Consider the following 288,358-nt stretch of genomic DNA (forward strand, 5'->3'; position numbering starts at 1 on the left):
CAGGCATGCTTTGTCGCTGCTCGAGCAGTATTTCTGATAATAAGGCGATCTTGCCTTGTGATATTTGTACACCATCCCAAGCAGCGCTCAGGCATTGCTGCACGGCGGCGAAGTGCGACACCGGTTGTGAGCGGAGCTTGGGTAGAGCGGCGCAGCGATGCTCACCGCTCCGTGTGTCCCTGCTTGTAGTGGGGCGGCAGTTCACAAGCGACGATCGGTGCGGCGCGTCGGCCAGGTTTTTAAGGACACGCCGTTCAGAAATCCGGCGCTGAATCCTGACGACGACGACAGCTCGCTCACTTCCATCTTTCGGCAGACAGTGCCGAAGGGCAACATCTTGGCTTTGCAACCAACGACACAGCACGGCCGGTCCATTTTGATTCCGCATGCGACGGAGGTCGCGACAGAAATCAGTAGTGCGGTGACTCCAAATCGCACCTCGATTCTCGATTCGGTTCGACGGCGGCGCCGGCGGAGTGACACAAGCGGTACGAGCAGACGAAAACATTGCAAACCGGAAGTGCAGTACTAATTTCTGACACCCAACCGCAATAACCGCGTAAACATGCATATAAACGACAACTCTCCTTGCTGAAATGCGAAATGGTTCCTCAAAGAGTAAGAATGTGAAGTATCGAGAGCTTTTAGTTTGTTAAAAGTGCCATTTCACGTTGGCACCGCGAACCAATGATAGCCCTGCGCTGGTGACCTAAAGAGTACTAAAGTGACGTAATGAGTACAGATTCGGGCGGAAGTTCACCGCCGCTGGTCGCCGCGAGGCTCGGGAGCAGCAGTTTTTGAAAATGTATTATAAATTATCTACTCGCTTTTGATGTATTGTACGCGGCATGAACGTTCAGTGGCCTATGCTCTACGTAATGCAAGTATTTTTTGCCAACCTCAGACACCCCTTTCTGGGACCCTTTAACAGGAGATTGGTTAGCGTAGAAGCAGGAATGTATGGCGAGACTGTACATCACAAGCAGAAGTTACATCACATCACAAGCACAAAACTAACATAACAGTAATAGAACATAGTAAAGAACAAGGAAAAAAAACAACTCAGCAATTATCAATGAGTTATTTTTGTTAATAGCATTGATGCTGTTTACAACCTCAGGTGGGAGTTCGTTTCATTGAGTTATTGTGTGAGGAAAAAATGAGTATTTAAAAGCATTGATTCTAGCGCTGTAAGGTGTTAGTGATTCCGTGTGACGATGTCGTGTTAATCGCGTTGTCATGCTTGATTTAGGTGCATTTTCTTCTCTCTTATACGCTATACGGTAATCTTTTAGCACATGTCAGCCTTTACTTCTTTCGTACGTTGTATCACGTCAAAGGTAATCGTGGTCTGTTTTCCTGTACACAACTTACTCCGATCTCGAATAAAATGCTTTGAACTCTATAACTATTTTTTAGTTACTCAATAAACATGATAGAGTTATCCATTTCGAACAGAAAACCAGAGGGATGCTGTCTGTTCCAATAATTGAGAAATAAACATATTTATTTCCGAATGATCTGCCTCCCTCTGACAGAAAGCTGTTCGTTTAGAGAGCAGCACTGATCCTTACCACCAATTTGGCAGATCTCTTATGTAGCCCCGCTAATGTTCATCCCCGTATCGCTTCAGGCGGAGCACTGCACTTTTTGGTACAATTATTCATACGGATTACGGACTGGGGTTTCCAAGTAGGTTGATGTTTTAGATGATCGCCACACTTGTTAAAGTCAGCGGAGTTTTCATTCCTTAATTAAAGTTTATCGTAAAATTTTTCGAAGTGTAATATGATGATGCTTATGAAAAAGACAAATTTATACCGTGCTTGGGTAACAATAACATGATTTTTTAATGTCTACGCCTTCACTTGCTTTATACAAGCCGCTGAGGATGAACTAATGTTCTCGGTTTTCCCTTTCTATAATTCCGCGTCTGTCAAAGTAAACAGGAACGTAGTCCAAAATTTTTAAAACTTTTCAGCATGGTTACCTTATCTCAAGCTATTGGTTGACAAGCCAATGTATCCCCGACACACAGATAAAGCTGCGCTCGGACCAAATTTTTCCGTAATTGGTTATGCTAGTGTCAAGATAAACACTTTACCCCGCCGCTGTGGCTCAGGGATTACGGCGCTCGGACCCGAAAGACGCGGATTCGATCCTGGCCGTGTCGGCTGAATTTTGATGAAGGCGAAATTCTAGAGCTTTGATTGCTGTGCGATGTCAGCGCACGTTAAAGAATCCTAGGTGGTCGAAAATTCCGGAGCCCTTCACTACGGCGTCCCCATAGCCTGAGTTGCTTTGGGACGTTAAGCCCCAATAAACCAATGAACCAATAAACTATAGCCATTAGTTTCTTATCGTGAGCCATGTGGTGGAAAATCTAGTGAAAAGATCGCTGTGCCGAATTCCGGTTAGCGAAGCGTAAACCACTCAAATGCTGCGAAGCAGGCTTCCGTTGTTGCACGTTTGAAAGCCGTCTTGGAGGGAATTATATAGGGCACTGAAATCCGCGTGTTATTTTATAACGATTTTTTTATGTCTTTATCGTTTTTCTTCTCTTATTTTCTCTTCACTTCCGCTTTCTCTCCATTTCCTGCATTTTTTGCTGTTTTTTCGTGGCCAGTGGGGCTCTACTGCTCTCACCATTAGGGCCACACTCGCTGCAGCGAACTGTCACAACCTTCACGGCGGACTCGTATTCTTCAGGAAATATGAGATTGTTTGCACCGTGCTCCTTTCTAGAGTGGCTTGCTTAAAAACAAGTATATTGTGAAGTGAGCTCAACCCTTGCCCTATATGAGCGAGGAATATGAGGAAGCACAAGCACCGAACGAAGTTCAGGTATCAAAAGAAAGGTTTGCTTAAAAACAAGTATATTGTGAAGTGAGCTCAACCCTTGCCCTATATGAGCGAGGAATATGAGGAAGCACAAGCACCGAACGAAGTTCAGGTATCAAAAGAAAGGTTTGCAACAGCACGGGTTATTTAGGTCGGTCTAAGGCCACTAGAGACTTAATTAAAACAGGAGCGCATCACGCAAACTACATGGATGCGGATTTAGCGCGCACAAGCGAGACCTCTCATATTTCCGCACCTAAATGTTAGTGGCGTGGACGACCACTAGTGAGCCTTTCAGCAACCATGCGGGGCTCATATTGCAGGTGGTTTAAGGTTGAGGAGCTAGAGTGCTCAGGGCACAGTAACTGACATCGGCCTTGTGTTTTTTATAAATAACCTTAGAAATCAGGGCAAGAACAGCGAGAGGGTGGGGGAAATGTTCTCACCGGGATTGTTTTTTGCAAATTTGATTTTCTAAGCAAACAACACAGAAACGAAAACTTATCAAAGGAAATGATTGAAACAGCGCAAGGCCGAAGGCCAAAAAAGAGAGCGGAAGAAAAGAGGAAATGGACAACACAGCGCTGACATCATGTACAATCGTATCATGTACAACCAATTCGCCCATCAGCTCGTGCTTTCAATTATCAAAGGAAGTACCGAGCACAGCTGAAAAACTAAGCTGCTTACTCTCAGAAGACATATCAGCCGTGCCATGACAAAGAACTGCACAGTGCAAGGAAAGAAGACTTGATGCCTTAGGTGAATTTGTTAATGCTGAAAAATATTCTTGTTTAGCGATGTTGTAGTAACAATGGTATCAGCCATGAGAGTGTCTGACTAAAAAAATTCAGCATACGGAGACAGCTTACAATCTTGCCTGGAATGCACTTTGGTCGAAGGGTCACAGGCAGACTAAGGAGCCATCTCTTTCAGCTGAATCTTAATAAAATCCTGCAACGTCGCAGCTTTGTAATATATTATTACGGGGGGTTAGCCCAGCGGCAGACGGTACAGGCCACAGTCAGAAGGCACACCGAGCTAAATCACTCCAGCACCAACTGCCACGTCCTCGTCGTCGTTCACTGCCGAACGTCCCAAAACAACGTCGTCTTCTCCGAGCAACTATGCACCGTAACACTACCCCCCCCCCTCCTCCGCCGGGCGGAAGGAAGCACAGTCCCTGGGTGTCCTAAGATGGTGGGTTTGGATGGTAGGGCTTAAGACGGGCGACGTGTACGAGCTGTGTGGAGGAGGCCGCACGAGGAGTGTGGGGTTGCAGGGGCGCGATCTCGTAGGTGACATCGCTCAGTTGCCGCAAGACGCGGTAAGGACCCACGTAACGAGGCAGCAACTTCTCACACAGGCCCACACGACGCGCAGGGAGCCAGAGGAGTACGAGGGAGTCGGGAGGGTCGTACCGTCGTTTTTGAGCGACTTGTGAAGCGTCGAGGCGATCTCGAGCGATTTGGCGGGCGGCGTCAGCTCGGGCAATGGCGTCACCAGCGTAACTGCTGGTACAAGGGTCGTGAGGCAGGAGGCTGTCGAAGGGTAGCAACGGGTCGCGGCCAAAGAGCAGGTAGAAGGGAGAGTAGCCGGTGGTATCGTGGCGTGTGGAACTGTAGGCGAACGTCACGAAAGGTATGCTGACGTCCCAGTCTCGATGGTGGTCTGAGACATACATAGACAGCATGTCCGTCAGGGTGCGATTAAGACGCTCAGTAAGGCCGTTGGTCTGAGGATGGTAGGCCGTCGTGAACTTGTGGTGGGTAGAGCAGGAGCGCAGAAGGTCGTGGACCACTTTAGAAAGAAAGCAGGGGCCGCGATCCGTAAGCAGTTGACGAGGAGCGCCATGAAGTAGGACGACGTCATGGAGAAGAAAGTCGGCGACATCGGAGGCACAGCTGGTAGGGATAGCGCGCGTGATAGCGTACCGGCTAGTGTAATCGGTCGCAACGGCAATCCACTTGTTCCCGGATGTTGATGGGGGAAAAGGACCAAGCAGGTCGAGACCAACACGGAAAAATGGGTCAGTCGGGATGTCGATGGGCTGAAGCTGGCCAGTGGGTGGAAGTGGGGGCGTTTTCCGGCGCTGGCATTGATCACAAGCAGCAACATAACCGCGGACAGAGCGGTAAAGGCCAGGCCAGAAGAACCGCCTGCGCACGCTGTCGTACGTGCGTGAGACGCCTAGGTGCCCGGCAGTAGGAGCGTCATGAAGTTGGGCAAGTACTGTGGAGCGGAGATGGGTCGGGACGACGCGCAGGAGGTCGGCGCCATCTGGGTGCATATTGCGCCGGTACAAAATATCGTGATGCAGCACGAACATTCGTAGAGCACGATCGGAAGGGTCGCGGCGGAGGCGGTCGACTATGAGGCGCAGAGTTGGATCACGGCGCTGCTCGTCACCAATGTTCAGAAAGTCTGATACGGACAGTACACAGTCGTCGGTATCACGTGTGTGGGAGTCAGGGGGATCGACAGGATGGCGGGACAGACAGTCAGCGTCTTGGTGCAGCTGGCCGGACTTGTAGACAACATTAAATGTGTATTCTTGCAAACGCAAGGCCCAGCGACCCAGACGTCCTGTAGGGTCTTTAAGAGAGGACAGCCAACAGAAAGTATGGTGATCTGTAACTACGCAGAAGGGCCTTCCAAACAAATAAGAGCCGGCGGCGGAGTCCAGGTCCCCTCGGCCAACGACGAAGGAGAGCAGACGGCGGCGATGCTCCAGGTACCAGGATGACGATGAGGAACCCGCACCTCACACCAAATATTACGGGGGGTTAGCCCAGCGGCAGACGGTACAGGCCACAGTCAGAAGGCACACCGAGCTAAATCACTCCAGCACCAACTGCCACGTCCTCGTCGTCGTTCACTGCCGAACGTCCCAAAACAACGTCGTCTTCTCCTAGCAACTATGCACCGTAACAATATAAGCTGAAAATTTTCCGCATTGTGCATCGATCTATTTATTGCGACACAGATTCCCTTGCCACCTTTAGCTCGGAACAGCAGTGCCGTAAAGCAAACAATGCCGACTGCAGTGCCAATTGCGATTTCAGGGAGTAACTGCGCTTGAAAGTGCTCTAGGATTCGAAAAATGGATTAAAGGAACATATAAATTATTCATGAATCCCCTCTTTATATAAACCATAATTATAATTGATTTAATCGTGTTTCTGCACAGATACCTATCCTCTAAAATGGGAATTTAAAAAAATGTATAACAACACTTAACGCCTGTGTAATGTTACTACAAGTCACTGTTCTCGCCTCATTTAAGAATTAAAGTCGGCATCGCAAGAGCTTGCTATAGGAGTAGAGACAAATATGAAATGCCGGAAGCACCATACTTTAAGGTCTGTTGCTGCCAGTTTCACAATTTGATTGTGTAAATCGCTGAATACATAGCGACTATAACGAAAAGAAATCATATGAAAGCTTCAGTGAACATTACGGCTTTGATGGTATGTCAAGCGTTTTAAGGCAGAGGTCTTTAATGCATCATCGTTATAAGCAGGAGTTGACAGAAATGTCACGTTTTTCAATTGGACGAAACGGTCTTGACGTCACAGTACACGAATTTCTAATGGGGCCAATTGTACTTTGGCTAGTAACCATGCAACCAATTAAAGGCATGGTATAGTGATGCTCCAAATAAGTTAAACAAATACATAAATAAAACCGAGTAGAAAATTGGTCGAGTTGGGTAATTGAACCAGGGTCTCCGGAGTGCAAGACGAGCACGCTAGCTACTCCGCCATGCGAGCTCGATGGTTTGGATTGAACGAAGGCGTGTCTAGTGAATACGGTGTCTTCGTTCACTCCCATCTTCCCCCATTCCCTTACAGCGAGGTTAGTTTGTCCACCGAGATACGCGAAACAGACACATTTCCTTTCCTCAAAAACCAATTAATCAAAGCGTACATCCGAACGGGCGATGGCATTGTGTGGACTCCCTGACACCATTGCAAGACGGTGTCGCGCTCCACTCTTAGAGGCGAATCTTAACCTCTTAACCACACATCAGGGACACAAGCAGCAACACCACGCTAAAGGCTTTCGGCCCACCGCATTTTAGGTCAACAAAGCGTCTCCCAGAATTTTTTAGCCCGATGTTTATCGAATCCCCCCAGGAACCATAGATTTGCAATAAGGAAGCAAATTCTCAGTATCGTTCAACCCAGCGCTAGGCATACGGCTACAAAGAAAGGTATGCAGGTTACCAATAAGTTTTGTAGTGAAAAAAAGTTCGCCCTGGTCCCAGCTTCTATCCAGGACCACCTCCTCACCGGGTGGTGGTGGTGATGGTGAAAACATTTATTAAGAATGAACAGGAGGTATGTTTGGATCAGCCCGTAAGGGACCGATCTTTACAAACACTAGGTGGAGGTGCCTAGTATGGGACCCCAGTGGCGGTGGCCGCCGCCCGGGCGCGCCCGACTAAGGCTTGTTGGGCCTGTAAGTCGTGGCAGCCAAGCAGGGTCGCCTCCCAGTCCTCCCGGGTTGGGTTGGGATGGGGGGAATAGCGGGGTTGGAGGGGCAGGCCCACACTACGAGGGGGTACCCAAAAGAAACCGGACTGAATTTTTTGGTCGCCAAAGCTTCTGTGGTACCGCGTTTTCCCACTAGGAGTGCATAGAACGAACATTCCAGAGTCAGTAAGCCGAGTGCCGTCGCTGAAGAAGATCAGACTAGTTTAGGCAGAGTTTTAGAGTGACGACTGTTTTGTGTGAGTGTCGTTTTTGCAATGGCTGATTTTCGCGAACAGCGTGCGCCGGTGAAATTCTGATTCTTGCTCGGAAAAAGTTGAATGGAAACTCCTGAAATATTAAGAAAGACGTACAAGTACGATGCTATGGGGACAACTCAAGTGTTCCTGAATCGAATCCTTAATCAAAGCAACAATCATGCCAATGGAAAACTTCAAATTCACCTCGCCTCAAGAAAGCTCGTCAGGTGAAACCAAACCTCAAAACAATGCTGATTTGTTTTTTCGACGTGAGAGGAGTCGTCCATTGAGAATTTGTTCCGCAGGGTCAGACAGTTAGTCAGGCTTTCTACTTGGATGTTTTGAAAAGATTGGGCAACAGTGTGCGGTGGAAGCGGCCAGATTTGTGGCGGTCGGGTGACTGGTTTTTCCATCATGGCAATGCCCCTGCCCACACAGCCCTGTCTCTACGACAATTTTGGACCAAAAATGGCATGACCCCTATTCCTCAACCCTCATACTCTCCCGACCTTGCCCCGTGCTACTTTCTTTTTTTCGTAGAATGAAAAAATAGGTGAATGGAAAGCGTTTCGCTGATGTGGCTGAGGTGAAGAAAAATACGACGGAAGCACTGTCAAGCATCACAAAAGATGAATTTAAGGAATGTTTTGAAAAATGGAATGACAGATTTGACAAGCGTATCATTGCAAGTGGGGAATACTTTGAAGGAGATTGAAGGTTTGTGCTTAAAATGTCAACAAATAAGTTCAAACAAAAATAAGTCCGGTTTCTTTTGGGTACCCCCTCGTATGTGCCGGGCAGTCGCTCTGGAGCTGAGTAAACCGGGATAGCTAGCACTTTCCGCTGAAATCTTTGCAGTTGCTCTGCAATATGCTAAGCGTGTTTATTAGCTCGTTGTTTCAGAGCGCAGCTCTCAGGCGGCCGTTTCTGCGTTTCGTGGCGTCGCCGTCGCCGTTGTCGTGGCCGTCGCCGTCACCGTTGTCCGTTGTAACCAGCAGTGGACACCCCTTAAGCTGCGAAAGCAATGGAGCGGGAGCTCGGAAAGGAGAAAGTAAAAGCGCAACCTCCTCCCCTCTTTAGCAACCACAATGCCAGAGGGGGGCGCAGCTGTGGGTAGCAACCGTGACGTCACACAGTAGCGGTAGAACGAGCGCGCTCGTCGGCGCTCTTTCGCCAGACGTCTCGTTGCAGTCGAGTGAGTGAGACGCATGGCTCCGAAACGGCCCAGTGATTCCGCGCCAAGCGGCTCGGGGAAGCGGCAATGGGTTCACCACAAAGCTTTCGCCAACTACACTTTAGAATTTCCAAAGTGTCTTCGGTATTTTTTTTTTAGGAAAGAAAATGCGCAGTATCTGTCTCCCACAGCTGCGAAACCAATAGAGCGGGGGCTTTGGAAAGCAGAGAGAGAATGTTGTATATTGGTTTTTGAGGAAAGGAAATTCCCAATATCTGTCTCACACATCTCGGTAGACACCTGAACCAGAGGGAAGGCGCATAACTGCCCTCTTGGAACCGTGGGCCCCTAAATCGTGCTTTAAGCTACGCGGTGGTAGTGACAGATGTGCACTGCATGCTTTGGCATTGACAGCGTTCTGCCAGAAACGCTGCCACCTGCCGGGGTGGCAGGGAGGGTGGGGACTTTAATGTAGATATAAAGACAAGCGGGAATTTCTTGCCACTAATGCAAAGCGCGGGAGCTTTCGTCTGCTGCGTTCCCGCCCTGGGCCGGTTCGCTCCTCCTTAGGAGACCTGGCCACTACCGGGTTCCCCAGGGGTCACCATATCGACGCCCAGCTTAGCGCGGACACCCGATCAATATGGGTCAACATGGGGAAGGGCTCCTAGCCTCAACCCTCAACCAGCCTCAACCCGTCCTCTAGCGCCGGCCTCCAAGTAGCTCGATTACAGGGGCACGCACAACCCTTACCACTAATGCATCTGTCCTCGCTTCGGCGAGCGCGGCTTCGGCCGCTTATCCGTTTTTTTCAGCAGCGTCCGCTACGGCGGACGCAGTTGTTGCTACGACGCGCGTCTTTTCTTTCCGTTTTCTCTTTACTCTGAACTTTTAACTGTCCTCTATCTGCACGTGGCAGCGGTGGTGGCTTGGCTCGAGCCAGTAGGCATGGCCCGTACAATTTCCTTTTTATCCTTCTCTCATCCCAACAGCAACAACAACTTACCACTAATGCGGGAGGATGGATGGGAAGAACTTTATTACACAAAAAAAAATGGCTGAAGCTTAACTTGGTTAAGCCTGGAGAATGCGAAGCATCATCGTGTCGCATAATTTGGAGGCGCACAACCACAGCGACGGCGCGAGGTGGGTCCCCGTTTCTCCACTGTCGTGACGTCATCGTGTCACGTGGTGTGACGTCATGTATCACGTGATTTGGAGGCGCATAACCACGGTGAAGGGCTGAAGTGGTAGCTAAAGTAGTATGCTTCGCATAAAAAATCTTCCAAGGTGGTCCCCTACAGATCCAGGAGTCCACGGGCTCGTGCTTCACGTAAAGCCCGATCCACTAGCCATTTCTGGCCGGCGGGCTGAGCGGTCCGTAAAGCAGCCTCCCAGGAAGAATGAATGGGATTGGGGATGGGGGGTACTGCCTTTGGGGAAGGACATTCCCAAAGGTACTGGAAAAGTGTAGATCTGGGCACGCCACAGGTGGTACAATCAGGAGGAAAGGTGGGGTGAAAGCATGAGAGACGGTGGGGGGAAATAAAACAGCCTGTCTGTAATTGTCGCCATGTGGCGCTGGATGAGGGCGACAAGGTAGTGTGGGGTGGTGGCAGTGTCATGCGGCTGAGTTTGTAGAATGTTGTACTTTGATGATATGTTTACAGGACCGATGTAGGAGAACATCCCGTTCCTCTCGCTCGTAACGGCTCCCACAGCTTTGACAACCTCGCGAAATACTTGCGCGGACTTCGTCTTTGAGAACCAGGCATTGGTGCAGCAAGTCGAGCATACATCCGTCTATTTCTCCGTCCACAAACCTTCCTTCAGGTCAATCAAGAACTTTAAGTGGAGTGTTTCTAGAAGAAGCAATATGTGTGAAAAGTAACAAGTTGCATGTAACTGTACATGTCTTGCTCGAATTCTTCGCCCCAATCTATCGAAAAGCTGAAACAACTGATGGGGTTGGCCGCTAGGGGTCGCGGAGTACGGACGCGCTACACGTCGACTCCGTGCAAAGACGGCGACATTTGCCAACCGCCCGAACCACCGGCATATATTTCACCACCAAGAGTCCCGAGAAGGTGAGCGCTGCACGCAGACCAATTTTGGGCTCGATCCGGATATTTTTTCGGGTCCTCACGGCCCCTTTTCGCCTTGAGCCACCGGGTAGCTCGACCTAGGCCTCACTCCGCTGGGAGACATCCACGCACACCATCATCATGGAGGTGCAAGTGCAAAAACTATTCACCCTCGCTACATCGATCCGCGGGACTGTACGCGCATCCTCAGCGTTCCCGCCCGCATCCAAGAGCATACACTACAGCAGAATCACCCGAGCTCTTCCATGCAAGCCGAGAAGGCAGCCAGCCCTATCACAGCCGGCATGCCCGCCAGGGATACGGCATTCAAAGCCCAGACATAGAGCAGCTGCTCGCCGTGCGCGTCGCCGCGCAAAAGTGGGTGGTGGTGGTGGAAACATTTATTAAGAGACAGGAGGTATGTTTGGATCAGCCCGTAAGGAACCGATCCTTACAAGCACTGAATGAAGGTCCCTAGTATGGGACCCCAGTGGCGGTGGCCGCTGCCCGGGCGCGTCTAAGGCTTGTTGGGCTTATAAATCGTGGCCGCCGAGCAGGGTCGCCTCCCATTCCTCCCTGGTTTGGTTGGTGATGGGGGCAAGAGGGAAATAGCGGGGTTTGAGGGGAAGGCCCACACCATGTGATAGGTATCAGAGGACACTGCAGTATAAAGTGCGGGCACCTGCCGGTAAAGGAGGGGTCAAAATATTTTAGTGCTGCCGGGCACAGCAATGTATTGGTGAAAAGGCGGAGAAGGAGCCTATCATCTGCCTTCTTCAGGCATTTACATGGGCTAGGGTAAAGGCGACGACTATTTTGATAGTTGGTTGTACTATCTTTGAATGTGTAGACCGGATTAGAATCGGGTTCCTGATCGGGTGGGGAGGAGAAAACAGACCGATGAGAGAGCGCGCGGGCGGCTGCGTCTGCTGCCTCGTTTCCTGCCAACCCCTGATGAGCAGGGGCCCATAAAGAGTAATGGTGTGCGGGATCCGTATCCCGCATGCAATTTTGGCAGATTCGATGGGCGAGGAAGGGAGTGCAGCCTTGTTCGACGTTCCGACACGCCCCTCGCGAGTCGGTGATTATGTAGTTTGAACCGGAATGTCAGGCCACGAGAGCAATCGCGACCTCTTCTGCTTGCGTTGCAGTGCTGGCTCTGAAGGTGAGGCCGTTAACTGTGTTGCTGTTGTGAACCATCCCCCGTGGTGTGGACCGGAGGCGTCCACGTAGTATACACCTGTTTTGTTGCCATAATGTCGGGCTAGCGCTTCCGACCGTGCCAGGCGCCGACCATTATGATCTTCGCGCGACATGTTTGCTGGAAGTGGCCGCACGTGGAGGGCACGTCTCCTTAGTTCTGGGGTGTGAAACCTGTCTTCCATTGGAGAGGTGTGTTGGATATGGAGTCGAGCAAGAAGGCGGCGACCCGACTCCCGTTAGCGACAAGCGCGTGTACTGGTTTGTAAGGTACGCTGCCCGGTGCTCCCGGAAAGTAATCACCACCCCAATAGCCATGAGCCGGCTGTTTGAAGTAGTGATGGGGAAGTCAAGAACACGCTTAATAATTTTGCGAAGGATGACCTCAAGCGCATCCTCCTCTTGTTTCCGTAGGTGGAGATAAGGAGTCGAATAGAGAATTCGACTGGTTACAAAGGCGTTTGCTAGCCGCAAAGCATTCTTACTTCGCAACCTCCCCTGTTTGTTAGAAACCCGGCAGACCATGCGGCCCCCCTGGTCCCCCACCTTACGGAGTTTGGCCAATAGAGAGTCTGGCCGCCTGTGTTTGTGGATGTAGAGTCCTAGTACCCGTATTTCGTCACTTTCGCGTATGGGAGCACTCTCAATAGAAAGATAGATTTTAGTTGTGCACTAGTGTGAGGGGAGGAGGTGCACAAATTCCGATTTTTGAGGGGAACATTGAAGACCGCAGCGGCGGGCGTAGCGGTCTACTATCGTCGCCCCTGTTTGCAGGCTGGTTTCAATGTCCCCGGTGCTGCCCTGCGTGGACCATATGGTGATGTCATCGGCGTACAGGGCGTGCTGCACGCCGGAGACACCATCGAGCTGTGTCGGCAGGTGCATCATAGCTAAATTGAAGAGCAGCGGGGAAAGTACCGCCCCTTGGGGGTTTTTCCACGTGCCGAGTGGGTAAGGACCATGCTCTCTATCTTGGATATGAATGTAGGATTGACGATGCATTGAAGATTGGCATATGTATCGGAATGTGTTGAGGCCACAGTCGGTCTGGCTTAGGTAAATGAGTATGATCTCATGTGTTACATTGTCAAATGCCCCTTTAAGATCCAAGGCGGGTACTGCCCGGTCGTTATGGGGGCATTCGAGGGGGCCAAGGAATTCCCGATTAGGTTGCAGGAGGACATCCTGCGCGGATCTGTTTGGGCCGAACATGGTGCTCGCAAAGACATGTTTGTGTTCAAGATATGCAGATAACCGATCCCGCACCATTGTCTCCATTAGTTTGCCCACACAACAAGTGAGAGAGGTGGGGCGAAGGTTATCTGTGTCAATTGGTTTCCCTGCTTTAGGAATAAAAGTAACCAGAGCCGTTTTCCACTCAATTGGCAGAGGGGTATCCCCGCGCCAGATTACATTGTTGTAGTCGAGGAGAGACTGGTATGCCAAGTCGGGCAGCTTCATCAAATCTTGACGGTAACCTTATCCCTTCCTCGCGCAGTGCCCCGTTTCATTTTGGCGAGAGCCGCCCGCAGATCATGGAGCTGGATAGGCTGATACAGCTCCATGTTCTCCTTGCCTGCATAAGAGTACGCAGATCCACAGGGGTCTAGGGCTGTACACCGATACTGGTCCCGAAGTTTCTGTGCCAGTTGAGTTGTGTTGCCAGGAAAAGCGTGCATGGCTCGCTGCAAATGTTTTTGTGTTTCGGTTCGTGTTTGGGTTTGGTCGATTAGGGCTCGAAAGAGACGCCACGTGTTGCGGCTGGACATTTGTCGCGCGGCATTGTTGTATCTTTTCACCGAGTTGGAGCCGGCAAGTTGGGCCGCGTACTCTGCCGCTTTCTAGGTAAGCTCGACAATTCGAGCTTTAAGCTTTCTATTATGTTTCTGGCGTCGCCAACGGCGGACGAGGCTGCGACGGGCTTCCCAGAGGTGTAGAGGGTGGTCATCTACGTCCGTCACCGCCTCTGAGAGCTGGATCCGAGTTTCATGCGAGCAAAGGTGTGTCAGCACCAGTCGGGACCATGCTGGCTAGCCTTGCTCGGAAATGGTGTATTAGCAAGTGAGTGAAAATTTTGCCTGAATTTCGTCCATTCTGGGATACGGACTTGTGTTCTGGGACGCTTGAGGTGGCGTGTGCTTAGTGTAGTGTTAAGGATGCAGTGGTCGCTACCAAGGGTTTCCTCGGTGTTGAGCCAGTCTGCGTGTCGTATGTGGCGAGTGAAGGTTAACTCGGGACACGTATACCGTGTCACGGAATTTCCTAGCCGTATTGGGTGGACGGCGCCCATGTGGAGGGTGAGGCCCAACGGGGACGCAGGTTCAGCCAGCTTACCTCCGCGCGACTCCTTGCGATATCCCCACAGCTGATTGGGAGAGCTAAAGTCGCCCGCAGTCAGTAAGGGATCGTGACCCGCTACTCTTAGCGCGCGGCTAAAAAGGTCCGCAAAAGTCACTCGCTTGAGTTTGGGAGAGCAGTACACGTTGAGTATATGCAACGGCGGGTGCCTGCGGCGGAGTGGGAGGATAGTCACCATTACATAGGAATGCTCAAGCTGGAGGTTGAGATCCACTAAGTTGGCTGTGTAGGCTTTCTGAACGAGAAGACAACAAGCGGGATCCTGTTGGAACGCGCGGAATTTGAAAGTCTGGCTCTCAGGCTTGGCTTCTGGAATGGCAATCAGGCTGGCAGGGACTCGAAGGTTTCGACGTAGAGGCGGACATTGGCCCGCTTAGTGCAGTATTTAAAGCCTGTGCAGTTCCATTGTGTTTTTGAAGTTGACATGGCCAAATTGGAGATGGCAGAACTCCTTTGATTAAGGTGTCTCACCATGATTTAAAATTCCTGGGGCGGGGGGGGGGGGGGGGGAAGGAGGGATTGGCTGCCCCAAAGCCAGCTACTTGCGCCATGAAGGGGGTGATGACGGAAGGAGCGAGGCAGCTGTCCTCATTGTCCGAATCACTAATCAGACGGTTGAATTTTGAAGGTTGGGATACATCCCTAATGGGCCCCGTCCGACGGAGGAAGCGGGGGTTGTCCGAGATGTGTTTTGAGACCACTGCGGGGACGGCAGATTTGACCTTTGTCAAGATCTGGTCCATGGCGGTCTCGATTGTAGATCGCAATTTAGCGGTTAAGCGCTCCTCCATAGCGGAGAAGGCTTTCACGAGGGCAGGCGATATCTTCGCATCGCTCTCCATTGCGTCCGAGTTCTTCGGGCTCGGTGCGACGGACGCGAATTTTGACTCTAAATTGTGAATATTGTTGAGCAAATGCTCATTCTGTGCCCGGAGCACGTCTATCTGTTTTTTTGTTTTCCGCGTTGAGTGCGGAGACGGTTACGGGGGAGGAGGAAGCGATCTAAGCCCAGCTGCTCACCTGTTTGTCGTGTTGAGGTGGTGATGCCCGGGCGCCGAGAACCTCGGTCCAGGCCATGGCGTCCGGGTCGTAGCCGTGTTGTACGTTTTGGGCAGCCATCTTGACGCGGGTGGGTGACTCACTCATGGCCGGGCGTCGGCGTAGGCGTTAGGCCTAGCGCCATCGCCACAAAACGCAAGTGAGGATGGGGCCTAAAATGCTTAAATGTTGCCCCACCTCTTTGTGAGTGGTGTCCATAGGTACCTGTCGACTTCACGAAGACAGACGCGGCTGTGTTGACGGGGTTCCGGCCGTAATTCCGTGGCTCCAGCCAAAAGATGGCGGAGCCGATGCGCTGCATTTCCTCTCGCTCCGCGCGCTTACAGACTTCAGCTCGCCTTGGTACCGCCACGCCAGCTTCGCGTAGCCATCTTAGAAGCTGTCTGTACGCTCCAGAAGCCTACCGGCACCCAGCTACGTGTACACCCTATAAACAACACTTGCACAATGAGCACGCCACATCAAGCAGACGCGCTTAGACTCGCCCCGATCAGCCAAATTCAATACCAAGCCAACGACTACGCCGTAGCAGCCTACATTGCCCCTCCGGACGGCGCAGTGCGAATGGGTGATCTCAAACGCCTACTGGAATGAAACCCCCAAGGAGTTATTAAAGGATCTTATCACCGGCATCCCCCGCGCTCCCATAGAGGATGCTCGATGCATGGGCACCACTAGATCTATAACGAATACCTTCCGAGAAGGACCGGTCCCTCGCACAATCCTTTATGGAGGAGGGCTTCACCGGTGCACCCTTTACAGAGGCCACATGGGCGGTTGCATTAATTGCCGACAACCAGGCCACAGAACAGACGCATGCCCGCTGCGGAGTACGAGTAACTGCCCAAGGTGTGGCAAACCCCGCCCCAAGGAGCCTAATCCTTCCTGCACTCCTCAATACATATTATGCGGGGACGCACACATGACGGGCACGGGGAGTTGCAAAGCCGGGGGCGAAGGCTCACATCCACCCTTGCACATCCCCACACCTATTGCAAGGTGGAATCATCCAGAGACATTGTTCGCAAGGAACAGCCCCGCCACCCGCTCCACCTCGTGTCCCAGGGGAGAACGGCCAAAGGACTCCCAAAAGCTGTCATGGGCCGACCGAGCAGCAGGAGCCATCTCCAAACAGACCACCCCTCCCCCCCCCCCCCCATAGGACCCTCGCGACAAGGAGATCAGGACCCTGCGGGAAGAAGTGAGTCGCGTATCCTGCCTCTTACAAACCCCACAACCACCCTCACCACCAACCCTACCTTCACAACCCGTAGCTCCCACTCACACCAAAACACCCTCACCCCCGAAACCGCCCCCCAAAAAGAAACGCACCACAGAACCCGCACCGGTCACACATGAAGACCTTGAAAACATCGAGGCAAAATCTGACGCAAAACTGAAGGCTTTAGAAGCCCGGATATATGCCAAAATCGACTATATCTGCACACAACTGGAGAAAAAAAAAAGACCCAATGTTCTCACGCCTGATTCATACATTCGACATGAAACTGGCCCACCTGGATACCCGTATCCAAGACCTAGAGCACATGCAAACCGCTATCATGAACCACACCAACCTCCAACCACCGACCACCGACCCTCACTCCCGCTCCCCCCTCCCCTCCGACTCCTCCCATACTGGACCACCAAGCGCTCCACTATGGCAGGGCAACAACCTAATTTACACATTATCCAGTGGAATTGCCGTGGCTTCTGGGGCAAGCAAGCGCCTTTCCAACTCATCGTTCTCATCCTCACCCTACCCCCCCCCCCCCATCTACGCCTCAAATCATCCTCCTCCAGGATACGGCCAGTAAGGCCTCCCTTCCTAGTTTCACGTCCTACCAGTCAGGCGCCACGGACAAACCCGCGGTGTCCACACTTCTACACTGTTCGATCACCCGCCAATCACACACCATAACTTCAGAGACACCCTGCGTAATCACGGAAATCATACACCACACACACACAATGCCCTCCAACTTTATTGAGAAATATATATCACCCCCCCCCCCCCCCCTCACTAGATGTCTTCCCTGGAGACACTACTGCGGGGCCTCCACCGACTCGTAGGCAAGCACCCTCTCCTCATTGGAGGGGACATCAACTGCCACACACCGACTGGGGTTACCGTTCCAGCACAGGCCGTGGCCAGCGCCTCTGGTCCGTAGTAAACGAACTGAGCCTCACTACTCACAATTTTCACACACCCACGCGGATCCGAAACAGCGTCAACATAGACACCAGTCCGGACCTGACGCTCAGCCGCTCCCTCCGTTGAAACACTTGCACAAGAACACAATACACACTGGGAAGCGATCAATACATCATTAATATCTCGCTCCCCTTCAAACAACCCCGCCCTACCTACCTCACTCACAAGCTGGTGAACTGGGACGCCATCCGCGTATCGCGGAAAGACCTCCCAAACACACCTATTACGGACATCAACGAATGGGTACAATCACTTACGACCGATGTTCATCACAACATCCAACACATCGCAACAACACAAGACACCCCCACCCTAGACTCTCGCCTTGCTCACCTCTTGGAGGCCTACCACAGCCTCCTCGAGCGCTGGAAACGCAACAAGCTCAACAGAAAGCTTAAACAGCGGCTGGCCGCGCTACAAACGCAGATACAACAACGCGCGGAGGAGCTCTGCCGCTCTAACTGGGGGCAAGTTCGCGACGGACTGGCCGCCAAACTGTCCAACAAGCGAGCTTTGCAACTCCTTAGACATCTTATAGTTCCCACACAGTCCAAATCCTGTACACAACACCATGTCATGCGCCTCTTACACGCACACAACAGCAACTCGGACGCACTCCTAGACACCCTTCAACGGACATACACCCCACCCAGCACACCTGACCCTATGCCCTCTTACATAGGCCAGCCTAACCCAGAACTGGACGCCGATATATCTGAGGCGGAAGTCAGAGCGGCCCTCCTGACTCTCCGCACGAATTCGGCGCTGGGTCTTGACAAGATTTCCAATTCTATGCTCCACAACCTCGATGACCAATCAGTCACCCACATTACAGATTACTTCAACAAGTGCTGGGCGGAGGGCACCCTCCCCCTTTCCTGGCGGCACGCCAAGATAATATTCCTACCAAAACCGAACAAGCCCCTTACATTAGAAAACCTACGCCTGATCTCGCTCACTTCGTTTCTTGGAAAACTGTTCCAGTGCGCGGCGCTAGCGAGATTGACACTATACATGGCGGACAGCGTCCTTTACCCGCACAGCCTGGTGGGTTTCCGCCCCCATCTCTCCGCTCAGGACGCCATGCTGCAGCTCACTCACATCTTCGATCCGGATATCCCGGCCCACACAAAGGCAGTCCTGGCTTTGGATCTCTCCGAAGCCTTTGATCGCGTCGAACATCAGGCTATTCTGACTGGCCTCTCCCCCCTGAATATAGGTGCACGGATGTACACCTACATTCAGGCTTTTCTCACGGACCGCACGGCTGACGTTCATTTTGGCCCCCTTGCCTCCCCACCCTACACCCTTAGGAGCGTCGGCACACCACAGGGGTCCGTCCTCTCTCCTTTCCTATTCAACGCCACCCTCATCCTCCTCGCCTGGAAACTGTCTACCATATCTAATCTAAACACACCCTCTATGCGGACGACATTACATTCTCGACCACCTACGGTAGTGATGGCGACCTAGAGGGCACCTTACAAAACGCCACCACACTCACACAACACCACGCCCAGAGCATCGGACTTTCGTGCTCCCCAGAGAAGTCTGAGCTCTTTATTCTCCACCCAACGACCCGCGGATACCCCACCGCACCCATTGTCATTGAGCTTAATGGCTCTCCCATCCGGGAGGTGGATACTCTCCGGGTTCTGCGACTCCACATCCAGAACAATGGCAAAAACACCGTAACCCTCAAGAAGCTCAAGCAGGTGACATGCGTGATATCGCACCTAATCCGCAGAGCTTCGGGCCACCACAGAGGCATGAAGGAGCATGGCCTATGTCGTTTAATTCATGCCTTCGACCTCAGCCGTTTCTTATACGCAATTCCCCATCTCCGACTCACCAGACAAGAAACGGCCACCTTGGATGTCATGCTACGCACTGCGTTCAAGACGGCCCTACACCTGCCAGTTAGCACTTCAACAGAACGCCTTCTACACCTGGGCCTCCACAACACAGTTGGGGAGCTTGTGGAAGCCCATCGCCAAGCGCAATACTTGCGACTCACACAAACATCCACTGGTCGCCATATCCTGGAGTGTCTAGACATTCATATCCCAGCGAATGACCCTACCCTCCTCCCCATCCCTCAGCCCCTCCACCGAGAACTTCTCATCAAACCTCTCCCTCGCAACATGCACCCCCAGTATCATGAGTCGCACCGCCAAGCCCTGCAAAGGCGCTCCGCAAATACTACGGCTCCGAATCGGATGCGGTATGGGTAGACGCCGCATGCATGGGTGAGGAAGCGGTGGTGGCCGTCGCCAACTCCCACCTACAGCTTCTTGCTACTGTCCCCCTCCCCTCTGTCACCTCCTCGGAGGCAGCAGAGGAAGCAGCCATCGCCTATGCGCTTCCACACACGGAAACACGCTACATAATATCGGACTGCAAAACCGCGATACTGAATTTCGCGCGAGGGCTAGTTCACGTCCGGCGTTTAGCATACTGAGCTCTCCTGCCGTCCACCAGCCCCGCCATATGGAGCTGATATGGATGCCTGCGCACTCCGGGAATCCTGGTAACGATGCAGCCAATGCGTTAGCCCGAGGTTCTTTAAACCGGGTGCCGTCGGCCTCCAATCTGGGATTCCCGCGGGATCGCGTGCACTCCTTCAGCGATCTGACGCATACCTTCGCGCACCTGCTCTACCCCCCACCCCACCCTTCCCAAGACAACTACCACCAGACGCTCTGGCGACGCCTCCAGACGCGCACCCTCCCGTCCCCCTATCTGCAATCACGATATCACTACACTAGCCGTTCCTGTGCCCTCTGCCAGGATCCCTCCGCTACCCTTTCCCACATCTTCTTCCTCTGCCCGGCGGGCCCTCCCCCGCGGGGCCTGGATCACTTCACCACTTGGAGGCATGGGCGACCTTGCCTCGCTCCGCGGACCCGGCCAAACAGGCCATCGAAACCAGCCGGGCTGCCGACGTCATGGTCCGCAGGAACATGAACGTTTGAGTGCAGTGGGGCTGTGCGGGGGCCCAGGGGTCTGTGAGCCCCAAACTCCCCTGCATACAATAAAGTTTCTATCATGATGATGAAACAACTGATGAGCTGCGCTCAAATTTTGCGTTAAGAGGTAACATAATCGTCGGCAACTTTTTTCTGCATTCAGTTGTTTGTGTAAACCAATTTACGTTCGAGCTGCATAGCTTTCCTTTATAGCCGTATGACTGCTCTTATTGGCTTATTGGTAATGACATTTTAGCACTAATTTTTTAGCCATGTTGCAATCACTTTTGTCAAGAGATTTGCATCTTAAGGCTGACCGAATTTATCAAACGGTAAAAGATTCAGCGGTTCCACAGAAGCGTGAGCAAATATCCGTCTGGCACACTCTAGGAATGCTGTTTATCTGTCGCTACAATACGTTTCAAAAAGGCAATATAGCGGAGGTCATAGGTCTGCGGAAGGGTCGGAAGCAATATGAGTTCCTGATCTTGTGAGGTATAGATATGAGGTGCATTTTATAACATGAGAGCAGCATATACGTGTTCTATATGCGGGTCGCACGTTCATTGCTCTTGCTCTTCCTGTTTTTGCTTTAAAAAGCACGAAAAAGCACAAAATCTGACTTGAAAATTCAAGCCTTCTTTAAAGATAGGTAATCTATTTTTCTTGTCAAAATCACATTCTTCAGAGCGGCCGTTCGAGATGTGGTCTCTAAAGAAGTTTCGAAAGCAGCAAAGTGCATTTGAATGTAAAAGTTTTGTTAAAGTTGAGCTGGCTACTATTGCTTGTCATTGTAATGAGCGCTGCGTTAGGAAACAACATGAATATTGATTGCCACTTGCAGTAGAGCATTTTCAAACATTTTGATAAGCGACGTATGAAAACAGAGTGAAAAAAATATCTGAATTAAACTAATCTTTAAGTATTAAAGCATTCATTTATTTGTTTTCATGGTGGCTCATATTCAAGTTATCTGCTTCCTCTCTTCCCCTGTAAAGCCATTAGGAAGCATGTTAAAAACACGGCATTGTTAATTGTATGCAAGTATTTTAAATCCAAAATAATTGCTGCATTAAACAAACTGCGTTCCCCTAAGCGAAGAACCCCGCCGCGGTGGCTCAGTGGCTACGGCGCTCGGCTGCTGACCCGAAAGACGCGGGTTCGATCCCGGCCGTGGCGGCTGAATTTCTTGAAGGCGAAATTCTAGCGGCCCGTGTGTTGTGCGATGTCAGTGCACGTTAAAGAACCCCAGGTGGTCTAAATTTCCGGAGCCCTTCACTACGGCGTCCCTCATAGCCTCAGTCGCTTTGGGACGTTAAACCCCAATAAAATAAAACCAAACCTAAGCGAAGATTAAATTCAATGTTTTGGGCTTTCCCACCAGTGTTCCACACTCAAATCGAATCTTTCTCTGTGAAAGGGGCACTGAAAGTGCGCCCTGAGTAATGTTCTCCTTTCAGTTAATTTTTCCCTCACGGTTGTAATAGACGCACTATAGACAAAGGCTTATCTGCACAATAGTTTGGTAAGGAACACCGAGAAGTGCGCTATGTGCCCTTCATTTTGCCATATTGTTGTCGAGACCGTTCCACCAAGAGTTTGCAGGTCCAGTACAACAGATTAACGTGTATGAACTGCACTAAACAATCTCTACAAGCCACTTCTTGTGATGCTGACTGTTGGGCTGGCAAAGAAGTTTCGGAGCATTGCACCACTGGAGCCGCAAGATATTTTCGTTTACTTTCGAGTCTTGGATGAGTGGTTATCCGCTTCCCGATACTTGTGCATGCTGAGTAAATAACACCATGTTGTGCTTTTCCAAGTTTTTTTTATCCCAACCATCTTGTCATAGTGCTTTCTTGAACGCATCGTGAAAAAAGAATACCGGTGGCACTGTCATCGGCAGCTGCACCGGTAAGCATCGACTGTTCTTCAAGTTTCCCTTGGGAACAACTGCATATAGTGCAGCAGAGCCGTTTACGACAGCGACATCTGCTAGGATAGAAGAAGGATAGAATATCAAGCATCCAGCGGCCATCCGAAGCTAAAATATACCGCTTAAGAGTGCCTTTCCTTTCAGACAGCGCTTCAACTCGCTTAGAGCTATTCCAAACCAAAGAATACAAACGCTTCCGTAAAAAATTAGGCAGTGGCTTAGCTCTGGTTAAGCCTGGATTTACATGCGAAAAACTTCAGTTATGCTAGGTTTGACGTCATGGCTGTCGCAGTTAGCGCACAATGCACTGGGAGCACCACGATAGCGGTGGAGGTGTTCGGCCGTCCACACACTGCCTGTACGGAGGAGGAAGAGGAGGAGACGGAAATCGGCGCGGTTAAAACTGCCCGCAGAAATGCGGAGAGGTGGGTTGCCGGCTGCGACGCGGCAAACACGCGGCTGCAACGAAAGGTCAAACCGGGGGCGAGGAGGCGAAGCGCGCAGTTGTAGCGACAGCGAGGAGGCGACGCACATGCGCAATGTCACGCGGCTGCCCCGAAAGATCAGGCGACGGAGTCGGCGGCGGCGATGGCTGCGGCAGCGGCGAGGAGCGACCACCTGCGCGGCGCGTGACGTCACTCGGTTTCGCGCATGCGCATAACTCACCACTTCGGCTCACGCGAAGCTCGGCTTTGACCGGCGTAGTTAAGCTTTTCGCTTTAAAACTTGCACACGAAGCATCCCCTCCATTTCACGCAACTGGCCGAAATGGCGATTTTGTGGGCACAACGACGAGGCTAACTATGTTTTCGGAATTTTAAAACATGATAATCATATTTCTTCGGTGGGCTACAGGCCTCTCAATAAAATAGAGTAAAACTTAAAAAACAAAAGAGCAGTAAAACTTAAAAAGCGAACTTCTCGGCATCAGTAACCAGCCTGATAGTTCGCACGTCATAGCTCGTTCTTCATGCGCTACACCGCTACAAATGTTATGCCGAAAAAAGCAGTGATCTACCTCTAAATGCATCTTTTTAAAACAGCAGAACATTTTTAGTGAAAGCGCCGATTTGATACTGTGCCTTTTCCTTGTTCTAACAAAAAGTAATAGGCCAGAATGAAATTCTTGCATCTTTAGAATCATAGCGTACAATGTATGAAGGCCATGCCCACAGTAACTCAGTCTTCGCACGGATATTTTGTGCCGCTTTCTTTTGAAACATATCTGGAGGTAGCGCTGCGTGTTTCGTTAAGAAAACTGATAGGTAGATGAAATGTTGTCACGCGTACCTATGGATCTTGAAAGAACAACGAAGTAGTGCGCAAGCAAGAAAGAAGCCCTCTTAAAACAAGCGCTCTTTCAGTCATCGATCTCACATTGTTTGATTTGTTTATTTGAATAAACAGACCTGAATACCTTTTACTTATTTACCTATGAGGATCCATAGCGCACAATATTCAAGGGACAGAACACGAGCGCGCTCGTGTTGTGTTCCTTGAATATTGTGCGCTATGTATCCTCATGTTGACTACCCCCTAGCCCGAACCCTAACTCTACTGTTATTTACTTATTGTTATTAATACTATTGTTGTTGTTATTATTACCTTTAAATTACGACTTTAATTTTAATTCGTTTTTAACGTTTCGAGCACCTGTCAGTCACTGCCTGTGTCTTGGCCAATCCCTCGCAGTGGAGACGCTTCATTATCTTTAGGACAACAGCAACAACACCAAGAAGCTCGGTATTATCCTGCTGATGCACCAGGCTCGGGTCGACCTGCCCATGTAAATAGCCTTTGTACATAGAACCGGTAACATTGTGGTGCAGGTGCTGGGTGGATCACCACTGACCCCTCTCTAAATCGCTGGAGCCAAACACTTGCCAGACTGCACCCGTTCCCCGTGAAAATGACCCAAGAAGCCGACGCCAGTCAGACCGGCGCAGTAGCGCCGGCTTGGCTGCACTGCCGCGCGCCATGGACGTTTTCCGGCAAGGCTGACGAAGACGTGGATGAATGGCTCACCAGTTACCAGTGGGTGAGCAAATGCAACCGTTGGGATGCCACTGTTGAGCTGGCCAATGCTGTTTTCTTTCTGGACGGTACCGCGTTAACATGGTTTAAAACCATGAAGCGTCCTTAACGAGCTGAGACCGCTTCGTGGAAGAGCTCCGCAACTGCTTCGTGGATAGGCTTGCGAAAAGAAAATGCGCTGAGCGGTCTTTCCTTCAGGGAGCGCAAGTTCCTGGTGAAACGTGCACGACATACATAGAGGAGGTACTCAAGCTCTGCAAAGTCATTAATGAACTTATGTGCGACGAAGATCTGCGTTGGCCATCTACTTAAGGGCATTGCACAGGTCGTCTATAGTTTTCATAGTAGTAAAGTCAACTTAGCCCCTCCCGCGGACATCATCAAGCACTGCCGCCCGTTTGAAACTCTTAAGCTACGTCGAATTGCTCCCAAGTTCGGCCGACTGCCTAAAGGCACCACCATCGCTAGTGCGGATTCCCATGAGCCTGTGAATCCTGTGAATCTTCCTGACATCATTCGTCAAACCATCCGTGAAGAACTCTCCTGGCATCACGATCTTGGTCGCCGCGGTGAGGTTCCGTATGAGAGCTGTCCTCTGCAGGCAGCTTCGGCCCACCGCTCCTTCCCTTGGAGTTTGTACAGTCCCTACCCTACATGTGAAACTCACAACGCTTACAACTACGCTGCCCGGATCACCCGTCCCTACCCCAGTGCTCCAACTCGTCCGCAACGTCACCAGCGGCAGCAGGAGTACGATGGCCGCTTCGACACTGGCTACGAGGAGTGTCACACCTTGTGCCCTCGCGATCCACTAGTTTGTTACCGACCCGGTCTGATCGGTCACATCTCCAGATTTTGCCGTTGCCGGGGACAGATTTCCCGCTGACAGCGCCAATGGTCGAACCCTCATCCGAATTCTAATGCGCCTTTTCGTGACCTTATCTTTACATCTTCTTAGCCGCAATGCAATTACGCACCACCACGGAACGACTCCCCTGCCTATGGCCGAAGGCTGACTCCACCCCCGCACCGCTCTCACCGCTCACCTTCTCCCCAACTTCTTCCCCCACCGTCATCGGGAAACTAGCGTGTGCGGCTGATGGAGGAGCGGTCATAGGGTAATCGATATTGCCAATTCCTCTGCCAGTCGTTATGTTAAACAACCGCCTCGTAGTGTTAGAGGTCGTCATTTGCGTCATGGCCTTAGTGGGCACTGTTTCCGCAGTGTCGGTGATGAGTTTATCATTCAAGAACCGTCTCGGTCGTAAAATAATGTTCGCTTGAAATAGTGCTGTCACATTCCGTGGCGCAGGGGGCGAATCATTGGTTCCGATTGGTATCTGTTCTGCAAATGTCGTGTTCACTGGCCACGTGTTCCGAACTGAGTTCACGGTGCTCCCTCGTTCTACGCACGACAGCTTCCTGGGTAGTAACTTTTTACTCCAGTGCGGCGCCACTCTCGACTTCCGCAGTGGCAAAGATGAACGCTTGGCGCCGCTTTTACTCTACAGAACGAATTAGTCTTCTGGAGGTGCGGGCATTCTCCTCGTCGTTCCGGCTGCTCTGTATTCCTCTCTTTTACACGCAATGCATGATGTCGTCATGGCCGGGCACTTTGGGTTGCCAGGACCCTTAGCTGGGCCATAAGACATTTTTACCGGCCAAAAATGCGTCGCATGGTTCAGCGCTACGTGGCCACCTGCGCGAGGTGTCAGTGGTTCAAGCTTCCGACTTCTCCGCCGGGACGTTTCCATCTTGTGACACCTCCAAGAACACTATAAGAACAAGCAGGTCTCGACCTCCTCGGCCCGTTTCCCCGCTCGTCCAACGGTAACCGATAGGTCATTGTGTGCGTTTATCACCTCAAACGTTATTGCGGAACTGCCTCCTACCTTTCGCCACCGCAGTTGAAGTCTCTGTCTTCATTGTTCATGTTGTCGTCCTCCGGCATGGACCTCCTCGCGTCATTATCAGTGGCTGCGGCCGCCAGTTTACGGCAAACGTTGTGGAAGAGCTTCTGCACCTTTGCTCTTGCCATTTCCAGCACTAGACACCCCACCCCCACCCCCCCGCCTCCACACGGATGACTTGTTGAACATACCAATCGGGCACTCATGAACATGGTTGCCATGTACGGACATTCCCGTCAGAAGAACTCGGGCGACGTGGTCTACTTCATTACATAGGCCTCTAACACGTCAAGGCATGAAACCACTGCTTATGGCCCGTTCTTCCTTCTTTATGTCCGTCCGCCTCGAAGCTCCCGCGACACGATCTTGCCTTTCTCTCTCGACACCGAGCCTCCGATTGCAAGCACTCTATGCCGCGCTGAAGAAGTCCACAGGCTTGCCCGGATACACACCTTGGCCTCGCAGGATCGCTCTAAGCAGCGTTATTACCGCCGGGACAAAGATGTCTGCTACCTTACCGGTGGCATCGCATGGTTGTGAACGCTTCTCTGCAAGCGTGATTTATGCCAAAAGCTGCCGTCCCAATACACAGGCCCGTTAATCGTTCCAGCTCGCCTCAGTGACCTGAACTACGTGGTCTCCCCCCAATTACGCAAGAGCCGTTCTAGGAAAACCCAAGTCGCGCATGTGTCACGGCTAAATCCCTTCCACTTTCGGGACCCATATTGATTTACTGGCCCAGAGGGCTTCGTCTGCGAACGGGGAAGTGTCGCACGCTACGCATGGACCCTGAAGGAACAATGAAGAAGTGCGCACGCAAGAAAGAAGCTCAGTATCTTCTCGCTGGCGCACAAGGCTCGGGTCGCCCTGGTCATGTAAATAACCTTCGTCAATAGAACCTGTAACAATATTTTCTGCATCTTAGCTGTAGGCAGCCTTTCAATGTAACTAACTCAGGTCATAATATAGCCTTTGTTCTTTTATTACACATCTGCGATGCGACCATCCGTAAGACTGAGTCACGAGTCGGGTTTTACTTGCATATCACGTATGATAGGTGCAGTTATAGGTGATTTTGTCACTCAAATCCGTTTCATAAATTCAGCGGAAAAAAATAAACCCCCCTGCAGTCGAATATTGTTAAACAATTTTCCGTATTCCGAATATTACATGCACTTCTTGGTTAGTTCTTTCACCTAAGTAAAGGAGTGCTAGGGCACCTTCAAACTTTATGCCATAAGAGAGCGAGGTAATACATCGAGGCTGCACTTGATGTTCGGAGCGGCTCTAGTATTCTTAGTCAGGACGAAGAAGACGAACATACTCCGTCGGAAGGAGGCGCCAAAAAGTGCCGGAGAGGAGACTGACAATGAAAGGTATTATACATAAATATAGGGAGAGAAATCAATAATGAAGCTATTCTTGAAGTGCAAAGTAAAAGGCCAGAAAGCAACCCATCAATGTGAAGTATTCTAAGGAATGCAAAAGACGTTCACTTTGTCGAGGACAGGCTGAAACATGCATGGGCGTTGCATTGCAAAGAAAAAGACGATCGAAGGGAAAGACGATGACCAATTTGCGGAGGCAAACATGGTACGGCAAGAAAACGGAACATCTGTTTCAGCCTGTTATTAGACAATGGTTAGCAAGAAAGAATACGCAGTGAAAGAAAATGAGCTGCAGGGTTAAACTCTGAAATAGTAGCGACCGTCAGGGCAACCAATAGCGTGACCCTTGGCAGCTCGACATGCGTTTTAGGCTACCACTTCCTTTTTGCCTAGTGATACAAATCTACTGTACGCCGTCATTCAGTACTCGCACGACTCGGTTCGAATTGCACGACCTTTGGAATTCTGCTTCAACGAATCTCACCTGCTTCCACGTGTTACATTGAGAGCACATTCCAACAAATGTCACAGGTGTAGAGGCACCATATGTGCCGCAGTCATACATTTAGGGGGCTAGTCATACTTGTATCTCTCAAAAATACTTTTCATTATGTGGCTTAGTGTTGCAGTGTTTGTTCAGTTATGGCAGTAGAAAGGAAGTTTTATGTTCTCACAAGAGGTGACCCATAACTTCGTAATTTGTCATATGTAACAGGTGGCAATGTTTTTCTAAAATGCTGACACCGAATAGTTTTTCTGGAAATGAAGATTATGAGCCGTTTTGTATCACATTGAGGTCACTGTAATGTTGTTTCAACTGAAAGCAAACATTAATGATCCACGGTTTAATATTAATATTATTTTCAGCGCTTTAATTTCATGCGTAGAGATAGCGCACTCGCTCTGAGGATGTGAGGTATAAATGTGCTTTTCGGGAGGCTTGAATACATCGAGCTAAGGTTTGGGGGTACGTCATGCTTTTCACATATATGACTGCTGTAAGCCAGCCACGTTAAAAGTGATCCGAACACGAACTATAAACAAACATGCCCTCCTTCAGAAAATCTCCGAACCCTATGAGAGGCGCCGCACGTGTCTTTCAGTTTAATAACCTAGCCTCGGTGGCCGTGTTTCTACGAAAACGGGACGCAAGAGGCGTATGTTTGCTATTCGGTGTCGGCGTGCTTTGAAGATCCCCACGTGGTGAAAATTATTTCTTAGGACTCCTTGTGCGGCTTCTCTTTATCTCTTTCTTCTTTCACTCCCACCTTTAGTCCTTCCTACTTGCAAAGATTAAGGTACACCGAGAAGTGAGGCAGTTACTGTGCAGACTAGTTAGGCATAACCCTCCAGCGTTAGAAGAGCAAACCAAGCCGGGACTGTCGACATCCCTTCAAAAATGTAATGCGATTTCCAACCAGAAAGGCAGGAATAATCGACGTTACTTGCTTTTTTTAAGCATGAAATGCTTTTAGCTCCCGTTGTCGCCAGTGTGGTGACGTCACGCCGAGACCGAGAGCCATCATCCGGGCACTGAAATCCACTCATCCGGGCACTGAATTCCAGTCATCCGGGCACTCATTTCCAGTCATCAGGGCACTGAAACGAGAACATCCGGGCACCGTACGAGACTTAACGAGATTTAACGAGACTCTCTAAGCCCTCCTACGCGACCGGCATGCAAGCGCCGGTTGGTCTCCAAACGAGTCACAAAAAATAACTGCTGCCAGTGCCTTCTCAATGTTTATCAAGATATCAGTCGAGCTGTGCGTTTGATAATGCACGGAATTATAATTTACGATTTCTAATAACGCGTGCAAAAAGCACATAAATGCAACGATACACTTCGTTGTCATAGGTGATCTCTTAGGGGCTTCGCGCATCGAAGCAAAGCCGCGCAGGCGCACAGGGGCCCGGGGGAGAAGCGCTGCGTTCAAAGGGCAAGGCATCGCGCCGAACGGGTGGTGGCGTTCCTCCCTTCTATTACGGTGTGGTTCGGGTGTCCACCGAGATGGCAGAGAATTACTGCGCCATTTCCTTTCCTCAAAAAACCTTGCGTTCAAATGGCAAGGCATCGCGCTGAACGGGTGGTGGCGTTCCTCCCTTCCTGTACGGTGCGGTTCGGGTGTCCACCGAGATGACATTAGGCCCGTAAACATTTCATGCTTACTCTACTCTCGGTTACGGGAGAGGCAGAGTTTTTTTTCCTTTACACTGTAGAAAACCTGAATGACGCAGTTCAGCTTGACACCAGTGCTCATTTTCTCACCGGTAGTCCGTTGATACGCTCGAAAATCCCAAAGAATCATCTAAGGTACTTGTATTATAGATTATGACATAGTGTATATCGTATGTTACGGTCTGGTTTGACATTGCATGGTGTAATATATGAGGTTTCACGTCCCTGATCTATAGCTGGGCTTAAAAGAAACCTGGGTGGAGGCCTACAAACCGGGGTGGAGGCCTACAAGAACCATTGTAACACGTGTAGATTTCGCGGGAGGAAAGCTAGCCGCTCATCTTTGTTGCACAAGAAATTGAATAAGCTGACAAGAAATTTGCCGAATAAATCCCGTACCCACCACCTCCATGTACCGCCTTTGGCAGAAGTAACCAGGGAACAGCAGTTTGTTTAGCCGCGTAGCGAAGCACTTATGGCAGCCCTTAAGCTCTGAATTGTGTAACGTAAGGTGAACACTTGTCCTCACGTTTTGACATCTTTCGGTCGTTAGGGGTGCTGTAAAGGCTCCACTACATGGTTGAGAAGCAAAAACCTGTTGCTCGGTTACTTTTGGCAAAAGAGATACGGCTCTGCGCAACAGGTATGGAGTTTCTTCAGTTCACGTTAAAAATCCCAGGTGGTCGAAATTTCTGGAGCGCTTAACTACGGCGTCACTCACAGCCTGAGTCACTTTGGGAGGTTAAACCCCATAAACCAAACTAAATTAAACCAATTTAATCGAGTCAAATTTCTTTAGTTCGTGATAAACCAGAGAAAACAAGCAGTACGTGACAGCTTCATGAGCTGTTCAGGCAGGCTTTTCGATTCTGTATTTAAGAACACATGGCGCAACTATACTATTTACCACAAATGTCGCTGGGCAATGTCGCTGGGCATTGGAGGTTCACCCGGACAAATGGATGTTGCTGCGAACAGCTAACTGCTTCGTCAGCGCCACGTGTGCCCTCTTCCGCCCTGCTCATCTTATCACACATCGTCACGGCCAAGCACAGCTTTCCTTTCGTTCTCGTTTTCTTTGACTGGCTATATAAACTCAAGCCACGAAATAAACCTCCCTTTTTTTGCTCCGGCCATCCGTCTCGTTTCGTCCTGGCGGGCTCCGCGGGCTTGGCAGGCGTCCGCCAGCCGCCGGCCCGTTTGTAACAGATGTAAAACGGGACCAGCGACTCTTCACATTCTTGAAACTTAACAACAATCACAGTCCTTGTTTCTAACCGGCAAAGCCATCAATCGATCGGGGCCGGCGAACCTATATGACGCGTAGTTGCCGAAGTCTGTGATAAGAGTCGCGCGTTTCTTTAGTTTCATATTCGGGCCGCGGTGGCCGAATTTCTACGGAGGCGGAACGCAAAAGGCACATACGAGGTCTGTTAGAAAAGTATCCGACCTTTGGCCGAAGAAAAAAACTGGCATAACTGGAGCGTTGGAAACCTAATAACCTTCAAAATAGTCTCCTTGGGACTCCACACACTTCTCCCAGCGGTGCTGCCATTGTTGGAAGTATTCCGAAAAGGCCTCTTTCGGAATGGAGTTTAGCTCAGTTGTCATTGCAGCCATAATGTCCTCTCTTGTCTGAAATCGCGCTCCTTTCAATGTCCTCTTGACTTCGGGAAATGGCCAGAACTCGCAGGGGCCATATCAGGAGAGTAAGGAGTCTGTTGAACTACAGGAGTCTGGTTTTTTGCCAAAAAAGTCTGAATCAAGTGCGATGAATGTGCAGGAGCATTGTCGTGATGGATGCGCCAATTTCCTGTTGACCGCAACTCCGGTCGCTTGCACCGCACAGCACCACGTAGGGGACGGAGGACGTCCCTGTAGTACTCTTTGGTCATTGTTTGATCCTGTAGGATGCGTACTTGTCGTGTGCCACACAGAGGGAGTCAATGAAAGCTACCAGCATCACTTTGACATTGCTGCGCACTTGGCGGGCCTTCTTTGGTCTCGGTGACATGAAATGCTTCCACTGTGACGACTGGGATTTCGTTTCCGGGTCGTACCCGTACACCCAAGACTCGTCACCAATGATTATGGTGTTTATGAAGTCGGGGTCACTGTTTGTAGAATCTAGCATGTCCTGCGAGACTTCAACACGAAGCTGCTTTTGCTCCGCCATGAGCAGTTTCGGCACGAATTTCACCGCAACTCTATCCATGGCCAAATCTTCGGGGATAATGGAATGTGCAAAAAAATTGCTGATGTCCACCTCTTCCACAGTTTCTCGGATAGTCACACGACGGTCCCGCATCACCACAGCGTTCACTTCGGCAATGATCTAGTCATTTCGGCATGTTGATGGCCGACCGGAGCGTGGCTCGCTCTCCGCCGATGTGCGGCCATCTTTAAATCAGTGTACCACTGTTTAATTTGTGTGCTGCTCATAGCATCTTCACTGAAAGCCGCATTGAATATTCCGAACAGATTCCACTTGGTTGTCATCCCGTTTCTGGCAAAATTTGATGCAGTAGCGGTGCTCCTGTCGTGCTGCCATTTTGCTTATAATAAAAAACCGACGAGAGCACTGCGCACTGCCTCACTCAAACGCTGCGTCCCAGCGACTGACGCTATCGGCAGGCCGGAAAATATTCGTACATGCGCACGAAGGTTCAAGGACGGCTGGTGCAAGCGCGCTTGTTTCATATCCTTCAGGTGTTTGCAAAAACAAATAAAGTCGGATACTTTTCTAACAGACCTCGTATGTGCTGTATGGTGACGGGAATTTCCACGTGATGGAAATTATTTCGGAGGCCTCCTTGTACGGCTTCTCTCTCGAGCTCTCGTCTTTCACTGCCACTGTCTTCCTGCCCTGGCGACGAGGTTGAGGACCATCGAAAAGTCAGGCAGTTGCAGCTTTTTTAACTTCCTCAAAGTTTTCTTAATGCGACAGCTTCACCAGCGCCATTACGAGAAAAACTGGCGTGTGTGCTATTCTGTGCACTCGCAGATGGTACAGAAAATCCCAGCGGTGGCAAGAAAAAGAGTGTGACGTCGTCAAGCGGCCGTAGGACCCGCACACCAATCCGAGCGCCACCATTCCAAACAATCATACACATGTCGTTCTTCTATATATATATACCCAACTGGCTGACCTCTATGTGGTGCCAGTATTTCTGACTACATTCGTACCGAAATTGTAAGCAACCGTTTGTCGTACAATGTTCTAGTGGTGTCTACGATACCTCGTTGCATATAGCTTTCATATGCTAGCCAAATTGAAGGCTAGCTTGAAACGGAGATCCTAACCAAGGACATATGCACTTTCTACTCTATGCCGTTCCACACTCTACCTCTTCTTATAAGGCGCAGTTGAGGTGGCCAGCAAGATGTGAGGCAGTTAGTGAGCCAATTCCATTCCTCAAAATACATTTTTCGTATAAGCCGCCGCGGTGGCTCAGTGGTTATGGTGCTCGGCTGCTGACCCGAAAGACGCGGGTTCGATCGCGGCAGCGACGGTCGAATTTCTTTGGAGGAGAAATTCTAGAGGCCCGTGTACTGTGCGATGTCAGTGCACGTTAAGGAACCCCAGGTGGTCGAAATTTCCGGAGCCCTCCACTACGGCGTCTCTCATAGCCTTAGTCGCTTTGGGACGTTAAACCCCATAAACCAAACCAAACCAAACATTTTTCGTATAAAAATTTTTTGGCGAAATTATTCACCTTCATTACGCCCACAGCGGGGCGAATGGTTCTCCCATGTCTCTCCAAGTGTCCCTGTCTTTTGCCAGCTGCACCCACCATACCCCCGCAAACTTCTTAATCTCACCCAGCCACCTTACCTTTAAGGACCAGCGGTTATCTTGCCTTCGCATTACATGGCAAAGGGCCCAAGCCCTTTTCTTTTTCTTGAATTCGACTAGAATATCATTAACCACCGGCGGTTCCCTCACCCACTCTTCCCGCTTCCGGTCGCTTAAAGTTACACCTGTCATTTTTTTTCTCTAGCTCGTTGCGTTGTTCTTAACTTAAGCGGAACCCTTTTCGTTAAAACTCAACGTTTCTGCCCCGTAGCTGAGTACCGGTACGATACAGCTTTTGTATACTTTTCTCTTGAGGAACGTTGGTAAAGTGCCAATCAAGATCTGAGAGAACCTGCCAAATGCGCTCCATCCTATTCTTATTCTTTTAGTTGTTTCCCCCTCATGATTCGGATCAGTGGCCACTACCTGCCCTACTGTCCTACCTGTCACTAACTGCATCGCTTCCTAGGTGACCTCAGAGCTGATAAAGCTATATCCAAAGGCGCACTTTAAGTGTACAAAGGAGTGTAACTTGGCGAGAACATATAGGCTCTTTTTAAAACATATGTGACATTCGAAATACGGGAGTAACTACTCATTAGCAGGCGCTCAAGCGCAGCAATGCGGCTACAAAAAAAAGCTATAATCATAAGCAAAATTTTTTTCTCTTCCGGAGATTGAACGCGGCACCACCACCTCTTTGAGGCAGTCGCTCTATCTACTCAGCTATTGTTGAAGGCTAGCAGCTGGCCGACCGAAGCCAAATGTATCAGGAACTCAAAGTAGAAAGCGGTGTTTGTCTGCTTCTCTTAGGTACCCCTAAATACATCGTATCTGTGGCGTTCGCTGGCTGCGGAGAAATGCTTTTGCGTTGTGTTCACTTGTGAGCCCTGCGCTGCTTTGGCACTACATTCAAGGATCAAGGATCCCGTCTGGTCGCAGTCTCTCCAGAAGCCAATCTAGAGAAGCTGTCAGATCTAGGTGTATGCTTTCGAAAGTTGAGTGCACCAAAAGAAAAAAGGAACATCACCGACAAGCTGATCACTGCACTACCAAGAAACGTGTGTTGAGCAGATTGCACCAAAGTTCCATAGAATCTCTGACAAGGTGTTGACACAGATGATACACACATATACGCAAAAATGTTAAATTGGAGGTAGACTGTACACACGTACTTATATCAATCACGGTTCGATCAACAGCATACAACTTTGTTGTTAAGAGCCTATGCTCTCTTGAAACCATCCAGCTTCGAAGGCTGTGACTCTAGCTGCCGTCAGTTGCGCACCCTAAGCGGGATACTCTCGGCTGTTGAGTATAAGAGCATGTTCTGATTCTGATTTAGTCGCTATTCTTCTCTATCATGGCCACGCCTGGTACTCAGCGGCTGCGAATGCTTTTTAAAAAAAAAATGATAGCATGTGCTGCAATGTTATGGAGAGCAGATAGGGCTACGAGGTCTCTTATTTCTCGCAGAAGCAAGTTTTCTCGGCAGAGATAAGGGCCACTGAGGAAATAGCTGTTAATTCAGAAATCCGCATATAAAAATAAACCTCGCCACGTTTATCATTTGAAGCCTTCCTTATCAACCGACAGGCAAGCATGATGTTGCGGCTTGGCCTCAAAATTAAAGCTTTTTGTGCAATTGAGTTGCTCCTACCACATAAACAGTGCAACCGCAGGACCTGACGAAAAGGGCACGCCGGAACACGAGTGGTGACTTCAAACTTTATTTCTTGCTCAAGCCCGATTTGTGTACTCAATCCCGTATTATCGGTGGCAGAAGTGCTCAGGAAGAGCAGCCGCAGGCTCAAACACATCGCTGCGCCACCAGAGTCCAATAGGGGTTCCAGAATGGCGCATTCATTTCGCGCGCCAAGGGGTGCTCGTCTAGAAGCGTCCTCTTTGCCTCCCTTGGACTCTGTGCGAGAAGCAGCCGACACGACGAGCGGAAAAGCTGGCGCCCTTATCGGAGTACGCAGCCACTTTTATAGAGCGCCAGCAGCCCGCATATCTTTTTGCATTTCGCCAGCACCTCAATACTGCGAGCTTCTTGAGTGCTGCTTCGCGTATCAAGCCGAAGGATCACAACACCGTTCCGGGCAAATTTTCAGATGACGGCTCCTTCTAGTAGGAATGGATACGGCCATACAGAAACATACCGCCGCCAGTGATACATTTTTGCGGCGCTACCGCGAAGTGCACTTCTGTCCCCGATAGTGCCTTAAGTGTGCATAAATTCAGCGCGACTAAGAAATAAACGCTTGCAAGTCAGCAGTCGTGTTGTTGTGTGCCAAGTTTTTCCATGCCCTGGTTTCGCGTTGTTTATGTGGTTCAAGCTCGGGTCATTTTGGAACAGAAACGTAATGCTAAAGAACGCGTGCTAACTTAGATTTGAGTTTTAGTGTCTAACCCAACCAAGGATCTTGTATCTTGTGGTGCTCCTGACTTCGATGGCGCAGAAATAAAATTAATATTGCTGCGACTGGGTTTCAAATCCGCGGCAACACGAACAGATCAGCTTCACTGGCCACTGCACGAGAGCACTTTGCCATCGCCGCATCCGCTCAGGAATTGTGTTCAACTGCAACACACTCGTGCGCTGTGCACTGCACATTGTCGTCTGCATCAACTTCCATCTGCGGCGCGAACAGAGAAGATGAGCTTAACCTCGACCAGGGCTTGACTTGAGGTCTAATATCGTCGCCAAACGTTCCGATGACTCAGAAAAGCAAAATATAAGCCAACCAGGCCAATAACATGCTTTAACATGTGTACTCGGTTTAACTACGTTAAAAACCAACCACTTTTGTGACGCAGCTGTCAATCACCGTTATAGTTAAAACTGAAATGATTGTTCAATAACTCATTTCGAAGCCCTCTAGATTATCTCCGGTTTTTTGTTGCGAAAGCAACACTACGCGAGTCGCCGAGCAATTTCGCGGAGCTGACGCAAGGCTATACAGCGCATATGCTCGAGGGCGGCGCACAGCTGGCGTGCCGTAGCTGCGAGGGTGTCTCAGAGGTGCCGCCGCCGAGCTCGCAAATCGCGCATGCGCACTAGCGGCGCATAGCTAGCGTGCCGGGGCTCCGCCACTACCGTGCGCTCTCCATCACCTTCCTCTCTCCTCTCCGATGCGCAGTAGCGGCACTTAGATAGCGTGCCGGGGCTACCGCCACTACCGTGCGCTCTCCATCACCTTCCTCTCTCCTCTCCGATGCGCAGTAGCGGCACTTAGATAGCGTGCCGGGGCTACCGCCACTACCGTGCGCTCTCCATCACCTTCCTCTCTCCTCTCCGATGCGCAGTAGCGGCACTTAGATAGCGTGCCGGGGCTGCCGCCACTACCGCGCGCTCTCCATCACCTTCCTCTCTCCTCTCCGATGCGCAGTAGCGGCGCTTAGCTAGCGTGCCGGGGCTGCTGCCACTACCGCGCGCTCTCCATCACATTCCTCTCTCCTCTCCGATGCGCAGTAGCGGCGCTTAGCTAGCGTGCCGGGGCTGCCGCCATTACCACGCGCTCTTCCTCACCTCCCTCTCTCCTCTCCGATGGGCAGTAGCGGCGCTTAGCTAGCGTGCCGGGGCTGCCGCCACTATCGCGCGCTCTTCATCACCTCCCTCTCTCCTCTCCGATGAGCAGTAGCGGCGCTTAGCTAGCGTGCCGGGGCTGCCGCCACTACCGCGCGCTCTCCATCACCTTCCTCTCTCCTCTCCGATGCGCAGTAGCGGCGCTTAGCTAGCGTGCCGGGGCTGCCGCCACTACCGTGCGCTCTCCATCACCTTCCTCTCTCCTCTCCAATGCGCAGTAGCGGCGCTTAGCTAGCGTGCCGGGGCTACCGCCACTACCGTGCGCTCTTCATCACCACCCTCTCTCCTCTCCGATGCGCAGTAGCGGCGCTTAGCTAGCGTGCCGGGGCTACCGCCACTACCGCGCGCTCTTCATCACCTCCCTCTCCCCTCTCCGATGCGCAGTAGCGGCGCTTAGCTAGCGTGCCGGGGCTACCGCCACTACCGCGCGCTCTTCATCACCTCCCTCTCTCCTCTCCGATGCGCAGTAGCGGCGCTTAGCTAGCGTGCCGGGGCTGCCGCCACTATCGCGCGCTCTTCATCACCTCCCTCTCTCCTCTCCGATGAGCAGTAGCGGCGCTTAGCTAGCGTGACGGGGCTGCCGCCACTACCGCGCGCTCTCCATCACCTTCCTCTCTCCTCTCCGATGCGCAGTAGCGGCGCTTAGCTAGCGTGCCGGGGCTGCCGCCACTACCGTGCGCTCTCCATCACCTTCCTCTCTCCTCTCCGATGCGTAGTAGCGGCGCTTAGCTAGCGTGCCGGGGCTGCCGCCACTACCGCGCGCTCTTCATCACCTCCCTCTCTCCTCTCCGATGCGCAGTAGCGGCGCTTAGCTAGCGTGCCGGGGCTGCCGCCACTATCGCGCGCTCTTCATCACCTCCCTCTCTCCTCTCCGATGAGCAGTAGCGGCGCTTAGCTAGCGTGCCGGGGCTGCCGCCACAACCGCGCGCTCTCCATCACCTTCCTCTCTCCTCTCCGATGCGCAGTAGCGGCGCTTAGCTAGCGTGCCGAGGCTGCCGCCACTACCGTGCGCTTTCCATCACCTTCCTCTCTCCTCTCCGATGCGCAGTAGCGGCGCTTAGCTAGCGTGCCGGGGCTACCGCCACTACCGTGCGCTCTTCATCACCTCCCTCTCTCCTCTCCGATGCGCAGTAGCGGCGCTTAGCTAGCGTGCCGGGGCTGCCGCCACTACCGCGCGCTCTTCATCACCTCCCTCTCTCCTCTCCGATGAGCAGTAGCGGCGCTTAGCTAGCGTGCCGGGGCTGCCGCCACTACCGCGCGCTCTTCACCACCTCCCTCTCTCCCCTCCGATGCGCAGCAGCGCCGCTTAGCTAGCGTGCCGGGGCTGCCGCCACTACCGCGCGCTCTTCATCACCTCCCTCTCTCCTCTCCGATGCGCAGCAGCGGCGCTTAGCTAGCGTGCCGGGGCTGCCGCCACTATCGCGCGCTCTTCATCACCTCCCTCTCTCCTCTCCGATGCGCAGTAGCGGCGCTTAGCTAGCGTGCCGGGGCTGCCGCCACTACCGCGCGCTCTTCATCACCTCCCTCTCTCCTCTCCGATGCGCAGTAGCGGCGCTTAGCTAGCGTGCCGGGGCTGCCGCCACTATCGCGCGCTCTTCATCACCTCCCTCTCTCCTCTCCGATGCGCAGTAGCGGCGCTTAGCTAGTGTGCCGGGGCTGCCGCCACTACCGTGCGCTCTCCATCACATTCCTCTCTCCTCTCCGATGCGCAGTAGCGGCGCTTAGCTAGCGTGACGGGGCTGCCGCCACTACCGCGCGCTCTTTCTCACCTCCCTCTCTCCTCTCCGATGGGCAGTAGCGGCGCTTAGCTAGTGTGCCGGGGCTGCCGCCACTATCGCGCGCTCTTCATCACCTCCCTCTCTCCTCTCCGATGAGCAGTAGCGGCGCTTAGCTAGCGTGCCGGGGCTGCCGCCACTACCGCGCGCTCTCCATCACCTTCCTCTCTCCTCTCCGATGCGCAGTAGCGGCGCTTAGCTAGCGTGCCGGGGCTGCCGCCACTACCGTGCGCTCTCCATCACCACCCTCTCTCCTCTCCGATGCGCAGTAGCGGCGCTTAGCTAGCGTGCCGGGGCTACCGCCACTACCGCGCGCTCTTCATCACCTCCCTCTCCCCTCTCCGATGCGCAGTAGCGGCGCTTAGCTAGCGTGCCGGGGCTACCGCCACTACCGCGCGCTCTTCATCACCTCCCTCTCTCCTCTCCGATGCGCAGTAGCGGCGCTTAGCTAGCGTGCCGGGGCTGCCGCCACTATCGCGCGCTCTTCATCACCTCCCTCTCTCCTCTCCGATGAGCAGTAGCGGCGCTTAGCTAGCGTGCCGGGGCTGCCGCCACTACCGCGCGCTCTCCATCACCTTCCTCTCTCCTCTCCGATGCGCAGTAGCGGCGCTTAGCTAGCGTGCCGGGGCTGCCGCCACTACCGTGCGCTCTCCATCACCTTCCTCTCTCCTCTCCGATGCGTAGTAGCGGCGCTTAGCTAGCGTGCCGGGGCTGCCGCCACTACCGCGCGCTCTTCATCACCTCCCTCTCTCCTCTCCGATGCGCAGTAGCGGCGCTTAGCTAGCGTGCCGGGGCTGCCGCCACTATCGCGCGCTCTTCATCACCTCCCTCTCTCCTCTCCGATGAGCAGTAGCGGCGCTTAGCTAGCGTGCCGGGGCTGCCGCCACTACCGCGCGCTCTCCATCACCTTCCTCTCTCCTCTCCGATGCGCAGTAGCGGCGCTTAGCTAGCGTGCCGAGGCTGCCGCCACTACCGTGCGCTCTCCATCACCTTCCTCTCTCCTCTCCGATGCGCAGTAGCGGCGCTTAGCTAGCGTGCCGGGGCTACCGCCACTACCGTGCGCTCTTCATCACCTCCCTCTCTCCTCTCCGATGCGCAGTAGTGGCGCTTAGCTAGCGTGCCGGGGCTGCCGCCACTACCGCGCGCTCTTCATCACCTCCCTCTCTCCTCTCCGATGAGCAGTAGCGGCGCTTAGCTAGCGTGCCGGGGCTGCCGCCACTACCGCGCGCTCTTCACCACCTCCCTCTCTCCTCTCCGATGCGCAGCAGCGCCGCTTAGCTAGCGTGCCGGGGCTGCCGCCACTACCGCGCGCTCTTCATCACCTCCCTCTCTCCTTTCCGATGCGCAGTAGCTGCGGTTAGATAGCGTGCCGGGGCTGTCGCCACTACCGCGCGCTCTCCATCACCTTCCTCTCTCCTCTCCGATGCGCAGTAGCGGCGCTTAGCTAGCGTGCCGAGGCTGCCGCCACTACCGTGCGCTCTCCATCACCTTCCTCTCTCCTCTCCGATGCGCAGTAGCGGCGCTTAGCTAGCGTGCCGGGGCTACCGCCACTACCGTGCGCTCTTCATCACCTCCCTCTCTCCTCTCCGATGCGCAGTAGTGGCGCTTAGCTAGCGTGCCGGGGCTGCCGCCACTATCGCGCGCTCTTCATCACCTCCCTCTCTCCTCTCCGATGCGCAGTAGCGGCGCTTAGCTAGCATGCCGGGGCTGCCGCCACTACCGCGCGCTCTTCATCACCTCCCTCTCTCCTCTCCGATACGCAGTAGCGGCGCTTAGCTAGCGTGCCGGGGCTGCCGCCACTACCGCTCGCTCTTCATCACCTCCCTCTCTCCTCTCCGATGCGCAGTAGCGGCGCTTAGCTAGCGTGCCGGGGCGTCCGCCACTATCGCGCGCTCTTCATCACCTCCCTCTCTCCTCTCCGATGAGCAGTAGCGGCGCTTAGCTAGCATGCCGGGGCTGCCGCCACTACCGCGCGCTCTTCATCACCTCCCTCTCTCCTTTCCGATGCGCAGTAGCTGCGGTTAGATAGCGTGCCGGGGCTGTCGCCACTACCGCGCGCTCTTCACCACCTCCCTCTCTCCTCTCCGATGCGCAGCAGCGCCGCTTAGCTAGCGTGCCGGGGCTGATGCCACTACCGCGCGCTCTTCATCACCTCCCTCTCTCCTCTCCGATGCGCAGTAGCGGTGCTTAGCTAGCATGCCGGGGCTGCCGCCACTACCGCGCGCTCTTCATCACCTCCCTCTCTCCTCTCCGATACGCAGTAGCGGCGCTTAGCTAGCGTGCCGGGGCTGCCGCCACTACCGCTCGCTCTTCATCACCTCCCTCTCTCCTCTCCGATGCGCAGTAGCGGCGCTTAGCTAGCGTGCCGGGGCGTCCGCCACTATCGCGCGCTCTTCATCACCTCCCTCTCTCCTCTCCGATGAGCAGTAGCGGCGCTTAGCTAGCATGCCGGGGCTGCCGCCACTACCGCGCGCTCTTCATCACCTCCCTCTCCCCTTTCCGATGCGCAGTAGCTGCGGTTAGATAGCGTGCCGGGGCTGTCGCCACTACCGCGCGCTCTTCACCACCTCCCTCTCTCCTCTCCGATGCGCAGCAGCGCCGCTTAGCTAGCGTGCCGGGGCTGATGCCACTACCGCGCGCTCTTCATCACCTCCCTCTCTCCTCTCCGATGCGCAGTAGCGGTGCTTAGCTAGCGTGCCGGGGCTGCCGCTACTACCGCGCGCTCTCCATCACCTCCCTCTCTCCTCTCCGATGCGCAGTAGCGGCGCACATCTAGCGTGACGGCGTCGCCACCGCAGCCGCTGAGGATTTTACAGGCATGGGTATTAGTAAGAGCAATCTCCCCTCTAGTTTGCTCTGTATCGAGGCGCTACCTGTCGAAGCCCTCCTGCTGTTGAACCCCAGTGCACTGGGCGGTTCCAACAATAGGAAGACTTCGTCAGGTGGCGCCCCCATGGCAGAGCGGCAAGCTTCATCAAACTAGGGGAAGGGGGTTCTTACTTTTGGCCACGTCTATATGTCAGGGATTGAGAACTAAAAGCTGTGGTTCGGCGTCGTGCTGATTATCCTAGGTAGTTTATTAGTAATCTAACTGACTTGATCATCACTGACCCATTCTGTGAGGACTAAACCCACAACGGTTTAGAGGTCTATAGTACTTCTATTTTGCGATTGTTTAACACAATTTCGGGCGAGTAGATATGTTTATGACAGAAATTAAATAAGCAGAAAGAAAACGGCGCGAAATACTGAGAGAAATGAGAAACATACAAAACAAGACCGGCGCCAACTTACAACTCCTGTCGTGTATGTTTCTCTTTTGTCCCAGTATTTCGCGCCCCGCCGTGGTGGCTCAGTGGTTACGGCGCTGACTGCTCAGCTGAAAGACGCGGGCTGGATCCCGGCCTCGGCGGCTAAATTTCTAGGAAGGCGAACTTTCCGAGGCCCGTGTACTGTGCGATGTCAGTGCACGTTAAAAAACCCCAGGTGGTCGAAATTTCCGGAGCCCTTCACTACGGCGTACCGCATAGCCTGAGTCGCTTTGGGACGTTACACCACGATAAACAAAACTAAACCAAACCATTATTTCTCGCCCTTTTATGCGAAGCATATTGCTAGAGCTACCACTCACGCCGTCGCCGTGGGATCCCCACGTGACACCGTGACGTCACACCACGTGACATCGGATGAGAGAGCCGGCCTCCACCTCGCGCCGTCGCCGTGGGACCCCTAGCCGTCATGCCACGTGACACCGTGACGTCACACCACGTGACATCGGATGAGAGAGCCGGCCTCCACCTCGCGCCGTCGCCGTGGGACCCCTAGCCGTTACACCCGCGCATTCCCGCGCATTTCGAACGCGCGTTCACACTCGGTGTAGGTGAAACGCTCGCTCCACCGGGCAGGCATACGCGGCTTCCGTGGCAATCCAGGCGCTCACCCAACGCGCGTCTCGGGGTTAGTCGGCGTTCCGCTGTAGCCATGCCGTTGTCTTCCCCCACGACAAAGGCTTCTAGTGGTTTTATTAAAATGACCAAGTATTCAACCAAGGAAAGCCATGTATTACCAAGCCTAGCCACTAATATGCTTCGCATTCCCCAGGCTTAGCCAAGCTGAGCCTCAGCAATTTTTTGTTTGTGAATCATCAGACAACTAGCCAAAAGTAGAGCTCTTGAATAAAATAAGCGACCATTGATTCTATGAAAGTTGCATTACACAGATTTTTTTAGCCTATGTAATTACTTCCCACAATGTGCTATTTGCTCGACTATCAAAAACAACACATGGGTCGTTTGAAAAGATAATATTATGTTATGTGCTTAGAATATTAAGAGTATTTCCTCCAAGATGTTTTGAAAATTTTAAAAATAGGTTTTGGTTCAGAAGGATGTACTTTCTGGCGCAGCACTGTCAGCGGTGAAGTGCATCAGAATGAGCCTAAGACATGTAAACTAATCGGCTGGTGGACTAATGATAAGTAGCAAACTTTATAATAATTACTGTTAGCGTCGTTATTTATAAGGGGCCTGTCCCCCACCCTGAAGTAATATCTTTATCAGGTTTTAGAATTTTGAAAACACTGTTACCCTTGGCGCTATGACCTAACACATTCTGCATACATTGCACGAGAATACACACGCTTTCGAAAAGCTTACGTACGTAACTCGTCGAAATATCGAAAGTTGGTCGGGCCACAACACTAAGGGTATCTGCGTTTACGAAAATCTAAAAACCGATATGGATATTACTTATGGTGGTCTATACGGCTATTAGTAAATGAGGAGACTAACAGCTATAGCCGAAACTTGAGTACTCAACATTAGTTAATTATCGTACTAATTAGCGCATCTTGGCTGTATACTGATGTGCTACGCCGCCGACAATCATTTACCAAATAAAGCGCTCTTCTGAATTTGGAAATCTGTTTTTAAAACTTGCAGAACAACTTAGTTGATAAACTAGGTATAATGGTTTGTACCCACCCCCTCTCTATCTCTCGTCAAGGCCTACAGTCCGACTTGTACCCAGTACAGATAAAAAATGGTCCAAATTGCTTTCCGGCGGAACGCGTGTCTTCACTGATTTTACCGAAGGATACCACCCTCAAATCACAAAATCTGATATTGGTCTAGCAAAGAGGATGTTATTAAGTTGTGTGCTTAGCTTCGAGCTCCATATTTATCATTTGAACGTAAAATGTTATAAATGAGAGGAAATATTTTTCAAAAGCCCAGAAAAATGTTAAGCACCATATTTCTTCATTCCAACTTGTCTAGAATGAATTCTTTTTCATCAAGAAGCGGAAGCTCTTTTGAATGGCTCTTGTAAATGCAACAGTATGCTCAACTTAAGATGTGATATTGTTAAGCAGAATAAAAAGAGGCCTTTTATGGCTATTCTCTCCAACTCTTCGGAAAAAACCGGTAGAAGCGATGAGGGACGATAATTAGAGATGCTACTTGTATTTTCTTTCTCGATTAAAACTCTTACCTTGAGCCTGCATATTGCGAAGAAAAATTGTACTCTGCAGGCACATATAGAAAATGTAAGTAAGCTAAGGCGTTAATGCGTCAATAAGATATTTTACCGGCTTTACATGAACGTCTCTCTCATCCACGATTTTCTGCTGTTATTAATCACGAAAAATATAGCTAAAGCCTAACTTCTTACACTGCCTTCAAATAAATAGTTATTTCTCGCAGTCCTGTGAGTTGACGCTCTCTGGAATTCGGGGCAAGGCTTAGACAACGCCGCTTAGCCTTTACAGTTTGGTGCTTTAGTGAAGGACTCACGTTTTTTTTTTTTTTTGTGTATGTGTGTGTGTGTGTGTGTGTGTGTGTGTGTGTGTGTGCGCGTGCGTGCGCGCGTGCGTGCGTGCGTGCGCGCGCCTGTGTGTGTGCGTGTGTGTGTGCGTGTGTGTGTGCGTGCGTGCTTGTGCGTGTGTTTGTGTGTGTGCCTGTGTGCGTGTGTGTGCGCGCGCGTGTGCGCGTGTGCGTGTGGTATAACAACGTTGAGCGACTGAGACTAAGAACTTAGCGGGGATAAGATGGCCGAGGTTGGCACAGAAAAGGAATAATTGGAGATATAAGGAAGTGTCCTTCGTCTGGCAATGGGCGCAGTTAGGCGATTATTATAATTAAGCGTACCGTTAACAGGCTGTATTTTATCCTAGAATTGGGACTCTACGTAATCTCCAGCACTCGTGAAAGGAAGAAGCGTCTTAATGCCTCGCCCAAGAATATTTTCCAAAACCATTGAAGTTTAAACCAATTGGCATCTGTGGAACCTAGGAAAATTTAGAACTCTTTTTGATCTCAGAAACTCGATTACTAAAGAATGTAGAGCTCTATTCGCTTTTTGCTTGCGACTTGAAAGAGAACAAATAAAAAGAAAAGAACTGAAAAAGTGCCTAAAATTTACATTTTCACTGCATGTTTGTTCGTCTCGGAAAATGGGGCTATACGCCAATTTTTCCACGACATATACACTACGAACCGTAGCCCAGTGTCGTCACGCTGAATTCCGTAAATAATCAGGTTCTCAAAATGAGATCTAGCTACAACAGTATTTTTTCCAGAAAAAAAAAAGCGCTGCGGGGCAGGAAACAATAAAAGAAATGTAACTGAGCGCTTTTCCGACTTCCTTGTTGCTATGAGGCTTATTGTTTGTAACGTCATCATATGACAGAAACCAATTAGTCAAAAGTATTATGCAGTACATCACCTTTTAATTCTCTTCCGTCTTTTATTACTAAACTTGCTGCATATGATTTAATACTAATTATAGCGTTAATAGCCCTTCGAAATATTTTCTGTACTTGAGTTCGACAGGTGGACATAATATTACGTTTTTTTTTCAGCTGGGAAGTAATTGCTGACAAAAGCTCTGTGCTTAGTGGATATTTCCAGCGCTTCAGGAGACTTACTTAGCTTGTCTTAGTTTTACTTCTCTAAATGACTCTTTTGTGTGAATTATACAGTTCAGATACAATCTTTCGTTTTTCTTTCAGTGGTCTGCCGTCTAAAGCGCTATTTGCATGATCATGTGGTGTGGATGTCTCTTTTTTTTTTTGAGTGGCGATTGCATGCATTCAGTGACGTCAACGATCCTCAAGTTCACTGTGAACATCCGTTCGTCTACGCAGTTCTGCATGTGTGTTTGCGTTGCGCTCACCAAGTACTTCGGGATTAAAAATTTTGAATGTGGAGTAATTTAAGTGCATAGTCTGCGTGAAGACCTCTTATATTTGCTCAGTGAGGTGGAACTATCAAAGGGCACGAAAGAGCATGCTTGAATGCGGATAAAAAGATTGCGAACAAAAAATTTCAGTTACTGACGTGCTCAAGAACGATGAAACTGATATTTCAGAAGCGGTATCGTAAAGAATTTGCGGAGGTTAATCCTGTATGCTTCTACAACATTAGCAAAATAATTTTTTATTTCCTCAGCGGCTGGTATTTTTGTTTTCGCAACGCTTCAAAAAAAGGCAAAGTTTTGCCGAACTCTTCATTTGCAAGAAAAGCTATCATATCATATATTAAAGATGAAACCTGGAAAGTGTGAGTACCGTGTCAGGTCAGATGTTCACATAAAAAATAACAAAATACTGGACGTTTTTGTACAAAAATATATCATTGATTAGTGCCCTTTAGTCGGTGCAGCAGTCTCGTTTGCCACGAATTTTGTCCTTGAACTTCGACAGAATGAACTGTTCACATTTTCTGAGAATTCCCAGCGACTAGTGCCTTTACAAGCAGGCTAACCTAGATTTCTAAAAATGATTGATTAAATGCTTGGACGAAAAAGGTCCGCTGAGATATAGGCGTAGCAAGTGTGTACCATCGTTACCAGTTGGTCAGTGCTCTAGCGTTCTGTGCAGTTGTCTGTGCAGCGTAATGTGCAGTTGTCTAGTGCAGTTGTCTAATGCGGCCAATGGAAGTAAAATTTGTAGTGAAGCCTAATGTATTCTGTGCAGCGTAATGTGCAGTTGTCTAGTGCAGTTGTCTAATGCGGCCAATGGAAGTAAAATTTGTAGTGAAGCCTAATGTATTCTGTGCAGCGTAATGTGCAGTTGTCTAGTGCAGTTGTCTAATGCGGCCAATGGAAGTAAAATTTGTAGTGAAGCCTAATGTATTTATTACAAGAAGTAGGGAAAGCGAGCCACAAGTGTATCACAAAGATGTGGAACTTCCAAATGAAGTCCAGACATATCAGAGAGAAACAAGTAGATAGGCTTAAATCCTTCTGAAACTCCTGATAGAATCGCTACGTCAAAGAGTAGTTTCAGTATTCAAAAAATAGGCCGAAAACGCTGGGTAATGTTCAATTGCTTGCAATGACCATCAAGCGACTGTTTTTAAAGAAGCACCCCAATTTTAACTTTCGATATCTCATTAGTGGTGCTGCGATCATCAGAACCGAGATTTCTACTGCCGCCGCCGGCGGTAATTAAACTGCACATCCGATTGCTGGTTCTTAAATTCAGCGGCGCTCATTACAAAGTTCATTAGAGGAAACAAAACTTTAAACTACAGCGTCGACACCTCTGCGCACGCGCGTTCTGCTTTCACCACCGGTCATCACAGTCCGGTTTGCGGGGCTGCCTAGACATCGGCCGCCTTGACGCCAACAGCTCCATTCTCTCCCAGCGCAAAAAAAAAAAAAGCAGAAACCTCCCGCTTGCCTCGCGGCAAATGAATATTCGCCTAAAATTGAAGCTAGGCCGTGCAAACTCCCAGGGCCCGAAAATGAGTGGGAGGTGCAGTCACGATTATGTAAATACTTCCTGCGAGGCGAAATCTCGGCGGCGGCGGCGGACGGATACGCTGAAAACAAGCAGATGGCCCGCCGTCCGCGCGTCGCCATCTTAACTCTATTCGCGATAAAAGGGCGAAGGCTGCGCTAATGCATAGCCGCACCCTCCTTTCCACCTATCCCCGACGTCCCCACTGGCCGCTTTGCCCTTCCTTTTCCCCCTCTTACTTCCCTACTTTCCCTCGCCGCCGGTTCGCTTTACTGCGCCTCTTCTCTTACTGACGTTTGCTTCCTCATCTACTTTCCCTTTCTTCCCATCCTCCTCCTCATCGCCCATCCCCATTCTGCTCTTTCTTCCACTTCCGCCGACGCAGTATTCTTAATTCGAGACCACCCATTCCTCTCGGAACCGCCGGCGCGCGATCATTTTCACTTGATAATCAATTCATGCGACCCTTATTAAGAACTTCCCTGCCATCTGTCGTTTCCCTGCATCTCGGCGAGGACTAATGACCGTAACCTCCACCGTCGCGCACACAAACACATGGGCAGTGCTCGCCGGCCGCTCGCTTACTTTGTGCGGGAATTCTCAAATTCCTTCTCTCTGGGCGCGCGCTCGCTCGCTCCAACAGACGCACGCATACGTACACGCGGTGGCACAATCGCTCCAATGAGCCGGCGGTAGCAAGGCTTCTTTGGCCGAAGCTCGGCAAACCGACGACGGCAGCGGTGGAATCAGTGGCAGCAGGAGGACCAGTAGCGGCAGATTGCGTGCGCGCTCCGCTTCGAGAAACCGGCAACTGATCGCCACATAATTACGCAGATCACCGACGCACTCCTTCATCCGCGCACAGGTCGCCGCCGTCGCTTGTGCGAACCGATTCCCAGTGTGCGTTTGCGTCACGTACCGATTAGCGCATAAAGACATAAGCATCTTCTCTTTTTTCTCCGTCTAGTCGCTCTGTCCCTCTCCTGGAGCTCAGTGCGTTTACGGGAGTGAGTGAGGATCGGCCCGGCACCAGAAAGGAGTTGCAAGCGGACGCATTTTTTTGTTTTTTACTCCCGCAATCGCCGCCCGAGCCTGGTGCTTTTTGAGCGAGACTGTCGTTCCATCGCTGTTCTCTGCCTGCCTCTCGAACCAAGCTCTTTCGCGAGTTACTTTGTTTCTCGATTCTCGCGCTCCATCCCCCCCTCTTCCCCCCCTCTCTCCCTCTTCTCGTTCTTCTGCTCGCTCTTCGTCGTGCGGCTCTCATTTACGTGCCAGCGTCGACGAGGTGGTGCCTGTGGTTCGGCTGGTGGTGGTCCACTTGAGTGCCGTCGCCGCTCGAGTGCGGAGCGTCCCGTTGTCCCGTTGGCGGGCGGCTCCGTCCAGCGCCCATGCTGCTACGCTACCGGACCTTGTGCTTGCTTCTCTGGCGTCTCCACTTTCACGGCGTCAGCTCGTCGTCTTCCTCGTGCTGCGCTCTCCGACGCAACCCGCGCGACGTCCAAATGGGTGAGCAAACACTCCGTTGTCCTACATTCGGCCCTGGCCTCTCCTTTTTATTCGCTCTTCCTTTCGTGGGCGTCGTACGATGCCAGATGAATGCGTCGGCCAGAAGAGGTTCCTAACGCGAGCTTAATGCCCTTTGGCTTGGCGAATAGATTTCGCCGCGGCGCCCCATCAGTCTACGCCGTCCGGTGCTGACGAGCCGGTTTACGCTGCCTCTGTACACAGCGCTATCGATCTCTTCCTGGCCGTATACAGACGTCATACTAAGCAAAGAGCCTTTTAGCTCATTAGCGATGCGCGTGGCGTGTAGTCTGGCAGGCCTCGTCTTGACCTGAGGGCGAGGCGCAGCGGACGCCGTAGTTTACTTTGCGCTTCAGATGGCAAAAGTAGCATACCAGCAAGCGAGAAATGTTCCCTTCTGAAAGGGATATACCGCATACTAAACGGTGCCTAGCGAGGTCGCTTTCGAGGGCAACACGTGCATCGTCATGTAAACAGTCGTGTCGTAGAGGATACCATGTGAGTAAACGTACCACCGCTACCTAAATTTCGTAAGTAACCAGCGAAGACTCAAGAATGCCCCTTTTACAGAAACTTCAGTCCTCCTTCGAAGACAGCATGAACTCAAACTCTGTTCGATGAAAAAAAATGCAATTTCACACGCGGGAACTTCATTTATGAAGTATGTTTTCTTTTTTTTTTTGCGCTTTCTTATAGATACAGCAGGAAGCTATTACGCAAGTTACGCCTTCAACTGTGCCTCTCGAACAAGTCGCAGACCCCTTGCTAAGAAATGCTTTGAGGTAGTCCAAAATTTGTGACACGCACGCTTTTTTACGCTACATGTCAAGTTCATGAACTGAAATCGACAGAACTTCATTTAGTCAACTTCGTTGGCAATAGACTGAATAAATTGTTGATTGTCAAAATCTGGCTTGCCACACAATGACGCAGAAATTTAGCGCTGTGCAATTGAGGGTGCCAAAATCAGTGCAAAAGTACTTATGAATAGCGTTCAGGACGTTTCTACGCACAATGCTACTGAGGAAAATCTAGGCACACAATTACTGCACGCGCTGCACGTAAACCTGATGGTAAGTACAGCTTTGCAGTAAATTTTCATGTTTATTTAACTTTGGTCGTCTCTTTTGGTAGCAAGAAACTTATAATGCAATTAAATGAAAAATGACTAATAACGTCTGTAATGCCGTTGCGAGTATTTTACCTAGGCAGCGAAGGGATCTTCATTAGTTCCTAATGTGTCCTGAAAGTTTACGAAGCCTCTGTCCGTAGCCGCTACGTCTCATGAAATATGTTGCAACGGAGAACTTCAGCCTGCATTGAAACACTTGATATTTTACTGAGTGCAAGAAAACATCAGCACTCTAGTGCGCTGTCATTTCGGTTCTATCGAAATGCATCCGTAGCTGTTGGGAAGAAACCTAGCAGTTGAAAATGAAGAGCAGCGAAACAGGAAAGATTTACAGAAGGCGCACAACTTCCTCCTCAGGAGTGTTTGCAACAGTTTCTCGAAGCCTTCCAGGCGGCTTACCGTTCTCCAACAATGTGTGAAATGCAACGCGTGGAACCTCCAAGATGTTTTATAACAATCAATTTAAACTTAATACTTTGCACGTGCCCGATAAATCGGAAAAATGAAATTTATTTTCAGAGCGAAAAAGTTTCCCGGATTGTATTCTTAAAAATATGCATGATATTAACTTTCTTTGGAACGCTTTCTGTGCTCTATGAGTTTAATTTGCAGCAATTAATAGGGCTTAACGACTATGTGCATCTCTGCTGTACGCTTATAACCAGTTTATGTGCCATTCATTCATTCATAGCCAGAAGTATCGAAGATCTCTCTTTTTTCTCAACTTAGTTGCACTGCTTGAGAAACGAAAAGCATTGGGAACTACGCTCTTAATACCAAGAGGGTAGTCGTAGGTAATAACAGAACATGTAGTGAATTCGTCGTTTGTCACATATCTTGCTACCTGGTTAACAAATTGAGGTAGTAAAGTGTGGGAAACTAGCACTTGCTAACACTTGAAAGTAGTGACACGAGTGAACCTTCTCAGCAAGGAGGAGGAAGAAGAAGAGGAAAAGCAAGGAGGTTAACCGGTAGAATAATCGGTTAGCTACCCTACACGGGGGAAAGAGATGAGGAAATAAAATAAAATGAAAGACAAAAGAGAGTCGTAGAAAATTGCAGTCACTATGAAAAGTCAGCGTTCGTTAAAGTCACAGCCTATCATGCAGGCCAGACGTTCGCAAGACGCGAAGTGCATTGTAGGCCTACACCGCCGACGATCGCCGCGGGCAATGGCCAAGAGTCTTCATTTTCGTCAGTGGGCGTCGATCTAGACGCTCCAGCGCACGGCTAAGAGACTGCCTTTCGGCGCTGTGGGCAGGGTAGTCTCAACGAATGTGGGATATAGTCTTGTTAGAAAAATTTAGTATGAACTCTACCGACAGACTAGTACCAGGTACATGTGCGCGTACAGCTTGTTTACCGTACAACCTTATCCAAGCATCATTAGGATGACCTAACCTAGCCATACTATCATTTAAAAATATATAAGAAAGTGTTAAGTGCATGCAAAATAACTGATTGTGGCAATGTTTGCATAGAAGAGTTTGAATAAAGATCCTTGTACTTGTTAAGAAAACCGTAGTAAACACTTTGCCGCATCTATCTCTAGGATCGTAGTATGTTGTCTTGGCGTTGCATCTTAAATTTGGCACCTCCGAAAAACGCAGAATTATGCGGTCGCTGTGTTCAGGGCCGACACCGATACAAGCTAGCAACAGTGTGCCAGCGTCTTAATCTTATACATGGTTTCGTCCATACTGCAAGCGAAACAGTGACTTCAAACAAGCAACCGTACGCGGCAGACGCAAAGCTGTAAGGAACTAGGAACAACACAAATCAGGAAACGTCACAGATACACGGCACGCTCACTGCACGTATATGAATAATTTTTTGCCGGCTTGCATACCTCGCAATTCTGGCCCTCAGTTAGGTCGTCTGGTTTCCGAGTCCGAGCACGCGTAATGAATTTCGCGGCAGAGGCGGCTGCCTTCTTATGGGGTCGAAATTTATTCGTAACACACCGCTACAACACCGCTTCATGCAGCACGTGTCAGTTAAGTGAGAGAGAGGTACTGCTGCTCTCTTTTCTTGTAAGCAATTGTTGTTGCTCCGTTAGGGCCTATCATTCTTACCCTTTGAGATAAAACTTCACCCCTACTTACTTATGAAACTTTATTAGCAGCAACGTTAAGTGTAGCTAATTGCCGCATGATACAACAAAGATAACTATTTAGAAAATCATTTGTCATGATCCTAAGGTGTCACTTATATTTCGTAACTTCATTAAGAATTAAACAAAAGCTTGCTAACAAGGCAGTAACCAGTAACCAGATGTAGTAAATAAGGAGTCAGTGGTGATTTTACAAGAGATGATGATGATTACAACTTTTTGTAATGCAAGGGCAGCTTTAGGACAAAGAAAACCATGGCACGAGATATTTTTCGGCTAAACAAGGTGGGGTCAGTGCCCAATTTTCCAAGCATTTCACCCAAGAGAAGCAGAGCACAGGGCCAGGGTAAAGAGCTTGTACCCATGCATCACCGGTGGATACCCGGCGGCAAAAGGGATCGAACCCCGCCGCTCCCGCATGAGAGGCAGAAGCTCAAACGACTAAGCTACCGCAGCGGAGTGCCTATTTCACTACCGTATTTTAAAGAAGATAGGAAATATTTTTCTAATAATGTAGTAACAAGAAGTAAGAGTTACTGACAGCTTCATTTGTTGCATTTTCTTAGGTAGTGACCAAGAACTCATTGATTAATGGTTAAAAAACTCACAGCGATCAATGCACTGTACCTTGATCCCCTCCCGTCCTTGCGCTAACTGCCATGTTCCACAGTCGCACGTTACCCCAAGTGTCACGTTCTTTACAATGTGCCCTTGTGTTGTTTTGTGCAGAATAAGAGCGAAAGGATTTACATTTAAAGGGTACTACTGCTTGTCAAGCGGCCTCGTCCAACAGTTGTAATGAATTTATTTTCAACTGCGCAGTGTCTGCAACGCAAACGCAATGATGACAGTTAGTACGTGCAGTAGTAACACTAGGTGTCATAGTGAGACCGATTTTCTTATATGTGAAAGTCGCGAAAGCCGCCCCTGATTCGGCCTCATTAGGTAGTCAGAGCTTCATTGTCACTGCCGAGACATGGGTCATGGCAGCGATAAGCTAATGCTTGCTTCAAATGCGCAATCTTCAAAGGCCGGATACAGCGCATGCTTACCAGAACGGCCGCGTATCGAAACCTCAAAGAAGAGATTTTGCTCGACGTGTCGTACTTCACTCGGCACACGGTTACTACACTGCTCCTGCAAGATCTGCCAATGGTGGTTGATGGCAAACTCTACGCAGGCAACACGCTGTCGTACCTTTACTCTCTGTGCTCGTTTCCAACAACCTCAACAATCCTTCTGGGGATTTTCTTTTCACCTGAAACAGAATAGTTGGCTCGCAAAACCCGCCTCAGCCGCCGCCATACCTACTTCTCTTAGTAGATACGTTCGGTATTTTTTGATGCAAACAAACTGTGCACACAGAGAACAACGTTTGATTAGTCTGAGTGCAGTTTCTGCAAAACGCTGAGCTGAAGTTTAGGGCCCTTAAGTAAAATAAGTATGGTATACTTAGACCTTCTGTCGGCAGCACAAAAGTGCCGGACGTCTCCTAGACTTGCATCGAGAACTCGAGACGCCTGAGAGGTCTCTCAGACAGGAGGATTTGGCGCGACTGGATACATATAGAATGAGCCACGTTACATCTGAAAATACGAAATGAAACTCATTAGCGAGCAACTCAGAGGAGTGTTTTGAAAGACAGCTTTGTTTCAGTTACACAGAGGACCACAGGTGCGTGCCCAAAGCAGAGATAAACACTTAGGGATGATAAACGACTACGGGATTCCGAAACAAGTTTTTGCTCCGGTGTGCCCTTTTTTTGCCCGAAATGGAAAACGCACTTTGACGTGAAAAACTTCTGCTTGCTGTATCTCTTGGAAGTTCGTCCACAGCAGACAACTTGCTGTTCATGCTGATAGCTGGGAAGAGTGAAATTAGCGGCTTGTAGAATGTTTCGCGCGTGGATTCACGATACAAAAAGGGGAAGATACGTTTACGAGCAGTTAAGCGCCGAGGAAAGAAAACAAAATATAAACTTCTTTTTTGCTCTTATGTATCGTGAATCTTTATGGTGTTGTATAGAAAATGCAGAACATGCCGTTCTTAAACTTTACATGTAAGAAGGTTTGGTTTGGTTTGTTTGAGAGAGAGTGTCTCTCTCTCTTTATATATATATATATATATATATATATATATATATATATATATATATATATATATATATATATATATATATATATATATATATCGGTTTATTGGGGTTTAACGTCCCGAAGCAACTTAGGCTATGAGGGACGCCGTAGTGAAGGGCTCCGGAAATTTCGACCACCTGGGTTCTTTAACGTTCACTGGCATCGCACAGCACACGGGCCTGTAGAAATTCTCCTCCAAAGAAATTCAGCCGCCGCGGCCGGGATCGAACCCACGTCTTTCAGGTCAGCAGCCGAGCGCCGTAACCACTGAGCCACCGCGGCGGGGCACATGTAAGATGAACTCATTTCACGCAGAGTTTTCACCTCTTTTTTTATACGTATCTCCAAAGCTTTCCTTTATCTTGACACTTCAATATAATGTAAACTAGTGCCTGAGTTGTGCTATTTACAACTAAGGTATAAGTTCTACCGAGACCAGTAGTAATCAAAATAACCACTGAGCTTGAAAGAAAACCTTGAAAACCGGTTCCTGGGAGTATATCTGCCTTGACTATATTTATGTTTTTTGCAGTGCACAATGCGCACCTCAACGTAAGAATGTTTGACTTCTTCATAGGAAGTTCAAACGAAATAAAGGCGCAAGCTTAGAAATTCAAAAGCGATTCTAGAGCGTGCGTCCATTTTATAAACTTCGTCTGCAGCGCAACAGTGCAGATCCGCGGAATGAACGAAAGAAAATAGTGCTCGAAAAATATGCCCTTGTTCTTCAAAGATTTCGGAAACGGCAGAAAATCTGCTGTAACCGTGTTTCATCCCTTATGGCGGATTTATTACTGATGTTAACTGTACGAGTCTTCAGCCTAAATGTTGCTGTCTCTGTTTCGTAGCTTCGCTGTCGTCCTATCACAGGCGTACGCGGACTAGGAGAACAAAATAGAAGCAACTGCGGCGTCACCGTATAAGGTTCGAATATATGTCTACATTGTTCAGCCAGAAATGAAAACGTGACAGATTGGACTCACTTTAGAAATACCTCTGTCGTTGCCTCTCTTCTGCCACCGCCCAAACGTGATATCTTCAAGGAGCATTCACACGAAAGCGACATTGTTCTGAGCGGGGCCCTAAAGGGACGTTCACGACAATTCCATACATAAATTTCTTCCTAATAAAAACTATTCTTTGGCCCCTACTGGCTGAGGTAGCATTTGTACGGCAACAAATGGCGCATCTATTTCCAAGAAAGCAGTTTAATGTTCTCCCATCAGACGACTGAAACTCGACTTGTACTTGTCGAAAATAACAGGTAGGACAGTTTTCAACTGAATGGCGGTTTAACGTAGTCCCTAGGGTGCGCGTCGCAATATGGTGTCGAAAGGACCATTTTGCTTGCTAAAACGCCCGGTAATAACGGCAACCTGTATTTCGTTTTCTTTACCTCTTTTGCCTTTCAAAGCTTAGTGTTCGGTGACAACAGTCGCGTTGTTATTGCAGCGCAGCACGCTATCATAACAGGATTACTTCTAGTGGTCCTCAGCGTATCATTAAAAGAGAATACGTATCTAAGGCCCAGTTCACCAGCACCCCCCATCCACTCATGTAAAAGGCTGTCGCCGTAGCAGGCGGGTTCCCAATAAACTATAGTATGCGTATTCTTCTTTTCTGAGCTTGATATGCCAACGCAGATAAGGTATTCTTTTTCGCAGTATTATTCGTATATCTAAAGCAATCTCCTACTCGTCTTTTTTGCAGTTATTAGTCAGGTGGCGCCAATTTTCCTCTGGAGTTTGTCATGCTACCTCTAGGCCTTATGGAGACGAAGTTAATGGTACTATTGTTCTCTTACTCAAAGAAATGTTTTTGTATCTCTTTTACATATCGTGCAAAACCATGAACGATACCTAGGCACCAGTTGTTAACTTAAATATTAACGCATTAAAAGTCCTGAGAAACAAATCTTTTGCTGCCGATGACAAAGCGGATAATGCTCTTCCGTAGTACTTAAGCCTGAGCAAACAAGAGAAAGTCATATGAAGGGAAACGCGATTTAAGGAAGTGCAAATTACGACACTTGATCTTGTCATACGTCACGAGAAATATGCAGCTCGAATTCGAAACGGCGTGCTTTAAAAAAGCCTTTCTTCACCCTCCATCTAAATCGACCTGACAAGCAAACGGAAGTGTGAGGAAATCTCCTTTGTGTTCGAATGTTTTTATGCTGATGTATGCCATATATAAAGCAAACACCCAGCCTTTCAGGATTTAGGCGGGTCTGTGAAGCTGAACAAAGCGTAGGGGAGGTTTTTTTTTCCTCTGTTGTTCGTGCTAAAGGGTATCTTGGTCTGAAAAGGCGGCAAAAGACGGAAGGCGGCGCAAATTTTTTTTGTGCACTTCAGTTTTCCACAACGAATTCGTTTGTACAGAAGACAGACGTCAGTCGCCCTCTTTGGCGCATATAAATGAAGTTACGAGAGGGACAGTTCTGTTTAAAGCAGCTATAGTTCAAAATGATCTTCTTTGAGAACTTCTAGGAAAATGAGATGTAAATGTATTCGTCTTCGAATAACTGATTCTTCTTAAAGTTTAGGATTTCTGCAAATAAATGTAATTGCCTTGAATTAAGTGTTTTACAAGCTGAGTAAAACAAATGAAAATTTTAATTCGCATATTCATTCTTCTCTCAACTGTAGAGCAGAGAATGGAAGTTGACAAGAAATGATTGCATATCCAAGGCACTTTAAGGAACTTTCTATTTCTCGAAAGAAAATAAGCAACAACACAAGGCAATAAAAAACAGCTGAAAAAGTAAACATTGCAGTGCGCTCCTGCCATTCCGAGCAAAGCTCCTGAAGCGATAATCAGCAGGCGAATACTATCAGAGCTGAACTACTGGTAAAAACAGGTGTATAGATCAATTTTCTGCATTTCATTTCCTTCTTGTCCTGAAGGAAAAGAAAAAGCTGGTGATGATATGACAGAATAGGAGGTAGCATACGGAAGCTTACTTTTTGCAACGGATACTCGATAATTAGCTTTTGACGCCTCTAGATGTTTATCGTAACTAGTTTAATGTTTAAGGAGGCATTTTTTTAATGCACGTCATAAAGAGTACTTGAGACACTCACGAAATAAATAAACGAAGATAAAGTCCTAATAGCAACTACCATTTGCCATGAACAGGAAAGGATGTCTTTACTTGTAATAAGTTTGTCTTGCGAGGGCACTAATTTCAATATTACGGAAGGGTTACTATTTCGCCCTATTTCCGTCTTCCAAGTGAATATATTCTGGTATTGCTTGGGGCGATTCGGGACTCGCTAAAAATTAAGAACTATTGTTTACACGTACATTTGTTAATCATTATGGATGCATGACATTCTTTAGAAAAAGATACTCTATACCACAGTAGAAATTTAAAGTTAAAAAGAAAATGTTAGGTTGCATCCTTGCTGCGAACGATGTGAACTATGACAGGCACTCCTTTAAAACATGTATCTTTTCATGATGAAGTTAGCGCCAAAAACGAGGACCAAAGTAGGAGAGAAGACACAACACGAGCACTTTTTCGCAACTAAAAACTTTAAAGGTGCACTGAAGAGGAATCTGAACTCGTCTTTTTGCCGCGGTAACTCAATCTACACGTTCCGAGCATTCTTAGAAACATCGGTTTATTGCCCTGTGTGGACGATTTTCCTAATTAAATCGAATTAACGTCCGGCTCCCGCCTTTTTTTTATAATTCTGCCTCGTACGGTGGGCGGAGTCGACCGACGCGGGGAGTGCCTTTCAGGCAATCCGTGGAGTCTTTGCTTTCGCTTCATTTTGTTTTTTAGGTTTCCGTGAATAAATAGTTTGATTTGTAGATAAAATAACCGCAAAATAAGCCCGCAGAAATAAAAATACGTGTGGACTATTTGCTTCTACGGACTACTACGTATTACTCCGCCGATGGCAGAGCGGCAAGCCGCCACGGGACTGGGTGAAAGGCACTCCCCGCGTCGGTCGACTCCGCCCACCGTACGAGGCAGAATTAAAAAAATAAAGGCGGGAGCCGGACGTTAATCGATTTAATTAGGGAAATCGGCCACACCGGGCAATAAGTCGCAGTTTACAAGAATGCTAGGAACGTGTAGATCGAGTTCCCGCGGCAAAAAGACAAGTTCAGATTCCTCTTCAGTGCACCTTTAATGGTAGAATACATGACATACATGGTCTGTTCTGAAAGTAGTAGGACTCATTTTTTTAACAAAATTTATTCAGGAGAATAGTACAAGGGATTGCAATTTTTCAAAGTAGCACCCTTCCGCACCTACACGCTGCTGCCAATGAGTTTTACAGTTTTCGTACGCCTCCAGGAACGCCTGGACCGGAATGCTGTTTAGCTCCCTCGTCACGGCCTGTTGAACCACTCCTACCGATCCGTGATGTTTCCCCTCGAGCGTTGATTTTATTCTCGGGAATAGAAAAAAGTCTGGCTGGGCCAAGTCGAGGCTGTAGTGGTGCCGAGGCAGCGTTGCCGCCTTGTGCTGGGCAAAAAATCGGGGTCCTCATTCACATGATGAAGAAGATCCGACCGGTTGGCCTTTTCCTCTTCTGACAACATTCCCGGCACCAACTTCGCGCACGCTTTCCTCATGGATACGTTTTCTGTCACGATCTCGAAAACTTGGGTTTGAGGAATGCTCAAGTCATCAGCAATCATTCTGATACTGATTCTACGATCACTGTTTCGTAAATGTTTCATTTGCTGCACATTTTCGTTGGTCTTGCTGGTCGAAGGGCGTCTGGAGCGGTCGTCTTCCTCCGCTCTTTCCTTACCTTCTCGGAAAATCTTGTGCCACTCAAAAAGCACCTGATCTACCCATGGAAGCGTCACCGTAGGCCTCCTTAATCATGCTGTGAGTCTCTTTGCCCGTTTTACCAAGATTTATTCAAAATTTGATCGCGTATCGCTGATCCAGTAAACGCTCGACGATTGTGCGTGACGAGACGTTTCGACAGGGGTTCACAGTACAAGCGACTTCCTCTCTTCAACGGCCGAGAGCCTGCTGCCGATTTTCCCCAGCATTCCCAATACCCTCTTCAACGATCCTGCACGCGCAGACAGCCTCTCGTCCACCCGTTCGCCCAGGAAAAAATGAGTCCTACTACTTTCAGAACAGACCCTGTATGTACCCATCTCGTGAAGTAAATCAAAGGAACATACATGCTAACGTCAATATAAACCTTAGAGGGTGATACATCTGAAGAGTACTCAGTTAACATAAACAGTACAAAAACAGGAAACTTCAGGGTCACAATCACGAAGAGCAAACCAAATACCCCCCCAAAAAAACCATCATGTATCTTTTCCGTAAATTAGCGCTCCAAGAACCACAATCGTCATTATCACCTTCAGCTATGTAACGTTCACTGCCGGCACAAGGCTTCTTCCTTTGATCTTCTAATAATCTTGTTTAAAAGATTTCTCGTCTCCGTGCACAATGTTTGCCGTCTCTTGCACTCCTCTCTGTTACGCACAGGCTACGACCTCGGCTACGACCTCTTCGGCTCGAGTTTGCTCCCTAACAGAGTGTGATCTAATCCGGTGTCTCAAAATTAACCTATCGTTTTCCTTTCGATACCTTCAAACGTTTTAAAGGGCGTAGGCAAAAATTTGAACGTAAACAAGCATGTGCACTTGTTTTGTGGTGTAAGGATATGCTAGACAGTGTCATTCGCGGGGTTGCCTGGAACTTAATTATAAATTTGGATGTTGTCCGAGGAACCCATAGGCATTTCCATTCACAAAGACTGACGTCAAGGGGCAACAGCCGCTATTATTGTGACGCCACCGAATCAAGCGGTTGTTGTCAAGAACACGAAGTGCTTTACGCTGCCGCTAGCGTCATTACGATATTGGTAGTATAAGATAGCTGGTCCCCTGTGACGTCAAGGTGCACTTCAGTGTTAGCGTCGACAGCGACCGAAACATCTAGTACAAAATCTTTTGCAAGTCAATATTAACGGATCGAACTGAAATACAGAAGAAACTTTGTGTCCTAAAGGAATTTAAGTACTGCTTTTTTCCAAGAACTTGTAACAACAAATTTGTGTAGTGGCAACAGTATTTTGTGTAGTCACAACAAAAATGTACTGTAGAACTAAAAACTTCAGAAATGTATAACAGAAAAATGCTAGATAACAACATAAAAATCTTTCATTACGACGAAACCACAATGTATTTTGTCGTTCAAAAATATCTTCTGGCGGGCTAGTTGGTCTGAATCGTTCATATTTAAAACTGCGCGAACAAAAACAAGGACCGAACAAGAACACAGTCACACACACAAGCGCAGACTTCCAACTTTTATTCGAAAAGATTGCTGCAGTCTTTTTATACCCTTTGTGGATACTATCAACACACCCAAAAACCATCCATAACATTTAAAACACGTGCGCCTATCCCCTCTGAACGTCCCAAACAATCCACGATATTGACCAGGCGCCTAGCAGCACACAATTGTCTCAGAAACACGCGAAAATTTTACCTCAAAAAGAAGAAGATCGTGAGCCACGTGCCTTGTCCACGACATGTCGAACACGCCAAGAAGTACAGATAAAACAACGAAATTAAGACAAAAACAACGAAATGAAGACATAGACATGGTAAAAGGCAAAGGAGAGATCACTAAAACCTGAGCAAAAAATGCGAAACCAACAGGAACGCGGAAAAACAACTCTGAGGCCACTACATTCGAGCTAAAAAAATAATAAAAAGGAGCTAAAAACATTTTTTAATCGCATACCTCAATGTACAAAAGCCATCTAAAACATGAAACAAGTGTAAAGTGAGAGCCTAACCATAGAAAGCTAAAAGGGTAACATGAAACAAGAGTAAAGTGAGAACCTAACCATAGAAAGCTAAAAGGGTGACGCATGAACCCTACGATCTTGAGGCCTTTCTTATTGCCGAAAGCGCAGATCGATGTGTCAGCACGCCGTCAATTCACCTGTCTGATAAAGAAATCGAGTTTCTAGAAGGGAGCAATGCATACCGTCATGGTTAGATGTTCGCCTTCCTCTTAGTCCTGTAGGGTTCATGCATCACCCTTTTAGCTTTCTATGGTTAGGTTCTCACTTTACACTTGTTTCATGTTACCCTTTTAGCTTTCTATGGTTAGGTTCTCACTTTACACTTGTTTCATGTTACCCTTTTAGCTTTCTATGGTTTGATTCTCACTTTACACTTGTTTCATGTTTAGATGGCTTTTGTTCATTGAGCTATGCGATTTAAAAAATTTTTTAGCTCCTTTTTATTTATTTTTTTTAGCTCGAATGTAGTGGCCTCAGAGTTGTTTTTCCGCGTTCCTGTTGGTTTCGCATTTTTTGCTCAGGTTTAGGGTCTCTCCTTTGCCTTTTACCATGTTTATGTCTTCATTTCGTTGTTCTTGTCTTCATTTCGTTGTTTTATCTCTGCTTCTTGGCGTGTTCGACATGTCGTGGACAAGGCACGTGGCTCACGATCTTTGTCTTTTTGAGGTAAAATTTGCGCGTGTTTCTCAGTCACTTGTGTGCTGCTAGGCGCCCGGTCAATATCGTGGAATGTTTGGTACGTTCAGAGGAGATAATCACGCGTGTTTTAAATGTTACCGATGTTTTTGGGGTGTGTTGATAGTATGCACAGAGGGTATAAAAAGACTGCGGCAATCTTTTCGAATAAAAGTTGGAAGTCTGCGCTTGTGTGTGTTACTGTGTTCTTGCTCGGTACTTGTTTGTGTTCGCGCAGTTTTAAATAATTTGTCGTATTTTTTAGAATGTTTCCTCGCTTTTTTTTCTGGACATTTCCAGAAAACAGTTTCCAGAAGACAGTTTCAAGAAAAAAAAAGGCAGACTCCCAAAAACTTTGTTTATGTAACTCTGTGATATGACCTGCTGTAGTAAGTATTAACTGAAATGGAGGAAAATTGAACATTATTTGAAGCGAGTTTCTTCTCTGACTGAAGTATTTTATGGCGAGGCTGTATTTGTTCCTTCATAGAAAAGTTCAAGTTTTCTTTCGGTGCCGAATATGCATTACAAGCATTAGGACCTTTTTGCGCGATTCGCATTACATATTCAGCAAAACAATTTTTCCCAATATTACTTTATCGAAACTAAGGAAATGCGAGGAAACGCTTTCAAGGCTGAGGAAAGGCAGTACGCCCATATCAATCAATCAATCAATCAATCAATCAATTGGTTAGTCAAGCCTGCTTTCTATGAAACATTCAACAGGGGCGGCAGAAAAACTCATAATAGACCATGACTGTGCGCCTGCGCGTGGGTTCAAAATTTCAAATTTCTTACAGGGTCATCCGTTGCCAGTAGCACAGGTGTATTTTGAGAAAGTGAGCGAGACATCACGGACTCGAAATGAAAGCATGGGAAGAAATTCTAGCCGAAAAGATTAAGAACTGCATTTTTGGATATTGTCACGTTGTAGTGACGGCAGTGCAGCAGTCAGGAAGACACCAGCAAGACTTGCAAACGAAGCTCTTTATTTGGGCTGACTTGCGCCCGCAAAAGAACTGAATCACTCGGTGGCAGCGTAAGCAACAAACGTGCTCGTCGGTCGTCGAACTACGAATTCCCGCTGTTCGCGGCATCGTTCAATTTAAAGCCGGCAAGGAAACTTCGAGATAACAGGTCGAGATTATCTAGACTAATCTGGAAACACGTAGATGCAGCTCTGCATGGTTGTGATCAATCGAGATAAGTCCGGTCGCTTCTCGCGTCACGAACAAAAATACTAACACCCCTTTCCTGCTGCCTTGCACGAACGAACGGGCACTACAATGATACGCGGCATTACCCCCCTCCCAAAGGAGGATCGTCTCGATGCTTTAAAATGAAAATAAGCACGGAGAATGCAAACTTCCAGTCCTTTAGCGTTCATAATATGGCTTCAGGCGTACGACATGTACGACTTCCGGGCGTGTGCGGCGTCGCTGAGATGCTATCGTGCCGTCGGGGATGACTTCATAGTCGAGGTCACCGATGCGACGGAGGACCCTGAACGGGCCAAAGTAGCGTCGCAGTAACTTTTCACTTAATCCACGGCGACGAACTGGCGTCCATATCCAAACAGGATCACCTGGCTTGTAATGCGTGTCTCGTCGGCGCAGATTGTAGCGTCGGGCGTCGCTGTGCTGTTAGTCTTGAATGCGAAGCCGCGCAAGTCTGCGGGCTTCCTCGGCGCGATGAAGGTAGGCGGCGACGTCGAGGTTGTCTTCGTCGGAAACGTGCGGGAGCATTGCGTCGAGTGTTGTCGTGGGCTTCCTGCCGTATACCAGCTGGAATGGGGTAAACCTGGTTGTCTCCTGGACGGCAGTATTATAGGCGAAGATCACGTAGGGCAGAACGGAGTCCCACGTCCTGTGTCCAGCATCGATGTACATGGACAGCATGTCTGCGATAGTCTTGTTCAGATGCTGTGTCAGTCCGTTGGTTTGCGGATGATAGGCAGTCGTCCTCCGATGGCTTGTCTGGCCGTAGTTTAAAATGGCTTGCGTCAGCTTCGCTGTAAACGCCGTTCCTTTGTCTGTGATGAGCACTTCCGGGGCGCCGTGTCGCAGGAGAATTTGTTCGACAAAAAATTTTACGACTTCTGTTGCGGTACCACTAGGCAACGCTTTTGCTTCGGCGCAGCGGATCATGAAGTCGGTGGCCACGATGATCCACTTGTTTCCTGATGAAGAGGTCGGGAAGGGGCCGAGGAGGTCCATCCCTATTTGCTGAAAGGGCTTAGTTGGCGGTGGTATGGGGTTCAGGAGTCCGGCTTGTCTAGTCGGAGGCGTTTTGCGTCGCTGACACTCACGGCACGTTTTCACGTAATGGGAAACGTCGGTAGCTAGCCGCGGCCAATAGTACTTCTCCTGGATGCGGTGCAACGTGCGAGCAATCCCGAGATGCCCTGCAGTCGGCTCATGATGACATGCCTGCATAATTTCTTGCCTGAGATTTTTGGGCACGACAAGAAGATGCACTGTCCTGTTCGGCGCGAAGTTCTTCTTCAGGAGGACATTATTGTGAAGGACGAAGGACGACAGTTGCCGCTGGAACCTTCGGGGAGGCGATGCGGTCTTGCCTTTCAGATAATCAACTAGGCTTTGCAAGTCAGGATCCGAGTGCTGCTGCTGCGCGAAACTGCTGGCGCTTCTTCTTCACCATATGAAAATGGCACATACCCACGCGGGGGGATTGGCCAAGGTACGGTGGTGAATGCCAAGGAGGTATGAGTGCGGGAAAAAAGCTAAATAAAATAGTAGAATGTTTGAAATCAGAAAATATGTATGAATTGTTTGAAATGTTTAATAATAAGCAAATTAGATACATCAGGAAACAAAATAAAATACGCTTTTGGACATTCAGTGGAATTTTATATGGATTTAACAGGGTAAGCGCCCAGTTGCAATGATGTAATCATGAAGGTAGCCGCAAATAGTGCTTAACGAGAATCCTTACCGGTACTAAGAAAGCGTCGTCGTCTTCCTCTTCGTGTGCTGCTTCGACAGGGGCTCGTGACAAGCAGTCTGCATCGGAATGCTTGCGGCCAGATTTGTAGACTACAGTTATGTCGAATTCTTGAAGGCGCAGGCTCCAACGAGCAAGGCGGCCGGACGGATCTTTCAAATTGGCTAGCCAGCACAGAGCATGGTGATCCCTCACAACCTTGAATGGTCGTCCGTACAGGTAGGGGCGAAATTTCGACGTGGCCCAAAGAATGGCGAGACATTCTTTCTCGGTGGTCGAAAAGTTGACCTAGGCTTTCGACAGTGAACGGCTAGCGTACGCGATAACTTTTTCCTGTCTTCCATTTTTCTGAACGAGGACCGCTCCTAAGCCCGCACTGCTTGCATCGGTATGGATTTCGGTTTCGGCGTTTTCATTAAAGTGCCCGAGCACAGGAGGGGACTGTAAGCGGCGCTTCAGCTCTTTGAAAGCTTCCTCTTGCGGCCTTTCCCATTTAAAGGGCACGTCAGCCTTGGTAAGCTGGGTCAAAGGTTCAGCGATGTGCGAAAAGTTCTTGACGAATCGCCGGCAATTAGCGCACAATACAAGGAATCTGCGTATAGCTTTCTTGTCGTTAGGCTATGGAAACTGCGATCGCAGCCGTCTTCTGAGGGTCTGGGCGAACTCCATCCTTGCTTACGACGTGGCCAAAGAACAGCAGCTCCTCGTAGGCGAAGTGGCACTTCTCTGGTTTCAGTGTTAGGCCTGAAGACTTGATTGTTTCCAGCACTGTCCGAAGCCTTCTGAGGTGTTCTTCAAAGCTTGTGGAGAAGACAACAACGTCATCTAAGTAGACTAGACAAATTTGCCACTTCAAGCCTGCGAGCACCGTATCCATTACTCGCTGGAACGTCGCTGGGGCAGAGCAGAGGCCGAATGGCATCACCTTGAACTCGAAGAGTCCGTCTGGTGTGATGAACGCAGTCTTTTCGCGATCTCTTTCGTCGACTTCAATTTGCCAGTATCCGCTCTTCAGGTCCATCGATGAGAAGTACTTAGCGTTGCACAGCTGGTCCAGTGTATCGTCGATGCGGGGGAGGGGGTAGACATCCTTCTTCGTAATGCTGTTCAGGCGGCGGTAATCGACGCAAAAGCGAAAAGTGCCGTCTTTCTTTTTCACTAGGACGACTGGTGCTGCCCAGGGGCTCCTCGATGGCTAGATGACGTCGTCACGAAGCATTTCTTCTACTTGCTTGCGGATAGCTTGTCGTTCTATCGGCGATACGCGGTAGGGGCTCTGCCGCAGTGGTCGGGCGTGTTCGTCTGTGACAATGCGGTGCTTGGCAAGCCGGGTTCTTTCGCACATTCGATGGTGATGAGAAGCAATCGCTGTACTTTTGAAGAAGACTGCGTATTTGGTCTTGTCTGCTCCGGGTTAATGCTGGGTTGATATCAAACGTGGGTTGATGGCCTTGATCAGTTGGTTCTACGGGTTGGTCACGTAAGGCAAATATGTCTCCGATGTCTGCCAGCTCGTCGAGGAAAGCGGTCGTCGTCCCTTTGTTCAGATGCCGGTATTCTTCGGTGAAGTTGGTTAGCAGCACCTGGGCTTGGCCATTTCGGATTTGGGCGACTCCCCTTGCGACGCCCAGTCCTCGATCAAGGAGTAACTGGGTGTTCCCCTCGACGACGCCTTCGGCAGTTTCGATGTCTCCAGTACCTATGCAGGCGACGACACTTGATCGGGGCGGCACGCTCAATACTTCGTCGAGGAGGTTTAAGGCAATGTGATGAGTCGCTGTCGTCGCGGCAGATATGGCTTTGTCCGTGGAAAGCTTGATCGACTTGGATCTAAGGTCGATGATCGCCCGATGTTCATTCAGGAAGTCCATTCCCAAAATCATGTCTCACGAGCATTTCTGTAGGACCAGGAAGGTTGTTGCATAGGTTCGCCCATTTACTGTAAATCTCGCGGTGCAACGTCCTGACGGCGTAATAAGGTTACCACCTGCGGTGCGGATCAGCGGGCCTTCCCAAGTTGTTGTTACTTTCCGGAGTCGGACAGCGAGTGGCCCGCTCATGACTGAGTAGTCAGACCCGTGTCGACCAAGGCAGTAACCACGTGACCATCGACCGTAACTTCAAGATCACTTGTTCGCGTTCTCGTATTATACGTTGTCTTCGGTGTCCGATCTCGGCTTCGTCGAGTAGTGAGACTGCGGGGGGCGTACTCCGACGTTACTTCACTGGGCAGCGGTAAAAGCTTCAAGTCTGGCCGCGTCGTCTTCGTCGGTGTCGTCGTCGTAGTTGAGGCATGGTCTTGAGTTCTCGTCGATGGAGGATCTTTGTCATTGCGCTCAGAAGCAACCTCACCTCCAGAGGCTGCTTTATTTAGTTTAACCTTCGGGGGCTGGGGGAGCGTCCACGCACGGCGTAACCTCGGCTAGGAGATACAAAGCGCGGGGACAATGGCGAAGGGGAACGTGATAGGCGGCTCGGCGATGAGTATTCTTCCCGACGCAAAAAGTATTCGATTTGTGATGGTCGCTGGCCGGGTCGCGGTCGTGGGGCGTCGTAAGAGAACCCTCGGATGCCCATTATCCTGTATGGGCAGTACCGGAGAATGTGACCGGCTTCGCCACAGTGGAAGCATAGTGGGCGGCGCTGGTCGGGAGTTCTCCACTCGTCGCATTTCCTTGGCTCTGTGCAACGCTCGGAGTACGGGCGGGTTGGGGCGAGAGGGCGGCGGTCCAACGCAGCTGGCTGTGGGCGATATGGGCTTGAGTCCCGTCGTCGAGGTGCAGGACAGCGCACTGCTGCGGCTTAAGTCATGGCTGGGGGCCCCTTAGGCTGCGTGGTTGTCGACGTCACACCCAAGGCCTGTTGAACTTCGTCCCGGATGACGTCAGTGAGCGATGTAAGCTGCGGCTGCTTCTATGTTGGCAGCAATTGTCGGAGCTCTTCTCGCACAACTTAACGTATAACCTCCCGCAGGTTATCGTTGTTAACGTGTGACAAAAAGCGCTGCTGGCGGTCATACTGGCGGGCTCTGGCTACGAGACTTTTTTCCATGGTGGATGCCTCTTCGACGAATTCCCCGACGGTTTGTGTGGGTTCCGTACGAGGCCCACAAATATTTGCTCTTTGACTCCTCGCATAAGCAGCTTTACTTTTTTTTTCTTCCTTCATGTTTGCGTCAGCACGCCGGAATAGACGCTTCATCTCCTCAGTGCACATTGCAACGGTCTCGTTTAGATGCTGTATGCGAGACTGTAGTAGCTGCTGGGCTCTCTCCTTTCGCACGACGTTCATGAAGATCTTCAGAAGCTGCTCCTTGAAGGGTTCCCAGTTCGTAAGGCTAGCTTCCTCATTCTCAAACCAGATTCTTGCTGGTCCTTCCAAGGCGAAAAAGACGTGCCTAAGTTTCGTAGCATCATCCCAGCTGTTGAAGACAGCCACACGGTCGAACTGTTCCAGCCATTCTTCGGGGTCGGCGCCAGGTGAAGCGTCGAAGTTTGGTGGCACCCGGGGCTGGTGAAGAATTATTCGAGTCGTCGTCTGGGGCAAGCTCTCGGTGGACGTTGCTACAAACTTCCGCTTCCGGGTAGGATCCGGCAGAGTCCCGAACTCAGGTGCATCCCCTAGCAGACGTCGGCTTGCGCGGTGGACTGGACTCAGGTCCTGCGGTGGATGACTCAGAGGCTGGCGTCACGACTTGTAGGGGGCGTCCGGTACATGGAAGGCTACCCAGCACCTCCACCAGATGTCACGTTGTAGTGACGGCAGTCCAGCAGTCAGGAAGACACCAGCAAGACTTGCAAACGAAGCTCTTTATTTGGGCTGACTTGCGCCCGCAAAAGAACTGAATCACTCGGTGGCAACAAACGTGCTCGTCGGTCGTCGAACTACGAATGCCCGCTGCTCGCGGCATCGTTCAATTTAAAGCCGGCAAGGAAACATCGAGATAACAGGTCGAGATCATCTAGACTAATCTGGAAACACGTAGATGCAGCTCTTCATGGTTGTGATCAATCGAGATAAGTCCGGTCGCTTCTCGCGTCACGAACAAAAATGATAACACCCCTTTCCTGCTGCCTTGCGCGAACGAACGGGCACTACAATGATACGCGGATATATAGAGAGCCACTAATGTTACACAGTAGCTGCATAGCGAGGTAAAAAATTTGCGTACCTCATTGTTTAGTAATACGCTCGGTACCCTTCTGTACTCTTTTCATTTTTGCAGTTTATAACATTTATGGTGTCTTGTTGACCCTTAACATCTCAAAGGTTACTCTATAGCAGCATTTATCTGCTACTTGCCAACTAGATAAATACGTGTCAAGTCCGTTGTGTTTATCATCATCATCATCATCATCATCAGCCTGATACACCCACTTCCGGGCAAAGGCTTCTCCCATGCCTCTCCATTTAACCCTTTCCTTTGCACGCTGCGCCAACATATCCCCAAAAACGTTTTAATCTCATCCGCCCACCTAACTTTCTGCCGCCCTCTGTTACGCTTGCTTTCTCTTGTAATCACCTCCGTTGCACTTAAACACCGGCGGTTATCTTGCCTTCGCATTACATTTATCTCAAGAACAGTTTAATAAACTTTCCTTAAATTTGAATGGCACATGAGATTTACTGTTTTATGTAAAAGAAAGCTGTTTTGAGTGTTCGTAAGTGCTCATGTACAGTGTCAGGCCCATGCATAGTCCAAGGTTCGACGGAACAGCATCCTGTCAGGGTGAAGCATTGTTTACAAATGAAAATTGGGTCACTGACCAAGTCAAAAGACGAAAAATTACGTTTCCGGTCCCATACGGGGCCCTTGTTCACAATAAGGCTGTCACAGGAGAAGGGATGGTAATATACGCTTCAGAACCTTCTGCAATCTTTTCACGTAGAAATGATGTAGCGTGCGCTGATTCTTGTTTAGCGTGTTGGCCGTTGTCTGGATGATTTAAAAAAAAAAAAAGATAAAACGTGCTCCGATTCCCTACGTGCGTCAGATCAGCGAGGCCCTTTCTAGGATTTTCCGTAAACACGGAGTGCACATTGCAGACGTGCCAACCAGCAAGCTGCAAGCCGATGTGGTCAACGTGAAGGACCCGCTACCACGTGCCAAGTTCCCTGGCGTTGTTTATCGGATACCATACAGCGACTGCCCCTCCGCCTACATTGAGGAAACTCGGAACTTCCAGCGGTGCATGAAGGAGCACTAGGGCGACGTCAGAAACAAGTGCGCCGCAAAAAAATGCAGTTGCAGAGCACGTGCTGCCCACTGGCCACGTATAAGCTGGGATGAGGTGGAAATCTTGGTGACGGAAAGAAATCTATCTGCAAGACTGCATCTAGAATCCCTATTCATCCAGACAACAGCCAACCAGCCATACAAGAATCAGAGCACACTACATCATATCTACGTGAAAAGATTGCAGAAGATTCTGGAGCATATATAACCATCCCTTCTTATGTGGTAGCTTTATTGTGAACAAGGGCCCCGTATGGGACCCGAAACGTAATTTTTCATCTTTTGACTTGGTCAGTAACCCAATTTTCATTTGTAAACAAGGCCCATGCAAGTAACGCGCGAAACGGGTGTTCGCTGCTTGTGCTTTGTGAAGACGCACAACTATTGAAGTATTTTTTGTGTCAAACTTTTGGAAGATTGTATTTGGTGGTGTATTATTCCGCAATCATTAATCGTGTGCAAGGGTGGAGACCAAGCTGTAAATCTTTCTTAAACTCTACAAAATTGTGCAATTACCAGCCTTGAGAATATTATCATTTTCCTGCCTTCACCGCAAAGAGTTTAGTACTAACCATGTCTTTGCGCAGGTAGGGGTTCAATAATGGTCAATAAACAATTACGACATAACATTTCTTCGATTCCTGGTTTTGATAAACAACACCTCCAGGAGTTTGAGCCCATGTGTTTAATGGAATGTGGACATTGAGTGGCAATAAATACGTTTGGTTCAAACTCTCCAACTATCGCGTCTACATGTATTCACTGTAGCTGGTTCTAAAAACATGATAAAAATGTTATTTCCCCAATTATAGGCCGACTGTTATGTGACATGGACCTGTTACTATCGCTCGGATAATAGGAGACCATTTTTTACTTACTGATTGCTCTGCACGTTCCATTCTCTATGTGGCGGGCCGTTCGCTGCATAATTTTAGCTGCTATTGTTAACTGTTATTGTACAGCCTTTGCCAAAAGTAACCAGGCTGCATGGTTGGCTTCTCATTTGTATAGCAGAACCTTTACAGCCTTCCCTAAGGTCGAAAAGTTCTTTGAAGGTGAGGACAGGGGTTCTCGTTGCCATACGGAGATTTAGAGCTTGAGGCCTGGAATAATAGTTTAAATATAAGACTGAGAAGCAAAACCATGCAGCCTGGTTACTTTTGACAAAGTCTGTACATATTTTCTCCATGGTCGTCCATGTATGCCGAAAAGGTCTGCGATTCAACTACAGTAGTCCTGTACACAAGAAATCCTGGAGCATGCAGAGACTTAATGAGTTGCCGCTTGTACGTATAGCTGACCATAATTTTCTTTTGAGCAAGGAAACATCACTTTTTTTCGACAGCGAAATACTCCAGAAGACTTGAAAAGCATTGGGCTTCTTATCTGAGATGTCAACCTGAAATCTCGTTTTCTTGCAATGTAGGATAGAAAAAAGAAAGTGGGAGGTGTGGTATTCAACTTTTGCAATTTTTTGCGGCAAATTTTGTACTCCGTCCGTATTCCTTCCTTTCTTTTTCTGTTTCATTATTTCTTTCTCATTGCTTTTTATTTCTTTATTTCTTTCTTTCTCTCTTCTTTCCTTCAATATTTCCGTCTTTCTTTCATTCTTTATTTGTTTTCTGTTTTTATCTTTCTCCCTTTCTTCATTTCTTTCTTCCCACCACAACTAATGCCGGCCACAAGGGGGCGATTGCTGAGGCAGCGGACAGCGTCCGTCCCCTAGAAACAGATATTGGCACTTTCCGTATAAGTAATGTGTTTCAGGTGAATTTACATAACGCGCATGCAAAGCCTAAACCGTATGCAGAATTGAGAAGCCAGAATGCAGAGCTGTGCGTAACATATTCGCTGTCAGCCGGTCGCGGAGATACGGCACGTGGAAGTTTTATGAGGCCAGGCTCATAAAACTGGGTATACAGGGTGTAGCATGAAGTTAACGCTTTCTGCGGCAGTTGTAGCGTTAATGCAAAAGCCTTGTGTCTCATTTTCAGATATTAAGTGCGTTCAGCTGGTGACACAGTGAAACGATGCGATCAGACTCTTTTTCACGGGATTTTAGTATAATTCTCCAGATTATGTGCTAGATACAAGGCAGTGAAACATTGAGCAACGGGGCGAGTTTCCACGGGTGTTAAGGCGGCGGCACCTTCTGCGAGTGCTCAGCCGTCCTCATGGCTGTAATCTGTACGCATTTAGCAGGTGACATAATATTAACTGAGTACTGCTGATAGGCAAACGTAAGTTTCAAGTTGGTGTGTTGCTTCGGGCACATAAGAGAGAGCTAATTGGGTGAATTGTTTCCCCCAACGGCCTCTACACGCAAAATAAGTTTGCTGGCCAATTTGAAGGAATGAGTCATCGAATACCTTTGTGATTGAAAGTTAGAAGTCCGTCATACTAGATATTTCTCACGTTTTCTTTTTGAGCATCCATTCTTACAAACAGCAAGGTGAAGGTGAGGATGCCCACGTGGTATGACTTAACTGTTAGAAGTTTTTAAGAAGTAGAAAAGGCAACGCCTTTCCGCTAATACTAATGCTAATGCTAATGTGTGCTGTGGAGAACATGTATCTTCAAATATTTACAAACCTTTATGAAGTTGTAGTCGTAGTTACATGAATTCGCTGAAGTCGCCTTGTCTTGCACGGTATTTTACAAGGGTTCATAGCATGTTTATCGAAGTGAGTGCCGGCAACAAGTGTGCCGAGATTAAAGAAAAGAGAGAAAAATGCCTCTTTATCTCTTTAAGTTCCCTTTCTAGCGTACGCGGTAGAGTCCATCCACGCGATTGGAGATGCGCCAAACTCTTTGCATCTTATATATTGCCAAAAAAATTAAAATCAATCAAGGCAAGTCCCGTTAGAAGTGTAGAAGCTTTCTTTTGAAGAAAAATTCTTCTCCTAATATTATGCTACAATGTGTAAGAATTCGCCTTAATGTGGCACTTTTAGAAAATTTGTGTTCAGGAACTGTTCCTAACTAAAAACAAATTTGTCGCCGCATGTATTCAGGTATTGAGACGCCCTGTCCTGCCACAAAAAAAAAACGCAGATGGCGGCTGTTTGGTTCAGAATAGATGAACCTAACGGAAAAAGAGTTGCAAGATTTCCACATTTTTTAAAGTAAATTTGGAACCTAAATTTTTAAATAAATCTTTTTTGCAGTATTGTCTCTAACCATGTCAAAGCAATGTTAGCGCTAAAGCTGGAAACTTCCCTTGCGTTGTTGTTTAATTTTATAACAATTATCTTGATTCCTTCGAAAACGGCAACATTGAAGGCAGGCAAACGCTATGTGGGTAACGGCGTTAGCCAAACGGTCACCCTTCAGTTAGTTTAGCATATATATATACATATATATAAAGAAAAAGTACTGTTTCTTTTGCTGAAAAATGATTTTGATGAAAAGGAGTCGCGTAGATGTGGCGACCAGGCACCTACTGTGCTGGCACCGTGGGGCGTGGTCTGCTAACGCCGAGTGAAACACGGCCCTTCGATGGCTTCCGATGAGCTGTTGTAGTATACTTATTCACTGCTAATAAGACGCATCGTCATCTACTCGAATTTAGAAAAGTAGAAGCTGCTGTAGCAGCCGGCATCACCTACTCATTTCTATGGCAAGCAAAATTATCTTTGTACAGCGGGCATCTTAATGTTTCTTTTATGGGCAGCGATCTTCAGGTCATAAATGATATTGAGTCTGGGGGAATACTTTATAATGTGTGGACTTTATATTCATCTGAACAAAAAACACTACCGTACAGGTATTCCACACTCACTGCAATATGTCTGGAGATTGATGTGATGTGTGCTTAAACAGGGTGTCCTACTTAATTCAGTAGGAATGGTTTAATAAACATTGCATTCGCTATACACCACGGGTTTGGAAGTTGCATAAACTGGTCAGACGGATGACTCAGTCAAGCGGAATCTAAATAACAAATGCTTATCTATCTAACAAGTTAGTATTGGCTTTTAAATCCACTATTTAGTTCAAAACTATTTTGAATAATACGACCCTCACTGTATACCGATATATTTCCGCCCAAACGTATTCTTTAAGAATAACTGAAATGGTGATATGGGTAAACGTGCCCGTCTCACCAAGTTAAAGCCGTGTTTTACCCGACCGTCATTGATGCTGGCGCCAGATGGACCAAACTCATTTTAAAAATTTATTTATCGCCAACAACAAAAAGTACTCCTCCAATTTTTGATATATGAAACTAAATGAATGGGCTGACCATTTGGCAATTTTTTTGTCTAGAACCGCTGCCCACAGAGCGATTTGTGGCCCTCAGTGCCACCGTTTTCGCAGAAATTCAGATATCTGTAATCATATTACAGAACAACGCAAGGGCAATTTTCTCGTTTAACGCAAAACATTGCTATAACAAGGTTTCACTGAATACTTCAAAAAGTTTCGCCTCAAATTTTAGATCCAGTTCACTTTAATGAATACAGATATCCTGAAGGTTTTCTCTTTTTAAGCGTTTCTACACTAAACCAATATGGCGGCAACCACAGTTTATCTTTTGGGGCATGACAGGGCATCTCAATACCTGACTACATGCGAAGACAAACTTTTTCGGCAAGGAATGGTTACTGAGCAATAATTTTCTAAAAATGCACAGATTAAGGCTATTTTCTACGCTTTGAAGCACGATATTTGAACAAAAAAAATTTCTTCAAAAGAAGGGCGCTGCACTTCTGCTGGGAATTGTCTTAACTGATATGAATTATTTCAGCCAAATCTAAAATATCAAGAATTTGGCGCGTATCCTTTCGCGTGGAAAGACCCGGTGGTTGGACGACGAATATGGGCACGCCTCACAAATACTGAAGCCCTGTGTAACCGTTATCACTCGAGTGATTTCGTCGGAAAGAGGCAGCGAGAGGATAAATAGGGATCCCATTCAGCTCACGTGCGATGTCATGCCTGCACCCTATTAAGGCACTTAGTGTACTGCGCTACGAAAGCGTTCTTTTTTGAAACTTAACTACACAGATATTGCGAGCAGTTACCAACTCTGAAATAAAAACCGAAACGCAGCGAGTGAGGAGTAGGAGAACGAGGAGGAGGAGCAAAAACGTTTAATGATCGAAATAACTGTTGACTGAGCTGGTGGTTGGTGCCCTCAGTCCAGGACCCCCTTCGCAGTGGCAGACGAGTGCACATGTTGGATGAGCACTTGCAGCTTCTCCAAAGTGACGCTGATCAAGTACCGTGTCCGGTGTCTGTATATGTTGCGGTTTAGCCTGGCACCCCCTTGGTATATGAGAAGCGTGTCGGACTAGCGCTGCATAAAGGGCAGGTGATTTGGTATTGGAAGGGGAAGGGAGGATGGATTTAGTGGACTCTAGAAAGGATTGGAAAAAGATTTGTTTGAATTTGACGCCACGCTTAGGCTTCCTCTGAGCTGAGGCGCCTGCGGGGCGGTGGATAACTCTGGTGGTCGAGTTGCTCGGTCTCAAGGCGCGGACAATAAATGGGGTAGCCAGCTCCGCCCGGTTTGGTAAGATCGCGAGCTGAAGCGTTAACTCATTGCTTCAGTTCTCACGCCCTTTCGGCGCAACCGAACAGGACACATATTGCCGCTCTAAACAACATAGCACTCTTCGACCACCGTCATCACTTTAAAGGACGTACCACACGTAAATGTGCCTTCGAACACACGGGACTGTTAACACAGTGATAAGGGCTCGAACGTAAGCACCGTATATGCATCGTCAGATAAATACAGAGAGGTGGGAAAGGCAGGGATGTTAACCAGAAAGGTTTCCAGTATGCATCGTCAAGTTGCTGCTTTATCTGCGGGCACTTATTAAAGGCCAAATTCGGGAAGAATCTTAAGACATAAGCGAGAGCATAGCCCTAACGTTCTTCGTGGTAGCTTCAAGTTTCATTCCTTTACATTGCGCTGTGGTAACGAAAAGATAGCGGCACGAGTACGTGTAAACAGTTTTCCATGTACGTCTCCCTAGCTCTGCAAGCGTGACGCAGAAAGGGGCGTTTGGAAACAAATGCGGAAACAAGCTCGTAGATCACAGCTTTTTCCGGATTCCAGAAAAGAACACTAACGGTTCCAGCAGCCTGAGTGACATTGCCAGGAACAGAGAGATGCGTACAACGGAATGCGGCTGCAATGCGAGCTGGTCGCCCTCGGCAAAGCGAATAATGCGAGCTACAGCGAAACCGAAATGAGGCCGCGAAGCGCTCTCACAGCGCCGGCTACGATCCTGGGGACCAAAAGACGCACATGCAGCGATACTAGTGGAACCCGCAAAACCAGCCCCCGGCCTATTATGTACTAGTGCGAGCTTCCGGTTCTGCTTCTAGGGGAGCAATCGCGTTTACGAGTGCCGTGTGAAATGTTTGGTTTAGATTGGGTGTGCCGCACATGTGCCAAAAGCAGGCAGCTCAAGCGCTCTTTACATTATAGGCACTCAAATATAGAAGCATTATTATTTTACTGGTCAAAACTTATCCATTGCCAAGAGAAGTGCGGAAAAGAAACATGGCCATAGAATAGATACCATCCCGGTATGCCAATCTGCCGCAAAATCTTACCGGGTTGCCAAGTGTACATGTTACGGTTTGTTTGTTGTACATTGTGGAAACAAATAACAGCACAAGAGAGACGGCGATAAGAAGGCACAGACAATTGCTATATGCGGACACTCGCAACAGTAGAAAGCTCTGCCGCCATTCTGCTCCGTACAAAAGACTGAAATTCGGTTCGGAAGGCCTCAGCGACATACGTAATGGTAGTCGCGGCGACATAATAGCATCTCCTTAGGCCTCGATTACGAACGTCGAGGCACAAGCCCACACTGATGCATCAAAAAAGTGCGCATGAAAGTGAAATAATAGAGTATTTAAATTAATCCATCGGTTAGCCAATGAATAAACGCATCAATCAGTCCACAACCTATCAATCACACAGTACGAGAACTTCTAGCAACTTCATTTGTTCACTAGATCTAAACTTATTAATTGAATCAAAATAAGAAGTTAATGACATAACATAATTAGGTTAATTAGAGAGGACTTTGCCGTGCAGTGGTCTTAGTATGGCTGAGGACGATGGTGGTGAATTTCGCTATAATTTACATCGATGTATGAATTCTCGGCGCAAAGTTTGGGGATGAAAGGGGAATGTTATATCGTTGTATGCAGGTTTGTGTATCCTGGCATCGCGGTACTGTTATCGTTCTTCGAGTCCTCGAACTCACTCCCTCCCTAAGGACGCCCCCTCCCCCGTGAGCTTCGCAGAGATTCCATGTGTTTTAAGGTGAAACGATAGCGTCGCTAGACAGTGGTATCGAACGCTATCTGACCAATAAAATGTACGCTTTCAAGTGTACATAGGCTAGTCTTACCTCAATAACGCCAGCACACAGCACAAACAGTGTCTAGTAGGTAAACACTGAAGATTCTGACGTGAAGCGGTGAAAAATGTCTTGCAATAAAATTTACTGTCCGGGTACCTCGTACCCCTCATGTGATTTAATGGTGCAGTCTGAAGCTTCTTTGTTCCGTTTGCTGGAGTGAGTCTGTCAACAAGCTTACAAATCGGGAGAAGACGTTCGAGGGCGAACAATAAGGCATGGTAAGAACCGGACCTCAAAGCTCTTCAAGGTTGTAGCTTAAACCAAATTGGAATTTGTGAGAGTCCTCTTCCTGTGACGTCAGTTGTATTGATTCAAAAATCTTGAAAAACTTCAGTTTGGTTTGGTTTATGGGGTTTAACGTCGCAAAGCGACTAAGGCTATGAGAGACGCCGTAGTGGAGGGCTCCGGAAATTTCGGCCACCTGGGGTTCTTTAACGTGCACTGACATCGCACAGTACACGGGCCTCTAGAATTTCTCCTCCAAAGAAATTCTAGCCGCCGCGGCCGGGATCGAACCCGCGTCTTTTGGGTCAGCAGCCGAGCACCATAGCCGCTGAGCCACCGCGGTGGCTTGAAAAACTTCGTTATGTATTCTTCATTGATTTCATTGTAGCTTTTTTTTTTTTGCAGTCTGTAGCCGCCGGCAAATTACCTAGTGACTGAATGGCGAGAACAGGTACTCAGTTTTTCACATCAGGTGGCATTTGCGCTTCCATTTACAACAGGCAGATAGTTTTAAGAATAATTCTGTGCAAAACATTCATACATCCTATCTATTAGATTTTTGTAAATCTTCTGGAATCGCCTCATTTTTCAAGTCACGTCACCTTGGTTTCCGCAAGGTATTCTGAGACCTAATCAATGTGGGTGTGTCCAGATAGCAACGGTACGCCAGGTCTTACTGCCATTTCTGTTCTCCATAAAGTTTTATTATGTGATAGGTGTATCGTATGTGCGACGGGCAGCGTGCGCAAGGCCGTCTGAAACGGGCAACTGATAAGCGTTATGAACCGAAGCGCTGCGCTTGCCCCCTCGCCCTACTCGGGGTATAAATACGCGCTGCTCAATAAAGCTGGGTCCTTTTGCCCTCTGGCATTCGACGTGTCATGACTTCGATACAATAGGTAGATATATTGTCTCAAAATAGTGCTGCTTTGCGAGAAATCTGCAGTGTTCTTAACCAAACATGTATATTAACATGTGACAAGCTTCCACTTTGCCTTTCCATTTTGTCCGAGCGCAATCTTTTACTTAATCATCTGCAGACTTTCCTCTATGAGGCAGCATAAACAGCAATTTTGGCTTTGTATTTTGAAGCAAGAAACTCGCACACATTCTTCAGAAACCTATGTGGTACCAAAAGAGCAATTTTCAGGACAGTAATTCGACTTCACCGGAACAGCGCGCATTAAGACACGGACACGAAGGGAGACACGACACACACGAGCGCTGCGTGTGTGTAAATCAGAGTCGTGTCTCCCTTCGTGTCCGTGTCTTAGTGCGCGCTGTTCCGGTGAAAATGAGTTACCAACTTGCCCAATCATCTGTTTTAGTCATCCGACTGCATGGAATCAGATTTGATACCTATTTTTTTTTTCAGTTGCTTTGTACTATCATCGCACAAATTTTGTACCTGTGGAATGGTAAGTTTATTTTGGTTGTGTGTTAGAATTTTCCGGTTTCGAAGCATTGCGAAAAAGCGCCAGTTTTGAAACAAATTAAATAGAAAACTCCATCATCAAGTATTTTTATAATTTTTCCGAATGCCTTTCAGTACGTGGTAATTCTAGTTCTATAAAATATCTCATTGTATTATTTTAAAGAAGAACAAAATTGAACTCCTAATACTAGATTTTGTTATGTAACATTCCCCCAAAAATCTGAAGTCCTCATCCTACACCCAGAGCGTCAAAGGAAGAATAAAGCGCCTGAGATCACAATCTACGCGGAAGGGGCAGCCATCCCAGAAGTGGAAACACTAAGAATCTTAGGAATGCTGATACAGCCAAACCAAAGAAACGACACGTTAATTAAGAAACTGAGAAACACTGTCAACCAAATCTCCTTCCTCATCAGACGCATCGCGAATAGGCGAGGAGGAGTTAAAGAAGCCGAGACCAGGAGACTAATACAAGCCTTTGTTCTTAGCAGAGTCAACTACACTACACCATACGCCACCCTCACAGTGAGAGAAAGAGACGACCTGGATTCTCTAATTAGACAGTCCTACAAAATTGCGCTCAACCTCCCTCGTCATACACCAAATGAACAACTATTACAGTTAGCAATTCATAACACCTTAGCGGAAATGATAGAAGCACACCTCACCGCACAATATGAAAGATTATCAGGCACTGAAACAGGGCGTTTCATCCTAAAGAAAGCAGGAATACAATATGAAGGAATCCATACACACATTTTGCCAATTCCAAGACACGTGCACGAACACTTAACAGTCCCTCTTCTGCCCAAAAACATGCATCCACACTACGATACGGACAGAAGAAAGGCTAGGGCACAAAAACTTCACGAAAGATTTTCAGTTCAGAAAGACACGGCGCACGTGGACGTGGCAGAACATGCGGACAGAGACGCCTTTTCTCGGGCAGTTGTCGATCATCGAGGTTCTCCCCTTGCATCGGCGACGATAGATAAAACAAAATTTCCGGAGGAGGCCGAAGAAGCTGCCATAGTTTTAGCCATTACCTCCACCACTGCCAAATACATCATAAGTGACTCCAAAACAGCAGTTCGAAATTTTGCAAAAGGAAGGGCCCACTCAGCAGCCATCAAAATCTTACAAAAAACTCCTATACCCGCCAGATAACATTGATCTGGGTCCCCGCCCATTCGGACCATCCTGGAAACGAGGCGGCGCACCAATTTGCCCGAGGATTCGTCGTTAACCGGCAGGTGCGCTACACCGAGCTCAGGTCGGCGAAGGAGCGAATGACAACCTACAAGGAAATTACTAACCACTTCAAGAAAGAAAGACAGATCTTCCCAGAACCACATAAATCTCTGAGTAAAACACAACAAGTCAGTTGGCGGCAGCTCCAAACAGACGCTTTCTTTAATCCGTACATGTACTCCATATGGTTCCCGGAGCAGTACAGCCCCGTCTGTTCTCTCTGTGGGCACCAAAAGGCAGACACACCGCACATCCTATACTCCTGTACTCAAGACAAGCCATCGCACAGTCTGCAGCTCTCTACCCAATCTCAGTGGGAGGCTGCGCTGCTCAGCTCGGAGCCGGAGGTTCAACTTCGAGTCACAGAGCGAGCCGAAGAGGTCGCCGAACGGCATCGTCGGTCGGCCACCTGGCGTCCGGCCTAGAAGAGGAGCCCACCGCGGGGAGGGGAACATCACCCCAATCCGCGTTTAAGACCTCTTCTTTAATAAAGTTTACCTCCTCCTCCATCATCAAGTATTGTTATAATTTTTCCGAAAGCCTTTCAGTACGTGGTAATTCTAGACCTATAAAATATCTCATTGTATTGTTTTAAAGAAGAAAAAACTGAACTCCTAATACTAGATTTTGTTAATTTAACATTACTGATTATTTTCCTTTATAAGGCAAATACCCGGGAGCAGTACTTGGCATGGGCCTAATACATTGCATTTTAGTTTCGATAACGACAGAGTCTAACGGAAAAAATAGAAGCTTGCTTAAGCATGTTAGTCTCTTATATATTAATTCTGACATTAATCAGGTATATATTGCTCTCTCTAGGTATGGGTGATGCCTGCAAAAAAATATTCTATTTTTCATAACATACATGTCTCAATGTTATTTCACCCTAATATACCGTTGGTATTGTTTCCCAGATGTTTTTGTTTCTTTATTCTTGATTTATTTAATTTATGTCACTGCTAACTCCTCTCGGATAATTCTTTATACGTTCTAGGGGGGTGATTTTGAAAATAAATCTGATTACTTCGATGTGAAGACGTAATTTTATCCGTTCGTCTTAAGACGGTTCTCAGCGCCGAGCGCGCTGATGTGCAACCAGACGGTATTAATTTCGGTAGTTTCTTTACACAGAACTTTGTATTACAGCGCACATTAGCAAAATAACACTCTCTTTAGTAATGAATAGTGCTCTGTGGTAATGAATGTTTTAGTAAAACTAACTTTTGGGCAAGTTGGTTGCTTAGCTTCGTCATAATTGCAGCGCGAACAAAACAACCGCATAGGAAAAGAACACACTGAAGACACGAACAGTGTTCTTTCCCTATTTAATTGTTTTGTTCGTGTTGCAGTCATGTCTAAAGTAATGAATATCCCACAAGACAAATCCAGTTGAAAAATTGTGCCCTGCACTTTGGTAATCATTTTTATTTCATTCGCATTGAGTTAAGTTTGAGCTAAGGTACCGTGATTTTTAAACTTTTCCTTATTGTTTACGATTACAATACGAACTAAGTCTGTCGAAAATACATAAAATACAGAAATTCTAAGGGGCAGTTTTTTTTTATTTCGCACACTTGTTATAAAGGCATAACTTGGGTCCGCTGTATACTACAGAAAATCATGCAAGGCATTCTTGTGCAGGAACCGGAGAAGGCTCATGCTCGTATTATTGCGAAAGAAATACTACTTTCACTTTCAGCTCCTCGCGTGGCGAGGCCGCTGTAGCTACCATTGACCTTCAGCTTGACCTCTGCTATGACGTCATACCATCTGCCGCAAAAAACAGGGGCCCAACTTTGGATTGGATTCGATTGAATTGAATTGGATTGGATTGGATTGGATTGGATTGTATAATCGATGCATCACCACAAGTCTAGCCACAAGCTCCATCACCAGCTACACTACCAGCTGAACCATGGCGTAGGTACAGATATTGCTTTCGCAATTTCCGGGCTTAACCAAGCTAAGCCACAGCCATTTTTTGTTGTCGGTCACCAACTCGGGAAAATCCTCCTCCCTTGTCGCCGTTAGTGTCAGGTCCTATAGAATCTCTGTCCTTGAAGCCCTTGTCCCTGCACTATTCGACCGCGGGTGGCGATCACCCACCTCTGCAGGCGGTGTGGAACACATCGGGCAGGTAATGGGCCCTGCGTCTTCTTGTGAGCCCCAATCGGCACGTGGCCGACGGGGTAAGAGCCGCCCCAGCTCTGATTCGTCTAGGGATACTTGCTCCAATCTCCTTATGTTAAGGAAGGGGGGGGGGGGGGGACAGGGGAATCAGGGCACGTGTACTTCTAAGGGAGCAATTAGAGGGGCTAGTTGATGGTTAATCATGCGGAAACCGAGCTGTAATTTAACAAACAATACACAGTTTGGAGACGACAGGCGAAGCACGGCACGTGTACCTTCCCTTAGGGAGGATGCTAAGATAGTGAGAGCGCAGCGGGCATCAAAAGGGAGCCTTGTGAGGATGCATTAGTGCTTGGAGATTGGTGTTTAAGACTGTCTACTTTCCTATGCTCAGCGTTCTCGGTACATCTTTTACTTGAGCGCTGAAGACTGGGCGACGCACACAACGTAGGATGCCACACATTTACTGTCGGTGATTTTCCAGACCTTGAGTATTGTACACGCCAGCAGGATGCAATAGACAAGAGAACTGCGATACTGGCTGCACAAATTGCGCCGCTTCGCCAGAAGAAAAAGCGTATAGGTGAACGGGCATTCTAGCCATGCTGAGGTATCCATTGGCACCCAGGAGCTTTGGAGACTACGTGTATGCATTTTAATGTTTTATTTCTTCGCTATAAATCTATTTCGGTGGTACTAAGACACAAAGGGCGGTATTTTGAGTGTACTGAATTTTCAGGGGCTGCTAGTCTGAACCATTCATTGGCACTAGGGCAAACAGTTGTGGGGGCTCGTATTCATTCAAACGCCATAAAGAGGGTACAGTCAAAAAGTTTATGGGTGCCCACTTTTTTTGCCTTGAAAGATGCCTCGGGCCTAATAATCATAAAAATGAGCTCTACGTATGAGTGCACAGCGTTAATAAATAATTAGAAACAATTTTCCAGCCGTATGTTTTGTTGTCGGCCGGCGCCAGTGTTGCAATGAACCTTCACGTCACGGTCGACTGCCCAGCCTGGACCGCCACACTACTGATATGACACCGACGTCGCTGGCAAGCCCTCGTTGTTTTTTCAGAACAACCACTGGACTCAGTGAGGTTACATTAATCATTGCGAGTGCACCTGGACGTCCCTCGATGCAAATGGAAATTCTTAGCTGCTCCTGAAGCAACTTCCAAAATTATATTAAACTACGCTCCACTCCGCTCTTGCAACTGAAACATGGTAGAAGACGTCTCCTTACACCCATGAACAAACCATATTGTTTGTCTGCGTTCGAAATTTTATGTCTATACCACTTTAACAACTGCCGCTTAGGTTTGCCTTAAAGCATTATTTAAAGCAGTTCTGGATTCCGCGTGCAGTGAGGACGCGAGCGAGCCATTTGTGATAACACCCGCTGCCCAGTAGTATGTTAGCGCCGCACCTAATTTGCGTAATCCCCGACTTAATGACTCCTGCAAATTAGACCACGCGTTGCCCCTTCAGTCCACTGCGCTCGGGTACCGCGTGGGCATTTGCAGGGGCTTAGAAAATGCTAGCATTCCACTAAATAACTTTCTAGCAATCGCAGTCGAGCACGTGCCGCTACCTCATTCGCCATTTTCTTAAGAAATCCTTGCGAAGAATGCTTCGCGTATGCGCAGCACGTTAGTGGGAAGAGCTGCGTTCCATGACGTGTTGAAGCTCTCTGGTGCTCGGGTCCTGCTTGAGAACCCCTCGTCTGAGTACAAAATTTTAGGAAAGAGCAGCCATTGCGTAATTATTTCCTCTGGTTGTATTTATTGACAAGATGGCCAGTTTTCGATGCTCTTTGTTGTTCCGATAAGGAACCGTTTAGCAATGGCTGGCAAAGCCACACTTCTTAATTTTAATGCGTCTATGATATGGCAAAGACCATGGCGCAGAATCCTCTCGACAAGCAAGCTTCATGCACTTGCTGCACGACTGGGTAATCATTTCTCTTGAATTAATTCGTGGCGCTCGCTTTGCGGACTTTTCACAAAGGTTACTTACCCTGACGTTCCTTGGGGCACAGCGAAACAGGCATAGCCAGTACTGAGGATCTTTCGAAAACCCCATATATTAGAGCTATTTCGTAATTCCATTCAGTTGGGAAAGTCTCCGTAGGTGCAATACATTAAAATCCGTGTGTTCTAATTGGACCCGCACTCTTAGCTTAGTACACGCTCACGTAGCTTGCGGCGTCCGCACGATCTCTTCGGCGTTGCCAAAATGCGAAGAATGAAGAAAAATAAAAGTTGAGCGTTGCGACTGATAGTTGACAGCTGACTTCAAAGTAGGCGCTAGCATCTGGTAACCTCCGCGAAGGGGTAACAGGGAACAAGTTAGTTTCGAAGCTGAGTTCCCCAACTGCTATGACCATATGTAAAGCGTTCTTAGCAGTGGCGTGTAGAGCGTTCTTAGCAAATTCGCCCCGCGACGACCGCATTGATGTGCAACGCCTCTTGACTTGCCGTCAGTGTGCCTAGAAAACTTTGGTACCGATCAACACGGATTGAAGCAGACAATCTCGTATATACAGTGCATTCAGTCAAAACATGTGGCATCCTTATACGCCATGAGCGCATCATTGCATCCTCCTACTGCTACTCTTAAAAGCCTGCCCTTCCATTCACCTCTTATGTCTACCGCATGCACCATAAAAGAGCGCGTCATCCATGTTCGCGGTTATGTCAACATAACGTTCTGTAGGCGGCGGGACGTCTCCACTCATGGAGTGCCTTGTAGCGTTTTCACATGCGTTTCTTTAACGCCTTCAGCAACTACGACTCTAAAAAAATCTTCTAGACAATCAAAACTTTCCTCCCTCTATCTGTCTGCATCAATTTAAATTGTCAACATTTATCATGCCTAAACTATCTTCGAGGATGCGTTTAAAAAGGCCACTCTTTTAAAGGGGCAAAAAGGGCGCAGGGCACTAGTTTTCGCACCAGCCTACTATGGTGAAGTACTTCAGAAAAAATTATTTTAAGCGGAATCACGACAGCACGCATTAGTATAAATGCATGGTGCCAAAAGAAAACTTTCGAGCATAATGAATTCTTGCGTATCTCGGTATTATTCCGAATTACAACCCGGTCTGTCTATGATCATCCGGTAAAGCCCTTGTTCTATAGCTTGGGTCTTTTGAAGCCAATCATACATAGAGTGACCGCCTATGTGACTGTTTCATTTGTTAAAAACTGAAGCAGTCTGATTTCTTATTAAGCTTAATGAAGAAGAATGCAGAGCCTACGGGTCCGCAGAGTCCATTACGCTATGAAGTACACGCTTATCGCACAAATTACGCAACATAATCTTTGAAATGCCTTGTACGAGCTCTCCTCAAAAGTTTTCATACTCAGAATGTTGATGCACTTAACCCTGATATTGGGAATGTAAAACAAGTTTTCCTCTTCCTGATAATGAACATTCCGTTTGTAATGCCCTACTTTACTTTTATGTTGCAGCTGATGAACAGTTTATGATGCGTGTATTTGCCTTTAATTTTTTGAGCTTCAACTTCGCAGCTATTAAGGATTTTAACAGCATTATGGTCATAAGATAACGCGCTTGTCATCGTTTTTACCTTGTATGCTGCGATTACAGAATGTTATGCAGTTCATGCTCCTTATTGTATCCCTGTTATCTTGCTTGCGTACAAAGCTGACTCCAATGTATTCACTCCTTGTCTTTATTTTTTTAATAAAAGTAAGTTTTGCTTGTTTCTTTGCTTCTGCTTTATTTTACATACACTTGAACGATGTATACCTGATGGCTACGAAAGTTTTGTTCGTTAATCTATGACTTCGATGTGCTTGCCACTCTTGGTGTGCTCAGTTACCGCGGTTTGCATTTGGGGGAGTGAGGCCTTTGTCAAGGTGGCTGCACTGTTTTTTTGTCGCACTTTCTCCATCATTTTCACTGAAATGATCAATAAATGAATTTTTTAAGGAGAGTAATTTCTTTTTGAACGAAAGGGAAGTTTAGACATGCCAATTCTTTCATAGAAATTAATCTCCAGAGATGTAATTTTGTTACTCCTGCTGAGGAGTTTAAGGCACACAAGTTTCGCTTTTCTGCGTCTTTCATTTTGCTTATCGCGTAAGTATTGCACGTGAGGCTTCAATAAGGAACATTCGACACTTTCCCACTGTCTTCTCTTTTCCACTTCCTGAGCAAGTTGCCTATTTTCCTCGGAAAAAACATTTCCGACATAAATTGTCTCTTCGATATTTAGGATAGCCAATCACCAAAGTCTACAGTGAAATGCACCAAAGGTTACGTGTATTTTTTGAACGTTTGTAACATTTTTATGAATTTTATCACAGTGGTTCAGAATTTTAACATGTACCGGAGAACTCGAGGGATCGGTTTACCACACATTTTTTTTCGAAGATGCACGTAAAAGTCGAAGCGAAAGAAGACGAACATGGTGCGGATGACAAAACTTGTCCACCCGACTAAGCTTGAAGAACGGGCTACACGCTACCTGTTTTCCACAATACTATTTACTGCTTTCGCAAGTGAATAATTTAACAGAACAGTTGGAGCATGAGTTATAGAAAATTCATCTGAGGAAAGAATCAAATCATTTCTAACCATAGCCGATCACCAGCAGAAGCAGTGTATTCAATATGCTCACCAATCTGTAGACAGCATCCGAAAAGTTAAAGGGCTTCTTGTGGGGATTGTGGCCTTGAGCTTATTTTGGCAGTGTACAGACAAGTAGTATGGCTCAGTGCGCGCCTCACAAGCTAAAATACTGAACATTTGATTTACTCTCCATACCTGCTTAGAGCTTTCCGCTGAAAGTAGAATGTCTTTTAAAGAACGCATCTGCTGCTAATCATTATCAATCTCTGCCAAGGGTCTTTCTTTTGTTTAGAGCATTCTTTACAATTTTTCTAAATATATTTCTTGAAGTGTACTCGGCACATAAGTTTGCATGTGAGGCAAACAAAGCATGAAGACGGAAGAACACAGCTCTATTTGTTGTTGTCCAACACTTGCTTTGTTGAATGCAGTGAAGGTATAGTGACGGGTGTTCCTATCCCAACAGATTTAATTTTTTTTTTTCAAATGATACCAAGTTTTTAAAAAAAAAAATTTCTACCGTCATTTTTCGTAAAGCTCTAAAGAATGCGCTCCTGTCTGCTTGATTTCAGTGGGACCGCAAGTAACACGCATCACGAACCGGGGTCAGCTCTTCGAAGGCGAGTCCGTGGAGCTGGAGTGTATCACCTCCGGCTCGAGGCCACCGGCCGAGATACGATGGAAATTGGACGGTGCGTTGCTGTCGGACGCCTACCTTTTTGTATCGCCCGACGAAAACTCGACGACTTCGGCAGTCAGCTTCACGCCACGCCGGGAGCATGACGGCAAACTGCTCACGTGCGAAGCTTCCAACCCAACGCTGGAAAATAGTTCACTGCTCGACGAGTGGAGGCTTCTTGTCTACTGTGAGAACCTTTTCTGTTTATTTTTGCTCGCTCATTGCTTTTATGTTTACTTCGTGCTGGAGCGAAGCAATGTAGCGTCTTTCTCGGAGGTTTACAAGACGTATCTGTGGGTGGCTGAGTCTAGTTTAGTTTATAAAAATCCTTCATAAAGAGCGAACTTCCCTCAAGAATTGCAAAACTTGGGAATGCAGCTCACGTTTGAGTAATTTGGCAGAAAACTAGACATGCACTAGCGATGACAGGGTGGAGAAAAGAAGCGTAAAAAAAGGAGTATTTCTGTCACCTTGTACAGACAGAACGAGTCAGAGTAAAAAGTTAAAATTTTTCAACAAGAAGATGCTTCCCATTAAGCTAGAGGTGGCAAATGCTGTTTTTCGTAAAGGAAATTGTGTAGTGAATGTCATTTTTGAAGTATCGCACGCAAAGATTCTCGACAGAACCGCGAAAGGCAAGATTTTTGGGCTGGCCTCATACGAAAGAGGTCACAGAGTACGTCAACTCCATGACGTTCTTAGTACGTCGTGCGAAGAATATGTCTATGTGCTTTTTTTTTTTTATCGTTGATTCATATGCTCAGGAGACTGATATGCGCGACACATTCATTCAAAGCAAATACGACTTTGTTTGCTTTAGTTAAGCGTCGTTCAAGGAGACACAGTTGCATGTATTCTGTTTCTCCTCAACACAGCCAGCTTTGCAGCATTATGCTTGCAGAAAGTATAGAGGTGGAGCTGAATGTGCAGCAGAAAATAAGCCAGCATATCTGCATCATTTCTGCAGCATATTCTGCAGCATTTATGCAGCATATCTGCATAATCAAAACAAATAATACATAGAAAGCACACCGTGGAAATATAAACTCAGAAATAACTTTAACAAGCTGTTTTGCGCTCCTCAACGCACATAATTCATTGCGATCCCAAGAACAGACAGCTGAATTATTATGTAGGCAGAAGTAAGAAATCATGTCCCTAGGTGTAGAGGTGCTAACGTTCGTGGTCTTCTAGTTCAGCTGTCTGTTGTGTTCAGTAAGAGATCTGGGCCTGGAGCGGAAACTTACCTCAAGAGCATTTTTGTCTATCAAATTTACTTTGTCATGCGTTGTGTACTGCAATATTAGAGGCATGTTAAATTATTTTGACTTTACTTTATGGCTTGAAGGAAATACGCAGTGCAGTTCAAAGCGTTAACTGCGAACGCTTTCTCGAAATATCTTAAAACTACGAGCTAATTTTTAGACTGTCTGTTAAGCTGGACCTTTAATTTCCATTTTGCTTCAAAAAAAAATGTCATGTGTGCTTGCTTAGATTTCAATTTAAAGAGCTCTTATTTTTGCTTTCAGTCATGCGCGCCCATCAGTGTTGCAAACAAAGTGGGTCAGCGATAGTAACTGGATGTCAAAGGCTCTACGTACAAGCAGAAACCAGGAAAGACAACCATAGGTTTTGGCAATTCATTTTGCAGCCCCAATAACACAATGTAGTGCTGGATAATGAATTGCCTCAATACATTTTGTTGATAGCATAATGAAGGCTGTTCTCACTAAAATTTTCTCTAGTCGGTGCTGTCTTATCAGTCAGGTTACACTCATTACGTGACGCAGTGCTTATGCTTTAGACATGGTATGTTAAACTGTTTATCGCGGTTGCGAATTTAGCGGGAAGGAACTGATGCATAGCTTCCGCTAAAAGAAAACAAGCATAAATATTGGACTGTAAAAGTATGAAGCCTGGAATGACCTGACAGAGAGATTGCTTGTTGTTTACTTGTGGACAGGCCGTCTCTAGCGTATGTTACGCTAGGCATGCCGCCAATATTAGTTATTACACCCATCTAACTAATCGAACGAAATCCCACGCGGCAACCTTTAATCAGGAGAGAGCTTGATCATTTAGAAATCCGATGGCAAGATTCAGTGCGTAAAATATTAAAAGAGAGAGAACGAAAACTTTCCGGACGCTATCCTTTGTATGTTCGCAGGTTGAGGCAAATTCATTCGGACGAGGAATACAACCACACAATCTATTTGGATTACCGATCTCGATAGTCATGGTTATTATGCTGCTATTTTGATAAGAAATTCGCTGCACACTTAGAGAACCACTTAAAAAAACGGCAAGTATTTGATCAACACCTGGCCATTGTGCGTATCGCTACAATGTCCACTGATTATTTCTTTCTGAAACACCGCTTCAGCTTCAATGCCGCTACTTTGGTTCGGGGAGATAGCTTGTGTAGTAGCTTGCCAATTATCACCACCGCGTAACAGCTGATGTAAGTGTTGAATACACAAAGGACTCCTTGGCTGAGCCACGCACGCAGAGCCGCATTCTAAAGCTCGCGGCAAAGAGGATAGCGCGACCAAGATGGTGTCATGTCTCTGTCACAAGCCAAGTATTCACTTCTACCATAATCGTATTGCACTACGGGTCACATGATGGTGTCGAAGCCGTTGACGTTGGGCTGCCTTCACCAGATTCAAAAACGCAAAGCAAAGATGATTACGCTCTCATTCCAGACGCTTGTAGAGAAGCGACACCAGCAGCGAATACAAGACTCGTGTGCCGGAAAAGAGAACAAGAAAAGAGCGCAACTGCATGGATGACGTGCGAATTTTTGGTTTTCTTTGAACACTCGTGGCCTTGAGGAAATCCACTCAAATATGATGCCTATTGGCGAAGACGAACCAATTTTTTGCGCAGCCTGCAATGTCATGTGAAGTAGCTTCCTACAGGCGTCTGGTGACGAGTGGAAATACTATGCCTGCAGAGAATGCTCTGTCATTTAAGTTATAACCGAAACAGGCGCTCAAGCAATGAACAAGATTATCTCACTTCGATGGTGGTGTAACAGTGTTATATTGCACGCATTATATTGCACACATTTCTGATTGCTTCCAGTGTCATAGCGCCGTCGAGAAATCTTTGAAGTTCACGTTTGTTCTCTGCTTTCTACTGCGTGGGGGACTCGGAGAGAACCGAAACGTGAGGAAGAATAAAGGAACAGAATGAAAAGGAAGGCATTTGGGCAGTATAACTTTAAATCTTGCTGGTACTGTCATATCATATGAACTATCACATGTTCAACATTAGTGGACAAAAATTTGGATTATTGGTTTGGTTTATCGTTTGGTTTATGGGGTTAACTTCCCAAAGCGACTAAGACTATGAGAGACGCCGTAGTGGAGGGCTCCGGAAGTTTCGACCACCTGGGGTTCTTTAACGTGCACTGACATCGCACAGTACACGGGCCTCTAGAATTTCACCTCCAAAAAAATTCAACCGCCGCAGCCGGGATCGAACCCGCGTATTTCGGGTCAACAGCCCAGCACCATAACCACTGAGCCACCGCGGCGGTCCAAAATTTGGATTATTAAAAAATTGTCAGGTGCGATTTTTAACATGTTCAAGGCAATCGTCCGTTCTTCCGATATATAGCAAAACCCATTTTTTCCATGGCTCGCATCGAGCTGTTAAGGCTGCCATAGAAAACCAATCAGGGAACAGCTTTGACGATAGCAAGAACATTATTAGCACAAAATGCGAACCTTCCTACGGCAGATAGGCACATTTACTTAATGTTATAGTGAAGTCTTACAATATATAAAAAGGGCGTTCATAAACTCCTTCTCATTGAAATGGGCTTGTCCAGAATTGTTGGGTATGAATTTAAAAGCTGTATCTTGCCAGCACTCACCTATAGCGAAAAAAACTTCTTGGCTAACGAAAAGGGTTGGCATTAAGTTAAGGAAACAACAGCGAAGTATGCATAGGAAGATGAGCTTAGGTGACTTTAAGAAAGCGCATTGCGTTAAGTTTCAATCGCGACTTAATAATACCTTAGCTGCTATCGACAATAAATGCCCATGGGAAGTGCACATAATGCGGAGGGCATAATCGGTATTCTTTTCGGGTAACAGAATTAACTCCCTGATAAGGGCAAGAGCAGGAGCGAGTGGCCTACAGTCAAGGGCCCGAAGGAGATTTGGAAGCTCTTGCTGACTTAGGGTGGGGGCAGCGGGCGAAGAAGAGAGTCAATTGTAATTACAGGTCAATGATAGGTGTCTTTGTCCTGGAGCGGGAGCAAATAAGCTATTATAATGGTGAGGCAGCGCAAAGGCACATTAGTACAAGTGGTTCCTAGTTATCTGGGCGATAGATAAAAAAACTAGAAGCGAAGACTGGAAAGGTAGGAACTCTATACAGCAAGCACTGAAGGCACGAAACGGGACCAGGTTATTTCGAACTCGCGTTGCTTCAACAGAGGTCCAGTAGGCAAAGTTCAGTGCAACTTGTCGGGCTAGTTGCTTCATTACAGATGCGAAGAAAGAACTACCCGAACCGAACGAGATACGGACGGCGTAGACGCAAAGAAACACACAAGCGCCGGCTAACAACTTTACTACGTGAAAGAATAGAAGGCATATGTGTATGCGAACTCAGCAACTCAAAACGGAATCGAAAAAACGCAGGCACGTAAACAAGGGCCCAATGAAGAATGCAAACTATCTGGACAGCTATCGCGTACAAATCGACAGCGTTGAACTTGGCCGGCCCACTCTATGAAAAGAGAAAGCCATAAAAAATCGCTCGGCAAAAGCAAACGCTCGAACGTCTCACGACCTGGACAGTTTCTACGTGATAGTTTTCTTCATACGTTAAATTCTTGCCTGGGCACGTGCCGGCATTTTTTCGATTGTATTTTGAGCGAGCTGCCGAGTTCTCTTATACATAAGCCTTGTAGTCCTTCACGTAGTAAAGTTTTTAGCCTGCGCATCTGTGCGTCTTTGCCTCATCGCCATCCGTGTGCCGTTCGCGCAGTTCTTTTGTCATAAAATTAATCTGTTGTGAAGTTGGAAATATTTCAGCTCCGGTCGTCGCAATCTCAGTGGAACATTGCTTCGAAATTCCTCTGCAGCTAAGCCAAAGAAAACGTCAATAGTATAATTGAAAGTAAAGGTATCTATTGAAGAAAGTTGTATTTTATTTGCATCAACTAGAAAAAACGGCTCTAGTATCTAACGTCTCCGCCCACCGATGGCTCGTAATTGGGAGCGTTGGGGAAAGAAATTTTTTGCGATGCTGTGCATAGCCTCGATGGTGTTCTGTGCCGGTCATCAAAGCCATCTGCTCCGTCTGTTGGCCAGAGGCAGGTCACGCCAGCCAGGGTGATGGAGAGGCGCATGAATAATGGGGAAACTGAAGGTCAGTGGAACAGGTGAAGACGAAATGTTCCGGAAAGCATAGGATTCAGGGCAATCGGGTATGCAGGGAGACAGGGAGTAGTAAGAAAGAGGCTTCGGTGAGAAGTTTATTGCGCTGTGTGCGGCGAAAAAACACATAAATTAATGTGGTTGTAACCGGTGCTACCACCAAATACTAGTGCAATTTGCTCCTTTATTATACGTAGAATCAGTATGACTGCACAGGTAGCTCCTGCATGAGAGTCAGTTGTTCTCGCCTACCGTATTGCCACAAGACTCAAGGTAATTGGCTGTCAAAGATACGCTAAACCAGGATAAATTAAAGGCAGTTATTCAGTACTTATGTAATGCCGCGGGCTTTACTAAGCTGAGATTAATAGCTACACAAGAGAAAGCTATGGCCTACTATGGAGTTCTTCCAGTACGGCACGCTCTCACCAGCTCCTCTATTTCAAGACCAAGAGCGTAACGCACATTAACGCGGCGACATGCCCTCCATCAATTTCCCCTCTTGTCTAGACACAAGAAGGCAAACTCTTTATCTCTGAAATAGATTAATATATTGCACAACTACATTATCAGGCTGTCTAAGAGCCCTTGGGAATGTCATTTTTCCTGTTTTGTATTGAAACTATTTATCGAATCCTACAGTTTTAAAGCGATTGCTATCGGCTGAATCACATCACGTACTATTTTGTTTCCCCCAAGATTCATGCGCCCTGTACGGATTGGGCATTCCGAGTAGTTTTCGTAAATGGGTACCGAAGGTCTGCTGCTCAAAAGGAGGAACACACGGGACATGTCTAGCTATAACTGCTTTAGCTATGCTCACTGGAGATTTGAAGACACTATTGGCTGGCGTAACACGGCCAGCGTGAGTCCTGTGACCCATTCGCTTTTGATGGAAACCGATGTGTGACAGTAATTGTTGCACACAATTAAAATTGCGCGAACAAAAACAAGGAGACGAGGAAGAAAACAGCAACACACACAAGCGCAGTTTTCTTCCTCGTGTCCTTGTTTTTGTTCGCGCAGTTTTAATTATGAATGATTCAAACCAACCAGCCCGCCAGAAGATACTGTTGCACACAAGTTTTCTAGAATGTGCTTGAAGGAAGAGACATATTGCTGTCGCACCTTTTAGCGTTTATACCCACGCGTGTGCCTTAGTACAAAAGCTTGTTATCGTGTGCATTGCTTAGTCCACGAATAGCTTACCTTCTCCAGCTTAAATCCCAGCAAGGACAGAGTACGTAGGACTACAGACAGAAGGTGCTATCGTGTAATTTCAACATGTCGCCAAGAAGATACTTATTAGTTAATATACTTATTGTGCCATGAATATAGGTGGTTTATCAAGAACTTCTCGCAACTTGCGGAATTCGGTATGCAATACATCTAGGTAGACGCGCCATTCAATGGAGAACACCCCAGATGGAATCCTCAAAGATACCTTAAAAGCATGTGTTATTACCCATCCCATCAGACAGGTATATTAAATTGCCGCAAAAAAAAGGTACGCTCAAACGAACAACATGCAACGCACTTCTCTTCTCCCTTCTCCACATAAGACACTCTACACAGTGGAAGTCACTTACATGTGAACACGGGAAACAGCACTTAATCGGAAAGTAAAAAAAAAAATGGCTCTTAAACCTGCGGCAGGACAATAACGTGACACTGGACAGTAGTGACAGGCTGTTGTGACCGTACATAGCAAGCCACATGTCTTTTTATACTAACCCACACAAAATTTTTGTTTTTAAAGCGCTACGGAAAATAAATCTCCTCCGAACATCAGATGCATCATCTCCAACACAGTATAAGGGAGTGGGCAATTTCTTTTTGGAGGATGACGTACTGTATTAACCTTAATAATATTCCCTTGTTGATATACTCAATCATTTACTCATGCGCCATTCATAGTAACAATGTGTATTGAAGTTTCCCGTATGCACGCACAGCGCAGTAGATTTTACGTTCAGTGGCGATACATGTTGCTAGGCGATGAGGATGTAAAAGAATTTCACTCAGTAAGTGCAGAAGGTCTCCTATCTTCCTTCCAAAACCTATGCCTTCTGTTTCAGTAGCCGTGCTACGCGCCGCCGCGTGTAATGCGCTTAGGAAGGCCTAAATCTCTTCAAGGAGACGTGTCTAGACTAAGGTTCTTAGAGCTGTGTGTTTAATACCCCTGACACGTGGCCTAGCGCGGATTAAGGCGGATTGCGCGAGGTATAATGAATACTATAGCGCAACCCTAATAGTCAGTAGGGAACAAGACTGGGCCGCGTTTTCTCGCATCTCCTTAAAAGCACCAGGTGTAAGCCCCTGAAGAAACCAACTTTTGAACAAAAGATGCGCAGTCTTCCTCGGGCTTCGGAGGCTTTCTTGCGAAGACCGCGTCCTTTCTTCATGAACTTGACGACAGCCAATTGTCGTCTTCGAAGGGTTCCTTTATACGGTGCCCCAACCTCATGTTTCCTCTTTTCGTCTGTCTGCCCACACAGCAAAAGTACATAAAGAACGTTGCAACTCCAGGTCAGTTTATTCGTACTTTAGCCGTCTTTTTGGGATTTCCTTGAGTGCTTCGGCTTTCTATCCGTTTATACCGAGGATCTTCCAGATGTGACAAAAAGTGCTTGCTTTTCTTCGTCTGCGAGCGAAAAGAGACGGCTTTCTCAGAAAAAGGAAATAATAAAGAAGCCATGCGTTGACCATGTACATATGCAGGAAAAATTCGTGGACAACTTTGTAACGTTTTAAAAAGCTTACGCACCATTCACCCCTTACGCACAGTTTGCGTGCCTTTAACTTTGTAATGCACGCCATTTGATCACAATTATATCTCCTACAATGACCCTTATCTTGATAAACCCTACTGCACGATACCTTGAGCGGCACATGCATTTATGGCAGTACTAATGCCTCTTCGCCGCTCCCACGCGATACACGCCTGCGGATTTCGAACTGCACTTCCTCGCAGCGAAACCACAATAGATTTCACGGTCATCTTCTGAAACATTTTATCGATAACACCTAGGACGTTTATTTTGTGACTATAAGTCGACATTTTTTTTATCTGCCTTGAACCTACTGTGTGATTATTAGCTGTTTTGGTTTCTCCGTGCATACGCTCGTAATTGTGTGCCCGGGCGCTTTTATGTACAATTTGTTTTTGTGCATACCCTTATATCAGCCGTGATAATTGCAGTGAATCATGTGAACACAACATTGTTTGTACACATCGATCTTGTTATGATTTCTTGGCAGCTGATTGATCAATATAAATAAAGTCTCAAGAACTCGAAAAAGACTGATCCTGCTATGTTTTTGAATTTGTGGTGATTTTATATATATATATATATATATATATATATATATATATATATATATATATATATATATATATATATATATATATATATATATATACATGACAGAAGCCAACAGCCACTGAAACCAAGGGGCACAGGGGATTTTTTTTAATTAATTTTATATTTTGTGGTGTTGATCAATTTATTATATTACTGAATATGTTATCGCTTAAAGATAATTGATTAGAAAAGCAGAAGAAAAAACAACCACATGCCGCCGGTGGGATCCGAACCCACGACCTCCGAATTACGCGTCCGGTGCTCTACCGCTGAGCTACGGCGACGGCTGTCAAACCTTCTGCTTTCGGGGGTATTTATGTTTACAAATAACCTAACCTTGGGAGTGTTCACCAGCGCCACCCACGCTCTTAAGCAGCGGACGTAGCACGTCCTGAGTTACCGCTGATGTGACGTAGAACGTCATCAGAACGGCGAGGGTGGAAGCTGTGTGAGAACCCTCTTATGCTTCCTAAGGCATCAAGGCTGCCAGAACCGAGGCCCTCGTTAAGCAATTAAGCAGACAAGGAAAGGGGAATGAGGGGCTCGTTATAAATATGAGAGAAGCCAACAGCCACTGAAACCAAGGGGCACAGGGGATTTTTTTAAAATTAATTTTATATTTTGTGGTGTTGATCAATTTATTATATTACTGAATATGTTATCGCATAAAGCTAATTGAGTCTTTCCTTGCACCCACGGAAGATTACTGACGCGAACGTGTCACACCGGCTGCGCTGCCGACGTTGAGGCTTTCAGTCGAACTTCAACAGAATGCCATGCTAATGTCTCCTGTACCCTGCCGCGCGCTCCACCAGAGGAGAAGTCGAATTCATGCTCTATGCGGAAGTGCCCATTGTCACGTGAAGAGGTTTTCACGGCGCCACGGTAGCATCAGTGTGCGCGCGATAGTCAGAACGCCTTAATTTTAACTTCATGTTCAGCGCTGGCACCTACCGTATATATATATATATACGGTATATATATATATACGGTAGGTGCCAGCGCTGAACATGAAGTTAAAATTAAGGCGTTCTGACTATCGCGCGCACACTGATGCTACCGTGGCGCCGTGAAAACCTCTTCACGTGACAATGTGCACTTCCGCATGGAGTATGAACTCGACTTTTCTTCTGGAGGAGTGCGCGGCAGGGTACAGGAGACATTAGCATGGCATTCTGTTGAAGTTCGACTGAAAGCCTCAACGTCGGCAGCGTCGCCGGTGTCAAACGTTCGCGTCAGTAATCTTCCGGGGGTGCAAGGAAAGACTGACGTTGTTATTGCACGCGAAAAGGCGCTCTCGTTGCTTTTCACTCTATGTGGTGGACTTTTCGAAGACATTGAACCAGGCTAGGTACCGCGCAATTTTACAACCGTTTAATGCGATGTAAAATTCGCATAGAATAATCCCTCTCGTCCTATTAGGACTGAGGATTTGAATCCAACTCGTGCATTGAGGCACGCTTCTAGGCGAGCGGAGCAATAAAACGGCCGCCGGACATCCGAATGCAGTTCGCCATACGATAACGGCTGGCTTGAAACCAGCGGAAAAAAGGTCATTGACGTTCGAGAGACATGACTCGCTAGGCAGCTGAGCAAAAGGAAGGGTATCTTGTTTTGGTAAGCGACCAGGTCTTCGAAAGGACAGTGCTCCGGTGCTACGCGCTTATATGGAGATCGGACCATTTTGTGAATTGCGTGCCGCTCTCCTCTGGTCTTCCGCAGCGCTGTTTGCGTCATTATCTCTCTTTAGTTTGTGCGTTTCCGGTCATTTCCTCAACCGGGCCGTGATTCCAAGGTTTGTCCATCCACTGAGTTAAAGAGCGTGATTTTAAAAAAACACACAAAAAACAAGCCAGTCTACAGGGCAGTAAAGACAAGAAATAAACACATTATTTACTGGACTCTATTGCAAGCGAAATTTATCTTTCTGAAGTAACATCGCATGATTATAAAAATGATACGGTTGTGCGCGGCGTACCCAACCTATGTCCCATTTGAGCGCATGCCGCCTGAGTCGCAAAATAGCAGAGGGCCCATTAACTAGAACACTAGCTACTGGCTAACATAGACAATATTTCTGGTTGAGCAGTAGCAACGAAGATTCTGCAGTAATAACCTGGTGAACTCACCAGTTTTACTCTTTGCTACGCAATTCTATGCACTCTGGCCATTGCGTGCTGAACCTATCGGCCTACGATGTACGATTCAGCTGTTCGAATCTGATTCAGGGCTACGATTCATGTACGATTCAGGCCTACAATTCACGTACGATTCAGGCCTACGATTCAGCTGTTCAGAATCCGCCATTACTTCTTGTACCTTCCAAGGGCGATGTTAGTAAGGTGATCGAGAATTATTTACGTCAGGATGGATGTTACAAGAGCTGTAATGTATATCCTTGACTCGATCCGTAGCTTCAATGTTGTTTCATTTGTGTCGGCTCCGACACAAATGAAACAGCATTGAAGCTACGGATCGAGTCAAGGATCCGACACGAAGCCTTTTGAAGGCTACAAAAGTCAGATGTCATTTTAACCGGTGCATAGTACAACATCTCCGAAGGGAGAAAAGCCTTCAAACATTTATCTGACTTTCAGAGACATCTCAGCTTATGTCTTACGTCAAAAGGGCACGGAGACCGACATGTCTTCAGACGCCAAAGCGGCCAAAGTGACCGTTTGGGAGGAGTGGTGACGTGCGCAAGCTCTCTGTACAAAGTGAGCGGGCCATGCTCTCCAAATGGAAGGATGCATCAACTCAACGGGTCAGTGTAAGGCATGCCTATTATAAGTTTGTATATGATAAGGCAAAGGCAGTTCAAAGCATAGAAGCTAACCTGAGGTGTACCGAAAACATGCCCGGAATATGAAATTTTCGTTCAACTAGCAGCTTTTCCTTCAGCACAAACCGTTTTAAAGCGCATTCATAATATCAGGTGCATCGCACGTAAAGTGCCCTTTCAAGGCCGTCTAATATGGACACTGAAATGGAGAGTTCATTTCTCTTTGACATTCTAGAGTAGTGTACGAGAATGAGTAGGCACTGGCCAAAGAACTGCTCAAAGCACCTTGAGGGAGCGTCCACAGTTCAGGCGCACACCAACAGCAAATGGTTCACATATTTAAGGTTTACATTTAACAACACATCACGACAAACATTCAGAGCAGCGCTCAATCCAAGCACTAGAACTGAAACAGAATATAAAATGCTGACTGAAATAACCTATATTAGGATGATGCATGATTATTAAGAATATTGCAGCCATTCTTTAAGAAATTCAAAGCGCAGATGCAGACTGATCTCTTGACAATTATACTAAACATATATTTTCTCTCAGTAGGTTAAGGTAAAGGCCATGTTATAAGATGACGATTGTTTGCGGTATAGGGTGCGGCAAAAATGTGCACAAATGAACAAGTGGTATCGTACATTGTACGCTGACTTGCAGTGATGGAGATTAGAGTTTTTGGTATAATTCCCTTAATTGCTAGAACTGCATTTTTGTACGTATAGACAGAATGATTTTATGAGTCCCAGGCATTTTTCTTGATAATACAAAACTAATTTAAAGGACAGCCTTCTATTAAATCGCCATGAGAGATATGCAGTTAATGTGACGGACCCCTTTTCTGCAACCAATAGCTTACGTTTTGTTTGTTGTACCTCACACAGTTTCGAAGTGTCTGATTATCGACAGTAAATATGCTTTACTGAAAAAAGCCGTTAGCGGAGTTATTAGACTATACCTATGATAACGCGTATCTAGTTCTGATATCGTCGTCCTCAACACACACGAACCGCCAGTTAACCTCTGTTTCAGTGGCCTACAGAAAGTGCTACTCTGGCTGTCCGGGCATATAGGCATGCCCATATGAGCACACGCTTGCACCGGTCGAAAGTAATTGCAAGTTAACGGCGTAGGTTAAGGGAACAAACCACACATGGTCTTATAAACTGCCGCTAATAACCTCTCATGATGTTGCATCTCATAGCCAACAATTCTCTCTGCTTAGCACACCTGCTTTAAAAAATGAGAGAAAAGGGTCAAAATGACCACATCTCACAACCTCACGAACACAGGGTAGACCACGAAATCACCAAAAGCTCGCATATGCGTCTGATGATTATTTTTATGAGGTAGCTTTCTTTCAGGCCAGAGAGCCACAGCCCTGACCACGTAATCTCTGTGTGCCACTAATGCTCGAGTGCTACGTTTTTTTTTTCCTCTCAGCCTTAAATGTTAGCCAAACAGCGTGAATCAGATCAGTAAATCCTGCCAGCTGTTGTCTCCTTCTGGTCTACTTCTGTTCACATGTGTTATGTTAACCACGGAACCTTGAATGATGCTCGATATGTTTCCAGGAGTTTCTGAATGAGCAACAGCCGCCTGCTACATGTGCTGTACCATTCAACTCGCTGTCAAGACTGTACAAAGTATGCGCTAACCCGGCACTCAAATGCTCTCGAGAAGCACTTGCCAGCCGCACGAGGAAGAAGATTACGAATGATGAGCAATTAAATTTTAGGGAATGAAACAGTGACTTCGCAAAGTTTTGAACGAAGCTTCACACCTCCCGCAGGGGAGGGTGGTGCTCAAGCCACTAAGGCACCGCCGCGATACAAATTGCTGCGATGTTTTTTACTCTTTGTTTGAGTTTTTTATACGGAGCACAGACGGAACCGCCGCATAGATGAAGCCCTCCCAAGATCATTAATCAAAATAGCCAGCAAAGAAAGATGCGACAACGAACAGGACACACCAAACATTCTTTCATTCCTAGGTGTCCACCAAATATCTTTTTTTTTCAATGTGGCGTTCAATATCATTGCCGCATGGGCACCAGTTCAAAGAGAGGTGTATTCGGGATTTTTGTTGCTGCAGCAAGTCTTTCGGCGAGGGTGGCTGCTATGAGGCGCGTATCCTTTTCTATCACATCTGTTGCTTTCAACTCGCTTTTGTATGCACGCGGCATAAATTGTGACCCTGTACCGGATAGTCATTTTCTTGTTGTATAGATCGATGGACGGAAAAAAATCTGCGGACAAAGAGAGGAAAATATGTAGCCTACCTTTTTATTGCGACGGCAGTAACGCACCTCGCCGTCAGGGAAGCAGCTCTGGGGAAAAGTAAATGAATTTTATGCCTTGAGCAATGCACCATGTAGATAAACTTCTTGATGTGTCTTCTTCACGCGTACACTCGGCTGTTCTACAAGTTTTAACAAAAACACTTGGCACCACTATAGATAAAAAAGGTGTTCAAAGTGCCGTCCACCCATGTCCTCACATATCATGACTCAATCACACTCAAACTTACTACCTGCTGCATCTATCATCACAGGCTGAATGGCTGCACAAGCAGCGCCATTTCTCCACTGAAGGTCTTCTACGCTATTTGGTTTTGTTGTGCAACCTAATTTTAAGCATAGTAGAAAAAAAAATATACGATTGGGTCTCTTCAACTGATCGCGGCGGCCAAGCAACGCCGTCAGAATGACCTATCCACTTCACTGCAAAACTTCGGCCAAGAGAGTGTGCGGAAAGTGACGCAAGATGCCCTGGAGCGGTATCGTGTTAAAACCATGCGGCCTCCAGCGTACCAGTCGGTCGGCCAGAAGTCGTCCAGAGCTCCCTGAAGTATTTGTTTCGTGTAGAGCCTCTTAATCAGTGTTTCTTCAGAAACGTTTGGGCCAATGACCCTGCAATTAAAAATTCAGCTGTAGATGTTGAGATCGTCTTACTTGGCTTTTGTGCTGGCGGATCCAAAGAGGTTAATGTTGAACAGTAATGGGTATTGTGCAAGCTGATGGTTGAATTTCTGCACAAGTGTGCTTCTTCAGTCTGTAAAATTTCGTTTTCAGTGACTCCGACTGCTTCAATTAAAAGGAAATCGCACATGTACAGGCACCGTTCGAAATCACTTTCATCCAATTCTCGGTTGAGGCTAATGTAGAAAGGGAGTACTCGATGCTTTGCAAGCACTCTGAACACCAAATTTACTATATAAGTATCTAGAGTTGCGCGTAGGTCTGCCGAGTAGTCACAGCAAGCATCCAAGTTATGAGGCAAAGCAGCACTTCGGTTTGCAGGAGGCGCTATATGTCGCAACACTAATGGCGAAATCATCAATCCCATTCCCCATAATCTGTCGCTGACCCAGCTGGTTTATACACTTATACCGAGCAAAAGACGCGGAAAGCTTGCCTCATTCTGCTGCTTTGCCGCGTAACTTGGATGCTTTCAACGGCAACTCTGCAGATCTCCGCGCTACTCTAGATACTACTTACAAAGTAACTCTACTCAACATTAATGTAGTCTGGGCCCTGGCGGACGTCGCAAATTCGAATCACTCTTCCTTCCGGCTTAGATATTATGCATGTGAAGACGCCAGTCTGGAACTCTTCGCTGGTGATGCACTTTTTTTTTCTTCACACGTTGAACACCGTTCCGCTTGATGCGAACTTGTTGGAGGCCTGTATAAAAGAAGTGTGGAAAGGAACAGAGTGATCCGAGTGCTGAGAACTGCTGAGGTCACTGCAAAACGAGTTTTTGCTACGCTAAAATCAGGTACACATGCTGTCGGTGGTTCCTAACCGATAATCTTGACTCAACCGGCGATACCGTTTAACGAGCGAATTTAGCGGGAGAGAGAGAGTACTCTAACTTCTGCTATGCGCGCTTATGCGATATGTCTGCAACTGCGCGGAATAAATTTGTGCGAACAAGGCTAACACAGGAGCCAGTTAGTTGATCATATTTGGAGAAGTATGCGATACAGGCCAACTGCTGCTGCGCCGGCTGAGCCAGGTGCGCGCCTCGCTAGAGAGGCTGGCGATACATAGAAACACAGATGCCTATTTATTTCTAAAAAAAACGGATCCGTTTCCAAATTTTCACGAGCCTCCGCGTTCTCATAAACATGCCGTAGATAAAGAGTATAATTGACAGTGTGACACGGGACTTTCTGGCGCCCGCTGGAAGCTATAAAAGTTTCACGTATGGCTGGCGCGGACTGCATACGCCAAGGTAGAAAGCTGCTGCAAAAAGAGAGAAAAAAAAAGAAGGCGGTGGAATACACGGTGATTGCGCAAGAGATGACACCGTGTTTTATCATCAGTGAAAGCAGAGACGTCGACATCAGTCTCAGTTTTTTGCAGGCCAATTGCGGTCTGATGAGGGGTGCAGAAGTAAAATAATTTCGCCTGTGAAACTGGCATTGAATTGTTTCCTCTCATTTCACCGAGCTACTGGTGGACAGGCAGGCTGCCTTGCATTTTAAGCCTTGAAAAATGGACTTTAAAGTCTATAATTACAAAGCTAAGTAAAAAGCAATTTTTATGGGGCCGCCTAAGCATCCTTTTTCAACTGGTACCTGTGCCCTGCAATCTAAATGCGAAATGAAAAGCGTCCTGAAGTGAGCCTTTATGTATGAAAAATGGCCCAGGTAAAGGAAAGTACATGCATATTTATATATAGTGTGAATGCAAGCTGCTTGGATACCAGACATGGCAACAAAACTGCGCTGAAGCGAGACGGCTTACAGAGGAGCTGTAGACAGAGAGCTCGAAGTAGAAAACAACAAGCGTAACTATAGAAAGGACACCACGCATTTAAATAAAAGAACGGCCGGAACTAGACATGGTGGAAAGGACAACTGACGCGCTCCGTGCACACTCACCCACGGCCCGACTAAGGTCAGACAATAGCCCGCATACCAACGTTAGTTTGGCATGTTTCTTCCATATTGAGCTCCTCTTTTCGTTCTCTATACAGGGTTTTATTGTTTACAAACAAACATAGATTATGATAGTGATACTAGCTCAAAAGCGCTTGCATTATCAATGGCACTGCCTTTGATAAGGTTTGCGTTGGTGCAGAGGACGCGTGTCAGGCTGGTTTTGGTAAGCCAACGCGGCATGCGAAGCATTCCGTGCAATGTTTGATAAGGCGCCGGTGCAGGTGACGCCCCAGCTTTCGATGCTTCTATATTTTTTTTTTTTTTCCTGGGGCAATTTCTTGCTCGAGAAATGTGCCCTATTCAGATAGGAAGTATTGTGGGGCTAAATCGCTGTGTTGCCAGAACAAAAACGTTCTACAAGCCGTGTAGAGAGACGATGCAGCCCTTTTCAATTTGTCCAGTATCAGTGCTGTTTCGTTCGCTAGCCTAGCACAACTAAAACTGTCCGACTTACAAAATGTAGTTCAGTATTTGTCTTCATGTTTATTTTTTTTCGCCCTGACAGAAACACTTCTTCTGTACCTGATTTGTTAAATGACTTGGGATGCTGGTGGCACGAGCGTGTCTATATTGTGCGCGTGAAACAAGAAATAAGAAATAAACGCGGAAACTGAACAAGAAGAAGAAAGTACGGCCTTCGCGAAGAGAATGCAATTCAGCACCACACGTTTTTACCCGACAGGCATGTTCAGAAATTGCGTATTGTGTCCAATGTTACAACCAATGTTGCGGCCAAAGCAAGCATTTCGAGATTACTATCCCCTTGTTTCGATAACATTCAAAACTTATCGTTCGGCTCCTAGCGCAATACTTGTTGGTTTGAATATGCTTTCTTCTTAGTTTGCCCGATTTCCTTGTATTGAAGAGCACAGTGTCTGTAAAAACCGCAAAACCGTTTTTTTTTGTGCATCTTAGGCGCACGTTTATAATCGTATTCTTTTGTCATCAAGGGAAGAGAGTTCCACTGACGATCAGGGTTCCAAGGAGATGGTGCATAACCGCTACAAGGCGAAGGATTTTGCTCTGAGAGGCGTTGGTGCCAATAATACGGTAACAACAAACACTAAAAGTCACTAAGAAAAAAAAGAGTAGACTGAACCAGCTACTTTTAAAGAAATTGTGCCCGAGCAATAGCTTCGGCAAGCAAGATGGGCGACCTTACTTTTTGACAGAGATGATCTGCGTAACAGGCTGGCAGACGTATGCACCCTTACTCTCCCACATAGAGCATTTACTGTCAGTGTCTTTGCTCCTGCTCTTATTCCCCATTTTTTCCACTTTGCGTTGGTATCACCCCCTCTGTCGACACGCCACGGTGGCTCGGTGGTTACGGCTCTCGGCTGCTGACCTGACAGACGCAGGTTCGATCCCGGCCGCGGCGGCCGAATTTCTATGAAGGCGAAATTCTAGAGGCCCGTGTGCTGTGCGATGTCAGTGCACGTTAAAAAACACCAGCTGGTCGAAATTTCCGCACCCCTTCACTACGGCGTCTCTCACAGCCTGAGTTGCTTTGGTATGTTAAACCCCGATAAACCAAACCAAACCAATCACTCCCTCAGTCAAAGACTACTCAGTGTTAATCTCCTCAGTGCTAATCTCCTCAGAAGCCGCCGAGGTGGCTCAGTGGTTATGGTGCTCGGCTGCTGACCCAAAAGACGCGGTTTCGATCCCGGCCGCGGCGGCTAGAATTTCTTTGGAGGAGAAATTCTAGAGGCCAGTGTACTGTGCGATGTCAGTGCACGTTAAAGAACCCCAGGTGGTCGAAATTTCCGGAGCCCTTCACTACAGCGTCTCTCATAGCCTTAGTCGCTTTGGGACGTTAAACCCCATAAACCAAACCAAACCCTAATCTCCTCAGAAGGGCCTCGTTATGAGAGCATCTACCAAACATTCTTTTTTTTTTTCTTCGAGTGCAGTGCTTGCGCTCATCGAGTTTCTTTGGTATTCCAAAACAAGCTAATTAAGTCTGTTTCACCTCAGCCCTTCGCTTAACAAGTATCTGAGCAAAAAGGCAGCACATTTGGCACACTGGTATCCTCACGCTAATTTTGAACACTGCAAGCACGGGCTACGCTGGTGAGTTTTGCGGTTCTTTAAGCAGACAAGGCAACTCTTTGCCCATAATTGCCTGTAACCAAGGACCGGAAAGCCGGTGTGGTGGCAGAGTGGGTATGCTGCTCGCCAGCTGAGCTGAAAGAAACGGGTTTGATCCCGCTTGCGGCTTAACATCGCGGCTAAACATTGCAACTACTTTAGCATACATCTGCAGCTGACAGAATGCTTTTGTATTTGGCTTCTCATATATTCCGTGAGAAAGAGCTTATGTGCTCAATTTACTCGTTCCTAAGCTCAGAAATAAGTCTAAATTCTTGACATTATTTTCAACGAAGCATTTTTTAGCTACCTATCTAGGAATATTCGACCATTCCGCAATGGGTGGGCTATAAACGAGAAACTAACAGCACAGCCCATATTTCTATTGTCAAAACGCTGCATAGTTTAACACGCGCTGGCTTCGTCTGCGAAATTCTACGGTCGTCTGCACTGTACTTGTGCTTTTCAGTCCACGCTAACTGGGATGGCGAAAGCGTCTGCGCTCCTTTATCGGGGTGTTAGGATCGGGAGCACTCAGTCGGCGCCAGCTGTCTGCGACGTTTGAGACGGCGAGCTTCACTAGCGAGTTCGTCCAAAGCTGAAAGTAGGTCGCAAACAGGCAGTTCCGCATGCATCCTGTCAGCATGCACACTATATTGGTTCCGAGTGTGAAAAACGAAATGAAGTTAAAAGAGGAAACGTATTGTATCGTCCCATCTACAGAGTTATTGGACATATCCTAAACACTTTTTCATGCCTTCTGCCGGCCGTGAGTGTGTGTTGCGCTTGTTCTGAGCACATCCCATGTATTCTCGTGTTTTCTTAGTGCACATTTGTTGAGCGGGATGCTTCAGGGAACACGGCTGTCTTCCCAGCACACCTCTCTGCGACACCAGTGATTTTCAGTTTGCTCCTTCCCACATGTCAGCATGTAGAAAGTGGCAGGCTAACAAGCAAGTTGAATTGTATTAAGAAAGAATTTGAAAAAGTTCAAAATAAAGATGTAGCGAAATGAGTGTCCTTCATGGTGGGTACGAACGCGGCGAGAAACTGGTCCCAGTCATGGAGGAATATTAGAATCACAGTCATGACATAGAAGCAACTTTCGAATTCCCCACAGTACAATGATTTGAGCAAACCGTCCGAGCGAGATGACACACAAAGAGTGTGACCAAGAGATTTTTTTTAACACCTGTCAGATTTTTTTCCTCTTTCAGAACTCCCATTAATTTGTGAAGGCGGAGCCAGTCCTCTGGTTTTGGACTTTCTTTTAGAAGCCTATTGCTTTTGAGGCATTGGTGCTGCCTCAAATAAAGCGGCCCTAATATTCGAGAGGCTGAGAAAAAGAGTAAAAATGGAGTTAAAAAGTATATATTTCGTGACAGACGAATAAGGATGTGCGAAATAAAAAAAATAACCCCGGGCTGCTTCAGTAAACCAAAATGAGACGTGTATCGTATGCGTGAGGGACAGCATGCGCAGTGCGGCCTCGAAATGTACAACTGATACGCAACAGCCGATACGCTGCTGTCCAAGCCATTTGTATAAATACGCGTTGCTCAAATAAAGCTGCGCTCTTTTCCCCCTGGCATTCGGTGTACCATGACGTCGATACATGGTGTCAGAAGTGGCTAACGCCGACGAGCAAACCAAGCCAGAAATCTTGATTGGCTTCAGCAGTTTTCTTTAATATTCGCTTCACCACCTGTACCCCCTTTTCTGCCAGGCCATTTGACTGTGGGTATCTAGGGCTAGAAGTAATGTGCTGGAAATCATATTCTCTTGCAAATGCAGCGAACTGGTAGCTTGAAAAAGGGGGTCCGTTGTCTGAGCATACCTCCATTGGTATGCCATATCTAGCGAAGATAGCGCTTGTTGCTTGAATGACAGTCCTGGCCGATGTATCCTGAAGTAATTCCACCTCCGGAAAGTTTGAGAGCGCATCGTAAACACAAAGATAAGGTCTACCCCCATAGTAAAAAATGTCGATTCCTACTCGGTACCACGCTTGCGTGGGCACTGAGCGCATCTGCAGCGGCTCACGCGGCTGGCTGTATGCATATTTCCGGCAGACTGCGCATTTCTGGACAAAGGCTTCAATGTCACTATTCATGCCTGGCCAGAATATCACTTCCCGGGCTCTGGATTTGCATTTGCTTATACCCAAGTGGCCTTGATGAATCTTTTCCAGAATTTCGTGCTTCATGCTAGTGGGAATCACCACTTTGGAACCCTTTAACAAAACGCCCTGAACTTGCGAGAGCTCGCCAGTAAATGGCTTCAGCTGGCCTTCAACCGGTGCACCTTCTCTCAGACTTTTGAGTACACTGCACAGATATTCATCTTTGTTTGTCTCGGCGACCAGTCGAGTTAAAGTTCTATGGCTCACGCGAGACGAAACTACACTCACGGCGTGTACTTCTGCATCTTGGCTGTCGATGTCGGTCTTGTCACAGTTGAGTGAAGCCCGGGATAGCATATCGGCCAGGAAGAGGTGCTTTCCTGGAACAAAAACAATCTTGATATCGTAACGAAGCAGTCGCAGAAAGAAGCGTTGCAGCCTTGGCGGCATGTCACCAATCGCTTTTTGAGATATCGCTATCAAAGGTCGATGATCGGTTTCCACGATAATGTGACGACCGTATGTGAAATGATTGAATCTTTCACAACCGTACACAATCGCCATGGCTTCTTTTTCTATCTGCGAGTATCGCTGCTGGGTTTCCGTCAGAGCTTTAGACGCGTATGCGACCGGCTTCCACTCATTATCGTGAAGCTGTAATAATGCAGCACCTAAGCCGTTTTGCGATGCATCGCATGAAATTTTAGTTTCTTTTGCAGGGTCGAAAAGCGATAGGAGTGGTTGTTTACTCATGCTGTCGCAAAGCTCATGACGTAGGTGCGCTAGCAGTAAAATTAGGAGGACAGTTAGGCTCCCCCTTTAAGGATGTTAAGCGTCAGCGATGAAGGCTCCCTTTAGCGGTTTATCTTCACACGCAGTCACTGTTGACTGTTCACATCCGCACAATTATCACACTTGTCACCACACAATTTCCACATCTTTGTCATTGAACGCTTCCAAACTACAGTTGACGCACATAATATTACTGTAATTAGCACCTCTCTAATTAATATGCCTCTACTACGTCACTACTAAGCTTGAAATTAAGCCGCCGCCACACACGCATAACACCCTCCTTCTACCTCAGCCGCGTCAACGACCCTACGTAGCCTGGGCTATAGCGTGCGTTACACAGGACCAAGGATGGTGGATTCGAACCCTGACAAAAATTTACAGAGGTTTTTTTTCACGAAATCAATTACTTTATACAGTTCATTCGTTTGAGACATGCGCCGACATTTATTTTGCATTACAAGACTCTTTTCACTATTTCCATTACAGACATACACGAGTGAGGTCACGGGCGTGGTGCGGGCTTCTCGAAATAACGACGCCGGGTTTTCCGCTAACGGGAGCCTAGACGATGTCGTGAGGACAATTAGTATGTGTGGGCAATTTGAATAGATTACTTATGGCGATTACCGACACTATTAGCGCGGCGCGGTTTCTGCTTTCCGACTTTGTTGGAGCTGCCAAAGTACCGATTTTCCTCCTTTCCACTGGGCTGCAGCAGTTGAGTCACCCTCTGTTGCATCTGACTGAAAGTGGCGTGTACACGGTTCGTCCTTTCCACGTGGCTGCAGCTGCCGCAACACCGATTTTTATCCGTCGTCTGGACAAAATCAGGCTTTACCAGGCCACTTAACGCTTTTTTGCTACTGGTCAACCTGAAGTAGAAATGTCGAAATTAGAAGGCGCCGACCAAAAGAAAGGATGAGATGACGTTTCGGCTCCCCCACGGGAGCCTTGTTCGCAATGAGGCAGAACGTAGCTGCGTTGTCCATTTTATACATGGCGCAAGAGCGAACCCAGGGACATGGCGTAGATTGGGGCAAGTTCCCGTCGGCGCCTTCTAATTTCCTCATGTCCCATCCCGACCAGACGGGTTTCCGTCAAACACTAGACTTCAAGTAGAAATGTTATAGCGCAAACAAAGACACGGACAAGAGAGACGAAACACACACACAAGCGGCGCTAACTGTCAACTGAATTTATTCGTCGAAAGCCACACCTTTTATAGGCCGAAGGGTCGTGACAGAAAAGATGACAGAAAATAAAAACAAGGGTTGTGTCAGAGCCATCAAATCGCGAGCGCATGCGCGGGTAGGCATTTCTACTTCAAGATGAACTACCAACTCCCCCAACAGGAACATTTAATGATCAACCTGGTGCTAGCGCTTGAAAAGGGAAGAGTAATTTCCCTCTCGCCACTTTACCGCCTCCTACCGGTCGCGTGTCACCCTATTTTTATTAGGCTTTCCCGCCTGCAATTATCCCTCCTCTGAATGTTGAGACGGCTACTTTTTCTTTCCAATTTGCTACCTGCCGTCCGTGGCAGTTGTCAGGTGTTGGATTTACCACGGCACGTAACGGGCTTTTTGATACTGATCGTCCTAGTGCTAGCACGCGACAATTTTGATTGATTGTAAAACATTTTATTCGCCCGAAAGAGCTCGGCAAGAGGCCGCGTTAAGTGGTCGAAAGTGCGCAGTCCTCGACGACTTTGTCAGCCCACTCCACCGCCAAAACTTGCGTTCTGGGGTTAGAGCTAGCCAGCACGGTCTCCCATCGCTCGAGAGAAGGAGCTGTAACTAGATCACCCGGAGGTGGCTCTATTTTGCAGTCCCACAGGATGTGGTCATAGGTGGCTCGTTGGCCACAGTGTTTACAATTTCGGCTGTAAATATCTGGATAAACGTGCGCGAGCAGTGACGGGGTGCGTATCGATCTCGTCTGTAGACGACGCCACCTAACCTCTTGTTCTTTAGTCAGGCTTTAGCACGCGACAAGAAAAGGGCTATTTTATTGTTTCCAATTTGCCGCCAGCAACCCGTTGAGTGCCGCTCTTTATTCACCTACCATCTCTCGTTTGCATTTCCCTCTCCTCTGAAAGAGGAGCTAGATATCTCTTTTTCCACTTTGCTACCTGCCAATCTTGACAGTTGGCAGGTTTTGGCTTTACAAGGATACTTAATGGGTGTTTCGCTAGAGATCATTCTAGTGCTAGACACGGAAAGGAATGGGTAATTTCCCTTCGTTCATTGCCGTGTCACCTCTTTTTCATCTACCCTCTTTCACTTTCGTTTCCCTCTCCCCTGAAAATGGAGAAGGATAATCTTTCTCTCCACATTGCTACCTGCTAAACGTTGAAGTTGACAAGTGGTGTGTTCACCGGGACACTTAACGGCTTTTTCGCTAGTGGTCTACCTGGCGCTAGCTCCCTCCACCAACTAACCATGGCAGATGGAGGCTTCAACCACAGAGAGGACCTTTTTCTCTACCGAGGCATCTATTGCTAGAGTACTATAATATGCTGTCGAAAAAAAAAAAAAACAAGCACACGCAGAAGGGCAGCTAGGAGTACAGCATTTTTTTTTATGCCACTTTTGGTCCTGTCTCCTTTCTGGAAGCAACTGTTCGCCGGTCACTGAACTTGGTTAATTTACTGCTTCCTTTGGACATAAATGTGAAAGTCTGCAGAATATCGCATACTGCTCTATGACTGAAATTTTGCATTTGTCCACCATCTAAGAAATTTCAGAATCTATTGTGTGACTAAATTTCCCGCTTTCGAAATAAAACTCCGTAGTGTTAATCATATTGGGATATATCATTCAGCAAAATACAGAGATGTCCGGCGTGTGCCTACACTTATTCGGTTACATTAATCGGCAGCTGCGTTCAGCACACAAGAAGTTACTCCAGGCTTCTCTACAAATAAGGCGACTCATTAGCAAATATGATAGCACTGCGCTGAATGGTTCCAAGCGCATTTACTTCTTCCATTGTACCGTTTTCTTCAAGTACGGCTTGAGGCTGCTTTCTCCACTTTTGCGAATTTTTTATCACTTGACAGATTTTGTGTTTGCGCACAACGCACTGCCGCAAGACTCCGGGAAAATACGTCATAGACACAACGCTGCGTAAAATTATGAAAAATCTGTTTTGATTACCTGGCACTGTGATATGCAGAGCTGACAGCTTTGCAGGTTCCTTCTTCTTACTCGTCATGTCTCTAGCAGGCGTGCAGGAGAGATTTCCCAGACAGGATTTTCTTCCCTTCGGATAGACGGTGAGCCTGCTTCCGTCTCCTACGTCTCAACATCCTGACATGCACAACCCGTGTAATTTTTTTTGGCACTCAGGCGTTTTTCTTCGCCTTTCAAGTCATTTTTGTGCTTGAGCTTCAAAGACACCGAGGCGACAGCTGGATCAAAAAGGTTGACGCTTCCTTTCGGTATTCTTGGCTTCTGTATGTTTTATTTTTTTTTTCTGAACGAGGCTCTTACAACGATACCGCTTCTGTTTTTCGGAAGTTGCCGTTTTATGGTGATTAAGTAAATAATGTACACCTTCATACGAGTAATGGTAAGAGTGTGGGCTACAGTCTGCGCTGCAGTTATCTTTCAAGTTAGACATTGTTGCACAACGGGCTTTCTATTATTCTACACGACAAATCCGCGAGAAATCAACAAACTCTCCTATGCTTTCCTAGGTTTCTGTGACTGTTGGCTTCCTTTGTTATTATGTTAAACGAACATCTCACTCCCTGCCCTTGTCTTCTCATTAGCTTAAGGAGGGCCTTGGTTCTAGCATTGTTAATGCCATATGCAGCAAAGAGAGTTTTCGGACAACTGGCGCCCTCAGCGTTAGAAACATGTGCGCCGTAGCACTTGCAGTATTAAAGAACGGTATTAAAGTGAGGTAGAGGGTGGCGCTGGTGAACACTCCGAAGGTTAGCGTAAGCGCTTCATAAGTACACTTCAAAGCAGAGGGTTGGGCAGCTGCCGCCATAGCTGAAATGGTAGAGCTCCGTAAGTGACATGCGGAGGACGTGGAATCTGATCCTACCGGCGCCTTTCAACTTTCTGATGAATTACTACTCATGCAACAAAAAAAAAAAGAGTTTACACTGCTGAACACTACTTCGTCAACACCTCAAATAGAAAAAAAAGTAAAAAAAAATTCTGTGCTTTCCAAAATAGGGTTGTAGCTTCGAATAGGACAACACACAGCAAGCGAGACGGGACAGGCGCCTCTCCCGTCTCGCTTGCTGTGTGTTATTCTTTTCGGCGCTACAATCATTTTCCAGTAATGTGCACCAACTAGCCCCCCAGCAAATAATAACGTTGTGCTTTCCTTTGTTTCAGTGCCTGTTGCCTTTCTTCTTATGTCACAACGTGCCTCAATATGCCCTACCCTGTTGTGTTACAAGAGTGCCATGATGAATCGGAGTGCGGAGAAATCATTTAGGCTACCTTGGGTTTTTTGACATGCACGGTTGTTGTGAGGGAAGCTATCACGCCCTATCCAATTGAACAGACGCAACAGTCTAGGTGTAGCAATTTCAGTACTGGCGTGCCATAACGAAAACAAATACAAAATATTCACGCCACTCCGTTCTCTCCTTGCACCTTCAGTCAAGCAATGCACATGAAGCATCCTTACGGGCCTAAGGCGATAACTATGCTAATGCCTTTCATTTTATTTCTTCTTCGCAAGGTAACGTGAATGGTGAGACATTGGTGCAGACAACCGGTTCAGATCGCAGCACAGTCTACATGTTATCGCCAATACTTAGAAAAGACGAAACGAATGCAATACGAGGAGATTTAGACGCCAGCATATATGTGTGCGAGACAAGTTCACGTTCCGTACACACTGCTCTTGAGATTGAGAGCCTGCGAGATGAAGACATTTCAAGATGTGTGTGCTGCGGAGACTGGATTATTTTTGTTTTGAAAAGCCCATTCAGTTTACGCTTCTGTGTAATAGTCTGCATAATTTCAAGGAAAATACAGATAACCTGAGCGGTAGTAGATTGACTTCTTGCAAGTACTTGGAAAAACGCAGTCAATTCGCGTGCGTTTTCGTGAAGTGGTAAGCTACTCACTTTATTGCAAAATACGCATGATAATTCCACTGTGCAGTACGAAGGATATGCACTGCTGTTTTGAGAGCCCCTTCCGTTGTTTATGCTTCTACGTAATAATTTGCGCAAATTAAAGATAGCAGAAATAACCTCAGCGGCACTATATTGCCTTCTTGCAAGAACCTTCTAAACCTGAGTGAGTGGGTAAAACTTTTGGTAGTTAGACAAGCCATGCACTTAATCGCAGAATACGTGTGATAATTACGCTTGAGTGCTATAGAGAGCAGCTTTTTGTTTTAAGAGTTCAATCAGTTGTTTATTTTTCGGTGTAATAATATGAATACCTTAACGGATAGCACAAATTACCTGAGCAGCAGTATATTACCTTCCTGCAAGCAATTGAGTACCGCATTCGGATATGTGTGCGGTGGCTTTTGCGAGTCTGATTGCGGCTGTAGCCTTGGTGTCATTGAAGTAGCCTCTGTAGTTATTCTGCTCACTGACAAATTGTTGCCTATTTATACGAACTATGCCTAAAGCTTAAACACCGGAGCTACAAACAAGTTTCAAACTCTTAACTCTTCGAGCTTTGTTTTGTTTTTGAACGTAGTCAGTGAAAAACATGATATATCAGAGTAACAGGGAAAAGCCTAAATAAAATTAAAGGAGCGAGATATACCGCATACATGCTGTCACTGGTGTACTCTTATTTCTTGTGCTCCGTGGTTTCACAGCGACCGTTCGAAAATATTTGCATACCTCTTTCACCACTCTGCTCTCTTGTTCAACCGGTTCCCCGAGAATGGAAGAAATATGCCGCCTTAGAAAATGTACGGCTACCGATTGATCGCAAGAAACCTCTCCCCAGCCCAAAATAGGCTGCCTCCTGCTTGCAACAGCCATGTTCTTGGAACGGCGTGGAGAGAGAGAAAATGCGAGACAAGACAGAGGGCAAGCATTTGTGCTTCCATCGTAGAAAAATGCTCTTGTTTGCTGGACTCTTTGTCGCGGCGCGCGTTCTCGCTTTGCTCTGAACTCTTGCGGAATTCGCCGAACACGGCAGCGGGAACTCGTTTGTAATCCCAGAAGCTTTGGTAACACAACCTATCATGGCGTCCCCCGCCCCTCCCCCGCTTTCCAAGCAAACGCATGGTCCGGATCTTAGCCCGACCGGGAGGGCTTATTGATGGCATTCCTATATCGCGGAATGTTTGGCTGTTCCACCTCATCCCTAGAACGGACAGAAAAGAAATGAATAGCTGAAAGGAAGCAAGGCCGCCGTTCTGTAGCAACAGTGCATTTTTGGACAACCTGCATTTCCTGCGCGCAAACATGCTGGATCGGTGCTAGGTCTAAACGCGTAAATAAAGGTTACATTAGCTAAAGGCATTTGCGAAAAAAAAAAACAATGAACAGCTATCACCTGTAGCCTAGATTTCACCACTACCACACTCAGCAAACAAACTGAAAAGTTTTATCCCCCAGTTTTGTAGTGAGCGCTGTTGTTGCTGTTTTATTGTGTTTGGTTACATACCACCGTGGCGAGCACAGTCCGTCTATAGAACATGACATGTTACCTTGTTTTATTTCCTTAATTTCTACTTGTAATCGCAATATAAACGAAATATTTTTGGTTAGGTAAAATTTGATTGCTTTTGCGACGCGTCCATTTCTTACGTTTCCATAACTCCCTCATTTTTTCCATTACTTTTCTTGATAGTACATCTCTGAAGCAAAAACAAAGACTAAGAAATTTGAAGACTTACAATGATGTGAACATGTTTATTGTGATTTCGCTTCATACACGGGAGCAAAGTTGGTTATAAACAACAAATTCATATGAAACAAATAAAGTGGCACGGAATAAAGTATATAAACAAAAGCTGCATGATTCTAGCAAAAACCTTCATATGTGAAGTTTTCGTAAGTGTGAGTCAGTGCGCAGTTAAACTTTTATGTATTAAGGGTGAGGTTTAGAAAACCGTTATAAAATACGAAGAGTCCTCTTTCAGCATCATGCATCGTAAGCTGGTGCCACAAGCTTGTGCCATGCTTTTGAATTCAGCTCAAGTGTCTGCGGCCATTCCAAAATGTTCTCACAGTTTTTGGGATTGGAGAGGGTGGCTTTCATTTGTTCTTCCTTTTCGTGTCGCGAATAAGTCTCCAGTGAGTCTTGGAGGCATATTTTTCAAAAGTATAACCTCTCATGGCTGCGTAGCCGCACCAACGATGACGATTACGAGAGCATAAAAGCGTAGCCATTGAGGGCGGATACACATAATGCTTCCTAGAGGAGGCGAGTAGCACTAACAATGTCGGCGTTCACTCTCTTCTTGATTACAGACAAGCCAGAGGTCAATCTCCGGGTGGTGTCCTCGTGTCGGGGTTCGCAACTGGGTTCTTACGCTGTCCACTTGCGGTGCGAGGCGAAGGCCAACCCGCGGGTGAGCCGCTTCACGTGGAAGCTGAACGGGACGACGGTGGACTTCCAGCGCCCCGCACGTGAAGGGGACACTTCCCGGCGCCTGTCGCGAGCCTCGCTCAAGACCAACCTCACCGGATCGTTCCTCTGCACTGCGGAAAACAGCGAGGGCTTGACCCACAGCGAAACATTGCTCCTGCCGCACTGTAAGCACCCAGTTGAGCAACTGTGGCGTCCACTTTTAACGAGAGAGCGAAGGCTCCCGATCTGCAGAAGGTCACGCGAGCTTGTGGCTTCATCATAGCCTGCCCACTGGACTTCAGAAAACTGGGCTCTGTAGCAGGTGGCAGCTAAATTAAAGATTCGTCGCGACAGGTTAATCGGGAAGAGCAAACTGGGTCGCACATGCCCCACCGGTGGTGCACCTGGCATCGCAGAGCCGGGGCGCATCGCTTAACCGCTGGACCACTGCGCAAGGAGTGGTATGAGGTATCCCAGGGACGTATGGATGTAATACCGATAATGACTAATGAAGCATATCTCAGCATTAACAAATTAAGGTTCTCGCGTCATTCCATGAAGCGGGAGCGAGAGCCTGAGTGTCCCCTGCATATTTGGGTCAAATCGCTGCCTACCGACTAAGTAAGATACAGAACGACTCTTGAATGAAAGACCGAAAGATTCCAGTGGGAGCACTAGGCGAATATATGTGAAGGGTATGAAAGATGGTTTCTTAATGCTTGCCAGAGCGTCAAACCTCCTTCAAATAGGCAAACAAAAAGTTCAGTGCAGGCCGCGCTTTGCACAATAGGCTAAGGAACCTAAAACAAAGCTGTCTGCTAGTGAAATTTCACCGAGAGATTCCATCTGGGGTTGGTAATCTGCTGACTCGTCTCCATAGCCTGAGCATACTGAAAGTACCTGAAGCTCAGTTTCAACTGATCCGCTGTTCTCATAATGTGGACTTCTGGGCACACCTAAGAGGTATCGGAAACGGTTCGCAAACCATGCAGAGGGGATATAGGATTACTTAATTAAGTACACATGTATAATATGGACACCAGTTGGGCTAATTAGAGTGCCCGTTAATTAATCAATCTCTCCTTGTTTTTACGTAGTGCGGGGTTAATCTGTGGTTGTTCTCGACGATGGTGGTGTGGCTTTGCAAGAATGACTGTAGCATTGGTCAAGTTGCAGCAGACAGAGCTCCGAGGCTGTTCTAGGATGCGGGTCGTAGTGAGGGAAAAGGCGGTGAGTGGGGGAGGGAAGGTGTATTTCTGCTGAGCGGCAGCGTGCCTGAAGTTGAAATGGCCACAATAGTTAATTACGTGGTGGATGCAGAGATTACAAGAGCAAATATTAGTTTGCGCAGTTCGAATATATTAGGGTCATAGCGGATAAAGAGCGCTAAAGGGAGCTCTAGTCGGTGTAGTCGGCTTAGCTTGTCTCTTGTGTTTGAGGTGTACGGTGTTTCTTGTTGCGATGGCAGACTTCCTGTTTGTGGGGACCCTGCCATGTATTCGACCTTTAGGAATTGACGGGGACAGACGTATAGTAGGTGTCATGTGAATAGCTTTTGAGGGGGAAAAGTCTGGCTCTATAGCATGTGCTGGGCGTCTGAGAAGTTATTCAGTGGAACACGTGCAATACTAGCGTTACTTACTGCGAAGAAAAATTCTGAACAATTTTCTGGCAAAACATGTTTCGCATAATGCACAAACTGAGGAGCAGTATTGATGTTCAGAAATGATGTGTCAGCTGCCCAGTGTAACAGAAAGAGGGAAAATGAATTCCTTTATTTATAAGGATAAGTAGACAAATATTGGAAAGCTTATCACAGTGTAGAGGATTCTGTTTTCTTTTATTGTGGATAGAGAGTTTCGAAGATGGTTTTCTATGGTACATCTGCCTTTCAGTACTTGTGAGTAGTCACATGGAAGTTAGCAAGTGGTATTATCAGTAATATTCTAGATAATACATCGTCTTGTTTCACATCAACAATTCCATCCGAAAACAGCACCACAAACCTCTTCAACGCATTCATTCACTTTGAGAAAAAATCTATTAAAAAGACATACTAAACATATAGCTCCGGTTGGTTGCCGAATTAATGTCTCGCGTATGACTGAACTGGTGATACCATTGAAAGGTTTTTCAGATCGTCCTATATAGTGCTACGCTGCATCAATGAAGCAAGCTTTTGATGTGCTTTTTAATTCTAAAGCTCTTACTCTACTGCCAGTAGAGATTGATAACATTAGACTTAACTAGAACCAAGTATTTTTTATGACACGTCACAAATTTTATTCCTGTACTAACGACAGTACCAGCTTCACAAAATTAGACAGTGCGATATGAGATGTGGCATGCGGAGCTCAACATTCGGCGCTTTGATAAACACCGTAGTGGATGTCTCCGCACTTATTTCGACCACCTGGCCGCATAAGTCAACGCTGAGATCGCGTAGAAGGCTAACACTTTTGCATTTCCAGTCACCGTAATGCGGCCGCCTCTTCTGGAATTCGATCAGGCAACCCTGCGCGCAGCAGCCTAACGAATTAGTCACGAAGCCACGGCGATGGGTAGTGGGATATGATAATGCACCAGTAAAACACTGAGTGATCATCAAGTTCTCTTCGTCAAAATCTGCGCAGACTTAGAAAATAGACCGGAAGTAAAGTGGGCTTTTGAGTCCCTGCTTTATGAAGCTCTGATATGATCAGTTCAAAGAATGAAACACTTGGGCGGACGCAACCTTTATACTCGGAAAGGTGAGTGACGTGCTAATAAATAAAATATGTTTAATATACCACTACTTCCAAATATACTCCGAATACAGGACAACTGTGAAATATACAGGTATTTTTTGGAGCTATTATAGGAGGACACCGTGATTTAGTACAAAAGAAATGTCTGAGAAAAAGTGTAGATATATGTCGCGCTTGTGGGAACAGTCATCCATACATGTGTGCAAAACGTAAGTGAGTGAGCACGTCGGATTTTGCATTTGTTATTCTCTTTACACGAATAATTTACTGTCCACTAGGTTATTTCAGTACAATGCAGGTAGCTTTGTAGTATAACTACAGATAAATCAAACACCACGTTGATAATTGTCGAGCATAACCGTCTTCAGAAGACCTAAGTCACGAATAATCTGATTGAAGTACGCTCATGATGAAACCTGTGGCCTGCGTACGTACCCTGAGAGCCATCAAAAGTTTAAAAATTAACATTTGTCTCTTGTCTCCTTGGCTGTCGAAAAACGTCGAAGAGAAGCAAGCACAAGAAAAAATTTGAATCAATGGCAGCCAAAAAAAAAAAAAGCCCTCGTTGTATGGCGGCAAAAAGAAGATTTTCCGCTCACAGTAAACTGAAGGCAAGTGCAGTACTTTCACCTCTAGCCCCTGTAACTGCGACAAACATCGAGAGCGCTGCATACCTTTTCTAGGTATTCGAGCCTCAAAATATATATAACTGGCACCACCTAATGTTTTTACCATAACCAGCACTAACTTTTCTAGTAAATGTTCCAGGATTTAAGGATTTCAGTGGCTTTTTTTCCTTCTCTGTGGTGCACGCTGTCACAGAGGACTATTTTATCAAGGACCCCTTTTTAGATGTTTACCACTGGCTCTAACGGCGCTCCGTACGTAAAGCGGGAGTGCGTCATGCACATTCATGCTTTCTAGGAAAATTTCCGGGCCGCCATTATACTTCTCCGAAACCCGGCTACGAGCGAAGGAGTACGGTATTCTGAAAATATTTTTTTTTTTATCCGGCAGTTACGATTTCCATGGAAAAGACTGCGCACACAGCAACAGTACCGTGTATCGGTCATCAGGCCACATTGGTTCAATGAATGGAGGAAAATGCTCAGTCTTTCTTGGCTTCTTTGACCGGGAGTAAGCGAAAATTACAGTTCAAGTTACTTTTATATTAGGAGCCACCGCGGTTCATATGTGGTGTGGTGCGCGTCCGCTGCCCCGAAAGAGGCGGGTTCGATCCCAGCCGTGGTGATCGCATTTCGGTGGAGGCGAAATGCTAGAGGCGCGTGTAGTGTGCGATTTCAATCTACGTTAAAAAATACTAGGCGGCCGAAATTATTCGGAAGCCTCCACTACGGCGTCTTTCATGCACTGAATCGCTTTGGGACTTTAAACCGCGTAAAACCTTTAGACAAACTACTATATTATGAGATCAAGAATAACTTCTCTGGCAAACCTCTCGATAAAGGTTACCAATATTTAGCGCTTTGCAACAACCATTTAGTACGACGTAAATTAATGCTGTTATCTTCTGCTCGTGTCTGTGTTTTCCTTTTCTTCTTCTGCTCGTCCGTCCTTGCGCTGTTCAAGCCAAAAGCATCACGTACCGACTAATTCACCTCTTCATTATACTCTATGAAAGGCTTCCAGCGTGTGTTTGGAGCGCAAAAATGTAATTTAAAACCCTCGGGCATAGTTCTGCTATTTGTAGCCGTCACTGCTCAGTGAAATCAAACTAGAAAAAGTTATAGACAACGATGCTACGAGCAGGGATGGTTTCTGTTAGCTTTCTTCTTTTGTTCCTAACTTTATGTGGTTAACGGCCAAAACTCTGCCTTCCGGTGTAACGGCATTCTCAGCAGTGGTGACGACAGTACCCTCTTACGAAATTTCGGCGTTTCAACATGTAGAAAACGTCGTTTGAACAAAGCATTGAACCCGCTCTTATCTGCTTGAAAACTGTCCGGCGTCCACCAAGTGAGCGAACAAAAGCTGCAGCTTCAGCGGCGACGGTAAGTGGCAGAGTTTCCTGCTTTCAGGACTTAAACCCTGTTCGGCTCTCTCCACTTAGGAATAATTTCGCCTGTCACTGCAGCCGGGCCGGAGTTCTTGCGCAGCAGCACGGAGAGCAGGAGTTCTTGCGCAGCAGCACGGAGAGTAGGAGTTCTTGCGCAGCAGCACGGAGGGTCGTATTTTCGTGCTTTTTCGCTTCTCGAGTGTTCAGGGTTTGTCGGGCAGCATTCCCGAGTTGTCGCAGGCCAGCACAGGCGTGGAAGGGGTAAACAAGGCGTCAGGTGTAGCGTACGATACGAGAACGCGAGACAGAAACCGATTGCTGACCGTGTCGTTTTTCTTGGGCGGAGCGAGCCGTCAGAGTTGACAAATGATCGCGCTGCGGGGAGGAAAGGCTTCTCCGACGCCCGAATACGTCGCGAGCCCTGTCAGGCAAGTTGCCGCGCCTCGGGTTCACGGTATTGTGAAAGGGCTCTCGCAATGCCATTTTTTTCGGCGCGAGATTCGGTTATCTGGTCTTCTGCGCGAATGGTTAGCGCGCTTGCGCGAAACACGTTTCGCGTCCTCCCACGCGAAGAGAAACTAGAAATGCACGTGGGGAACTGCTTCGAAAGGGGTAAATTGAGTTCTTTGTTTCAAGCGCGTCGGGATTCTTTTCTATAACTGGTGCTAGCTCTTTGAAAGTTAATGCAGTTGAAGCAAATGAAAAAGTTGACAGATGCGTGCGCAGTGAATTCCACTGGCTTTTTTATGTTTTCGTATTTCTTATTTCCCAGGGCTGTTTTTACTGGTTATGCCTGAGCTGATAAGGCTGAAAGTATACTGGTTTTGGGCACAGATAATATATTATTCATTGATAACGCAAAAAAATTTTAAATCTCCTTTGAATCCGTTTATATATGCGACAGACGATTTCAGCTACAAGCTTTTCTCGATTTTTCCCAGACTAATCCTTGTTGTTTTGTAGAACCTCGATATTCCTGCTTTCTGGTCAAGCCTACCTTCTACGTATCCATTTCTACTATCTCTTCCACCTGACGCCTACATTCTAATTCGTGGCACTGGGAGTTCCAAATATTCTCAACGTCCATGAAAAGTACGCGTAATTTTATTTATAGCAGTCAAAGATTTGTGACAAAAAAGCATGCTCCTGTTGCAAGTAGTGCATTGTATGCTCGCCATTTTCGTAGTCGACGTTGACGTTCTTTAGCTTATCCACCCTGTCGGCGGTGACACTTTAACTCATTAACTAGGCGGTGCTTGCTGCCGCGTTTCAGCGACATACTGTGACGAACAGTGCAGGGATCATTTTCAACACGGACGCGACGGCAAACACCACGTGATGCGCTGTCACTGCGGATAGCAGCTATTGCAACAAGTCACCGGCGCCTCCACATGCACGAAAAGCGACGACAAAAAGTTGGATTGCGTATATGGATACTTCTGCTACATCTAACACAAAGAATTATTGCTTGTAACCAAAAGCGGCGGTCATATAACTTGCTTACATTGCTTATTCTAGTCCCTCTCGAATTATCTTTATCTTGATCGCAGCTTCACCATAGTGATGCTTACTTGTAGGTTCTTCAATGCCCTCTCCCCCTCCTTCCCCACTCTGCCCCCAGACCACGCCTGTTAGCATTTATTGCTCCTACACAGCAGTCATAACCCTGCTGCCCATTTTTTATCCGTACTGCATAAACAAATATTCTCTTAAATATAATTGATGGGTTTCGGCGAAATCTCGAAATGGACTGTCGTGCGATGTCAGTGCACGTTGAAGATCCCCAGGAGGCGACTTCATTCCAGAGGCCTCCACTATGGCACCTATTTCTCTCTTTCTTTTTGCACTCCCACCTGCCTACCTTCTCTTACGGTACGGTTCGGGTGTCCACGAGGTTTGAGACAATTACTGCGCCATTTCCTTTGCTCAGGAACCAATTTTCAAGTTTTTGCTGACAAAACAATATTTCATTCCGGCGAGCTAAATCTACGAAAAAATTGCCAATATCTCCAGAAGGAGGCCCTAAGAATGAATGAGAAGGGTTGACAGTACACAGGAAACTTTCAGATTTTTCGCTTATAGGCTATGATTTTCATGTGCTTGCGGCAGTTCTGGGGTTTGAAGGACTAACCAAGCGTGCGTATTTAACAGTTATGTAAAGTGCAGCAACTGGCTTCACAACTTGCAATGCTTGTTTGCCACCGATAAGAGTATCACCTCTGTCTTTTGTACCAATGCACAAAAGCTACACTTGAGAGACAGGCTGTGGCAAAACGGTAATAAATTACAGATCCCAAAGGAGACCCACTAGATTCATTACATTCCACTCCGCCGACGGATGAACCTGCACGGGATCATGGCCACTAAAAAGGCAGATAAACGGGGGTCTTAATTTTTTTTAATATACTTCATCAACTATATAAAATCGCTTTAATAAGCTGGAAGTTAACATCTGTGTGGCAAACAAATGCGCGTTATCTATATCTGGTCCTTTGGAACTTCATAGAGAGGATGTTTATGACCCTGATTATGTACACTCGGCAACCAGCAGCTGCGTGGAGATCGTTATCCAAAAGCTGTAGCGCGACCCTGAATCAGTCACCTTGTATTGTGGAGTTAGCATCGTATTTACTTGCGAAAACAGCGCACCTTCATCATTCGTTCTCGCTCTGGTTGTTTCAAATAAGAACAACTTCGTTCAATGCTCTTGATTTTATGTCTAAGGGCAATACCCCGCCCTCCCTACGTGAAAAAGGCTTTGTGAACCCCACTTATGTACGCTGAGCCCTCAGCGCGCTCGCCAGATTACGACAGGATTGCCAGGGTGATTTCCATACCGCGTAGAATGTACGCGTGCGTATAGATGGAAGATCTTTGCATGGGGATAGTAGGCGCGTTATGTACAGTGACGTGCAACGCTGACTGACACTATGGTGTGCACTATCTCGGCACTGCTCTTCGTCCTTACGAAAAGCACCTGACAGCCCGGTTCCTAATCCACAAATTTAAAACACTGCAACCAACAGGGATTAAGATGTCCAGAGGAAACCTGGAATCTCTCAGGTACATTCCAGGGTTAGCATAATTTTAAAGTAACAAATGTCTTGCACGTGATCAGACCATTTCCTAGAACCTCGCATATGTATATTATCGCTCTTTGCATCCTTCCCACGTCATATCTTCCACCACATTTCCGGCCTTCTCACCCTCTCCCTTTGTTCACCTTTTTCTTCTTTTTTCTTTCCTAATCCCCTACTATCAGTTCTCGGAAACCATGGCATTCCTGTTACCCCCTCCACCCCCACCTTTTGGCTTTCTCTGAACTCGAGCCATTCCCCCCCCCCCTCCCCCCCTGCCTTGTCCTTCCTTGGAAATGCCCCCCCTTTCTTTCTCCTTCCAGTGCCAGCCTATTTTGTTTGCCTAGTTCTCATTTCCCTGTACCACGCTGACTAGTCCTCTTATCTGAGTTTTTCAGGTCCACCCAGCTCCTTCCCCCCGTCGACCCCCTTCAAAGCCTTTGTTCATTACACAACCCCCGGATATAAGTTTTTCCACTATTGCAGCTTAACGAATCAAGATTCACCTCCCTCCCCTTCCTGACACGCATCCCCTTTCACACCACTTTCCTTCCCCCACCCTGGGCCTTCCTCGTCGGAGCGAAGGCCCTATTTAATCCCTGCCAATGATGAACGCTTTGCCCAGACGAAGACAAGTCCCCTTGTCGAAACGTTGGCTCAAGCAACCTGAGGTTTTCCCCTCCCTTGCTCTTTTTGTGACCATCTATAAAGTAGGCACACGTGGCGCGATTTGTTGACACAATTATGTTGAACATGGCCAAACGCCTCTCCTTCCTTCATTATCTGGGAAATATATTTTCTTACAGAATCACCACTTCAAACCTCTGATAGCTACCATTGACGTAAAAGTCTAAGCTCGTCTTTGCGACGACGCATGTATCCGGTGCAGATGTTGAGAACGCTGTATGCGTTGTATTAGCGCGTTCGAGGAAATATGAGAGGTAATTGCTCTGAAGAAAGCCAGTGGTATTAAATTTTCGTGTAAATTTTTAGACATACACTAGTCTAATATAGAACGCACCGCCTTTGTCAAAATTAACCAGGCCACGGTGTTTGTGTCCCAGTCGTATAGGTGAGCCTCACGGTATCATTAAGATCAAAAAGATTAAAGTGGTAAAGACAAGGGTTCGCGTTACCATAAAGAAATTATAGCTTAAGTGCTAGCACAACTGCTCTGTTACACAGCTAAAAAAAAAATCTATGCCTGGTTACTGTTGGCAAAAATAATACATTCGAGGGAATAACTGCCTGATACATACTTCAACGTAGCCACAGGCTTTTTTTGAGGAATTCTTTGAAGAGCGTGTTAGACTCCGCTCATGTGGGTGTTGATGAATAGTTGTGTTTTTGAGTGAAACTGCACCAGATTAGCGGGTTTCATAAACGCATTAAATTAATGTCGTAAATACTCTTTTTTTATCGAGGTGCATGGTAGGAAAATATTTGTTCGGCGTTTAAATTAAGTTGAACAATACACGCTATCATACAAAGTCCCTCTATTTTCTGGCTTGTGTTTATTGCGCAGCACCACAATCCTTAGCTACTACGCGGCCAGGCTATAAAACTTTGCTTATCCGTTATGGTGCATGCCTCAAAGGAAAGGAGTTGTCGAAACACCGGCTTCCGATGAGGTACTTGTCCCTGGCCAGCATATAAGACCTCAGGAAAATGAGTAAACGGGTTCTACGCTTCCTCGAAATCGGTGACATGGTCCCCTTTGCTTGTGAAGCATGTTTTCAGAGGAGGCTACAAAGGCGATCAATATGATACAGGAGCGCAGTGCGTGAAACAATAATTGGGGGTGCTATAGCCGCTTCTAAGTGAATGCTGCCACCTTTAAGGCGAAAGCTTTTAATGCATCATCGTTGTCGACACAAGGTTGTCAACAGAGGTGTCGAGCTTTTCTAGTCAGACCAGAAAAAAAAAGGCTGAGGCTTAACTTGGTTAAGCCTGGAGAATGCGAAGCATCATCGTGTCGCGTAATTTGGAGGCGCACAACCACAGTGACGGCGCGAGGTGGGCCCCCGTTTCTCCACTGTCGTGACGTCATCGTGTCACGTGGTGTGACGTCATGTATCACGTGATTTGGAGGCGCACTACCACAGCGACGGCGCGAGGTGGGCCCCCGTTTCTCCACTGTCGTGACGTCATCGTGTCACGTGGTGTGACGTCATGTATCACGTGATTTGGAGGCGCACAACCACAGCGACGGCGCGAGGTGGGCCCCCGTTTCTCTACTGTCGTGACGTCATCGTGTCACGTGGTGTGACGTCATGTATCACGTGATTTGGAGGCTCATAACCACGGTGAAGGGCTGAAGTGGTAGCTAAAGTAGTATGCTTCGCATAAAAACTTCGTGCACGACGGGATTCGGCCCACCATCATTCCGTACCGCAGCCGAGCGTGCTAATGGCTACGCTAATTCCTGCCAACGCATATGTAGTCCTCCTTGTCTAGGACGCTGGACAGTGTTTGCAGAAAGGCGTCAAATCAGACTGATGCCTTACAAACCTCCCACACGCCCTGCAGTGTCTCCACCATTTAAGATTCACAAATAATTGTGTACTTAATTAACATCTTAACCACACATCAGTGACACTAGCAGCAACACCACGCTAAAGGCTTTCGCCTCACCACACTTTAGGTCAACAAAGTGCACCCCGCTGAATTTTTTTTAATGCAGTCTAATCAAAAGTAGTGAGCACCCATGCGATGATAAATACATCCGTTTCTGCGAAAGAGCAAACAGTGTTCATTATACTGAAATCGAGAGTAATAGGATGGAAAGAGTGTAGTTGTATCTGCAGATGCTTCAAGTGTGTGCTGCTTTTATTTGTCTTGAAGAAGTGCACGCGTTTACAGAGCCCGCCGCATTGCAGCTTACCCTTTTAATGGGCTGCTGAAACTACGCGCAAATTTTACGCCGAAGGGTGCTCGTAGAGGGGTTACGTTTTGCTCTGCTGGTGCTTTGCGAACTCCTTTAAGAGCTTGAAAAAAATTACATTTAGGGTAAAGCTATCCTCTCGGAAATTACCATTATGGAATTTCAGCGCCCTACAGCTTTGTGCCGAAACATGATGTTTCTGCACCGACTGAAAAGTTAAGGAAAATGGGCAAACTATTTGCATTAACGCGGCGAGAAAATTTGCCCTCTTGCGACAGCTTGCAACACTGTTTTAGTGATAGTATTTTTTTATATAGTAGCTTTTCTCATTCAAAAATTTCTGCTCGAGCTTCCGGAAACAAAGTGCATGTTCTAGGGTTTCAAAAGAGTCTATTATCGCGCAGATGCCAGGCAAGCGGAAATCTACACATTGCCAGCAATACTTTTCATCTTTGGGGCCTAAAACGCTTAAAAGCAGCCAAAAAGAAATAGATAAATAATGTTGAGGAATCCTACCAATCTTCAATGCCGTTACTCACGCACTTAATGTTCGCCTCGACAGAAACCCAATGGATATTGCTTTTTTACTGTGTCGCTTAAATCACAATAGGTTACTTGATATACAAGACTTTTGTTTAGCATTTGCGGGTTTCGGGCAAGGGCTCTATGTGTTCTTATCTTGGCAAAAATAAGCATCGTTAAATGAACATCAGTGTTAATGCAAAATATGCGTATGAAGAATAATTGCATTTTTATGCCCACATTAAGAGACAGGGCATTGCCGGAGGCTAGTAAGTTGGGGGAAGGAAGATAATTCCAGTAAAAATAATTCCAAACATCGCTCTCCGAAATGATACGAGTTCCAGTATTAGATCACGCGAGCTATAAAACATTTTAACAGTAACAGCAAACTTCAATCACCCTATTAAAAAACAATACAGTGCATGCAAAAATATTTTATCGCTCTTTAGTACAAGGATGATCATAAGGATCCTGGCAGTGACTCATTTCTTAAGAAACGCCTTTCTTCAAATATCCATGGCGCTACTGTGGTAGAGACAAAGTCCTATGATTAAGCGCACTAATTTTTGTCATGGCCGTTGAGACCATCATTTTTCAAAACGACCTGAAAGGAGTTAAAGTAATTTGATTGTCGAGAACAAGCAACTCCCTCTAACTCAAAAAACAATTTAGTTCCAGAAAATTTTCTTCGGTTCTTTTCCTGATAAAGGAAGCTGCTAGTATGGTGCCCAGAGGCCATGCAAACCATATGAGCATAAAATAATATAAATTTAATTTTTTTAACAACACAGCTGTGGAACTCTTCTTATTTCATTAACAGATGTAAACACGTCTTGATGGATGAAAATAATTCTGTTTCCTTTTCCGGAACGTTTGCATTAAAAAAGCGGCTATTATCCTGATTGTACAGCGTATAGCCATAAACTCAGCCTTTTTTTCGACAGCGATGAAGGGCTGTACAGTCCTGATGAAAATATAAAGCTCGAAGCCTAACCTACAGACAACAATATCAAAAAATGCACCAAAAGAAAGAATAATTGTTTTGCCAGAGCGCAGATAAACAATCGACCTGTTGTTTTAGTGAACGATAATGGCAAGGCGAAGTAGCCTGTTTACTATTATTAGTCGTTCGTTCGCTCGATGCACTCTCCTGTTTTGGTTTCTTTCTCTTTTCCTGCATTGCCTGTCACTACAAACTTGACTGCTGCAGGAACACTGTTAATGCCGCTGTACACATTAGGCTGTCCTCACCCTTTGCCGTGCAGTGGGCGCCATCGAGAAGTGGCCCATTGCAGTCACGTGACTCTGGGCAGGCCTGACGTGCATGTTATTTGAAGTTAGCGTTTTATTTATATGAGACGGAAGGAAGAGGCCGGTATGGAGTGTGTAGAGAGGACTGAAACACGACAATCATGTCTTCGGCGATTGTGCGGTATCCCCACTCTCCATATCACGAACCTGACACGGTAACGTAAGTTTGTTTCTGTTTCTTGTCTTGTTTTTCTACGAGGGTGTCCAGCTTGCAGAACAAGCGCTTAACTCACGCAGCCTTCGGGACAGATGCTGAGAGCACTGTATCTCTCCGCCAAAGCAGTTAGTTCCATGGAACTAGAGTTACAATCAAATCATCCTAGTAGAGGCGAGAAGCTAAAGTGAGAGGGTTTCAAAAGTAGCCCAAGCTTCTCGCCATTAAAAGAATAATTGTAAGCCTCTAAAACACTATCTTGAGAACAGAAATTGTGACCGGACGTCGTAATATGCAAATTTTTCTATCCCGATTAAATATTTTGCCTGTACGCTTGTGGTGTGACTCTTGTCTGAATATCTTAGCTGGCAACCCTTAATCTCAGTTTATTTCAATTTTATTTAATTTATTCTATAGCCACGCAATGCGAGAGTTACAGAAGACACTTGAATGAAGAGCATAAATTGTTTACATAAATAAATTTGTTCACTTTGTTGGAGAGAAACAGATCACACATGCATATACAGACTGCTACTGAGGGTTACTATAAACAGTATAGCAGTGTAGATATAATATCAAATGCATGCTTGGAGTGATTTACGTTCCGATTTGGACACAGGCGGAATAGGAGCCCTCCCGTTGAAGCGCGTGTGGCGAAGATATCAGTACGATAGTTGTGGAGGGTGGTTTATTGGGACATGGGAAGCATCGGTGATGAAGGCTCTTGCATAAGTAATTGATAAAGCAGCGGAGCGAGATGCAGGGTACAAGGATCAGGACTCCATCATGAGCGTCAGCCAGCCGCCTCAAGAGCTTTGCCGTCGTTGGCGCAAGATCATCGTATTCCTTCCAGCAGTATAAGTTCATGAAGACGACGATGTGCAATACAGAGCGCCAGTGTGTGTATATTAGTGCCGTACGAGTATTTGTTGATATAGAATACGGTGTTCAATTCACAGCACGAGAGTGGGTTGATCGTAATCGGCTGAGGCGTGATCGAGGCGTGATCGGCTGCGACGATAGCATAGTTTTACTGTACCTAAGGGGCTGCAACTTTGCTACAGCAACTGCTCAACACGATTAATCATTAAAGGCCAGCTCTCGAACCTTGTGCCAATCCGCTCTTCCGTGAAGCAAGGTTGTCCGATGTCTCTTCTGCTTTTTGCTCTTTACCTCATTGTTTGAGTGTTTTGCGCAACAGTAACATCCGTGGGTACCCTGTTTTAGATAATCAAGTCCAATTGCTAGCATACGCTGACGACCTTGCATTTTTCTGCATTGACAAGCCCAGCATTGATGATGTTTTGTCCACGATAGATCGATTTGGCGTCGTTTCGGGTGCTCAAATGAATCGTTCCAAAATTTCTGGTCTATGGTTTGGCTCATGGCGCACAACTCCGCTCCAGTACGCCGGAATAGAATGGTATTGTGTGCCTTCTAAATATCTTGGTGTTCCACTTCATGCCTACAAATCAAGGGAGAGCGAGTTCCGGCCGTTGAGCGTTACGCTCAGACGTTTGTACCGCATCGGCTTTCAATTTTTGGTCGAGCCCAGGGTTGCAACACCTTTCTAGCAACAAGAATTTATTACGTACTCCAGGTCCTTCACTGCGCCATACATTACATACAGCGTTTCCATCGTATATTTGCGACATTTATCTGGTCTTCCAATTGGAGCCCATGCGGCGTGATAACATTTTAAGGCATGTTTGTGCAGGAGGACTGGGCCTAGAGCACCTGTATGTGAGACAGTTTGTCGCCCGTTTCTTCTTTTTTCGTGATTGTTCCCATCCGATTATTACAGCATCCTTGCAGGTTAACTTCATGGCTGTACTTCCGAACTTAGTAGTTTCTTCCAGTATTACTGAGCGCCCCCGTTTACCAGGCATTATGCAGGAAGTTTATGCCTCCGTGCATTTTTTGACACTTCGCTTTTCAAATGAGTACTTATATTCTGTTTCGCGCAAAAATCTGTACAGGGATTTGGTATCGATGCCATTCCCACCCCCACTGTATCTTTCTGTCTACTTTGGGCTCATGGGTCATGATGTTTTAGAGCGAGTGCGTAAAATACCAATTTCTCCTTGCACCAAAACATTTTTCTATAAATTGCACACCGAAACTCTACCTGCCTACACGTGCCTTGATAGGAGAAACATTTTTGTCTTCTGTAAACCGTCGCTAGTGCAATGTGCCGGAAGAATTGTTTTGGTATGTGTTGCAGAGGACACTACAAAAAGATTTTCTCCTAAATTCGTAAAGCGCGCGCTACCTTGTTGTTTCCCAACCTGACTCGAAGCCCTATGATATGATTCTTCTCATTGGACGTCATAGCCATTGGAAAACGCGCATGTAAGACCGCAACGTTGAACCTGTTGTTTCGCCCAGAATTCATTTTAGCCGAATGTTGCTGCAGAAATGGACATTTACAAAGAATACGACTTTTTAGCGGATTGGTTTCCTTCCTGATGCGCTGTATATCCTTACCGGCGTTTTAGTTCTAATATCTTTATTATGATGTTTGTGCCACGTAGCATCTACTAGGTGCTGTGTAAATATTTTTTTTGTAATATATATATATATATATATATATATATATATATATATATATATATATATATATATAGCGAAGTATACGCTTCGTTAAAGGAAACATATTTATTCGACTCGACGTTTCGATCGGAAGACCGATCTTCTTCAGGAGTGAAGAAGATCGGTCTTCCGATCGAAATGTCGAGTCGAATAAATATGTTTCCTTTAACGAAGCGTATACTTCGCTATATATTCTTGTAAGCAGTCAAGTACTTCATGCTTTCGCACTCTATATGCGCTGATGAACACTCTCAAAGTTAGGTTACTTGTAAACATAAATACCCCCGAAAGCAGATTTGACAGCCGTCGCCGTAGCTCAGAGGTAGAGCACCGGACGCGTAATTCGGAGGTCGTGGGTCCGGATCCCACCGGCGGCAGTGGTTGTTTTTCTTCTGCTTTTCTAATCAATTCGCTTTAAGCGATAACATATTCAGTAATATTCTAAATTGATCAACTCCACAAAATAAATAAATAAATTAAAAAAATCCCCTGTGCCCCTTGGTTTCTGTGGCTGTTGGCTTCTTTCATAAAAAAAAATATATATATATATATATATATATATATATATATATATATATATATATATATATATATATGATTCTTGAAAAAGACCAGTCCCTGGTCGAAACGTTGAATAAATCTGTTAAGTTTTTCAATGTGACTTCCCCAACTTATTATATTTTTAATCAGTTGCCTTGAAGATTTTGTTATCCCTTATATATATATATATATATATATATATATATATATATATCAAAAATTATTTCTTGGCAACTGATTGATTAATATAAGATAAGGTCAGCAGAAGTTGAAAAACATAAGATTTAATTCACGATGTTTCGGCTGGAGGACCACTCCAGCCGAAACGTCGTGATTAAATCTTATGTTTTTCAACTTCTTCAGGACATTCTTCAAGCTTTTGGGACACGAAAATCTGGGCCACCTAACCTCACAAAAAAAGAGCGTGACGCCCTAGGCTCCCTTAGCAAACGAACCGACATTGTCATTAAGCCCGCCGACAAAGGTGGAGGCATAGTTATTCTAGACACAGATAACTACATTCACGAGGGCAACCGCCAGCTCAACAACCCAAAATTCTATACTAAACTCCCATCAGACCCGACCACGGAGCAAAAGAACATCGTAGAAAAAAACTATCAAAAAACTAACAGATGAAGGTGAATTACCACCGCGAGTAGGTAAGGCGCTCACACCACGAAACTCCGCCGCTGGGCGCTTCTACATGATCCCGAAAATACACAAACAGAATCATCCAGGGAGACCAATTGTTTCTGGTATTGGCACAATAAGAGAACCGATCTCAGAGTATGTCGATTCGCTCATCAAACATATACCTCCGAAACATCCATCTTACATACGCGACACTAATCACTTCCTGAAAGAATTATCCACTGTCACTTTCCCTCAAGGCGCTTTCCTAGTTACCCTGGACGTGGTATCACTTTACACTAACATCCCACATGACGACGGAATTCAGGCAATGTTCGGATCATATAAAGAATACAAAACTCTAGACACCCCTAGTCCAAGTGCCGTCGAGACACTTGCAAATTTCGTCCTTAAACTTAACACTTTGAGTTCAACAACTCATATTATCTTCAAACTAGCGGTACAGCTATGTGCACAAAAATGGCTCCAAATTACGCTAACATAATATGAACAAAATTGAATCAGACTTTCTCTCCTCATATCCAACAAAACCAGCTTTTTACAAACGCTTTCTGGATGACATATTCATAGTTTGGACAGAAACCGAGGACGAACTCATCCATTTTATCGCCTCATTCAACAAAATCCACCCCAATATCTCTTTCACACACACCTACTCAACCAATGAAATTAACTTCCTGGATGTTCTGGTTCGAATAGAAGGAAGTGCATTAATCACTAGTGTATATAAAAAACCTACAGACAGGCAACAGTATCTTCATTTCAACAGGTGCCACCCACGCCACTGCAAAACTTCAATCCCATACTCACAGGCCATGAGATTCAAACGAATTTGCTCACGATCGGAAGATTTTCACGAAAATGCTAATCGCATGCGAGACACCCTAAACAAACAACATTACCCGTCTTCTATAATCAACGATGCCATTAAAAAGGCAGAAGCAACCAATATTAATCATGTCATTAAGGAATCTCAGCCAACATCACAGCGCTGTAATCTCATACTAACCTTCACAAATAATCTCCCGAACATTAACAACATCCTGAAAAAACACTTTAATATCATAGAACAGAGTGACCGACTTTCAAAAGTTTTCACAACGGTCCCCCAAGTAACATATAGAAGACCAAAAAATCTGCAAAACCATGTTGTCCATTCGACAGTCAATAAACCGAGAGCTGTGAGTTGCACACCATGCGAAAAAAGCCGATGCCAAGTCTGCAAACACATGGAAACCACGGCACTGGCAAAAAGCACCCATTCAAATTTCACGCATTCTATCCGGGAAGATCTAAACTGCGATTCCAGCAACGTGGTTTACATGCTCGAGTGTGGCGACTGTCGAATGCAATACATAGGCCAAACAGACAATTCCTTCCGATTCAGATTTAATAACCACCGCTCACATACCCAATCCCTCCCAAACCTCCCCCTTTCGAAACACCTCCGCGAGAAAGGCCACGAGTTTGACAAACTTAAAGTAACATCGTTAAAACATTAAGTTGGGCTAGTTGGTAACGGCTTGAAGGAATCATATTCTTAGCGGTAAGAAACAGACACAACACCAAGATACACACACACAGGACACCCGCTAGTCCTAAGAGCTGAGAGCTGTGTGTGTGTGTGTATCTTGGTGTTGTGTCTGTTTCTTACCGCTAAGAATATGATTCCTTAAAGTAACAATACTACAGAGTGGCTTCAAAACACTCGTGAGCGCGAGCAACGAGAATCATATTTTATTTTTAAATTTAACACAGTACAAAATGGCATTAATGAAACTTACGGCACCCTCACCTCTCTTCCGAGGTCAGAGGCCTACGAAATTAAACAAAGCAACACTGACCCTGTCGTCTGAGGTCATACCCCTTTCTGCATGCCACATGTGTGCCTTGCCTTCTCCCCCACCTGGGTCTGCTCACTTTGTGGTCCCGCGAACGCCACATTATATTATTATTTTTTTTCTTTCACAATATTTTTTTTCTTTCACCATGTAAGCTTACATTTTTTACATTCCTTCCGATACTTCCGGGCATGGGTGCATTATTCCTGGGTGGGAAGAAAAAGCACTGCTTCAAAGATTTTCTTTTCCCTCTCTTTTTTTTTGTTCCCTAAGTTTCTCTTTGTTAAGGGTCAGATTTTTATTTCTTATTTTTTATTTTTTTCTTGCCCTGGAGTTGCTGCACGGCCACGCACCTGTCGAGCATCTCCTCTCCGAGTGGGACACGCCTGTCAACAAGCAAGCCTGTTTTGCTTAACAAAGCAGAGGCCGCATCTGGACATTGTATTTTCTCCCTGTTCCTCACACTCGCCCCCCCCCCCTCCCTTTTTTTTTTGGTGTGGGTCGCGCTGCCTCTAATAACTTTTTATGTGTATTTTTCAGCTATGTGCTTTGTGTTTCCCACTTACCTGTTCTGTACCCACCCCTATAAAAGGGGATGCATTAACAATGTAAAATCACTCCTGAAGAAGATCGGTCTTGCGATCGAAACGTCGAGTAGAATAAATATGTTTCCTTTAACGAAGCGTATACTTCGCTATATATATATATATATATATATATATATATATATATATATATATATATATATATATAATATGTACAAAAAAATGTAAATAAATACCCTGAAAGAAGAAAGAGATACCATAGTGCTCTCGTGCAGTGGCCAGAGAAGCTGATTTGTGCCATCGCGGGTTCGAATTATCAGTCGCGGCACTATTTGTTTTTATTTACCCATGGTTTGTTCCAGGACCCCATCAACTTCAAGCTTCACACGAACTTGGCGAGCCGGTTTGACCTCTTGAAGTAGGCGTAGTGCAGTCGCACTTAAAATTTAAAGGACAGTCAAAATACGCCTTTAGGATATGACGCGACAGTGTTAAGGTCCTTTCAGCGTCCTGGAGTCCTTTCTGTGTAGCACTTCGCAGACACGAATGCTGCTATTTGTAATGTCTTTTTTAAGGTTCGGCCTACGTGCTCATATATGCCGAATTGATCATCCTCTGTTTTTAAATTCATATATCGCAGGGAGTCCTTATATTACTCTGGCTGGCGTGGTGGTGCCGCGGTTAAGCGATGCGCCACTGCTCCGGCAGGTGGCTATTAGAAACGCAGGCATAGGTGGGGCTTGTGAGACCCAGGTTGCTTTTGCCGAGCAACCTATGGCGACCAAGCATTAATTTAACCGCCACCTGCCACGGTGGGCAGTTTGCTAACAATACAGTGGGCAGGTTACCATTTTTCACGCTGGACAGGTTGTGATAATGTGACAAGATCGCGTGAGCTAGGTCGACCGTGGGTGACCTGCTTTTCCGTTCACAGCTCCGACACCAACAATGACACGGGACTTTCCGTAGAACGGGGGCCTTATTTCTGCCGCGTTGATAATCGCTCTGGAAACGCGTCGTTATGCAACGCAGTTTGGCTGTCACTGCGTCGGAAAAAGTAACCTTAGTGCCACGCAGACAATGCCAAAGGGGACGGTGTGCTCAGAGAAAATGGTGCAGGAGCTTTAGCTCTTTTAAGGGAAGATTTTTACGAATACCTTCCAGCTTTTGTTATTAATAAGAATCAAAGAATAATGATGGCTCATGTTCGCCACTCACAACTGTCTGCTGTTACGTTGCTGTTAATGAACGCCTATATTATAACTTTCGAGTGCAGACTTTTTGATGTGTTCACGAGTGTATTGCTATTAACAATACACAAAAAAGAGGCCAGCAACGAGCCGTTACGCCTGTCAATGTGATATGGCGCTCGCCGACGTGGGCTGACAGCGATCGATGATTTCGGGAAGGGAACCGTTTATTAGGCTCCTCTTGCAGCGCAACTCAAGTAGAACAGGCAGAAAAACTGCTTTGAAGGAAGTGCTAGTGGGCGTTGTAAGTTCGTGAAGCATTTCTCTGTTAATGCCTGCAGTCTGTCGAGGCTAACGCCCATCACCCATTATTCTGCCCAAAGAATATCTGATAAAACGCCACAAGAGCGGTACTGATCGAAGAATCCGATCGTGTGACCTTATCATTTTCAGCACCGAAAGCTTACCTGTAAAGGCTTATATAACAACGAAGGGCATTCAAAAATCATTGCGTATTAAAGAGAACGGTTTTAAAGAGAAACACACAGATATACTTTTAGGAAGAAGAAAACATTAAAAATAAAGTGCATGACAAACGACGCAATTTTCTTGCTTAACAAGGTAATCTCGCCGAAACACGATTACTTGGTTGTCAAAAAATCTGAAAACACCGGAATTGTGCCCATAAAGAATCCTGCACCCGTCAGTCGCACTTTATTAGCCCGATACTGCGCTTTATACTGCCTGCCCCGGATAATGCAGCCATTGCAGACAACAAAACCTTTCACGACGCAATAGCTAAAATTGTTTATTCTGAAGGAAGTTGATCATGCGTTGTATCTTTTTGCACTGTGTTGTGTACATTGATTTTTTGTTATTTACGCTTTGTGAATGTTGTTTGTTTTATTCTGAAGAGAAGTTATTTTGTACTACCTGTTTTCACTGTATTATATTCCTTCTTCTTTATCCTAATTAACCCACTCCCCTCTTTTTGCCTTTGACCCTGAGGGTATAATAAATAAATAAACAAATAAATAAATAAATATAAGGGGTATTTCAGGTAACTTCAACCAAAGATTTTAACAAAAGTGGTGATTCGGAGCTGGGTGAAACCAACGACATATTTTTTCCTGTCTAGTGGCGCTCCTGAAGGTATCTTTTAAATTCAGCTTCGTTCATTAGCGACGTATAATTATGCAAATTTTGTAATATTCAGTTTAGGGTCATGTGCGTTTTGTTATGTTGTAGAGGGGGATAAAAACCAACGCAGTAGTTTCCAGCTACGTATCTTCTACGTGGTCCTTTTTCCCGGATTTTAACGCAAGCCAGCGACGTACAAAAAACACGCCTGCGGTCATGATGCCATATCCCAGCTATCCAATCGCGTTTTGAACGAAGGAAACGAGTGCGCTTATCGTGCCAATGTCAGCAGCCACCGCTCATTTTGACGGGCTGTAAAAAAAGAAGCCTACCTTGAAAAACTCGACTTTTCCTTTCTTTACTTTCTTTTCCTTTGTCCTCTCCTCTTTTCCTTTTTTATTTTGTTCATGAGACGGCTCAATAGAAGCTCCGTCTCAATTGGCTGTCCATAGCCTGCATACCACTTATCGCAGGTCACGGTGCGAGCTTTCCATGTTCGGGAAGAAAGCGCTGACGCACTTCTGAGACAATGCTGATACCGGCGTCGGCCGCTCTCTTCGAGGCGGTGAGCAAGCACGCTTCGTTTATTCAGGACAACCTTGGCAGCGCAATATTACGGTAGCGCAAGACCGCAATCACGTGGTTTTTTATATTTCGTGGGCTTTTTTTAAATTCTAGAAAAAAGAACAACGTAGAAAATACGTTGCTACAAAACACTGGATGGGTTGTTTTCTAAGCCCCTCTACAACTTAACGAAACTCACATGACCATAACCCTCAAATGGATATTGAAATATTTGCATAATTGGTCTAAGAAAATTAACTAATTTGACGGAATTTAAAAATACTCTGAGGAGCGCCATACGATGTGAAACTATACGGCGTTGGTTTCACCAGGCTCTGGTGCATTACCTTTCTTCAATCCTTGGTTCAAGTTACGTGAAACACTCTGACAATACCTACAAAACCGCGGTTAAAACGAAACCATGAATTCGCAGTAACAAATTTCAAAGCTGCCATGTTCGTACATTGCAGGGCATTCAAAATAGAGGGCAGACGTGTACCGGTTTCTTATCTTGCGCCACTTTTTTTCAACCTCGTCCTCTTACCTTGGGTTAAAGAATCGGGAGAGGCCACAATACTTTCTTGCGCACGGAACGAGAAGCATCTGGGAGCATGGAGTGCATTTCAGTACTGATTTCACCTTATCTTGACAGCATTCACGATAGCGCTCCTTTGAGGAGAATTTGTGCCTAGTGCACCAGCCGTCATAATCCGCTATATATATCTTAATTTAATTCCATAAAAAGACACTCAAGCACGAATGATGTATCCTCATTGATATACAAAAATTCCAAGGAAGGATGAAAGTTAAATTACAGTCCAGTTGGTCCTTTTTTGCGTGTAGAGGAACCATGGGAAAAGAAATAGTGAAAGCCTGCATGCATAAAAGTGCGTAATAGTTAGCCAGTGGTATGCTGCAACGCAAAATATTTAGCGTCCGAATTTTGTCGCATCTGCAGGATAATGAAACATATCTATTCGGTCTAAAGTGACTTTACTATAGGTAAATTTACCGTCAAGCTCCTCTGCTGCCACAGACTTGAAAAGTACAACATCGGTTTCTTAGAGCGAGCGTAACCAAAAGGCAGGGAGAATATACGAATCTAAAACGATTGTATCGGCACGTGTCGAGATAAGGAGAGAGAGAAGAAAAAGAAACGTGTACAGGATAGTGGAAAGAAAGAACTGATATGCACACGTGGTAATGTTATTTGACTATTTCTGACTCGCCTCAGATGAAGAAAAAATTTCTATGGTTTTAAGCGGGTTTGACGTCCCAGAGCGACACAGGCTATGAGGGATGCCATAGTGAAGGGCCCCAGAAATTTTGACCACGTGCAGTTCTTTAACGTGCACTGACATCGCACAGCACATGAGCCTCTAGAATTTCGCCTCTATCGATATTCGACCACCGCGGCCGGGATCGAACCCGCGTCCTTCAGGAAAGCAGGCGAGCGTCATAACCACTGAGCCCCCGCGGCAGTCCGATACGAAGAGAAACAGCAGTGGTAGGAGTAGAACATTCCACGACAGTTGCGGATCACTCTTTAAAGGTATAAAGCACAAAGAGGACAATCAACACGACAAAAGAAAAGAAGGGAGCAATAGAGCAGGTTAGAAGCAGTGGATGCCTCAAAAAGAGACATAACGGAATAGAGCAAACGGTAAAAACTGGAAGAGGGATACCTAAGCTCCTCCTTAAGGGTGTGACTCGAAATCGATAAAGAGAAAATGTTCATATATGTAGTTTTGGTCATTCTATACTTTGCATTCACAGATCCATGGGAGTTCTTCTGGCGCACTAGTGCGGCGGTTAAGCGATTCGCCAGAGCCCCGGCTGATGGCACTTTGAAACATAGCCAGCTGTGGGGCTTGTGGGACCCGGGTTGCTCTTCCCGAACAACCTCTCGCGATCAATCATTAATTTACTGCCATCTGTCACGGTAGGCAGTTTGCACATAATACGGTAGGCCGGGTTATAGTGACGTCACAAGGAGGTGTGATATAGGTCACCCATCCAGCTCCTAAGTTGCTCTTCTATGAATTTGTGACGGATCTTTCCTTCTTGACCAAAGACTTCGACGACGACACCGGCTTTTCTGCGGCGCGCGGCCCTAACGCTGTAGCGTTAAAAGAAGCGCACGGAACGCCGCATTGTATTGTGTACATGGTTTTTGTTCTGGTATTTCCTTTGCGTTGTTTTTTCCTTATCGTGAAACAAAAACAAGTTATTTTCCGGCATGAAGTTTTAGAGTTCTTCCCTGTGGGTAGCGTGCGAAAACTGTTTGCATAGATTTTTTGAGGCCATCTCTCTCAGCTCAAGATAGTGCAAAGAGAACCCTTTTCACCTCAATGAAACGTTCGTGTTTAGTTGCTGGACGTCCGCCCAAACCAGTATTTTTTAAACGGCGTTTAGACGCAGCTTCTTAAGGAAGCAACGAGGTACCAGTGCAGATGCGAACCAATGAAACTCTGTATTTTCTTAGTGTTTCAGCTTCCACTCACCATCCTTTGGGAACTGCGCAGATTGAGTTTGCGCTAGAGCCATTAACGGATGGCCCCGAGTGGATTCGTGCCACGCACGGCTGATTCATGCATTCTTAATGTGGTAGTCGCGATTGCACGTTTTTACCACTGCATGTCCTCATTGCCTTCGTACTGATGCTGCCCTGCGGGCACAGCGATCATGAGGTAATTAGCAGCACCAACGCGTTGTGCACGGTCGCTTACGTAACTGTCTCGGCGTTGGGAAAACACCATGCTGCAGAGTTCCCCTGTTTACCTAATCTTTTTTGATCCAAGGACTCACTTTTAGCGACAAGGTAAATGGTTTTCGGTACAATGCGTCCAGTGTTTTATCAATAAAGCGGATTTGACCTTCCAAATACTAGTATTGTTATCATGGCGGCTTTCTTGTTTACATTTGGCAGTGCAACTCTACTCTTAATAGCTAAAGAACAAGCGCGCAAAAATTATGTAAGCCTAATCCGTGACTACCACTCATTTCCTAGGCAACGCTGTTAAACGTGCTTCAACAAACGAAGTTAAGCCGGGCGGTCTAAAGGCAAGGATTATAGGAATTACCCGCAATTTTCTGCGTTTTTACCATTAATAAGGCTAATATTTATGCCAACCTGAGAGGCTCAGGTTATGAAAGCTCAGTGGATGATATCGGTGGAGTTGCTTCAAATGCGCGGTTTTAGATTGCTCCATCCTACACACCGAAATTAAATCGCTGATAATGCGGACAGCATGATTTCAGGAGCTAGGGTAGGAGCGGACGGTACCATTTTTCAATTTAACTTGCCTGTTCTTAGCTGCCTTCTCTGGTTCAGTTTTTAGAACGCCAGTTTAAATAATTACCTTCGCAAAACGACGCGGCTGGAACTCGAGCCATCTGAGCACCGAGAACAGCAGGCGAAAATACGCTCCGAGGCACGTTGGCGAGCCACAAAGAGGCTCCTTCTCGCGGCGGCGATTAAAAATCCTACAGCATTCTACCCAAATCGACGCTTTCCACTTAGTTCCCCAGATGGCGCTGAAGACGTGGTGCGCGGAAATTTGACCGCTCAGACGGGTCTCTCGACTACTCGAAAGGGGCTCCGCTCAGGACTGTTCTTTTCTGCTTTACTCTGCGCTGTTTTTCTTCCTTGGGTTTCTCGCACGCCCATTACGAGTTCGGCGTGCCAAATGAATACGCGCTCTCGGGGCGCCCGGAGGGTGCGAGCGGGCGAGGCCTGTCACGGGCTCCAATATTTCCTCGCCCGACCCCGACGGCATCACAATGCACGTCGGCGCCACTCGCGGCCGGCCATAAGCGCCGCCCGGCTAAATTGGCCGTCTTCGCCGCGAAGCCGCGCCGTGCGGCCTGTTCGCCTGGGAGATTATCGCTCGGCCAACCCTAAATAAGTTCCACCACTGGAGGACGCCGTCCGGTACCAGCCTCTTCGTGCCCTGCAAACCCCACTCCCATAACCCTCCCCCTTTTCACATTCTCCGCTGCAGCACACTTCACGCGCTCTGCGCACGCTCTTTCACTTAGTCTTTGCTCTCGAAAATAACGGTGGAAGCAACGCAACGCGAGGAAAGTTCTCGGCTCTGTCTGGCGCCGGCATGAGGGTGGACTGAAAAAACGCCGCGCTTAACGTGGCACGTGACAAACTTAGGATGTTGCGCACGTATTCGACTCCAAAGATAGTGTTACCTTATGTGCTCAATACTACAAGTGACGTGACAGACAGCGATTTCCTAAACCATTGTCATTGATGTTGAAACCAGTGATACGACGGCACCTTTGGCAGGGCTTGATGGGGCTTAATGGCATTAAACAAGGTCGTCGCTGTTATTCCAGGCCCGGCCATCTGGATCACAATTTAGTGGGTCACGAACGCGAAAAAATGTTGTGTGAGAAGTGGTTAGACAGTTCAGTGCCGTTCCAAAATAGCTCGCAGTCAGGGAAAGCAGTTCTGGTGAAAGTATCATTAGGAACCAACTAACCAAGCTGTGCTGTGTCTAGCAACATGCATCACGGAAAGTACTGCCAGTATGATTTTCATGGCTTAGTATGGTTTCATGTTAATTTCACTCATACTTTTTATAGCTTCACATTTCTATACCGTTACATCATCTAGACAATGAGACAGAGTTGATAAGCATACAGTCCCACCATCGCCTCGGTTCTCATTTGAGAGAAGGTTCATGCATCTGCAACATTACTTTGCTTTCATGACAAACAGTAACCTAATGCTATTTGTCTGTTTGTACGGACATTTATTACAAATCCTAAACTGTCCAACGCCTGTAAATTTTTGTTTTCTAAGGGTTCGTAGCAACTTTTTTAGAAAATGCCGACCTACTGTTACGCTCATAAATTAAGTGAGCATGAATGTACGGCGCCTATCAAGAAACTAAATTTTGTACTACAACCAGATCCCAACAGTAGTAGAACTAGTGCAGTTAACATGCTACGGCGCGTATCTACTAGCTTGCGTCACAACATTCTTTAGGTTTCATCCCTGTTTTGTGTGCAATGTTGCAACAATGCAGTTACTTTCACAGTAATAACTGCTCCTGCTTATGACTAAGAGCCCCGAAGCATCTGAGACTACTAGTTAGCATTTGCACCAAAGTGAACGGGTACTGCCGAGTCTATCGAAACACAGATCCAAACTTAATCGCCAGGAATATTACAACTTTTATTTTATTTGTTATGAGTTCTGGTGTTACAAGCTAATGGCCGGATTTACCTGTGAAACTCGCGGTTATTTTTTCAAAGATAAGATTTACTACACCCTAATGTTTGCTTCCGTTTCCTTGCAGCCTTAAGAGGAAAATTATGCTCCCGTGTATTCACATTCCTAGTAGTAAGAAAAATTAGACAACCATTGCAAAATATGGAAATTGCTAACCACCGACTGTTTTTCAAAATCATTACTAACGCACACGGAGGGCTAACTTTGTTGATACGTCCCCACAGTTTTGACAATAAACGTTGCGATCCCCTCGTGTGGTGGATTGGTTGCATGTTCAGCGGAGCATGTGGTTATTGCTTTGTAATACCGCGCGTTTCAAATTAAGGAATACAAAATTTTCTTCCAGAAGAAATATTTCCACCCAATAACTTCAAAACACTCGCTATACAGATCAATCGTGAGTCCAGGTGCATATAACGTGCTACAGAAATTCAGCACCTTTACTTAGGCCTTAGCCTCTCGCATTCGTGAAAGGCTACGATACTATGAAAAAATTGTAATATACGGTGTTCCACACTATTATTTTTTGCGGCAAACGCACTGTAGTCAAAGGCGCATTTGGCTTTTACGGGCATCATTCTTTGGAAGCCCGAAAACTCACATCTATGATGACTGACATTTTTAGCGCCCGCCTCACCAAGGCTTCGCTGGATTGGAGTCCTCACACCGTTGTCCCGTACTCCCACAAGTCTCAGGCTCGACTGCTTTCACCTCTATCTTCGCCCAGTCTTGTACGCTTCAGTATCGCGAGCATGCAACTCCGTGTCTCGACAGCATAATGACTTGCGTTCACGATCACGTTCACAGCAAAGTTCTGGTGCTTCTTGCGAACGCACATGCTTTCTTTCGCACACCTCTCCGTATTCTCATGTCGAATTGAACGGCGCTCGAGCGAATGAGTTTCATAACTCATCCCCCGAACACAGAAAGTGCTGTCGTTGCAATGCAGAACATGACGTGCGTCTATCATCGTTCGCCCTCTCTCGCGTACACGATCTTAACTCACAAGAAAATCTACAGCTGACGCCGTAAACGAATAGCACGTGGCGCCGTCCGGAAGCGCGTCCCAATCCCTTCTTCACTTCATTTACTTGAAGTAGGCAGGGTCTGAAAGTTCGTGGCTCGCTCTCACCCAACGCCGCAAAAAGTTGCCCATGATTATTATTCACTGCACCTCCTTCGAGAAGTCAACGTGTTGTGTCTGTTTTGCTGTCACCGCTCTAACAACCTAATCTCCACACACTTTTGCATCAAAAGCAAAGTTAAAATAGAAAATGACCCAAGCGGATACTGAGCAGCAATACAGATTATACACGGCCATATTTTGTAATGTCTGTCAAGTTGAGCGTTGTTTTTTACACAACATTGCTTCGACCTATCCTGTTTCTGAGTGACGCCATCTTTTTTCCGGACCTTCCGTTACAATAGTTAACCACACCAAACAACGTATATACAACAGCTGCCTTTGGAGGAGAAATTCTAGAGGCCCGTGTATACTGTGCGATGTCAGTGCACGTTAAAGAACCTCAAGTGGTCGAAATTTCCGGAGCCCTCCACTACGGCGTCTCTCGTAGCCTTAGTCGCTTTGGGACGTTAAACCCTATAAACCAACCTAAACCAATCATTCTTTTATATTTGATTGGTACGGTATGTTGCGTAACGCTAATTATTGCGCAGTGATCCTGTCGGCAGTTTTGTTGCCTCTTTTGTGTACGCATGATTTCGATTAAACCCCTAAGAGAAAATTCTCATGTGGCTCATGCGAGTAGAGTGACTAAGTGCAAAAAAAAATCTTAACTTTTATGTGGACATATTTATTTCCACGAGGCAGAAAAAAATGGTACGACAAATTATAGTATATAATACAAGCCTCTGGACAGGCTTCATATCTTTTTTTTAATATAAAGCTTGCTTTTGATACAGAAAACAATAACTCCCTCAAAAACGAAGACAACAAAAGAACGACGCTGGAGCAGCGCTCACCCACTATCTAGCACAAATCGAAGTTCTCTGTGTTGATGCTTGTTTAATTTCGACAGCTCCGATCATACTCTGCACTTGATGTTGGTGCAAGCTTCAAGAGAGCGATTAAGAACGCATGAGCACCACAAGTCTCTTGATAAGTTTGCAGCTCTTAAGAACCACTTCTCGCAGTTTATAGTCCTATAATCTCAAACCCACGGCAGGCCCATTTCTGCCTCAATTGTACGCCAATATTTCGCTCTCTATTTACCTTTCTCTGTCCTAACCGATTTCGACATCCAGACACCATCTTCCATGCTTGTTCGTAATGTTGCTCGTTGTAGCTCATCCATATCCCCTGCCTCTGGGACCGTGTAGCCAGGCTGCACACTGGATGCTTGTAAATCAATCTTCGTTAGACGTTCGATCGGTAGACATAGCCTGCTCGGACAGCCCAGATTAGAAGGAATTCCTACGGGAGAAGACGCAGTAGCCAAAGAGACTTGTTCGAGGTCAGCGACCCAGTAAGTGTTCGTGGAGGGCCCTAGAGCACCCGTATTTGCAAGATCGCTGAACGTTCAGCAGCGCCAATAATAGTAAAAAGTGATTTTGAAAGAAAGAGCACAATAAATATAATATGTTGTCTCTTGATGCTCTTCATACATCCGTTGTCATTTCATCAGTGTTCCGTGACTGATGCATATCTTCGCAGAATATTACAAAGATGACTCGCGAGTGCTGTCCAGTATATTATTTTTATCCTTCAATTTTGGCTGTAAAATCACGGGTGTTGTCCACAATCGGTTCGGTATTGCACCCCTTCAACTCTTCATTATTTTTTTTGTTCTCCCAACTATTTTTTATGTCGCTCTCAAGGGAGGCGAAGTTTACCTTTCTTGCTTTCGTCATAAATAGCAAAATAATCCAAATCCTTGGAACGACCAGGTCCCTTTGTGCCTCAATGGAGTAAATGAGAAGAACGCTAACGTGTACGTAAAGTTCAGTTTCTGTAGCGCAAATCTAACCATAAATCGACCTCTCAGCTGTATTGTGCCTGGGCATTAAGTAATCCCGATCAATATTTAGCTCACTACCCTTTACCTGTTAAGCGGAGCTTATTCTCGATCACGGGTTCCAAATAATGCATGACGTAGAACAGAGTTGAGAGATTAAGGAGCATTAGTTGCCATGGTGATTGGGTCATTAATAAACTCTTTGCACGCTTACGTAAATCTGATTGTCTGATGGTTGGTTTATGGGGTTTAACGTCCCAAAGAGACTAAGGCTATGAGAGACACCGTAGTGGGGGGCTCCCGGAATTTCGACCACCTGAGGTTCTTTAACATGCACTGACATCGCACACTACACGGGCCTCTAGAATTTCTCCTCCAAAGAAATTCAACCGCCGTGGCAGGGATCGAACCCGCGTCTTTCGGCTCAGCAGCCGAGCACAATAATCACTGAGCCACCGCGGCAGCCTGACTGTCTAAGGACATGAATAAAAGCCATTATCTAACTAACTTTATCACCTTTTTTAGGTGCTGTGCGCAAGAAGTTTTAATTTGCCAATACTGATGCAGTGATATGTTTTTTTTTTCAGGTTCACGGGCTCCATCCTGCACCTGCTGGCCATACCTGAAATTGTTTTGCTTTTTCCTATTATTGATTCAAGCATAGTGCCGTGCTCAACACCACAAACAGGTACTTCGAAGCGCCGAATCTTTTTTCAGAAATTTTGAGTGAAGTATAGAACGCATTCAGGCGAAACTTTCGTTTCAAAAGGCACACAATGATAAACGTTAAGCACGTAGACGACAGCTGCAGCATTACTATAAAAGATAGATAGCAGCGTTAGGTTTTACAAGCAAATATTTCATTTACGTGTTGTTGCGCGAATGTCTGTGTTTAGCATTTTTAAACAACTGACCATAGGTGCCAACATGAACTAATAGCTTACCTGCTTTCGACAACTCACGCTTCGTCACTGATATATTTATGCCGCCCTGAAAAGCACAGTTCATAACTTCAATCACCTTGTTTCCTGGCACGTTTATAACCTCTACTCGATATTTTTATGCTGCATCGGTGTTAACTGCATGAAGTAAGAAACAGTAAATATAGACGTTCGCCGTAAAATACCGCCAAAAGTTTCTAAGCTATGGTTGACTGTGTTAACAAGATCTCTGTCATGCTGAGTTTGAGAGCAGCCTGCGATGTAACAATGTTGTTTCTTTTATGGAAATAAAAGTACTTTGCAAGAATACTCCACTCCTTGTGTGCTTCGAAGCTGCTCTGCGTAAAGAGTAACTTTCGGGATCCCTCAAAACACAGTTCTTCTATACTGGACTTTCTTAACAGAGTGAAACACCGCTTGAAAGGATTTCATCTGAAGAAATTTTTCAAAACTCCCATTCTGAAATGCTATTTGAAAATGAGATCCAAATGAAGAAATTTTGGCAGAGTGACCATTCAGAATGTTTCGCTTCGGCAGGCATGCAGGAGCATCCGCCTGTCAAACTGTGGACTATGGAATTCTGACACCGTCGCCTAGCTCTTAGGGCATCCAAGCCGCTGTGGGGCATGTAGAGGTCACTATGGGAATCAATGAGGGTAGCAAGGCGCTGTTCGAAAAACACGCAGGGAGCGAGGAGCGATTGCAGTGCTGAAATTTGTGCAAAGCTTGCAGCTGAAGTCGTATGCTCGGCCTCCAGATGGAGTGCATGAAGAATTTGTATTACAGGAAAGTTGATCGAAGATTTCAGTAACAAAAGTACCTATGTGTTGAAAAAAAAAAACAATTTGCTCTCTAGCAGATTTTCGAAGCACTTATGGGGCATAGCAGCAGATACAAGCTGGATTAGGTTACTACGATAGCAATACAAAATGAAAATGGTGAGTAAAAATTGTGTGGAATACTCAGAGTGCTTAATAAATTATTTCAGCTTTGTGTATTGCGAATGAAATGGCTATTGGAACGAATTTGATGCTCTTTGATTGCTTGTGTTTGCGAAAATATACCACGGGGTGTTCATTTCAGCTGAGCGGAAATCGATCGAACAGTAATTTCCTTAAACTTACCTGAATTTTTTCCAAATGAAATTCCAGCCAACGCTTTCAGGCTTCATTGGTCTCGGCAGTCACTGTGTTGTTATCCACAGTGCAGACACGTGGTTGAACGGTGAAGGCATGTCTTATTGCAATAGTCGCTTCATGCATATTGTGCTTTAACAGGTGAAGGTGTGCGTGATCCTTTTCGAGAAAAACCAAAGCCATTGGCGTGCAGAAATAGTGTGGCGAGCTAGCAGTCCCATTGCCGTTTCCCTTCGCATAACCACCTTGTATGTTTCAAGATGCGTTAAGCAAATTGTACCATTTTCTTGCCACACACTGTTTTGTAGCATTACGTTTGATGTTAGGCAATGCAGCCATCTCATCTGCCAGCCATATTACACGAATTATATCTTCAAGAAAACTCTCAGTGGCGCTCTGATAATTTACGGGCACACGAAGTTCAATTTCGATTTGAACTAGGTGCCGACGGTCAAACAAGCTCGTTTAAACATGCGACATTTAACCACTTTCATTATATGAATTAGAAATCGAGTGGTAAAAACGCTTGGAAAGTTCAATTTTCTTTCCGCTTTACACACTCTTACCGAAGGCTACAACGGAGAGAAGACAGCGAAAGGACTTGAAACAAGTCAAGAAAGTAACCATTACGCCCTCATAATTTCTTATCTGAATCCGTGTTTCCTTTTTTAGCCTAACTTTATTCAAACTTACCTTTGAGTATGTTCTGGCTGCGAAGAGCAAGTTGTATACCGGCTGCTTTGAACGCAGATGATATCACAAGTGGCTTTTCCCTGTTGTGTTTCTTGGGCAGCATGTCTCTGCAGCACATGCAAGAGTCAACGCTACCCTCGTTGTAAGCATGCAACACATTTAGCCTCCATTCTGGGCAGTGCCTGTCTAAAGCTGCGCAGCAACCCTAGTGAAGTGGAATATAAAATGCACGCATAAATTTGTGCTCCAAATATGCACCTATGGGCAAAAACTTCTAGTGCTATTATCTGGATTAGCGTAGCTCAGTGAACAGTTCAGCTCCTGCTTTAGAGCACACGCCTCTAGCAGTAAACCGCAGCCCAGGAGGCCCTGAGATTGTTCCATCGCACAACCACTAACAATTGCAGGCATCAAAAAGAGTAGCCTGAAACGAGAGACCATATTTTTGGCGATGGGAGACGGTCGCATGATTGGCAGCGTTCCTCTTTATGCGCCCCGCATAAGGCGTCATTCTGCCGATTTAGGTCCCTTCTTGTTCCAACAGAGCGCGGATGCTGGATTCTAGGATTGCTCTCAGGACGTGGAGTCCATGTCCATACCACGTCACATCTACGTCCTCCGCTCACGAGACTGTGTGCTGCAGCGCTGTGACCAAAAGGCCACGTCACAGTGCAGGTGGCATTTGTACCTTGGATTTGTTGCATACAGATATCCACGTGCGCTACGCCACCGGAGACATGTACGGGTGCTTCTTTCTGTCTCCATCTTCTCTGTCTTTGTCCCTTCCACTACGTTGCTTTTGTTGTGTCCTCTTTGAGTGAGCAGCCATTGCGCCTTTAGTAGCTACATGGCCACCCCCTTGACGCGCCTGTGCTACGGCGATACTCCAAGAGAGCTGGTAGTGATCGCATGCGAATGCAGGTGGTGACGCCTACCGAACTCACAAAATGCAAAAAGCATACGTTATCACAGTCTTCATCGGTCTGCTTCACAACAACAATCAAAACCCCTATTCTTTACAACCACGTAGAAAGCTGCAGAACTGCTTTTTCAGGTTGGGGGACTTAGAGATTGAAGTGCCACGAGTTATGTTTAGGATTTCATGTACAGAGTATTCAGGTTCTGCGGTATGCTGAGCAGCCAAGATATTTTACTACTCGTCTCCGGCAGCTTTATAAGGGAGCGTGAAAAAGGACACAGTGGACGATCCGGACGTCGAATGCTATAAAAAATTACTGCAACGCCGCCAAAGACACGTATACGGCCCGAGAAAGATTCATATATTGCTGCTAGCAGCATTCATGAACCGTATTAGAAATCTTGCTAAGCAAGTCATCAAAAGCGTTGCATGCAGACACCTTCTCTAAACGATGAATTAGACCGTAACTTTTTTCTCTTATGTCTATGGTGTGCTCCCCCTTTTATGTCGTCTAGAGAAGGACTTGCCATTCCGTTTGTTATAGGCGATTTTAATGAAGAAAATTTACCAACGGAATTGCCACATTCAACATGGGGAGAAACGGTTCGCCCGATGAGTGATCGTGCCTACAATGGACACTGAAATATTTAGCGTTTGTTGACCGCTGAAACTGCGAAGGAGGAAAAACAATAAAAATCACGGAGGCTTACGAATACGGGTGGGTTTGAGGGCCACTTAAATCAAGAGAAGCGTTTATTTTTTTTCTATGCACCGCAAATTTTTATTAAGATTTCCTTTATTTTTTTGCTGTTAGAGGCCTGCAGGGCTCTTAAGGTAGCAAGAAAGTGGGCACAGAGAAAATAGCTTGTGAAAAGAAATTTACAGGGTGTTTTATTAAAAAAATATACAATGATGTGCAACAGCAGAGAATCACTCGCCGATGGCTCAATACGTGTTCGGGATAACATTGGCGACACACCTGTCGTTACAGGGCAATATACAAGAGCGATGTGAAACAAGCCACAAAGGACATAAGATCAGCTAGTCGAGTATTGCTCGTTCAGAACAAATCTTTATGCTTTTAACCTGCTTAAACACTCCAACATGAACTCTAAGAACGGCTATTAACAGAAAAAATGCTTGAAACATAAAAAAACATGGTTCTTGCGTTTTGCGAGCTTCATATATCCATTGAAGACTTTCGAGTCACACCAGAAGTAGCGTAATATAGTAGAAGTGAAAATAAACAAAACAAAAGTTCCTAACCTTTTGCGACATATCGTTTTGTTACGAGCACATGAGATGTTAAAATGCCACAGAAATTAGGACTAGTACACGGACCACAATAAGGTGTTGATGTTGGCACGGATGTGTTTGTTAATGATGATAGCATGTTCTACCCTTCAGTGAAACCTGGTCCGAGCAGTTAGTTCCCTATCGCAAGATAAGATATTCTGTTAAAGCATTGTAATTAACGTCAACTTTCTTGAACAGCATGCCAATAAAGGCGATTTACCATTATAAAAGGAAAGAAAGTCAGCTTTTAGCTTACAAAAACAACAAACTGTCTCGAATTACGGAATGTAGGAGAGCTCAGACAGTCAAAATTGTCTTGTTTCCTTCATATAGAATCGCCCATAGAAAGCTACGTGTGTGCGTGATTGCGGGCATCAGAAAGATACTGGGCTTTTCTCTGGCGGCCATGTTATCTTGAGCACGTCACGCATCGTATTCCTCCAATAATCGACTGACCTTCATGTGGACACATGTTGCAGAATCATGCTTCCAATCATGCACACAATAACGTTCAGAAACTTCTTTAAGTAGACAACAAGGAACGTTCAATGACGCCTGGTACCTTAGTAGGCACGTCGCACTCTTGTAAGCACGCCAAACATCGTAACAGGGCGCAAGCTACGTGTCTTGCCTCATAAAATCTGGATGGCGATAATTTTCCCGCGCTTACCAAGAATCACAAAGTTTTGAACAGCGCCGTCCGTAATCCGATGAATCATGCACCCTGATTTGCACCCCGGTAGTCGTGTTTCGACAGCGCAGGAGCTCTAGCGAATGTATGGCACGAAAGATGACCCCCATCGGCCTTGCAATCGTGCTCACTGGCTTCCAAGCCGCTTTATGCCGTTACCCTGACGGCAAGCTTACTCCCCGCGCTCTAAACTTTACTCAGCAGCCTACAGAAAACATTGCCAAAACTTCTCAATACTTCTGGCCATAAGACTATACTTGGCGATCAGCAAAGTCATCCTGTAGCCCGAGCCTCTGTACACAGGGTGCCACATCCATCAGAGCAGAGCAGTGTCCCCCGACTGTCACCCATTCCAAATCAATGCAATTAAATCCTCGGCTACCACGTAGAATAGAGGTTTCGTAACCTCTCCCCCCTTTTTGCACGAACCAAGCCTGACACTCGATTTGGTCACAGTTTTGCGCAAATGTCAGTCCCACACATGCAGACATTTCGCATTACTGCACCGTTTCCACCCTACTTAATACCTCGGCAACTGTCTTGCACTGCTAGGAGTTCCTCTCACTAAACCACGTGACATAGGCCTGCCAAAATCATCCAAACCTTCCACTCATCTCCCTCCTCTCATGCTTCGCACCGGAGGCCCCAGAAGCTACACTCCTCAGATTCTCCTCCGGGCGAAGGGCCCCACACATCTTCTACAGCTTTTTCTCTCTCTCAAAAAGTGTTGTAAGCATCACCAAGTGCGGAGACGTATAGTAATATTTTTTTGCTGGAAATTTTGGTTTTTTATGTAATCTATGCTACATGAGAAAACGCAAAGTGCGCTTATCCGTATAATTCAAAAGTGAAACCTTCTCCTTTTTACAACCTCGTGAACGTTTCCAGTTCAAATGCTTGCAGCAAGGTGAGTACTCTCTACTTCTCTGCTAAAGCATCTTGTTGCCCACACACCAGCTCGGGACAAGCCTCTGAAATATTCACACTCGTCGCTGAAGCACCACCACGGCAAATAACGCCTAGTTGTCTAAAATGCTATGCCGTTTTTTTATCACACTGAACGTGTTTTTCAAAGACGGGTCGTAGCTGCTGTGAAAAACATGCCTTTAAATAGCAGGCCATTGCCACCCAACGTGCGCAGGGCACGAATTACCTTCCTAGTCTCATCCGAGAAAATCGACTGAAACTAACGAGAGGGGGAAGCTGAGGCCGGGGGCCAGATACTTTTGTTCGCCTTAAATGCAACGTCATTCCCTGCTCTAAACTAGATTGCGCCGCTGGCTAAGGACGCTACAGGGTCAATTAGCGAGGTGCCTCGTTAACGAACCGGCATTTGGGTAAATACGACACGCTGTGCTTCGAAACATTAGTCTGCAATGCTCTAGCCTGTGAAGCACATGAAGTACGGCCAATAGATGGAGTTAAAGACAAGAAAAATGGCCGGAAATGCTACACGGCAGACCTGGTCGATAGTTTTTGCCCGAACGGTGCACTGGATGGGCGCCTGGCTCTCCGGAACGGCGTTCACAATGGCCACTCCATGCTTTGTGGTGACCATGTTTGACTCCTGAAAAAGAAAAGGTCGAAGTGGATAAGAGTTTCGGCGAAGAAATTCTTCCAAGAACCCCAAGCAGAAAGAATGAATGTTCGATTTTCAAGACCAATAAAGTAACTGGTTCCTAGCATTCCTTGCTTCCCTCCTAATTCGGATATTTCATTTCTTAAAATTCATTCGTTAAACGGAGAGTTTATTGACTGATTAAATCTAGCAAATATTGTCTGATTCCTTTTGCGCCAAGGTATCACGATTGTGCACGGAACTTTTCAAAAATTTTTTTAAAAAATCTAGCGCTGTTTGCACTAAGTCAGTGAGGTCGGCTGCTTGAAGATCCTTGCTGGACAGAATACAGAATTACAGGTAATTTAGTGCTTTGAAAGAAAAAGAGGTCGCTGTCTCAAAACAAGATATAAATAAGGATGCCATGAACTTCTGCAGCGCGCCTAAGAAGTGCAATGGGGTGCTGTCACTTAGTTCTTCTCTGACACGTTGGAATGTTCTTCTAATGAACGATGAAGTTTCGTTGCGGAAACAACCTGAGATACTAAGAAAAATTATTATAAGCAAACATTATTTTGGTGGAACAATAATGCTGCAATTTCGCGAGTGAGACAGTGTGCGGCGAGCATGATTTTCTTTAGTGTATGAGGAAAGGAAGTTTTCATGAAAGTAGCGGTTCCATATACACACACGCAAATTTACACAATTTTTTTCGACAGTAGATAATAATGCGTGTCTGAAAGAGATAAAGTATCAGAGTAGACATTTCTGCTGTGGAATAAAGTGTTAAAAACGGCATTATTGCCTAAAAGGAACAGGTGTTAGGTATTAGACACAAGGAGGCAAACACTTTTTTATCCATAATACAAAGGGAAACTCAGTACAGTACGAGCTGATAATGAAGCAGCGCGTAATGTCAGGTGTAAAGATAAGGACAAATGCTATCACCAGAAATAATTCAAAGAAGGTGGAAAATAAGACAACATTAGAAAAATTTTGAACCGAAGCGCCGAAAGTAAATCGACGCTGGTTTTGATCAAGCTGCAGAAATTCTCACATATCATCGAATAGGAACCGTGGAAGGGTTCGCTTTTTTTAAGAGATCTCAAATGTGTTAGAAGCTGTTTCTGTGCCCTGCTGCGCATCTACAAGCTACAAATGCTGCCGAATGCACGGATGGAATGGAAATACTTATGCGCTCCGAAAGACAGTATTGATTTAATTTTGTGGATACCTAAAGGATGATGGCGCTCAAGATTTCCTTAGTATCATCTTCACATACATAGTAAGTGCTGTAGATTTAGCGAATACTTTAGATATGTGCGGCTTTCAGCTTTGTGCGCACTTAAGAAAATAAAGCTTTAAATAAAGATTTAGTGTAAAATGTTTAGAAGATACTTCGTGTTACAATTTCGCACCCGCACATCCTTCCTGAACTGGTTACGTTTACGCTGTTTCTAAGTCACCGCCATTAATATTGCAGGGAGTCTTCGTAATAGTGGTTAATTCAATTTATTTCCTTATGACCGGCAGCACGCAACCTTAACGCTTTTTTTGTAAACCAAGAGGCAACCAAATTTCTCTGGAATGATTGCAGCCGCGTTCTAATGCTTACACAATGTCCGAATTTGCCGCATAGGCACCTTATGTCTAAGGTTCATTGTCATTTTTATATTGAACGTGACCAATAGAGAGATGCTTTTCGATCTTCGCTAACGGCCGAGTGGACTTTCTCCGAACTAATTTTCTTTTGGGGGCAAGAGTTCGTCCAAATAAGTAAATTAGTACCTCACATCATCAGATTTCCTACAGCCGGAGTGCCTTCTTCGGTACGCGACAATATGTAAGCTATGCCGTGTTCTGAACAAGGCAAGGATTGCTATGTTGTCAAGCTTTCATGTTCGCTCTGCTGGCTTACTGCTCGCTACACCTCTGTGTTGCACTAATTGTGAGTACTTTTCTCCGTGTTTTCTTTTTTTTACGCCACAGCAAGGGAAAGCCAGGCATACAGCCTGCTTTCTGCGCATTCGAGGCAAGCAAATGACCAACGCGAAAGTGCCATTTGCAAGTGCCCGGAGCGGCGGGGTCTCATTGCTCTTTGCTGCGGCGTGGAGTAAGAGAGATAGTACTGCAATGGACGGTACTCTGAAGCAACGAATGCGCCTATCTACCTCGCGCGAGCTCGCTGCTGAAAGCAGAGTGAAAAATCATTTTCGCTTTGTTGTCGAGGGGGGACCAGGCACCGTTATCATTCCTCGTTTACGCGCCATGCCGGAGCGAACACTCCTGGTTTATTCCCTCGTCGAGGCAGCGAGGGCTTTTAGCAGCAGTCAGAACTTTTAGAGGTACTGTCCAGTGTGGGGACTGGAGTGTTGCGCACGCTTCGCTGCAGCGCGACTGTGAAGACGCATCCGTCGAGAGCTGCCGTTTTTCCCGAGTGCGTATGACTCGGGCACGATGGGACATAAGCGGGTGCATTTTCCTTGGGCCGACTTCAGGAAAAAAAAAGTAGCCATTAGAATAGCAACAGCTAAGCGTTATTTTAAAAATTTCTGTGGAATAAGCAAAAGAAAAAAAGTAAATTTTGAGAGAAGCAGAATAACTGCACCGGCAGCAAAGCTGGGTTGGCGTAAAAAAAAAGTTTTCAAGCTGTGCATAATAAGGGGCTACCAGTAATGACACAGAAGCATGTGTTTCCGTTCTTACCCAAGATACCAGCAATGTCGATGGCTTAGTGAGAAGCAGTAAACATTCGTCTATTATAGGTTTAATGGGGTCCTGTGCTGGTAATAAATCCCTGCGCACTCTACTTATAAACGTACATGCGGCCTATTTAGGTCCTTCCAAGTCTCTCACTTCAGTTAAACGCTCCATATTTTCGCGGTAAAGGTTAGGTTAAGAAGAAAGCTATTCGCCGTAGTCGTGTAAAGCTAAAAGTCAGAATAAATGCTCAAAAAAGGAGCTCTAAGGTACTGCAAAATTTGATGAGATATCAAGGTTTTTCAAGGTTATATGTTTAGTGTTTGCCGGGTGCTTACTTTTTTATTCTCTGAATGCACCTGCGGGTCCATGTTAGCATCCCTAATTCATAGTTGTAAAAAAAAAAAGCGTTTGGGCGCAATGCCTGTTGCGTGTTGGTATCTCTACTAAAAGGTTGCAAACAAAAAGAAAGCGGTCACCTTGTCCCTCGCCTGCATCCTGGCCAGGCAGCTGACAACGGTGAACTCGAGTAAAGCCGAGAACACGAAGCCCGTGCAAGCGCCCATCCATACGTCGATCGCCTTCACGTAGGAGACGGGCGGCAGATTCGACTGGATGCCAGAGCCCTTGGATGAAATTGTAAGCAGCGTGGTGACGCCGAGCGTGGTGCGAGCAGGGATGGACTCGACGTCGAGCCAAAAGGACACCCACGATATCACCACGATGAGCACGGTGGGCAGGTATGACTGCACCATGTGGTATCCCAGAGACCGTTGGAGGTGGAAGTCGGCCTTCAGGCAGCTGTACTCTCCTGTAAAATAAGTGGACGCTATTTATAGTTCTCAGCAGCGTAAGAGCAGGCCGCTATCTCCGCGCATCTCCTCAGGTCATCCTTGTATAGTTATGTAATACTGGGGGCGTGTATGCTTCAAGAATCTACAAAAAAAAAAGTTTCCTGTGGCATAGATGTCCCTTTAACCTTCAATATTTGCGCTTACTTACTCACACCCTCGATATCAGCCTTTACTATTCAACATTGTTTATCCGGGTCACTTCGTGTCCTCTTACCTAACCATGTTTGGTCTACTCATCGCAAAAGTAGACTCGTAAACACTAACCCATTTTCTCGTGGTTGCCAGGTCACACTACGAATACTTTAAATAGTTATTGCTTCTTTTCTTTTTCTCAAAATCCTGCCAAGCCTCTGTGATTTTTCTAAATTGAGTTGTCCCGTCTGCCTACAAAAGGCGCTCCGAGTTCCCTGCACTTCACTTTGTTTTTAGAATAAAATAAAGTGTTTATTCATATTCAAGGGCTGTATTCAAAAAAGGCTAAGACGCTGCCCTGATATTGAACTTATTGCGCACATGTAGCGATGCCTGAAAAACACATGATGGGCAAAATTTGCTCCCTTCATAAAAAGTAGCTCTGTGACGGAAAAAGAAATAATTCTTACATATAATATGGGATGCAGTCATTACCCGGTGTAAAACTGAAATTAAAGAGAACAACGTGTTTCGTAAAAGCAAACCGTATGTTTGGTTCACTAACGCACAAAGTGCGTTAAAGTATAAGCAATCCACAGTCCGTTGTGAATGAACGTAGTGATCCTAAGAGAACCTTAGTCGGTTTTCCCGCAATCAAAGAGGGAAGAAAGGACTGGAAACATCCTATCTGGTGGGCAGCCAGAAGTGAGCAGCCAGAAGAAAGATTCTCTCTTGACAGCAATTGCTTCAGGATTATCTCCGTGAATGTGTGGGCTAAAATATAAATGACCAAAAAATAAATCACTAAGATTGCATTCAGAAAATTCTTTTCTCTGCGAAGCCTTAGCTGCTCCTAATAATATTCTACGAATGACCGAGATAATAAACAATGAAACTGGATTCTCTAATAACGCAGACAATACAGATTGGGTTAGAAGGTTTCGAAATTTTTCAAGAATTCTCTTTATGCATTTCACTCCCCTCTTTGAAATTGAGCCCGCACACGAATGAAGTATCCAGCCTTAGGTAAGCCGTAAACAATTCCCACGGAAAGCCCACACACGCTTCATCTTGCATTGAATGCGCAAGCATTGCATTGCCGGGCAAAAAAAAGAAATACGACAGCAGCTTCTGGTTTCCACGTATGGTAGTCGTGTCCGCGTATGTTATATGTCGCTGCACTTCCGCGCAAGTTAGGGAACTTAAACAACGCAGCTGTTTTGGTAGGTTCCTAGATTTTCTGAACACCTGCCAATCGGAATACTGTATAATGTCGTGAGTTTTTCACATAATAACTATAAGATACGTAATCAAAATTCACTATTGCATGCGGTTGGTGCATGCAGTATTAGCGCCCTGATTCATCGCAAATTGAAGCAAGTGGGCCTTCAGTTTGTGAGCTGTTAATAAAGACATCTGAGTGGCTGATCTGTTCTATAGCACTAATTTTTGTACTTTTGTAACTTACACTAGTCTATAGCAAATAATATTCTGGCTGACGTTTCTGAGCCTGGCGTGCAGGGCAGCCACTACGATTCTTGAGATTAAGGGTATTTTCATATTTCAGCGCATACTTTCAGCGCGGAAAAATAAGGCACTGCACACACAAGCGCTGAGCATCCTCTTCAAGGGTATTTTGGTCTCCATTAGAATTACTCAAATATCTGGGCTTCGTTAATCAAGCTAATTATGTAAGTAAAAAACACGTTTAGGTACACCCCTTAGTTTCGGTTTACTCATTTTCCTCCAGACTAGCTTTCCAGGCATACTGTCCGTCAGTATCTCAACTGACCGATACAGACAACCTGCTTATTTTCCTGTTATAGGCCCAACAACACGCAACGAATCTTTCTTAGGAGGTTAGTAATGATAGGCACCGTTATCTCCTGACTCCATCCCACACATAAGCCACTTGTTAGAAGGCTCAGCTGGTTGTATTTTTGACAGCAATAACGTGCAGATAAGTGCGTGACGGTGACGTCCGTTGATAAGTCAGTAGTTTTAGACGACGTCGGCTATTAATGGCTACAGTTGTCCTTAAACCAGGCCTGTCCTGAAATGGTGATACCGAGCAAGGATGTCTTCTTCATGTTCACTTTTCCTCGTTTCATATTTTGTAGCCTCAACCGGCCTAACGGTACGAATGAGTACTAGCGCTGATTAAAGTCTTTTTCTTCTGTGATATATTTATATTTTTTACAGGTAGATTTGGAATAGAATTCTTTAAGGGTTACTGTTCCTGATTGAATTAGTTACAAATTTACGTATATATTTTATATCTCAAGACAGTAAGACAGTTTCTTGATAATTTTTCTTTCGAAGGGAAGAATAGCGCCCAGGAATTTATCTAATGTGTGTTTCAGTGTTATTGAGTGCGCTGCTACACAGTAATCTATCTACTTCATACAAACCTTTTCTACGTGCTGTACACAACAGTTCATTTCCATTCTAACTCGTATTAGATAATTTGATTTTCTTTCATAAAATGAATCGGTTATTTTCACCTTCCCTACTATTGCAGGTTCTATCATAACTGCTTACCCAACAGTTTAACTAAATTGTTTGTGCAATGAAAACGTGCTGTAAAACGTCTCCTGTTATTCATATTTTTTCTGTTAGTTTGTGCTTCTCAGAAAATAAAATAAACGGCATTCAAAAAGGGGTTCTTCTAAGTTACCATCATATTATTGATATTTATTTCCAATATTTTTGTTTCGGTGTCGGCAGGAGTGCATTCACCCACACAGAGCTTGAAGGTTAAGTGGAGGCGCGCACAACTGTACGCCATTCCACAGTTATTTTTATTTTAAATTTCTTTTATTATATGTTGCTCTTTCCCCATTTTGATTTGGTATATCTGCGTGGCGTCTTAAGCTACCTTTGGCAGCGGAAATTCTACCCATGCCAACATTTACTGTCCATCCTAGTCTAGCTACCATCTGGCAAAAGAATGTACTTGGCCCAAAGTATCACAGCAACCGATACTCAGCCACCACATTTTATAGAGATGCAGCTGCTGCGACACTGACGCTATATATCTAGGATCCAAGGGCGCAGACTCTTTACCATGCAACTTGAGGACTCGCACTGCATTGTGCAATAGGCGAGCAGCTAGAGTTTGCCGTGTCATAAGCTACTGCTATAAACAAAGCAATAGCGCAACGGTTTCAGGCGGCGACCTTTACAGCAGTGATGCAAAAAGCACGAAACACATAATTTTAGCTGAGGCAAGCAGTGCGGCGCTGTTACTGGGCTGTGTGACAACACGCGCCACTCTGAGGGCATTTTCTACAACCGTGAGATATCATTTTTTTGTTTCGTGGCTGTTTGTCACGCACTTTTGTTTTATTTAGGCACTTTTAGAGATCCACATCATGCCGGGTATTCAGGCTGGTGCTTTAAAATTTTGAAAAATCATTTTACTTTCAAGAAAAAAAATGCATATTACAATTTTGTATTTCAGATTGGCGATAACCTATAGGCAGGAAAGTCTGCTTGCCGCTTTCCTCATTATACATTGGAAGCAAATACCGAGAATGATGTGAATTTTGTGCAGTATAACCGAACGAATTATGAGAAGAAAGAGGATCAGCTTGAATCGTTGACATTGAGCTTTTCTTCAGTGCTTCGTCTTTGTGCAGTGTGAATTTCCTTGACTGCGACATGATACGAGAGATTATAAGTTTTTAGGACTCTAGAAGAAACTTGCTATGTATTTTAGATGTTCACAGAGCTCTGCCCCGTACGTTACTTCGAATCCAAAGATATTTCTTCATATAGCTTTTAATCACCAATTTTCGCTTCACCACATGCATGCGCAGCTGCAGCTGAGCTCTTGTCCCGAAGACTGACACAAAAAAAAGCACTGTTGTCTACGTTTCACGTTTTAAAATTTTTTCGCTGCACACTAGTAATCCAAAAACCATTAGCTGTGTGAAAGAAATTCAACGAGAAGATTGAAAACGACGAATGCTTCTTGTTATATTGCCAAATGCTGCAAAACAAGACGCGCAAAAATGTAAGTTCTCGGTTGCGACTAGGACCATGTGAAAAACAAAGCAAAGAAAGAGAGAGAAAAAGTCAATTGGAACAATCAGGTTGTTATAGAAAGTTTTACTAAGTTTTAATCGTGAACGCTCCCCTGCTTAGACATTTTTTAGTAAGGTTCTTTCATCGTTTCGGGTAGGTAGTTTGCATCTACGCGGCTAAAATGTAATCCAGCGAAGCCTACTTCATCTTCAATAGAAGCAAGATTAAGAAAAAAACGGAGATAAAGCAGGAGTGAAGGTTACGTATTTTTGGAATTCTAGGTAAAGCTACCAATGTGCGGGAGAAGTAAGCGAACTAAGCGTGATTAGCTCTAACAGCACAAGGTTAGAGCTAATCTATTTGCGGACAATATCCGAAATGGACACGGTCGTTTAGACTCGCAATCTTATGTCCGGGTTAACCTTAACCAAGAGAGTTAAGGAAAATACTGTACGCGCGGAAAAACATAGCCTCTCGTGACAGATATTATTTTGGTACGTTATGAACATATAAAAATCACATCGCATTAGCTCAAGTCGAACCATTCGTTACCTCAAGTGTGTATAAGCTCGATTCTTAGCATAATACATTAAAGACGAGAGGAACCCGAATGATAATGAAGGAGGGGAAGAAAATTAAGAGACAACCATGGCTCGTTCACAATGCGTCGTGGACCAAAAAACGGCAAAACGTATTCTGCCTTACTCTTTTATTTATTTAAGCTTCGTATATGCCTTAGACACACATTCTACAGGGGCGGAGGAAACACAACGGAACCTTACAAAGAGTTACACATACAAACTGCGCGCACACACACACACACACACACACACACACACACACACACACACACACACACACACACACACACACACACACGCACACACACACACACACACACACACACACACACACACACACACACACACACACACACACACACACACACACACACGCACACACACACACACACACACACACACACACACACACACACGCACACGCACACACACGCACACAACACGCGCGCACACACACGCGCGCACACATGTACACACACGCACACAGGCTCGCACGCGGATACGCACACACGCACGCTTGCACACACACACACACACACACACACAAAAATCGCGCTCGCGCACCCGCCCCCGCACACACGCTCGCGCGCGGACACACACAGACACACACACGCACACGCGTGCACAACGACACACACACACGAACACGAATACGCACGCACAGCACGCTTGCACACACACACTCACACACACACACTTCACGGCAGTCAACAAGCAATCTACAAGAAAATAAATATACCCTTATAAAATGAAAACCGTTATGCAGTGTAAAACGGAACTAAAAAAACATCGTGGGAAGAATGGTTCTATCACAGCGACAATGACGTTAATATGGGAACGTTTCGAGGGCATTCAAAACTGGCACTAACCGGCTAAAATTTGTCTTTTTTATATGCACGGCAGAAAATAATCTATTAATAACAGTCTGTCATAATGGCTCCTCAAGCTGGTCTCGCAAGAACCCCTACTTACCGATGTGAAATTTTTCCATGCAGATTGAGGTATTTATATTTTGAATCTCAAACTGCGGTAACTTGAGGCCCTCGAAGAGTATAATGGGATTGGATTCCGACCACTCGAGGTGCAGCTCTTCAGTCGTTTTCGAGACTGGAAAAAAAAAACAAAGATGGTATTTTAAAATAATACTAAAAAACTGTATACACATATTATTGGACCCAACCTCGGCCATCGCAACACCGCACGATGCAATAAAGCAGGAGACTTTTGCCTTGTCTTGCAGCGAAGAAGCTACTGCGATTATCTCACTGCTGCTAGCTGTGCTGATGGGTACACATTAGCTAATGCGAACCGACTAGCATGACGCAAACCATTCTGCTTATTCTCTTAAGTTACAACAAATATTCAAATGCGGTCGCATTTTTACTATTTGTTTTTTTGTTTACACATACCCATGACAGCTGCAGCTGGGTGAAAAGTTCGTAACTTTTTAAATGACCTTCAGGAGATTAAAAAAAACATGCCTCAGTTGAAGATGCAAAAACATGCTGTCTTCTTTACTTCACAAGCCATGTGTGCATAGTACACGAGCATATCCGAAGGAAACAGCCAAACAAAAATGAACTATTGAGGAAAAAATCGGGCTTCACTCTCTGACAGAATAAAATACATGTAAACAAAGTAAACTGACTCAGTCAATTATTTGCACAAACAGTGGCAGAAAAATAAGACGAGAATACAGGGCGTCTTTCATTCTGCCGGAGCGCGCGCATGACATCGATTATTTAGCCGAGTCGAAGCGCGGATGCAAGAGGAAGTTCCTAGACAATCACGACCTCGAATATCGAGAACCGAAGAGGTGACTTTGGCATTGAAAGATCAGGAAAGTTACGTGACTGCTCGCTTTCATGAAAATCGAGAATTCCTTGAGCGTGCTAAGAACTCACTCGTGGAGCAACAATACTCTGGCGTTTCTTTTCCACCGAATTATGCGCTTTAGCACACACAATACTAAGAGGCAAGGAGACATGATCGCATTCAACTTCGCCGACAAGTGCAGAACAGCCGGGCACTTACATGACGCGAGCTCTATACTGCAAATTTGAGAGTCCATAGGGAAGCGGTATAAGTCCATCATGCAAGCGAAGCGCAGCTTTAGCCTGAAAAAAAATACATAAAGTGTAGAACACACAGGGTATATGGGTCAACGTCGTTAGCTTTTCCCTATCGCAAATTGACGATTTCCATCTCGCACTGACTGAAAACTACAATAATTCGCGCACTGCACTTTCATCACAAGCATCATCGCGTGGATTTAAGGTTTGCCGTCTTCGGAATTTCAGTTTAAGAGAAAAATATTACGAGCATTAAAGGTAATCTTCAAACCTCAGGCAACGTAGAAGTATATAATTTGTTTTTTTTTGTTTTTTCACCAATTGTAAGTATGAGATCGTTCAACGGAAGGCACATCGCTTTTTTCTGTGTTATACGTAGCGTCCCAAACTCAACGCTACGAAGCACAAGGCATACAAAAACATCGAAGGGAAATGTTGGGCTAAAGTGCTAGGCATTTCACACTAACATTTTAGCAGATGTCAACGTGTCAGTAGCGTAACAAAGCTAAAGTGTGCCAAAACGTTGGTTCCGGGTGCTTCGTCTGCTTTTCCTTCAAGAATGTCTGTAGGAGGACGCGTGTTATCTCGTCTGCACGCCAATGCGGTTGCCGTAATATTAACTTGTGGAAACACGCCTAGTCTGTATGCGAACGCTTTAATGCATAGCTTGCTTAGAAACACTTTTCTCGCAGAGCCTGGGAAGCTTTGGGGCGTTAAACCCCCATAAACCAAACCAAAAACAATTTATTAGAATTTCCTGAAGTGATGATTCTTTTTGTGTAATAAATACAAATGGTGAACAGTGGTTGCCATTCCGTGCGCGAGGCTAGAGTTACCTGCTGTTTACTTCAGCAATTCCGTAAAGCAAAGATAAATGATTAGGCATAGGAAAAACGAAGGAGATGGTTTTACATTTTTTTTAAGGGGGGGGGGGGGGGGGCAGAGGATGGAGGGCAGACCGTAAAGCAATGATAAATCATTAGGCATAGCGAAAGCGAAGGAGATGGTTTTTACATTTTTTGGGAAGAGAGGCTGTGGGGCAAATATTGCGTTCAAACGTGCACGACTTGTATCAAAGCGAAAAACGCAAACAGAAGGTGGGTAACGGGCGACTCACCTGAGCATGTACAATATCTTTCCATTAGGGTTCACGCGCACCAAAACGTTCGGCACAGTGACGTACTGGAACTCCGCATGTTTAGCATTTGCAAAGAAAACTTCAGGCTTCCATATTCTTTGTACGAGTTTGGGATCATTGAGATCCAGGGGTCTGGATACGTTTGGGCTTGTCAAGCGGTCGTCTTGCCAAGTCTGTCGAAGATAAAGGTCCACTTCATAATCCTAGGAAGAAGAAATAAAGTCATCAGCATGAATTCTTTAGAACCTCGCATTTTAGTAAAGGGTTTAAGAAATTACCTTTTTTTATTTTTACTACACCTGATAATTTTCTTATATTTGCAGTCGTTCATATTGATTCCATTTGCAAAACTACCAGAGCATTACCAGCCGTTAGTGATTAGCTTGCTCTGCTTAATTACCCTAAGCCACATTGGAAAGCACTGCTCTTTCTGTTTGCCTGATTTTGGGTAAACACTGCTTAAAAATATTGCTTCTAAAAAAGAATCGCTATTTCTACCGACGCAAGTATGTACTTAAGCTTTGTTGTTTTTAAGTTGCAGAGCCTGGAATTGTACATCTTTTTTTTTGGAATCTGAATGTACGCATCTTTTCAGATAGACTCATTTAGAGCAATAGCGCCGCTCCTTTTACTGGCGGAAATCAACTAACTTCTAAAGCTGCGCAAATAGCTTGAGCTTTAAAAGATATTTATCACACACCAGACCTGTGGTTTGGAACTTTAACTCCATGCCGCTTTAAGAGGTTGCTTTTTTTTCAACCAGAGGAAACAAAAGCTCTCAAAATACTCATTGCAGATTGCAGAATACCTACTGCTGGTACGCCGTAAGGTGCATTCACCAAGATTCCGACCATGATGCTAACGAAAGTAGCCACTATAGCTCACTGGTAACAAACTACATCGGCAACTACATGAAACTACGCCAAGTTTCTAGCGTTAAATTGTAACTGTCACGCTAGATGTTCATGCTCTAAATGTGCTACCAAGAATGCTGTTTTTTCTTTAAGTGTTTTTGAGAAGTAAATGTGCGACACTTAAAGCGGGAATAAAAACAGGTTGTTTGTTTTTGTTAATTAATTGGTAATGTATAAATATCTCGGGTTGCTTTCTTATACAGGCCGTTGGTGTCGGGTAGGCATCTGGACATTCGATAGGCATCAATTCTAGACCACTTTCTTGTAAGATGAAGACAAAGTTATTTCTTCAACAAAATAGAATCCCATATGAATGAGCGCCTGTGATTACAGCCGAACTTGACTTGGATCATTGGTCCTTACCGACAGACTACTCCGCCTCATTGAAAATAACACGGGAGCTTCACGTTGCTGTTTGTGAGAGCGCTTGGCGACAATGCGCGTTGCAAAGATGGTGGCGAAAACGAGAATTTATGAAGCCCACTTCTCGTCCTAAGTTTGTTGAAACGATTCCAATCTCGGTAAGCGCAGATTTAAGGGGCTGTGAAAGGCCTCCCAGTGCAAATTAAGGGCTAAAAATAGAATTCCGACCAAAGTGACCACATTAGCAATGCTGCAGGACTGAAAATGAAAAAGGGAAATTGGCCGCATTCAATGAAACATTGCGTTGCACATTCATACCAAGAAGTGCACCCCCATTTGGCTGTTTCTTTTTGCACGATTTCAGTAAATAATCCTCATTTACGCTTTCTTTAGTCGATAACAATAATTTTATTCGAAAAAAAGAGTAAATTCCAGGGAAAGAACTTACCATTGTAGCAGGATTTATTGAGCCAAAACTGCGTATGTAAATTTCACAGGCCACTTTTGTCGGCGTCCCTGTAATGGCGAAGCACACTTCGTAAGCGCATATTCTGTAAGGTGAAAGCCCCAATTCCCCCCCCCCCCCCCCCCCGCCGAGCCCCACAACATGCACACATATACAAAAAAAATCAGAAATAGAAATAATCGAAGACCTCTCATGCTGCTATGTTTGCCTTCATACTTCAGAACTTCCATTAACCTATTTTTTTCTATTGCTGTGAAGAAAACAGAAGCTGTCACCCGCAGACCTCCCATTAAACTTTTAGATTCTCGGGAGAAAGCAACAAAGCGCCCGATTTTAGGCAACTCTCATAAATAGCGTTATACAGAAAAGAGTAGACAGAAACAAAAAACAGTTCGCAAGAGATGCACATCGTCTGGCAAGAGCACTCGTACGAGCCGGCCACCCGCTGAGTTCATTCTTTCCACGCCTCTTTTTTCTTTCTTTTTTTCTATCCTCATCGCCTTTCTCTAGCGCTGCCAGTGCTCAGTCCACGCACGCCTACTCACGGCAACTTTTACTGCACGTTCGCAGTGCTTATACCATAGTGTGTGCTAACCCCTCTCTCGGCTCTACCCTCTTCAGTGAAAGCATGCTGTAGCATTAGATTTTGCGTCCTGTCGGGTTTATTTCCGTATGTTGTCGAGTAGACTCTCCAGAGCGGTAATTCTATTCCTCCGCCGAGCCAGTCGGGATAGCTGTCTTTTTATCGCTGTATTCGCGCACAGCCTGGACTGGCACTGCTCCTTTTTCCTCGGCGTTTTCTCCAGCACTATTGTTTTCCAGTGTACTGCCTAGCGTCGGTATTGAAATAAACGACACGTTATCACCTGAAACCCTGTGCACATTGTCATCACTGTTCTGCTTGAATAACATCTGGGAAGAATGAGAATACGTTAGCGTCTTATCTCACTTAAGCAGAGGAACGTCTTCTTAGTTGGCGCAAGTGGTGTCAGAAAGAGACAACCTTGAAAAGCCTTTTTTTTCTAGCATTGATGGTTAGAACATTCGACTGTAAAATATGGATTAAAAAATTCCTCAGTGATGGTGCAATTTCCGCACTAAATATCCAACAGGGCTGGCCTGTTTCAGATTCATGCTTAACTGACATTATGCACTAGCGCCTAGATTTTATCCATATAATGAAGTGAGATGAAGCTAAATCAATGCGTAAAAAATGACATTGAAATTGCAGAATGAAAGTGTTTTTCCTGCCCAATTACGGACGTCAAAACCCTAAGTCCTAGTTTATGCAAACGTACCACCTATTATTATTTTTTATCTAGTGCCAGGCCCTGAAATGAGCCTTTCTGCCGTTGCCGTTCCGTTGAACTATTTTTCTTTTATACAGGGCTTGCAGGATTTATTACCGCAAAAATCACGTCAAATATTCCGTCGCACACAAGAGAGTTACAGCGCTCGAGTTTTCACAAACTGAGGATTAAAGGATACGAAGAAGTCTTCAATGTTCAACTTGATGTTTCCTTGAGATCAGAAAAGCTTTGTAAGCACTGTGCTAAATGCAGATACAACCCAACGCTGAACCACGCAGGCATTTTCTTTGCAGGAAACTTTAAGTAATGAGCTTTGAGTTAAGCGAAAATACTCGAATTTTTGTTGTTGACATTGCTTCTAAAAGGCAAAGTGTGAAGTAATAACATCTGAATCCTCATGTCCCACTTACCAGTGGCATGGTGCCTATAATATTCTAATTATGAGCACTATCAGTACGTGATTTCGCTTCTTAGCAATGCTAGAAAGAGATCAATGCAGGACGAATTTTAAAGAAAACAGCCTTTATATGATGAGGATGGGAAGCGTATTTAAAACCTCAGAGGGACATAAGTGAAAAGGAAACTGGCAAAACAGTGTACCTTGAAGGTACGACACCTAAAACAAAAAAAAATTAGGCTTTCACACTAAAACTGGGCATGCACTTCGAGTATATTCTCACTACACCCTTGGCCTTTCGCAACAGATAAGCTAGAGCTGAATAAGCCTCCGCATTTTTTCCTTCTCCGTCAAACCGAAATATCTGTTGCAATTAAAACTAGGTAGATGAAAGCGGAGAAATCAGCCAAAGAGACGTACCCAAATGCGTTGTAGGAAGCGCTCGTCTATCGTATGTTCTTAACAGATCGTCTAGCTTCTCCAAGTCGTCCAACGCTCCGTTTGATCGCCTAAAGAAGATATGAAGTGACAATCGTTTAGGATGAAGAATAGCCTCCGTCCAAAGAGAAGTCAAAAAGAAGGCAATTTATTAATTATCACAATTACGGTATCTTGCTCGTTCTGTATGATTAAAGCGATTGAAGGCCTTGTTCACGTCAGACGTCAGTCATGCGTTTTTTGCCTCGCTACCCCAGTTGCTTCGTGCGCGTTGGCTTTGAATGCGTCATGAAAGTAAGCTAAACAGAAGACATGATAATAAAAGTCAAACATAAGCTCTAGTGAAAGGAAGAGAATCGGGGATGAGAATGAGATTACTTTTTTGCCAGCTACACACGAGACAGCACAATCTCCGTAGCCCGGGCAATAAGAGTAGCAGGGTCACCTAGAATCCTTCATCTTGTTTCCAAGATGAAGCTTTATTTTGGTACTGAGCAAAAAAGTTTTTCTAGGAAACATAAAATTTCTTCGGTTTATCGTCAGAATATTGTTTACGATCGCGTCAGGGGGAAATTTTGAGGCTGAAATGTGCTCAAAATACAGAACTTAGAGTGGAATAAAAGCACATGGAAATGCAAGCGACAAGTATTGAGCACTGCACTAGTATGTTTATTCGAAAAACTAGCTAAATTACAAGCATAACCAGCAGTACACAATGTCGCGCTGTTTCTATTTGCAGTTCGGTCACATACCTTCAAAATAATTTAACGTGTGGCATTTAGCAAAAACAAGATCTCTTCGAAATAAGGACAAATGCTCCTAAAGGGGCCGCCTTTCTGTATGTCCCGTAGAAGAACTCTGACTTGTGCGAAGAGGCGACAAAGCGCAACGCGCTTAGTGTAAACGTATGCGTTGTCTGTTGCCTGCCTACCTGTACAGGTTTCTGGCAAGGAAAATATTGTTTAGTTCAGTGAATTGCAATTCTGTTTTTCATGCACACATTAAAGTGCTTTCGAACAAACTTGCTCTCACCGAGTTTCACTGAATGGGTAGTTGGCAAAGCACAAGGTGCTATTATATCGCGTGGACGACCCGAGACACATGTTTTAAGGTACTCAGGCCCATGGAAAGGGAACCACAAAAATAGACTGAAAAAGCGAGTGGACCACCCGAGCACACTCACCTCTCTTGCGCCAGCGTCGACTCAAGCAGCGATATCGTGACGTATGCGCGCCAGGCGCTCAGCGCTGACAGCAGCGTGCGCATCGTCCTGCGGCCCGTCAGAGCTCCAACGCCGCGTCTGGAGCTCCAGCCACGGTCGACCGGGCCTACCCTGCCAGCCGTGCTCCGGCTCGGGTCTCGACTGGGGCGCAGGCGCGCGCGCTTCAAACCCCGATGGGCGAGGAGGATGAAAGGAGAGAGAGAGGGCCGGGCGCCCCCCCCCCCCCTTTTTCTCCCTGCCGTCGCTCTCAGCAATCGCGTGCGCGAAGCGGCATCCCGGAGCGTACGGATGCGGTCGGCCAAAAGCGGCATCTGCCTCTCTCGAAGCGTCGGTTCGCCTCACACTTCGCGGCGATTTCCGACTCGCTTTGAGAGGCGCAGACTGGGCCGCATCAGTGGGCTCAGGAAGAAAAAAAGTGCCATTTATAAATTGAAAGCGGGGAGCTGGAAGAATGATAGAGTTGTACCAGCGGCAGACGGCGAGGGACTAGAGATCAAGGAGCCGCGAGGCAGGCTGGCTTCGGAAGTCAAATCCGATCGCGCGTTGTCTCGTCGAATTAGGCACGTACGCAGAAGGCATTCACCGCTGTTTGGTCTAAGGCGAACAACTTTGCGCAGCGTAAGCTAAGACCCTGGCTGTCTTTGGATTCCGAACATTGCCCTAATTGTTTTTTCAGCAGTGCTGTACCACACGTAGACTCTTAACCAGCCTTCTACTGTTATCTTTATGTATATATTTCTTTCTATTTGGGAAAAAGTTTCGTACCCGTCGACACGTTTCATGGCGAAAACAACGTCAAGTGAAACTCCTCCACGTTTGTGTATTCCCTGCCTTTCTTAACTCAACTGAGTTCAGTTCAATTTTTTATTATTTTTTCATGGGAAGGGGCAGTTGAGGCCAAAGCCTGCTACAAAAATTCTAAAACAAAATTTTTCTCCATTGAGGAACGTGGAACAGTAACGCGCAGATCGACTTCTCTAGCTTGAGAGCACTTCAACAATGCTATGCAATAGAGACTAACTCCCTAATGAAATATATATCACATCTGAGGAGCATGGACCACATCGATCTAGAATCTTTCCAGTAACGGAAACAAATGGCAACAGTGCCCTCAAATCTGATGCAATAACCTTGAAAAATTCAATTAGATGCGCGACGCCAAAGCACGAGCTGTCTCCTTTTCATATGTCATTGTAAAGCGGGCGCGGAACGTCGCGCCAAGCTAGCGATTCTGTGAAACATTAATAACACACTCTTGTCATCCGCAAATAATCAAAACGAATGACCATGTCGTTTTTTTTGTAGCAATAGTCTTTATAAGGAAGTTGGAGCGGAAATATCTTCTGAAACCCTGTGTTAAAGTTTATTTCATGAAAATTTTTTTCTTTTCACAGCGGCATCAAAACATAAGGGATGTATTGCAGTCGTGTAGAAGCTGAAACATTTCATTTTCTGTTGTTTTTTGCACTCTGTGGTATTGATAGCGACTCTAGGTACGGGTAGGCTCGTCACAATCGCTTCCTGAGCATAAATCTGACAAATGAGTCATTTAGAAAGAACTGGTTTTATGTAGAAAATATGGAAATTGATTTTTTTTCGGAAAACGAAAAGGCGCAGTAACTCTCTCACTAGAAGCGGCAGTTTTACTTTATTACAAACGCGAGACAGTTCGTTTCAGCCATTTTGCTGGTTACAAGCGCAAGACAGTTCGTTTCAGCTATTTTGCTGGTTTCACTAGAAAACTGGCGAATACGAGACTGTACCAGCGTAGGTTACAAAAACAAGACCTGCGGCAATTCATGGAGCATGGGTAAAGAGCACTCAACGATGGACAGCTTGCTGCACTCGGTCGAGCCCCCTTTTTTTAGAAGCGCTTGGAAAGGAAAAGAAAGTAAAGGGTAAGCGAAAGCAAAATAATATGGTGGCCTCTTGTTTTTCTTTTCCTTCTAAAAAATGCTTGAGGGACAGATTTATTCTTTCCAGTTCATAATGTACTTACTGAAGTGTCTCTGGAGAGCTTCGCACGGAACGCTTCGCTGCGCAAAACCGGCTACAATGAGTTCCCTTTAGTGAGCAGCTGTCATTGTTTCAGGGCCGGAGAGCTTCGGTGTCCCCTCCTTTGCCTGACATTTTTGTCGACAAACTGGTGATCGCTTTGAGACTACTTCGAATAGGAAAAGGTACGAACAAAAGATACGAGAGTTTCATCAAGAAAAGGAGAGCTTCCGTAATCGTTTCTTTCCCGGCGCACACCGAAACCCAGCCATAGGGGAAGGTTAGATGGTTTTGGAGTTATGCTAGGGTTAGCGCCCTGAGACTGCTCACGACCTAGAAACATACGCCACAGATTAGGCCTCACCAAAAGTTTAAACCGCACTGAATTCTTTAACATGCAAGGACATGGCATAGCACCAAGCGTTTTTCCGTTTTCGTTTCTCTGCATTTAAGCAGTCACAACTCAATGCTCCGATCTCGTGCTGAGTAAACACGCTGAAAGCTGTGGAAAAAAAAATATATTTTTTTTTGAAGAACTGCACGTATCTTTTGCATGAATTTCACAAATTATCATCATCACCATCAGCCTGACTACGCCCAACGTCAAAGGCCTCTTCCTTATCTTTCCAAACAACCGTGTCCGTGCGAGCAGCGTCTCCCTTATCCCTGCAAGCTACCTAATCTCATCCGCCCACCAAACTTTCTGCGGCGCCGTGCTACGCTTGCCTTCTCTCGAAATGCGGTATTTTACCCTTGACGACCATCGCTTATCGTTCCTTCTCATTACATGCCCTGTCCAAGATACTTATATTGATTAGGATGTCATTAATCCGCGTTTGATCCATGACCCACTCTGCCTTCTTCCTGTCTCTTAATACCTATCGTATTATACTTTAGCAATAGCAAAATATATATATGCGCCTTACTGAGAATCTCGAAACAAACATTTTGACCAAAAAAACCTTCATTACGTATTTACAAAGACACTCAGGAACAGGCATGTGTGCGCTCAGCCATGGGTATGTGCTTAGGTGCGTGCTATGTGCAAGTGTATGTCCGTGTGTAGGAAATTTTTGCTTGACGCGACTGCCGGGGCACCGGCTTTCGTCATAAAAAGCAAAGCTGCAAGCAGTGTCATGTTTATACGCTAATATCACCAATATCAGATATCAATACGGGTGAAATTTTATACGGGCTGGAGCAGCGACCTGAGGGGAGCACCGTAATGTGAGCGGCACAGATAAGGCGCCGCGCCTCAAGGTGTGCCACTTGTCACGTGCGTCGGGGGACCGCGTTTAGTGATGGGCATTTTTTCATGCGACAAACAGAGGCTATTTCTGAAAAGGGCATTCGAAGGCCGAATTCTGTTGATCCATACATCCTGAGGCCAATCGCGTTCACAAAATTCTAAAAAAAAAAAAACAGGTATGGCTATGACTAACGGCCAGCAACAAGGCTCCTATTGCTACCAGGGACTTGACTTTAATAGCAAAAAGTTCGCTATTACAAATTAGCAAACCAGCTCACTAACTTACATGATACACCTCTTTTCATATGTCCGCCAAAACAGACACTCTAATTCACCAGAAGCCTTCAGTAGAGCTAAAAGAGAACGCTATATATAAAACTTCTGGCTCACTTTCGCAGAAAGAGCCTGTACATCTTTAGAAAGTTATGCCGTAATAATGTGCTTCCTAAAGAGTAAAATGAAAGGAGCTTAAGCTGCTATTTACTTGCTTTCCTTTAAGAGGCGGTTTAGAGGAATAGAAGAAAAAAATGATAATCGTGTTAGGAGATATGTAAATGCTGACCGTTTCATACGCTGTAGCTTTACTAATTTTGAAAGGAAATGAGGCCTGTTCGAAGTCAATTCAACAGTAGCAAAACGGTTGTCATTAGGTTGTTTAAAGGCTTTATGCTTAGAAAAAGAAACAGACGTGCTACGCAGTTGTTTAAGCTGCACAAGAAAGTCTCTTCTTCATGATTAGCGAAGCTAGTTTAAGGGTAACCGTTTCTTGAAAAAATTAATCCACAGATAAAAGATGGAAACAGTAGACGGAAATGTGTTGAAAGACGCAAGACCAAAATTCTCTTTAAAAAAAAGCACTCAAACATCACGTGCTGAAGAAAAAATATCATTGATATATAGAGCCATTTCAAAAAGGTACGAAAAGAATGACTGAAAGTTTTAGGTTAAATGAAATTGAGCTAAAGCTAAGATAGCGAGAACCCACATTCCATGATGTACGAAGCTCCCTGGTCGCGGAGATAATGACAGGCCTGCTTTGTTGAGATAAGAAAAAGAAAGTAAATGAAAAGTTCTGAATATTCGACACTCCCTGCCTGCTGCCCAAAACCTGAGCCTAGAGCAATAGGTGTTCTGGCCAGTGATGCGCGTGCTATTTTTAGTTTATCCGAGTAGTTCAGTCTATATGATGATGGGCAATTTCAGAAGAGGCGCTAAAAAGATAAAAAGATTTTTTTTTTAGAGAGGTCCAGAGACCCAGAGCACCAGATCATACGGCGGTTATTAACCATGGCAGATACACACGAGGGATAAAACTGCTAACTAGGAATCCTGCTTCTTCCTCTACAGCAACGGAACTTGGAAAGAGCGTAATAAATGGTCTTGTTCATGTTTCGTGCTTGCGTTTCCAGACTAAAAAAAAAAAAATACGGGTACGACCAAGGCTGTCAACATATTAGCAAATAAAATTGCCACGCATCGAGTTGACGCGGAAAACCATGCATGCACCACGGCTATACCTGCTGTGTATATAGTTACTGATCTCGCAAGGAAGCAGGAAACCTGAATGTGTACATTTATTAAAAAATTGGGAGTAGAAACGAAATGTAGCGGTGCCTTTACGCAATGTGTAAAGTATGGCCGAACTTTGAGCTAACAGAGCATATACCAACTGCAGCTTGCGACGGAGATATCTTAATGCATTCGACAAAAAAAAATGTTCTGGATCTGAAAGCTTGAAAGAAGTGCTGCATCCCTTTGTATCAAGTACATTTACTCATATACTCATGATAAATGTTGCGGCACCAGTTGATTATTGCCCCATAATATAATCTTCGTCCCTGAAATTGTTGGCAAAGCCATGAGTCGTACTAAACGTTTATTAGCGCCAACAAAACATAGACCAATCTTCTTACATGACACCTGTTCATTAAAAACTTTCGATTGTTAATCCCACGTACGGTAACAAACACTCCTTTGAATTGCTTTTTGTCCTATCTCCCAAACAAGCTTCAGAATCTGAGCCTTTATTTCTTTTTCTACAGGTGTAGCTGGCTTCTTGCAGCCCACAAGCATGGGACAATGTAGAGGAGAGAATGGGTTTAACCCTGTGAGTTGCCGATGGTCGTATGCCCTTGCATTTGCACTGCCCTCTCGTAGTAGCCCACCGTGTCACTGGCTTGTAAATGGTATGGGTGCTTGGCGAGAGGGAAGAACATGTTCATGCGCAGAGTGTGCTGGGCTTATTGACAGGAAGGTTTCTTGAGCAAAACCTAGCCATGATTACGAGTGTAAACTGGTCGGGCTATTACCACGCGTGCTCAAGAAAATCTAGAAGCAGGTCACAATTTCTAAGGTAATAATGGGCAATTAAGAACCTTCACCTGGTTTTTCGTGAAGAAACGTTTGTGTGGTGCAGCCTGCGCAAAGTAAGCCGACAATGTCATAACTGTAGTGATAGGTTTTGTAACTTAGATATGATACCAAAAAAAAATGACACAAAATTCAACTTTTTTATGATTGAAATAGCTGAAATGTAACGAAAATTTCCAGCTACCTTGCAGTATTGAGTTAATCCCTGTGATGCGCTTCGGAAAAGGAAACATTGAGTTCATCGCATATTTTCTCAGGGTTACCCCGCGGTTAATATGGCAAAAGAGAAAAAAAATCGTAAGCAAGTATTCATGTCCGCAACTCAGACAGTTCGGATGCTCACGAGAGGAAGTGTGGTTAACTGTCAATGCCGTGATTTCTCCCTTACCTGGCGAATAAGACGTGCCAATTCAGATGGAGTGAAAGATGTTTGATTGGGGATTGTAGGGCGTAAAGTCCCGAAGATGCACTTCTGTTACGAAGCCTTAGCGGAGTGCTCCGGATTAATTTAGAGCTTTTGGGCTTATTTAACTTGCAGCTCTGGCATCGCACGGCACACGGGGGTTTTTGATTGTCGCCTTTATCGAAATGTGGCCACCGAGGCCGGGATTGAAACTGCGGCTTTGGAATCAGCAGCCGTACGCCAAAGGTACTCAGCCACCAGTGGCAAGATAAAAGGCCTGATGGTTATTTGTGGCTGGGAACTGAGGTCGTATGCGGTAGAGTGTAGAGTGTATCAGTACAACCAAGACCATAACTAGTTACGTATTCTTTTTCTTCTGATACTAGAGCTGCATTTGCACTTTGTTTACAATACCCGCCTTACTACAAAAGTAGTCAATGTTGCGCTCCTTATCGTAGATTGATTATTTGGGAAAATCGCGTTGGCAATGGCTGCTACAAACATGGAAATTTTTTACTGCATGGGCAGCTCAAGTTAAACATATCTACTGATCTCTACGAAATAAATTCTGGATAAATGCGATATAATAAGTAGAAAAAGTATAATGTAGCTGATAGTTCAATAAGCGTACTTTAAGTTTAGCGGTTTGGTGAGTTATCGCGTATCTGCTTCTGCGAGGAGCATTCCAAAGCTTCACAGTAACACTTGTATTGTAAACTTCAATGGCACATTCGCCGTATGCTTTTGGCCTCGATCAAGAAAAAAATCGCTGAAACCAAATAAATCGGTTTCCGGGAATATGTAGCTCTCCGCTTAAAGAACCTGTTTTTTACTGAAATTCTATAAGCACTTCAGCACAGTTCGCACGGCGACCGCTACTGCTGCATACTCTTTGCATGCTGTACCTCGTACGGGAAGCCCTAGGCACCATTTTACGGCCTTTACACTATCGAAAACAGGAACGTGCTACCCTGCCGCGCTGCTAAAAGAAATCAAAATCACCCTGTCGAATGCTAACCATCACTTCGCTACAAAAGAAGTACAATGAGAAAACAGCCAAAACCCTTACGAAAAAAATTATGTCACTGCCCGAGCTCGGCATTAGGAATTTGTTTACCCTTTTGCAGGCCCTTTCACCACATTCCCCATGGAATAGACGCATAAAATATTTCCAAGAATGCGCGAGATGCCCGCTGCAAAAAGTTCAGCTTTCGGCGCCACAAAAGAAGGCCTTTATCCGTGCGCATCGTTTTCGTTCTTTTTTCCAAAGTCATTGCACCCACAAAGCGCTCGACGCACAATAAGACCTCATAGAGGACGTTTGCCTCCGGGGAGTCTAGGTATTCTGGAATGCGCTGGCATGATGCCTGTATGTGCGTTCTTTGCAATAGAGGAAGAAATATAAGTTCTCCCTCGGCCAGATGAAATCAAGAAATTTGCGCTGCGAAATGTAACTAGCAAAAACGCACAAAGAAGCAGAGGCGTTGTCTCTATTGCCGTTTTGGGGCTAGAGACGAAAAGAAATGTGAGATAAGCGGAAGTTTCAGCTTTTTTTTGGAAACTTTATTACTGTGCTCAGCGAGCTTTTGTTGGCGATAAATTTCTCCGGAGAAAACATCGAATATTGAACCACCTGCAGATCAAACGCAATAGTTTGTAGGTATGTCGCTTGATAAAAAAAAAATATTTTCCTGCACGGGAAGAAGTGGAAATAACACACCCCTGCACTACCAATACTGCAGATAGGATGAAGGCCAAGCCTTCGGTAACGTCGATCGAAGCTGGATAGCCAACGATGAGGATAAACTTGTGTCAGCCGCCATGAAGTAAACTTCAAGTTTGCATAGCACCATAGAATACAAATGAAAACTACATGGGCCCATCTTTTTGATTTGTACTTGATTAGTTAGTTTAGCACACCGTAAATTATAAGTTACTACTTGGAGTACGGGGAGTTATCTAGTATCAGTTTGATTGCATTTCTCCTGCTGAGAAGTTTATTTTGCTAGGAACACCGTGTTGGCAGTGTCTCAAAAGTAGCGTTGTCATTAAAACTTGAGCAATAAACTATAATCCGGTAGTTATGTATAATGAACTGCAAATTATTTTCCATAGTTCAGCAAGCCCAGTGGCTAACAAGGTTTGGTTTGGTTTATGGTGTTTAACGTCACAAAGCGACTCAGGCTATAAGAGACGCCGTTCTGAAGGACTCCGGAAATTTCGACCCCCTGGGGTTATTTAACGTGCACTGACATCGCACAGTACATGGGCATCTAGAATTTCACCTCCATCTAAATGCGGCAGCCGCGGCCGAGGTTTTCAGGCAACAAGTGTTGCCTTACTTTGATCACCATGTATGATGACCGGTAAAAACCTATTCGACGGCTGAAAAGATAAATGACAGTCATGCTGGTTTCACAAACCTTCAGGCAACAAGTGTTGCGTCAATTACTAAAATACATATTTAAACTTTTCATTCACTCCAGTTAGCGTCCATGTTTGCGTTTGTAACTGAGAGGCGGTAGTACTCCTATACTATTCATTAGGTAATGATGCAGTATCGTGTTGGGAGATGATCATATTGTTACGCGGCGGCCAGCCGAAGAATGAGACGTGGTGAACCATGGCTATGAGATGATTTAATGGCCCCTGGCCTAGCGCGGGCGCTCCGTCCCGCGCCACTGTCAGCTTCGTCTTCGTCACACTACCCGGGGCCTCCGAGCGATCGTCCCGATCGGTGACGAACAGACGGCGAAATGGCGATGGTCTTGAGTGAAGGATCGAACAGGATGTAGAAGATGGTGCAGTGCTGGCCGCCACGATGAGAAAGATGAGAGAATGATCCCGGTCCACGAAGCATCCGGGCCGGAGGGTGCCAGGAGCTGACGGCCGAGGGCCTTGGACGCACCGGACGGCAGGGGCAGGGGGGCGGTGTCTTCACGTGTGGGTCTTCGGTCTTGGGTCGGTAGGGTCTCGGGTCGGTGGGGTCTCGGGTCGGTCGGGTCTTGGGTCGTCGTGTCTTGTGGTCCGGGCGGGGGACGGGGCTGGGGTGAGCGGCGAGGTCGGTTCAGGTCGGACGGGCTGGGGCATGGCCGGGCGGCGCGGACCAGGCAGTCACGGCCGACGTCCGCGGCAGGCGCAGGACACCGAAGCTCCGGGACCAGGATGGCGATGAAGGGACCCCAGCACCTCACACCAAATGTTACGCGGCCGCCAGCCGAAGAATGAGACGTGGTGAACCATGGCTATGAGATGATTTAATGGCCGCTGGCCTAGCGCGGGCGCTCCGTCCCGCGCCACTGTCAGCTTCGTCTTCGTCACAATATTAACACTTCTATACATTTCTCAACAAAGGCGACCTATATGTTCCCGAAATTCCTTCCTTTTCGACGCAACTGTTGCATATGGCGCTTCATCTTCCTGCGGCATTGGCCAGCAGGTGGAGGTGTAAAGTTGCTGTTTCACCTCTGAGCGTGAAAACGAAAAAAAAAAAACGCCGTATCCAACAGATGCCTGACAACAAGAAGCCGTTAGTAACCATCCAACGCCCCTGTTGTTACGACGTCAACGGCAAGACGCTTCTGCATGGATCGGTTCCTGAGGTTTGTATAGTGCGACCTGTTAGGCGATCTTGACGCGTAAATAGCTGAGTGGCTTGTGTTATGAAATGTGCGAAGTATTAGCCCAGAAAATTCGTGCTTGGCACCACGCAAAAAAAGAGAAAAGATATCACCTTCACTTTCAGCCGCTGGTCGCACTGGAAACTTTTTACGTCATTAGTATTTCTAAATAGATATATTGTCTTTCGTGCTCTGCAAGTAAATGATGCAAATTATTTTTCCGCCATCTTCTATTATTATAGTAAATATTCTGCTTGCTGATACTTGTCAAAATGCGCATCGGACGAACGTGCTACTACCGACACATAAAAAATGCATTCTCTGCCGAATTATATTTCTTACGAAGAACCTGGTGATAGCTCGCGGCTGGTAGGAAACTAGCAGGTGAGCCCATAGACGATGACAAAATTAGACTCTTCTCGGCCTCATTATTTACGTCGTAGCATTATTATGCCCGCATGGATTATAATGTTTAGTGGTGTTTTATGAAGCTTATATTTATCGAATGAACAGGAAATAATTTGAAACTGGTTCTGAGCACGTACGTCGTCCACACATGACGCGCTTCGCTGACCGCAAATCGATGGAGGCGTTCTCAAAACGATAAAATTGCTTAGTGCACACTACCGCGTGGTTAAAAAGAACTTCAACGCGTTTTATGAAGTGTTGCTTCACAAACCGGGGATTCTATTGAGTCTGACCAAAAATTGATTATTATACGTTGATAGAAGGCAAATTTGTAATAGCAGCTCTGTATTGCATCGCTTAGCTTTGTGCTGTGACTCGGTAGTGAAGTTGATACGGGAATTCATGGCTCCTAGATTTATTATACAGGTGTTCCTGCTCTAATCTTTGGGGAAGCGAAACAATCGGGATTCATGCATTCCAAGTGGGCAATCAGATGAAACCCATTCAAGGAGAAACGGGTCACTTTTATACAGCATAACTAGTCTGTTGCTGTCTGCTTGACACCTTTTAAGACGAGACCAAGGAATGTTAGCAAGTGTGTCCGCGTTTCGGTGGCACTACTTAAGAAGAAAACTACTTAAGGCACTACTTAAAAAGAAGTAACAGCAGCGCACGTGTTCAGCCAGCTGTCATCTGAATTAAGGCTGGTTCACATGTAAGCGATTGAGCGAACTGACCGACCAGCCGCTCAGCGCAGCAGTGCTTTTCACAAGGTTCCCAGCGATGCTTTTCGCAAGGTTCCGTTTAACATGCGCCTTTCCAAAGCGTTTACTGCCGCTGCGAATCCCAGTGTTGCTGGCAAAGAATACGAACTCGCGGTTGGCATCGGCGATTTGGAACCATCAACATGGACAATGGTCATGCATTATTTTGCCAACATTGCTCAAAATTTGGTAAGAAATAAAGAACTCTTATTTTGATGCTGATTACATCATTTATTTTTTCAAGTTCGTACGTGCGGTGTAGCCGCCGGCATTGAAGGCATGTGCAAACATGGACGCTCGCGCAGCGCAGACAGTCGACCAGACATGGACTTGTCCAAAATGGAAGTATGCAAGACTTCTGACTCATCGTACACCCATCTCCTCTTGCTAGAGGAATACTGTTTGCTAAAAAAAGACTTTGTTAGAGCTTCCAGTGCCGCGGCGCTCGTACGTTGTAGTGTTACCTGATACTGGCGCCTTAAACTGGAAAATTATCAGCACAGATGCTACTGCTTATCAGCGGAGACATTGAGAACTTCCGAAAGTACTATAAGGTGTCCCCAACCAAGGTCGAGGAACTTCACGCCTTTGTTCAGGGGCCTTTCATTGAACAGGATGTCATACGGGAGCCGATACCATCACGTGTAAGGCTTGCCATGACACTGAGGTACCCGGAAATGCGTTTCGTTGGTGACTCACTGACCACTGCATGCGAGCGGATATGGTTTTTTCGACCCCTTCTAGGTAGTTGGCATTGGGAGTGCACGTTCAGGATGTTGCAGTGCCTTCCGAGTGGACGTCTCTACAGCGAATGGCATTATCTGCGACACCTGCAAGCTGCTGTGGGAAGTCCTCCTGCCGATTTGTCTCAATGTGTGTTGCAGCTGGAATAAAATACTCTTTCAGGCGAAGCCTGCTGTTTTCAGTGGGACCTTTTGACTTTATTTGATTATTTTCACTGTTCATTTCTCTTTCACATCTCACTGCACCAGTGTAAAAGGCCTATGGATTTCATCACAACCTGGTGGCAAAGAACGCAGATACTTTTCATGTGAATCGGCAGTTGACAAAAAACAAAATACTCAATGATGTTTCATTCTTTCCAGAAGGTGCGTTGAAAACGATTCTGGAGCTACAGCGCCCAGGTTCCGGATTTTCAGCGCGTTATCAACCCGCTGCCAGAAAACGCCAACTACGTAGTCATGACTGCGTGCGTTCTGTACAGCTTCCTCGCAGGTGATAACTTGTATATGCCGGCAAACAATGCCTACGTAGAAGATGCCTATGGCAATGTCACTGAAGGTCAGAGGAGTGCCGCAGCACAAGATGCAGCCACGCGGAATCTTGAGCCTCTTGTAGGTCACAACTACAGCGGTTCCGCAGCTGAGACAAGAGAATTATTCAAATCATATTGTTACCTGTGAACTGGTTACTGAACAAGTGAACTCGACTGGTGCATGATTCGTGAACGACGAAGTGGCGGTGCGCTGGACGACCACGACGCTGACAGTGTGAAGCTGGGCCCTTGGAGTCTGAGCTGAGTTCTGGCCATCGCAGCGCAGCCGTCAATACAGACTTCACCGTAATATACCCGTAACAATATTTCATCAGGAGTAAAGGAGGCGTGCCATGGCAGTGGGCATCAGCTGGGCTACGGTGATGAAGATGATAATGCCATGAATATTGGTAGTGCTTGTTTGTTGATTCATCAAAGCTGCCAGCAGCTTTGAAGAATGAACAAACGAACACTACAAAGATTCGCGGCAATACGCTGCTGACGTGTATGCTGTTATAACGCACATGAGTGTGTGGTAGAGTAACAGCAGCAAAATATAGACATAAAAGATACACGGCTTATTTGTTCACTGCTGATTGCACAGTCAGGCTAGCTGGGTATTCACCCTGGCTTTACAATTCGAAGATGTTCAGCAACTCCATCTTTAGATGCATAAGCATGTGCGGTGAAGTTGCTTCCATTTGCGGCCGCAGTGAGAGCAGGAAATGGTTGGCGGTATACATTGGCCTGTGCGCAGCAAGCGCTCTTCGCACGGACTTAAGTTCCCTGTCGGCTGCCTCCACTTCCTGCCGCCTTTTTTTTTGTTTGTTTCGCCTAGGTGAGGGAACCTCTGGCGCACTAACTGCTGCACAGGATGGCCCTGCTTCGTCTATGTCGGGAAGGCCTGGGACCAGGAACATGGTCTCCTATTCATTCGCAGAGTTTTCTGCTTCTTTTGGTCCTTGAGCTGCTGGGCTGCTGTTGGTTTGGCTGACAGCTGCTGCACTGGTCACTTGCACGCGGCTAAGTGCCTAAAGTCTGCAAATGCTCCTGGGTAGAATGTACAGGCTGTTAATTGCTGTTTCTTGCACATTTAGTTCAACATTACTATTAGTCACTGCTTTCGATAGAGGCGAAATTCTTGATGCCCGTGCACCGTGCGATGTCAGTGCACGTTAAAGAATTCCAGGTGGTTGAAATTTTTGGAGCCCTTCACTGCGGCGTCCCTCATAGCCCGAGTTGCTTTGGGACGTTAAACCCCAATAAACCAAACCTACCGCCGCGTTTCAATACAGCCCCCCAGGAACTTCATTTGTTTTAATAAGGCCAGGCAGTCTTTGCAGTAGCTCCTGCTCCACTCTTTTTGGAGTCTCTCTCATCTTTAATTTTCCTTCTCCAGACAGCCTTGAGGTTCTTCCACCGCGCTATGACCTCCTCGACTGTTACAGAAATATGGAGCAGTATACACCATAATGTTAGACAAGCAAAATAAGAAACAATGGCAGACATGAGGGCCAAAGTTTAGCATGAACATGTAGAAATTATGACCTGTTAGAACACATGATAGAAATCACAGTATTTACAACACTTGATTCATTGCAAAAGCATAGGCCTTTTTTTTCTCAAAAGACTGTTTTTACTGATTTTACACGCATGAATGATTGAACAGAGGCACACACATGACGACTGATTTATTTTTTTATCTTTATTTACCGGACACGCAAGAGACGATTTTACGCGAGTCAGAACCGCCGGATTATTGCGGCTTAAAAGACGACGATGAGCAGGTAGTGCCGCGGGACTGAGCGCTCGCGCTAGATACATACGTGCAAGAGACGATTTTGTGAGGCTCTGAACGTCCGGATTAACCTCACGCCAGGGCGCACTCGAAGGGCCCGCTCCCGCTGTTACAAACGCGACGTAGCTGAGTACATGAAAACATGCATGTCGTGCATTTAACGATTGAAGAGAATGATACAATACGATCATTTTGGCGTGTTTAAGAACCAAAAACGTTTGTTCACGGCTGCGTGATACCGAAAATTTTCATATAACTTGTATGCGCTGAATAACCGGCGCACCCAAAAAAACCGTAAAGTATGCAGGATTGCGCGGGGACATAAAACAGTTTTTGAAAGGCTGCGGAATCCTGGCACAGTGATGAGAAAAATTTGTTGGCTGCACAATAGCAAATATAGGTGACAATCGTTGAGCTCGGCACAAAACGTCTTTTTTCTTACCTGTGTCGTCAGTTTCTCGAAGTGCGCCTCTCACTTCTTCCGACAGGGCCTCTTTTGTTGCTTTGTTCCGAAAACTGCTTTCTTTGACATCCCATGGTGAGCGCTTCATTGACTAGCCCGCGGACATGTTGCCGTGTTGCCGGCAGCACGTGTAGTAAACAAACATTGCCTTTCCCACACGACTCCTCTTCTTGTCACGTGGCTTTTCCGCCGTGCAGTAATTGGTCAGAGGACGGAGGTATCGCGCCGTCGCAGCGAAAAATTTCCAACTTTTTTAAACCTCTTGGTCAAAACAGGTTTTTACGCTGCCACGACTGGAATCGGAAGCATTTTTTCTTGCATTGGAAACAGCCTTTAGCTGTAAACACGTCATGAATGCTCGCCGCATTTAGTAAGCTTTGCAAGAAAGGTAAAAGAAATGGACTGCCGCCTTAGTTTTTAAAACAATCGGCACAAGGTCTTGGGCGTCCCAGTTTTGCAGTCAAGAGAAATGACTTCGAGGAAAAGGAAGAAACGGACCGGTAAAACGTTCGCTAATGGGAGCGCACAAAATTGGAGAGAACCGGTAGCGGATCTCTTCTCAAACGTGCAGGGAAGTCACCTCCGGACCACGGCCACGTAGGAAGTCGAGCTTATGGATAAGCTCAAAATATGCATTACAGTAGAAGTGTCAGCTTTACGCTGATGCCACAACCTTGCATGTCTCATAAGTCGGTCAAGCAGCATCCCTGTGTCTATTACGTTGGCTTCCGCCCAGGGCCTTCATGTAATTGATCGCTGGGAAAGACCTGGACACAGCATATAATGCCGTAACTTCCTATCAACTTTCAACACTCAGAAATGTGCATGAACATCCCCTCACTTTCGCTAGCGACTTCGAACAAAGGACGTTTGGCGTTTATGGAACAAACATTCGAAAATCAGTGCTAGCCAAGGGGTGCCATGCACTTAGAAACGAAAACTTGCAGCAGTAATCTGCCTACGACTTGGCATCAGTAATGGTATAAGGCTGAACAGGACTTTCGGCAAGGAAAACTTATTTCAACAGTCACCGTCGTATTCGAGGCACAAAATGAGCGGTGATATTTACGGCACCGGGTATACTTTTTTATGCTTTTCGTTGAAATACCTCGCGTTTAAATAACTGCCGGTATTCGTGTTTGTAACGTATTGGCAGATGGGTTGTGAAAGGTGACCCTGGCGAGAAGTTCCATTATATAACCTCAAACCGGATAAAGCTTGAGGTAAACAAATTATGAAACACGAAATCAATCTCACTTATTCAGAGGCCTACGTGCACTGAGCGAGTTTTGATTGTGTTCACTGGGGCGATTACTACTCAGAGAGAATAAATTACCTTAAAATGAAAAACATGAGATCCCTATTTTTTGGGCCTTCGCAGATGAATTTCATAGCAAACAAATAAATGAAGAAGCTAAGTAAATTTATGAAACATCAAATGAATCTATGAAGTTACCAAGTTCAACTACGCTACGTTATATGTTTTCAAGAATCACCAATTACAAGAAAAAAACAAATTCGATATGACACAAGTGTAAAGAAGGTTACGCCTATTAACTCTAGAGCAGCGCTCAAAGAGACACGCTTCGCAATTTTCGGAAATATCATTGCGTCGCGTAATTTCATCGCACCCAATAAAGTCCTTGCGGAATTTTTTTTCATGCATATGAATGACGCATGCAGAACGCAATTTCTTCTCAAGCAGCAAGCGCCTGTAAGCTGAAGCTGTGCAGGCTAAGGCCTGACGAAGCAAGAAAAAGAAAAGGCTGAGTCAAATAGGTCCCGGAACCTCGCCTCTATTCTATTGGCCCATCGGAATTACGTTGTGCTGGGTAACACCCAGAGGACAGTGTCGACATCTCGACAGCGCAGATGTCACGACGTCTGAGGAAAAAAAGCCATGCTGCCGAGGAATGCGTAAGGCTTGTGCATTTTCATTTGTGTGCTTTCTTCGGGGGTAAATTATAGTGTCGGAAGGCGTGGAAAATTTCTGTGTATGAGGCTTGAAATCTGCGCTGTCTTCGAACAAGTTTTTTTGCAATGGCAGCGTAACTGTTGTTAGGTGATCGAATTCTGGCTCGTGACAAGACAGGGAAAGTCGAACACCCGTCAGACCAGCGAGGAAGTCGTTCGCCCGCACCGAAGCAACGATGCGATGGCGCCGAATGCGAGCTAATAGATGACTGGCACGATCCCGTTCGGCTGTAGGACAGCAGTCAAGAAGAACAGTTCCGGTTGGGGGCACCTTTCTGATGAGTGGGTAACGGCGAGAGCATTTGGAGGCAAACATAGCTTCGCGCAGACATGGTCGTAATAGCGGAAACATCGATAAGTCTAAACTCTCTGTGCGCTATTTTCACCTTCACCTCGGCTGTTTTCGAGGTTCTTATTCTTACGTACAAACGTTTGAATGACTCGACAAACAGGGCAGCGTCTAAATCTTGAGAGAAATCTCCATCTCGGGTCTTCGTAAGCACTAGATAAAAAAAACGCACAAAATTATTTTCATTCTTCCGACTATAGGGAAACTAACGCTAACAGGGCAGTCGCGGTATGAATAAGCTGTCAGTATGCCACATGGAATAGTTCCGGTTATGGCAAAATAACTCTATTTCTTGATTAGTGTAGAAGGCCATATTTCTTTATGGGTCAGCGCAACACTTGATTAGCGCTAATATAATCAGTACAGAGCTAGCTAGGCGGAGGCGCGCGACAACCAAGCAGAGCATTTAGGTCATGGAGAGTGCCTATGTAGGCTATTGCGTCAGTTATCGCGGTGGTGGGCTAACTAAGCCTATCAGGATGGGAGGGTAGAGTTGCTGACTCGGGAGGCATTAAAGAACAGGCCGAACAGAGAGAAATTGCCCCTTACTGACATAGACGTGTATGCTACCTCGATGACGCCCCTGATATGTGTTCGCAAATCATTCCTTTGTGGGTCGCGGGAAACAATGAAAGCGACCATAGACTAATGCGACTTCCGGGATCGTAAGAGAACAGTTCTTTACCACGATTAAAGAGTATAGACACTCAATTTTCGAGATTTTGTTGCGTGATAAAAGTGGGCAAGGCCGTAGGAAAGACATAAATGAAGAACTTAAGCTCTAGAAAAGTTTAGGAAATTTATTACAGTGCTGATAGCACTTCAGTTTTGGTTTCATCCTCTGTGAGGGGCGACGGAAAAGGCCGACTTTAAATTAAATGCGCTTAAAGACGGAAAATCTTTCCCTTCGCCGTCGTCTGCTGAGAATCGCATATCGCCAGTCACTTCTGATCTTAGCATATTAAGGAACACTGAAGGCGTTACGGCTTCGTTAATGAACTTGATTTACTTATTTATGAGCTGCCAGAGTGCAGATAAACGAGAGATAGGCAGATACAGAGAGAGGGGAAAGGCAGGGAGGTTAATAATAAACGAGAGAGAAGGACACTAAAGCACTCGTCAGAGCACTCGGTCGAACAGCAGTAGAGGAAAACGGTGCACTAAAAATTATTTAAAGATTACTCTCGCTTATCATCTCAGGTGCGTTTATTTCTAAGGCTCGCCGACTAATGCCTTGCAAGCAGTGCAAGCGACGCCCACTTACGATATTAGATGAAATTAGAACGTGAGCTTCAGTTGAAACACACTGGGTCATCTGAGAGCACCGTAAAGGTGCTTTTCACGAGTCAACGAGTCCGTTATATGCCTACAATGCTGATTAATAAAAATTGGTCGACCATGTTTCTAGCCAGTATTGTTTTTGTTATTCCTAATCTCTAACGTAGTGACTTATTTAGCCAAGTAGTAATTAACCAATAAAATACTACACCAACAGCACATCGCGAATAGAGTGAATTTTGATTATCTGTGTGTGATTTTAGAGTTTCCCCTTGATAAGACACACTTGAATAAACACATTTTGCTTGCATAGCGGTCAGTGCAAGAAAAGAGAAGAAAAATAGAAAGCATAATTTACTTTAACAGCCTTAAGTATACAACACTAAAGACCAGAGCAACGAACGATAAGTTTCTTTTTGAAGTGCCGTTCCTTTTGGTAAAGATCTTAGCGCACTTAGCCATTCCCAATTCTTGAAAGAATTTCGGGACGGGCTGGCATTGAGATATTTTGTGAGATCGCACTTCGTTTGATGTTCGTCGCGTGGAAGTGGCCTTCATTAGAGCGTCAAAATCCTATTCACAAGGTTTTCCGCGGAAAGTGCGTAATTGAAACAAAAATAAATAATAAGGACCTATAGCAACAACCTGCTGTGATAACAGATCGACTTTCGAGCGCTGAGAAAATTGGGCTGAGCTTCAGGAAACAGAAGTAATGAGTGAGTGCTGCACTGGCGCTCAGTTCTTGAATGAGGCGCGTGTGTTTTTTGCGCTGAACTTTCTGAAAGGAGCACAGAAGAAGATTGAGCTCATATTAAAAGCCGAAACTTTGCGTTAGCCGTGCTTTTCATTCCCGGTAGCAATGAAAGAAAACTTCAGTTTCAACTGATGAGCGCTTTCTATTTAGTAATTGTCTGGAAATGCGCTACATATCAACGATTGAGCTTGATTTACATAACAAAAAGGTTAATATTGTGGGTGAAGAGAAATTTTCTATACCTTATCTAACATGAAATTAAAACTGATGGGCTACTTGTGCAATCTTTGAAGTGGAATAATATAAGTGCTTCCAAGAATAAAGTTTGGTTGGTTATTCAACCAATTATTTGGCCACCTGTCCCACTTATCTTTGTTTCTCCGATTTCCATATTCTCGAGTTTGATGATGATTAGCATTTAAGAACTGATAACTAGTGACCTCAATATTAGCGAAGAACTGCCATAGGTCACTCATCCGCGTTGGTCTACATCAGAGTGCCAAAGCACAGCTCGGCTACCACACAACCGCTTAAACCAGCGCCTGGCCACTTCATCTTCACTGCGGAAAGCGCACCGGGCGAGCTGCTTAGTATTTTTGGCCGCTCAGAGTGGAGGTCATGTGAGCCATGCAGGTCATTCGCCGTGCAGATCCACAGGCGCGGAACCACAGATCAGCCGCAGTCAGCAGCCGAGATTCGACGCACTCAAGACAGTAGCTCGGGCCAAAGACTTTAATGGCTCATTTGCCGGTCGGGTGTCGGTTTTGGTGGTAGTGTCGTGTTGCAAGACACGTGAGCAGGTCGAGTTTATGCAATTGCGTGGACTAGTTCACAGTGGCGTTCGGTAGGGCATTCCAGGACTGGTGGTGAATGCTTCTCGTCCCGCTAGAGGCGATGGAACGTAGCGTCATTGAAGTTAACACGTTATCTTTTGGGGAACTACGTTAAATAAACTCGGCGTCCGTTTCTTAGTGGCGTGACAAATGACTTAAGCAGGGTACCTTCATGAATGGGAGGACCTGCGTGGCGGGAGGATTGAGGAAACACATGGGTATCTCGCCTTAGCCGCAGCCGTCCCCGTCGCTTCGGCACAGACGGCTACCGTGAGTATCTGTTTTCTTTCTCTATGCTCTTCATTCTTTAAGCCCTATTCTATCCGTTGCAGGCAGTGATAGTCGCTCGTTTGGTGCCAGTCGTCTCAAGCTCTTTAATTTTATTTCCTCGTAGCGCTGCTCTTTCTCTCCCCCCCCCCACACACGCACGCACGCACGCACACAGACACACACACACGCACGCACGCGTGCACACACACACACACACACACACACACGCACGCACGCACGCACGCACACACACACACACACACACACACACACACGCACGCACGCACGCACACACACACGCACGCACGCACACACACACACACGCACGCGCACACGCGCACACACACACACACACACACACGCGCGCACACACACAATGGGACTGCTGAGATAGATATTGGAGATACGTGGGTATCTGGCTTTTGCCGCATCCATCATCGTCGCTTCGGAGCAGATGGCTGCGGCGCGCGTCTGTTCCCCTTTTCTGTCTCACTTATTGATCCGGTCAACAGTCTTCCACACGAGGCAGTGATAGCGACCCGTTTGGTCCCACTCGATAGGACGGTATACATTCCTCACTTCTATCCTGCAGCCACTCACGCACGCAAGCACGTATGCACGGGGGCAACAGGGCTGAAGCAGTCGTCGTCGTCTCTTTGATTGACGTGGTTGCTGATATGTGTTTCTTCCATCTTTCCTTTTACACCTCTTTGAATTACTTGCTGTCCATGTCCAATATTCTCAGAAAAAAATGAAAATTGCAAAATTATAATAGACTGTCGAATCAGAAGCAATTGCGAAGTTCCTGAGAGTGACTAATGCGAACTATGCAGAAAACATTCATTTTTTGCCGGAGGTTAGGAGAAAGCAAAGGTCAATAAATATAAGCATGCCCAACGAAAGTTATGGTCCTAACAAAATGAACAAAATGCTTAAAGATGCATGTGCGCCCCACCATACACCCTATGGATATTAAAATCAACCGCATCCTTACAGTAACAATGGCTAGAGAGAGGTCAACCTGCAACCCAATACAGGCGCTCTGCCTGTACTTCATCTGCTTTCTCTTATCCTCTGCCTTCTTTCCTTATCACTCTGAAAGAGAGAGCATTCGCGAGTGCGCTCACTCCCACCTCACTGAAACTACTAATGGTACACAGACGGCAGCTTCAGCCATAACCGTTGTGCAGCAATACGAAGCCCCGGAGATGCCAAAATATAGCCATGTTGATACAGTTCAGAATGCTTGCCGACAATAAGTAATAATTCATTGATTTACACGTAAGAAAAACCTATATTCTTTTTGCCTTAGTTCATTGTACTGTGCTCGCATTATGCATGTCGTATTAAATGAAATGGTTCTTCATCCAACCTTTCTTCATAAAATCTAAACGTGTTTACATCTTTTTATTAAAATTTTTTTTTTGCACCCGAAGTCTCAAATTTCAACGCCTCCCGCTGTCATTACACTTGTTATCGGCGACCACTCTCCTTTTAAGGTTGGACTGCCATTTTCGAATTGCGTATTTCATGCTGACTGGTTCGTACCAAGAACATCGCAAGATCAGTGCTTTCTTCTTTCATTTAATGACGCTGTACAAGTTGCTAACAACTAAAAATTGAAACTTATCTTTAGTATCGGCACTTGCTTCTTCCCATGATGTCCGTAAAGCCTTGTGTAAACAACTATAGAGCAAGTTGCACTAATAATATTCTTTCCCCGAGAGATTTCTCGTCAATTCAAAACATTCTTATCATGTACATGTGCAACATCTCTTCCCGGAACCATTTGATCTAGAGGGTGACCTTGCTAATTTCACTCCGACATTTCTTGGAGCCCAAAAAAAAAAGGTTTTTCTGGGTTGTGTGTTGGCTTTAAGGTTAATTACATGTCATTCCAATTTTCACTCCCCAAAACTGGGCTAAAACGGGTGTTCTATCTGCGCCTAAGTCTTAGGCTGGGCTTCTAATCAAGAAAACTGAGTTCTACTAGATTTTAAATACATGCGCTCTGAGTGGAAAAAAAAAGTTTTTATTCCCACTGTTCTCTCACACAGCGTCTTGCACCATTACCAATAGCACACCGTCTAAAGATTGTAGCTTCTAAGCAGATCAGAACCTCTGTATTCGTTTGCTCTCCGCACGGAGGGTAGGGTTGTAGCAATGTATCGAAGAAGGGGTTCGACATAAGAGAAAAAGTGTACGTATATGCGATGACCCCGACTTCCTCTTCCCTCGGCATCACTGCTGGCTGATGCTCGTTTTCATTAAGCCAACATACAGGCCACACAGAGAAAAGAAAGATAAACAGCTTGTGACCTTCTAGCATTGCCAGCTACACAGAGTCACAAGCTGAATACTTCCCAGGAACGAAGATCGCGCTAAGCCAAGTCGATCCGTCTTCCTTGCCGGAAGGGCAGCATCTACTCTGAAGCACTAACCGAGTAGGGTTGCAATCACAGCGTTAATAATGCAGGACCCATCTAATAACGTCAGGAACCGGAAATACCGGAAGGAAGACGGACGCTACACGCTCTAATTGGCCCAACATCACTTGCGTTTGTACTGGAGAAAGAGCACAGCGTGTTCAATGAACCGGCTTGTAAAAAGTGAAATAAACTGAATGATTAGATAAGCTGCTTCCGGGAAAACACATTTTGATATTAAATTCTTTAGTTTAGAACTCACTGTCGTAAAAAGTTAATGGTAGAAGATAATTCTCGCTTTCTTAGTATAGCTACATTGTCGTCGTGTTCAAATATATTACGTGATGATATGAAATATGGACCTTCTTGCACTAATCTATGTGTTCCGCTGTACACATTTGTGGTAAAATTCCACTTGGTTACCTTGGCTGTCGTTACGTGAAGGACAAAAAAAAAGATAAATTCCTAGAGAGAACGGGTCCCAATATTAAACTCTACGCTCCTAGGCATCAGTTGTCCAGAAAAGATAGAGGTTCGAAGGCAGCCGCCTCTGTTTTCGTTTTTGCTTAGTTGCTTTTTATCTTCCCATCGAAACGAAACAGTGTGGGCGTTAGAAAACTTTTCGTAGCTATTGGTGTTGGTAACAGGTTTGCCGACTCCATAAATATTAGGCGACGACGTGAAGCATGTCCTCCTTGGGGCTCTATTTTCTGGCATTTCTCTTTAATCGTGTAGGTTTCGCTATACAAACGTTCTGAAAAGAGACATGCCTCTCTGGAAGTGGGGTAAAGGTTTCCACACTTCTCGAGAGGCATGAGAGGTCCAGATAAAGTGTGCATGTTATTTATGGTGGTTTCAAAGCACGAAAAATGCGTTCAGGTACAGGGATAGAAAGAAGAAGCCGGAACTAACCAGGGAATACTGGTTGGCTAACCTGCACCAAGAGAAGGAAAGGTTTGGTTTGGTTTGGTTTATGGGGTTTTAACGTCCCAAAGCAACTAAGGCTATGAGAGACGCCGTAGTGGAGGGCTCCGGGAATTTGGACCACCTGGGGTTCTTTAACGTGCACTGACATCGCACACTACACGGACCTCTAGAATTTCTCCTCCAAAGAAATTCAACCGCCGCGGCCGGGATCGAACCCACGTCTTTCGAGTCAGCAGCCGAGCACCATGAACACTGAGCCACCGCAGCGGCAGAAGGAAAGGTGAGACGTAAACCTTAAAGGGCGTAAGTAAGGGCCACGTATCTGCGAGGAAGGCAAAGACTGACCAACATGTATACAGATTAAAAAATATACAAAAATCAACAAATAAAAGCGCGCAGGAGGGTTCCTGTGTTTATCGGGATCCGGAGTAGTGTCTCTCAGGCGTTTAGCCTAATCCTGAAATTTAAGAGACAACGCGCAAACAATATGCCCTGTCTTTCAGTTAATTGTACGCAGCTTTCAAGAAAAAGGAGGCGAGCTCTGTAAAGATTTGATCAATCCGGGCTGGTAGGCGGTCTCTGTTACCTCCTGCATAAATTTTAAATGTGCCTGATTTGCAGTCAACAAAAGCACGCTGGATAGATGTTCTTGTCTTATTAATCTCAGCGCGAATGTTTCAGTGTGAAAGTTTAAATGCACATAAGTAAAACGCCATTGAAATGCTTTTCTTCAATGTAATGTTAGCTTTATTGATCATTTTGCGCTTAAATTATCTCCCGCGAAATTTAAAAAATATTTACTTGTCTGCGCTTCTACATCGCTTCTGCGCTTCTACACCTGTACATCGATGCAAGAAACTTGGTAACCCAAACTTCCAGTGAATAAACAGGCAGTCGGTCAGAAGGATAATTCTGCGAGTAGCACGGGTAATTCTGCTTGTCTGAAACCTGATGCTGAAGAAGGAGAGTCACAATGTCGTCGGCTTTTGCAACCGACCACAGGTAATTTGTCGCCTTGCATTATGATCACTCCTGTGCTACAGCATTACGATTCTATCAAAATAATACGCCCACGATGATCTCCTAGGTTGAGTGGTGGCCTTGTTTATTTCTTGCGGCTTTTTTCCACCGACTTCGGAGCGTCATGGTGTGTTTCAAGTGGCTAATACTGCGACACGGATGGCCATAACCACGTGGGAATGTTGAAGTGCCCTGGGATTGTTTTTTAGCTAAAAAAGTGAACAATGATAAAGGCACTTCGACCAAAACAAATTGAATGACCAGTTCTGAACATGAGTTACAAAATTTCCCTGGTAACTTCTGCATTGAATTTTGCAAGTAAAGAGGTTACCAAACTGAATATTGTAAATCAGGCGCTATAAAAAAGAACAATGTCGTAGTGGAATATTTGTACAGTGCGTTTTCTTTCTGCAAAGCTTAACACAAATAGCTGAAAAAGGGCAGAACACATATTTCTTCCGTCGCTTTATTACGGCCACAAGTATTGGCGTTGATGAAACAGATGAGCCGCATGCGGTTTAGCGACGGTGAATGATGTCATGGTAGTCTACTATAAAAGGCCAGAGTCTACAAAACTTTCGCCTTAAATAACGTTTGAATACAACGGGCTGTCCAGCGATGTAGTCTGGTGTACTAAACCTCTCTTTTCGTGTCCTCACTTTCTTCGCGCATTCCGCAAGGTGTATCTCCAGCGTGTTCCTCCTGAACATTAAGGAAGCTCCACTCGCTTGTCTAACGTGCAGCGCCGTACTGTCAGTAGCCAAAAGCTTCAGTCACTGTGCCCGTTCTCGCTTCCGTCAACGACGTAGAAAGCATGGCCTTGTTCTTTGGTCTAAACGCAATGATGTCAAGGGGAGATGGCTGTTGTATTTTAGCTGGGAAATGATGCTGTAGTAAATTGGCTTCTGGAAGTAAAAATGCGAAATTAAGGCTCCGAACTTGCAGAATTTCGTCTCTATATTAGTAAATCGTAGAAATTGAAAGGAAAGCCTGTCACTTTTTTTTAATAGGGTTTTTAAAGCAAAGCGATGCATTCAGCGGCATACTAATACCAGTTTTGGCGGACGTCACAAAACAGACGGATGATGTTATATATTAAAGAGGGTAACTAAATTTTATAAGCTAACTTTTTATGTATTACCGATACGCGGCTGATTGGAATTAGTGACTTGTTGACGGCTGCTGGTATTGCTATATCAGTTATTAAAATTTCGAAAACGCGATTGTCCTTCCCAGTGTGGCTCAAAAAATTGGGGCCATTTGTTGCGTCAGTCGATAACCCCGTTCCAGCATGGAGGGCAAAGCGGCGTTCATCAAATCATCACACTCCGAGATGCAAGCACGACGTGACATTCTCTGGCCCTCCCGCGATAGAGCAGCAAAGGGTTCCGGAGCGGGAAGCAATGCAGCGCGTGTGGGGATGAGAATGACGCGTGGTGCCTGAATTACGGAGTGACGCCTTTGATTGACGTCGCATGGCACCCTCACGCAGGCCCGTGGTTCTTGAAATGGCGCGAGAAACAGCTCATATCAGTTGAACTACAGCGGCGAGGGCAATCATGTATTCAAAATAATAGACAGTTCCATGGCTAATACTAACGGGCAGGGACAAATCTTTAATTACGAAAAATAGCCTCTTTTTTTTTTAACTGACTATTGGAATTTACCTAGTGACTTTATTTGTTGTTGTGAAGTCGCTTGTTGTTGTGACGTCGGTTACCGCTGCGATTGCTATGCCGCAGGAAGCTTCTGTTTGCCTAAAAAAAAGCTATTTTGAAAAGTTGTGGCAAATTTTTTCGAAACACCTAGCATAGATAAAACATACCGGGTGTTTCAGCGAATACTTTCAACACTTTTTAAAAGTAGAATTTCCGAGAGAAAAAGAAAACCTATACAGTAGAAAACTATGACCTAAGGCGGGCGTCGGTAATTGTCAAAAACGTGCTAACTTCCTGTGTTATTAACTGATATTTGTAATTAACGTTTTATTTAAGAACATTTCGCGGTAATTAGAGATGAATAACTTGTAGCCACGCACAAGACGATGCCGTATCAGTTTGTAGAGCCCAGAACTCGTTTTCTCAACCGTTTCAGCGAGAGGAACTGGAGTTTTTTGAGTGAATAAGTTCGAAAAATATTTAATGCAGATAATAAATGCAGGTCAACTGGTTGGGCCCTCATTGTAGTAGGACCCGCCGCGGTGGCTCAGTGGTTACGGTGCTCGGCTGCTGACCCGAAAGACGCGGGTTCGATCCCGGCCGCGGCGGCTGAGTTTCTTGAAGGCAAAATTCTAGAGGCCCGTGTGCTGTGCGATGTCAGTGCACGTTAAAGAACCCCAGGTGGTCGAAATTACCGGAGCCCTCCACTACGGCGTCTCTCATAGCCTCAGTCGCTTTGGGAGGTTAAACTCTAATAAACCAAACCAAACCATTCCAGTAACCTTTCATTTTTTGCCCCTTTTTGACGATACACTGTCGTAACTGAGTGCATGAAGAGGGCCGGATGTCTAGTGCAAAAGCGACATCCGCTATTGACGTGTTTCAAAGCCTGCGGCGCCCAATTAGAAACACGTGTGGTGATTTCCATGACTCGGGATCCTCGACGTTCAGCTTAGACGGCGAGCAGCGTTATCTTTTGCTTTGTCACTCGCCGCTGAGAAAAGCAGTTCGCCGTAAACTACGCGGCCGTCGTTTCTAGGTGCTCTGATAAGCGCAGCGAGCTGTCTACCTTTTTTTTGTCTCTCCAACTTTTTCTATGGGTATCAGACGGGCTAGATGTGAAGCGTTCATATGGTCCCCGGGTTAGGCTACTGTTCGTGTATAGCCGTTGCGTGTTTGGAAGTGCATCAGAGTAAGAAAGCTTAGTCTGCGAAGGAAGGGAAGCTTGCGCGGCAGTGGCGTAGCGTATTAGGCACTTGGGCTTATGGTGTGAAGCGCCAATGTCACAAGAAGCGTTCACTTTTAGGTGCTTGTTTTGCTAGGGTGCGTGCGACAAGGCCTCTCCAGTGGCAGTGCTCAAACTACCTAACTGCGCGGAAGTGTTATCTCGTCCATGTAAAGACCAAAGCTTCTAGGTTGCATCATGAATATTTGAGAATGGCCGGGACAGAGCAACTACATCACTCTGTTGCTGAGAGAGTGAACATTGCGTTCTTTCATGTGAGCCGACGTGTGGACGCGGAGCTCGCATACAGGTTGTATGCCACCCAACATCCTGGCCTTGGTGGGCTGACTCGTACAACAATTATATCGATATTAATCCGACACTTAATCGATATTGAACCACTGAATCTGTCCATGGCCAGATAAGGAAGCGACTGACCTGTGTTGCTAATGGTTTTGACGTCGATGTTCTGGCGTCCATCTCTGCCAGGCCGGAAGGCAGTGTCAGGGATATTACAGGCGCATATGAAGCGAGCCCGACTTCGGGAGTCACTTTCAAGACACAGCTACCACCCATATCATTTCTCTTCACCAGAAGCTGACACCAAATGGTTATCAGAAGCGGATTTTTCCATCTGGTACCTAAAACAATGGGCCGAAGCTCCGGAACTTCTTTACAGAGTGCTTTGGACTAAGGATGCCCAATTTTGCTGCGATTCGAACGTCGCTTTGAACAACACTCATTATTGGTGCGACCAGAACGCATACTGGCTACGCCAGGACAAGCACAAGGTAAGATGTCAAGCAAATGTTTGATGTGGCATTTATTACGGTCGTATTGTTGCTTCTTACATCATTAACGGAAAGTTTACTGGAACGAAGTACACAGACTGCGTTCGAAGGTCTGTGAATTCACCTCGGATTTGCCACTAGTTGTGTTGAAACAAAGATGGTTCTAGTATGACGGAGCCCCGCCACACTTTTCTTAATTGGCTCGGCAGTTCATGGACCAGCTTGTGGACCGCAGCTTGGCCTCCTAGGTAGCTCGATTTACGACCCTTGAATTTTTCCTCTGGGCGTATGCTAAAAATAGGTTTTCCAGACGGAGGCAGCCAAGCTCGTAGATCTGAAGCAACGTGTAAGAGTATCATTCGAAACCATTACCAGACAGATGCGTTTATCTGCTGCGAGTGGTATGAAAAACCGTCTTGTGCTGTGCGTCGCCATGAAGAGAAAGATATTGGAAAAAAGACTTCGTCAGTAGTCCAAGATTCAGTCTACTCGGCCATTTCCGGACTAGACGACATTCCTTGAAACCGTGGATTACACGTAAAATTGTGCGTTGTCGTCCTAAATCGTATTCCTTCAGTAGGAGAGTGCCCGAATCGGACTGAAACCAGCTGAAACACTGAAGTATACAAATTTTATTTATTCATGTTTCTTCTACTAAATACAACTGCTGAACACTTGAGGTAAAATTTTTCTAATGATGGGCTGCCATTCCTAGAACAAATGAGACGCGTCTGCTTCCAGACGTGCCAACAAAATTGAGGCATCTGGTACGAAGCAACGTCACGCAAGCGTGTCAGAAAGTTTTTAACCACGCAGTGACTGTGGTTTATTTTAGCATTGAAGCCAATCTAGCTTAGAAGAAATAAACGTATGACGGAAATTACTAAATGCGTGTCAGATAACCGCTACAGCTGTGCAGAAATGTGCACGCTCTCACAGAAGAGTGGCTTCATTCTTTTAGCGAAGCTAGCGCGATGCGAATGAAAAAAGAATTTTTTTTTTTCTTGGGGGGGGGGGGGGCACTGCCCAAACAGAGCCTGAGGTCAGTGCCTATTAGGCTACTCAAGATCAAAGGCCGCGAAGTTGGTGATGACTAGCCTTTTTCTTGAGCCGAGTGAAGAAGCAAAAGATAACTCCAGCCACGGTCTGAGCTCAGCGTCAATACCTGATAGCCAGAAAAAATGGTGCAGCAATTTCGAATTCGTCGCCGCAGTCGCTGTAGCACATCACCAGCGGACTTTTTTATCAGACTCCCGGTGCTCCTTACGGGCTGCGGTTTGGTTTGGGGCGGAAAAAAATAAAAACAAGATTCTCGCTTCTAGAAAATGAGTCTGTACGGCTTAAAAATTAATATGCATCATCTTCTTCGTGGGTACAACCTAGCCACTGGGTGTAACTGCCAAACTTTGTTAATTAAAAACTAATTAAGAAATTTTAGTTAACCAGGCTGCTAATTAGCACGCTTTTTTGCACTTACAAAGCTGCCGAGGTTGCTCAGTGGTTAAGGTGCTCGGCTACTTTCCCGGTAGACGCGAATTCAACCATGGCCACGTAGGTCGCATTTCGATGGAAGCGAAATGCTTAAAACCTTTGTAGGGTTTGATGAGCCCCATGGGGTTACCACGATGTCCCGCATAGCCTGGTTCGCTTTGGGACGAATTCTATAAAGCAACAATTACTGACGCCCGCGCAGCTGAGAGTTTCCTCCTTCACAATTTTTCTTTTTTCGCAAAATCAATTTCTAACAATTTTTGAAACTGTTCGCTGGAACACTCAGCATGTACACACTCGAGTATCGTGGTGCACGCTGGATAGCGGCACGTTTGAGTCATTTCAGGGCTTCTTACTAGAGCTGCCTCCATATACTCGAACAAACAGGTAAAATCACAGGAGAAGTTCGACAGATTTCCTTCTCCTGCTTCTTTAGTCTCCGAGAAGTACACTCGTTCAGTACACGAATGCATGGAGCAGTACACTCCGAGCAGTACACAAATACATCGGGGTATTTGGCACATTTTGCGCTGAGTAAGCTTACGCTATTCCTTTCGCAATTGTAGCAGCTTTCAATAACTTCTAATTCAGGAATACCTAAAATTTCTGCCTGCTTAGTGTTAAGATTTCCCGATCTGTTGAGAACAACATGGTTTACAGGGCTTTAACGTTCCAAAGCGACTCTGATTATGAGGGATGCCATAGTGAAGGGCTGTGGAAATTTCTAGCACCTAGGGTTCTTTAACGTGCACTGACGTCGCACAGTACACGGTCCTCTAGAATTTCGCCGCCATCGAAATTCGACCGCAGTGGCCGGCATTGAACCCGCGTCTTTCGGGTCAGCAGGCGAGCGCCATAAGCCCTGAGCCACCACGGAGGCTATTCAGAACAAGAATGAAACTACTAACTTTATTGCTATTTGTGCGATGAGCGATACCGGCCGACGTTTTGCGTCCACTTTAGTACACTGTAACTTAGAACAAAGATTCAGTCGACACGCGGGATTTGTCGGTCAGGGTATATGCACTGCATTAGCCTTAGTGCAGACCCCTCCCCTTTACACACCGAGCCTCACCGTGAAACCGACATGCCCGAACACTCCAACAAGCCCCCTTGTAGCTTCTGCTCAGGAAGCGGTCTGGGAATGGTCTATGGCCGGCAAATGCTCGAGGCGTATAGTCTAAAAATACGCTTGTCTTATCTTTGGACACGAGGTGGGCGTTGTTTGTACCAGACACGTGTGAGCGCAGGCTTCTTCGTCTTTGCCATTTCTAAGTTCGCTGCCCTACCTAATGTCGTGAGGAGTTCTAAATAATAAACTGCTTCACTAACGAACTCATTAAACGACTGCTTCATACGCCATGGAAGTATACTAGGCCGTGTATGTGAACGAAAACTTTTCCGGTGGACAAGATATCGAAACCAGAATCCGTGAACGTCTATCTAGTCGCGAAGCTATTGGTTAGAAGACAGTGTGATGACATGGCCAAATCCACGCGCCGCTAACATTGAGGTAAAAGGATATATAGGCGACGTCCTTACAGTTTGTACTGCCGGAACAGTTACGAGGCTAGTTGAGTGGCAAGTCCCTTGAGCACGAGCGTAGGGAACTGGGACACAGCGACGCAAGAGCGAATATTCAGCAGTGCGTGTCGCCTACGAGGAGTGAAGCAGGCGCCGATATTGACCAAGCGCCGGACAAGCAACAAGGATGTTCCCTACCAAATTCAGGCAGAATAGTTGATAAGTCTGTTATTGTTGAAACTCGCTTCACTGTTGGCAACAACGCTGTCCGTTTTTTTTTTCATAATTTGCGCGGCTACGAAAAGGCACCGAGGGCATGATCGGCAAGGTAATAGTTTGTCTTCTCGAGATCACTTTGTCATTGACTGGCAGTGTGATTACAGCGTTGTTGGCTGCCTAATTGGGCAGAGTGCCAAGTGAGCTTGAAAACTCAGCTTGTCTCATTGGTGGTCATCACTAACCAGCGAACTTGGACTAATAAGTCATTAAAATGGCCACATTAAAGAAGGCATTCGAGCTGCTGAGTGTTTCTGTAGCGCGAATAGCAAACTTGGTTTTTGGGCTATATGCCTGTGATAGATCAGGCGAGTTTGTTGAGTAGCTAGTGAGTGTCGGGTAGCAATCTCGATAGACATAAAATGCCGGGTACGACATCTGCCAATAAAATTACTGCCTAGTGATATAAATGGTAGTTAGAATTAGGGGACACTTAATTTATAGGGAACACTTGAAAATAACACTTTTGTAAATGTATCCCCAGGCATTGGATAATCATGAATTCCAGTAGTGCGCAATATCAGCATGTTTCCAAAGCTTTATTTTATGAAAAAAAGCTATTAGTTTGCTTTTTGGATGTGTATTACTTACGTAAACAAAATTTGCCACGCAGTATTGATATTTACAACAAAACGTTTCTTACAACAATATATTTCAAAAATAGTGCACATATACACGAAAAAATTGAGACTTTTGTTACCATCCTCCATGTCCAATGATTCGTTCGCAACCGCCAGAGTCATTCTACTTTTATTTTTGAAGAAAGTCTAGAAGGATGCTACTAATGAGCGAAATAGTTAATGCTAAGAAAATTAACATTAAAGTTTGTTTTATCGTTTGTCTAGCGTATTTGTTTGTTTGATTTCGGTATTAGCCAAAGAAAACCATCAATGTCAGCACCGGAAGCTCAGATCTCTGCCTTTCACGGTGATGCTACAATTTTGGTGCTCCGTAGTAAAAAGCCGGCACGGTAAGAAATGTGATTAACCTACAATTTTTGTGAAACGCAAATAAAGAAATGCCGTTTTCTAAATTACTAATGCTATTCCGCTATTCATTTTTTGTCTAGAGGCCACCAAATGCGCGCCCCTTCCCAAAAAAATAAAAAAATCAACAATTTTAAGCAAACTGTCCACTTTATTGCCCGTGTTCCTCCTTAAAGACACGTTGGGTGGCAGCGACGGTGCTCAGGAGATGAGGTGAAGGAGATGGTGCACGCATTGCTGCAGGGAACCAAGGCATCCACTAAACGGTAACGCACACACACGTTAAACGCTGGATATGCTGCGTTTAGAAACGTTAAAATAATTTTCATCGTAACTATACATTCATTTCATATAAACATATTCTATGCCACATGTCGACTGTCCCTTATAGTAGGCGTGGGGTGGTGGCGCTTTCTCGCTTATTAAGATCGTCGACGTTTGTTTTATTCTCATGCAGAGAAATTGAGAAACTTGAAAAGAACAACAAACAGCGAAATTAAAAGAAACTGATGTAGAAACACACGTTCTACTGCCGCCTGGAAGAACGGGAGCTCGGTGTGGTGCGGCTCTTGGTGAGCGATATTTATTTTAATTATACCCTGGGATATAACACGAGTGTTCCAAACTGCTTTATACCGTATGAGTGGGCAGCTCCTAATGTAGACGCACTTGGGAGCTTAAGAACATTTTTGACTTTTATGTCACTTTTCATGGAAAAATTTTCCAACGACTGGTCGCGACAGGCCGTAAAATGCGACTAAGCGCTTAAGAGAAGTAAACGTTAAATAGTGATTCAGAGCAATGAAAATTTTATTGAGATCATAGTTTTGTGAAAAGAATAAAAAAACATTAACGCTCCATGTTCGTAATGTAGTAGGGTCGGTATAGCGCTACTGTCTCATGGCCACCAGACTTCTGTAATTCTAAAAAGAATATGCAAAGCACGGAGAGTTTAAAAATGCACTTATTTTTACCGTGAGCCTCTCATTGTCGAAGCTTATGAGGCAGTTCCTGAAAAAAAGCAGGCGAACACAGCACAATGGAGGTGCGGACTAATATACCCACTAAGGTATGTGCCATTGTTTAGTAACATTCAAACTATTTAACACGGCAGGAAACAGAGCAAATGGCGCGCAGTTAAACGGCTCTGATGGCGACGAAACTACCAGGCGCATTGGGCTTTGCATTTTTATGCAAAAGATACCACCTGAGGCCAAAATTGAGCAATTGAAAAAAAAAAGAAGAAAAAAAGCCCGTGCAGCAATCCATTCATTGCGACACACTAGTACTAGGACTAGCAACGTTGAACATGAACAATCGCTAGCCCTTGCGCAGGCAAACTGAATACTACAGATCATTCGCAACCAACTGTTTTTCACAAGCAGTAACTGAATACTGCAGAATTAGAAGAATAAGGATTGCGTGGAATGCATTTGACAGGTACTCTAAGATCATAAGAGGATGTTTACCAATATCCCTTACAAGAAAAATATGTAACAGCTGTTTCTAACCGGTACTAACCTATAAGTCACTGGAGGCGAACGGAAACGATTTTACTTGAATTATAGACAGCGCAGCAAGCTACAGAAAGGAAAATGGTACCTGTATCATTAATAGACGGAAGAGAGCGGAGCGGATCAGGAAACGAGAGTGGTTTAGTGACTTCGTAGTCAAAGTCAAGAAGAAATGGACTTGGGCAGAGCATGTAATGCGAAGTTAAGATAACCGATGGTCGTTACGGGTAGCGGGCTAGATTCCAAGAGATGCAAGCATAGCGGGGTTCGGCGGAAAGTTAGGTGCGAGGAGGAGATTAGGAAGTTTGCGGGGGATGGTGGTCTCTTCTGGCACAGGATAGAGTTCACTGAAGAGATATGACTCTGACTTGTTTGGGCATAGTTAGGCTGATGATGACTTTGAAGCGAAAAGTTGTGCTGGTGTTTCTTTAGCGAAGGGAACTTAACTTAGAAAGGAAGAATTCAAGCAACGTAATAGAGCGAAACTTGTAATATAGCGCGAACAGTAAAGTCTTCTCTCGGACCTTAAGTTCGGCACACACTGTAAATATTCAGCTGATATGTTGAGAGGATGATTAAATTTGGAATTATTTCTACCCCTCGCTTATACCACCCGGGAATCGCGAAAAATACGCTGCGCCAGCAATACTGCTGTTTCGTTCCACTGTTGACCATGTGTGCTCCATAGTCGGGAGAACTGTTTCCGGGTGATGCTGCCCAGGCAGAGTGCCTCCTCCTGAATTTTTAACTATTTTTTTTTTCTCGATACGACTAACTGCAGTCGCCATAAAATGCAAACACTTATGAGGCCTGCATGAATATGCACTATTCGTGTGTGATATTTAGTTTCTCGGAAAGGACCGAGCTCTAAGCTCAAACGAAACGTCGCAGAAAATATCAGCCGATGCATTTTTTATGAGCCGCAGGTGGTTTGAGGTTGAAAACGCGCTTAATTCTATTCAAAGTCAGTTACTTGACGATACATTACTCATCTGCATTCATCCTTGGGTATGTCTGTAAAGTGGAGCCAAAAAATGAGAACAAGGTGTCATCTGTGAAAGGCTACTGGAGAGAAAGTTAAGCGGCACGTTTTTAGACAAATAATTTTGGGTTTTCCTCTCTCACGCCCGCTACTTAATTCTGCTGTTACCTCGGCAATTTCTGAGCCCACTCCGCTGCCATCACAATTCACCTGAATCAAAGTGTGTGAAAAAAAGGCTCTGTCCTCCTAAGGTAGGCGTAGATTTTCTATTACGCGTTCTTGTTGCAACACGCGGAACTCATACCTAGGACATGAGTTGGTTAGAAGGCAGTAGGACCAGAGATTAAGATGTTGCGGAATAGGGCAGCTTTGTTCGTTCAGTATTCAGCCTAAGCATCAAACGAGCGCAACTTCACACATAACAGCGCATATGCCTCCTCACAATGGTGCACATTAAATACGATTAATGCAGTCGAATATTTTCATTTGCCATGACTTGCTCAAGGACGCATGCAATAAGCATGTTGAGTGTTTTTTCTCCTACTGTTTCTGCTTATGCATAAAATAACTCTTTCTATTTGCTAAGCAGGGCCAAGTTCCCTCCTTCGCTCAAATAGAAGCAATGTCACGAAAGAGACAGTAGTCCGTAGTCCACTCCAGTCTTCTTGATTTATTTATTTTTAACATGAGCCCATGAGGCCATGTCTACGCGTTTTTTGATATAATTGTTCCCAAATATGAAAAGCCCCGCATCATTTCAGGGAGTTATACTATACAAAGCGCTGTATGTACAGTCTTTGTCAAAAGTAACCAGGCTGCATGGTTTGCTTCTAGCTCGTACAGTGGAGCCCTTTAAACAGCTTCCCTGAAGCTGTAATTGTCGTTAAAGGTAAGGACTGGGGGTATTCTTAACTGCCAATAACTTTTGGTCTGTAGGAAAGTCACAAGGCCTCCACTATACAAGCTAGAAGCAAACCATGCAGCCTGGTTACTTTTGACAAAGGCAGCACAATGAAGGAATTAATATTTTAATTCTAAAAAGGCTTCAAACGCTAAAATTTGCACCACAAACTTCAATTCAGAAGTTCCTTTCTTGCATTTCAAAAGACAACATCGCTTCACGTGGCAACCTGAGCGGATGTATTCTGATAATACTAATGTTGGAATCATTCAGCAAAAAAATTTTCTCACGCGCAGGGAAGACGGGGTGCGACATTTCAAACACGCAGTAAAAAACACACACAAAACTGAAGTGCCAAATTTCTCGAGCGGGTGCAAAATACTGAAGCCTGAAATTGATGCAACGTCATAATGTGGAAAACAGAGTTAACTTTCATGCGTGTCTGTATTGAATAAGACATCTCACAATCGCAAAGAGCAAAGGCAGAGCTGAATAGCCTTTGTATAGGCAGCTTGAGAAATAGTGCCTAAGCAGGTGCTGCAAAGGAAGATTTCTTCATCGCAAATCGACGATAAATTGCCCGAGTGCTAATTTGAAAAGGATATGCCATTTAAAACCTTTCAGAGATACCTCGTGTCATACTTACTAGCTTTTGTGTTGCCTGTTTAAGATTTCTGAAAACTGAAAAAATGACACTTTGAATGAGGGAGGCATGTTTAGGCACACCTGACGAACTTTAAATTCAGTGGCTTGTCTTTCAACGAAGAACGCCTGACACAATTTTTCTTTCTTGGAACATCTCAAATGGCCATCCATTTTCACCGCGTAAGACAAGGTGCTTTTTATCCAAAATGTGAGAGCAAAATACATTAAAGGAAGCTATCTCAAAGCCCCGTAAGAAGAGGCACACGTGAGAGTACAACGCACAGCCGGTCAAAAGACGACTCATGTATTTTACCGGTATAAAGAAATGATTGAAATACATCGATCGATCAGTGGGGCGCCTACAAACGGTTGTTCGTGAACCGACCGATCTACGCTGAGGTGTCAGCAGAGAAGGAGGAAGAGCCTCAGGCAGTGTGACGCGATACTGAGATGCGCCGACTAACATCATTGACCGCTCTAGAAAGCCGAGAGATGGGGCGTTCGTCCACTCCATCACTTGGACAACGCTGATAGTGCCGCAGGGAACTATGCTTGGCCCCTGTTCAAACCTTAAGGCCGATACTTGCCGATGAGACAACAATGTGATTCACTGGGAGGGCATGAGGTGCATGCTGACGTTCCGTAGTTCAGCGGTTTGTTCGCTTGCTCGGCAGTGCACATCTTTTCTCGGGGTTGTAATCTTATGTTTATACCTTCGTTTTATATTTTTCTGTTTATATATTTACAGCTTTCTTTTTTCCGCATCGTCACCTACGATGACTTTCTTATCATTTTCCCCTAGCGCATTTAAGAATAGTGAAGAGATAGTTTATAGCTCAAATCAGCACCTCTGCAACGCCCTGGAAATGAAACTCACCCACAATGCCGCACCACACACATTCAAGCTAAAAAGCTTGTCAGCTTAGTCAACTAAGTGCGCTCAAGCTTAGAAACTTGGGCGAGTCGGTAACTGTGATTCATGGTAAGTGAGGTAGCGCAAAACAGGACAAGGGACACAGCGCCTATGTTGCGTGCGTCTTTCTCTGTCCCTTGTCCCGTTTTGCGCTACCTCACTTACCATGAATCACAGTAAAGCTATTTATAAAGGAATAAGAACAAACCTACTTCCTAGCATACCTGCTCGTCAGCGTACGTCCAGTGGGTTCATGGTTAATTTAAAACAAAGTGAACTTTTGTTACTATCCCAGGTGGAGCTTGTTATGTGCTGTAGTACACGCAAATTAATTTAGGGTTAAATTTTTACATTCGGCTTTATACACAAGAGGAACAGCATGAACATGCAATGTGTGGCTAGTAATAAGCTACATAATTAGCATAAACCCGGCTAAGGCCATTGCGTGAAAAAGGCACGTCCAAATGTTTTTCTAATTAGCCCGTTCCTACGCAAGGTGCGACCTCCCTACCTCCTGCACTTACTAACCACACACGACCAGTTGAATCTGTTTCCCTAGCTCCGCTGACCTTGAGAACCACTCCATTATGCTAAGTGACGATCGCTCATCAGCTGTGGGATGTCGATGCCTTTCACATATGCCCATTCCTTTTTGTTAATTCAGCTATGTTTTACAAACTTACGCTGGTTCTCAAACCCATACTGTTCTCTTCCGGTCTCATAATGTTTTTGGGTTTTTTTTCCAAATGTTGTCTTATCAGGAGATTAAATTAAAGCGTCTTCGTCATTCTCCAAGTTTCTGCCTCACGAGGGTACACGCAACAAGGAACTGTCATACATGTTCCTCTCAGCTATATTTTTAAATTGTGGTTCATTCTTGAGTATTCTACTCCACCTCATTTTTATTCATCAAGTGTGCTAGCTTAGAGCTAGCACACTTTCAAGGCAGCCACCAAGGTTTATAAATCTCAGTTGACTTTTGTGAAGATGTATTTATGTGTGAATTTGCGCAGCTTCTTTCTCGGCAACAAAAAACAGCATCACCAAAAATATTACTAGCTTTTGCCATTCATACTTGTTATAGTTTGAAGTACAAATTACTCAGATGTATACCTGTGATTCTTTCCAGAAACATGTGGAAAGAAAATTTTCAGTCTTATATTTCCGCTTTGGCTTCTTAACTTGCTAATGTTATCATTTTCACTTCGAATTAGCCTTCGGAAAAACTCGCCGTGTTGGCTTATGGGTTTTATTACGACGTTACAATGCTCATATGTACATGATAACACAGCGGAAACCTACTGGTTCCTGGCAAAGTTGAAACAAGCTGTGACCAGGATAGTTGCTTTCAAGGCAATGAAATATGAATACAAAGATCACAGCTGCGGCTAACTCTTAAACAAATGGGACAGTAGCTAGGCTGATTTATGTGTCGTTTACTTGGCTACCGCCCCGCCGCGGTGGCTCAGTGGTTACGGCGCTCGGCTGCTGACCCGAAAGACGCGGATCGATCCCGGCCGCGGCGGTTGAATTTCAATGAAGGCGAAATTCTAGAGGCCCGTGTACTGTTTCCGGAGCCCTTCCGGAGCCCTTCACTACGGCGTCTCTCATAGCCTGAGCTGCTTTGGGACCTTAAACCCCATAAACCAAACCAAACCAAACTTGGCTACCATTTTGTAGAGGAAGCAAGTGAAGATAAGAACGTTTCAATAGATCTCTTTATGTGCTGCCATTGAGGGTTGATGCGGTAATCACTTTCTATACTCCTTAAAACGTACGTCTTGTAATAACATCTACCTGGGAAAAAAAAAAAAAAAACAGGCGAAAGAGATTTCCAGTGAGACGCCCTTCTAGCCTTAAGTGTATTGCCGTGAAGGGGGGAAAGGAAAGTGGCCATTTGTCGTCTCCGCGCACTTGCAGCGTTTTTGCGGATACTGCTGTTGCTGAGTTTATAAGAGAGATAATAGTTTATATTTCAAATGCATAAATTATGAACAAAATTCTACACATAGCAATGTGTGCCTGAGGATATGATCTTGCCAAACAACATTTAGTAATCATATCAGTGAAATGAACAGTGAAAATTGGTGACACAACTTTCAAACCGTTATGCAAACGTGCTGTGTTGTACGGCCTCCTGTGTCATTGAAAGGAATACGAATGAGCGCCTGCTAACATCATGTGGAGTCTTGTAGAAAGTTGTAAACTGGACGCGTGCGGCGCTGCTGCCGCATTGTTTACGAACTACTCTCGCTGTGCATTGAAAGTCTCTAGGCGCCACACAGAAATGCTAGAACATTCAGATTGTGGAGACTTTACGGAAAGGGACAGTGGAATACAGAAAATCAATTGCAGTTAAACGTGAAAACAAAAGCAGAGCATGTCCTGAATTTTCGTGCGCTGCACGAACACACCACAATAAATAAAAGAGCAACCGCTATTTGACTGTCGTGCTTGACGGAAAAGATAAGCTTGAATAAAAAATGATCAAATTCACTGGTTCTGCTGGAACCGGTACCTCATTCGTATGTGTTCGAAGCGGATACGATTGACGCGGCAAAGTAAACACCTGCATAAAAGAGAGCATACTTTTATTCAAAGCAATAAGCTTATGACGACAGAAGCACAATTTAGTTCTTGCTGCATGTGTTTAGAGCCAGAATTTTGTATTAGATTGTTCTTTGATTTTCAGCTGATGTGCTTTCGCAAAAACCACCTCTCTAACAGTATATACAGCGCGAAAAACGAAGACAGGGGAAGAAACACGCAAACAAACAAGCGCTGTTTTGCGTGTTTCTTCCCCTGTCTTCGTTTTTCGCGCTGTACATAATGTTGAACGTTCACTAACTCGCCCAGTTTTCGGTTCTCTACCCTTGCTACGTTGCAGCGAAGAAGACATGAGAGAATATGCTCTACGCATATTATAGCACAAAGCACTTTTGAGCACCTCTCAAAAGAGACGGCATTTGCCAGCGAACTCTTTCTTTCAACCAGGGCTAATGAAAAAGAAAAGGTAAAGCGAGAATGAAAATGCCTCCGGCTACCGTTATGCGTTTCCGGCAAGGTGGCTTCAAGCAACTAGTGTAATGAAAAGGCAGGCAAGGAGTTTTCAACGAGCAGCAAAGCTATTTACTCCATGAAGCCTGTAGCGCCCCGAAAACCATTATGAAAATTATATCAATGACCTTCTGTACCACACTTTGGGCGATTTTGAGCTAATGCAGGGAAATCTTTACCTCCTTCTTTCCCCATTATTGGTCGTATTTATGCTGTCGAAAAGTGAATGTTGAGCAATCCTAAATCGGCTTGGAGGCGAACTCTGCAAAGCACGCTTAGATGCATTGCAAAGCCTTCGTTTTCTGGCATCTGTGTACCCGTAACGATGTTAACCATCTATTACTGGTAGTGCGAAAGAAGACTACTAACACGACTATTGTTTTTACACCAGTTGTTTATTATCTTTTCCAAACGCCTCAGTTATCCCCTCTGTATGTTTTCCCAGGCGTTTTAGCGGTTATAATCCCATAATCGCTTGCCTAGCCACATAAGTCAAAGCAAAACGACGGCCTTGAACCAGTGCCCAAAGATGCTTCTCTAGGGCACATATCAGACCACTGTTGTTATCTTGAAATATGGTATGCTATATAAATTAGTTAATAGTGGGCTTCATGTAGAGCATGAGTTTACTGAATGCTGCTGTAGCACTGCATTTTATCCTACCTGTTTGTTGCATTTTTGGCTGAAGGGCCCCTGGTATAGGGCGAGTACGGGTGGCTTCCTAAGGAAATTTATTTTTTGACTGATTAAAAGGATGATTTATATCAGTGAAACATCTCTACCTTTTGCCGTTACCAGCGCATTGCATTTATTTTAATGCAATGCCAAAGATTTACATCACCTTTTTGACAGTAATGAATGCCTTTCTGCAAGCGCAGTGTATGCGTGCTATCCCGGCCAAAGGTGAACGAATTAGCGAGAGTCCATAAACATTTCACCTATTTTTCCTCCATAAATTATTTCCACGTGACGGTGATGTCAACAAGCACGTTGATGTGCGCTATATAGGAGGACAGGCTTACGATTCAGGCTGATTTTTATTAACGAACTCTGCCCGCAAAAAAGAAACATTTCAGGGTTAGCCTCAGCAAGGAGAACATACATACGTAGATACATGCGCACTATCGGCGTCAGATGAAACGCGAATAGCGGAACGCGTGGCAATAGACCCAATTGAGGCCGCCTGCCTGTCGTAATGAGTGAGAGGCGCGAATTTCCTGTTCGCGATAGTTTACTTCTATTTTCTTTGCGTTCGTTTTCTTGCTTTCCCATCGGAGCGCCACATTCATACTTGCCATCGATTACACCTTGCACCGCGCTTTGATTTTTCTTCCGACAAAGCCATGTTATCAGCATCTGGTTGCTATGCGAGCAGCGCAGGAGGCCAATCGGGAACGGTCGGTGTGCAACGTGACGTTTTATTTGTTCGCACCGCAACCAAACGTTGATAACACAGCAATGATAGGAGCAAAATCAAAGCGCTATAAGGAAGTTACCAGCGCTCGCTTCACCCACGCGAGCGACAGCCTCTCTCACCAGAGACACCGCGCTGCGGCAGTTGCGATCGGTGGTATGAATGTGGCGCTCCAGTGGCAAAGCAAGAAAACGAACGCCAAAGAAGATAGAAGCAAACTATCGCGAATCGGAAATTCGCGCCTCGTTCTGATAACTACAAGCAGGCGGCCTCAATTGGGCCAATCGCCACGCGTTCCGCTGTTCGCGTTTCATTTGACGCCGATAGTACATACATACATACACGTACAGTCTTTGTCAAAAGTAACCAGGCAGCATGGTTTGCTTTTCATTCGTATAGCAGAGCCTTTACGGCTTTCCTTGATATCAAAAAGTTCTTTGAAGGTGAAGGCAGGGGTCCTCCTTACCGTACCGAGATTTACAGCTTGAGAGCTTGCATAATAGCTTTAATATACGACTGAGTAGGAAACCGTACAGCCTGGCTACTTTTGACAAAGACTGTACACACATACATACCTACATACATACATACATACATATATATATATATACATACATGCATACATACACACACACATACATACATACATACATACATACATACATACATACATACATACATGCATACACACACATACACACAGGCATACATACATACATACATACATACATACATACATACATACATACATACATACATACATACATACATACATACATACATACATACATACATACATACATACATACATACATACATACATACATACATACATACATACATACATACATACATACATACATACATACATACATACATACATACATACATACATACATACTGTAGCGGCCTTTATTGGCAAGAGATGACTGGTTGTTAAGGCCGGTTAGAGCGGGCAAGGGCTGGTCCGGTCCCGGAACAGTTGGTGCTTTTGCCGCGCGTCAGTTCTGCTGCTTCAGCTGCCGATCGTCGTCTTCTCGCCTCGCGCCGCGCATCGGTTCTGTTGCTCCGTCTGCTAAGCGTCTTCCTCTTTACATTGGCCCCCGGGGGAAAAAGAGCCATCCTGGCGATTTAGGGAGTCAACAGGACGCAGGGGTCGTAATACGGCTTCAAACGCGAAACGTGAACTGTCTCGCGCCCACGTCGTCGGAGATCGGGTGATGGCGTCACGGGCTCAACGATGTATGTGACGGGAGAAGTGCGCTCAAGGACACGGTAGGGTCCGTGGTATTTTGGCAGCAACTTGGTAGAGAGACCTGGGGAAGCAGAAGGCACACGGAGCCAAACAAGGGATTGCCGCTGAAAAGTGTCTGTGCCATGGGAGTGGTCGCAACGATATTTCTGGCGCCCTTGGTCGTCAGACGTGAATGACCGGGCGAGCTGGCGGCACTCTTCAGCGTGTCTGGAGGCTTCAGATACGGTTGTGGATTCCGACGAATCAGGATGGTACGGAAGAATAGTGTCGAGCGGCGAGGATGGTTCACGGCCGTATAGAAGGAAGAATGGTGAGAAACCAGTAGTGCTCTGCGTAGCGGTGTTGTAGGCATATGTGAAGAAGGGGAGGACGACGTCCCAGTTAGAATGGTCTGCCGCGACGTACATTGACAACATGTCACCTAATGTTCGATTGAAACGTTCGGTCAAGCCGTTCGTCTGGGGATGATAGGCAGTAGTGGTGCGGCGAGTAATGTTGCATTGCTGCAGAAGAGATGAAACTACGTCTGACAGAAACACCCGCCCACGGTCGCTCAACAGTTCACGCGGGGCTCCGTGCCGAAGTATGAAATGGTGCAAGAGGAAGGCTGCAACATCCCGCGCCGTAGCAGCTGGGAGGGCGGCTGTTTCGGCGTACCGTGTCAGGTGGTCTACAGCGACGATCACCCAGCGGTTTCCTGCAGCAGTGTAGGGAAGTGGTCCATACAGGTCAATGCCAACTCGGTCAAATGGCCTGGATGGGCAAGACAAAGGCTGCATAGGGCCGGTCGAATGGTGATGAGCGAGCTTGCGGCGCTGGCAATCGGGGCAGGAACGGACGAATTTTCGTACGTAGTTATACATGCCGCGCCAGTAATAGCGGAGGCGAAGCCGGTTGTAGGTATTAAAAGCACCGCCGTGACCAGCTTGCGGGTCGCTATGAAAGGCTGCGCATATTTCTGAGCGTAAATGTCCAGGGATCACTAGAAGCCATTTGCGCCCATCAGAGAGGTAATTTCGGCGGTATAAAATCCGATCATAAACAGTGAAGTGGGCAGCCTGACGGCGGATTGCGCGCGGTACCGGCACGACAGAACGGTCTGAAAGATAACGTACGAGAGAAGTGATCCAAGGGTCCTTGGACTGCTCGTTGGGCATATCGTCCAATGACAAGGAGGCGCAGTCGATGGCGGGAGGAGAGGCACGTTCATTGGCTAGAGGTGAACGAGAGAGAGCGTCGGCTCGTTATGGTTCCTGCCAGAGCGATAGATCACACGAATATCGTACTCTTGAAGGCGTAAGGCCCATCGGGCGAGGCGGCCATTTGGGTCTTTTAGGGAGGACAGCCAACATAGGGAATGGTGGTCCGTGACGACCGCGAAAGGCCAGCCGTACACGTAAGGCCGAAATTTCCCGATCGCCCAAACGATCGCCAAGCACTCTTTTTCAGTTACTGAGTAGTTTTGCTCTGGCTTCGTCTGGGTGCGGCTCGCGTATGCAACAACATACTCCGCATACCCCGGTTTGCGTTGAGCAAGAACAGCACCGATACCAACGCCACTGGCATCTGTGTGGATTTCAGTTGGAGAAGCAGGGTCAAAGTGGCGCAGTATGGGCGGAGAGGTAAGTAGACGGCGCAACGTGATGAACGCGTCGTCACAGGCAGGACTCCAGCTTGATAGGTCGCTACTGCCACGAAGAAGTGCAGTCAGAGGTGCGATGATACAAGCGATGATACCCAGCACCTCCACCAAGATGTAGCGGCCTTTATTGGCAAGAGATGACTGGTTGTTAAGGCCGGTTAGAGCGGGCAAGGGCTGGTCCGGTCCCGGAACAGTTGGTGCTTTTGCCGCGCGTCAGTTCTGCTGCTTCAGCTGCCGATCGTCGTCTTCTCGCCTCGCGCCGCGCATCGGTTCTGTTGCTCCGTCTGCTAAGCGTCTTCCTCTTTACAATACACACACACACACACACACGCACGCACGCACGCACGCACGCACACACACACACACACCACACACACACCACACACACACACACACACACACACACACACACACACACACACACACACACACACACACACACACACGCACACGCACGCACGCACGCACACATTTTATTTTCGACGGAGAATTGGGCGGAGGACAAAGGAAAATCCGCGTATCTGCCGCTTCAGAAATACTAGTCAGACATAAAAAAGTTACAGGTGTTTTTTAATAAAAAAGACAGAATTCGACAGATGCTAGCGCGGACAACAAAAGACTTCAACGTCACAAACATTTTGAACGATTTGCTTAAAAGTGCAAAATGCACGAAATGAAGTCCCTAAAGGAAATCAAGAGAAGGCCCAGCAAGAAAACAAAACGGCATTCCATTAGAAAAAAAATATAGAGGCTTACTTTATAAATTATATGCCTGTATGATTTTATAAATATCATGTCTAAATGAAGACCATTGGGGATTAAATGTGCGCTACCTGAAGGCAACAAACACAAGAACAATGAGAAAAAAATTCAAAACATTTTTTACTTCATATGGTGAGGACTGCTCCTTTGCTGTCGCAGACATATAAGCATAACATCTTGCATGCGCAAGTATATTTAAGTGGCTCCGCCTACTATGTAAAGTCTTGTTCGTGTCCCTTCTAACAAAAAAATGGCTACCTCGACGGCGATTATTCATCGCTAAAAAGAAAATTATGGAGCCCTACTGTGTCCCTGTAGTGAAAATCCTTTGATGAGCATTCTTTGATGCTCTACTGTTTTCACATTCTGGCGATTTCTTTCCATAGTGTACCTCAAAAAGAGAGAGCTACATCAGTGTTCACAACTTTGTGCAACCCGGAGCCACGAGCGCAACTACGCGTAAGTCGGTCAGTAGAAGGCAGTTTACTGTTGTTTTGTTTTCTGTGGCACATAATCTGCTCTCGGAGTTCATATTTCTTTTGTGTGCTTGTAAGAAAGCGTGCGAAAAATTTGGAAGCCCTCCAGAACGGGGGGGCAAAGGGATGTCGTAATGCGACACCATTTGGCACCCAGCGCCTCTGAGCAGCGACAGCACCACTTTCATCTTGAGCGGAACTGGCTGCCTCCTTCCTTCCACGAGAGCCGAACGCGTCGGAATTCCGACAGCGCCGAGAGTGCCAGCCCTACACCAGCGAGCAGAGAAGAGTGCGCTGAATTTGCGGAGCTCTCTGGCGGGCAGGTTCGCTGAAGCAAGTACACACAATAACCCCGCTACAGGAGACACGGGCGACAGCGAAACAGGAAGGGCCGCGGAGGGGAAGGGGAGCCGGCAAGACGGGAAGGGGAGCCGGCAAGACAGGAAGGTCTCGCTTCCTTTCTTACCGTGGAGCTGCGCTTCCGAGCCATTTTGGACAACCGTCGACGGCTGTGTGTTGCGTATGGTGACAGGCTGGCCGAGAGTCACTCTGCGTTAGCGGCTGCGACGCTTTCTGGGAGGTAACATTGTAAGCTGCCGAACACTTTCGGGACACCGCTTTTGACTTTGTAGTTATACGTATGATGCCTCGAGGGAAAGAAATTCCAGCTACGATGAATTTGTTAAAGTGTTAGTAAGCATCCGCGGTTTTTAGCCCGTGGACAAATGTATTATTGTGGCGAGGCTTTACCGTTATTCTCGGAGTCATGAAGTAAGACCATGTAACCAGTAGGTCTCTTAAATTTAAACCTGCGAAAAGTTCATTCTATGTGTTGTGCACCTAAAGTTTCAAAACAAGTCGCAAGGATTGGTGACTTTGGTGGTTCACAATAAATCATATCAATCGTGTCTATCTTTCTATGACAGACGAGCGTGAATGATTGTTGTTTCTGCGGCAGTCAGTGTCAAGACATTTACTAGCTTTATGATCCAATCTTTAATACTCTGCTTGAGTTATTTTTCTGGCTATCGTCGGAACTAATCACAAGCTTGTTATGCGAGTTAGGACTCTACGAAGGAGACAGAAATCGGTTGGAGGGGCCTATGACATTTTTATTTGCACAATATCACATAAGCTCCTCTAATGCCCTACCTATTGTAACCGTGTAAGAATATGTGGGAAGATGGTATATTTATATTGGTCCGTGGTTGTGGAGCACAGCGTCTATATCATGGTTCCCAATAGCGCACATTATTAGTGCGAAAGCACTATTCCGATAGGCAAACCCCGAGCAACATCTTGCAATATTTGTATGCTTGTGGTGTTTGTATGCTTGCGATGTTTGTAAACTTGTGGTGTTTGTAGATTTGTGACAAGTGAAATAAAAAAATTAAAAAAAAAATCAAACCAGTATTCACGACTGGGATTCTAACATGCAGCGACGCGAAGAGTGAGCTTCACTGGCCACTGCACGAGACCATTAGGCCTTTTAGTTCTGTTATGTTTTCTGTCATGTTTGTGCCACGTGGCGCCTACCTAGGTGCTCTGTAAATAGTTTTTTTTAGTGTGTATACACACACACATACCAGGTGTCCCAGCTAAATGTAACCAAGCTTTTAAAAAATACGAGGTGTCCTAGCCATCTGAAACCAAATGAGGGTTGTTTAGAGTCATGTGACCTAGTCTGCAGTATTTTTTCGTTCTTCAAGGTTGACTAATTAGTTAAGCTTAATTAACTAACTTTTTAATTATTGACTTGAGGAACAAAGTGTCAGTGGAAAAGTTTAGATCGCTTTGAGAAACAGCTTACTGAGACATTTGCAGCAAAGTAATATTTACGTAAAGTAGTTTTTTTACCGGCCTTTAACCATAACCCGGACAATAAAAAAAAGCTTCCACATGACAACTGTGCCACGTACTTCAACCTCCCAAGACGCGCCTTAAAGAATAAAATCCGTTTTTTTCTGAAGTCCTCTCCTCGATGAGACTGGGTGCACATTGGGGCAGAGAAGTGAGCGAGCAGCTGGTCACGTGACAACTTTCTTTTAAGGCCAATAAATGAAGCTACGCTAATCGTAACTTGACGGAAATAGCACTAGTAGCGGTTTTTAAAGGTGATCTAAAACTTTCGCATCAACACTTTCTTCCTGAAGTCAATAACTAAAAAGTTAGCTAATTAAACTTAACTAAATACTTGACATTGAAGGGCGAAAAAAATACTCAAGACTAGGCCACGCGACTATGAACAACCCTGAGTTGGTTTCACTGGACTAGGACGCTTCCCCTTTTTAAAAGTTTGGTTACATTTAGCTGGGACACCCAGTAGAACCCCGCTGTTACGTTCCTCACTGCTGCGTTTTCCCGGCTGTTACGTCGTTTTCTTCGGGTCCCAGTATAGCGTCCATAGGATCCAATGAATTGGGAACCCCGCTGTTACGTCGTAGCCGAGCAAACGATCCCGCATGACACGTAGCAACCGGGCTCCCCGAACCCGCCCGGGCAAGTGCCCCAACCGCCATTTTGATTTTTGAAGAGTCTTGGCCAGGCTTGGCTACGGAACTGGCTGCAAGTAGCCGCACGCGAGTTGGAGAGGCCGCCACTAGATGGCTATCTGCCTCGCGAACGCCGAATGCCGCGATCTTTATCGTGGGAGCTGGTGACGAGGAGACGCGGCTGCGGGCGCTTATCTGTTTTTCTCATCCAGCGTACGCTTCGGCGGACGCAGTTGTTGTGCCGCGCGTCTTTTCTTTCACTCTTGTCTTTTTAACTTTTAACTCTCCTCTATCTGCAAGTGACAGCGGTGGTGGCTCGGCTGGAGCCAGTTGGCAGGCCCGTGCAATTTCCTTTTCATCCTTCTCTCAGTCGCAACAACATCTTTATCGTGCTTTGATGGCGTGATAGCGTCGCGTAAGCGGAAGGCGCTTCCCCTTGAGGAAAAGCTGGACGTACTAAACGCAGTCGACAGGCAGCCAGGTGCGGCCTACGCGGAGCAGCGCGGCGAGCAGCCTACGAACATTTCAGTGCTTGACGCTGTGCACAACGTCGCTTCAGCGTGGACTGCAGTGAGCGCGCCAACTGCACAGCACTGCTGAGTGCGGTGTGGCCTTCGCATAGAAGTGGAAACTGCCATGGAAGATGAAGAGTAGTAAGCAGCCTCTCGTGATCAAGAGCTAACTGAGGCTATGCATTGCGCTGGGTGCCACGGGAATCGCATGAGGCGATTACGTCGCCGTGGATGCTGCCGTCGTGACATCGGAATGTCAAAGCATTGCCGAGATCGTTGCGGACTCGGTTGTAAGCGAAGCCGCTGACTGCGATGACGATGACGACGAGTCGCATGATTCCTACGACTTGGCAGATCCGATTTTTGGAGAAGCAGTCGCGGCTCTGGACCTCCTCCGCAGGTATGTGCGTCGCACCGCAAAGCGACGTTGACAGCAATGCGGCCTTCCAGGCTATTGAGAAACGCGTTGTTCTTTCCAGCGAGCGAAAAAAACTGCAATCCACCATTCTCGATTTTTAAAGTCCTAGGGTCAATTTGCGGAAATAAACAGTTTCAAGTCAAAGCTGCACTGTTTTTATTAATTTTCGGTGCTTTCCTCACTGTTGCGTTTTCCCGGCTGTTAGGTTTTTTTTCCCAGTCCGGTGAAAAACGTATGAACGGGGTTCTACTTTTCTTTGTGTACATAACCATGTAGGCTGTCGCCGCAACCGAACACGCCTTGTGTTAAAATGCTGCACACTCTCGTGCTGTGCAGTGCACATTGTCTTCTTCTTCAACCTATACTTGTGTCAAACTAATATTCGCTCTTTCACCTCTGTGGTGGCAGTGACAGCGATGTGTTCTGCATTCATTGGCTCGGACAACGTTGTGGCAGAAACACGGTGCTAGAGCAATTGTCGGTGTCGTTGACAACTTAGCATCAAAAATGCGGCAATTGAGCGCAGCCCGCCGGCGCACAATGAGTAAACTGGCGTTGACGATGAAAATTTGAAGACGCGCATAACTGGCTTCCTAGGTCAATGCATAATTAGATCACGCTTTCAGGTCCATGGCGTTGGTTTCCACTTGAAAAAACCGTGCTCTCGCACATTGTTTCGGTCATATTAATGGGAACTCAATAGCCATTTTTTGCTTTATTTGTTGCAAGAAAGCTCCTTCGTGTCGCAATATTAGGAATTCCTTTATATAAAGAAAAAATACCTGACATTATAAAGTCCACCAATAATGAGAAGACTTTTTTGTGCTCTGAGGAGTTACGTGAAAGCGGTTGTGATGCCTTCAATTAGGTGTCGCCTAAGCTCCATAGATAAATGTGCTTTCTACGTTAAAGAACCCCAGGTGGTCGAAATTTCCAGAGCCCGCCACTACGGCGTCTCTCATAGCCTTAGTTGCTTTGGGACGTTAAACCCCATAAACCAAACCAAACCAAACCATCTTTTCAATGTAGATATACCATTATTCAAATTTTGCCTTCCTTTTCAGAGACGTGACTATCAAATTTTCCAGTTTCAAGCTCACCTTAATATTTTTTGTCATCCTTATTTAATGTAAGTAGACGTGTTCAGCCTTGCGCGACAAGAGACACACAGGCTACAGAGGATATCTCAGCCAATGTGAGATTTGAGCCCGAAGGAGGCACTAAACTGAACTACTATATTTTGTAACTCTTTTTCGATGACAGCGCCTTAATTAAATAAGTAATATGAGAGTCCATATAAATTTTTCGTGCCACGAAGTTACTACTTAGCAACAGTTTTTCCTGGCCATGAAGCTCGCACGTAGCGCTGGACTTAATTTTAACTGTGCTTTACTGAAACACACAAGTGCCGCACAAAATATCCGGTGCATGCGCATTGCGCACCTTCAGCTACTCGCTATTCCTCGCGGACAGGCCGACATAGAACGTTGTCGCCATTGGAAGTGAGAAGGCGAGCTGACATCGCCAAAGATTGTAGCGAAATTTCTACAGTTCATCTCCGTGGCCCTTGTCGAATGCTGCGTGGGTTCGCTTAGACGGGTTGTAGAGAATAGCTGTGCGCCGTGCTGTCGCGTCGAGTGCAGGAGAACGGACGAAACTGTGTCGTCTTTCGCCACACGTAGCGAGCACGAAAGGCGAGTAGTACTGATATGGCTGCGCCCTGATCGGAAACTGGAGATTTTCTTTCGACTTTTCGGGCATGCGTGTCTTCAAAAAAGCATTTGCAGTGGATTGATAGTTATCTATCCCAAAGACACTGTTGGAGAGCAGGCGAAGTTCGCTTTCGCAGCAACTAATAGCGGGGCAGGTTTCTCGAAATAAAAATTATTTCTAGCGTTGGCATGCAAACAACCCAAGAAACTCCCGCCAGAGACTATAACGGCGGAATGTGAAATTGTGCTTTTCCCCTGCCCGACGGCGATTACCAGGGCAGCAAACAGCAGCATGGATGTTTACGTCCTTGTTCATTTCATTGTTAGGAACGCGTCCTTGACGCGCAAGGTGCATCTGCTTGAGTTTTGCCTTCTCCTGTTCCGAAAGCTCTTAGGAGAGTACAAAGAGATCGAGACTCGGCGTGCATAAAGTGTAAACGCAGCTTCTGCGCAAACGCCAGCTTCACAATTGTCTAATGCGCGAAGAACTGTTCGCTTCATTGCCGAGGATAGCAGACTTCTGAGAGTAACAACTCGCTTCATTAGCGCGGCCATTAACACTGACTGTCTTTTTTGATATATGATTTGTTACGACCACAATAAACCAAATCTCGTTAATTTAATGCATGGGACGTATTCTTCGTCAGGTAAGTCTAGTATCGAAACGACAGAGTCGTTAAGATCTAGATGGATATTGTACCTTATAACATATTTGTCATGGGACAGCGGCTTGAGCCGCGGGAGGCCTGCAGGATGATCGCTCACTAAAAACGCTAACCCTTATTGGAAAATGGCCTTACATTTCTATGCTCCTACTGCTGCATTGAGATAAGAGACACTTTTTAAATTTTGTTTTTATTTGAATTGCGGACCTGAATTTTTCAAGAAATTCAATCAAGAAATGTAAGTAAGAACATAAATTGATGGAGAATTTTATCACGAATTATTAATCTTTTCTTTATTTTCTTTCTTTTCACGCTCAACATCATTGTAAATTGTTGCCTGTCTGCATTGGTTAAGCATGCCTAATAATTTTAATCCCTGAATACGTTAACGTCACCTAATTGCTCAAGTATATTACTATTCGCTGTAGGCTTAAATATGTAACACTTCTTTCTTTAGCGTCACTCCCACAACGCATACCAACTTTTATTTTGAAGACTGTATGCTCCTCATCTGGGATGCCCTATACAAAACAAAGTCTAATTACGTTACAATGTAAGCTCAGTATTAGCAACGCCACAGTAGAGAGACGGTATTTCTTCGGAAGCTTACATAGTTTTGAAATATGTGAAGTGCTTGAAGCCGGAAAAAGACAAAAGGAAATTCACGCCATGGTTAAAAAACACTAAATAAAATGAATTTTCGTAATGCAGAGATCAGCTCTCGCCTGAAGCAGTGTATTCTTTACGAAATTTAGCGAGGAGTTAGTAAGTCCTGAATAATTTGATTTCTCATTGCCTTGCAAAGCACTTGTCGTATATCGCGCAAGCGGTTTTGTTGTTCAGCCGATGACCCTGCGATGCTGAAACTAACCTTCCATCGAAACGCAATAAACAAGTTGTCTGGTCAGCACAAGACGGGCAGAAATGATGGATAGCTTGTGAACAGAAGCGTCGGTCAATACATGCCTTGTGGTCACTTTCCGGTGGACACGGGCTGTCTGCGAAGCAAGCTATATAGATGTGTAACGGTGCCGTAGAACCGAGTAAAGAGCTCATAGTTTTGCTGAATAAGCATCTCGAAATTCATATGATGTGATGAAGCAGGGAATTTGATTTGCAAGCTTTCTCTTGCACTTAAGGCAATGTTGGGCTCATATACGCGGCAAGCATGCTCAGAGAAACCTCACCTCACGTGGGCTCTTGCATAAGCCAAAGCCATCTACAGTAGCTTGCGGAGATAAATAGGACAGTGCGGTCTCCTTTGAAGGAATGTGGCCAAAAAATTGGTCCAGTGATTGTTACATGCTATTCTGCTTGTTTAAATGATATAAAATCTCAGATTTTAAGGAAGCATGGAGCAGTTTTGATGGAAATGTATTTACGGCTGGGGTAGTAATTCCGATATTCAGAAAATGACTTTAAAAGCTTTAAGAGATTATTGTCATCCTGTCACTTATATTTAGTCGATAGCCCTGTTATTTTGTCGTTCAGAAAAAAAAATCTAGCCATGCCAGATATTGATAAAGGCCAAAAGCTTCTTTTGCTGATAATGACGTGAAAACTGCGCGACTGGCTAAGATCATCCACTCGGTATCCCGTCTCTCTCTGTCTGACTTTTTTTCTGATTTTTCCTAGTGCTCGGACGAGAATGCAGTAGATATACTGCCTGTTTTTAGTTATCACAGAGTTGGGACATATGCTAGAATGGGCAAGAAAAAGAAAGAAATATAAAAGTGCACGTTGGGACATTGACCTGTCTATGTTCGTTGTCTCGCGTTATTTCACTGAAATGGGTGTGGCAAGTTACGAAAAATACCACGCGAGCAGGGCAGCAGCATAGAGCCCTTTCTGAACGTCATGATGCAACCGCTGATATTCCGCCAGTCACCACCGGTAGCAGCGCAGCCATCTTTCATATGCTTCCGACAGAGAATTTATGGCCATAACGTTGGCACCCCACGCTTGCTCACTGACTCAGTCTAACGCCACTACAGGAGACATACCTTCCTACGCCGCATCATGATGAGGGGGATATTTCTCTGTGTCATTGTGCATGGTGATGGACTGTTTAAGGCGTAATTTGCCCGGCATTATTCTACGGAGACCACAATCCATTTCCCAAGGTTCGAACGTACTCTGTAAGAGATTATTATTGAATTGTAAATTGCCCATTCTATATTTTTGGGGGGTTTACATTCCGGAAGCGAAATATGGTGTATGATAGACGCCGTGGTAGAGGTCCGTGGAATGCTTTAGACCACCAGACATTTTTTGTCGTGCATCGGCGTCGCACAGCGCATGAAAACTAAAGTGGCTCCCGTGAAAGCGCCCACGTTTGGAAACTTCTTCCGGTGGAATTTAAACTAAGCAACTAGGGCACACAGCGCAACTCTGACTCAGTTCAAACTGAACAACACTATAACTACCATCCTCCAGAACGCATCAAGCTAAAGAAGATCTGTAATACCCCCTGGTCGCCCGTGACCGCCGAAGGTCGTGGGAAATAGCGGTGCGTGTTCAGAGAGCTGTAGACGCGAACGAAATGGACTCCTTTTGCAAGGCATGCTGACAAAACGCATGGAAAAGGTGAGTAAGACAACGGCTGCGTTGAGCAAGCAAGCGAAAGGAATCTCTACAAAGCACTAGTGTTACTACATGGGCTGCGCGAAAAAGAAACGCAATGTTGCATGCCTTCCTTCACAGTCGGTAACGAAATCATATTTTTTTTTTCCCGAATACAACAGGCAACAGCGGCCGCGAATACAGACTTATATAGAGGGAAGTTTTTTTTTTCGTTTTATTCCGTTGACAATTAGGGTCTTTCCTCGTCGAGTGAAGGCATGAAGAACCTTAAAAAGGAAACAGTGCTCTCGAAGCCAAAGTAAGCAGTGCACGCAATGGAGTGGACATTGTTTGCCGTCGTCTTTCACTCATTTCACATGGTGTTTTTTTCTCAAGTTATAAACATCAACAATTCTGGCAGCTTTCCTTCTGTCTGCGTAGACTACTTCGCAGTCTTTTTTTCAAACAGTGAAATTACAATATATTGCATATGAAGAAGTACTTGTTTTTAAAGGTAGCATCTGGATCAAGAAAAAATAGGTAATTTTGGGCAGCTTACCTTCTTTGTGCTTAGACCACTTCACAACCCTTTTTTTTTTCAAAGTGTGAAATTGGAATGCACTGCATATGAAGAAGTACTGGTTTGTAAAGGTAGTGTATAAATGAAGAACAAGTAGGTTAAGGAAGAGCTAAACCTTTGATAGCGAGAAAAATGTTTATTTATTTGTTTTCACAGAATTGTCACTCTTCTGTTGCTAAGGGACCTTTAGGATAAAAGAACGCACCAAGGAAGATGTAGGCTTATAGTGTATCTGGCAAGGAAATAATAAAAATAATAATAAAGGTTGTACAAACTCAATTGAATGGTCAGATTTAAAAATAGTGTGCAAGAATTGCGTTTGTACGAAATCCTAAAGAATGTGTCGCCTATGATTTAGAGGCTGAAAAAAAAAATTTTGGAAGATATATCAGCTTGAATATGTTCAGTGGGCTAAAATAAGCAAAAATATAAATGTTCAAGCTCCAGTAAAATCACGGCGATAGAAAACATCTCATGTCTAAAGCGTAAGGTATATTGCGCCTACCGGTCTTTAGCGCATATTAATCTGGCGCAATCGTTTTGAATGTTTATAATATTTGCAGGCTTTTTGAATCAAGCACCGAAGAGACTTGTCAAAATCCAAACTAGGCCACCAAGCTGAGAACGTGCTTCTTTAACTTTTTTGCTTCATACCCAGCCAAACTTTTACATCACAGGGCGCTGCTGTTGGAGATTTTGCAGTTGCTGCAGAAGTGTTTCTATGCATTTAACCCATTCCACCGCCGCAGTGGCCCAGTGGTCAGGGCGCTCTGCTGCTGGCCTGTAAGACGCGGGTTAGATTTAGGCAGCGGCGGTCGAATTCTGATGGGACGCTGTAGTGACGGGCTCCGAAAATTTTGACCAACTTGGGTTCTTTAACGTGCACTGGCATCTCACAGTACACGGGCCTTTAAAGTTTTGATGAAGACGAAATTCTGCAGGCCCGTGTACTGTGCGATATCTGTGCACGTTCAAGAACCCCAGGTAATCAAAATGTCCGGTGCTGTTTACTACATTGTACCTCATAGCTTCAGTCGCTTTGGGACGTTAAACTTCCATAGAAAAAATTAACCCATTCCCGAGGCGAAAAAAGGAACAACACCAATTTCACTCAACCATCCCTTTAATCGATGGGCACACATCTGGAATCACGCTCTGAATAGTGCAAGCGAGGATGTGGTCTTGGACGCGCACCTCAAACCCAACATCGCTATTTTTTTCTTTCCTGGACATCACCAAATGGCGCCATCTCTCAGTAGCCTGTGGTTATCATCCGGCGCCCGGATGTGAATATTTTCATGAATAAATGACAGAAATTAAAGAATCCCTTCAAATGGTACGTGCAGATGTTTAGATTGACAACTTACTCTTACTGCACACTACAAAATCTGACCTAAAAGCTTCCTGTCCTCGAACCGAACACTCTAGGCGGCCATAGGAAATGCATAGGTGAACCGAAATTTCAAACTGAATGCAGTAATTTTTGATATCCATTGCCATGCAGCGTATGTGGTGGCAGCAGCACAAACTACAAGCATTTGTCCAAATTTCCAGGGCTTCCATTGTAGCCTCGGCCAATGTAGCTCACGTGATAATTGTCTAGCACGTGGCCACCGTGCATGAAAGACCAATCGGCTCTCAGTGATAGCGCTCAGTCGACTATACCCTAACTCTTCGCTTCGGCTTACAGCGAGGCAGCTCCCGAGACTGCTTCATAGTACTGACTTCCACTCAAGAAGTTGGTTACAGCACTAAGGCTCTCCGAAATAGCGCGGATACCTGCAAAGTTTGTTAGAAAAATATGTCGAGTGTGCAAGCCATCCCTAGTGTAAATAAAATGTCATGCAAGCGTAATCTCATGGCATTCAAGTGAACACCCGATAGCTCACGGCCGTTGTGAGAGCAGGAGAGGGAAAGAAAATATTTCTAATATTTTGGTCAAAACATGAATGTTTGCTCTAAAATTACAGCATTATGTCTATAAATTTTCTCCGCAAAAGACACGCGTAGGCATAAGGTTCTGAAGTAAGTTTACCTGCCGGCCTCTGTTTATTACTTAGGGCTTCTCCTCGCTTCCCACACCTGCAATGCAGCCAGAGGGACGTCCTTTGGGAATGTTATTCAGGATACAAAAAGTGCTCGGTAGGTAAGAATTTTTCGCAGTGATAAGCATTTCAAAATAATGTTCCCGAAATTTCTATGCGAAGCATATGATAGGTTTCTCTGATTCACGACATAGATTAGAGAAGCCTCTGCAGTGCGTTGCGACGCTGGGGTGGTAGCCCGAATCGGGGTTAGTTTATAGCAGCCCATTTAACGGACACCATGTGTGAAAGGAAGCTGGAAGGATTCGAAAATGGCGGTTTTGTAGAATTACTAGTCACACAGCTGCAAGTCGGTAAAAAGTGTTGCTTGTTCTCTGCTCTAAATTACAGTATTAACAGATTAATAAGCTAATAATTATAATGAAATGTTTTAAATGTACAGTTAAGTCGTTAACTAGTTCGTGCGTTGCTCCCGTGCAAAATTATAACGCGTTTTCTGCTGTTCTCCTCCAGTATAAGCGTAATGAATAATCTACTTCTGCTCATCTAGTGAGGAATGAAATTATAATGAACTTTCGGAATGTCTGAAGTTCATAAAGTCCTGTTTTCAAAATAGTATTACATTGTGCCATTTGGAAGTAAAGAAGCTGTTCCCAAGTCAGACGAGACACTATGCTGATAGCATGTAGCTAGATGTAGACGGAGCTTTTATTAATATTGGCGCATTGTAATCACAACCGGATGTCTAGAAACAAGGCAGGCTGATAGCGTCAAACTCGAAAACTATTTGGCGATCTTTTCCCCTATACAAAAACTGAGGTTGACCAGCAAATGCACTTGGCAGTTCACAAAGATCCGATTTGCTATAACTGTTGTCCGTGCTGAGCTGAAGGTTCTGATAAACGCTTGGCATAAGATGCTCATAACACTTCCCGCTATATAGAACGTTGTAGATGAAGTAGCGCGTGGCTACGATAGACGAATCTAACGACTGTTTCGGGCAAAACGAAATGATCACACTGCATGCGCCGCTGTTAACCACAGGAAATGAAAGAAAAAGAACATCGCAAAACATCGTGGCATTGCACCCCTCTCTTCCCCAATCCCAAACCCTAAAACCAGGCACTGGCGCAATGGTTACAACGAAAGCATAACGCTTGCGATCCGAGAGCATAAAATGATGATACGTCCCTTCGCTAATCTGGCACGGGTCGTGTCATTCGGGAAGAGGGGATTCTCAGCTCTGATCTCATAGCACCAGCAGTTATGTCTCAGTGAGAAATGGAAGGTGAGATACAAGAATCGCGCGATGCGTTTATTGCAAGCTTCATGTGTCTATACATGAAGCCGGATACATTCTAAAGTTCGATGCAATTGCAGAGACAAACAGGATGGCAATTTTCGTAATTCAGTACAGAGGGATAGAGGTAGAAAAAGAGAGTAAGAAAGCAGAGAGGTTAACCTGAACGGTTTCTGGTAGGATACTGTGCACTGGGGCAAAGGGACGAGTAGGTGTAAAAGGAAAATAAAAAAGTGGTGGGAAAGCATCATCGCATTATGTCAAACAAGCATGAGGCCTGCATGTCATAAATGATTGCTTTGTAGGTCTTGAGTGCAGTTGATTGGTGTGGCTGTGGTCCGAAGCTCACATCCTCCGCTAGGGGGCGAATATGGAGGCAGTCTAGAGAACAGCACAGGGTATTTCTTTGGCTGCTAAAAACAGGAAATTCACAATTTAGATGTTCGATTGTCTTCTCACAGCCAGCCACATGTGTCACAAACATGCCTGCCGGAAATGCGCAACGAGACTGCTTTGTAAAGCGACCCTTTGCCATAGACGGCCGAGCAGTGTTGCTTCACTTCGCGGTAACTTAAGCTGAGGACGAAGGCACAGTCCAGGGTTTAATTTATTTATGCTAAGGTCATATGCAGTTAGTATGAGCTCCTGCGCCAGCCTTCGAAGGCGTCCCAATCCATCCACCTTTTAGTAACATGAAGTCATAACGTAGCTGAGAACTGATGTAATACATTTTACGGCACCAAAGCCTTCTAGACAGAAGCCTAATTATATTTCCTGCAAAGCAGAGCCTAAAGCAGGGCCTCCAACGACTACAAACCCTTACGCCGTTCGCAAGGCGTAACATTTTAACTGCGAAAGGAAAAGAACATCCCAAAGCAATCCCCTAACGCTTCCTTGAACTCCTAGACCGTCATGATCCTAAATGGCATTTGCCTTCAGGGGATCGTTTTCTAAATAGGCAAAAGAAAATAGAACTGCAACTAAGTTCACGGGATCAATACTTGTCTGCAGAAAGCATGTTGAGGATGGTCAAAAAGGATAATAAACTAAACTTGGCCCGCCATTTTCATGCGCTCCGGCTGGGGTACTAAGTCTATGGTAGAAGAAAACCGTCCAAGCACGACGCGGCTAAAGGCGGTCGCTAAGGTTGGAAGCGTTCAAATACTACAGAAACGCAAATTTTCCGACTGTCCAAGGTGGTGAAGATGGTCCCACCACTCTTGGAGTGTCGTGTCTGTGAGTGGAGCAAATTGCAATGTGTATATAGTGTGGTCTGGTAGGGTCGATATTAGAAACTCAGGAGCTCAAATGTTTGTTTCTAACTACAGTGATTGCGAGTTCAAGATTGTACTATTTATGTTAAAAGAAAACGGATGTATTGTTCTAGGCCTTTCACATTCTTGAAACTGCACTGGAGTAACACAGCATCATGTTCAAATTTCATTTTAGTTGTATGCATTGCAAAGATTTTTTATTTTGCGCTGCAGCAGCCGGCGTGAGAGGGAATTCCCATACGTCGATGCAGAAACCAAGACGGCTGCAACGACAATGGCCGAAAAGACCATAGAGGGTTCCTGCATATTGCCTTTGTGACGGCTATCGCAGTTAGAACTAACAATTCGGTGTTGAAGTGGAGTTTGTCTGCTCATGGTGATTTTCTACGGTGCCGTATATTATGCATCTTGCAAAATCTGTGAGTCCTCAGCTCGTGGCAATGTGGAGTTTAATTTCTATATCATTTACGACCATTGCGAACATCCAAGCAACATATTTTGTTCCTGCTAATACCGGGGTATAGCTTCTCAAACGCTATCCGTCAAGCTTACGCGCTTTCTCTAAAGCAGCAGGAAAGTAAAAAATGTTGCTCCGTAGCGTTCAACAATACTTACTAAAGAAAGGAGCCCAGTCTTAAACGAAATGAGCTAAGTAAGTCATTCCGTTTGGGTTCACTCTCCTCATTAAAGCAGTAAAGCTCTCCGCGCAGTAGTATAGGCTTCTATTAAGACTGCGCTCTGGGTACCCTCAATAGAACCATAAGTTCTTTAGGTTGTGTTGAAAATATGATTTATGAAGCGTCGGTAAGCAGCGCTATTGCCTGTTAAACAAGTAGTCAGTTTCATGCGCAGACTGCCCACGTTTTGCGCAATGCCGGTCTCTGCCCTAATTTATAGCATGCTGCTAAACGTAAAGTCAGCCGCACAGTCGGAGTTACTTGAAACTATTCTCCCATCTTAAGCATTTTCAATGGCATAACGTTTTTAATGCGGCGCACACGATTATGAAAAGTAGAGATGCGGCATTTTGAGAAAGACAGGGAAATCTGTCGCGTCCCAAACATACTGGAAACTACTTGAGTGTGCAATCACATGATGAAAGCGGCACCATTGCGCTAGCGCAGTGCCTCACGGAGGAGTGTAAGCATTGCAGAGGCATTTCATGCACACCGTACTCCAAAGGGATAATTTTTTTGCGACCTGTTCATTTAACCTGATTACGAAGCCAATTGACCTTCCCCAAAGGCGCACTACGAAAGTACTACAGGATGTTTCACTTAAGACTTTAGACAATTTTTAGAAGTAGGCTTTCTGATTAAAAGGGCGCTTTTTTGGCATCGCATTGTCAGTGGTGTACTACATCAGATTACAGCTAAGACGGGCTGACTAGCAGTTAAATAGTAAACATTTTAACTCTTACTATTTGGCTCCTTAAATATCGAGAGGCCTGTAGGCCGCCGTAGGTAATATGCACATCAATTTTTAGAATCTCGAAAGCGTGGTCACCCCCGACGCTGTGCCCCAACAAATTTTGGCTCCATCGCGCCAAAATACATGTTCTTTCGAGAGGCTTTCAGGCAAAGTAACCTCTCCAGTGCACGTAACTCGTACAAATGTCCAAATTTGTTAGGCCACAGCGCTGAGGTTAACAGCGTTTTGGAAATTCTATAAACTGTTAATAAGGACGGAAAACTGGGCAAGTCGGTTAGGATTCATACTTATGTGGCACAAAAAACACTAGGACAAAGCGAGCGAGAAGACATGACACGAACGCACAGCATTAACGAAATTTTTATTGCGGAAAAGGGTGCCTATAAATAATCTATACCTCGCACCGTAAAAATAACAAACAAAACAACAAAATCTCACTCTTTGCACGTGCACGTGCTTGACAATTCATTCCTGCCGAGCAAAAACCGCGCACCAAACAAACACAAACACAATCAGGGTATCACTCATATCAAGCCAACGCTCCTTACTTCTTACTCGCGCTGGAAAAGTTTCGCAGGAAAGGTATTTCTCTATCGAACAGGCTGACGAAAGGTGATGCGACACATGTACCTGCTTTTTTCTTGATTAGGTAGGCATCCACTAACTCCGTGCACGTCTGATCACGGTGTCTCGATACGACGCTAATCTTGCTGTTGTTACTGATCTATAAATACCAGTGTATGAGTTGCATACCCTTTAGTGCAAAGCGAGATTAGAGGAAGTCGCGCCCTTTAATCACCGGCGGTGCTCAGCCATGCTGCGCTCGTTGATACACCGAGCATTCTTGCCGATATATTTCTTTTCACACCGGAGGGGGACTTCATAAACTACCCCCGTGCCACAATCGGTGAACTTGTTTTTTCTGTGTGCTATCCTGCTCTCCCCTCGCACTCTTGCCCTCAGGCACAAGCTTACTGCGTGGCCAGCTTGTTCTTTGCGGAGAAAATAACGTGCGCTTCATACCTCACCCCAGCTTTTCAGCCAGGGTGAGGGCCATGGACGTATGTAATTCCCAAGATTCTACCTCACCCATCCTCTTTCTGAACAACATCCTTACTCTCGGATTTGTCCAGGATCCTTGCAGTGATCTCAGCCAAACTATGCTCCGGATAACCGGCTTCCTTCAGCCTCTTAATTTTTCTAGGAAGCTGGCCTCAACCTTGTGGGCACTGGATTTTGAAATGAACGTTTTTAGGCAGGTAGTCGCAGAACCAGCCTTTACTTATTTTGAATGCCCTGGACTCTGGTTCAGGAGTGCTTTTTTCATCCTAGGGTGATACTCCCAGTACACTCCGCTCTCAAGCACACGATCTTCAGGTCTAAAACTTAAGGGTGGAGGGTAGAGAAGCTCGGTAATTCAAAGGTGAGTTTCAGTGCAGGCATAGTTTAGGTTTAGGTATTGTTTGAGTTTTAGGTATAAAAAGTATGTTAGTAAAAATCATTATGTGTTTTTGCAGCTGTGTGATTTAGAGGCCAATGTTCCTACTCATCCACTTCGACAGCAAAAATTTGGGCAGGTGCCCAGTTCTAGAACTCAACTTTGTGCCAAAAGCTGTGTTACAGCTTGCCGCGATTTTTTAATACTTTTTGTGATAGCAACATTCAGGTAGAAAAAATGTCGCTTTCTTTTCCTCAAATCCTTGTTCCTGTCATAAGTTGTTAAATCTGAATTGGCAAAAGGATTATTTTATATCAAGTGCTTGTATTTGTGTTTCCTTGCTTTGTTACTGGTCCATAAATGCCAGCGCATGAGTTGTTGTGTTCGCTTTATGGGCATATGTGTCATTCAGCCCACATCTTTACAGGTGCCGCCTCGGTGGCTCAGCGGTTATGGTGCTCGGCTGCTGACCCAAAAGACGCGGGTTCGAACCCGGCCGCGGCGGCTGGAATTTCTTTGGAGGAGAAATTCTAGAGGCCCGTGTACTGTGCGATGTCAGTGCACGTTAAAGAACCCCAGGTGGTCGAAATTTCCGGAGCCCTCCACTACGGCGTCTCTCATAGCCTTAGTCGCTTTGAGACGTTTAACCCCGATAAACCAAACCACATCTTTACAGTGTAAGTAAAAAGAATGAAATGAATAATGAATAATAAAATGAATGAAATGAATAAGTAAAGAGAATAAAATGAATGACACGAATATACTCCTTTTTAAATTTTTATTTGACCTTCAAAATATTAAAAAGAGTACATAACATAAAGAATGCAAGGGGAGCCGGAGTAGCAAAGCTTTGCTTTGTTTCAGACTGAATCATGATGCATAAAAAGGCGCTACACCGTCATATACTACTGTAATAAAGCGTTCAGCATCCTGCAAGAATTCCGAAGGAACGCGGAGTAAACTTCAACCTGGCAACGGGTCAGCAGAGTAAAACCGCATCCTCCTTCCAGCTATGAGAGAGCCCATACATTAGGGCTTCACGCTGCTTCGTTGTCATCCTGAGTCACAGACAGTATTTTCTCCTCATACTAACACGGCTAAACTAACTGGAGAAATAGGCGACTGGAAAGAGTCGTTGGTGAGAACGGGACGCAGTTCTGTAGCTAGTGACACAATTAGGTTTTCAATTTTTTTGGGGGAGAAGCCGGTGCAACACTGACAAGCCTGCTAGAGGGAGAATGATGAATGGAAAAGCAGGCAGGTTAACTAGGCGACGCGCAGCATGCTACCTTACATAAAACCTACTAATCGTGAATAAAGCATGGGGCACGGGTTCTGTTAAAGAGCTCCTCATTTTTTTAGCTGGTGGCCTAGCACAGCTATCAGTAATCCATCTCAACCATGATACCTAATAACTCTCTTGCATCGTCCCAATATCTACGTAACGCCCGACCTTCATTAAATCGCTAACATTAAACTGATAAACCTCTCCTGAATACCTACTTTAACGACTACAGCCTAGCCCTCACAAGTTATTTCGTTTTTTTTTTTGGATGTGCACATGTCTTGCTAGCTTTCACATGAGCCTTATAACCTTCTAACTGAAATTGATTTATTCAAAATTTCTGTTCTAAAAAGATATAGATTCTTCTCGTTTTGCATGCCCACACACCGCAAATCCAGTAGGCGATTTCATCTATACTGCACTGAAAAACGCGAACAAAAGATGATCACCCCTATGCGATGGGCGGCGCACGCATCCTTCTTGACAAGCCTTTGAAATAGCTATCGTCTTTATTCCGTTAAAGGAAAGAAAAAGCAAGATTAAAATCAGAGGTAATAGTCACATAACATGTTTGGACGTTTCCTAAGTGACACTTTTCTCGCATCGTACGATGCAACTTGCATCAGAATAACTTTTCTCGGGTGACAAGATGTAATCTGCGAGTGATGACTGCCGTTTCATTGCGTCTTTTCTTGGGTGCTAGCGAAGCCGGCGATTTGCCAATCAGAGCGTGTTGCTTCCCTCGCTCTTTGATATTGATTCCCTGCGCTAGAGAGCAGAGAGCCTGCATTATTAAGGTGTGGATTGCTGCAGTTATGAGAAAGCCCTACAGCACTTGCGTACACTCGAAGACAGGAGGCTAAATCGACTTCACACAGGAGAAAGACAGAGCGCCGAAACTGTAGTGAGCGAGAAATGAGCTTCATCAGTAGAGAGTGGGCGTCTAGTTTAGGACTGCATAGGCCAGGGACACTCCCATGATCAGCGGACAAGTTCGGGCTGAGATTGATCTTGCTCTCAGGGCAAGCAGTCTGCTCGTGGCTCGTTACCTTCGTATGTGAAGTTATAAGTTAATCTCTCCTTTTCGTTATCGTTACGTGATGGTTTTCCGCCTAGCCAAAACCAGAAAGGAACTGGTAAGAATCTAGTTGTACTATCACCAATGTGGATATAAGTTTCCTGCCTTTTGCATCTTGTCGCCTAATGTTTCTGCTCGAACAGCGTTTGATGTCGTCTTACAAGTACTCATGCTTACCAAGTGCATTGCGGCAGAAATAATAAACGATTTCTGATATCAAGCTTACCAAATATGCAACTTGTATTTCGTAGATCAGTACCCAAAAAATATTTCCAGAGAAGGACGTAGTTTGCGCGCTAAGAGAGTGTCTACAGAACTTTTTTTTTTATCCGTCGCCTGTAGTTACGCTTTTAGCAAACCTGTGTAGACACTAGCCGTGCTCATTATCAGAACGGAACTGTTCCTGCTTTCAGGTGAAAAACTAAACATATCTCAGGTGTTTTCGTGCGTAATCAGTCGGCTGTTGCTGCCACGTTTGAATATCTAGCATGAAGCTGAAGTCCGCCAGCTGAAGTGTGAATATTCTGTTTCAGAGCAGGTGGTTAGGCCGCAAAGAGTGCAAATGAACAGTCGTTTTCCTAAAGATCATTCAAGTAAATTTCATCATTCTCTCTAAATGGAGGCTGTACAAATATTTCTGATCCCCTCACGACGCTTTTGTTCGGAGACATAAAACCCTCTAGCTTTAATAACTCCTTTTTCAGCTAGCTTTTCAACGTAGTCAACGTGTGCCGATTTTTATTTTTTTGATGCCGCTCAAATTATTCTGTCGCTTGCTGACGTGCAAACAAAATAGCAATGGAAAAATGAGCGAAATGATTTCGTTATTGCGTGAAAAAGGAAGGATTTTGAGGATGTCTAAATGTCTGTAGATTAACTGGTCTTGCATTTATATTTTAAATGACTAGTCGTCTAACTGGAAACTAATGTCCAAGAAATGTCCATTAAACGTGCGCTGAAATGTGAAGAGCGCTGTGAAGCAACGCACAAAACACTCGCAACAAATTTTAGAGTGTGAACCCTGCCTTTCTTCTATTGCACAGTTGTGAAGACATTTGTTAGTGGCGCCTGAAAAAATTAACAACAATCCTCTCGACGATAGTGGATTCCATACAGAAACTTTTCAGCTTCAGGACACATGACACTGCAGAGCGCGAGAGCGGAAAAAAACCGTAGCACACTTCGGCAGCCCATTTAAAGCAAGAATTCTTTACCAAGGGAATTTTACTGCTGTGCTCGTCGTAATATTCAGGTACGTTGACAAGTCTGCTGGCCATTTATTTCTTTCTGTTTGTCAAATCTACTCAGAGTGTCTCATTAAATTTATCGCGAAGTTGCTATTACTAGTATGCACATTTACAGGAGTACAAGAGCACTAAAACACCAAGACTTTTTGCGAATAGATGAAGGGCCAAAAAAATTGCGTAACACACGACTGAATTATGCGACACGCGGCTAAATGACGCCGCAGACAAAAGCTGTTGTTGTAATCCTAGCCACCGGAGACAAAATGGGAGCTAGTAAGTACATTGAAACAGCACAAATCGTGCCGAATTGCAGGAAAAAAGAGACGATGTTCACCGTTCTCTGAGTAGGGGTGAGGGACGGTATTGAAGATCAAAATAAGCTATGAGACTCTGTAACAACAAATTTGACTAACTCGGGAAGATTGGGCGCCAAAAATTTTTGAGTAATACTTCAGTTATGTTCCCTTCGATGGAGAAAATTTTTAAGTACCCTGGCTCCATCTTTGCGATGGGAAAAAGAGAACATTGGCCGCTGGCAAGCAGTCCATCATTGTGGGGTCGTTATGAACATCACCCTAATTAGTGACACTGAGAAATGGAAGCGGGATAACGTCACTAGAAAGGAAGTATTATCGTTGTTCATTGAACGCCGTTTAATACTGCGCTGCAAGGCAATAGATTCTACCTTTGGAGGAACTAAATGGTGTCACTGCTACAGTTTTGCAGAAAGGTAGAGCGCTGGTTTCTGACGAATTTAGTCGGGGACAGCTGTAGATTAAGAAAAAAATAGTCTATTATTATTGCTCTTCATGAAATATACAAAGATTTATTTGGCGCGTGAGAGTAGCACAATAAAATAAATGCTAATTATCGCTTTCTTGAGACTGTGCCGGCAAAATGAGGAATGTTATAATAGTTCTTTGCCTATATATTGAACATATTGATGCGGGTAGACGACGACGACAAAGAGTGATGGCACGAGTGGGAAGAGTAGAAGACGACAACGATGTTCGGACTGTGTTCTCGGTGCCGCTCGCAGCTGTTCTTGTCTATTCGTAAATATCTGTAAATATATTCTTTCCCGCAGCATATATGGTGGAGGTGCGGATTTCCCCTACGTCTACCGACGACGGAGCTCCGCAGCGGCCGCCAGTTGCCTTCACTCATCATGACCCACGACGCCGCCCAGCAAACCTCAGCCCCGGCCATGACATCACTCGTTCTTTCTCCCCCTCGTGACCCTGGGACATTTTCTGGTACCGACAACACTGACGTCGACGACTGGATCAACATGTACGAGCGAGTGAGTACCTACAACCGCTGGGATCCGACCCTTATGCTCGCAAATGTAATATTCTATCTAAAAGACACCGCCCGGGTCTGGTATGAGACACACGAAGACCATCTCACCAGCTGGGACGTGTGCAAAGAGAAACTCCGCGAATTGTTTGGACGGCCGCTCGGCCGAACGCTTGCCGCTAAGAAGGACCTCGCCTCCCGAGCTCAAACATCTACGGAGTCCTATGTGTCGTACATTCAAGATGTGCTGGCCCTCTGTCACAAAGTCGACGCCAACATGCCCGAGTCTGACAAAGTCGGCCACGTGTTGAAGGGAATCGCCGACGATGCCTTCAACTTGCTCGTATACAAGAACTGCACTACAGTCGACGGAATTATTAAGGAATGTCGACGCTTCGAGGAAGCCAAAAGCAGGCGTATTAGCCAGCCGTACACACGCCTCCCCTACACGGCTGCGACTTCTTCATGTGAAGACCTGCGACAGCGGGAAACTCCAGCGGCCCCAGAAAATGTGACCCGCATCATCCGACGCGAGCTCGAAGCTATGGCCCCTGCCCCCATGCATCTACATGATGGCGACACCCGCTTACCTACCATCTCTCTGGTACAAGCTGTCGTCCGCCAAGAGCTTGCCAACCTTGGTTTCCAGTCCGTCAGTCCTGTACGGTCTCCACCACCACCCGAAATCACTGCGATTGCTCCTGGACGACCTTCGTACTTCACTCCACGTCGCCGAAACCCTAACGACTGGCGGACAACCGACGACAGGCCCATTTGTTTCCATTGCAACCGCATTGGCCACATCTCCCGCCACTGTCGAAATTATTGGTCCCGTCGCAGCACATACCGTCCTCTCAGCTCCCACCGCGACGACGAACAGCCCAGCCACTACACGCCCCCTCCAGCCCAGCACAGTGCTACAGTCGACGGCCAGATTCCCCGCTCCAGCCGCTCCCCGTCCCCCCTGCGTCGCAAGTCTCGTTCGCCCCAACGCCGTCGCTCCTCTCCTGGCCCCTACGGACGCTCGCAAGCGGAAAACTAGACGCTGCAGTGTCTGGAGGTGATGCTGCAGTACAGCCCCAGTCCCAAAATCCTCGATTAGTCCTTCGCGCACACCATAATTTGCTCGCCATTCATGTCGATGGAGTGCCTGTGAGAGCCCTGATCGATACAGGCGCGCACGCATCCGTCATGAGTTCAGCCCTACGACTCCGCCTCCGAAAAGTACTGACCCCTGCACCCAAAGCCGTTCTCCGCGTTGCCGACGGCGGAACGCCTCATGTTGTTGGACTATGCACAGCCCGTGTGACCATATCCGGCCGCCATACATCCGTTCTGTTCTCTGTTCTGGACCAGTGCCCTCATGAAGTCATTCTTGGCCTCGACTTCCTGTCTGAGCATTCAGCCCTCATTGACTGCGCCACTAATGTTGTTCAGCTTGACCTTCCTCTTTCTGCTGAGTCGCCGTTCCCAGTTATCCACCGTCTATGTGCTGTCGACTTTGTCCGTCTACCGCCTCAAGCCGCAACTTACATTTCTTTCTCATCTGTTCCCCCTGTACTTGATGGTCACTACGTAGTCACTCCGGAACTTGAGGTCGCCCTGACGCGCAGCATTGCGCTTCCACACATTGTATTTACAATGTCGGCCAACCGAGCGTGCCTTCCGGTCCTGAACTTCGGTTCATCCATCCAACCGCTCCCGCAAGGCATCTCACTCGCCACGCTGTGCCCTGCTGCCGAATGTTTGATATCAGTGGTGGACAGCTGCTTACCTTCCACTCAGCAATGCCGGTTGCCTGCGGCCCCATCAACAGCGAACCCAACGGACGACTACGCAGACATGATCGCTTCTGACCTACCGCCGATGCAAGCTCGCGATCTTAGGTGCCTCTTATCATCTTTCCGCGACATCTTCGACTTTGATAGCCGTGTTTTGGCTCGGACCTCTGAGGTGACGCATCACATAAACACCGGTGATTCCGCTCCTCTCCGCAGACGTCCGTACCGAGTGTCCAGCGCCGAACGCACCGTCATAAATCAAGAGGTGGACAAGATGCTCGCAAAAGACATCATCGAGCTCTCGTCAAGTCCTTGGGCTTCAACAGTCGTCCTGGTGAAAAAGAAGGATGGCAGCTGGCGCTTCTGCGTTGATTATCGGCACCTCAACCGCATCACAAAAAAAGACGTATATCCACTCCCAAGGATCGATGATGCCTTAGATTGCCTCCACGGCGCCAAATATTTCTCTTCAATTCATCTTCGATCGGGGTACTGGCAAATTGCCGTTGATGAAAAAGACCGCGAGAAGACCGCCTTCGTGACGCCTGATGGCTTATACCAGTTTAAAGTCATGCCGTTCGGCCTCTGTAACGCCCCGGCTACCTTCGAACGAATGATGGACTCCCTTCTTCGTGGCTTTAAATGGTCCACCTGCCTCTGGTACCTAGACGATGTTGTGGTTTTCTCGCCTACTTTTGCCACGCACCTCGAGCGCCTCTCCAATATTCTGACAGTGTTTCGTAACGCCGGACTTCAGCTGAACTCATCGAAATGCAAGTTCGGTCGTCGCCAACTCACTATTCTCGGACACCTCGTTGACGCTTCTGGTGTACGCCCAGATCCCATCAAAATTCAAGCTGTGAAGGACTTTCCTCTTCCAAGGTCGTCGAAAGATGTGCGCAGCTTTGTCGGCTTGTGCTCATATTTTCGCCGTTTTATCAAAGATTTCGCCGGCATCGCTCGTCCCCTCACCGATCTTCTGAAGAACGACACGCCCTTTACCTGGGGCCCTGCTCAAAAGAACTCATTTTCATCTCTCGTCCATTTGCTGACCACTCCGCCCATCTTAGCACATTTTGACCCGTCGTCTCCCACTGAGGTTCGCACCGACGCCTCCGGATATGGCATCGGCGCCGTCCTAGCCCAACGTCAACAGGGTCAGGATCGAGTCATCGCTTATGCCAGCCGCCTACTTTCAGCCGCAGAGCAAAATTACACCATTACTGAGCGCGAGTGTCTTGCCCTTGTCTGGGCAGTAGCTAAATTCAGACCCTACCTGTTCGGCCGTTCATTCTCTGTTGTCACTGATCACCACGCTCTCTGTTGGTTGTCTTCACTAAAAGATCCCACCGGTCGCCTTGGTCGCTGGGCATTGCGCCTCCAAGAATACTCATACTCCGTCGTGTACAAGTCAGGGCGCCATCACCAGGACGCTGACTGCTTATCCCGATACCCTGTGGAACCACCTGACCTAGAGGACGCTGAGACCCTGCCCTGCCTCTTAGCTATCTCCGATCTTGCTGATATTGCCAACGAACAGCGTCACGACTCATATTTATGACCTATCTTTGATGGCATCCGTTCTGCAAACCGATCTCCGTCTCTGAACCTTTATGTGCTCCAGAACGGCATTTTGTATCGCCGAAACCTACGCTCCGATGGCCCTCCGCTCCTGCTCGTGATACCCCAACGTCTACGCTCTTCTGTCCTTGCAGAACTGCACGATCTACCGACAGCCGGTCACCTTGGCGTGTCCGGCACATACGCTCGGGTGCGGCATCGCTTCTTTTGGCCTGGTCTCTATCGTTCCGTCAAGCGTTACGTGGCCGCTTGCGACCTGTGTCAACGTCGGAAAAGGCCCTCCACTCTGCCTGCCGGTCTTCTGCAACCCATCGACATACCTCCGGAACCTTTTCACCGTGTTGGCCTCGACCTTCTTGGCCCTTTTCCGACGTCCCTCTCCGGCAACAAGTGGATCGCTGTCGCAACTGATTATACGACTCGGTACGCCATCACGCGTGCTTTGCCGTCCAGCTGCGCTACCGATGTTGCCGATTTTCTTCTGCAAGACGTCACCCTTCACCACGGCGCCCCTCGTCAACTGCTCACCGACCGCGGTCGTTATTTTCTATCCAGAGTAGTTCACGACATTCTTCGTTCGTGTGACACGCAGCACCAGCTCGCGACAGCTTACCACCCACAAACCAATGGGCTTACGGAAAGGTTCAACCGCACGCTCACCGACATGTTAGCCATGTACGTATCGCCAGACCACCGAGATTGGGACGCAGCCTTGCCTTATGTGACATTTGCATATAACTCTTCCCTTCATGACAGAACAGGCTATTCTCCTTTCTACCTTTTGTTTGGTAGACATCCCACCTTGCCTTTGGACACACTCATGCCGCCTTCTTCAGCTCCCACCACTGCTTACGCTCGGGACGCCATCTCCCAGGCCACGCAGGCGCGCCAAATAGCACGTAGTAGGCTCCAAGCCTCTCAAGTTTCCCAGAAGTCAGCCTACGACCGCCGTCACCAGGCCGTCGAATATACCCCAGGATCACTCGTCCTTCTCTGGACGCCCTCTCGCAGCGTCGGTCTCTCCGAGAAGCTCCTTTCGCACTACCGTGGCCCTTACCGTGTCGTGCGCCGTGTTACCGACGTGAACTATGAAATTGCTCCCCTTGAAACCTCGCCCTCGTCATCTGGCGCCACCACCGACATCCTCCACGTCTGTCGCCTTAAACCTTACCACGACGCTCATACGTCGCCGCCCTAACGCCGAGACGGCGTTTCAGCAGCCGGGGGTCCTGATGCGGGTAGACGACGACGACAAAGAGTGATGGCACGAGTGGGAAGAGTAGAAGACGACAACGAAGTTCGGACTGTGTTCTCGGTGCCGCTCGCAGCTGTTCTTGTCTATTTGTAAATATCTGTAAATATAATCTTTCCCGCAACAATATTGAGGAATTTTTTACGCAGCAAACGGGTTCTGTGTTGGATTTCTAATTTTCCGGCAACAATATACGAGCGAGAAGATGCGAAGGAATCCCAGAATTTCTATAAAAGACAAGTCCAAAAAGCAACATTCTGAGTCCATGTCTTTACCTTCTGCCCCTGGAATTTTCTCACCTACTATAATGCTAGCAATGCCAGCTAGATAATGAGCAAGACACTGAGCAAGACACTGAGCAGAATGAATACATTACCTTTAAAATGGCATATGATTTTTGCGCTTGGTTGCACCTGGAGTTGCGAACTCATTGTTTCTATGAATTTACACATATCAAAGATTGTTTGACAATGCCAAGTGGTTTAGAATTGTGAGCAGTGCTGTGAGTGTGTTTATATGCACGTGCGTTCAAGACTGAGAGTAGCATGTCAGGATGACGCCGCTGGATACACAATGAATGCATTACTTTTAAACTGGCGTATGATTTTAGTGCTTCGTTACATCTCAAGTTGCGAACTCATTGTTTCTGTTACTTTGCACATATCAAAGATTGTTTGACAATGTCAAGTGGCTTAGAATTGTGAGCAGTGTTGTGGGTGTGTTTTATGTGGACGCGCGTTCAAGGCTAAGAGTAGCATGTCACGATTCATGCCGCTGTATACCCACCAGTTCTAGCAAAATTGGCATTCAAGACAGCGAGAATTATAACAAACATGTCGGCAAGCAACAAGAGGCACCCGAACACTCGGAACGTGTTAAGTAGCTAGTAGTATCATTTCCCGCGTAGTTCTAGCTCCTGGTTTTCAGCAGAACTGTTTCCCTTGTAACACCGCCTTCATTTAATCGTTCTTCATAGGACCATTTCTTCCTTCCTTCCGCCTTCATTTCCAATGGCCTTCTTATAGCGCACTTCAATTTCTTTTTTTTTGCGTTTTGTGCTTCACCTTTTACCCTTTGTTAACATTTGCGTATAAATGCATGCGCTTCACTTCACTAGCCCGAGCGAATAATCAATGTCATTCTGGGTGGGGAACTCGGTAGTTGTCTTCTGAAGCTCATGGAGCACATGTCCAGAGTAGGGACCGCGTAAGCGGTATAAAAATAAAAACTGTGGAGGACTGCTACCAGATAAAATATAGGAAAGCCCATTGTTCTTAACGAGCGAAATCAGAAGGAAAGATGTCCCTGACGGCGGGTGTCCACTCACTGGAAGAGAATCTTGAGCTGAAACTAATAAATGCTAAAGCCAATAGGCAGCCAGTACGGAGCTGACTGATGAGCAGTCGGCGGCAGCTGAAGCAAACGAATCCGTTACGCGTCGTCGCATTCGCGAAGATTAAGGGAAGTGAAAATGAGCAGTGTGTGAGAAAGCACGGAAGCAGTGTGTGAGAAAGCACGGAAGCAGGAAGGCCCGTCTTGTGCATCAAGAGCAGGAAACGAAGTCTATGGGACGGAAGCGAGAAAGCACCAAAATAAGTAATCATGAAGGCGAAACAAGAAGTTCGCAGTGCTTGCACAGCTTGCTCTGCATTTGCGTAACTGCGACTAGCCGGCCTTGCCTTCACATGATGCTGGAAAGAGTCATGCTCACTGACGTCCGCTATGTTGAATGGAGTTTCAACTTTACGAAACATCACTGAATGCTACTCTTTGTTGAATAAGCACACCCAGCATCACACGCATTCCTCAAGCTAGCAGACTAGTACATGAGCTCCCTGATATCAGTCCTCACTGGCACACACGCACACTGGGAACTCGCTTTAATGAACATGATGCTAAAAACGTAATATCTCCACTTTTTCTGACACATTTATTCGATATTAAGACGAGAAATACTGCATTACTTATTTTCTTCCACTTCAGAACATACCTCTCTTTTACTCTTTCGTTTGCCTCCTCAGAGAAAAGATTAATCAAGGCATAAAAGAAAGAGAGAGGGAACCGGACGAGCAAAGGTTCGACGGGCTTAAAGCTAAATCGAGATGAATAAAAAGGAGCAAAGCCGTAATATATTACTGTATTGCCGTGTTCAGCACCCAGCGAGAATTTTGAAAAAGTGTTGAATAAAAATCCTTGCAATTTTCACCCAACAACGAGAGACTGCTCCTAAACCGCATTCCGCTTGCAGTTATCCGAGGATCGGTACATGGGGGCTCTACGCTATTGTCAGCATTCTGTGTCGCAGAGAGCCGTTAGTTGTCGCAGTAACATGGCTATAATGTTTACACAAATAAGCGATTGGAAAGAAGCGTTGTTGATTAATGAATGCGGTTCCGTAAGTGGCGACATATTCAAGCTTTGTTTTTTGTTCGGGAAAATCCGGTGCAACATTTGCAAGAGCGGTAATTGACGGTTTAGCATCGCATGCAACTCTTCTTTTACTGCTAAGCTCGTCATTCTTGTCACTGGTGGTGTAGCCTATTTGTTATCCATCCCTATGAGCCAAAATTCATAACAACTGTGCTGCACCATCCCGATATCTATATAACGCCGGACCTGCATTATGTCGATCATTGTAAATGATAACCCCTCCAAGAGGCCGCTTTAAGCACTGCCTCTTAGCCCTCACAAGTACACTTCTTTCTTTATGCCTTTGCGCCCGCATTAATAGCTTTCACACGAGCCTAGGAACTCGAAAGCTCTTGGGGAAAGATTCCATTTTCAACAGATAACCGTTCGTTTCATTGTGCACGTCAATCTACCTTAAAATTTGGTCGTTGAAGTATATAGGCTGAAGTGAGAAACGAGTACCAAAAATGGTCACCTCAGCATGTTTGGCAGCGCACGTGTAAAGCTTAATTGTCCTCGAAAAGAGCCTCCCTTCTTGTGCTGTCGCAAAAAAAAAAATGCAGCACGAAAAACCAAGGGTCAGATTCACGGAATATTTACGGTTTCTTGCCAGCGGACACATCTTGCTCATTGGAGACCACCAAGTTCATCAGAATAACTTTTCTCTGAAAATTAGTTGTATTCTTTCCACGAGGACTGTTGTTTCGTTGTCTCTTTTATCGGGTTCTGGAGAAAGCGGTGCTTTACCAAATTAGAGCGTGTATCATCGCTCACTCGTTGTTGCCGGTTTTTTGCTCTATTGAGCACCGAGCCTGCATTATTAAGGCGTCGATCACGGAAGTTCTACGGAAGCGCTACAGAGCACTCGCTTTACCTTTGAAGACAGGAAGATTCATTGACTTCAGTCAGTCGAAAGAGAGAGAACAAGAACTGAACTCAATAGGGAACGAGCTCCGTCAGCAGAAAGTGGGAACTTTAGTCCAGGACTCCCATCGCGGTGGAAATAGACCAGGCATTCCGGGCAAAATCAGACCCAAGGATCAGACCCAAGACAGCTCGCGACACATTCGCTGAACACAAGCAGGAACAAGATCATCTCTACTTTTTGTTTGCGTGTTGTGCGTTGTTTTTCTCTGTAGAAAGAGCAGAAAGAAGCCGACAAGAGGATAGTTGGGATATCACCTATACGGATGAACATTCTCTGCTTCTTCCCATCATGTCAACTATTGTTTCCGCCCATAATAACAGTGCTTGATATCCCCTAAACTGCAGCGTTAGTTACGGCCTGCTTTGCGCAAGACATAACGGATCCTGAGTTCGAAGCCAACCAAATAGACTAGTTCTCTATTTGCCGATCAGTAGCTCAAAAAGATGTTTCCAGGGCTTCCTTTCGGGCAAAAATAGCGTTCACTGAGCGTGATTATCGGTCGCCTAAAGTTATGTCTTATGCCCCATTGCAGATGTTAGCAGTCGTCCTATAGAGAGCCAAACATTTTCGCTTACAGGTGAGAAACTAAAGTTATCGTAATTGTTTCCGTAAAAAAAAGGTGTTGCTGCCAGTTTTAATGTTTGACCTGATGGCAGTTGCTATTTCGAGCGGAAAATCTTTCATTGTCTTCTGAAGCTGACGCAGGCATGCTCATGGAGCACAAGTAATGAACAGGGACAATCGAATCGAGATACAAATAAAATAATTTCGGAAGGGCGCTGCCGGATAAAATATGGAAAAAACGATTGATCTCGAGGAAAATAAGAAAGGACGTCTCTGACGACAGATGTCTTCTCAGTGGAAGAAACACTTGAGCTTAAAATGAAGTGTGCGGAAACCTACATCAGCAAGTGGGAAGATGACTAATAAACAATTGGTGACAGCTCAAGCAAATGAATGCTCCGTTCATCGTCACATCTTGGAAGACTGTCAGGATCGAGAATGAACAGCGGGTGCGAAAGGACGTAAGCTAGAATACAGTGCGTATCGAGAGCAAGAAGCGGAGACCATGAGAGAGTAGCAAGAAAGCATCGATTTGGAAGACCTTGGAGCCCAAGCAAGAAGTTCGCAGAGCTTGCAAAGCATAGTCTTTTTGTATTAAGCATGAAATGCTTTTAGCTCCCGTTGTCGGCAGTGTGGTGACGTCACGCCGAGACCGAGAGCCAACATCCGGGCACTGAATTCCCCTCATCCGTGCACTGAATTCCACACATCCGGCAGCTTAAACGAGAGCATCCGGGCACCGTACTAGATTTAACGAGACTCTCTAAGAGAGAAGGCCACTTAAAGCAAGAGGGGAGCTCCAGGGCGAGAAGGGCTTTGGGCAGAAAAACTGCTTCCGCGTGATCCCCAAGGATGGCGCCGCGGTCCCACACTCAGGCATGTAAAATACCGGCCGCTGGGCCTTCAGCTCATGACGTTTCCCCCTTTGGCAGGCAGATGTATACACGCTCGCGGAGTATTCGAATGCGCTACATATACTTTCTTGCCAGGCCTGCGTCTCGTCATGTCCGCGTACGCTTCTGCATCGTCCTGCATTTCAATGCCGCCACGGTCACAGCTGCTTAAGCCGAGCAATAGAGCCTGACAGAAACCGGATACAGCTGACGAGGCAGGGCGGAAGAGATTCCCCAGACACTCACCGGAAACGATTGCGTCCACATGGACCAGTGCACAGTATGTGTGGTGTGGTGTGTTGAACACAAGACCCATTTCAAGATTTTGACTTGTACCATCTACAACCAATCTGTTATGCCCGTAAGCATTTCATGCTTACTCTACTCTCGGTTACGGGAGAGGTCGAGATTTTTTTTAGGACCTGTGATGAACTGGTATTGCATAGTTATGACGTGTCTGCGTCAGTGAGGGCTCATAGCATGAAGCTAATACAACTGGTATATTACCTGGAAGATTGAGGGTGTCATTTGAGGTGCTTAGTAGACGAAGAATATCATGCTATGAAGACTGGTGAAATTCAATGCTATTTCAATACAGCGTGTGTTACCGATCATGTTTTTATTCGTGGGCACTTGAACACGTTTTGGTGAACACGATGGCACAGCACGTTTTCCCGGTTGTTCACGATGAATTACTGTTTTTTTTTTCTATCTGTTGAGCGTGTACCTCCCTTTTACATTTTTATTTGCCCCCTGAGATTAAAGAAAACCAAAATACGAAAAAGAGACAGAGAGCCCAAACTACCACATCCACATCTTTACTGGCTTAAAGCTAATTCAAGGTATGTTAAAAGGAACAAAACGCTCCTTAATTCCTATATTACCGCGTTCAGCAGCCTTCAATAGTTTTGACGAAATGTTGAATAAATGTCACTCAATTTTCACCCGGCAACGAATGAGTGCACTTAAATTGTGTCCCTCTTTCAGCTATGCGAGTGTGGTTACAAGCGGGCTCCATGCTGTTGTCAGATTTCTGGGTCGGAGACAGTAATTTGTTGTCGCAGCAACATGGTTATGCTAGCTGTAGAAATAAGCGACTAGAAAAACGCGTATTGATTAAGGATGCATAGCGTTTGATGAGATATTTGGGTTGCTATTTTGTTCGGGACAAACAGATGCAACATTGTCAAGTGCGGTAAAAGTGTGTAGAGCATGACGCACTAGTTGCAGTACCTGCTCAAACTCCTATTCATTTTCAGTGGTGCTCTAGTCTGGCTTTCACTTATCTCTCGCAGCCACAATCCCTTGTAGTTCTCTTGCATTGTCGCAATATCTTATTACTCCTATTCTTCATTCAGTCAATTACAGTAAGCTGATAACCCCTGGTAAAGACCGACTTTTAACGACCAGCCTAGCCCTTGAAGTTCTTTTTTTTATCCTTCTGCACATGACTTTCTAGCTTTCACATGACCATTAGAGTCTACTTAGTCAAAGTGCATCGGAAAAGTTTCTAGTTTATAGAAGTGCACATTATTGACATTGTGCTTGGAAATAGACTTTATATCTTAGATAATAAAGTACTCTAGGCTGCAGTGAAAAGTACGTACGAAAAATGATCACGTTCAAGAGATGGACGACGCGCATGTAAAGCCTAATAAGCCTTGAAAATACCCTTCTTATCCTGTTTTTAAAAGAAGGAAGGATGAAAAGAAGGGCTTAGAGTAGCAAAATATTTATGGCCATTTCCTAAGTAACACTTCTCTCCCACCGTAGATTTAAACCTGCATTAGAATATTTGTTTTTTTTTCTCTGTGGATTAGTTGTGTCCTGCCAGCGGCGATTTCCATTTCGCCGCCTCTTTTCTTTGTTGTTGGAAATAGTGGCACTTAGCCATTTAGGGCGTGTAGAGTAGCTCTCTCGGTGATACCGGTGTTTCTTGCGCCGTTGAGCACCGAGCCTGCATTATAAAGGCCTCGATCGCGGAAGTTGTACGAAAGCGTTACAGCACTTGCTTTACCTTTGAAGTCAGTAGGATAAATTGACTACACTGGGAAGAAAGACAGAGAGCAGAAAATGTATTCAGTGGGAGCACAGCTTCCTGCGTATATAGTGGGGCTTCTATTTCAGGACTCCAGTGGTCGCGGAAACTGCCCAGGCGTACAAGGAAGTTGAAACTTGGAAGGATATTACTCTTAGAGCCAGCACCCTGCTCGCAACACGTGACCTTGGGCACAATCGGTTGCTAGTTGGTCCCTAATTTTATTTGTGGGTTGTGCGTTGTTTTCGCAGCGTTGAGAGACCAGAAAGAAGCCGGCAAGAGGCTAGCTGAGATATAGCCCATGCGGATGCAAATTTCTTGCCTTGTCGTCTCGTGGTTCGGGCCAAAATAACAGTTCTAGATATCTCCTAAATACCAGTACTGGGTATACACTGCTTCACGCAAGCAATAAAGGATCCTCTATAGTCGGCTGCTGTATTCGAGAGCAGTTTCTAAAAAAATTGTTTTTTTTATTGGAGCTGTTTGCCACTAGGCATAATGGAGAAGGGAAATAAAGTTATAAAAAGGAGTGCAAACAAGCCTCGCTTAAAAAGCGGCAAAAGTTCTCGATAAAGCGATTAACTTGAGTCCACTTGCGATAGTCGTCTGCAACGTCCCATCGCAGGCCAACCTTTCTTAGGAAGCGTCGTCTCACGGAAGGTGTAGCCGGGCAAGTCCACAGCAAGTGGACTTGCCCGGCTACAGCTTCCGTTTCTGGGCGCAAATAGCTTTAGTGAGCACCTTTAGCGGACGCCTGTAGTTAGGCTTTGTGCCCCCTGTGCTGATGTTAGCAGTGCTGATCAGGAGAACCGAACGTACTTGCTTCCAGATAAGAAACCGAGCTTATCATAATTGTTTCCGGAAATCATAAATTAGACGTTCCTGCCAATTTCAATATCTGGCCTGAAGGCGAAATCCACCAGCTGAACTGTGAATATCCTTTTCAATGGGGTGGGTAAACAGAAGAGAATGAACATGGATGCTCGTATTCCTGAGAAAATTCAGGTAATTTTTGTCACATTCTAGAAATGGAGTCGGCACAAAAACGCCAGGGCCCCTAACGACACTTTTGTTCCGAGGCATATAACACTGAATATTTAATAGCTCTCTTTTGAGTTTTTCAACGCAGTCAGCGTGGGTCGATATTTTTTTTTGTGCCCATCAAGTTACAACGACGCGCGAAGCCCTCACTTCTCAGTAGTGTCGGATCAGGAGGAAAATAATTTGATTAGTTCGAGTAAACCGAAGCATTCGAGAGGGATGCAATCAAAATTTTGCACTTTAACTGGCGCAGCACTGATGTTTTGAAATCTTTCATTTTTACCTGTGTACCATTATGCAAGATATGTTTATTAAATCTGCGCTGAAACCTGCCCGGGTTCATGAAGCAACGAACCTGACAGTCGCGACAAAATGGAATTCTGCAGTCTCAACATCGCCTTTGATGTCCACAGTTGTGAAGGTTTTGGCGACATATAGCCTAGTCGCCTCCAGGAAGGTGAATAGCAATGCGCTGTGCGTTAGCCGATCAAACCCAGAAACTGTTCAGTTTCAGGAATGATCACAAGGCACATCTAAAAAAGGAAAAATAAAAGTTGCTCTCCTCAGCGGGCCTTTGAATGCAAGTACTCTGGTCCCAGAACATATGACACCAGAGCTCGTCCAAGTTTGCAGTTATAATGAGAGTTATGCTTAGCATATATTTTTGTGTTTTTTATGCTCTCCACAGACGGCATAATTAAATCTGACCCTCATTTGCGTGGCCCTCGCAGGTAAGTGAGAGTTATAAAAGAGCTCCAGATCACCAACAGTTTCAGAGAATAAATCAGCGCATAAAAAAATGCTTACCAAGCGAATTAGTTTTGCGAAATGTGCCTGTGTGATGCGGAAATAATTATCGGCATAGCAGTAACCCAAGACGCGGGACGATAATTGGGAATAGTATTCCCGGTTCTTACAATAAACAGCACTAATCCTGCCCTACTGGAGGAAACGTGAAAGGAAGTCTGTCCTTGTCGACCGAGAAAAGTAATGAGTAAGAGTACTGAATACCAAACTAACCGCAGTGACTGTAGAAGTAAAAATGATAGAACCTCGCAAAGATCCGATGGCAAAAACAGCTAGCTGACACTACAGTCGAGCTCTATTCGGTGGAAAAAAAAAGGTCATGTGCTCTGGCTGCATCCTTGCAACGGGCAAAGACAGATGGTGGCCATGATCAGGTAGACGGTCATTGAAGTGCCATTCCAGTCAACATAGCAATTAGCGATAGTGTTAAACGGAATCAGCGTGACGGCCACTTGAATCCAGAGAGCGCCGCTGTTCATTGGGCGGCGTGAAATGCTGGTCTGCGGGCTATAAGATTGCTACTTTCACGAAACTAACTTGTTTGATTAATACGTTTCTGCAAAGCGATAGAATGATGGCTTCTCACAGTAGGTATATAACGAGGTAATTATTCTGCGACGGTTGCAGATTTTTGGAAAATTGCTTAGTTACCACTTTTGTGCACGCAAATCGAGAAACGCTATAGTAGTTCTTCCATTAAGTATACAAAATATTGAGGATTGTTTTTCTACAACACGCCATTTGTGTATAGGCACACTAAAGATCAGATTCTCGAACATTTATACAGGCCCCCTGGAATGCGCGAGTAGAGAAGCTACAAAGCTACGCTCAGGGTCCGCGGTTGTTGCCCCTTCTCCTTACAACTGTCACATCAGATACATTGCCAGCAAAGCTGTGACCAAGATAATTAACCTAATAAATAACTTCTAGTTTAGCTGGTCTAACTGACTTATGCTTCTAGTGCTTTATTGATGCTCTAGGTGCGAATTCTTTGTTTTTCTCAAAATGCACATAACAAAGATTGCTTAAGAAAATCAGGTGGTCTGTAATTGTTAGGAGTGATGTGACTGCATTTTGTACACACGCGTGTTCAAGACAAAGAGTAGCATGCCAGTATGTCGCCACTGCATCCCCGTCAGTTATAGGAGAATTTGTACTCGTGTTGCCAAATATTAAAGCGTATATGGCCGTAAGCAACTACTGGCACTCGAACCTTCGTACTTTGTTATCTTTCTGCTTGGTGTATAATTTACGACACAGTTCTAGCTTCTACTTCTCAACAGCAGACCCAACGGTCTTCTACGCTGCCTCTCTTTTCAGAAGGTTTTTTTAGGACTGTAAATGTCTATAAGTTTTGCGTTTTTTTGCTTTTTGTGCTCCCTTTTTCTCTTGATTCAAATTTTCCTATATTCGTATTAATTCATGCGCTTCACTTCATGAGTCGGAGCTATTTATAAAGAATGTGTCAAGCGGAAATACCGGCAGTTGTCTTCTGAAGCCGAAGCAACCTCGCTCATTGTGCACAAGCACAAAGCAGGGAGCGTCGAACCGGTATTCAGATACAACCACTGTAAAAGACCGCTACCAGATGAAATATAGAAAACCCATTGGTTTTGTCGAGGCAAATAAAAACAAAAGATGTCTTTATCGAACGGTGTTCGCACACTAGAAGAGAAACTTGAGCTTAAACTGGAATGTACTGATTCGTATATGATATGCACGTGCGAAGCTTATTGATGAACATTGGGCGGCAGATCCAGCATACGATTCCGCAAACCTTAGTCGCATTCGTGATGATTATGAAAAGAGAAAATGAGCACTGCGCGTCAGAGCGCTAAAGAAGAAAGACCTTGCACAACAAGAGCAGGAAGCAGACACCATGAGGCAGAAGCTAGAAAGCACAAAATGAGAGAGCAAGAAGCCGAAGCAAGAAGTTCTCAGGGCTTGCACAGCATGCTCTCTTTGTATTTAAGCAACTGCGACTGAGTGGATTTGCATACTCAGGATACTGGGAAAGAAACGTGTCAGAACGCGCGCTGTATTGAATTGGCATTTTATTTAACCAGCCATCACAGGATGGTATTCTTCACCTAATAAGCCCATCCTATGGCACACGAGTTCTTCAACGTGATGTGCGAGTTATATTAGACTCGTGAAATGAGCCCTCAGTCAGACATACGCACACTGAGTGCACGCTTTGATGAACGCGATGCAAAAACACCGTAATCTAGCTCTTGCCGATAAATTTATCCGAGATTAAGACGAGGAATACGGCTTTACTTCCTTACTATTAAGCATATTCCTTCCATTTACCATTTTATTTGTCTTCTGAGGAAAAAAGTTTATACATAATACGAAAAAGAGAGTCAACGTGAACGACTACAGCTTTGTTGCACCTAAAGTTAAAAAAGAAACGGAGCTAAACGCTCATACATTTTTTTTTTTACCGCATTTAGCAGTTGCGAGAATTCCGACCCTAAAACCCATCCCCCTTCGGTTCATCCGAGAAATTATACGCGCGGCGTCAACGCTTTCTTCAGAATTATATGTTGTAGACAGTCGTTTGCGGTCGTACTAACATGGGTGTAATATCTGCCAAAGTAAGCCACTTCAAGGAGACCTTGTTAATAATGAAACGCAATTCTTTAGCTAAGCATTCTGGCTTTCAGATTTGGTCAGGACCAGCCGATGCACCTTGTACACGCCTGGTAAATGCTAGTTGAGCAATGCGCTCGGGTTTCCTTACCCGCTCAAGCCCCTCATCCTATTCAGTGGTCGCCTAGCCTAACTTTAATCTCTCTCAGCCACAATTCCTAATAACTCTCTTGTATCATCGCAACATCTATGTAACACGTGGCATTCATTAAATCGCTCATAATAAGTGGTTAACACCTCTTGAAAGCCGCTTTAACGAATACAGCCTAGGCCTCAAGAGTTATTTTCTCCTTTTTTTCCGCCTGTACGCGTTTATTAGTAGCTTTCACACGAGCCTTGGAGTCATCGGACACAGAGCGGTTTGGGAAAGTTTGTGTTTTAAAGGCAATACCATGTTTTCATTCTGCACGCAAATACACCTTAAAGATGAGTCGAGCTGGTCCTGTAAGCTGCACTGGGAAACACGTCTGAAAGAGTGTCACCACCTTATAATGGGCGAGGCGCACATATGCAACTATCTTATTATAAATGAAATGAAATTTAAGCGCACACGAAAAACGCACACAAGAGGAGATACACACAGGACAAGCGCTAACTTCATCTGATTTATTCGCAGGTAAGAGAGCGAAAATATATACATAAAACGAGACATGCGCAGTAAAGAAACAGATCGTCATATCACAATGCGTGCTCAAGGTATCTGTATTCTGCCTGTATCTCCTCTTGTGTGCGTTTTTCGTGTGCGCTTAAATTTCATTTCATTTATAGCTATGCACCATCTAGCCCAAATTGAAGTTTTGTTAAACTATCTTATTACGACTGAAAATACATATTCTTCTTATTCAGTTATAAAGATAAGCAGCATGAAAAACCAGGGATGATAGTGGTAGATTATTGGTGGTCACTTCCAAAGTGACGCTTCCACCACAGCGCACACTGCTAAGTGCACCAGAATAGCTTTTCCCGGCGCAACACTTGCATTCTGCTGGCGGCGACTCCCGTTTGGTTGCGTCTTTTCTCTGGTTCTGAAGAAAAAACGCTGTGCCAATCACAGCGGGTAGCATACATCGCTCGGTGACACAGGTTCCATGCACTACTGAGCACAGTGCATGTAATATTAAGCCGTTGATCGCGGAAGTTCCACGAAAGCGTGAAAGCACTTGCTCTAACTTTGAAGTCAGTAGGATCAATTGACTTCACGCAGAAAAAAGTACACAAAGCGATAAAAGAGCTTCCGGTATAAAGAAAGGGCCTTTAGTCCAGGACTCCAATGGCCGCAGAAACTACCCGGCCCATTGGACAAATTCAGACTGAGACCGATCTTCCTCTTGCTAGCTAAACACAAGCAGTTACAAGTTCATCTGTACTTTTTTTTGCACGTTGTTTTCCAGCCTTTCGAAAACAAGAAAAAAACTCGTTTAGATCTTGTTGAGACATTATCAGTGCGGATGTAGGTTTCCTGCTTTTACGCGTCTCATAGCCTGCAGTTTCCGCAGAGAATAACAGTGCACGATAAACCCTCAAGAGCATTGATAGTTGCGCATGGATTTGCAGAAGAAACAACGGATCTTCTAATTGAAGCTTAGAAAATGGACCCCTTCTATTTTGTAGAGCAGAGGCTGAAGAAGCGTTTCCAGAGCAGGATGTAATTTCTGCCCTCAAAGAGCGTCTGACCGAAGTTTTTTGTACGACGCCTGTAGTTACGCTTTAAGCACCCTGTGTGGATGTTAGCAGCGCTCATTTAGAGAACTGAACTTTGTTGCTTTTAGGTGAAAACTTGGCCTAAAGGAAGTGTTTCTGTAAATAATAGATTGGATGTTCCTGCCAAGTTTTAATGTCCAGCCTGAAGGCGAAGGCCACCAGTCGAGCTGTGAATACTCTTTTTGAGTGCAGGTCGTTAAGCCACAGAAAGTAGAAATGACCAGTCGTTTTCCTGAGCACCATTTCGGTAAATTTGATCACACTTATGAAATTGAAGCTGTCCAAAAATGTCTGCACCCCTCACGACGCAACTGTTCGGAGGCATAAAACCCTGAAAGTTTAACAGCTGACGTAGTCAACGTCTAGAGCGTTTTTTTTCTTCTAGACATTCAAGTCACTGCAACACGCGAAGATGTCAAAGTAAAATAGCAGTGCAATGTGAACAAATTTTTTTCGTTGGAAGAAAAAGGTTCTCGGAGAGATATCTTCAAAATTTTGCTCCTCAGCTGGTTTATCATTAATGCTTTATAGCTTATTCTTTTATTCCTTTCACCACGTACAAACATTTACGAGATCTCCATTTTATGTACGATGAAATCTGCAGAGCGCTGTGATGCAACGGCCAGGAGGTTCACAACGAAAATATATTCTAGAAGATGGACCCTGCCCTTGTGCTGCTCTGCTGCGAATTTTTGAAAACATATTACTTAGCCATGCCAAAAAATACCCGTACAATGCATTCGGTGATAGCCTATTCGATCCATAAGCTTTTCAGCTTTATGATCTAATGGCAAGACTTATCTAGAGAACGGAAAACAAAGGTAGAGCTCTTCGGCAGTCGATTAAAAGAAAGTACTTTGGACCAAAACCTTTGGCTGATTAGCTCCTCGAATTTTGCAGCTACAATGAAAATTATGGTGAACATTTATGTTTTTGTTACTGTGTACTGTCCTCAGAGTGTCTGATTAAATATATCGCTCGGTAGCTTTCTCAGGGATGCGCCATTTATACAAGAGCACTAGCACAAGTGACAAATGCGTTATCGTTTCACTCATGGCATATGTTTGTTGTGTTCAGGGGCTCCTTTAGGAGCTAACTCATTGTTTCTATCTAAATACACATAGCGGATTATATTTGACGAAACCAACCGGTTATTGGGAAATCGGCACTAATGTTGGCAAGAATGATAATGCATATATCCGCCAACAACAACCAACCGCTTATAATTTGGTGTGTGTGTGCTTGACGCATAAATTACGACATAGTTCTGCTCCTATTTCTCAACCGCAGAACTAATTATCTTATAACACACTCTTCCTTTTCATAGCCAAATTTTATAGCACTTTTCATTACACATTTCTCTGTTTTTTATCTCTGTGTTCTCTTTTACTTTTTATTCACGTCTGTGTATAAATGCCTGAATTTCACTTTACTAGCGAGAGCCAGTTATAGAGACTATTTCGAGCGGAAAACTCGGCAGCTGTCGTCTGAAGCAGAAGCAGGCACAGGCGTGGAACATAAGCATAGAGCAAAGACCGGCGAACCGCTATACGAATAAAACAACCGTGGAAGAGTGCAGCGAGATGAAATGGAAGGAAACCTATTGCACTTGTCGGGGGAAAACACAGCTAATGGTGTCCTTGAACAAGGGTGTTCGCTCACTAGAAAAAAACTTGAGCTTGCATTCAATTGTGCGAGGCCTACCGGAAGCACGTGCGAAGCGGACTGGCGAACAATGGGCGGCAGCTCTAGCGACTGAATTGACCACCCGTCGTAGCATTCGTGAAGAGTGTGAGAAGCGAAAATGAACTGCTGGTGCGAAAGGACAAAAGATCTTTCCTATCAAGACCAGCAAGAGCGGGGATCGCAGGCGATGAGGCAAACACGTGAAGCACCCAGATGAGAGACCATGGAGCTGAAGCGAGAGGTTTGCAGAGATTGCTCAGCTTTGTATGTATCTGAGCAACTTCGAGGAACTTGCCTTGCGTACACAGCACACTCGGAAAAGAACATGCTTGGTGACATCTGTTGTGTGTTGAGCTGACCTTGAGTTTCACCAGTCCTTCGAGAATGCTAGTCCTCGTTTAAGGAGCACCTCCAATGGCGCACGCGTTCCTCAATATAATATAACAGTCACATTAGATTCTTGACTTGAGCGCTCGCTAAGTGTTATATCCGACATGCACGCCCACTTTGAGCATGCCTTGATGAACACAATGTCAAAACACCTTACCCCGGCCCTTGACGGCACATTTATTCAAGATTGGGAAAAGGTGTACAGTTGTTATTTATCAGTGCGCAGCATATACCCTTTACACTTTTGTTTGCCACAGGAGAAATATGAAAAGAAAAATCAAATAAAAAGAGAGGGAGCCCGGGCCACGAAGCTTTGCTGTTCTTGTAGCCAATTGAAGAGAAATGAAAATTGGCTAAAGGCTCTTATATTACTCTGTTACTCTTTTCTACAGCCTATGAGCATTCGGAAAAAATGTCGGATGAAAGGGCTCCCAATTTCCAAACCACAACCGGTTAGCGCCATCAAATTGCATCCCCTTTGCAGTCATGCCAGTGCGTACACATGGGGGCTCCAGCCGGTCGTCATCATTCTGTGTCGCAGCCGTGTTATGTTGCACATAACACGGCTACGCTCTCTGCGGAAATAAGCGACCTCGAAGAGACGTTGTTATTAATTCTGTTATTATTCTGTTACTAACGGTATATTCAAGCATTCAGTTTTGTTCGGGCCAAGCCTGTTTAACATTGACAAGCGCTGTAATCTTTGGTAGAGCATGGCGCACGGGTTTCCCTACCTGCTCAAGTTGCTTACCCTTTTCTGCAGGGGAAATGGCTATTTATCGTTCGTGCTTCTTAGCGAAGATCCCTAATAACTCTTTTGTACCCTTGGAGTGTCTAAGCTACGCGTCGAATTCATTGTAATGTTCACGGTTAATTAATTACCTTCTCTAAAGTATGATTATAACGAGTACAGCCCAGCCGTCACAAGTTAATTCCTCTTCCTGTGTCTGTGAGCGCGGGTTGATAGCTTTCACACAATCCTCACAGTTTGGTAACTCAAAGCGGTTCGCAAGCATTTCTTTTACATGGATATACGTTCTTTTCATGGTGCATGTAAATAACCTTAATGCTGAGTGAAAACGGATACGAAAAAGGGTCGCTTCCATGCAATGGGCGGCGCGCATATCTAGAGGAATTGGTTTAGGAAATAGCTACCCTGTTTGCCCTGTTGTACATTAAAATCAACATGATATATCAGGCGTAAGAGCCGTATAATATTTATAGTCCATTCAAAAGTAACACTTCTCGCGAATTGTATAGTGTCAAGTGCATAAGAATAACTAATTTTTCTTGTACATTATTTTTATTCTACTTGCGACAACTCCCGTTTCATTGCGTCTTTTCTCGGGCGCTTGAGAAAACGGTGCTTTCCTATTAGAGCGTCTAGCATCTCTAACTCGATGATACGGTTCCTTGGGCTATTGTGCACACAGCCTGCTATACTAAGGATCAGTCGAGGAAATTCCACGTAGGAGTTACAGGATCTGCTTTTACTTTTCCAATCAAGGGTCTGGATTGACTTCACTGAGAAGAAAAAAAGAAAACAGAAACGGTATTCACTGAGAAAAGTGCTTCTGCAATAGAGCGTTGGGAATTGGTAGCGGAAACTGCCGACGAGCGCCGGACAACTTCAGACTAAGCTTGATCTTGCTCACGGCAATAGGAGTCATGTCTGGACACGTGACCTGAGCACATGCTGTTGGATCATCTCTACTTTTTATTTGTGCGCTGAGTTTTGGTTTAAGTGCTGGGGGAGCCAGAAAAAAGTCCGCAAAATGGTAGTAGAGAAAACACCATGCGGGTTTTAGGTCTCTTCCAATCTCCTAATTTGGCGAAAAATAACTTGGCCTGAAATCTAGTAAATAGTGGTGACAGTGACAGAGTGAGTTGCGCAAGAAATACTGGATCTTCTGTGTGAATGTTACTGAAGGAAACTCTTCTGCTTTTGCAGATTAGTAGCTAAAATAGATGTTTCTTGAACCTCTTTAACCTCTCCTTCTTGAACCAATGAACCTCTAGAGAAATTCCTTATAGCTAGCCTGTACTTGCGCTTTATGCACCGTGTGCTGATATTAGCAGTGCACATTTATAGAACTGAATTTCTTGCTTCCATGTGAAAAACTATGCTAATCTGTAATGTTTCAGTAAATAATAAAGTGGGGGTCCCTGCCAAGTTTTTGTGCGACAGCCTAAAGGCGGAGCTCGTAGCTGAACAGCGAATATCTTTTTTTCTTTTCAGAGTGCGAATGGGTAAGCCACTCAGAATAGAAATGTGCAGTCGTTTCCTAGAGCCTCATTTAGCCAATTTCCGTTACACTCTCGAAATGAAGGCTGCTAAAAAACGTCTGAGCCCCTTGAAGACGCTTTTGTTTGAAGGCATAAAACCGTGAATCTTTGATAGCTGAAGCTGGTGAGTTTTTTTTAAGCCCATCAACGTACTCCGACCCGCGCAGAGATCAAAACGGCATAGCAGTGCAACCTGACCGAAATAGTTTCGTCATTGCGAGAAAAAGGAAAGATTTCATGGGGATATCATCAAATTCTCCAGTTTAAGTGGCCCAGCGTTTGTGTTTTAAAAGCTTTGTGCGCACACTTCGCATAATCTCCATAAAATGTCCAGTAAAAGTGCGCTGATATGTCCAAGCCTTACTGAAGAAAAACGGATGGGCAAACAAACAAAATGTAATTCTGGATTCTGAACGCTGCCTCTGCGGAGCACAGTTTTGAAGTATTCGGAAACATTCGTGCCTACGAAACAGGGTAACAATGGGCCCCGCCATTGCCGGATAAATACAGAAATTTTTCACAGTCAAGACCTATGGGAAGGCACATCCAGAGAACAGAAAGCAAAAAGGGGCACTCTTCGGCATCGAATTTAATTTCTGGCCCAAGAGACCATGACTGCTGAGCACATCTACGTTTTCTTGTAGATGCAAATTACGCTGAACGTTTAATTTTTTTGTTTGTCCTCATCAAAGTGCCTCATTAAAGTTCTTGCTCTCTTCTCTAGCCCTCGCAGGTAGGTCCTATCTATAAAGCGCGCAGAACAAGAAGGGATATAGCGAATAAATAAAGGAGCGACGAAAATTTGTGCCAACCGAATGATCCTCCCCATGTGGCTATATAACACGGAAGAGAATACAGGGATAGCTGGAACCCAAGGCATGGGGGTGAACGGGAATAATATTACTGTTCCTTACACTGAAGCAACACGAAAACCAGCCCAACTGCAGAAAAAAAAGGAGATGATGTGCGCACTTCTTGATGGAAGTAATTGGTGAATGAGGGTAGTGATGGGCAAAAAACAGATATGATTCTGAGACAACAAATGTAACGAAATCGCGAAGAATGCGAGCTAAAAATGGCCAATTGAGTGACGTCTGATGAGCCACGTTCGGTCGAGAAAACTTTTAAATGGTCTGGCTACATTGTCGCTTTGGGCGAAAGCTGACGCTGGTTGAGATTAGGGGGACTGTCAATGAAAGGCTAATATGATGATCATGGTAGACAGTGAAAATGAGTAATGTAAGAGTGGTAACAGACGCTAAAATGCAAAAAATTCCAACGCTGAGTGGGCGGCTTGAAATGTTACACTGGAAAGCACTGGATTCATGCTTTCGGGAAACTGAACCTTGCCACTGCTGTGATTTTGGGGACTGTAGAAAGTAGGGTTGCGAAAATATAGGATGACGCATTTAGTCTGTAACATTGCTGATTTAAAAATATAACCAAAAAGACCTGACAAACTGAGAAAGACGATAATATTGATTCACCTTCAAATAGAACGTATAGAAAATTTCTTTCAACGACATGCAAGAACTGTGTTCTCGAAAAATTTTACATCCTTGAAGCCTTCAAAAGAGATCTTCAGGGCGAAAACGAAACCAAAGTTAAAACTGAAGTGCTAGCGTACGTAATTCGCATTTGACCAGTGCGGGCTAAATTGGTCATCCTTTTTCAGTATTTCTAAGTCAGAAAGTGGCAGGATTCTACGGTAGTGAAACCGAGTAGACGTGCGAAAGCATGTGTTCATTCTTCGCCTCTTATTGCTGGCATTTGCTAATGCACGCCACCGCGTTTCTTGCTCTTCATCGTCACACCCTCTCTCCATTCAGCGGCAGCTGTTGACGTCCCGCTTGCATTTGAAACAGTTGGCGGACGCTCCTTCGAGCTTCATCCCATTGGCTGCAAGTTGCGCGACACTCCTGTGAACTAACCATCAGCAAGGCAGAAATTTGAGCGAGTTAAGTATTCATGATTTTGTTCACAGCGCAACAAGAACGGGAAAGACGAAAGACGAAGCAGCGCTTATTTGTGTTACTCTTTCGTCTTCCGTCTTTCCCGTTCTTGTTGCGCTGTGAACAAAATCATGAATCTGAACTAACCATCGCTTATCCGAGTTACCCCGGGGACATGACAAGATTCTTGCTCGAGGTTGGTATGCCTGTAGTAGTGCCTTCGTACTAAAAGGCAACTGTAGACCAACTTTCACGCTCATTGCGGATAGAGTGGCATTTCTTGATACTGCTTTCTACGCGACCTTGTGTGTTGTGAGGCATTCCAGCGGCTAAAAAAGACACGGACTAAGGTAAAGAGACAGGATGAACGCCGGTGCTAGAAAGTATGTCATTAAGCGTAGAAAGCTGGACTAGTTGGTTGGTAGTGCAACTGTGAGACATTCCAGCGGCAAAAAAGACACGGATGAAGGTAGACGAGACAGGACGAACGTCGGTACTAGAAAGTATGTCATTAAGCTTAGAAAGCTGGGCTAGATGGTTGCTTGTGCAATTGTGAGACCTTCCAGCAATTGTGAGACATTCACTTTAGCACCGCTTATTGACATACTTTCCAGTATCCGCATTCGTCCTGTCTCGTCTACCTTCGTCCGTGGCTTTTTTAGCCGCTGGAATGTCTCCCAATTGTACTGGGAACCAACTAGCCCAGCTTTCTACGCTTGTGTGTTGCTCAGTTCTGCAGCAGTATCCTGAATTTCTTTACTTCCTCTCTTACCGCTAGCTCGTTGATAGGCTTTCGCAACAATAGCTTCTTTCGGTCCTTCTTCATGTCCGGGCAAATTTGAGACCTTGCTATCCACTAGCAGGTACAATTCATATTTCCACGTACTTCGGTATCCTATACAACGCCAGAGTCAGCACACATTATGAAATTTATTTTATTTTTCCTCTCAACATTCGGGCCCTTCCACGTCCACTGTTTTCCCGTTTTCGAAAGAACGTAATTATTATCCTTAAATTATTTCCCTCTGCGAACTCTTCTGATAACTACCGCTGCTAACTCTAGAGCCTATGCCATAGTGGTCAACAGCCTTCTGTCCATCCTGCTTCTTGCCTAACTTGGCATTGAAGTATAGCGCAGTAAAGTGCACTGCGCTTTTTGCTCATTGCCGATTTCAAGTCTTCATAGAAGCTTTCGACAATGTTTTCATTATGGATGGATGTAGGCGCGTAGGCCTGTACCACCTTCATGTTGAACTGTTTATTATACCCAGTTACAACATCTGCGATCGTCTGTTTAGTACTGTAGAATTCCTCTGTGTTGCCAGCTATATCCTGATTGATGACGAATCCTGCACCTAGTTATCATCTGTCCACTAATCCAATGTAGTATAGTAAGTGCCCTCCCTTTAGCACTTCATACGTCTCATCTGCCCTTCTAACATTACTAAGCCCTATGAAATCCCATTTAATGCCCACAAGTTCATCGAACAGCACTTCTAAAATACCCTCACTGGATAAGGTTCTAGCGCTAAACGGTAGCAAGGATCAGTTTCCAATCGCAGCCTCTCCTGAGCCAGAGATTAGTAGCACCCTCCGCTGGGTCGCAGGTCTGACCGCCCCCTTGGACAATTTCTCCGCAGCCGTTGAGGACTGAGGGCAGAGGGTCAACTGGTTTAATCTTACAGGGGCCATGTACTGGAATAGGATGTTCAAGAGTTATTCATGTAAGGGAGTGTGTTGTCGTGTCCGGTCACCGAGATCAGGACGCATCCCAGGCCTGGTTATGCATTTCCATTCACACTCTGATTTTTTTTTTTACCCGATGGAGAATTGCGTGACACGGAATTAAAATTCTGGACTTCTTGGACGTGAGGTGCATTTTCTGCCCCTACGCCATCACTGCATGCTCTTCGATGCTTTTACTCGACCGAAGACATTTACTCTGAGGCGAGGCTTCGGACACACGACAGAACTTTTGTGATGGTTGAAAGGGGGGAGTGGCGCATGATGGGGTGGTGATTAGAAAAGATGAGGATGGTTTGGGAAGGTCATAGGGTTTCGGTGGATGGTTTAGGAGCCCCCTATCTAGGCGATGCTTCTAGAAGGTGGAGGCTTTACTCACGTATCCTTCAAACAGACGCGTAATTTTCAGTAAGTTTCTCTGGTACTACTATCCCAGCAAAACGAGGGTAGGCAGATCAAGGACGTCGTCTTTTGTCGTCATTAAGAACGAGAGTTTTCAACTATATTCTTCTCAAAATATTTTATGTGTTATGTCGGTAGAAAACAAGTGCGTTCCGGAAGTAGAACCGGAGGCAAAGTAAAATTTACATCACATACGTGCGTTTTGGGTGAAAATATCAGTAAGAATGACATTTAATGGAACTCCGCGTATTTTTTTCTTTGTTTTTCCGAGCACCATTCCCGTTTGCATCGTAGAATGCATGAAGCGCAATTGCAGTGTTCGTCGCAACTATACTGCGACGCTCAGAGCATCACGCAATCCACATCCGTCGTGAAATATGCGGCGCGATGCTGCCCTTTGTTTTATAACCACATAAAGCTTGGCCACATGAGAAGCAGAAATGGCTGACGAGCTGGAAGGAGGCCTGTGCTTTATGGTCTGAGCTGCAGAGTCATTTTTCACCACCATCGGTGCCGCGTGACCTTGTGCGCTAGGCTGTCACCATTTCGCTTTGAATGACTGCTGTTCATGACACTTCAACATGAATACTGCGCTCCACTCCAATGGCTTAGCCAGTACTTGACGACCTTTACGACGACACTTGCTGCCTGTGATATTATCTCGCCTAGATGGCAGGAAGGGATCACTGGTCCCTTGTTCTTTGGAAATGGGCAATAATTGCATCACGGAGCCCATGAAATAGTGCATAAACTGCAGCATACCTTGAAGAACAGACCTGTGCTTTTTAAACTTGCGAGAAGGAGGGAATAACGCTTGAGTATTTGATATCCACTGCTTAACGACTGAAAGCTGCTGGGATTTGTGAAAAAGCCGTAAGGATTAACGGGCGATTGATCATTTTAATCTGGAGTTCTTTAAAGGAACCTATTATGAATCTGCACCTGGGAGTTTTCGCTTTCCTCCTCCACTGAAATGTCACCGCCATCGCGGCTTTAGATTGCGCTACGACGTGCTAAACAGGGATTCAAGATTTCCGGCAAGACATTAACGTTATGAACAGGTACGTCACATTTCGATTTGATTTATAATACATGAAGTTTAGTGTCTCAAAGTGACTCAGGCTGTGAGGGGCGCCAGAGTGGAGCCCTCCAAGTAAGTTCGATTACTTTGGGTTCTCTCAAATACACTGACAATGCGCAGTACACAGGCTTCAGGAATTTCGCCTTCATCGAAATTCGACGCTGAGGCCGGGATTCAATCTGCGTCTTTCGGGTGAGTAGCCGAGTGCCGTAAACACTTAGCCACCGTGAAGGCTCATCTGCTGAGTGGCTTAGGGAGGCAATGTCATCAGCGAATCACAGATTACTTAGGTGCTCTCCATTAACTCTTATCCTGAAGTGTTCCCAATCCAGGTCTCGTAATACTTCCGGTATACAGGCGTTAAATAGTATTGGTGAGATCGCGTCTGAGTGCCTGACAATCCTCCTTATTGGAATTTTATTGCTTGCTTTATGAAGGACTATAGTAGCTGTGCAGTCGTTATAGATGCCTCCCAGTGTTTTCACATAAGGCTATTCTGCACCCTGATTCCGCAGTTCCTGCACGAATGCTGAGACTTCCACTGAATCAAATGCTTTCTCGTAATCAATGAAGTTTTTATAAAGGGGTTGGTATAATCTGAGCATTTCTCTGCCATCTGATTGATAGTGTTAATACGGTCTACTCTCGAGTATTCTTTCCGAAAGCCTGCCAGATTGTTTGGTTTATTGAAGTCTAAGGTAATCCTAGCTCTATTAGCGATTACATTAGTTAATACCTTGTAGATAACGGACAGTGAACTGATCGAACTGTAATTTTTCAAATCATTGACATCTTCGTCTGAAGCAAAAATGAATGATCGATAGATCTTTCAAGCTTCTGGTGCACTCGAGGTCATAAGGCGTTGCGTATACAGGGTGTCGGTGAATAGAACCCACAACGCATTCCCTCACCAGAGCAGGATTTGTCCACACTGGTGCAGTACTTGGCCACAACTTTTTATGAACAGACCAATTTAGCACTTTACCTCCACCTAAACGCGACCATCGCGGCCGGAATGGATCCCGCGTTTTACGGGTCAGCAGCCGAGCAGCATAGTTTTTGAGCTAACTGATATTTCGTTCATTTGCTACGAAACTAAATTTTAGTCTAGGTATACGTCAACGATCTTGGATGGTGATTCTGGCATAACGGAAGTCCATTCGTGTTCATCCCCCAAAATGTTGGCACTTGAAATTAGCAATGCTGTTAAGAAATGTGCACTTTATGGAAAGCCAAGGAGAACTGCTTTCATGGTGGCTAGCGACTGTGGCTCAAACCTGTATCGAACAGTAGAAGCAAAAAAGCGACAAAAAATGGCTGAGTTTGAAGAAAATGTTCCGACAGCTCTAAAAGAAGCCAAGTAATGTGCTCAGCAGTGATCTTTTGTCCGGTGAATGTTCACGTTTTTTGTTTATTTCGGTCTAAAATTTCACCTAAGCGGAAAAGATTACTGGCCGTTTTTAAAGTTATTGGAGAAGTAAGAATATTTTACGCTTAGAATGTTTTCAGAGCAAAGAAATCGCTGTGAGGGCCACAGCCAAACAGGGATACTAACTGGCAATAACTGTTGTTTAATGTGGGAGCATTAAAGTTGTCGTCGCACCAAAACCTCAGTGATGTCTCCTGTAATTATCGCGATTATTGCAGAATGTGATGCCGTCGGATCTGTCACGTGAACACAAAGGACCAATCACAGAGTGTGACCCAGTGGCAGCGAATTCAGACCACCAGATGCAAACTTATATTACGAAGAATTTTGCGATAACATTTGAGGTCCCTTTCACGAGCAAAGCCGACATCGCCCATCTAACGAAAAAGAACAATTGTCCTAGGGAGTCTTGTCATTAGACAAAGGGCGGTAAAGCGGCATCAAATAACTGTCTTTTGGGAGCCAGGCATGATAACGCTACACGACTGAGGAAAGTTCTGCGCGATGTTATATGCTATTCTACTGTTAACGGCACGCTCAGAGTTCTCCAAGATTCTTGTTTTCAAGACAAAGCTGCGAACAATGCCATTGCCGAAAGGGTTCTCTTGCGACCTCTTTCGAGCCTTCGGAGTGAAGATTTCAAGAGCCTTTCTCTTCAAGGCAGCCACGAAAGATACCAGGATAAGGTCAGTATGTCGAGCAGCACTGCGTCCCACTTTGCCGTCACGACGCCGATATGGCGTTTGCACTGTCGTTTTCCCATTTGGATTAATTATGATCCTTAATTTACAATACCAGTGATGCTCCGGAAGTTCATGTCAAGTATCAAACAGTATTAGAAAGAAAAAGAGGAAGCTTAATTTTTTGCTTTTTATATAAGGAGCTGACTTGAGTTCTAAAGTTGGAATACGGGATATTTGTTCATGTTGGTCACTTACGCTCTTCTTTTCTTCGCTTCTATTCAGACGTGCATTCCGAACGAATGAAACCTAACGCTTGATACATGAATTTTTCCTTCAACAAGGCCATTTTGGTCATGGCGACCACGTTTTCTCACGTGTTGCCCTCTTTCTTAAATTACGCTTGCAGAGCAGAAAAAAAAGAAATAAACTTGACGTGTTCTACTGACAACTTCCGGAACTTTGACCTTGTCTTTTGACGTTGAACATCAAGGATAAATTTTAACATAAAACTGATGAGCGTGACGTAACACAAAAAAAATATTGCCGAAATTTTTCAGTATGATCTGATTCATAACTGTCAAACATTTAATTTCTGGATCTAAGCAAGCGTATTTGTTTTACGCATACCAAGATTCCTTCCCCCCGGAAATGATAAAAGGAAAATGTTTTGGCGAGAGTATCACCATCAATTATTCATTTCCAACCAAACAAACAATTGACAAGATGGTTACCACTGGCTAACGCAATATTCAGCGATAGATGTTAAGGTATTTAAACTTTAGTATACCTTCTGGTAGAGAACAAGATAGCAACCTCACAAATGCATAGTTCTAGGGCGCTCTTTTTAGTTTTCCTCACGTGATAGTTTGCCGCCTTGGTGTGCTCTCTAGTCCGCGGCTCTAGAAGCGCAGCGCCGCCTATGATCCTGTCCTCAAGCAGCGCGTTTCGCACCACCTGCCGCTGATGGACCATGCTATATTCCCCCGCTTTAGCCACACTGTACCCCTCCTCCTTCCGCGGCAACCGCGGTCCGGATGATTAACGCGGTACGCCTTCCTACACTCTCGCCATGTCCTCCTCCTCTCGCCGTACCCTCCTTCCACAGCAACACTCCTCCTTTTTCTATGGTAACGACCCTCTGATTGGTTCCCAGGGGAACCATGTACCGGTTGCGCGTTCTCACGCTGTCGCCTTGTCGTCCTCCTTCCACGGTAACCACCTTACGGGCCGTCATTGTAATCATTCTCTGGTTAAGCCTTCCTACGCGCTCTCCACAAAACCTCCTTTCGAGGTAAGCCTCCTCGTCCTTGCAGGGTAACTACCTTCCGGGTGATTTACTTGGCAACCATCGAGCTGTTGCGCCCTCTTAAGCTCTCGACATACACTCTTGCTTCCAGAGCAACCATTCTCTGGTTTTGGTATTTCTACAGTCTTCCGATAACTTCCTCCTTTCACGGTAACAACCCTTTGGATGGTTACCTGGTAACCACCATCAGTTACGAATTTCTCCGTTGACGTCGTACCTTCCTCTTTGCACGGTAACCAGCCTCCGTGTGGTTCTCTTGGCAACGCACCTACCGGTTACTCCGGCTACTATGACAGAGTACGACATAATACCACGACGCGAAACCCAAGAATTGCCTCTTAGCAGCTGTAGTAAAATTTGGAGGGGACACGTAAGCTCTGTCTTAAGAGTATGAAGCTATAGCTTTAATGAGTTCGTGGCCATATATGCGAAGTTGATTGTTCTCGAATTTACATTCATAGATCCCTGGGAGTGCTGGTGGGGGTGGTAAAAAACTTCTATTTTAACAGAGATGTTTGCGGCACACAGGCCCCTGAACGCCAGCACGACCCCACTACACTCAAACGTTCATATTCCTACGGTACATGACGTCGGCAGCCCGGTGCACGGCAGTCTTCTCCCGGACCGGGGCCCTAGACCTAGAGTGTAGCGGGGTCTCCCAGTCCTCCCAGCTAGTGAGGTGCTCCAGGCTACGCGGAGAGTATCCGCCAGTCATAGGTATAGAATGTGAAAAATGGTAGCGGTGGGGCGGTTGCGGAGGCTGCGAGAGGGGTTGTTGAGCTTTTGGGGGTAGCGGGACCTGGTATAAGGGGATGGGAGGGTTCGCGTTTGGGGGCGGCGCTTTAGGGTTTGATGGTAATTATCAGGTGAGGAGTGCGGTGGTGGGTAGAGCTGTCGCTCGGCTCGCTGAGCCTGAGTCAGCTCACTGAATGTGTGCATGCGGTTCAGAGAACTCCGACGCTGGGGCTGCCTGTGCCCTTTGTATCAGACCTCGGGCTAAGGTATTGGCGGCCTCGTTGCTGGGGTTCCTCGAGTGCGCACGCACCCAGAGCAGCTCCACGTGGTGGGGCGGGTTGGCACAGAGCGGGATAAGTATGCAAATAGCAGTGGCATGAACTCGCCTGCGCGCAAAATTTGGCACTGCAGTTTTCGACTCTGTGAGAATAAAACGGCCTTCCGTCTGGGCAATCGCAAGTGCCAGGACTGCCTCCTCAGCCACTTCTGAGGAGAAAATCGAGGGGAGAAGGAGAGTAGCAAGCGATTGAAGGGTATGGCCCATCCGGCTGTCGTCGCTTCCTCGCCCCAGCATGCGGCGTCCACCCGCACGGCATACTAATCGCAGCCGTATATTTGTGGAGAGCCTTTGCCCTCGCTCGGCGGCTTTGCCCGTGGTGTGGCGGATGGGTGTTTCTTGTAAAGGGTTTGACGAGGGGGTTGGAGTGGATAAGGCATGGGATAGGGAGTGCTCTGATCACTCCTGGCGCAGTGGTGCTGGGGTTAAGCGATGAACCACCTCCCTGCAATGGCAGGTGCTGCCACTGGTGATGCTTGTGCTACATAGTTTACTCTTCCCGTGCAACCTCTCGCCACCAATAATAAATAATTTAAGCTCCACCTTCAACTTCACAATCCCGTGAGCCGGCAGCAATGACGCCACAAGGTCACGTGACAAAAGTTCCCCTTGTAGGTTGTTTCTACGGGGATGTTTCGCTCACAACGCCGACGACGGTGCCAACGACGCCGAAGTTTCTGCACAACGGGAGCCTTAACCCTATTGGGTTGAAACACCAATTTCTGGTTTGGTCGTGCGACGCCAGTAGTATAAGGCGCCTATGAAAACTGAACAAAAAAATTCTTCGCCATGACCATGCCTCAGCCACGCGACTGACCTTGCACAAGAGGGTATGAGGATTGTGGGCTCGAAATTGCACAGAGCCAAGTCCATTCTTCGAACATTGCCCCCCACGACATCTTTATGTTTCGACACTTGAGAACACCTTCGAGGATTTCAGTTTCTGGTGGTGATGACCTTAAAGAAGGCGTTGAGAAATTTTTCGGAGCATGCAGCAAAAATTTCTTCTCTTTTCTTCAGGTATGAGCGAATGTCTTCCGTCAGCTGCACAGACGTTCGAGAGAAGCGGTTTCAAAATTGTCTCTTATTTTTTCTCCTTGATTTATTTGTTATATATTAGGCTCAGAAGTTATGAATACCTGTCGCAAGAGTAGGTAGCAAACGTAGAAAGCGTAGAATGTGGAACACCTAACGTGGTATTTTACTTGCAGAGAAACATAGTAGAGCACATCGCACCTTTGAAATAAAAATGGACGAGTTAACTTCAATGAAAAAGAACGTGAATTAAAGGATTTGTTGAACGTGGTAATATTCTAAAGCTAATAATGGAAAATGGACCTCGGGAAAATACATAAAGCGGCGAACAAATACGAACAATGGTCTGTTAGGGTAATGGAATGAATTCGGTGAGGAGAAACCCAAAGGGGAGTTAGGCGATCGAATGCTGAGTGGAAAGACGAGTTCAAAATGACTGCTGGGAGTGGGACGATGTTGGTGGCACAAGAAACGGGAATCCATGAGAGAGGAATTTTTCCTGCAGTGGAAATAATTAGGGTGATGACGTTGGCGTTCACGATGTTGTTGCATATTTCGTCACGTCAGTAGTGATCAAAGGCAGTTGCAAGAAAATTTCACTAACTACACTAACGAAGAAAAATTTACAGGAAGAGTCTAGGCATCGTTTCGTAGACAAGACACAGAAATGAGTGTTTCGGTTAAAGACTCTTTCCAGAAATCTTAAAACCCGCGTAGGGCTGACGTACTCTTCTATACGCGTGTCGCTTTTCACTACAGAATATCTTTTAAATTTCTGTGCGATTGCATAACTCGCCCAAAACATATTATTGACAACAGTATAGAGGAAGTCGAAATATGTTATTGTGTTTTCAGGTTTGATGAGGCCCATAAAATTAAGTTATATCAGTTTTTATTCTCAATTGAGGCAAAAATACACGAATTTAGAGCTTCTCGAGAGAGCTTGTCGATTGTCTCTGGAAACGTAGTGCAGCCGAAGCGGAGCGTCGTGGTCGAAATGCTGCACGTATATTTCATTGCGTTTATTGAAGCCATAAGGGCCCGGTGGCATTACATAAGGCAGGGACAAGAACAATATGTTGCAACATGTCGATGTTAATATAACAACACCAACTTCCAAAAAAAAAAACGAAAAACAAAGCAAAAAATGATCACGTGTGAAGAAATCCTAGCACAGGATCAGGTCATTTGATAAGGCGAGAAGCATGTAAAGCACAGGCGTCTCGTTAGTTAGTGCGAAAAATTGCTCGATCTGCACACGAAGCAGTATTATCAGGCAGGGCATTCCATGGGGTTGTTGCATCTGGAAATAATGAATCGTTCATCGTTGAGGTGCGGCCTTGCATGAAAGCAATTGGATGACTGGGGTTTAGGTGAGGGGATATCCTTGAGGGGGTTGTAGGCCAGGGTGCCTCTTAAGAGAGTGGTAGAAAAGATAATGAAGGATGCAGAGGCGTGATATCATGTGACGGGATGGAAAACTTTGGAGGGTAAGGATTAATTTCAGTGCAGTGATGCGTTTCGTGCTAGTACCGTTACATGATTACGTGAGCGGCTCGGTTTTTAATGGTTTCTAGTTAACAGGTGAGGTATGCTTGGGGAGAGTGTCTGATAGATGCTGCATATTCAGTTTTGTATGTATGTAGGTAGTTGTCTTATTTAATGTGGTGCTGATTTTAGGTTTCATCAGGAGTAACTAAGGGGCTCAAGGACTGGGGCCATACTGATTCAATATGAGCAGCCCATGATAAGCTTGATGTCAGGTGAACGCCAAACTATTTGTAAAAGGATGTTCTGGCAATGGCTACTGAATTAAAATGGTATGTGCTTTTAATACATATCTGCTTACGAAAGGAAATCATGGATTGGCATTTGTTTAGGTTATGTGGCAGGTGCCATTTTCGCACTATGATAGAACTGTGTCTATGTAATAGCGTAGCGTAATGATGTCTTGAGGGTATGGCTATATATACGATGACGACATCTTCGAAAACTCGAATTCTGGTTTTTGCGTTTCTTTGGAGGTCATTTATGTAGATTAGGAATACCAACGGTGACATTCATGTGCCCTGAGGAACTCATGATGTGACGCCAATATGCGACGATCTGCGACAGCTGGCGAATGTAAACTGCACGCGCCCTTTTAGAAAGTCCTCCAGCCAGATCAATAACAGTTGCGGGATGCCAAGTAAGGTAAGTTTAGTTCAAAAGCCTTGAGAATCGGAGGGACAACGGGTGGAATACTTAGCGAACGCTCTGAGATCAACTCCGGCTAACACTCACCGCGACAAAGTCCTGAAATCTCGTTCCCCACATTTCAGCGTCATAGATAATATCGCGCAGAAGTTGCTGATCGGTCATGTTAACATTTATTTAAGCTGCTGATCTTTTCGTGCGTAAGTAATATAGTCTTCTTGCGGTAAGCCCCGCCGCGGTGGCTCAGTAGTTACGGCGCTCGGCTGCTGACTCGAAAGACGCGGGTTCGATCGCGGCGGCGGCTGATGAATTTCGATGGAGGCGAAATTCTAGAAGCCCGTGTTCTGTGCTATGTAAGTACACGTTAAAGAACCCCAGGAGGTCAAAATTTCCGGAGCCCTTCACTACGGCGTCCATCAAAGCCTGAGTCGCTTTGGGACGTTAAACCCGAATAAACCAAACCAAACCATCTTGCGGTGAATTGCCGCGGTGTGCGTGTGCGCGCACGCGCTTGTGTACGCGCTTGTGCGCGTATGTTTGTGCACAATGGTGAATTATACAGTAAACGCTGTTAGGACAGATTTGTCGGATTTAGCTCGTAGCTGAGGCTGTTTTTGGGTCTCTACAACTTCAAGCGCTTTTGTTCAAAAGTAACTTTAGTTCGAAATACAAAACTTTGGCTAAACGGTGTGTTTAACTGTGAAAATAAGGTGCCGCAGCTAGCACTAGAAAGGGTAAATTGCAGAGGTTAGGGAGAGGCCTCAGACTCGCCCTTAGCGTAGTCACGTATCTGCTGCTGCTGATGATAAGGGCAATGCGTTTAGTTTTTCGCAGTAAAATCCCGGAGAGGAGCAAAACAAGCCGTCGAGGAAAACTGAACAACAATAACGGATGCGTCGTTGGAGTATTGGGACGTGAAATATATTCCAGAGGTGTTTTGGCCTCCTTCCCCAAGAGGAAAAACACCGCATTGCAGTGTTTCCACCGCCGAAAACAGCGTCCGAAGACCACAACGGCTACGCACAGATCTAGCGCTTTCATCGATCTTTCCCTTGGGCTTACAGAGAGCAAAACAAGAAAAAGAAATAATGGAGTCGGCAATAATGTGTTCCCGTGATCGCCGCTTTCTCTGTCGCCTTGTCGTAGCTTTGTCTGGAAGCGGCGAGAAGGCTTGTGCCGCTCGAACATTACGCGAAGATCAGCAGAAGCCAAAACGTCCCACTTGGCACTGAGGTAGTAACAGCTATTTTATTTACTTTGCTGTTTGCGCAAGCGTACTAAATGCCTGCGAGATAATGGCTGGCGTTTCCAATGGGAGAAGAGAAAGTAGGAAGGTCAATCTCAGGTGTTCCTGCTGAGAACACTTGCTCAGTCATGCATCACTTGCTTTGACCTTGGTTGCAATCTCCTCTTTCTCTCTTAATTAGGGGTGCTTATAGAAGGTTAGGGTATATTGCGCGGGAATATTTGGTTCAGGCGGAAAATGGAAGTTTACAATGGAATAATGAGTTGGTCGGCACGCCCATGCAGAAAAAAGAATACGAGACTGCTTTGGAACCCTGTTGGCGGGGTTGTGGTGAGGTGATCAGCCAATGAAGTGTTCATAAATGTTTTCATACAACATACAAGGCAGATTCCCTGCAGGTGTGCACAGGTCAGTAATAATGTAAAACTACTAATGCGGAGATTGAATTTTAGCTCCAAAATAAGTCGAGATGCGTGCATATAAAAAATTTGTGCGGAAATTGTAAAGTCAAGGTGCAAAATCGTCATCTCTTAATCTTCGGAAGCCTACAAAGGGAAAATTAAAAAAAATAGTTATGTAGGTAAATGACTCAAAGACTTTGCTTCCCGTCATATCATAGCCGGGCGCACCCACGACAGCGTCATGAAACCATGTCGTGCTGATAAGCTTTCAGAGAGAACGATTCCAGCGCCTGGCGGCCAAGAATCTCTATATTTGTAATAGACGAGGGATAAAGGCAATTGATTGCACAGAACAACTGTTGTCTCACTGCATTGAATGCACGTTATTTGCAGATGATGCGTTGTACAGTGTCGTCACACCTAGAACTAAAGCAGTCGCGGCTGTCCGCCATAAAAATAACAAACAAGTGTCGAAATGCATAGAAAAATTACACTGACTAAAGATAAAAGTACATAAAAGCTGAGTGCTAGGAAGTGTTGTAAAAGCAGCAAAAGGCGTGGCACACTTCCGTTGTGGGAGCCTGATTTTTCTTTTTTTTTCTTTGAAGCTGTAACGCTGCAGTACCTGGTGCATATATTTATTAAGTTGTCTGCCTGTGATGACTTGCAGCTTAAATCAGTAAATTTGTAACTTCCGAGATACCTCATGATGAGAACGGGAAAAGGAAAAAGACATCAAGGTCTAATACCTAATTTTTTAGCAAGACTCTGACAAGGCTGCTAAGAGGGCGAGGGTGGGGCTTAGCTGGTTGCACATGATGCTTATTAAGCGCAATGCTATTTGGGACGAACACTGGAGAAAGGAAGGACAGTGTTGTGCTCCGTTCAGCCAGTGTCCTCTTTACCTTATGTGACATGTGAGACCTGTGACATGTGAAACCTTATGTGAAATGTGAAACAGAAGAACGGATGAAGGACAGGTGGGTAGAGGGTAGCAAACGCAGAGATCAGATACATTGAAAAGGATTCTCGAATTAATGGTGTACCTGTTGTACACTAAGCAGCGCAGTAGCTCCCTTCGAGAAATAGCAGGCAAAACTAACAAAGTGGCTCATACTTTTTTTCTTTTGTACGAGTTGAACAAGAAAAATAAATAAGCATGTTTTGTCTCATGTCTTCGTCAAACAAACACGTGAAAAAATGGTAGTGATTCCTGCATCAAGCGCAAAAGCAGAAGCCCCTGCATAAGGCAGCTATAGTAGTCGGGTTCTGAAATATAGATAAGAAATTCTACATGTTTTTGCCGACTCAACGGCGAGAATTGCGATTACAGCCGTTTTTTTGAAGCATTCAAGAAGCACACAGAACGGCTGTGTTCAATACTCTCGCTTCCTTTCCATTCGGCGCCTTTTATGTCTCACTTTTAAGCGTGTCCTATCTTCCAGTGCCGTGTTTTCCACAGACACAGGGTCCTCACGTGCGTGGCCCTTTAGAGCATGTGCAACTCTAGAAAACATTGTCAGTTTGGGAGTCATGTATATTTTTTTTCTCCTCACAATGAATTTGAGCTTACATTCTTGTTTATCCTTTCACAAAACGCACGGCAAGGAAGTACTGGAAGCGGCTTTCAGAGCCCGTTTGAAGAGGTCCTGGGAAGCACAACGGAACCAAAACGCCAACAGGAGAGCAGATAGAAAGACAGCATTCGTAGTTTCTCGTCTGAAATGAAGGCTGTAATTCCTCAACAGCCTTTTTTACCCTTCTGTTCGAGCACCACGTGCAGGCGATTCAACTCGAATTTCCCTGGAAATGAAAGCATTTCCACTTTTATTTCTTCACAGTACTGCCCATTTATCTGCATTGTTGAGCCCGGATATGCGTGAAGAGCCTTTTCAGGACGGCTCATAAAGACGCCAACGCAAAAGTTATTGCTGCCTAGAACGTCACAACAACCTTACTTCAAAGAGGAGGAAGTGCAAAAACGTTTCTGGCTTCCTACATTTCAAGTACAGCCTGTTTCTTTGCGATTTCCATATTCTTCAACGCTTCAGCAAAAATTTGAGAATTTAAAATGCATCGCAAGTTCAGTGTTAAGAGTGACTGCGCCTTTCTTGCTCCGAGACGAGCAGCTCGGACATGAAAGTTAGGCGCCTGAATATGTGCTATTAATACTGCTTGATTCCAGCAAATGATCAGTTCGAAAACACAAAGAGAGGGCTTGCATCTTTTTACGTAGGAATAATTTTTCAGCGTTGACAGCAGTAAACAATGTCGAGAAATATATTGCACCTGCAAAATTTTCCAACATGTCAACACATCGAACGACTGATGGGCCCACAGATCAAAACATCACTTTTTCTACACAGGACGAGGTTATGAGTTCCTATAATCATAGTAGACAGAAGTCCTAATTTTGAAAGTACTATTGGGACATGTTCATATTTTCGAAAAAAAGGCCTTTCGCTAAACTGGAGAGATAAATGACGTTGTTAATTGGTCTATTAGGCACGCATAAGCTGTACTCTGTACCAGGGACCGGAATAAAGTACCGCTCACACTCCAGGATGATTGCGTAATTTTTCTTCCTTTACAAAATAAAGTAGAGCATAATGTGGGAGCACCAAAAAGAAGTAAGACGAATAAGAGTAGCACTTACAAATATGAGCTTGTAAGAACAGGGGAAAAAGGCTTTAAATTTAATTTAAACGGTTCTGCAGCGAGAGAAAAAGGCGAAAGACTCGTTGATATTGGATCTCCAATTGTCTGGCCGCAAATGGTATCAGAGTGCTTACGTTTTATTATTTCCGATTCGACTGTGTATAACACAACAGATATCGGCGGTTGACAGCGAATATCTTACGTTTCGTCTGTCAACTCACATGCTAGAAGGATGCGGAAAAAGAAATTTCAAATATAGGCCAAGACCCCACTCCACCCCCTTTGTCTCGACTGTTTAGAATATCTTTTTGGCTACTCACTGCACCAGGCAGGAAAATAGACGGGAGTGGCTCGAAGGAGCAACGCCGCACCCTCTCCGGCTAGGTGCACCGGCGCCAGCTCGGTGCACATTTCTCCTCGAGGATTTTGGCCAACTAATCACAGCCTTCTCACCACTGACACCAAGACGGCAAATGTAATCGTAAGGCAGAATTCGAGTGAACGACCAGTTAGTGCGGTTCTGATAATTCTCGGAAGAGGGAAGCAATAAAAATTATTTACTTAAATTTTCAGCAACTGCACGCGACATAAACGTTTAATGGCTTTCAGTAAACATAATGCTCTCATTTGATAGCCACTTTCAAAGTGGTTTTTCACAGGCTGTTCAATATTCATATTCTTATTTATTTTTATATTCAGGATAGCGCGAGGGCTAACGCCATCTCAAAGGGATTGGTCACAAAAACAAATGTAATTCTAGACCATGGTGGAGCAAAGAATAATGATATAAATATAATATTTGCATGTTTACGCATTATTAATTCAAGCGTTCTTCAACAGCCCGTGGTCATGGATGGCTACTGTCCATGCGGAGAAGCGATTCCACTTTTTAACGCACGTAGCGGAAATCACTCAAAAGGCGCGTTGTTTTCTAGAAAGAAATACCAATTTTCTAAGTGTGATCAATTGTCAAACATGAAATCTGTAAACAACTTAGTTAACACTAAAGTCAAGACTGTGCGTGAGCAAACGTAATATGTATTTTGTTTCTAAAATTTCAGTGCTGATTCAGTTAGAGTGGCACTACTCCGCTCGTTTTAAACCCCGCCTTTTGGTCGATAAAATGCGTCCCGTGAGCCGGCTTTGTTAGTGAGATTTTAATGTAAGTGTGGTCACTAAAAATTTTGGTAGCTTTTCGATCAATGAAAACATTTGTTTAACACACTCGTATACTAAATAGTTTCTCGTAATAGTTGGTGCATATAGGGACGCGGAAAGAACGCGAGTACCTTGAAGCCAAGTTTGCACCTCAGAAAAGAACAGCAAAACATCTGTATCCCAAACTCTATGGTCCGTTTCCGCAGTTGGTGAGCGCGGTTGCGTAAAGCATTTGTGAAGAAAAAACAACATCCTCTATTCTGAAGTATACAGTAGATGCAACCTCCAGTTGTGACCAACCACCCCTCTATAGGTCATTGCATAGAATATGGTCCCAGTAAGGCATTACTTAACAGCCCGGGAGAATCTCGTCGTAAATACATTATAAAAATGAGTTGCCCGCGCTTCGAAAGCTGTTTACGATATGGTGCGACTGGCAGCCCGGTGAGAAGCAATAGCTTGCGCTCGCTGGGCTTAGATTCAAAGTCCTGAATTTCTTTGCTGGCGGTCTTTTCCAGGGCTTGTCGTAGCTTGGCAGGAATTAGGAGGCGCTAATGACACTAGACGCTGTGATGTACTCTGAGCGCAGGAGCATAAGCTGCTGGTGTGCACCAGACAAAACAGCAGCCGCCCATGATCGCGAGATCTCGAAGAATGCGTTATTAATACTGCGTAAGGAAGGAAACATTCCACTTATTTTATTTTAATGCGAAAGCATTACTAGTCGCATTACAAGAAAAGCCGGTGGCGTGTGAGTTTGTAGGTTTACTCGAAGAGGGTGCATAAAATCCCAGCGATGGAAAGAAAAATAGGGTGATGTCTTCAAGCGGAGATGTGACCTCCACAGGAAAGCCAGCACCACCATTTCAAACGATCCTATACATGTCGTTCTTCTATACCTACTCCGCACTGGCCGACCTTCTTGTGGCACGAGTTTAGCCGACATTCGTGTGTAAAATTATAAAGAAACCATTTTCTCGTAAAATATTATGGGTGGTTTAATACGATTTCTAGTTGCATATAGTTTTTATGTTCTAGTCAAATTGGCGGATAGCCTGCAACAGAGATTCGAACATATTACATACGCGCCTTCAACTGCACGCCATCCTATACTTTGGTACGAAAATTTCGATGCAACCGTTCGTCATGCTGAGCTCAGGGTGGCGCAATACGTGCCCCCGTGAGTGTGGGCGTCCCGAACAACCAAGGTCTGCGTTTTGCGTCGGTGACATGCTAACTCAGCCAGCCTCATCGCCTTACGCCGAAAGGGCCCAAACGTTTTCGGTCTGGTACACAACCACTAGGCAAACAAATGAACCCCTAGAACAGAGCTTCAATGCATGTACACTCTTCGTGAAAAGTATACAGCGCAAAGGGTCTGCTTCTGAGCCCTGCAGCGCGGCTCCTCTTGCATGCTCAGGGAGCTTAATCTTACGAATGCAGGAGGTACTTAAGTCCTCAACCCTCCCAAGCTTAGGACTGTCAGATCTGCTAAAGAGCCCCACTACATGACTTGGAAGCAAACCTTTTGGGCATTATATTTTTGACAAAAACTGTTGAAACATTAGAAACAAAAAATGCATTCAGCGGTGGCAATACTTTCCCAATCTCACACGTAAGCAGTCTTAAGTGTCTCTGCCGTGTTATCGTTTGCTCTGTTATGTTGTGCAGTGAATTTTTTTTGTTACCACACCCCTTTCGAATGCCGTTCAGCCATGGGAGTAGTAAAAATATAGAAACAAATAAATATACGACGGTCAAACAATCTGTGAGAAATTATTCCGAAAGTGGTGTAAATGCTTGCAATGTATACTGAATGCCATTCAGTGAACCGCTAATTTTTAAATAATATTTATAACTTGAACTTCTTTAGACTCCCGCCTGCCACCGGCACTGCTGTTTCGCTGCAATTTCTCCTTGCGAGAACGTTTCCTGTCCGGGCGCCAGTCGTGAGAGAGCTGTGATCCGTTGGCTAAAATCCGCAACGGGGTCCGTGCAACAAGAATGCGCTTGCCCCCCGAACTGAAAACGCACCCTCCCCCCCCCCCCCCCCCCTTCCTTCTAGCCTCCAATCTATCCTTCCCGAGGGAGCGAGTGGACAAAAAGAGAAAGTAAGCAATCTAGCCAAGATTTCGGAGCGGGTTCGTGGCCTACATTTTCATTTGTGTGTGTGTGTGTGTGTGTCTGTGGCTCAAACTTGTTTGCGAGTTGACAGAGAAACGTAAAAAATCTTGTCAACCTCAGGTGTCTCTTTTCCCATGCAAGTAAAATCGAAAATATTTGAAAATATGAGCCCTGCGAAAATATATTTGCCAAGATAATGGTGGAGTCAAAAGTGCAGCGCAAAAGCTACGAACACACAACGAAGAAACACCTTCAGACACGGGCAATGACACTACGTACAGCGGTTGTCAATGCCTGTAGGTATTTTTTTTTCCTTATGCGTTCGTTGTTTTCAAGATGATGTTATGTCTAAAGAAAGTTACCAATTTTCCCAAAAGCTCGTTTCACTTAATGTAATGGATGATTCAATGTCCACGTGTCTGTCGCCTCTTTTGCCGTTGGTGCAGTTTATTTCCAGGAACCGCAATGCCGTTTTCCTCTCTTCTTACACACTCTGCATTTTAATAGGTGCTACTGGCATCCGTCTTAGTTCTTTGTACAGCTGTCGCATTATGCCGTACGTCTTATATATGAAAGGGGAGCAAAATTGCGTCTTTCATCCTGCAGAGGAAACGGTCCGTTCTTCCTGGAATATAAAGCGAAAGTTTATGTTCACGTAATAACACACTGAGCAACGTCATTTCTTTATCCCGTTAAGGCAATGGCTTTTTTTCCGGGAATGCGAACATGCCAACTATTCGAATAAAATTCCCAACGTTTTTTTTTTTCTAGCATAATATAAGGAACCCACGAACTCGTAGGCAGGAGGAAGCAGGACGTTTTGATGTGCGGCCTCATCTGTCGTACCAGGTGCTGACACACTGACACGTTTTACGAAAACATATAAATCTCCCTAGGTTGTTTACCGCTGGCAGCGCAGAAAAATTATCTTGCTTAAAATAACACAAGCCCTTCCTTTGTTCTTGCCAACTGATCCTTCACTGCTCCAGTAGTGCTATTAGCACTTATTCAAGCCTTTTACATTTTTCTCTGATCTGCTCTTCTAGGAGAAAAATGGCGCAGTTACTTTTGACATCCAACCTGCCTTGCAAATCGCATGCTTTAATTTTTGCTTTATCATTTAAAAATAGGCATATCTCACTGGAAACAAGCCTTCATTTGAATGCGGCAGGTCATAAAAAGCATTTCTTGAACTGCTAGATGCAGAAACCTCTCTTTTGAAACTTGGGCCGCTTTGAAGCGAGTATATTCTGAGGTGTGCACCCAAGCAGCGCTAACTTTCGCGTTGGTGTCTTTTCGGGGCCGTCGTGAGAATGCTTACTATGCACATTTGGGTTCAACAATGCAGATGAATGGACAGAAGTGGGACGCTATGCAAGTGAACATGCTTTCCTTTTCACGGAAATCTAGGTGTATCGGCCGCCTACGGTGCACAAACGAGAAGATGAAAGAAGGATGTTGAAGAATGACGGCCATCGTTTCAGACGAGTGGGTCCGAATGATGTCTTTCTCTGCCGTCCTGTTTTGTTCTCGCTTCCGGTTTGCTTCACAGGGTGGTTTAAAGGGCTATGAAAGACCGCTCTCAGTACTTCCTTGCATCGCCTTTCATGAAATGATAAACAGGAATGAAAAAACATGTATGGTGTGAAAAAAAAATATCAGAAATTTCCAAGTGACCAATGTTTTCGAGCGTTGCATATGCTTGAAAGGGCCATGCACATGCGCAGATTCTGCCTTAGGCAAGACATGGCACTGGAAGATAGGACACGCTTAACACTGAGAACTAGAGAGCACCGAGGGGAAAATAAACCATAGCTTTGAAGGGAACAGTTCTTTCACAATTTTGAATCCTTAAAAAAATTGCACCGAGCGCAACCTTCGCAGTTTGAGCCGGTACAGAAAAATTTGGAGCTTTTCTTTGCTGCGTTTCAGAACACGATATCTGTGATTACGGTTTTCAGGAACTGTTGTTAATGCGTATAATGCAGTAATCAGTACAATTTCTGCGTCATTACTTGACGAAGATGTAGCTAACAAACGCAATTATTTTTTGCATGAGAAGCAAATTTCACGGGGCAGTACCAATTGGGCTACTGTACCAGCCGCACGTAGTCTAAACAATGGCAGCGGCTTAGCTCAGCTATGCCAGGGTAAGCGTTACGTCTACCCAGGGTAACGTGGTTACGTCTAGTTGCTTTACTTATCGTCATGGTCCGACGACTCGAGCTTCCCCCGTCTCCTATGCCGCGCAACGTCGGCCTTGCTCTCCTTCGCCGCCATAACAGTGTGTTCTTCCCACCGCCGATTCACTATCACTTATTAATCGCGACCCTCCTCCTCTCCTTTCCGCGCATGCGCAGTAGAGCACGGCGCGAGAGCTGCGTGTCGAGCATGCCCAGTCTCTCTCGGTTGGAGGCGAGAGGTGTCGGCGCACGGCACCGGCAGCTGTGACGTCACTCTGCGGCTCCTCTCGGTCGCAGGCGAGCGGCGCGGCACACCAGCTGCGCGTCTGTGACGTCACTAAGCTTCTCGCGCATGCGCACAAGTGGCGCCGAAGACCCACAGCGAAACGGCGAGACTGCGGGTAATGTAGCTCTCGCTACAATAACTAATGGAAAGACCAGTCACGCATCGCAGCCGTCTCGTATGCCGAAGCAACAAATGCGGATACGTGCTAGGCAGCAGAAGAAGCCGTCCTTTCAACCGTTGCACCTTGATACACGACGCAACTTATGGTGTCTGCAATAAAGGCCCTGGAAGCGTTCTTAAGGGGTCGCTGCATACAGAGAAATTCATCACTTTTCGTTCTTAGTTAATATTGATCGATTTCTTAATAATCGGTTATTGATGCTCGTTTGGTGGCTTTGTATGCATAATTGCTCTGAAAAATGAATTTATAATGAAGAATTTTATTGCTCTTATCGATTTAATTTCGTGAAATCACTAACGAAAGGAACTCAGTGATCCGCGTTCGGAAGCGAATTTTGGAGCAGCCTAGCCTGAGCTTTCCGCCTAGGAGAAACTTATAGAGTTCAAGGTGTCGCTTCCTTTGAAAGAGATTATCTGGGGGACGTAACTGATTTCGATTTCTTAGCATTTTCCAGGTTATAAAAATACAATTTTAACTAAAAACAGCTCGTTTCTTGTTAGATCGCCGGAATCTATGAATGCTAGAAGGCTTCAATTTCGCGCAGTGTCCCAGTCCTGGCGCACTTGTAACACTGTATCAATGATTGCATGTTCGAATTTAAAGCCGATAAACGACGTAGTTTTCAATTTCGGGAGCGAAATACTTCAAGAAAGACCGTGCAGTCGATTTTGCTAGTTTACTATTCATTTCTGCGAGTGCTGCCACGTTCTCTTTGTACTTCGGCGTTCTCGGCCGCTTTCATATTGACAGGATTTAGCCAAATTCCTGGAGAGCCAAGTATACAACTTATCCTGGGTTGCCGAAAAGAATCACATGCATCAAAATGTTTTTTTCCCACTGCATAGTAGAGGATGACAGAGGAAGACGGATGGCAAATTCTTATGAATAGTGGAAGTGGGGCGCAAAAAGCTTCGTACACATACTCGTACATATTAACTACTGGTCGCTTGTTCAAAATGATGGCAAAGGTTAACAAGACCAACTGTGGAACCGGGTTGAGGAGTGTCACTTTCCTCAAAAGCACCTTTTATCAATTTATCTTGTTAGGAATTGCGTTTCAAGGAAACGATGCGTGGAGAAGTGCGGTCAAAAGTGTGCTTTTTATATAGGCTCTGAAATCCGCATGTTTGACGTTTTGATGTGAAAACATTACTCGCCCCATTAGGAGAAAATCAGGCGGCATATATATATATTGTGAAGAAGATAGACCCTCTTCGCTGGACGCCGATAAAGAAGAAGTGGTTGTGGGATTGCCATCGCGCAGATCGTGTTGGTCTTGGTCGCCCCGCTCCATCGCCGACCTCGACGCCGTCCCCGAAGTCCTTCTAGATTTGGTGGAGGTGCTGCCTGGTCTCCTTGCCTCACGTATGCCAAGACGAGCTCGTATGGCTGAAGACGGACACCCCCAGCCGCCCCGATGACCCAGCCGGTTGTCTGCTCTGGCAACTTACGCCAGCGCGACCCTGCGCTCTTTAGCGTCACCGACGACACAGACTGCGACGACTGGCTCGCTTCATAGAGCGAGTGAGTTCCTACAATAAGTGGGACGACATCACTAAGTTAACAAATGCCATCTTTTATTTCACTGGAGTTGCCAACTTGTGGTATCGAAGCCACGAAGCCGATATCACGACGTGGGATACATTCAAGGCTAACCTTACCACCGTGTTTGGTCGTCCTGCTGTACGCAAGCTCCGCGCCGAACAACGCCTGCACGATCGATCGCAGCGGCTCGGCGAAACATTCACAAGCTACATTGAAGATGTGGTCCATCTCTGCAGTCGCGTCAACGCACAGAGGTCCGAAAAAGACAAGATCAAGCACATCCTGAAGGGCATCGAACATGACGCCTTTCAAATGTTAACGTCCCGGGATTTGACTACTGTTGCCCAAGTTGTCAACCGTTGCCAGAGCTACGATGAGTTGCGCAAGCAGCGCCTCATCACTCCACCACCTTCCGGGCCTGTGGAACCACTTCCTGGTCTCTCCTCTACATCTGGGAGCTCCACGCTGCTGCAGCAGCTCAAAGACTTCATCCAGGAGGAAGTTTCTCGCCAGATATCTTTACTTCCGACGAACTGCGAGCTGTCCCAAAATTTGGCGCCCCTTCGAAAGGTCATTGCCGACCGCGTGGCAGAGGCCCTTCCCTCTGTCGCTCCACCAGCTTCCATGCCTCAACCCGCACCAGCCGTTGAGTCCCTCGCATACGCCGACGTCCCTGCCGCTTCACCAATGACGCCCGCTCCTGTCGCACCGCTGACGTACGCTGCCGTCGCTGCCCGACCACGCCCAGCTAGCTACCCTTTGGTCTACGCTACGCCTCCAGGGCCTGTACAGGAATTTCTTCCGGCGCCACAGCCTTTTATTCCACCTCCTCCGCAGCGCCGCAATCCATGGCGAACAAGTGGCAACCGTCCCATCTGTTATTCCTGTGGGTTTGCTGGCCATGTTGCCCGGTACTGCAGAAATCGCACTCACGACGATTTTGTACCGCGCCGAATGTCAGCTTCCTGGCAGCCGCCCCGAAATCAGTACGCAGCCGCCGATCCATCTGCAAGTTCCGTCGCGAATGACCGTGGGTCCTTTTCTCCTCGCCGCTCAACCTCGCCGCGTCGCCGCTCCCTATCTCCGCTGCGACGGCGTCCCAATCTTGCGCAAGAGGAAAACTGATTGCCGCAGTTCCTGAGGCGAGAACTGCGCAACGAGCGAACTGTCAAAGGCCTCACGTATCTCCCGCGAATCTGCTTGAAGTTTCTGTTGAAGGCGTTATAGTACTGGCTCTGGTCGATACCGGCGCTGCTGTTTCTGCCATGGCTGCAAGTCTTTGCCGTTCATTGCGCAAAGTAACGACACCTATTTCAGGATTCTCACTTTGCACGGCAAGTGCCCAGCCTGTCAACCCTATAGCGGAGTGCACAGCACGAGTCGTCATTCAGGAAGTTGTGTACGCCATACAGTTCGTCGTTTTGCCTTCCTGCTCTCATGATCTTATCTTGGGCTGGGATTTTCTGTCGCGCAATAATGCGGTGATCAACTGTGCTCGTGCCGAACTGGAGTTTTTTGCGCTTGACGTACCGTTGCCGAACGCTCCTCCTCCGAAAGTCGTCGTGGCCGAAGATATTGACCTCTCTGTGTGCTCTTTCGTCCTTGTGCCCACCGCTTGTGCTTTTCCCCGCAGTACCCATGTCCTTTTCACACCCTCGCCTATCTTTCTAAACCGCAAAAGTCTTCCCCTGCCTTATGCCGTACTTTCTATATCAGCTGGCCTCACCGCGCTCTGGATTTCTAATCCGTTCTCCTTTCCCGTCTCCCTGCGTCGTGGCGAATGCCTCGGCACCGTACAGCTCATTGATTCCATTCTCACCGCTGACGCAACCACCGCTTCGCAGCCTGGTGACTTGGCTGCACTCACACCACCTGTTCTTGCACCGGACCAGTCGTCTCCTGACGTTTTCCTCCGCTCCTTGGACGCCGATCTTCCTGGCCCTCAACGCACTGAACTTCTTGCACTGCTTCATCAATTCCGTTCTTCATTCGAATTTCATCAGCCTGCTTTGAGCCGCACATGAACTGTCGCCCACCACATTGACACCGGTTCTCATGCTCCTCTGCGTCAGCGCCCCTATCTTGTCTCTGCCACGGAGCGCCGAGTTATTGAAGCCCAAGTTGACACTATGCTTCAGAAGGGCGTGATCGAGCCTTCTAACAGTCCGTGGGCCTCTCCTGTACTCCTCGTGAAGAAGAAAGACGGTTCTATTCGCTTCTGCGTTGACTACCGTCGCCTAAATAAAATTACGCGGAAAGATGTGTACCCTATACCGCGTATAGATGATGCATTGGACTGTTTACAAGGCGCTGAACTCTTTTCTTCGCTCGATTTACGCTCCGGTTACTGACAGGTACTCATGGCTGCGGAAGATCACCCTAAAACCGCATTCGTCACCCCCGATGGCCTCTTTGAATTTACCGTCATGCCTTTCGGTCTGTGTAATGCTCCTGCTACATTCGAGCGTATGATGGACACTATTCTGCGTGGCCTGAAGTGGAAGACGTGCCTGTGTTAGCTTGACGACATCGTGGTGTTCTCGCCGGACTTTGCGACCCACCTCTCTCGCCTGAAGCAGGTCTTGACATGTCTTGAGAATGACGGTCTGCAGCTCAACTTGAAGAAGTGTCGTTTAGCTGCTCGTGAGCTGACTATTTTAGGCCACGTTGTGTCCAAGGAAGGTATCCGCCCTGATCCCGCCAAACTTCGAGCTGTGACTGCCTTCCCGAAACCGACTTCCATTAAGCAACTCAAGAGCTTCTTGGGCTTGTGCTCATACTTTCGGCGTCTTATACGGAACTTTGCATCCATTGTCGCCCCGCTGACTCAGCTCCTTGGCCATAACTCAGACCTTTCCCTGTGGTCACCAGCATGCGACGCCGCCTATAATACTTTGCGCCGCCTCCTCACAGCTCCGCCCATCCTGCGCCATTTTGACCCCCAGGCGCCCACCGAAGTGCACGCAGACGCCAGTGGTGTCGGCCTCGGCGCTGTGCCTGCTCAGCGCCCCTCTGGATTCGGCGAATACGTGGTCGCTTATGCCAGCCGTACTCTCACGAAAGCCGAAACTAACTACTCAGTAACGGAAAAGGAGTGCTTGGCCGTTGTCTGGGCACTCACAAAGTTTCGACCTTACCTTTACGGCCGTCCTTTTGATTTAGTCACTGACCATCATGCCCTCTGCTGGCTTTCATCGCTCAAAGATCCCTCCGGCCGGTTGGCACGATGGGCTCTTCGTCTCCAAGAATATAATATCCGTGTCGTTTTCCGATCTGGTCGCAAGCATACAGACGCCGACGCATTGTCTCGGTCGCCGCTTCCAGCCGACCTTGCCAGCCTCTCTGCCTTGGACCCCGTGGCGTTTACGTTCGACGTCAGTGACATGCCCGCCAAACAACGAAAGGACCCATGGATCGCCTCTCTTCTTGACTACCTCTCCAACCATTCGCAAGTTAC

General features: G+C 45.9%; 2 protein-coding genes and 3 pseudogenes across 3 annotated transcripts; 2 read left to right on the forward strand and 3 right to left on the reverse strand.

The window, feature by feature from the left end:
- Window positions 1-9,174: 9,174 nt before the first annotated feature.
- LOC149339230 (signal recognition particle RNA) lies at window positions 9,175-9,504 on the reverse strand (annotated as a pseudogene).
- Window positions 9,505-17,478: 7,974 nt separating this feature from the next.
- Window positions 17,479-25,692, forward strand: LOC149339231 (uncharacterized; annotated as a pseudogene).
- Window positions 25,693-48,903: 23,211 nt separating this feature from the next.
- Window positions 48,904-148,061, forward strand: LOC149339232 (cell adhesion molecule 4-like). The gene is made up of 4 exons (XM_089550430.1): window positions 48,904-49,491; window positions 88,191-88,484; window positions 117,231-117,515; window positions 147,919-148,061. Exons 1-4 carry the CDS (start codon window positions 49,374-49,376, stop codon window positions 147,993-147,995), a joined length of 774 nt encoding a protein of 257 aa, XP_089406556.1. The 5' UTR covers window positions 48,904-49,373; the 3' UTR covers window positions 147,996-148,061.
- Window positions 148,062-151,894: 3,833 nt separating this feature from the next.
- Window positions 151,895-171,308, reverse strand: LOC149339233 (glycine receptor subunit alphaZ1-like). 2 transcript variants are annotated; one of them, XM_089547997.1, is made up of 8 exons: window positions 171,143-171,308; window positions 169,942-170,030; window positions 167,797-167,864; window positions 166,051-166,274; window positions 164,896-164,978; window positions 163,834-163,968; window positions 157,745-158,076; window positions 151,895-154,574 (listed from the first exon to the last, which is right to left on the reverse strand). In XM_089547997.1, the coding sequence occupies exons 1-8, from the start codon at window positions 171,223-171,225 to the stop codon at window positions 154,389-154,391; spliced, it is 1,200 nt and encodes a 399-aa protein (XP_089404123.1). In that variant the 5' UTR covers window positions 171,226-171,308; the 3' UTR covers window positions 151,895-154,388. The 2 variants fall into 2 exon arrangements, with proteins under 2 accessions (XP_089404123.1, XP_089404124.1); XM_089547998.1 differs by lacking the exon at window positions 169,942-170,030 and having other exon boundaries at window positions 171,143-171,283.
- Window positions 171,309-182,229: 10,921 nt separating this feature from the next.
- On the reverse strand, window positions 182,230-185,615 carry LOC149339234 (uncharacterized; annotated as a pseudogene).
- Window positions 185,616-288,358: the final 102,743 nt, after the last annotated feature.

This window comes from Amblyomma mixtum, chromosome 6, assembly GCF_055824585.1.
Source record: "Amblyomma mixtum isolate Tamu chromosome 6, ASM5582458v1, whole genome shotgun sequence".
Taxonomy (NCBI): domain Eukaryota; kingdom Metazoa; phylum Arthropoda; class Arachnida; order Ixodida; family Ixodidae; genus Amblyomma; species Amblyomma mixtum.

Bases quoted from the DNA above. Each gene is read 5' to 3' on its own strand.
- LOC149339232 (XM_089550430.1), top strand. From the start codon at position 49,374: ATGCTGCTACGCTACCGGACCTTGTGCTTGCTTCTCTGGCGTCTCCAC. The intron at 49,492-88,190 runs GTGAGCAAACAC...GCTTGATTTCAG, and splicing joins CCCGCGCGACGTCCAAATGG to TGGGACCGCAAGTAACACGC. The intron at 117,516-147,918 runs GTAAGCACCCAG...TTTTTTTTTCAG, and splicing joins AACATTGCTCCTGCCGCACT to GTTCACGGGCTCCATCCTGC.
- LOC149339233 (XM_089547997.1), bottom strand. From the start codon at position 171,225: ATGCGCACGCTGCTGTCAGCGCTGAGCGCCTGGCGCGCATACGTCACG. The intron at 163,969-164,895 runs GTAAGTGCCCGG...TTTTTTTTCCAG, and splicing joins CAGTATAGAGCTCGCGTCAT to TCTCGAAAACGACTGAAGAG. The intron at 158,077-163,833 runs GTAAGTAGGGGT...CTTATTTTACAG, and splicing joins CATGGAAAAATTTCACATCG to GAGAGTACAGCTGCCTGAAG.